At 49.5% G+C, this 282,107-nt stretch overlaps 6 protein-coding genes across 6 annotated transcripts in view; 5 read left to right on the forward strand and 1 right to left on the reverse strand.

The window, feature by feature from the left end:
- Positions 1-6,176: 6,176 nt before the first annotated feature.
- LOC134042007 (serine/threonine-protein kinase pim-1-like) lies at positions 6,177-25,126 on the forward strand (the record flags this gene model as incomplete). The annotated part of the gene is made up of 6 exons (XM_062489080.1): positions 6,177-6,266; positions 23,527-23,622; positions 23,716-23,766; positions 23,995-24,364; positions 24,557-24,733; positions 25,008-25,126. Coding segments are annotated over exons 1-6 (903 nt in total), but the record flags the coding sequence as incomplete, so codon positions are not given.
- Positions 25,127-30,884: 5,758 nt separating this feature from the next.
- Positions 30,885-51,593, forward strand: LOC134042008 (uncharacterized). The gene is made up of 9 exons (XM_062489081.1): positions 30,885-30,986; positions 31,045-31,095; positions 43,907-43,979; positions 45,704-45,842; positions 45,950-46,026; positions 48,481-50,291; positions 50,397-50,515; positions 50,674-50,729; positions 51,346-51,593. The coding sequence occupies exons 1-9, from the start codon at positions 30,885-30,887 to the stop codon at positions 51,591-51,593; spliced, it is 2,676 nt and encodes an 891-aa protein (XP_062345065.1).
- A 338-nt stretch (positions 51,594-51,931) lies between these two features.
- LOC134042009 (serine/threonine-protein kinase pim-1-like) lies at positions 51,932-146,423 on the forward strand. The gene is made up of 7 exons (XM_062489082.1): positions 51,932-52,072; positions 141,349-141,483; positions 141,577-141,627; positions 141,856-142,225; positions 142,414-142,590; positions 142,865-142,947; positions 146,301-146,423. Exons 1-7 carry the CDS (start codon positions 51,932-51,934, stop codon positions 146,421-146,423), a joined length of 1,080 nt encoding a protein of 359 aa, XP_062345066.1.
- A 629-nt stretch (positions 146,424-147,052) lies between these two features.
- On the reverse strand, positions 147,053-150,703 carry LOC134042010 (uncharacterized). The gene is made up of 5 exons (XM_062489083.1): positions 150,700-150,703; positions 148,355-150,165; positions 148,131-148,249; positions 147,917-147,972; positions 147,053-147,300 (listed from the first exon to the last, which is right to left on the reverse strand). Exons 1-5 carry the CDS (start codon positions 150,701-150,703, stop codon positions 147,053-147,055), a joined length of 2,238 nt encoding a protein of 745 aa, XP_062345067.1.
- A 2,143-nt stretch (positions 150,704-152,846) lies between these two features.
- Positions 152,847-244,585, forward strand: LOC134042011 (serine/threonine-protein kinase pim-1-like). Its single transcript, XM_062489085.1, has 7 exons — positions 152,847-152,960; positions 234,156-234,290; positions 234,378-234,428; positions 234,657-235,026; positions 235,217-235,393; positions 235,668-235,786; positions 244,547-244,585. Exons 1-7 carry the CDS (start codon positions 152,847-152,849, stop codon positions 244,583-244,585), a joined length of 1,005 nt encoding a protein of 334 aa, XP_062345069.1.
- A 14,184-nt stretch (positions 244,586-258,769) lies between these two features.
- Positions 258,770-282,107, forward strand: part of LOC134042012 (serine/threonine-protein kinase pim-1-like) — a 117,357-nt gene continuing 94,019 nt past the window's right edge. The window contains exons 1-6 of the mRNA XM_062489086.1: positions 258,770-258,796; positions 267,805-267,900; positions 267,987-268,037; positions 268,266-268,635; positions 268,849-269,025; positions 269,300-269,370. Coding sequence (XP_062345070.1) covers positions 258,770-258,796; positions 267,805-267,900; positions 267,987-268,037; positions 268,266-268,635; positions 268,849-269,025; positions 269,300-269,370 — 792 coding nt within the window. The remainder of the gene's footprint in view (positions 258,797-267,804; positions 267,901-267,986; positions 268,038-268,265; positions 268,636-268,848; positions 269,026-269,299; positions 269,371-282,107) is intronic.

The following is a 282,107-nucleotide window of genomic DNA, read 5'->3' on the forward strand; positions in this document are numbered from 1 at the left end:
CTGAAAGGCTGCTGGGCAACTGTAAGAGGGAAGGGCAGCAGCAGAAGAATTGAGGGGCTTGAGAAAAGCAGGTTTTGACATCCTGCAGAATGGCTTTGTGGGGACTTGGCTGGAGATCAGCACTGGCTGTGAGGTGCCTAAGAGGCAGGGAGAGAACAGTGATCTGAACCTGTTCCCATACCATCCCAAAGGCCAGTAGAGGCAGTGGCACTGCAGAACATGGTGATACCAAACATGTGGATTCCAGCTGGGATCATAGCCACACTTGCAGTGAACTGAGCCCAAGGAGAGAGTTGGCAAGTCTAGGGCATGAGCACGCCCTCGCCACTTGCCTTTTCATTCCCCATGCTAGGCCAAGCTACTCCAGCAGTTTGACTGGTCTTTCCCTGCCAGGTCCCAGTTAAAAGCATGGCTAAATTTCTTCAGCCATCAGTGAGGAAGGGCTGAATGCTTCATCTGAGCACTCTGTACCACTCTTTCCAGGCATCCTTGCTGTATCCCAGAGGTGGGGATATGAAGAAGGGGTCATATGGACTGCCTTTGATCCCCCCTATACCCAAGGCAGTCAGTCCCCGTGTTGGCAGTGCTGCAGGGTCTCTGCTCAGCTCTGTGCAGCTGGATGTCCAAGAGTCCCAGGAGATGAGGTAAGCCAAGGTGTCTGCTGCTCCACTCTGCTGTTCAGCTCCCTCTTGCCATCTTGTGAGGTTCCTTTGCACAGTCAGCTGTCTCCCATGTATTTAGGCAAACCTCTGTGTATTCACCATTTGGCCCATTCGTGATGATCCAGCTCCATGTCAAACCCCACACCATGTGTCCCAAGAGCAGAGGTGGTGGTGGTGGGGAAGAGGAGGCAGGGCTTAAAAGCATCTGAAGATGGGTCCTCTGCTGGGCTTGGTATTGATTCCCTCTGTAATGTTTGTGGTGTCATTTGGGAGCTGTATTGCATGGCTCTGGATCCTGCAGATCTTTGAATACTGTGATCCTTGACTGGCAACTTCAGCACTGGAAAACTTTGTTTGGCCAAATATTGGATGCTGGAGGGGTGTCTCTGTCTTTACGTGCTGCTTCTGTAAATGTCAGGCATAATTTCTCTGTGCCTGGGACGACACTGTGAATTGAGAACCCAGCTATATTTTCTGGGTATAGATGTAAAATCCTATCAATGTTTAATATTTAGGTCTGGGATTAAAACAGAGAGGGCAAGGAGGTACAGAAGAGTTATAGTACTGTACCTGATGGGAAGATATTGGCTTGTATATATGTGAGAAAATGTAGCTGTCAATGTAGCTTATCTGAAGGACAGCAATAATGAAGGAGTCACAAAAATGTCATTCCAACTGGAAAGCTTTGGTAGTGCATTGAAAGTGCAATGTGAATACCCTTGCCTAGCAGTTGAGTTGGAAAAAGGCTTTTCCTTCTTGAGACAGCCATGAGGTGGAATATCCTTCTCAGGATACTGCCGTGTTCGGACCACATGTAGCACGAGACTGGTACCAGTGAAAGCCACAAGCAGGCAATGTCAAGCTTTGTCAGCAGAACCAAAGTAGCTGCCCTCCATGCAGACTCGTGTCTCAGCTTAGCAGCTCCTGCTGCTTGAGGGAGGCTGTAGGAGCCCCTTGGCTCCAAAAGGAAAGTCAGCAGAACTGGGGAGTTATGATGCAAGTTGAGGAATGACTGCTGAGTTTCAGCTGGAGCTTGGCCAGCTCTGCCTGGCTGCAGCAACTGAATGCTTAAGGACAATTAATGAGCTTTGCATCTTGTTGGCTTGATGTGTTGCATTTTCTCCTTCATCAGAGGGACCAAGCAAGGAAGGATTGCTACACCTGTTCCTTCCCTTCTCTTTCTCCCTCCTCATATGTTCTTGTGTTTTCCATTTTCTCCAGGCCACGATCAAGCAGCAGCATCAAAGAGAAGAAGTCTGAACATGCATGTAGGTACAGGGCATGTCTGTCTTAAAATGACTATTGGAATCTAGACTCGGAGGTGACCTTTTGAAAGGTTTATTAAACACCATTCCTTTCAGAATTTCTTTAAATTTGTTTCACTCCTTGATGGGCTCAGTGGACTCTCCTGGAGTGCAGTCACTGGGAGTGTGCTGTAGTGGTGCAGTGAGAATTCCTGCATTGTGAATTCTTGAGTGGGAGGAGCTGCAGTGGGACCTTGGGATCCTGGAAGTGCAGTGCAGGAAACAGAAGCATTCGTCTCCATCCTTCACATGCCTTTTATCTCCATGCAGTGTTTCTCATGTCACAATTTGTAGAAAAAAATTATGCATTTTTCTGGAAATTAGAAATATTCCCACTCATTTCTCTTGCCCAGTAAAGTGAAAAAACCTGTCCTTGGGGCAGATATTCAGCTGAAACCTTTCAGATCCATAGGAGATTGATGGTCATGACCTGATTTTGCTTTGGGGGAAATATGGAAACGTCCTGCTATAGAAATTCCTTTTGAAATTGCAATCATGGTCATGGAAACTTCCAAATGGATGCAGCCTATGCAGGGTCTGAGTTTGTCATCCTATGACAGCACAAGCCCAAAGCCACCTATGGCAAGTTCATCATGACAAATCTCTTCCCTGACTCTCTCTGCCTGTGTCAGTGTTGCAGGCTGAGGCTGGGGGAGGAGATGCCTTCTGCCTTGTCCCCCTGTCCCTGCCTTGCCTGATCCCTGACAAGTAGAATTGTGCCAGACAAAATGCGGTCTCTGGTGCGTCTGTGCCAGCCAATGCCTTTGAGTTGAAAGCCTCCATCAAAGCCTGTTGTTGTTGTTCCTTTGCCATCACTGGGCAGGTAATGATAGGAGAGATGAAATTTGAAGAAAGACTTTTGCTGATACAGAAAAAGGGATCAGATGCCAGGTCCCTTTGCGTAGGGTTAGTTCTGCCAAATCCTGGGTAGTGCCCCTTTGGAATGACTCCTTTGTTGGTGATATGCAGCTGGAATGCTTAATGCAGCTAGGGAGAAGTATTGCTCAGTAAGTAAGGTGACAGTTTTGTTGGATTTACTCTGGACTAGAAACGAGCTATGTCATTAAACCTTACCTGCCTTTCTTTTATAACTCAGTAGAACATTCTACAGGAGAAATCAACCCAGTTTAAAGAATGTTATTCCACTCTTATTGCTTGGCTGCTACATGATTTTACCCCATGTTTAGCCACGTAAAAATGATTAGTTGCCTTATATCTAACAGCTCTGTTGAAGAGTATTTCAGAATGTCCTGCCCTCTGCTATTTCCATTTTGAAAACCTTCAGTTGTCAGTGTCAGCCATGATCAGAAATGTTTTGAGGCAGGTCATGTTTATGTTGGGCTTAGGTATCTGTGCAGGAAAGAAAGCAAGGAATAAACCGATCAAAGAGTGAAGTAGAGCAAAAGAGAAACTTCTGGATGACCACTTTATTCCCTATAACTATGGGCTTGCAGAATACTGGGGACGTGTAATTGGGAAAGCAAAGCCCTTTTTGCATGTAACATGTAGTGATCTTGATTGTGTACCACCACTTCCTTTGTTACAAAGAGGAATTAAAAAGATCCCCAGAATAAAAAACCCAGCCTAGAACTGATTGGGAGTTACAGAAACAATAACCTGAAATCTACTTTTGAAAACAATCGCTTCCTAGATAGTGTCAAATTCTAGAGACTACTGTGAGTTTCCAACTCTTTGGAAGGAAAGGAATCCTGTAGTAGTGTGGAGACAACGAGCAGCACATCAAGTCATAGAACCCATCTCTCCTGGCTTGCCAGATCCACATTGTTCAGAGAAATTCAAGTTAGTTAGACATTAGTTTCATGAAAAATAAAAAAAACAACTAATCATTTCAGTAGCTGAAGTGCTCTTTGAATTCCCCACTCTTTAGATGGGTTGATTGTAAAGGAGTGAGTTCAATTAACTCGCTTCTTCTCTTGTACCTGTCTACAGCTTCTTCTGAGTCTACAACAGAAACGCAGAGAATGAAGGCAAAGAGCTCTTGGTGTGTGATAGGACCTGGGATGCCTCTGTTCCCAAGGAAACTCGCTGACGTGTTTGGCATGCAGACCTATGTGCGGAACCCCGGCGTTGGGAATGGAGGTGTGGGCTCCCGGCCGGCTCAGGGGGCCTTGGCCCAGGAGCCCCGGCAGAGGCAGCTGAGCAGCGCTGTCCCCAGGGTCACTGCCAGGGAGGAGGACAAGGGGACGGACCAGCATGGCTCAGCTTCCCACAGAGGTAAGGTGGGAGCTGGGCCGCTCTCTGGTGGGAGGAAGGGTCTTGTGCCAGCCTGGAGAGCCTGTGCACATTGCCAGGGAGCAGTTGTGCCCTGCAGGTGCCCCCTGCCATGAGCTGTGCTGCTGCCAGTGCCCCGTGGAGCTGTAGGGCTGCTGAGCTGTGGGGCAGGGAGAGGAGCAGGAGGCTGCATGTGTAGCTGAGCCATTGCTGGGAAGCACAGGGCTCTGGGCTCCCTGCTGTCAAAGACTGAAAAAGTGTCTGAATTTTATCAGCTGTGTTGGAGAGTGTTGCAGAATGAGTTACATTGTTCTTACTTGCATTCAGAAAATCAGCGTTCTGTCAGGCTGGCCTGAAAGTGCCAGAGCCCATACAGTTTAGACAGAAAATTCTTTGGGGAAAATGAATAATCTAGTGTCAAGGGCACAATTTTCATTAGGGTACCCCTCCTGTAATCCTAAGTTTTTCTTTATTGTCCACTGAAATATTCCAACAAAGTGAAGAAAAAGTTGATCTGAATGTATACAGGTATTAGAACCCAGGACTACTTTTAGGAACCAGAAAGAAGATGTTTACTAAAATCAGCATAAGGGCAGATAAGAATCTCTGTCAAGAGCAATCTCCATCTCTGCCCTTCTCTATCAAACACAGAGGCTCTCCAGCAACCAGGGGCTGAGGCAGCAGGTTTCAGTCTGCTGGCCCACAGAGTAATGTCATGTCTCCTTCCAGGAGCCCATCCACTGGGAGAGGGTCTAGGCATATGTAGCTTGCTGCTTTCCTGCACCATCTCTGTGCCCTGTTAGAGCTCTGTAATCTGGAACCTGTCTTGCCTGTTGCCAAGCATGACATTTTTGGGCAATTGAAGTGTGCCAGAGATTTACAGGAACCTTTGCTTCCAGTACCAGGCCTCCCACTGAGCCAGCTCAAGGAGATGGATCATCCCAGCAGTCCTGGTCTAACAAGTGACAGAGACCTGAGAGAGGGCTTTGGAAAGGTAAGGGATAAGAACAGGGATGAGCAGACTTCCATTCCAGTGGCTGTTTAGTGCTTGGCCCAAAATGCCTCTGAAAACCATGATCTTCCACTCTTGGGGGTTGGGGATTGTCTTGGGAATATATTTGACGGCTACTGAGCAATTGCTTGGCTACTTCCAGTGGTGCCAAAGTCACTGCATGGAGATGGTGCCAAGGTCATGCCCGAAGCATTCTTTATATGCAAAGGCCATTTTAGAGAAGTTCTGATTGGCAGAGCAAACTGTAAACCAGTGAATGTGGGCAAAGGGCACCCTCAGAAGCAGAGAAGCAAAGATGCTAACGTTGAGTATAAGCAAGGCTTCAAAATAAAACGGGACAGTTTGATGTCTCCTGGTTACCTTTCTGGCTGTATCTCACAGCCCTCTCATTCTCACATTTTCTGCTTCTTAATATCCATGTTCCTCCAAATTGTTTTCACATGACTCCCTCCTCCTTTTGGTCTCCTGGTCTCAGAGACCAAGTCGTTGAGAGTCTTCCAGAGCTGAGTCCTTCAGAAGCCAGGAAGTGACAAACAGCTGCAGTTCCTGGCCATGAGTGTTAAGCATCAGCTAATTACACCTCCTTGCTGCATAATGCACATGGCTTTTATTCTCCTGCCATGGCCTGTAGGAACTGAACTGCCTGCTCATTGCTCATGGGAGCTCTTCCTTTGTCTTGGAGCATTCCTATGACTTTCATGCTTCAAGCAGGGCTTCCTGTCACAGGTTGCAGTTGGAGCAGAGTAAAGCTGTGGAACTAAAGTGTTCCACCTCACTGTGTGTAATTACCAAGGTGAGGATGGGAGACATTCTCCTGAAACTATTGGAATGCATATGGAGCTGGATTAATGTCTGTAGCACTGTGTGGACTCCGCTCCCAGTGAGAGGTTGTGCCTGGTCTGTGTGTGTCTCTGCTTACAGTCTGTGATGTATTTCCATTGCAACTAGATCCGTGCTGCATTGTGCATGTTGGCTGAGAAGAACTTAGAACCAAAGGATGTGGAGCTTTTTGAGAAAGAGATGAAGAAAAGGAGAGCAAAGAAAACATCCTTGCAGGTGCCTCCACAGAGAGTTGAGCCCAAGGATGCAGCTGAAGCAAGTAAGTGGTGCCTACACTGCTGGTCCTTTTTGAGCTCTTACCCTCTGCACAGTGTTGCAATCAGACTGGGGGGCTGTTGCACTTGCATCTGAGTGGAAACCTGCATAGGAATGATTTCCATTTTGCAGAGAAAAACACAGAGGCATTAATTGTCTTGCCCATGGCCTCACTTAGTAACAGAGTATCAGCTTCCCACCTTCACCTCTAAAATCTTTCAGAGTAGAAAATTCAGTCTTGGAAAGTCGCCTGCCCTTCAGACTCTGTTCTGAAGAGCAGCTTCCAGGCAATGTGAATGCAGAAGAATGCTTTTCTACCAAGGTGCAACCTGGAAGAAACCAAATTCAGCACCTTCTGATGAAAAGACCAGAGATCCTTCTCGAGCCACTCCCCTCCAAGGAGCTGGCACTGTAGAGCTGTGCTGAAGCCCTGAGGCAGTGCTTCTGTTGTAGCCCCAGGAGCAAGCAGCATTCCCCAGTGAATCCCGGCTGAGGGGCTCTGGCTGCAGCGCTGTGTGCGCTGCCCCGAGGGCGGCAGCAGGGACCTTCGGGGGCAGCACTCAGCCCCAGGGCACCACCCAAGCTTATCTGCACTTTCTTTTGGGAACTTGCCCAGCCTGCCTCTGAAACAGGAAAACGAAAGCATAGCAACACTGGCTTCTCCTTGTTTCTTAGGGGAAGCATCACTGCAGTTTGATTTTTAAACTGGAAGAAGGTAGATTTAGATTAGATATTAGGTAGAATTTATTTTATAATGAAGGTAATGAAATGCTGCAAGGATTTTTCCAGAGAAGCTGTTGTTGATTTATCTATGAAGGTGTTCAAGGCCAGTTTACATGGGGCTCTGAGGAACCTGATCCAGATGAAGATGTTCCGTTTCCCAGGGGTTGGACTAGATGGTGGTTAAAGGGGCCTTCCCACCAAAATTGTTGTAGGTTTTCCTGGGTGATTGTATGATCCTTGTCCCATACTAGCGTGCCAGTGTTCTACTTGAAGTTCTTTGGGATAACACAGAGATGTTACCCAGCTCCAGCAAATTTTCTGGCCCTTTCCATAGTGACCCTGTCCAGCACCCTCCACTTACAAGCTCCTCTTTGGTCCCTGCAGGCCTCAGCCAAGCAGCTGTCAATGGCACAGCTTCCAGTGTGCAGAGAAAACACCCTGGTAATGCCTTGAAGAAGAAGGTCTTGAGGAAGCAGGACAAGATGCCCTTACTGCCCACTATGCCCATCATCCAAGAGGAAGGCAGTGTCCCATGCAACTCCTCAGGTAAGTCTGCTCTGTGGCAGCTTTTTCCCATATAGTTATTTCCTTGCAAAAGAAGCACAAAGTGTGCCTCCTGCCTCAGCCAGCACAACTGGGCTCTTTGGTCAATAGCCTGTCCGGGAATGAGCACCAAATCCACTTTTGAGTTCCTCCAGCTTGGTTGTCTTGCCGTAGTCGGTTTTTAGAGATGCATTGGAAAGTTGAGCTGAATAAAGTAGAGGTAAAGGCCTAAGCTCGGGCTTTTGTCCATCCTGATAATCCAAACTACAGGGCTGGTGCCAGGAGACAGCTGTAAGTGCAGAGATGAGCTGGGGGCAGTGTGCCAGGGTGTGCTCACTGTGCACCTACGAGTACCACCACCATCAGTTGACCACTCCCCATCGGGGCCCTCTGCCTGTGCTGTTGTCCGGCTCTGCAGCCAGCTTTTCTGCTATCCCAGTAAGGGTTGTCTCTGCATGGCAGTCAGTGCCTTGGTGCAGTCGTGCTGCTGCTCCCTGAAGTGATCAATGGCTCCTGGCTGCCACCATCCCATGGCCTGCAATTCCAAGAGGAAACAAGCAGTGCCTGCTGTGTCACTGCAGCCAAACACAGTGGCTGCTGGTAGGAGGTGACAGTCAGGAGGGGCTGCCTGGTGCTCCAAGGTTGCCTGTGCTATCATCCCAACTAGGGTGAGATAAAAAGAAGGGAGCAAGGAATAATAATTGGAATGCTCTTTTCTACTGATGCTATTTCCACGTTGAGAACTGACCAGAATTGAGCCTGGGTTGTTCCGGCTTGGCTTGGTGCTGTGGCAGGGCAGCTGCAGGAATTTCCTCAGGGAGTTGCAGAGTGCCTCAGTCCTCAGGGCTGGGGGAAATGAGGGCGCTGGGACAAGAGAGGCCCCTGGGGGGTTCCCTCTAGGTGTAGCCATTCCCACTGGTCGTCCCTGTCTGTCAGGGAGTGGGAGCTCTGCGGCCTCAGGAACCTGCCGCTGGCTGTGCTACCTGTGGCACTTGGGAGCTGGCACTGTGTGGGCAATGGTCAGGTTTAGCCTGGAGCTGTGCCCAGCTGGGGGGGGCTGGGAGAAAGCAAGGAGCCCAAGGAGGCAGACAGCAGGGAGGTGTGTGAGGCAGTGCCAGTTTGCAGCACATGGAAGCCTGGCTGGGAGCTGGGGCTGCAGGCCGCTCCATGGCGGGGTGCCTTGCCCGGGGCTGCAGCGCTCAGGGCTGACCCTCTCCTCACAGTGACCTCGCAGACGGCCACTGGTGCCGAGCGCCGACAGGAGCTGCTCCGTGAGCGTGGGCACAAGGACACAGCCTCTGCTGACCCACAGCAGTCCTTGCTCCAGGCACTCTCCTGGCTGGGCAGCGATGACTGGTAAGAAAGGCCCCGGTCACTCTGTCTCCCTCTTAGCGTTAAGGAAGCTTACAAGTGGATCTTGCCAGTGCCTCTGAGCCCCGACAGCCCAGAGGGCAAAGGACTCTGCTGAAACCACTCCAGAGCAGTGAGAGGATCAAGATTTGAGAGCAGCCTTTGCTTGGCCTCGGTCTGCAGCTGTGCTCCAGCTGCTGCCGCTCTGTGCTGCTCCCTCGCTTTGCCTGCTGCTCCATGGAGCTGCAAAGGAAGTCTTGAGGGAAGAGAGGAAGCTGTGGGATGAGATGATTTGCTGGCTGAAGGCAGCAGCAGGATGGCAGCAGTTTAGAGTGTAGAGATTTGGGTGCCTTGGGGCACTGGCCCAGTGGGACTGAGTAAGATTTCTCTCTGCTCCCAGTGCTGACAGCAATGGCAGGTGACAGGGTCTCCCTGTGACCTCCTGCATGTGAGTCCCAGAAGCAGCTCCAGGGAGTCACTCTTTCTGAGAAATGGACTGATTTGTGCTTTCAAATCCCCAGCCTGTCTTTACTCCTGAAGGCTCATGGCAGAAGGGAAGGAGAAAGCAATGAAACCCTCTGGGAATCTTGGATTTTTGAATTCAACTTTTTCCTTTTCACTGCTTCGTATGGGCCGGAGGTGTTTAGCCAATACTCAACATGTGTCCCACAATTAGACACAGAGAGAAGGAGGCCCAGAGGTGATAACCCTATGAATGTTAGGTGATGCTGGTTAAATTTTTGGTGATATTGGTTGTGATGTCGGGGTTAGCATAAACTCACTGTTGGGTGCTTCATTCACACATGGGTACGGACTCCATTCACACTGGGATAAGCATGAAAAATCTGCCACCATGCATCTCTTTGTGCAGTCACATTTGCTTTGCAATTCTCTTCTGCTTTCTCTTCCCCCTTTTTGTTTGGTGCCCTCTGAGGTACAAGAGAGCTTCTGCAGTTGTGGGGGGTCCCGGTGACTCTCAGGGGTGCCCATGGGATCGGTCAGCAGCCCTGTGCTGCAGCCCTGATGCCTCACACACCTTCCTGTAGCTCAGGGCTGCCTAGAGCAAGTGCTGAGAGACAGAGTTGTTTACACCTCTTAAATAACATGTTGCTGTAGTGGGCATTGTTTTTGGTAGGGGATTCTGGGAAAAGGCAGAGTTTCAACTGTTCTTTCCCAGGCATGGAATCTTATGGGACACCCTGCTGCTGCTTTTCTGGGGAATGTGGAGGTGGAGTGGATTGGGTGAGACACAGGCCTAAATTGTAGAGTGGAAACTGAGCTCCAGAGTGCCAGTGCAGAGTCTCACTGCTGATCTGCCTGCTGGCACTGCCAAAGAAGGAACATGCCCCAATAACATCCCAATGGGATTGTGTCTTAGGGACATGCACAGGGAGGTGACAAGGAACAGCAGCATGACCCAGTCTCACAGCTTCTAGGAGACCGTGACATAGGGACTCCATAGGCCAGACATTTCAGAAATGCTACCTTGTAAAATTAGTCAGAAATTAAAACACTGAAACCCCTCTATTTGTCTCTTGGATTTGTGTATGCTTTTGACAGCCACAACATCCTGCAGGAAGGAGCTCCACAATTTCATTAAGTACTCCTTGAAAAGCACCTCCCATTGTTTGACTGAGCTGCCAGCCTGGTAATTTCAGAGGGTGCTGCCTAGTTCTTGGGTGGAGAGAAAAATCCATCTTTTTGGTACTTGCCTTTCAGGGAGATGAAGGAGAAGGGACTGGTCAGCATCAAACTCCTGGCTGGGTCCCATTCAGAAGTCCTGCTTTCAAGGCTTCGTGACATTTGCTTGGCAGTTACCAGTGAGGTGAGAACACTCTTGTGAATTGTGCCCTGTACTTCATACACAGTGTGTAGAGTAGCTATGTGCTTGTTCATCTCCATGTGTGCTCAGAGACTGCCTTCATTTCTCTTTTTAGATCTTGTATTTCTAATGTCTGTCAGGTTTCTATGGGATCTGTGTGTAGATGTAGTTGTATTCACTGGTAAGTCGGGTATCTGACACTCATCTTTGAGTGAGCTGCCATTATCATGAAATGTGCAAATGCAGAAAAAGATACTCTAATTATGTTATTTTCAGAGTCCTAGTCTCTGCCCGAGCTGTCATTCAACACTGCAAATTAGTCTGTAGGCCTGAGCGTGTGTTTTCTGTTTCCTGGCTGAGTGCTTCAACTGCTGGTGTTGCTTTTTTAAACAGGAGCACGTGACTCTTTTATCTTTATGACTGACGCCTTTATGGTTTGAAAGCAGCCCTTACTTTAATTTGGTTCTTTGTGTTTCAAAGAAAAGAGCCTAAAGGGAAAGCAGTTGACATTAAAGAAGGCTTAAGTAGATACTTTATGAAATTTCTTATTTTTAGGCCTGTTACATGCAAGTCTGAGGCCAGATACTGGTGCCAGTGGAAGTGCCTTGCTGTGCATGTGCTCTTCTGCTCTTATTGTGCTTTTATGTTCCTCTGGACACAGTGGGACGTGTTGTCATTTCCTGAGTCGTCTGTCTAAGGCAACTGGTTTTCTTTCCGAGGTCATTCTTATGTTTCCCCTCTGACTTCCCCAGGTGACCAACCTCCGCTCAAAGGTGTCCTACTCGGCCATTGTCACTCTGGGAGAGCTCTTTGTGACCTTGAAGAAGGACATGGACTCTGAGGTGGATGAGGTGGCTCGGGTCCTTCTGCACATGATGTGTAATTCGCCAGAGTTTGTTGAGAAAGCAGCCAGTCACACCCTGGGGATCATGGTGGAGAATGTGACTCCTGCACGAGCAATGACTGCTCTCCTGGACAGTGGAGTCAAGTAGGTTCTTCTTTCAGTGATATTCTTCACCTTCTAGAGTACTTCTAGGTGGGGGAAGGGATGAGAGAAAGAATGGGAATGGTGGGAGGGAAGGGTCCTGTATCCTGCATCTTCTGTCAACTCAGTGACTGGATTCTCCAATCCACCTCATTTCTTTCCTCTTCTCCCCTCTTTCTGCCCTCCCTCAGCCTATGAGTTCTCAGAATCACAGAGCTGTAGAACATGGGAAGTTGGACGAGGCCAGGAGGATGATCAAATCCAGTTCCTGGCCTTGCACAGAGCCCCCCAAGAGTCACACCATGTGCCTGAGATTGTTGTCCAAATGCTGCTTGAACTCTGTCAGGCTTGGTGCTGTTGACCACTGCCCTGGGGAGCCTGTTCCAGTGTCCCAGGCACCCTGTGGGTGAAAAAGCTTTTCCTGATATGCAACCTAAACCTCTTCTGACTCATCTTCCCGCTGCTTCCTGGAGTCCTCCCAGTCTGTCAGAGTTGCCTAGATGTGGTGAATGGTGGGGAAGTGCAAGTGCCTGCAAAGGCTAAGGATAGAGCCTTGTGCTTCTGTGGGAAGAGGGACAATTGCAATTGCAGCTATGAGTGCTCTTTGATATTTCACTGCAGTAAGCACAGAGGCCCTGGGAAAAAACATGCATCCTCATGATGCCCTTAACTGGAGAAATAAGGAGGGTACTTGCTGGGGTATGGAGCACCTAGGGGAGAATGTGCTGGCTGTGACACAGCCTGCACAGCAGGTGCAGCTCCTGCCAAAGGAGTCCTGTATGACTATCCTGGCCATAGAGCTCTACTTTCTAATCAAACTGGTGTTTCATGTTAGCCTTGAGATGATGAATCACTGCACATACACCTTCACAGGCCCACTACTATGGAATAGCTGATGCAAATGCTGCCTTAAGTGTTTGTGCTGAGCCTGATAATTATCAAAAGACACTCTCTAGAACTGGACAATCTGGGTAAATTAATTGCCACACTTTCCCCATCTTTGCAATAGGATAAAACATTCAGATGTACCCCTTGCCAATCCTCACAAAAGAAACAGGCTGCATTGCTGCATATTCTGCAACTTCACGGCCCACAGTGTGTTTTCTCTGCATCTGTATTTTTCCAAAGCTCTGCAGATTTGGGGATAAATGGCTGGAATGAGCCTCAGTCCTGCTGCAGCTCTGTGTGATGGGTGCCCTCTGATAGGTTAGCATGAATGGTCTTTCATTTCTAAAGAATTCATATATAATCTAATTTTTTATCTTTCTCAGTGGAAATTGTGGCAAAGACACTGAGTATCAGGTAGTGCAGGGAGACTGAATTCCTCCGTCTTCCTTGCAGACAGTCCTTGTGTCCAATGCTAATTTGAGTTTCTCTGAGGACAGAAGCTTCTACAGGTGTCTGAAGCTGCAGGGAGAAGCCAGGCCTCCTTCCCGCAGCAGTGGCAGGGAGCACGCTCTGGCCAAGGCCTGTGCTGCTGTTGCTCCTTCTCCCTGTGCCCCAGTGTTTGCTCTCCTCTTGCCAGGAGCCGCCACGCCCAGGTGCGGAAGTGTGCGGCGCAACTGCTGCTGTCCTTGATGGAGAAAATTGGAGTCACGAAGCTCACAGGCACACCCAGGGCTGAGAGGCTGGCGCACGCGGCAGGGACGCTTGCTCAGGACTGCCACAAGGACACAAGGTAACCATCTTCATTTCACCTCCTCACACAGGAAAACTGCCTTGTGTCTGTCTAGAAAGGTAAAACCACAAAAGAGTGGTAACGAAAGGCAATATTAAGTTACCTCACGGTGTGGATAAGGGCCATAGAGGCATGGAATACCCGGAGTTGTAATGGAATCTGACAACAAAACAGATGTGTTTCACTTGTTCCCTGGGATCCTTTGATCCCACAGAAGCACACCCACAGTTTCAGAGTGAAATGATATTTTTCTCTCACTTTGCTGAGTAGGTAATGCCATCTCATGCAAGGATTGCAAAGGATGACATTAAGGTATCAGCCTCTTCTGTTAACAAGTTTCCTTTTTTTTGTTCGATTTCCTTCCTTCCTTCCTTCCTGGAATCCTTCCTTCCTTCCTTCCTTCCTGGAATCCTTCCTTCCTTCCTACCTGGAATCAATCCTTCCTGCCTTCCTGCCTTCCTGCCTTCCTGCGTTCCTGCGTTCCTTCCTTCCTGCCTTCCTTCCTGCCTTCCTTCCTGCCTTCCTTCCTACCTTCCTGCCTGCCTGCCTGCCTGCCTGCCTTCCTTCCTGCCTTCCTTCCTGCCTTCCTTCCTCCCTCCCTCCCTTCCCCCATTCCCCCCTTCCCCCCTTTGCTTCCTCCTTCCCTCCTTCCTTCCTTCCATAGGCATTATGGACAGGAGATGGTGAAGATGTTGATAAATCATCCAAAATGTAAAATGCTTTTGGAGCGATCCATTCCTGCCTGTGACCTGGAAGATATTCTGAGAAGAATAAAGAAGAAAGTAAGTGCTTGGCAGGAGAAATGTCTCCTTTGTGCAAGTATAGCCACAGCTAATAGGACATCAAACATACCTAATCTGTCTTTATCTCATTCCCCTTCTGCTCAATCATTTTGCTCCTGGGAATGAGCTGTTAATCCCCAGCCTGTTCATCTGCAGACCACAAAGGAGCTGATATTCTTAGGGGAAAAGTGGGGCTTTGAATATTTTGACTATTGGTCACAAAGAGGAAAGGGGAAGAGGAGAAAGTGGGTTTACATTTAAGCATAACTCCCCACCCTGCTGTCCCTGCTCTGCTCCCAGTAAAGCAATGAAGTGAGAAAAGTGCTTCTGAGGAGAACAGAGTCTTTGCAAAAGACACTGGAAGCAGTAGTGCCAAGAAAATTTCCAAAACTGCAGCAGATGTCCCAGTCAATCCTAATTGCTACAATTACCGTCTGTCTTTTGGGAATACTGCCCTGCTGTCAAGCCCTGTGGAGCTGGAAGAAGCTTGATGAATCCAGCAGCATCCAGAGGAAAATCATTTGTCTGGGGGGGGACTTTCATTGTTTTTATCTACGTTATAGAAGGGAGCGTGTCCTTTGTGCACAAACAGGGAGAGCGAGTGTTGAACCAAATCACCTTCCAACAAAATTGGCCCACCCCAAAGAGTCCTAATTTTTCTGCTTTTTCCTATAAGATCTCTTCGTGCCTAGCAGTTTCCATTATTGCCATTTATGCACGAGACTCATGAATTGGGGAGTTTAAACTGCTGCTCACTATGGCAGCACCCATAACCTGCCTTGGGCTATTGCAAACAAAGAGTTGGCATCACTGAATCTCTGGTCTGTTTCCTTCTGTAGGTTTGCAAATATTTCCCTAAGCCTTGGTAGCAGTGATCCTGGTTCTAACTTGTGTTTTTAAGCAGACGGTTTCCTATTCTATATTCGAAATGTTGGTGGGGTTTCTCTGTGTCCTTGTAGGGGATGGAAGAGCAGAAGGGTGAACGCCCATGTGTCAAGAGCCCCGTGAAGATGAGGAGCCATGTCTCAAAGAAGCCCCAGGCCACATTTCCTTCTAGTCAACGGTACTGAGCACTTTTGTTAGATGCGACAAAGCACACAACAAGCTTGACATTTCTCTTCCTCAGGAAAATCATTCTGGAGAGATGGCCTGTGCCACTGATTCTTTCCTTTCCTACAAATTTTCTTTGATAACAAATGCCTATATCTGCATTAATAATATTTGTAGATTGTCTCCCGTAATGATTGTCTTGAAGTCCATGCTCTTTTCAGAGCCTCATGATTCTCTAGCTTGAAATCACATCATGAGTAAATCACCTCTGGATGTTTTGTTCACAATTATCTGCAGGTATTATCACCAACAAGCCATCATTTGCTTTTATTTTCCAGGGTGAAGTCGACCTCGGATGGACGCCTCCTACACCATCCAAAAGTCCAGGTCACGTTGCCTCCAGCTGTGGATGAAATGGAGATGCTCCAGAAGCTTTATGATCTCCTGGAAGCCAAGGGGTTTGAGACACGGATGGAAGGAGTGGCACTCCTCCTAGACCTGTGCAAAAACAGCCCCAAGCTCATCACCACGAACATTGTCCAAGTATGTAGGGTATCTTCACTGTTCTTTCCCTTCAGCTCCTCTCCCAAGCCTGTAGCAATGAAGTTAATTCAGTCTGTCTTGGCACTACATCCTGCCTTGTTGGGACAGGCTGGTCCCTCTTACCCAGACAAATTTAATTCAGGTCCAGCATGCAGGACAAATTCTTTCAGTCCAGCTGTATTTGTCTGGCAGGTGCCTATTGATGTTGTTCATCACATGATGACAGAATTTTCCACTGCTCTAACCTTTGCTGTCTCCTACTCCCAGCTGGGTTCAATGAAAGGAATCCAGCCACTGAAAGCATGGCAATTCTTCTCTTGACAAAAAATGGCTTTGGATGGGGAAGAGAAGTATCAGGCTGGGTTGGTATAACCCAAATGTTTCTAAAAGAACACTTTGGTAAACTCCATCCTGTCTTGCACAAACACTGTGTTTGTCCCACAAAGAACTGTGGCTACTCGTTTCCATCCTTGTCTCTATTGCACTTGGTAAAGATGGTGTGTAACCTTCTCGGGTATTGAATGCTCATTTCTACATCCCCTCTCCAAACAAGGACATTTTAATCCAGCTTTCTTGCTGCTTGTTCTCTTCACAGATTTTTGATCATTTTGTCCTGAGAATATCTGACACGCACAAGAGAGTGAAGCAGATGGCGCTGGACGTGCTGGCAGAAATGATAGCCATCCTGGAAGATGCCTTGAACCCCATGATTGTCTGTTTAGTGGAAGGAATACTAAAGAGCCTGAACTCAAAGGATGCCGGGGTTCATGCTGCAGCTGTGAAAGCGCTGGAAAAATCCGTTTCTCATTTTGGTAAGGCTGACATGGACTCTCCTCAACTGTGTCTCTGCCTCTCTGACACAAGAGAACACTGAGTGCCATGAGAGCTCTTGTTGCCCGTGGAACACTCCAGCTGACATCCACCAGAAGCTGTGGGGGTGCAGTCCTTAGGCACCAGTCCCCTAAGAGGCTTGAATGTGCATCAGCATTTCCCACAAGTGCCAGGAGCCCTTGGCTCTGTGCTGCTTGTCTGGAGAGGAGGTCCTGGACTACAGCTTTGCTACAATTCAGAGGCAAAGGGGATTTTGGAGTTTGCTTGGACCCCATTAGATTTCCCAAATGAATAGCTTTGCTGTTGCCATGAAGGGACACTGGCCCATCATGGCTCCTGCAGAGCAGCCCCCTGGAAGGCTCCACATTATAGGCATTAGCTGCCTCTGTTCCACCTTTCCCATTTGTCTTCCTTTTTCAAATGGGACACTTATGATTCACCAAGTGCATTTCCTTAAAACAAACAGATAGAAATCCAGCTGTCAGTGATGTCTTGTTCCACATGTTGTTTTCATGGGGCAGGATGGCTGTGGCAAATACCTACACAGGCAAGGACTGCTCTAAATTCCTTTGTCACAGAGATTTATGTCAGCACTGAAAATGCTGCTCGGGAGAAATATGCCTGACAAATGGAGTGTTGAAGAGGCAGATCTTCAAGGGGAGTTTCCACTTTCTCCACCTCAGCTGCTCTGCGAACTCCTGAACTGCCTGACGCTGTGCCTTTGTGTATCCCAAGTCTGGGCTTCTTCCTGTTTGCTCTGGAGTTCAAAACCTTTTCACTGCTTACGTGTGATTGAACTCTTGAGGTCCTTGATCTGAAATGTTTAACGTAGCTCCCGGTCCAGCAGACAACTTTGCATTGACAAATGTGAACGGAGAGGTTTTCTTTGGGAATTTGAACCCCCCTCAAGTAGGCTGGAAGGAAAGAAGTACATCAGCAGAAAATTACTTGATTTTATAAATTGGGGCTGCCCCTGCCCTTCCCCTCCCCACTCTCCTTTCTCCTAGGACCTCAGAAGAGTGAGCAGAAACGTGTGTTTCTCTTGTAGATAAAGTAGCACTGATGAAAGAGTTCAGCCACCAATGGAGTCAGCTGAGTGGCCAAGCTCTGCTGGATGTGACAGAGCGTATCACAGGTATGGCCTCTGCTAAGCCAAGAGGTCTCCCCAGGGAGCATTTCCAGGGCATTCCTGGCAATAGACAGTAGAGTAGCTGCTCCAAATCAGGAGGTGCTGAGCTTGTCCCTCCTGCCCAATGCCCATGGCAGCTGTGTTTGGCAGGTTTTCCCTGGCTGCTGCAGAGGTGTGCAGTACCTGGCACGGGGGTGGCGCTCGGCCTTGGGGCCGAGCTCTCACTGGGGCATCTCAGAGCCCACCTCCAGGAAAGGGAGGGGTTAAAAATACCCGAGCTGGCTCTTCTCTTGGGAGCTCAGGGTCATCTCTGGTCCTTTAGGGAAAATGTAGCAAGTGCTGTTTCAGGCAATCCGTTTCTTTTGTCCTCACAGAATTCTCATCTTGCTCTTGAAAAGTTTTCAGACTGAACCCTGCAGTGCCTGGGGGTCACAGCTTAGGTCAAAACTCAGCACCCAGATTAGGGGCACGGATTTGGTGCAAGGCAGCCTTTGGGGCCAGAGGGGCAGAAGCAGAGTGCTGAGGCTCCCTGCCTGTGCTGTCAAAGTGGCATTGGACTGAGTATTTCAGGGTGTGCAAACAGTGTCTTCCTGTGTCAGTGCTGTCCAAAATGCTACAAATGCAGCTGATAATTGATTCCTCAGAGGAGCTTGCTATGTCAGCAACAGCCCAGGAATGGAAAAGTGATAATCTCTCTATATAGTGGACAAGATGATTTACAGCCTTGCTTTAACGGGGTCTAAATGCACTGCTAAGTGTGCCAGCATCTTTAAATGCAAGGTTTCATAGATGTTGTGTCTTCTTCAGCAATCTCAAATGCTCAGTGTTCGGTGATTGAGAATGTCAAAAGCCCTTGAAAGGGCATTGGAATAAAGTAGATGTCTAGGAAGAGGGAATTTAGTTTTGGAGATATTTTGATCTCTTCTTGAAATAATGGAAATAAACATAAATTAGGACTCTTTTAGGAAGAGCAGATGTTCTCTCTGAGATTTAGTGGGAACAAACAATGTTTTCTCAAGTTCCATTGTGATCAGTGTCTTGAATTGGATTTTAACTGAAATTAACACCCATTTTGAAATGGATGCCATAACCCTTTTCCTGCTTGGCAGAATTGGTTTTGGGCACTTTCAGGAACTGTTTAAATATTGATGATTGCTGGTGGATTACGAGCATAAAGAAAATGAAGTCTCTTCCACCACAGAATAAGAAGTGGTTACTGCATAACATTTTGCCTGATCAGAAAATATGAATGGTGTCCAGAACATTTCAGGTTTTGATGTCTCAGCCACATCTGCCATGCAAGGAGCCTGTTGGTTGTCAATGCTTTGTCTGTGTTTGACAAAGTTCAGTTCAGAAATTGAGCAGGGAGTAGGCTTCAGAGAGAAAGGGAGAAGACACTCGTGTTGTGGTTAAATTTCATTCATCTGTGTTGCATTTTTCTCTCTACATTCTACTATTGCAGTGCACATTGCAAGAAAAATGCCATTAACATTGGGGGGGGAATGACATTAAAATGTGGAGATGCACAAATGCCACAGCAATGAGGTCTGGGTAATTACATAAGACACCCTGAGGTTTGAAGCAGCTGTTCGGTGGAAGGCACAAAAGCATTGTGCCAAAGACAGCAGCTAGTCACTGATGTTTCTAATCCAGCTGTCAAGCAGCACCCATGTCTGGTGGGCTGGAGTTTGGAAGTGTGGTCTAATAGTGCCCTTTGCTGTGTGCCACTGAGCAAAGGGAAGAGCCAGATTGGATTCTGGCACTTTGACATCAAGGGTCACAAAGATGGAATTGTCCTTTTTCTTAGAAACCTTTCAATTGAATCTCCATGGTGCATTTCCAAATCTTCAGTGTGGGTTTAGACAACTTCCTAATGGAAATGAAAGGGAAGTTGACATTTTAGTCATTCTTGATGTTGAAACAGATTGTGAAATGATTCAGTAAAGGTACAAGTTCTGCCACAGGTGCAAGTATTTGTTTGGAGACAGTACTCCTGAGGTGTTGGTGGTTCTATTTTGGGGAGGATCAGCTGCTTTGGCCATTTCTAGATCGTGGGGCTCTGTGTGCTATTTCACTGCTCTTAGGCAGAGAGGCTTCCAAGAAGCAAATCTCGAGGTGGATCCTTGTTTGCATTAAGGTTGTTGTTTCAGAAGCTTGTGTCTCTGTCCCGGCAGTGCTTGTGGAAGGGGTTTATGCCAGGAGCCCTGAAGTCGTCCAGCGCTACGCCCTGCCCGTGCTCTGGTCCTTCCTGGAGAACAAGGCGCTGCCTGTCCGCAGCGCCAATGTGCGCACGGTGGTCACCAGGCTCGCCTCTGCCCTCTACGAGGTGATGGGCACCAAGCTGAAGAAGCGTGCTGCCAGCCAGCCCCCACATGTCCAGGAAAACCTCTCCAGCATCCTGGGCTGGTGAAGGCTTGATGTTCTCCAGCAAGTTGACCAAGTGCTGAGATGGACACCTGCGGTTCTGACCTTTTAGCTGTGCCAAAATTGACAAAATACTCAGGAAGGGTGTGCATCTGCCCCTGCTCTCTCCACTGCCCTTCCTAGTCATGGCATGCTCAGGGGCCTGAAGACAGTCTGGATTGAGGACAAAGTGAAGGACTAGCATGGCTCAAGCCTCCCACCGAGGTAAGGTGGGAGCTGGGCCGCTCTCTGGTGGGAGGAAGGGTCTTGTGCCAGCCTGGAGAGCCTGTGCACATTGCCAGGGAGCAGTTGTGCCCTGCAGGTGCCCCCTGCCATGAGCTGTGCTGCTGCCAGTGCCCCGTGGAGCTGTAGGGCTGCTGAGCTGTGGGGCAGGGAGAGGAGCAGGAGGCTGCATGTGCAGCTGAGCCATTGCTGGGAAGCACAGGGCTCTGGGCTCCCTGCTGTCCCAGGGCAGCCCAGAGGCCAGGGAGTTCCCCTGGGAGATCTGTGGAAGTGGCTCAGGGTGTGCCCCTGGCCTGCCTCCAGAGGGTGATGGTAGGAGAATGTTTCCCTGTGCAGCTATTTATGAATTTCCAAGAAATGTGTTCTATGAAATATGGAGCTTCAGATGCTTTAGGTTTGCATTGCAGCCTCTGTTACATTTTGTGTCTCCATTTTGCAGACCTGCCTGGCTCCTGTGTTTCCACCAAGTTTTCTCTGGACATTCTTTTGTGCATTTACCCACAAAGTCCTTTCCTGCTGTCCAGAAGAGCTCTTTCCTCCAAGCCCAGGAAGAAGCTGCTGCCTATCCAATGAGCATTTGAAGACAAGGATTTATGCATTAGCCTGTATAGTTCCAGATGTACATATGTTCTGATAGTTATCTGTAGGTTTCAATAAATATATTTTGATTCTATCTTAATAATTTTGTTGTTATATTTTTTATTGTGTATATTTTTGGTGGTATGTTTTGTTTTTTTATATTTTATAGTTTTATATTTTTTCCCACTGACATGCTAAGGGTGGCCAGGTCCTTGAGAGCTTGAGATGGGGAAGGGAGAGCCTCCCTGATTTTGTGAGTTTCTCTGGGAGGGCGGGGCCAGTGTGGGGAAGGAGGCCAAGGCCAAGATTCGAAGCAGGTAAAGGAGCGTGGGGGGGCAGTTACTGGTACTCACCCCTTTTTGGCTCTGGAAGGAGGAAGGCAGCTGGGAAACCTCACCGCGCCATCCCAGTGCCAGGAGCTGCCTCTTCTGGTGTTGGACCTCACACCCCTGCCAGGATGCTGTCCTGCTTCAGTTTGCTATCTCCAAGCATCCTGTTGGAGCACCGGGACCGACACTGCTCCAAGGATTCGTGAGCAGAGTCTCTCCTCCACCCTTCCCATCTGGGACACAGCTGCCATCACCCCCAGCTCTCCTGCAGCTGTGCAGGGATCCACACACCTGCCCTGTCCACTGGGAACCTGCCAGAGCTCACTGCCAATGGCGATGGTAACTGCACCAGGGGGGAAAAGAGCACACAACCAAAGGAACTGTGACTGGGTTCCTGTTAATTTCATAGTTATTGTTGTTTAGATTGGCCTTGTTGTAGATTTAGTAGAGAACTGTTCTTCCTGTCCCCCTATCTTTCCCTGAGAACCTCTTGATTTCAAAATTATACTGACTCAGTGGGAAGGATTTTACTTTCTCCATTTCAAGGGAAGGTCCTGCTTTTTCCCTAGCACACACCTGTCCATTCAAACTAGGATACGGAGCATGAGATGCAGGGCTGATGTGTGAAAGCAGGAGGATCTCCTCCAAAGTAACTTGTTTAATTGTCCATTTTATTACTTCTCTATTTACTCCACACTACTAAGGCAAGGCAAGCTTTGCTTGCAGGCAAAACAGGCATGGGATACACTAGGGTCCCTTGCAGGATCAGCAGGGCTGGCAGTGACAAAGCAGGCAATCTGCTCCATGGTGAGCCACTACACAGCCGCATCCCAATGTGGGTTTAAGTAGCATGGTATTATGGAGAACTCCTTTTCTGCATCAGATACCAAAAGAACGTCCACAGCTTCTGGTGGCAGTCAGCTGGAGCATTCCACAGGCAACACGAGCTCTCAAGGCACTCAGTGTTCTCTAGTGTCAGAGGCAGAGACACAGTTGAGGAGAGTCCATGTCAGGGGTCAGCCTTCCCAAACTGAGCAATGGATGCTTCTGCCACTAACACTGACAGGAAATAAACAAACAAAATTTTTGTGCACACCAGGGCTACGTGTGGATTAAATTATTTCTGTTTCACATCCCGGCCAGAACAACATCGTGGTCAGAATATCATTGTTCCTAGATTCTCTAACACTAAAAATATTGCTGGAGAGTTTTTGTCATTCCCATAGATTTGGTGACATCCAGACACACTTAACAATCCATTTGGGTCCAAGTTCCATATTGCAGACGATGTCTTTGGGCAGCCTGCAAGTGTCTCAGCAGAGAATGAAAAGGGATGACAATACTGACACGATTTCTCTTTGCTACTTGAAATTTAAAAGCTCTGCTCCAGCCCACACTGGCAAAATTGTCAGAAGAGGCAATTCTTCCCCACAAAATGCTTCATCTCACTCAAACAAGAAAGCCACAAGCCAACAGTCTTCTTTACGCCTCCACTGCTTTATTTGGCTATTTCTCTAATAGGAATTAGCTTCATTTATTCTTACTTTGTTTCCTGTGTTCCACGGGGCACGCGGCGGCTCCTCCGTTGGGTTTGCGGAGGCAACGGCAGAACGGCCGCGCGCTCCGGCGGCTCCGCAGCAGCAGCAGCAGCAGCAACAGCAGCAGCAGCAGCAGCGCCTGTCTCGATCGGTTTTCCGCTCGAGTTCCCGCTCGCCCTCCGTGCCCTTCTCCCTCTCAGACTCCCTGTGATCCCGTTCAGTCCCCTCCTTGTTGCGCCTCTCCCAGCCCGGCTCATGCCGCGCCCCGCAAGGCGGCCGTGGGCGAGCCGGCCCCCTGCCCGCCCCTGTCGGGCACGCCGCGGTGCCGCCTCCGCGGGGCTCAGTCCGTACCGCCTGTGGCACCTTTTGAAGAGCCTGTGGACGAGCTCCTCGCTGCGCTGGTGGCGGTGGTGGAGCAGCAGCGTCTCTTGGCTCCGCCTGGCGCGGGCCCTGGCGCTGGCCCGGCCCCGACCGAGGCCCCTCCCGCGGTTCCGCCCACAGCTGGCCCGCAGCCGCCCGGCTCCCGCCCCGCCGCCGGCGCATTCCCCCGAGCGAGCCTCGCCGCCCGGCAGTTCGGCCGCCGGCCCCGAGGCGCCGGAGCCCGGGGCGGCTCGGGAAGCAGCGGCGGCCGGGGCGGGCGGGTGCCCCGGGCAGAATGCCGAGAGCGCGGTGCCGTCCGCACGGGCGGAGAAGCCTCCCCTGGAGCAGCTGTACCGGGAGGGCCCGCTGCTGGGGAGCGGTGGCTTCGGCAGCGTTTACGCCGGGACCCGGCTCGCCGACGGCGTCCCGGTAAGAGACGGGGCCGGCTCGGAGCGGGGAGGGGGGCGGCGAGCGGCGGGCGGCGGGCGGCGAGCTGAGCCCTCCGCTCGCCTTGGCTTGCAGGTGGCCATCAAGCGAGTGTCCCGGGACCGCGTCTTGGAGTGGGCGCGGCTGGTGAGTGAGCGGGGCCAGCGGGAGCAGGCGGCGGGGCGTGGCGGGCGGGGTAAGGCCAGGCCCGGCCGGGTGGGAGCCGGGACGCTGCGATGGGAGCGAGCGTGGAGCGAGCGGCGGCCGCGCAGCGTCCCGGGCCATGGGCAATGGGAGCTGCGGTGGCGCCGGGCAGCGGGTGGCGAAGGCGAGCGCAGCATCGGCGCCGCTGACGGCATGGCGGCTCCCCCGCAGCACGACGGCGCCCTTGTGCCCCTGGAGCTGGTGCTGCTCTGGATGGCGTCGTGGCCCGGCTTCCGCGGCATCGTGCGGCTCCTGGACTGGTTCGAGCTGCCCGACGGCTTCGCGCTGGTCATGGAGCGTCCGGAGCGCTGTCAGGACCTCTGGCACCTGCTGCACGCGGGGGGGTTCCTGCCAGAGCCCGTGGCGCGGGCGCTGTTCCGGCAGGTGCTGGGGGCCGTGCGGCACTGCACCAGCCGCGGCGTCCTGCACCGCGACATCAAGGCCGAGAACGTGCTCGTTGACCTGGCCACCGGCGAGGCGAAGCTCATCGACTTCGGCTGCGGCACGATCCTGCAGGACACGTTCTACACCCAGATGGCCGGTGAGCCCAAAGCCGGGGCCCAGCCGGGCAGTGGAGCTTCTCCCCTGTGCTTCCACCGGTGGAACACACAGGGAGGGAGGGAGGGAGGGGGAATGCTGCTTCAGCCGGCTGCAGCCAAGTTGCATTTTGGCAGGAGCTGGCTGGGAGGGAGCAATCAGCATTGGCCTGATGAGCTGTGCCCGTGTGCCATAGGAACGCGGGAGTACTACCCACCGGAGTGGATCCTCTTTGGCCGCTACCATGGCCAGCCAGCCACCATCTGGTCCCTGGGCATCCTGCTCTATCAGCTGGTGTGCAGGCACCTTCCTTTCAAAAGCAGAGAGGACATCGTCCGGGGACAGCTCTTCTTCCCGCCCCGGGTGTCTCAAGGTGGGGATGGGCCTTCAAGGCACGGGAGCAAGAACGGCTTTGGGAGAGGCCAGGGGGCACATAAGTGTCCTGCTGTTGCAGCTGGGGAGGAGGTTCATCTCCTGGGCTGAGCTGAACGAGGTGGCAGGTGTACCTCTGCTGCTCTCTTCCAGAAGAGAGGATGGATGGGAAGCTGTGCGAACAGCTCTGAGCACTCTTAGTGTGCTGTGGGCACTGTGAAATCTGGGAGAGCATGGACAGGAGCTGACCAGCAGTTTCTGGTTTCTCTCTGCAGAGTGCCAGCACCTGATCAGGTGGTGCTTATCCATGGACCCTGCAGACAGGCCATCCTTGGATGACCTTTTAGAACATTCTTGGGTGCAGAAGCCCCACCTGGCCCAGGAGACAGCAGAGATCCATCCCTCTGCACAGTAGAATCCAGGATGCCCGCAAGCAGCAGCTGCTCGTGTCTTGTGGCTCTCAAAGAATTCCCCAGAGCATTTCCCAGTGGCCCTGGCATGGAGCAGAGAGCACAGCCAAGGAGGTGCTTCCTCAGGTCCCCGGCAATTTGTGGAGGGAGCGGCTCAGGGCTCCCCATCCTATTGGAGAAATTGTGGCACAGTGCAGTGAAGTTGCCACAGAGTGGAAAAGGGGAAACATCCCCCTGCAGCTCAATGGCCTCGTGATGTCCCCGCGAGCCAAGGCACATCTGGCGTGTTCTTCTGGAGATCAGCGCAGAGCTGGAGAACGCCGTCCTCGAGCTGGCCACTGGCAGGGCAAAGCTGATGGGCTTTGGTTGCAGCCCCTTCCTAGAGGACACGCTCTGCACCCCGACGAAATCAAGATGAGTCCCCAGGCGGTGCAGGGGTGGGGGGATGCTCGTGCCTCCAGGCATGGCAGGGCTCGGCCTGGCCACGTGCCGGAGGTTCCCCATGGGGTGGCAGTGGACAATATTAATCTTTCTGCCAACTGCTCAGCTGCTTTTTGGTGGGGCAGGGGATGGATGTTGTGGAAGGGGAGCCGGCTCCTGGCCTCGCTGACAGCTTCTTCCTGCCAGCATGGCACAGGCTGGGGTGGGGGCATCCGGCCTGACAAAAGCATGCATCCATGGGGATAGGGAGCAGCAGAGGGGGACGGGTTCTTTAGCCATGGCCCAGCTGCTCTGCTTTGCAGGCCCTTGAGGAAGGGGTGGGCATACAGGTGGGAAAGGTAGGGTTTTTCCCCACCACTGGAGAGATTTTAGTATCATAAAGAGCGGTCAGACCTTCCCCAGGCCCGTGAAACGGTGACAACCTTTGGTGCTTTTTCTTGTTTCCAGGTCTTGTTTTGAAATGACTTTCATGCAATTGTTCTTTGTTTTTTCCAGAAAGATTGCAGCTTGTGTCCAGACCAGATGGAGAAGCACCGGCACCGTCCGTGGAGTGCATCCCATGCCGGTGCTAGCCGGGGAGGGTCCACGGTGTGGATGTCCCCTGCAAAAGGATAAGGACCTTGTGTGGGATCGGCTCCTCTCCTGGCAGCAGGTCTCCAGAGGTGGGTACCCGGTTCCACAGCTCGGGTGGCAGAAGGGCTTAGGGCAAACGGCAGCAGGCACACGAGAATGTCGCTCTTGCAGCTGCTGAGGAGGTTGTTGTGCCATGCTTGAGCAGAAGAGGTGGAGCGTGTCCTGCCACGCTGCTCTCCTCTAACAAGGAGGGAATGGGCTGGGAGGTTTGGGCTCTGAGCACAGCCAGCAGCCTGGCCTGAGCACAGGCTATGGTGGGACAGGGGGGACAGGAGCCTGCTGCCACTGACCGTGGCTTTCTGGTTTCTGTCCCCAGGCTACCAGCAGCTCATGCCATGGAAACGGCACCGCTCGACCTGCCAGTCTGGGAGGGCTGGACGGCAGCGGGTGTTCATTTGCTGCCCAAAATAAATCATTCTTGTTACTAACATCATCATCATCATCGGAGCATTTCTTTCATCCTTTTTTCAAGCTTTTGGCCTCCCTTCTTCCACCGAAATCTCTTTGCCTCTTTCCTCATCCACTTGGTGGAATTGGTGGGGGGGGTTTAAGTAACACAAAAAGTTCAGCAACAATTCCTGTTGCCAACCGCAGCAGTCTCTTCAAGAACCTGGAGTTGGTAGCCAGGCCCACATTTCACTTGGAAAGGGGAGTGGTTTGCAGGGACAAAGATGTCCCTCTGCTGCAAAAGCAGGGAGGAAATCAGAAGCAGCAAAATGCAATTTCAGCTCTACCCCCGCCCAAAGTTGTCTGCGTCTTTGCCCTCCACTCCAAAATAGGCAGGCAAGGCTGGACTTGAACAAGGTTCAAGTCCTTCATGGTCCCTTGGCATTAAAGGGATCAAGTAAAACTCTCGTATGCAGTAATTGGAGTACAGCTACTGTAGGGATAAAGGAAATGTTGGGAGCTGGGACATCCTTCTTGTCTCCTTTGTCTCCCCAGGTGTTGTAGCCTGGATAGCTGTTAAGATGGTTGCAGGTAAAGGAGCAGCAAGGGCCTTTGTATGGGATCCACGGAGATGTTTATTTCAGCCACTGCGTGGATAGTCCAGGGTCAGAGGCAAAGACAAAGGGGAACGTCGGGGTGAGGGTCCAGGTTGAAGCAGATGGGTGTCCTGGGCAGGGGGAGCATCAGGGAGCACTTACCAGGAGACATGGGGGTGGCACAAAGGTGGGGTTAGGGCATGGGAGCCAACAGGGAAACAGGGTGGGAGTGACCGAAAGCCTGAGAGACAGGGAGAGGGCAGGGGGCTGGCCCAGGGAACAGAACAGGGCTACATTGGCATGACAGAACAGGGCTTGCTATGAGAGAAGCCTCTCGTGTCTCCCTAACTAGGGAATGCCTTTTAGGGTCTCCACAGTGGGGTGTTTTGGGTTCAGTTTGAGTTTGGGTGGAGATACTGCTTTAGTGTAGTGGTTTTGGATTGTTAATTTGAACGTTTTTAGTTGTGAGATAGGATTAGGAGGAAGATAAAACAGGCTTAGCTTTAAATGGTACAAAGACAAACTTTATTACCAGAAACTATAGGGGAAAAAAGAAGAAGAAAAATTAGAATAAAACTTCAGACTACTCTTCTTCTTTCCACACATTTGTTTTTTTACATTGACAGCATACAAAGAACAACTCAGTTAGTTTACCTTTTCTAAAATAGTCATTTACTTGTTTCTTTCAGAGAGGAGATTCTTCAGCCTATAGAGATGTTTTTTAAAAGAAACCGTTTGTAAGTGGTCTTGCTGTTCTAGTGTTTAGCCGTCAGGGAGGATAGAGATCTGGTTATTATGTAATATTTTTTTTCTCAACTAACATTTTAATTCATAACTAATACTGAGGACCATATCAACTTATGAGGCACACTTAAAGGATTATAATAGTTGAAACAAAAGCTTACTCCACTTTTAAAAATAGAGGGTGTTTTTCTTCTTCCCTAGGGAGAAGCAGGGGTTTTTTCACTATTTAAACCTAGGGCACTTACAGCAATTTTAACATTGATTTAATTTAACACCAACGCTTCTTCTTACATCTAGAGTTAGAATCGTTAATCCACCCCATATTTTTTTATGTGTTATAGGGAAACAACGGATGCTTTTCTATAGCATAAAAAAAAGGGAAGAATTTCAGTCTATGTCTTCCTTCCCTCAGCTGAGACTTGACTCTTCTCGTACTTTGAATTTGGTGTTTTTTGTGCTGTTTTTGTACATATTATCATTTTGGTTCTCTGTTTTTTTTTCCACAGGACAGAGAATAAAGTATTTGTAAAGTCATATTTTGGGCAGTGAAAAAGTTAATATTTTGCCGGGGCAGGAGAGGGTTCTGTGATTGTTTTTAGGTGGGGCGGCCGGAGCTCTTTACCATAAGGAGCCTTCTAAGGCCGCGCCGGGGCCGGGCTGGGATTGTAGGGCCCGGCCAGAAAGCGGAGATGAGTTTTTTGGTTGTAAGGTTGTTTTTTGGCGTTTGCTGTATGTAGTGTTAGTGGTGGGCTGGTGGTTTTCCTTTTCCTTTTGCCAGCAGCCGAGGTTGGGGCCCTTGCCAGATCGGGGCCCAGCTGTCTCTCCCCCAGGCCGTGTGGGCGGTGAGGCAGGCCTTTTTTCCACCTTTATCTCTTACTGTTCACTTCCTCTTGCTGGAAACGGGATTGTTGGAACACTTTAGAGGAGACGGCTTATCCATAGTGTTCTGTTTTAAATTGTCTAAAACCGTGTGAGACAGATGGCTTCACATAGGAACATCCCCAGGGCTGCTGAGGGGAAGGCACCACTTTATTTGTTGTGAAGAGAAGTAATCAAAATCCGCAACCAACAAGCTGCAAGGCAGAACGGAGTGGGAATTACAGAAATAAAGGCCTTGAAAAGCAGCTTTGGAAAGCGGCTACTTCCTGGACAGTGCCAAACCCTCTGACCTGGCCTGGCCGGGCCCAGGGCTGGCTGCCCTTGGGAAGGGAAGGGAAGGGAAGGGAAGGGAAGGGAAGGGAAGGGAAGGGAAGGGAAGGGAAGGGAAGGGAAGGGAAGGGAAGGGAAGGGAAGGGAAGGGAAGGGGATGGAGCTGGGGTGGGGGCTCTACGGCCATGGAAACGAGAGAACCACGGGCCAGCGCGTCACAAAGGGGCAGCCCCGCAAGGGGCTGTGAAGGTTGTGGTTGACACGGACACAGTGGCAGGAGACACGTCTGGCTCTGCCTGTCTGTGCCGACTGCTGGCGATTGGAGTCACCCCACCTTGTTCTAGGGCTGGGGACCGAGCTCCTATCGCCGTCTGCTCCGAGACAGTTCCCAAATTCAACCCCAGGTACTTCTGCGAGACAGAAGCACGGGTTCAAAGATGGATTTTACTGGAAAAGGAAAGACCACGGAAGGAAAAGGTGAGGATAGAAAGGAGCTGAAAGGCCCGAGTCAAATGGAGACAAATTCCACCAGATTTCCGGGAAAATTGGTCCATGGTGGTCAGTTCTGGCTCTGTGTCAGAGTTGGTGGCTGTGAGCTACAGGTGATCTTGCAAGGACATCCCTGGCATCATAACATTCTACCTTTAGTTTACTCTGCTTCCTGCTTTTTGACAGTAGCCAAATCACTCATACTGTCAGCCAGGACAGGGACTGTGGCCATGACAAATACAACGTGGTCATGTGATGCAAATTCTGCTTCTTTCTTTGCCATCAACGTTGGGTCTCACTACTGATAAATTTCCTGTTCTTCCTCTGCTTGGTGATTGGGTCCAACACTGAGGATGACAGGATAATATAAAAACCCCAGCAAGGCCTGCCTGCATGCTGAGAGGTCTCTGTAGCTTGCAGAAATAGCATTCGTCGCTGTGAGGGTCTTTCCTGGGTTTTGACAAAGCCAATCTCTAGAAGGGATCCTTATTCCCCTGTTATTATTGGATCCTTGCACCTTTCACTTCAGACTTGCTAACTCAATAGTGTTCGGAGGAATTAAACACAGGCTAGTCTAAGGAAAACTAAAACCAAACAATTGTTTTTAAAAATATCAAATATCCCTTAAGTGCCACACCCATTAGACATGTTGATGCTGGGATAGAGGTGGGCATTGACCAACCTCACTTCTTCCCTTGTGAGAGTGTCTCAGCCTCCCACAGAGGTAAGGTGGGAGCTGGGCCACTCTCTGGTGGGAGGAAGGGTCTTGTGCCAGCCTGGAGAGCCTGTGCACATTGCCAGGGAGCAGTTGTGCCCTGCAGGTGTCCCCTGCCATGAGCTGTGCTGCTGCCAGTGCCCCGTGGAGCTGTGGGGCTGCTGAGCTGTGGGGCAGGGAGAGGAGCAGGAGGCTGCATGTGCAGCTGAGCCATTGCTGGGAAGCACAGGGCTCTGGGCTCCCTGCTGTCCCAGGGCAGCCCAGAGGCCAGGGAGTTCCCCTGGGAGCTCTGTGGAAGTGGCTCAGGGTGTGCCCTTGGCCTGCCTCAAGGGGCTGATGGCAGGAGCAGGTTTCCTTTTGAAGCTATTTTCCAGGAAAGTTTCCAGGAAATGTGTCCCATGAAACATGGAGCTTCAGATGCTTTTGTTTTGCTTTGCAGCCTCTTGTTACATTTTGTGTCTCCACTTTGCAGGCCTGACTGGCTACCCTCTTGCCAAGAGGTTTTCCCTGGCAAATCCTTCTATGCTCCTTCCCTCCAAGCCATTGCCTCCCATCCAGAAGGGCTCTCCTTCAACCAAGTCAAATACGATGTCCAGAGGAGAGCGGGACAATGGGAAAAATGGCACTGGCTACAAGGAGGACAATATTAGAAACAACCGGGACCAGGATTCAGAGGGAAAAGCACATAAGGTAAGGCAACCAAGATAAGTCCTGTGTGGCAGATTTTCAGTTTATGTCCTGTAAGCAGAGATCGGAGACCATTAACTGTGGTGTGAGCCTAAGGAAGAAGGTGAGCAAAGTAGGATCTCAGCTGGACTCTGCACTTCAGGCTGTCTTTGCAATGGGTGTGTAGTGCAGATTTCAAGTCCTCACTGTGTATCTATAGCAGGAGAGGGCTTTGAAAGGTTTCTGGGCTCTGTCATGGTTGCTCCTCTGTCTTGTAGCTGAGAAAACACCAACAAGAAGGCAGCGCTGCTAAAGTTGTCTGCTCCAGCTAAGCAATCCTCCTGCATTCAGTAACCCACGGGTATCTGTGAACCATATCTATGTCTTGGTGGTGGTTTCCATCAGCTCTGTCTGGTGGGGATGGAAAAAGGAGTTTGCTGGAACAGGCAGTCCTGCAAAGTCAGTTCCAGGTTGACGCAGCTTTTTGAGCTGTACAGCCATGGCCTCCTACACAGTTGTCTCTGATGCTATTTCTAGATTTCTTCAGCTTCTGGGCAGCTGTGTGCTGTGGCATGGCTTTGTCCAGAGAGAAGGGATGGGAGGTGGCCATGGGGAGAGCAGCCCCAAGCCCAGGCACACGATTGCCTTTGCAGCAGGGCCAGCACCTGCAGTTGTTCTGGGTTTGCCATGGGGTGCAGGAGGAGGCAAATGAGCAACAGCTCTGGCAAACAGAATGTCCAATCAAAGGCTGATGTACTTGATTCCAGCCTTGCTGAGGAAGGGCCCAGTGTATCCCTGACAGGATGTGGTCCTTTAACTGTAGTTTGAAGAGGACTTGATTTGGGGCTTTAGTTGTGCCAGAAAGGAAGGGACACTTAAAGAATGGTGTGCACCTGCCCCTCCTACCTCCACCCTCCTTCCTGGTCATGGCATGGGGGCCCTGGAGCAACTTGGGCAAGCAGAGACCTTGCAGAGAGCAGCAGGGCAGGGAGCTCTGCTGAACTTCCTAAATGCCAGTGAGCCTGAGATGATGGAGGTGTGGGAGCTGGAGAGCACGGAGCATCACGAGAGCTCAGCAGCTTCTGGGCTGAAAGGCTGCTGGGCAACTGTAAGAGGGAAGGGCAGCAGCAGAAGAAATGAGGGGCTTGAGAAAAGCAGGTTCTGACATCCTGCAGAATGGCTTTGTGGGGACTTGGTTGGTGATCAGCACTGGCTGTGAGGTGCCTAAGAGGCAGGGAGAGAACAGTGATCTGAACCCGTTCCCATACCATCCAAAAGGCCAGTGGAGGCAGTGGCACTGCAGAACATGCTGATGCCAACCATGTGGATTCCAGCTGGGAGTGTAGCTGCAATTGCAGACAAATGAGCAGGAAGAGAGAGGTGGGAAATTTGGGAGATGGTCTCTCCCTCACCAATTCCCTTTCCTATGCCACCCTTCCCCTTCCTAGGACAATCTGCTATATATGATATTGACTTTTCCTGTCAGGGCATGTGTAACTGTCTTGAGTCATGAATGAGGGCAAGGCTGGATGCTATATTTGAGCACTGTGTACCACTCTTTCCAGGCATCCTTGCTGTATCCCAGAGGTGGGGATATGAAGAAGGGGTCATTGGGGCTGCCTTTGGTCCCCCCTATACCCAAGGCAGTCAGTCCCCGTGTTGGCAGTGCTGCAGGGTCTCTGATCAGCTCTGTGCAGCTGGATGTCCAAGAGTCCCAGGAGATGAGGTAAGCCAAGGTGTCTGCTGCTCCACTCTGCTGTTCAGCTCCCTCTTGCCATCTTGTGAGGTTCCTTTGCACAGTCAGCTCTCTCCCATGTACTTAGGGAAACCTCTGTGTATTCACCATTTGGCCCATCTGTGATGATCCAGCTCCATGTCAAACCCCACACCGCATGTCACAAGGGCAGAGGTGGTGGTGGTGGGGAAGAGGAGGCAGGGCTTAAAAGCATCTGAAGATGGGTCCTCTGCTGGGCTTGGTACTGATTCCCTCTGTAATGTTTGTGGTGTCATTTGGGAACTGTATTGCATGGGTCTGTCTCCTGAAGATGATAGAATACTATAATCCGTGACTGCCACCTTCAGCACCCACAAGCATATGCTTGTAGAAATATTGGCTGCTGGAGAGGGGTCTGCGAATTCTAGTATTGCTTTTTTTACTTTTAACACGGGGTGCTGTTGTTCATGTTACAACATTCCTTTGTTGTAAAGAGAAATATAAACAGCACATAAAACCCAATCCAGAACTCAGTGGGAGTTGCAAATAGAAAGGCCATGAAATCTATCTTAGGAAAGCAATTACCTCCTGGGAGTTATTGTCAGATTCTGGACATCTCTGTGGGTTGGCATCTGTTTGGAAGGGAAGGGATCCCAAAGACAATGTCAGGCATAACTTCTATCTTCCTTGGCCTCCACTGTGAACTGAGATTCCAGGGAAGTTTTGGGTTATAGATGTACGATTTAATCAGTGTTTAATATTGAGGCCTGGATTCAAAATCCAAGAGGTCATGGTGCTAGAGAAGAGTTCTAGCACTGTACCTGATGGAAAGATTGGTTTGGAAATGTGTGATAAAATGTAGCTGTCATGCTTATCTGAGTTAGAAAGGAGGATAAATAACAAGAAAGAAGGACTCAGGAGTATCATTCCTATTGAAGAGCTTAGGTAGGGCTTTGAAAGTACAATCTGAATATCCTTGGCTATCAGCTGAGTTGGAAAAGGCCTTTTCCTTCTTGGAAGATCAAGGTGGTGGAATATCCTTCTCAGAACACTCCAGTGCTCTGACCACATGTAGCACGAGACTGGCACCAGCGCAAGGCATGAGCAGGCAAAGCCAAGCTTTGTCAGCAGAAGCAAAGTAGCTGCCCTCCATACAGACTCGTGTCTCAGCTTAGCAACCTTTGCTGCTTCAGAGAGGCTGTAGGAGCCCGCCAAGTTTCAAAAGGAGAGACACCACAATTGGGGAGTTATGATGCAAGTTGGAGAATGACTGCTGTGTTTCAGCTGGAGCTTGGCCAGCTCTGTCTGACTGCAGCAACTGAAAGCTTAAGGACAATTAATCAGCTTTGCATCTTGTTGGCTTGATGTCTCTTGCATTTCCTCCTTCATCAGAGTGAACAAGCTAGGAAAGATTGCCTCCTCTCATGCTACACCTCTTCCCTCCCTTCTCTTTCTCCCTCCTCATATGTGCTTTTGTTCTCCCTTTCTCAAGGCCAAGACCGAGCGGCAGCATCAAAGAGAAGTCTGAACATGCAGGTAGGTACAGGGCATGTCAGTCCTAAAATGACCATTGGCATATTGAATCAGAGGTGACATCTTGAAAACTTGGTTATAAACCATGGTTTTAAGAATTTCTTTAAATTTGTTTCAATTCCTTGATGGCCTCAGTGGACTGTCCCAGAGCCCAGTCACTGGGAGTGCGCTCCGGTGGTACAATGAAAATTCCTGCATTGTGAAGTGTTGAGTGGCAGGAGCTAGAGTGGTACTTTGGGGCACTGGAATTGTAGTGTGGGAAAAGAAAACATTCTTCTCCATCCTGCATTTGCATTTTATCTCCATGCAGTCTTTGTAGTGTTGCAATTAGGAGAGAAAAAGAAGGAAATCCTCATTTAGCAGGAAATGATAAATGTTCCCTTTCCTTCCTCCTGCCCTTCAAGGAGAAAACCTTTCCTTTGGGCAATTTCTCAGCTGGACTCTTTGAGATCTAAGGCAGATTCATGGACACTGCCTGGTTTTGTACAGGGGGAAATCAGGAAACCTCCTATGACAGAAAATCCTGTTGAATTTTGCATTTCAGGAGAAGGAATCTTCCAAATGGATGCAGCCTATGCAGGGTCTGAGTTTGTCATCCTCTGACAGCACAAGCCCAAAGCCACCTATGGCAGGTTCACCATGGCAAATCTCTTGCCCCACTGCCTCTGCCTGTGTCAGTGTTGCAGGCTGAGGCTGGGGGAGGAGATGCCTTCTGCCTTGTCCCCCTGTCCCTGCCTTGCCTGATCCCTGACAAGTAGAATTGTGCCAGACAAAATGCGGTCTCTGGTGCGTCTGTGCCAGCCAATGCCTTTGAGTTGAAAGCCTCCAGCAAAGCCTGTTGTTGTTGTTCCTTTGCCATTTTGGGGCATGTCATGATAGGAGAGATGAGATTTGAAGAAACAGTTGTGCTGATGCAGAAAAAGGGATCAGATGCCCAGGCCCCTTTGCTCTGGGTTAGTTCTGCCAAATCCTGGGCAGAGGCCCTTTGGAATGACTCCTTAATTGGTGATATGCAGCTGGAATGCTTAATGCAGCTAGGGAGAAGTATTGCTCAATAAGTAAGGTGGCATTTTTGCTGGATTTATTCTGGACTAGAAATTAGCTATAGCATTAACCCTTACCGGTTGTAGTTTTGTAATTGTCCTGACATCCTACAAGGGAAATAAAATCTTGGTATGAGGCACTTATTCTTCCCCTACTGCTTGGCTGCTACATGATTTTATCCCCTGTGAAGCCATGTAAAGAAATAGTTCTAAGAGCTGTGTTGGAGAGTATTTGAGAATGACCCGCCATTAGACAAAATCTAATTTGTCAGTATCTGCCGTGATCAGAAATTTTTTGAGACAGGTCATATCTATGTTGGGCTTGGGTGTTTCTGCAGGAAAGAAGGTAGGGAATAAAGTCCTCCAAGAGTGAAGTAGAACAAAAGTGAAACTTCTGGATGATCTCTTTATTCCCTTCAGTGAGGGGCTTGCATATTCCTGAGGACATCTAATTGGGAAAGCAAAGCTTCTTTTGCATCTAACATGTGGTGCCAAAGTTTGTGTACCAGCAATTCCTTTGTTTGAAAGAGAAATAAAGAAAACACAGAAGTGTAAAACCTAAAATAGAATTGAGTGGGAGTTACAGAAACAATGGCCCTGATAACAGGATTGGCAAACAATCACTTCCTAGACAGTGTCAAATTCCAGAGGCCAGTGTGAGTTTCCAACTCTTTGGAAGGAAATGATTCCTGGAGTAGTGGGGAGGCAACAGGCATAGAACCCATCTCTCCTGGCTTGCCAGCTCCACATTGTTCAGAGAAATTCAAATTATGCTAGATTCATGAAAAATAAAGAAACAACAAATGTTTACAGTCAAAAAAATAAAGTTTGAATTCGCTACCCATTAGATGAGTTGATTGTAAAGGAGTGAGTTCAATTAACTCACTTCTTTGCCTGTACTTGATCTACAGATCCTTCTGAGTCTACGACACAAAACCAGAGGATGAAGGGAAAGAGCTCTTGGTGTGTGACAGGAGCTGGGATGCCTCTGCTCCCAAGGAAAAACGATGAATTGCTCAGATTGGAGACCTGCATGCGGAAGCCCAGCGTTGGGAATGGAGGTGTGGGCTCCCGGCCGGCTCAGGGGGCCTTGGCCCAGGAGCCCCGGCAGAGGCAGCTGAGCAGCGCTGTCCCCAGGGTCACTGCCAGGGAGGAGGACAAGGGGAAGGACCAGCATGGCTCAGCCTCCCACAGAGGTAAGGTGGGAGCTGGGCCGCTCTCTGGTGGGAGGAAGGGTCTTGTGCCAGCCTGGAGAGCCTGTGCACATTGCCAGGGAGCAGTTGTGCCCTGCAGGTGCCGCCTGCCATGAGCTGTGCTGCTGCCAGTGCCCCGTGGAGCTGTAGGGCTGCTGAGCTGTGGGGCAGGGAGAGGAGCAGGAGGCTGCATGTGCAGCTGAGCCATTGCTGGGAAGCACAGGGCTCTGGGCTCCCTGCTGTCCCAAAATGTTGATTTAAAAGCATACAGGTTTAGAACCTGGGACTACTTTTAGGAACCAGAAAGAAGATGTTTACTAAAATCAGCATAAGGGCAGATAAGAATCTCTGTCAAGAGCAATCTCCATCTCTGCCCTTCTCTATCAAACACAGAGGCTCTCCAGCAACCAGGGGCTGAGGCAGCAGGTTTCAGTCTGCTGGCCCACAGAGTAATGTCATGTCTCCTTCCAGGAGCCCATCCACTGGGAGAGGGTCTAGGCATATGTAGCTTGCTGCTTTCCTGCACCATCTCTGTGCCCTGTTAGAGCTCTGTAATCTGGAACCTGTCTTGCCTGTTGCCAAGCATGACATTTTTGGGCAATTGAAGTGTGCCAGAGATTTACAGGAACCTTTGCTTCCAGTACCAGGCCTCCCACTGAGCCAGCTCAAGGAGATGGATCATCCCACCAGTCCTGGTCTAACAAGTGACAGAGACCTGAGAGAGGGCTTTGGAAAGGTAAGGGATAAGAACAGGGATGAGCAGACTTCCATTCCAGTGGCTGTTTAGTGCTTGGCCCAAAATGCCTCTGAAAACCATGATCTTCCACTCTTGGGGGTTGGGGATTGTCTTGGGAATATATTTGACGGCTACTGAGCAATTGCTTGGCTACTTCCAGTGGTGCCAAAGTCACTGCATGGAGATGGTGCCAAGGTCATGCCCGAAGCATTCTTTATATGCAAAGGCCATTTTAGAGAAGTTCTGATTGGCAGAGCAAACTGTAAACCAGTGAATGTGGGCAAAGGGCACCCTCAGAAGCAGAGAAGCAAAGATGCTACGGTTGAGTATAAGCAAGGCTTCAAAATAAAAACGGGACAGTTTGATGTCTCCTGGTTACCTTTCTGGCTGTATCTCACAGCCCTCTCATTCTCACATTTTCTGCTTCTTAATATCCATGTTCCTCCAAATTGTTTTCACATGACTCCCTCCTCCTTTTGGTCTCCTGGTCTCAGAGACCAAGTCGTTGAGAGTCTTCCAGAGCTGAGTCCTTCAGAAGCCAGGAAGTGACAAACAGCTGCAGTTCCTGGCCATGAGTGTTAAGCATCAGCTAATTACACCTCCTTGCTGCATATTGCACATGGCTTTTATTCTCCTGCCATGGCCTCTAGGAGCTGAACTGCCTGCTCATTGCTCATGGGAGCTCTTCCTTTGTCTTGGAGCATTCCTATGACTTCCATGTTTCAAGTAGGGTTTCCTGTCACAGTTGGAGCAGAGTAAGGCTGTGGCACTAAAGTGTTCCACCTCACTGTGTATAATTGCCAAGGTGAGGATGGGAGACATTCTCCTGAAACTATTGGAATGGATATGGAGCTGGATTAATGTCTGTGGCACTCTGTGGACTCTATGCTCCCAATGAGATGATGTGCCTGGTTTGTGTGTGTCTCTGCTTACAGTCTGTGATGTATTTCCATTGCAACTAGGTTCGTTCTTCATTGTGCAAGTTGGCTGAAAAGAAGTTAGAGCAGAAGAAAACTGAGATTTTAGAGAATGAGATGAAGAAGAGGAATGAAATTTTATCATCCTTAAAGCTGCCTCCACTGAGAGTTGAGCCCAGGGATGCAGCTGAAGCAAGTAAGTGGTGTCTACACTGCTGGTCCTTTTTGAGCTCTTCCTTACCGTCTGCACAGTGTTGCAATCAGACTGGGGGGCTGTTGCACTTGCATCTGAGTGGAAGCTTGCATAGGAATGATTTCCATTTTGCAGAGAAAAACACAGAGGCATTAATTGTCTTGCCCATGGCCTCACTTAGTAACAGAGTATCAGCTTCCCACCTTCACCTCTAAAATCTTTCAGAGTAGAAAATTCAGTCTTGGAAAGTCGCCTGCCCTTCAGACTCTGTTCTGAAGAGCAGCTTCCAGGCAATGTGAATGCAGAAGAATGCTTTTCCACCAAGGTGCAACCTGGAAGAAACCAAATTCAGCACCTTCTGATGAAAAGACCAGAGATCCTTCTCGAGCCACTCCCCTCCAAGGAGCTGGCACTGTAGAGCTGTGCTGAAGCCCTGAGGCAGTGCTTCTGTTGTAGCCCCAGGAGCAAGCAGCATTCCCCAGTGAATCCCGGCTGAGGGGCTCTGGCTGCAGCGCTGTGTGCGCTGCCCCGAGGGCGGCAGCAGGGACCTTCGGGGGCAGCACTCAGCCCCAGGGCACCACCCAAGCTTATCTGCACTTTCTTTTGGGAACTTGCCCAGCCTGCCTCTGAAACAGGAAAACGAAAGCATAGCAACACTGGCTTCTCCTTGTTTCTTAGGGGAAGCATCACTGCAGTTTGATTTTTAAACTGGAAGAAGGTAGATTTAGATTAGATATTAGGTAGAATTTATTTTATAATGAAGGCAATGAAATGCTGCAAGGGTTTTTCCAGAGAAGCTGTTGTTGATTTATCTATGAAGGTGTTCAAGGCCAGTTTACATGGGGCTCTGAGGAACCTGATCCAGATGAAGATGTTCCATTTCCCAGGGGTTGGACTAGATGGTGGTTAAAGGGGACTTCCCACCAAAATTGTTGTAGGTTTTCCTGGGTGATTGTATGATCCTTGTCCCATACTAGCGTGCCAGTGTTCTACTTGAAGTTCTTTGGGATAACACAGAGATGTTACCCAGCTCCAGCAAATTTTCTGGCCCTTTCCATAGTGACCCTGTCCAGCACCCTCCACTTACAAGCTCCTCTTTGGTCCCTGCAGGCCTCAGCCAAGCAGCTGTCAATGGCACAGCTTCCAGTGTGCAGAGAAAACACCCTGGTAATGCCTTGAAGAAGAAGGTCTTGAGGAAGCAGGACAAGATGCCCTTACTGCCCACTATGCCCATCATCCAAGAGGAAGACAGTGTCCCATGCAACTCCTCAGGTAAGTCTGCTCCATGGCAGCTTTTTCCCATATAGTTATTTCCTTGCAAAAGGAGCCCAAAGTGCCTCCTGCCTCAGCCAGCACAACTGGGCTCTTTGGTCCATAGCCTGTCCTGAGAATGAGCACCAAATCCACATTTGAGTTCCTCCAGCTTGGTTGTCTTGCAGTAGTAGGTTCTTAGAGATGCATTGGAAAGTTGAGCTGAATAAAGTAGAGGTAAAGGCCTAAGCTCGGGCTTTTGTCCATCCTGATAATCCAAACTACAGCGCTGGTGCCAGGAGGCAGCTGTAAGTGCAGAGATGAGTGGGGGCAGTGTGCCAGGGTGTGCTCACTGTGCACCTACGAGTACCACCACCATCAGTTGACCACTACCCATCGGGGCCCTCTGCCTGTGCTGCTGTCTGGGTCTGCAGCCAGCTTTTCTGCTATCCCAGTAAGGGTTGTCTCTGCATGGCAGTCAGTGCCTTGGTGCAGTCGTGCTGCTGCTCCCTGAAGCGATCAATGGCTCCTGGCTGCCACCATCCCATGGCCTGCAATTCCAAGAGGGAACAAGCAGTGCCTGCTGTGTCACTGCAGCCAAACACAGTGGCTGCTGGTAGGAGGTGACAGTCAGGAGGGGCTGCCTGGTGCTCCAAGGTTGCCTGTGCTATCATCCCAACTAGGGTGAGATAAAAAGAAGGGAGCAAGGAATAATAATTGGAATGCTCTTTTCTACTGATGCTACTTCCACGTTGAGAACTGACCAGAATTGAGCCTGGGTTGTTCCGGCTTGGCTTGGTGCTGTGGCAAGGCAGCTGCAGGAGTTTCCTCAGAGAGTTGCAGAGTGCCTCAGTCCTCAGGGCTGGGGGAAATGAGGGCGTGGGACAAGAGAGGCCCCTGGGGGGTTCCCTCTAGGTGTAGCCATTCCCACTGGTCGTCCCTGTCTGGCAGGGAGTGGGAGCTCTGCGGCCTCAGGAACCTGCCACTGGCTGTGCTACCTGTGGCACTTGGGAGCTGGCACTGTGTGGGCAATGGTCAGGTTTAGCCTGGAGCTGTGCCCAGCTGGGGGGGGCTGGGAGAAAGCAAGGAGCCCAAGGAGGCAGACAGCAGGGAGGTGTGTGAGGCAGTGCCAGTTTGCAGCACATGGAAGCCTGGCTGGGAGCTGGGGCTGCAGGCCGCTCCATGGCGGGGTGCCTTGCCCGGGGCTGCAGCGCTCAGGGCTGACCCTCTCCTCACAGTGACCTCGCAGACGGCCACTGGTGCCGAGCGCCGACAGGAGCTGCTCCGTGAGCGTGGGCACAAGGACACAGCCTCTGCTGACCCACAGCAGTCCTTGCTCCAGGCACTCTCCTGGCTGGGCAGCGATGACTGGTAAGAAAGGCCCCGGTCACTCTGTCTCCCTCTTAGCGTTAAGGAAGCTTACAAGTGGATCTTGCCAGTGCCTCTGAGCCCCGACAGCCCAGAGGGCAAAGGACTCTGCTGAAACCACTCCAGAGCAGTGAGAGGATCAAGATTTGAGAGCAGCCTTTGCTTGGCCTCGGTCTGCAGCTGTGCTCCAGCTGCTGCCGCTCTGTGCTGCTCCCTCGCTTTGCCTGCTGCTCCATGGAGCTGCAAAGGAAGTCTTGAGGGAAGAGAGGAAGCTGTGAGATGAGATGATTTGCTGGCTGAAGGCAGCAGCAGGATGGCAGCAGTTTTGAGTGTAGAGATTTGGGTGCCTTGGGGCACTGGCCCAGTGGGACTGAGTAAGATTTCTCTCTGCTCCCAGTGCTGACAGCAATGGCAGGTGACAGGGTCTCCCTGTGACCTCCTGCATGTGAGTCCCAGAAGCAGCTCCAGGGAGTCGCTCTTTCTGAGAAATGGACTGATTTGTGCTTTCAAATCCCCAGCCTGTCTTTACTCCTGAAAGGCTCATGGCAGAAGGGAAGGAGAAAGCAATGAAACCCTCTAGGAATCTTGGACTTTTTGAATTCAACTTTTTTCTTCTCACTGCTTCATATGGGCTGGAGGTGTTTTGCCAATACTCAACATGTGTCCCACAATTAGACACAGAGAGAAGGAGGCCCAGAGGTGATAACCCTACGAATGTTAGGTGATGCTGGTTAAATTTTTGGTGATATTGGTTGTGATGTTGGGGTTAGCATAAACTCACTGTTGGATGCTTCATTCACACAGGGGTACGGACTCCATTCACACTGGGATAAGCATGAAAAATCTGCCACATGCATCTCTTTGTGCAGTCACATTTGCTTTGCAATTCTCTTCTGCTTCCTCTTCCCCCTTTTTGTTTGGTGCCCTCTGAGGTACAAGAGAGCTTCTGCAGGTGTGGGGGGTCCTGGTGACTCTCAGGGGTGCCCATGGGATCGGTCACCAGCCCTGTGCTGCAGCCCTGATGCCTCACACACCTTCCTGTAGCTCAGGGCTGCCTAGAGCAAGTGCTGAGAGACAGAGTTGTTTACACCTCTTAAATAACATGTTGCTGTAGTGGGCATTGTTTTTGGTAGGGGATTCTGGGAAAAGGCAGAGTTTCAACTGTTCTTTCCCAGGCGTGGAATCTTATGGGACATCCTGCTGCTGCTTTTCTGGGGAATGTGGAGGTGGAGTGGAGTGAGTGAGAAACAAGCCTGGATTGTAGCATGGAAACTGAGCTCCAGAGTGCCAGTGCAGACTTTTATTGCTGAACTGCCTGCTGGGGATGAAAAAGAAGGAAAATGCCCCAATAACTGCCCAAGGGGATTGTGTCTTAGGGACAGGTATAGGGAGGTGACAAGAAACAGGAGCATGACCCAGTCTCACAGCTTCTAGGAAACTGTGTCATAGGGACTCCATGGGCCAGACATTTCAGAAATGCTGTCTTGTAAAAGAGCCACAAATGAAGACACTGAAACCCCTCTATTTGTCTCTTGGATTTGTGTATTCTTTTGACAGCCACAGCATCCTGCGGGAAGGAGCTCCACAATTTCATTAAGTACTCCTTGAAAAGCACCTCCCATTGTTTGACTGAGCTGCCAGCCTGGTAATTTCAGAGGGTGCTGCCTAGTTCTTGGGTGGAGAGAAAAATCCATCTTTTTGGTACTTGCCTTTCAGGGAGATGAAGGAGAAGGGACTGGTCAGCATCAAACTCCTGGCTGGGTCCCATTCAGAAGTCCTGCTTTCAAGGCTTCGTGACATTTGCTTGGCAGTTACCAGTGAGGTGAGAACACTCTTGTGAATTGTGCCCTGTACTTCATACACGGTGTGTAGAGTAGCTATGTGCTTGTTCATCTCCATGTGTGCTCAGAGACTGCCTTCATTTCTCTTTTTAGACCTTCTATTTCTAATGTCTGTCAGGTTTCTATGGGATCTGTATGTAGATGTAGTTGTATTCACTGGTAGGTCGGGTATCTGACACTCATCTTTGAGTGAGCTGCCATTATCATGAAATGTGCAAATGCAGAAAAAGATACTCTAATTATGTTATTTTCAGAGTCCTAGTCTCTGCCCGAGCTGTCATTCAACACTGCAAATTAGTCTGTAGGCCTGAGCATGTGTTTTCTGTTTCCTGGCTGAGTGCTTCAACTGCTGGTGTTGCTTTTTTAAACAGGAGCACGTGACTCTTTTATCTTTATGACTGATGCCTTTATGGTTTGAAAGCAGCCCTTACTTTAATTTGGTTCTTTGTGTTTCAAAGAAAAGAGCCTAAAGGGAAAGCAGTTGACATTAAAGAAGGCTTAAGTAGATACTTTATGAAATTTCTTATTTTTAGGCCTGTTACATGTAAGTTTGAGGCCAGATATTGGTGCCAGTGGAAGTGTCATGCTGTGCATGTGCTCTTCTGCTCTTATTGTGCTTTTATGTTCCTCTGGACACAGTGGGACGTGTTGTCATTTCCTGAGTCGTCTGTCTAAGGCAACTGGTTTTCTTTCCAAGGTCATTCTTATGTTTCCCCTTATGACTTCCCCAGGTGACCAACCTCCGCTCAAAGGTGTCCTACTCGGCCATTGTCACTCTGGGAGAGCTCTTTGTGACCTTGAAGAAGGACATGGACTCTGAGGTGGATGAGGTGGCTCGGGTCCTTCTGCACATGGTGTGGAACTCGCCAGAGTTTGTTGAGAAAGCAGCCAGTCACACCCTGGGGATCATGGTGGAGAATGTGACTCCTGCACGAGCAATGACTGCTCTCCTGGACAGTGGAGTCAAGTAGGTTCTTCTTTCAGTGATATTCTTCACCTTCTAGAGTACTTCTAGGTGGGGGAAGGGATGAGAGAAAGAATGGGAATGGTGGGAGGGAAGGGTCCTGTATCCTGCATCTTCTGTCAACTCAATGATTGGATTCTCCAATCCACCTCATTTCTTTCCTCTTGTCCCCTATTTCTGCCCTCCCTCAGCCTATGAGTTCTCAGAAAGAAAGAGCTGTAGAATATGGGAAGTTGGACGAGGCCATGAGGATGATTAAATCCAGTTCCTGGCCTTGCACAGAGCACCCCAAGAGTCACACCATGTGCCTGAGATTGTTGTCCAAATGCTTCTTGAACTCTGTCAGGCTTGGTGCTGTTGACCACTGCCCTGGGGAGCCTGTTCCAGTGTCCCAGGCACCCTGTGGGTGAAAAAGCTTTTTCTGATATGCAACCTAAACCTCTTCTGACTCATCTTCCCTCTGCTTCCTGGAGTCCTCCCAGTCTGTCAGAGTTGCCTAGATGTGGTGAATGGTGGGGAAGTGCAAGTGCCTGCAAAGGCTAAGGATAGAGCCTTGTGCTTCTGTGGGAAGAGGGGCAATTGCAGCTATGAGTGCTCTTTGATATTTCACTGCACTAAGCACAGAGGCCCTGGGAAAAAACATGCATCCTCATGATGCCATTAACTGGAGAAATAAGGAGGGTACTTGCTGGGGTATGGAGCACCTAGGGGAGAATGTGCTGGCTGTGACACAGCCTGCACAGCAGGTGCAGCTCCTGCCAAAAGGAGTCCTGAATGACTGTCCTGGCCATAGAGCTCTACTTTCTAATCAAACTGGTGTTTCATGTTAGCCTTGAGATGATGAATCACTGCACATACACCTTCACAGGCCCACTACTATGGGATAGCTGATGCAAATGCTGCCTTAAGTGTTTGTGCTGAGCCTGATAATTATCAAAAGACACTCTCTAGAACTGGACAATCTGGGTAAATTGATTGCCACACTTTCCCCATCTTTGCAATAGGATAAAACATTCAGATGTACCCCTTGCCCATCCTCACAAAAGAAACAGGCTGCATTGCTGCATATTCTGCAACTTCACGGCCCACAGAGTGTTTTCTCTGCATCTGTATTTTTCCAAAGCTCTGCAGATTTGGGGATAAATGGCTGGAATGAGCCTCAGTCCTGCTGCAACTCTGTGTAATGGGTGCCCTCTGATGGGTCAGCATGAATGGTCTTTCATTTCTAAAGAATTCATATGTAATCTATTTTTTTATCTTTCTCAGTGGAAATTGTGGCAAAGACACTGAGTATCAGGTAGTGCAGGGAGACTGAATTCCTCCGTCTTCCTTGCAGACAGTCCTTGTGTCCAATGCTAATTTGAGTTTCTCTGAGGACAGAAGCTTCTACAGGTGTCTGAAGCTGCAGGGAGAAGCCAGGCCTCCTTCCCGCACCAGTGGCAGGGAGTGTTAGCATATACATATACATTTAATAGTTAGTGGTAGTAATGCTAAGGCTGCAGTTTGTAGCTAGTGCAAGGTAGGCCCTGGGAACTAAGCCAGGGAATGTGCTGAGCTACAGAATAATGAGTTAAGGGCCAGTGGGGCGAAGAAGGACCAACTGGTTATTTATAGGAACAGTAGGGAATTTACTGATGAAGTACAATAAACAGGTGTGGGATTAATCTATAGTTCTAGTTTAGACAAGCATGTAGGATTTATAACCGTTAGAAAGGTATCTTATTGTCTTAACTTAGGCAGGCGTGCAAGAGTTATAACCTTTAGAAATGTTATCTCGAAAATGACTGCTGCCTTTGATGTGAAGTATGTGGACCATAGCATGTAGCCATGGTGAAGCAAGATTTGTAAAAGGGTATAAAACTGTGTAAGATTCACTAAGGGGTTGGGACTTTGACTTTGGACGCTAGTCCTCAGGTCCCCGGGCCCTGAATAAAGCACCGCACAAAACAACTTTGTTGATTTGTGTTTTACTCTTTGGGATCGGGCAGCAGTTTTTGGCGACCGCGGCAGGACTCCGGAGGTGGCTGGGGCGGTTCGCGAGCTGATCCACTCCACGCCGGCACCAGGTGATTCCTGGGGAGTCATCGACCCGCGCCCGACCCCGCGCCTGACGGACAACTGTAACAGGTAAGCCCGAAGGTGCTTTATTATTTGGTTTAGGTGCCTGCCTGATAAGTCGAGGCGGTGATCCTCGCAGGGTTGGGCAGAAGACGTCTCTGGTTGGTAAAGCCTAGGCGCCGACCGTTAGACGCGGCGAAAGCTGCGCAGGATCGGCACTTGCCCCTCGCGGCGTCGAGAAGTGGCAAGTTTGGTTGGTTATTGGTTTATTGGTTAATAATTTGATAATCACTGTCTGTTGGTTTGTTGGTTAAATAATTTGATAATTAGTGTCTGTTGGTTTATTGGTTAGTAATTTGATAATCACTGTCTGTTGGTTTGTTGGTTGATAATTTGATAATCAGTGTCTGTTAGTTTGTTGGTTGATGATTTGATAATCAGTGTCTGTTGGTTTGTTGGTTAATAATTCGATAATCAGTATCCGTTGGTTTATTGGTTAATAATTTGATAATCAATATCTGTTGTAGCCGTGACTGTTGGAAGTGTGTTTGTGAGATAGTATTGTGTGATTGTGTTATTATGATGCCATTTAAAACGTTTAAAGCTTTGGTTCAATCTAATGAAAAGGTTCCGGAAAATACTCCGTTAGGATGTTTGTTGGGGCGTTGGAAAAGAGAAGGGTTCCATCAAGAGTTAAAAAGGGAAAGGATGATTGATTATTGTAATCATTGGTGGCCACAATATGATACTGGAAGTTCGGGGTGGCCCCTTAATGGGTCTATTGACCCTGGTGTGATATCCCCGTTAATGCAGTTTTTACGGGAAAATGAAAAATGGGATGAGATTCCTTATTTGGATTTGTTTTATACCCTAAAAGGCAAACCTGAATGGCAGAAAGAATGTGGTATTATGGTATTACAGGTAGAGGAACAAAATTGTCAAGGTTGTAGGCAAAGGAATAGGTGTAATGGTTGTTTGACAAAGCTGACAAGCCAGGAAGAGGACCTATCTTTGCTTGTAGCTCCTAGTGCCCCTCCTGCAGAATTAGCTTCGGAAGAGGAAGATAGTGATAAAGAAGAAAGAGAAATAATACAAACCCCAGAAATGGGGAAGGGCTCCCAGGAATCGATAATACCTTGTCCTGGGGAGCCATCTCCCGGTCATACCCGTAATATACCGAGAACCCCTATTGCAGAAAGAACTAGACAAGGGAGGAAAAATAGGGAAAAACCCCAACTGATAGCCCCTTTAAGGGAAGCTATGGGACCTCAGGGTGAGAAGGTGTTTATTAAAGTCCCGTTCTCACCTGGGGATCTGATAATTTGGAAACAAGCAGCAGGGTCATACCGGGAGGATCCGGACAAGGTTGCTCGAGTGGTAAAAATGATAATAAAAACACAAAATCCTGATTGGAATGATTTACAGGTGTTACTAGATACCTTGATGGATTCAACTGAGAAAGAGATGGTGTTACGGGCAATGACAGAACGAGCCAGGGAAATGTTGAGGGTACAAATGATGGATGGAACTCTAAATGACTTGGTCCCGAGAGAGGACCCCGGGTGGGATCCTAACACCAGTCGGGGTTGGAAAAGACTTCAAGTTTATCAAGAATTAATAATAGAAGGGATTAGAACGGGGATGCCAAAAACAATGAATTGGTCAAAACTGTATTCCATAAGACAGGATAAAAGTGAGTCCCCGTCAGCATTCCTGGAGCGGCTGAAGGAAACTGCACGCAGATTTACTAATTTAGAGGTTGATGGGGAGGCAGGGAAATTACAGTTGGCTTTGATTTTTATGGGGCAATCTCAGGATGATATTAGGAAAAAGCTGCAAAAGTTAGAAGGGGAGGACACTCGGAACCTAGAGAAAATGCTAGAAGTGGCATGGAAGGTATATAATAATAGAGAAAAAGAGACAGCAAAGAGACATCAGGCAAATATTTTAGCAGTATTGCAACACGCTACGGGAGGAAGCCCAAGAGGACGAGGACGGGGCCGGGGTGGTATGGGTCGAGGAAGGGGCATAATTCAGCAGAATTTGGGAAGGGGAGCAATGGGAGGATTGGGAAATCCCTTCGGGGGGCAAGGAAAATTGGGTCCTAATCAATGCGCCTTCTGCAGACAGTTAGGTCACTGGAAAAATGAATGTCCAGTCAAATGGGGAATGGGTAATGTGGGAAATGTAAATCCTATGGGAAATGCAGGAGCTACCACGGGGCCGGTAGATGTCGCTCAGGCATTTGTGTTAGGCAACTATCAAAATCAGAGCTGACTAGATCAGGATCTGAAGGTAGTATTGGAGGTAGGGGGACAAGAACGAGAATTTAGAGTTGATACGGGAGCAACACATTCGGTTTTGAATACAAAATTAGGGTTATTAAGTGATGCAAAAATTCAAGTAATAGGGGCAACTGGGCAAGTAGAAGAGAGGACATTTTTGCAGCCGTTAGACATAAAATTCGGGGGAAAAGAATTTGATCATCAATTCCTGTATATGCCTAATTGCCCAGAGTCACTGTTTGGAAGGGATCTGTTATCTCTTCTAAATGTGAGAATATTATTTGAAGGAGGACGAGTGAAATTAGAAATTCCTGATAAAGAAATATCTAGACTATTTGTGATTAAGGAGGTAGAGCCCACCCCAATTCCTGAAGAGGTTGAACAGGCAGTGGTACCTTGGGTTTGGGAAACCGGCACTCCAGGTAAGTCTAAGGCAGCTCAACCAGTAGTGGTTGAGCTAAAGGAGGGAGTCCAACCGGTAAGGATTAGACAATATCCGATTAAGTTAGAAGCTAGGAAAGGAGTAGCCCCCATGATTGCTCAATTCTTAATCCAAGGTATTTTGCAAGAATGTGAGTCAGAATTTAATACCCCAATTTTTCCAGTACGAAAACCCAATGGTAAATATAGGTTAGTTCAGGATCTGAGAGCTATAAATAATATAACCAAGGATATCCACCCAGTGGTGGCAAACCCCTATACTTTGTTAACATCTGTGTCTGAAAGATTTCAATGGTTTACAGTAATTGATTTAAAAGATGCTTTCTTCTGCATCCCTCTGGCATTTGAAAGTAGGAAATATTTTGCATTCGAGTGGGAAGACCCTGACTCTGGCCGGAAGAAACAGCTTACTTGGACACGACTTCCGCAAGGATTCAAGAATTCCCCCACAATATTTGGGAACCAGTTAGCCAAGGAATTGGAGGAATGGAAAACAACACAGGTAAAAGAATCTCCCTTTTCTCATGTAATACTTCAATATGTAGATGACATTTTTCTGGCCACAGAAGAAAGGGACATTTGCCTAAATTTAACTATAAGCTTATTGAACATGCTAGGCCAGGCTGGATATCGGGTCTCGAAAGAAAAGGCCCAACTCATCCGGACAAGTGTGTTATATTTGGGCTGTGAAATAACACAGGGAGTAAGGCGATTAGGAGCAAATAGAATTGAAGCCATCTGCACCATACCTATTCCCCGAAATCATCAGGAACTAAGATCCTTTCTAGGAATGGTAGGATGGTGCCGGCTGTGGATACCGAATTTCGGACTCCTGGCCAAACCCTTATATGAGGCACTAAAAGAGACACAGTTACGGTGGGACAAGCCACAGCAGAATGCGTTCCAAGGGCTAAAGCAAGCACTAAAAGAAGCCCCGGCATTGGGACTACCTGATTTAACTAAGGACTTTCAATTATATGTAAATGAGAGACAGAGACTGGCTTTAGGAGTACTCGCACAAAAGTTGGGATCATGGAAGCGTCCGGTCGGCTATTTTTCGAAACAACTAGATGCAGTCAGCTCTGGATGGCCGTCCTGTTTGCGAGCCGTGGCAGCTACTGTACTATTGATTCAGGAATCAAGAAAATTGACTTTGGGTAAGAAAATAGAAGTGTTTGTGCCTCACATGGTGATAACAGTTCTGGAACAAAAAGGGGGGCATTGGCTGTCCTCCAGCAGAATGTTGCAATATCAAGCAATATTAAGGGAACAAGATGATGTTGAGCTAAAAGTAACTAACCATATCAATCCAGCAGAATTTCTCCGCAGTGAGCAGGAAGAAGGCGAATTGACCCACGATTGTGTGGAAGTCATTGAACAAGTCTTCGCTAGCCGCACTGACCTGAAAGACGTGCCATTGGAGTCTCCGGACTGGGAACTGTTTACAGATGGATCCAGTTTCGTCGAGAATGGGACCAGGTATGCGGGTTATGCGGTGGTAACGCTTCTCCAGGTCGTGGAAGCTAAAGCCCTCACCCCGGGAACATCAGCGCAGAAAGCAGAGATTGTGGCTTTGATTCGCGCCTTGGTTTTGAGTCAAGGAAAGAAGGTAAATATATGGACTGACTCTAAATATGCATTTGGAGTTCTGCATGTCCATGGAGCATTATGGAAAGAAAGAGGACTGTTAAGTTCTCAAGGGACATCTATAAAACATCGAAACGAAATCCTATCTCTTTTGGATGCTGTGCATAAACCAGCTGCAGTAGCAGTAATGCATGTGAGAGGACATCAGAAGGAAGAAGGAAAAATTTTCCAAGGAAATAATCTAGCAGATGCTACTGCTCGGAAAGTGGCACGTGAGGTTTGGACACAATTGGCATTGATTCCGACAAAGGTAAGCCCAGTCACTCCTCACCTAGAGCAGAAGCCCGATTACTCCTTAGAAGATGAAAGACTGGCCAGACTTGTGAATGCCCAGAAGAACGCGCTAGGGTGGTATGTGACCGACATAGGGCAAGTATTAGTACCTGTCAAGATCATGAAAATAATTTTAGAAGCAGAACACAACAAATGCCACTGGGGGGCAGAGGTATTGGTTAAATTTTTAAAGAAAGAAATCATTTCTAACCAGATGTTGACTTTAGCTAAACGAGTTAATGCAATGTGCCCAGTCTGTATAAAGAACAATCCTGTAGTGAGGAAGCAGATTCAATTAGGAAAATTACAGGTAGGACCAGAGCCAGGTGATTATTGGCAAGTTGACTTTTCAGAGTTGCCCAGGGCTCAAGGGTACAGATACCTTCTGGTATATGTATGTACTTTTTCGGGATGGCCCGAGGCTTTTCCGTGCAGAACTAACCAGGCTAAGGAGGTGGTCAAAACCTTATTAAGGGAAATTATTCCTAGGTTTGGAGTACCCCTGGGAATTTCATCAGATAGGGGACCACATTTTGTGGCCGGAATAGTACAAAACATAGCACGAGTGCTCGATGTTAAATGGAATTTACATACCCCATGGAGACCTCAATCAAGTGGGCAGGTAGAAAGAATGAATCAGACATTGAAAGGTCAGATTAAGAAAATCTGTCAAGAAGCTAAGATTCAATGGCCGCAAGCATTACCATTGGCTTTGTTAAGAATCAGGATTAAACCCAGGGAAAAGGTAGGAGTAAGTCCATATGAAATACTATATGGCAGACCATATCATGCAACAACATTAAAAGGTGATCCTCACGTGGTTGGGGACCAAATGCTCTTTAACTATGTTCTATCTCTTAACAAGACTCTTACAGCTTTAAGAGGTGCTTTGCAGTGGAATCGCCCTCTGCCGCTGGAAAATCCAGTCCATGACATCCAACCAGGAGACCGGGTGTATGTAAAGAACTGGAGCACGGACCCCTTGAAGGAATCATGGGAGGGTCCACGTCAGGTGATTATGACAACCTTCACGGCGGCAAAAGTCGAGGGCATCAACAACTGGATCCACTACACCCGGATCAAGAAAGTCCCTACTCATTGGGAAGTGCAGCCACTGTCTTCCACCAAGATGGTTATTCGAGCCAAACCCACCGACCCAAGGCCTACATCTTAATCATTGGACTGATCATGTCATGTCAAGTAACTTTAACTCATGAATCTGTTGTGATTACTGTTCTAGAGCCGGTGACTATGGCGGTTGAAGGAATGAATGTAAATCTGACTTGTTCATTCACCGATGACCAGGGAGCTGGATCCGAAGAAGTCAATGTAAGATGGAAAAAGGATATGGATTGGGTAGACACAGGTATTGTCACAACTTGGGATATGAAAACACAAATGGGAAACACTACCCTACAATTGATAAATGTAACTTCGGGATCTGAAGATAAGTATTTATGTGGAGTCTGGATCAGAGATAGTTTCGACTACGGTAACTTGAAATTACGGGTAATGTCATTATTAGGGGATGGTACCAAGAAGGGGGATGTTGAGGTCATTCCAACCTCAACCTATGTAGACATGTGGGACAGTCCTCCTTTGCGAATGAATTGTACTTTCCGATTGAAAAACGAGTGTGAATATGGGATACAAGTTAAGTGGTGGAGGGAAAATTCTCAGGGAATGTGGAATCAAATTAGCGAAGGAGTTAGCTGGTGGTCCGAAGGAACCGTGGGAGGAGGATGGTTAAATATTACTGATCTGAAGATTGGGAAATTCGGAAGTAGATACTTGTGTATAGTCTCATGTGGAGAAATGGGTGACTTTGGAATACGAAACGTCAGGGCTTGGTCGCATTTGAGAGGTGGAATCACTGGCCAACGTGGGGTCTATAGTGGGCGGGGACATGCAATAACTGCAGTTTATCTTAATAGCATCAGAGGAACTCACAGAAGAACTCGAGCCATAGATGTAACATTTCCCCGCAGTCAGGAACAGGAAAATTTGATAGTAGGATTAATTCGGGACTTTGGTAAAGTGCAGAATGTTTCCTCGATTACAGCCTGTTTACCTTTGCCACAGGCAGCCGGGGAGCCGATACCGTGGGGAATCATCCCAGTAAAAACTTTACCCAGGGCATTCGTGGATTTTACTTGGAGTTGTAAATTGATACCAAAGGAGTATGTAGAAAAGAAGGAAGGATGCCAATTAATTAGGAATATGTTGGAAAAAGATTGCCAGCAAATGCCAGGCTACTATGCGTGGGTTAGTAAAATGAACAAATGCATTGTGGAAGGACCAATAAGGGAACCCTGTAATAAGGTTTGGATGCAGGTAAAACGCACAAGAAATGAAGAAGTATGTCAAAACATTACGCAATCACAGTCTTTAGAAGACGATTGGGGAGCAATTTGGGGACCAAGTTTATTAGAGACATATAGTTACCTAGGAACTGTGAATTGGTGCATTGAATGGATAGGAAATAAGAACCAGACTTATACTAGAGTATTAACAACAGAGACAGCTCAGAGGACATCAACTGGGACAACAGAGACATGGAATTGTTCACGAGTTATTACTTGTGATACTCCAGAAGCAGAAATAGGTTTGGTACCAGTAAGAGTGTTACTCAAGTGGGGATGTGAATGTAGAGGGTACAATCATACAATTAGGGGAGAGATGGCCGGTAACAAACAAGTAGATTGCAAAACTACCACTATCAGAAGCCCTGGTAACTTGGTCTGGGTAATGGGACATGGGAAATGGACCACTCATATACCGATCGATGGGATGGTAACTCAAATAACTTTAGGAGTTCCTACCTTATGTCCATTCTGGAAACAATCTAAACTTAATGAACAAGAAATACAGGCCAGGCAAAGGAGAGACATAGGAGATGACATTATTGAAGAAAATGAGTGGCATGAACCGTCAGGGGGAGTAAAATTCGGATGGGCACTAGAATCTTTATTTGCACCTATCTCCACATATCGAAATAGGGAAATGTTGTATAGACTCCTGGGACAGACCGAAAGATTAGCAGCAGCCACCAAGAAGGGATTTAAAGATTTAAATTCACAATTACAGGCAACCACTCGGATGACATTGCAAAACCGGATGGCATTAGATATGCTGTTACTAAGAGAGCATGGAGTTTGTGGATATCTGCATGGGAAGACAGATCATTGCTGTATTCATATCCCAAATGTGACAAAGGAAGTAGAAAAAGATATAGATCAATTGGAGAATATTGAATCTAAAACTAGGGAAATAGCAAAAGATGCGGAATATAACTGGATTGGAGCAATATTCAGCTCTCTAGGGATCCAGGTCTCTGGTTGGATATCCTCAATTGTTCAATATGCAATAATATTGTTGATATTAATTGGAGTTGTGTATGGAGTTTACAGATGTCTTCTAGGAGTAATCACCAGAGAAGGAATTCATACCCGGAGAATAATGAAGGCTATGACCAGGAACGGACAACCGGCTGGGAATACACCGCCTCCTTCGTGCTTAGAGACGGTTACATGAAGAATGGAGGGAAGAAGTTGAGCATCCTTGCAGAAGATTGAAGGATGCTCAAAAGGGGGGAGTTGTTAGCATATACATATACATTTAATAGTTAGTGGTAGTAATGCTAAGGCTGCAGTTTGTAGCTAGTGCAAGGTAGGCCCTGGGAACTAAGCCAGGGAATGTGCTGAGCTACAGAATAATGAGTTAAGGGCCAGTGGGGCGAAGAAGGACCAACTGGTTATTTATAGGAACAGTAGGGAATTTACTGATGAAGTACAATAAACAGGTGTGGGATTAATCTATAGTTCTAGTTTAGACAAGCATGTAGGATTTATAACCGTTAGAAAGGTATCTTATTGTCTTAACTTAGGCAGGCGTGCAAGAGTTATAACCTTTAGAAATGTTATCTCGAAAATGACTGCTGCCTTTGATGTGAAGTATGTGGACCATAGCATGTAGCCATGGTGAAGCAAGATTTGTAAAAGGGTATAAAACTGTGTAAGATTCACTAAGGGGTTGGGACTTTGACTTTGGACGCTAGTCCTCAGGTCCCCGGGCCCTGAATAAAGCACCGCACAAAACAACTTTGTTGATTTGTGTTTTACTCTTTGGGATCGGGCAGCAGGAGCACGCTCTGGCCAAGGCCTGTGCTGCTGTTGCTCCTTCTCCCTGTGCCCCAGTGTTTGCTCTCCTCTTGCCAGGAGCCGCCACGCCCAGGTGCGGAAGTGTGCGGCGCAACTGCTGCTGTCCTTGATGGAGAAAATTGGAGTCACGAAGCTCGCAGGCACACCCAGGGCTGAGAGGCTGGCGCACGCGGCAGGGACGCTTGCTCAGGACTGCCACAAGGACACAAGGTAACCATCTTCATTTCACCTCCTCACACAGGAAAACTGCCTTGTGTCTGTCTAGAAAGGTAAAACCACAAAAGAGTGGTAATGAAAGGAAATATTAAGTTACCTCACGGTGTGGATAAAGGCCATAGAGGCATGGAATACCCGGAGTTGTATGGGGTCCATTGGGGCCATGGAGTCCAGCTGCCAGCCATGTGCAGGACATGCCAAGAGTCACTCCATGTGCCCAAGAGCATTGTCCAAACGCTTCTCGAGCTCTGTCAGCTTTGGTGCTGTGACCACTGCTCTGGATTACCTGGGGAAATGACTGTAGTGGGTAAGCTGAGGTTGTCCAGCAAGAAGGAGCATTGCCAACTTCCTGTGACTTGAAGGATTCTTTCCTGAGATCAAAAGAGCTCAGATTTGGCAGTCAAACAGTTTTGTTTGATCTTAGGTGCACAACACAGAGCCAAAATGTTGCCTCATGTTCATCACTGAAAGATCCAAAGCAGATCTTTCTCGTTAACTTAAAACTTTTCTAGAAGTATTTCAGGGCAAATGTATTCAGTCTGTCGAAACCTCTTCTGCAGCTTTCTAGAATGCTGTTGTCTGTGGCTCAATGACCTCTAAATTTCTTCTTGAGGAAAACTGGTTTCCTAGTGGCAAAATCAACCCAAGCCACCCAAATCCCCTTATTTGATGATTCAATTAATAGCTGCCAAAAATACAGGAGTAACTAGCTGCTGCTCTGCACACATATAGAATAGTCAAGAGGAGGCCTGAGGTGTTTTGTGCTGGATTCTCTGCCAGTTAATGGAAGGCAAATTATTGAGCAATGGCAGCAAGGTACTTCTAATGGGATCTGACAACAAAACAGATGTGTTTCACTTGTTCCCTGGGATCCTTTGATCCCACAGAAGCACACCCACAGTTTCAGAGTGAAATGATATTTTTCTCTCACTTTGCTGAGTAGGTAATGCCATCTCATGCAAGGATTGCAAAGGATGACATTAAGGTATCAGCCTCTTCTGTTAACAGGTTTCCTTTGTTTGTTCGATTTCCTTCCTTCCTTCCTTCCTTCCTGGAATCCTTCCTTCCTGGAATCCTTCCTTCCTTCCTGGAATCCTTCCTGGATTCCTTCCTTCCTTCCTTCCTGGAATCCTTCCATCCTGGAATCCTTCCTCCCTTCCTCCCTTTCTCCCTTCCTCCCTTCCTCCTTCCTTCCTTCCCTCCTTCCTTCCATAGGCATTATGGACAGGAGATGGTGAAGATGTTGATAAATCATCCAAAATGTAAAATGCTTTTGGAGCGATCCATTCCTGCCTGTGACCTGGAAGATATTCTGAGAAGAATTAAGAAGAAAGTAAGTGCTTGGCAGGAGAAATGTCTCCTTTGTGCAAGTATAGCCACAGCTAATAGGACATCAAACATACCTAATCTGTCTTTATCTCATTCCCCTTCTGCTCAATCATTTTGCTCCTGGGAATGAGCTGTTAATCCCCAGCCTGTTCATCTGCAGACCACAAAGGAGCTGATATTCTTAGGGGAAAAGTGGGGCTTTGAATATTTTGACTATTGGTCACAAAGAGGAAAGGGGAAGAGAAGAAAGTGGGTTTACATTTAAGCATAACTCCCCACCCTGCTGTCCCTGCTCTGCTCCCAGTAAAGCAATGAAGTGAGAAAAGTGCTTCTGAGGAGAACAGAGTCTTTGCAAAAGACACTGGAAGCAGTAGTGCCAAGAGAATTTCCAAAACTGCAGCAGATGTCCCAGTCAATCCTAATTGCTACAATTACCGTCTGTCTTTTGGGAATACTGCCCTGCTGTCAAGCCCTGTGGAGCTGGAAGAAGCTTGGTGAATCCAGCAGCATCCAGAGGAAAATCATTTGTCTGGGGGGACTTTCATTGTTTTTATCTACGTTATAGGAGCGTGTCCTTTGTGCACAAACAGGGAGAGCGAGTGTTGAACCAAATCACCTTCCAACAAAATTGGCCCACCCCAAAGAGTCCTAATTTTTCTGCTTTTTCCTATAAGATCTCTTGGTGCCTACCAGTTTCCATTATTGCCATTTATGCTCGAGACTCATGAGTTGGGGAGTTTAAACTGCTGCTCACTATGGCAGCACCCATAACCTGCCTTGGGCTATTGCAAACAAAGAGTTGGCATCACTGAATCTCTGGTCTGTTTCCTTCTGTCGGTTTGCAAATATTTCCCTAAGCCTTGGTAGCAGTGATCCTGGTTCTAACTTGTGTTTTTAAGCAGACAGTTTCCTATTCTATATTCTAAATGTTGGTGGGGTTTCTCTGTGTCCTTGTAGGGGATGGAAGAGCAGAAGGGTGAACGCCCATGTGTCAAGAGCCCTGTGAAGATGAGGAGCCATGTGTCAAAGAAGCCCCAGGCCACATTTCCTTCTAGTCAACGGTACTGAGCACTTTTGTTAGATGTGACAAAGCACTCAACAAGCTTGACATTTCTCTTCCTCAGGAAAATCATTCTGGAGAGATGGCCTGTGCCACTGATTTTTTCCTTAACCTACAAATTTTCTTTGATAAAAATGCCTATATCTGCATTAATAATATTTGTAGATTGTCTCCCGTAATGATTGTCTTGCAGTCCATGCTGTTTTCAGAGCCTCATGATTCTCTAGCTTGAAATCACATCATGAGTAAAGCACCTCTGGATGTTTTGCTCACAATTATCTGCAGGTATTATCACCAACAAGCCATCATTTGCTTTTATTTTCCAGGGTGAAGTCGACCTCGGATGGACGCCTCCTACACCATCCAAAAGTCCAGGTCACGTTGCCTCCAGCTGTGGATGAAATGGAGATGCTCCAGAAGCTTGATGATCTCCTGGAAGCCAAGGGGTTTGAGACACGGATGGAAGGAGTGGCACTCCTCCTAGACCTGTGCAAAAACAGCCCCAAGCTCATCACCACAAACATTGTCCAAGTATGTAGGGTATCTTCACTGTTCCTTCCCTTCAGCTCCTCTCCCAAGCCTGTAGCAATGAAGTTAATTCAGTCTGTCTTGGCACTACATCCTGCCTTGTTGGGACAGGCTGGTCCCTCTTACCCAGACAAATTTAATTCAGGTCCAGCATGCAGGACAAGTTCTTTCAGTCCAGCTGTATTTGTCTGGCAGGTGCCTATTGATGCTGTTCATCACATGATGACAGAATTTTCCACTGCCCTAACCTTTGCTGTCTCCTACTCCCAGCTGGGTTCAATGAAAGGAATCCAGCCACTGAAAGCATGGCAATTCTTGTCTTGATGAAAAATGGCTTTGGATGGGGAAGAGAAGTATCAGGCTGGGTTGGTATAACCCAAATGTTTTTACAGAGATACTTCTCCAAACTCCATCCTGTCTTGCACAAACACAACTGTGGCTACTCGTTTCCATCCTTGTCTCTATTGCACTTGGTAAAGATGGTGTGTAACCTTCTCGGGTATTGAATGCTCATTTCTACATCCCCTCTCCAAACAAGGACATTTTAATCCAGCTTTCCTGCTGCTTGTTCTCTTCACAGATTTTTGATCATTTTGTCCTGAGAATATCTGACACGCACAAGAGAGTGAAGCAGATGGCGCTGGACGTGCTGGCAGAAATGATAGCCATCCTGGAAGATGCCTTGAACCCCGTGATTGTCCGTTTAGTGGAAGGAATACTAAAGAGCCTGAACTCAAAGGATACCGGGGTTCATGCTGCAGCTGTGAAAGCGCTGGAAAAATCCGTTTCTCATTTTGGTAAGGCTGACATGGACTCTCCTCAACTGTGTCTCTGCCTCTCTGACACAAGAGAACACTGAGTGCCATGAGAGCTCTTGTTGCCCGTGGAACACTCCAGCTGACATCCACCAGAAGCTGTGGGGGTGCAGTCCTTAGGCACCAGTCCCCTAAGAGGCTTGATTGTGCATCAGCATTTCCCACAAGTGCCAGGAGCCCTTGGCTCTGTGCTGCTTGTCTGGAGAGGAGGTCCTGGACTACAGCTTTGCTACAATTCAGAGGCAAAGGGGATTTTGGAGATTGCTTGGACCCCATTAGATTTCCCAAATGAACAGCTTTGCTGTTGCCATGAAGGGACACTGGCCCATCATGGCTCCTGCAGAGCAGCCCCCTGGAAAGCTCCACATTATAGGCATTAGCTGCCTCTGTTCCACCTTTCCCATTTGTCTTCTTTTTTCAAATGGGACACTTATGATTCACCAAGTGCATTTCCTTAAAACAAGCAGATAGAAATCCAGCTGTCAGTGATGTCTTGTTCCACATGTTGTTTTCATGGAGCAGGATGGCTGTGGCAATTACCTACACAGGCAAGGACTGCTCTAAATTCCTTTGTCACAGAGATTTATGTCAGCTCTGAAAATGCTGCTCGGGAGAAATATGCCTGACAAATGGAGTGTTGAAGAGGCAGATCTTCAAGGGGAGTTTCCACTTTCTCCACCTCAGCTGCTCTGTGAACTCCTGAACTGCCTGACTCTGTGCCTTTGTGTATCCCAAGTCTGGGCTTCTTCCTGTTTGCTCTGGAGTTCAAAACCTTTTCACTGCTTACGTGTGATTGAACTCTTGAGGTCCTTGATCTGAAATGTTTAACACAGCTCCCGGTCTAGCAGACAACTTTGCATTGACAAATGTGAACGGAGAGGTTTTCTTTGGGAATTTAACCCCCCCCTCAAGTAGGCTGGAAGGAAAGAAGTACATCAGCAGAAAATTACTTGATTTTATAAATTGGGGCTGCCCCTGCCCTTCCCCTCCCCACTCTCCTTTCTCCTAGGACCTCAGAAGAGTGAGCAGAAACGTGTGTTTCTCTTGTAGATAAAGTAGCACTGATGAAAGAGTTCAGCCACCAATGGAGTCAGCTGAGTGGCCAAGCTCTGCTGGATGTGACAGAGCGTATCACAGGTATGGCCTCTGCTAAGCCAAGAGGTCTCCCCAGGGAGCATTTCCAGGGCATTCCTGGCAATAGACAGTAGAGTAGCTGCTCCAAATCAGGAGGTGCTGAGCTTGTCCCTCCTGCCCAATGCCCATGGCAGCTGTGTTTGGCAGGTTTTCCCTGGCTGCTGCAGAGGTGTGCAGTACCTGGCACGGGGGTGGCGCTCGGCCTTGGGGCCGAGCTCTCACTGGGGCATCTCAGAGCCCACCTCCAGGAAAGGGAGGGGTTAAAAATACCCGAGCTGGCTCTTCTCTTGGGAGCTCAGGGTCATCTCTGGTCCTTTAGGGAAAATGTAGCAAGTGCTGTTTCAGGCAATCCGTTTCTTTTGTCCTCACAGAATTCTCATTTTGCTCTTGAAAAGTTTTGAGACTGAACCCTGCAGTGCCTGGGGGTCACAGCTTAGGTCAAAACTCAGCACCCAGATTAGGGGCACGGATTTGGTGCAAGGCAGCCTTTGGGGCCAGAGGGGCAGAAGCAGAGTGCTGAGGCTCCCTGCCTGTGCTGTCAAAGTGGCATTGGACTGAGCATTTCAGGGTGTGCAAACAGTGTCTTCCTGTGTCAGTGCTGTCCAAAATGCTACAAATGCAGCTGATAATTGATTCCTCAGAGGAGCTTGCTATGTCAGCAACAGCCCAGGAATGGAAAAGTGATAATCTCTCTATATAGTGGACAAGATGATTTACAGCCTTGCTTTAACGGGGTCTAAATGCACTGCTAAGTGTGCCAGCATCTTTAAATGCAAGGTTTCATAGATGTTGTGCCTTCTTCAGCAATCTCAAATGCTCAGTGTTCGGTGATTGAGAATGTCAAAAGCGCTTGAAAGGGCATTGGAATAAAGTAGATGTCTAGGAAGAGGGAATTTAGTTTTGGAGATATTTTGATCTCTTCTTCAAATAAAGGAAATATACATAAATTAGGACTCTTTTAGGAAGAGCAGATGTTCTCTCTGAGATTTAGTGGGAACAAACAATGTTTTCTCAAGTTCCATTGTGACAAATGTCTTGAATTGGATTTTAACTGAACTTAACACCCATTTTGAAATGGATGCCATAACCCTTTTCCTGCTTGGCAGAATTGGTTTTGGGCACTTTCAGGAACTGTTTAAATATTGATGATTGCTGGTGGATTACGAGCATAAAGAAAATGAAGTCTCTTCCACCACAGAATAAGAAGTGGTTACTGCATAACATTTTGCCTGATCAGAAAATATGAATGGTGTCCAGAGCATTTCAGGTTTTGATGTCTCAGCCACATCTGCCATGCAAGGAGCCTGTTGGTTGTCAATGTTTTGTCTGTGTTTGACAAAGTTCAGTCCAGAAATTGAGCAGGGAGAAGGCTTCAGAGAGAAAGGGAGAAGACACTCGTGTTGTGGTTAAATTTCATTCATCTGTGTTGCATTTTTCTCTCTACATTCTACTATTGCAGTGCACATTGCAAGAAAAATGCCATTAACATTGGGAGGGGGAATGACATTAAAATGTGCAGATGCACAAATGCCACAGCAATGAGGTCTGGGTAATTACCTAAGACACCCTGAGGTTTGAAGCAGCTGTTTGTTGGAAGGCACAAAAGCATTGTGCCAAAGACAGCAGCTAGTCACTGATGTTTCTAATCCAGCTGTCAAGCAGCACCCATGTCTGGTGGGCTGGAGTTTGGAAGTCTGGTCTAATAGTGCCCTTTGCTGTGTGCCACTGAGCAAAGGGAAGAGCCAGATTGGATTCTGGCACTTTGACATCAAGGGTCACAAAGATGGAATTGTCCTTTTTCTTAGAAACCTTTCAATTGAATCTCCATGGTGCATTTCCAAATCTTCAGTGTGGGTTTAGACAACTTCCTAATGGAAATGAAAGGGAAGTTGACATTTTAGTCATTCTTGATGTTGAAACAGGTTGTGAAATGATCCAGTAAAGGTACAAGTTCTGCCACAGGTGCAAGTATTTGTTTGGAGACAGTACTCCTGAGGTGTTGGTGGTTCTGTTTTGGGGAGGATCAGCTGCTTTGGCCATTTCTGGATCGTTGGGCTCTGTGTGCTATTTCGCTGCTCTTAGGCAGAGAGGCTTCCAAGAAGCAAATCTCGAGGTGGATCCTTGTTTGCATTAAGGTTGTTGTTTCAGAAGCTTGTGTCTCTGTCCCGGCAGTGCTTGTGGAAGGGGTTTATGCCAGGAGCCCTGAAGTGGTCCAGCGCTACGCCCTGCCCGTGCTCTGGTCCTTCCTGGAGAACAAGGCGCTGCCTGTCCGCAGCGCCAATGTGCGCACGGTGGTCACCAGGCTCGCCTCTGCCCTCTACGAGGTGATGGGCACCAAGCTGAAGAAGCGTGCTGCCAGCCAGCCCCCACATGTCCAGGAAAACCTCTCCAGCATCCTGGGCTGGTGAAGGCTTGATGTTCTCCAGCAAGTTGACCAAGTGCTGAGATGGACACCTGCGGTTCTGACCTTTTAGCTGTGCCAGAAATGACAAAATACTCAGGAAGGGTGTGCATCTGCCCCTGCTCTCTCCACTGCCCTTCCTAGTCATGGCATGCTCAGGGGCCTGAAGACAGTCTGGATTGAGGACAAAGTGAAGGACTAGCATGGCTCAGCCTCCCACAGAGGTAAGGTGGGAGCTGGGCCGCTCTCTGGCGGGAGGAAGGGTCTTGTGCCAGCCTGGAGAGCCTGTGCACATTGCCAGGGAGCAGTTGTGCCCTGCAGGTGCCCCCTGCCATGAGCTGTGCTGCTGCCAGTGCCCCGTGGAGCTGTAGGGCTGCTGAGCTGTGGGGCAGGGAGAGGAGCAGGAGGCTGCATGTGCAGCTGAGCCATTGCTGGGAAGCACAGGGCTCTGGGCTCCCTGCTGTCCCAGGGCAGCCCAGAGGCCAGGGAGTTCCCCTGGGAGCTCTGTGGAAGTGGCTCAGGGTGTGCCCCTGGCCTGCCTCCAGAGGGTGATGGTAGGAGAATGTTTCCCTGTGCAGCTATTTATGAATTTCCAAGAAATGTGTTCTATGAAATATGGAGCTTCAGATGCTTTAGGTTTGCATTGCAGCCTCTGTTACATTTTGTGTCTCCATTTTGCAGACCTGCCTGGCTCCTGTGTTTCCACCAAGTTTTCTCTGGACATTCTTTTGTGCATTTACCCACAAAGTCCTTTCCTGCTGTCCAGAAGAGCTCTTTCCTCCAAGCCCAGGAAGAAGCTGCTGCCTATCCAAAGAGCGTTTGAAGACAAGGATTTATGCATTAGCCTGTATAGTTCCAGATGTACATATGTTCTGATAGTTATCTGTAGGTTTCAATAAATATATTTTGATTGTATCTTAATAATTTTGTTGTTATATTTTTTATTGTGTTTATTTTTGGTGGTATGTTTTGTTTTTTTATATTTTATAGTTTTATATTTTTTCCCATTGACATGCTAAGGGTGGCCAGGTCCTTGAGAGCTTGAGATGGGGAAGGGAGAGCCTCCCTGATTTTGTGAGTTTCTCTGGGAGGGTGGGGCCAGTGTGGGGAAGGGGGCCAAGGCCACGAGATTCGAAGCAGGTAAAGGAGGGTGGGGGGGCAGTTACTGGTACTCACCCCTTTTTGGCTCTGGAAGGAGGAAGGCAGCTGGGAAACCTCACCGCGCCATCCCAGTGCCAGGAGCTGCCTCTTCTGGTGTTGGACCTCACACCCCTGCCAGAGTGCTGTCCTGCTTCAGTTTGCTATCTCCAAGCATCCTGTTGGAGCACCGGGACCGACACTGCTCCAAGGATTCGTGAGCAGAGTCTCTCCTCCACCCTTCCCATCTGAGACACAGCTGCCATCACCCCCAGCTCTCCTGCAGCTGTGCAGGGATCCACACACCTGCCCTGTCCACTGGGAACCTGCCAGAGCTCACTGCCAATGGCGATGGTAACTGCACCAGGGGGGAAAAGAGCACACAACCAAAGGAACTGTGACTGGGTTCCTGTTAATTTCATAGTTATTGTTGTTTAGATTGGCCTTGTTGTAGATTTAGTAGAGAACTGTTCTTCCTGTCCCCCTATCTTTCCCTGAGAACCTCTTGATTTCAAAATTATACTGACTCAGTGGGAAGGATTTTACTTTCTCCATTTCAAGGGAAGGTCCTGCTTTTTCCCTAGCACACACCTGTCCATTCAAACTAGGATACGGAGCATGAGGTGCAGGGCTGATGTGTGAAAGCATGAGGATCTCCTCCAAAGTAACTTGTTTAATTGTCCATTTTATTACTTCTCTATTTACTCCACACTACTAAGGCAAGGCAAGCTTTGCTTGCAGGCAAAACAGGCATGGGATACACTAGGGTCCCTTGCAGCATCAGCAGGGCTGGCAGTGACAAAGCAGGCAATCTGCTCCATGGTGAGCCACTACACAGCCGCATCCCAATGTGGGTTTAAGTAGCATGGTATTATGGAGAACTCCTTTTCTGCATCAGATACCAAAAGAACGTCCACAGCTTCTGGTGGCAGTCAGCTGGAGCATTCCACAGGCAACACGAGCTCTCAAGGCACTCAGTGTTCTCTAGTGTCAGAGGCAGAGACACACTTGAGGAGAGTCCATGTCAGGGGTCAGCCTTCCCAAACTGAGCAATGGATGCTTCTGCCACTAACACTGACAGGAAATAAAAAAACAAAATTTCTGTGCACACCAGGGCTACGTATGGATTAAATTATTTCTGTTTCACATCCCGGCCAGAACAACATCGTGGTCAGAATATCATTGTTCCTAGATTCTCTAACACTAAAAATATTGCTGGAGAGTTTTTGTCATTCCCATAGATTTGGTGACATCCAGACACACTTAACAATCCATTTGGGTCCAAGTTCCATATTGCAGACGATGTCTTTGGGCAGCCTGCAAGTGTCTCAGCAGAGAATGAAAAGGGATGACAATACTGACACGATTTCTCTTTGCTACTTGAAATTTAAAAGCTCCGCTCCAGCCCACACTGGCAAAATTGTCAGAAGAGGCAATTCTTCCCAACAAAATGCTTCATCTCACTCAAACAAGAAAGCCACAAGCCAACAGTCTTCTTTACGCCTCCACTGCTTTATTTGGCTATTTCTCTAATAGGAATTAGCTTCATTTATTCTTACTTGGTTTCCTGTGTTCCACGGGGCGCGTGGCGGCTCCTCCGTTGGGTTCGCGGAGGCAACGGCAGAACGGCCGCGCGCTCCGGCGGCTCCGCAGCAGCAGCAGCAGCAGCGCCTGTCTCGATCGGTTTTCCGCTCGAGTTCCCGCTCGCCCTCCGTGCCCTTCTCCCTCTCAGACTCCCTGTGATCCCGTTCAGTCCCGTCCTTGTTGCGCCTCTCCCAGCCCGGCTCATGCCGCGCCCCGCAAGGCGGCCGTGGGCGAGCCGGCCCCCTGCCCGCCCCTGTCGGGCACGCCGCGGTGCCGCCTCCGCGGGGCTCAGTCCGTACCGCCTGTGGCACCTTTTGAAGAGCCTGTGGACGAGCTCCTCGCTGCGCTGGTGGCGGTGGTGGAGCAGCAGCGTCTCTTGGCTCCGCCTGGCGCGGGCCCTGGCGCTGGCCTGGCCCCGACCGAGGCCCCTCCCGCGGTTCCGCCCACAGCTGGCCCGCAGCCGCCCGGCTCCCGCCCCGCCGCCGGCGCATTCCCCCGAGCGAGCCTCGCCGCCCGGCAGTTCGGCCGCCGGCCCCGAGGCGCCGGAGCCCGGGGCGGCTCGGGAAGCAGCGGCGGCCGGGGCGGGCGGGTGCCCCGGGCAGAATGACGAGAGCGCGGTGCCGTCCGCACGGGCGGAGAAGCCTCCCCTGGAGCAGCTGTACCGGGAGGGCCCGCTGCTGGGGAGCGGCGGCTTCGGCAGCGTTTACGCCGGGACCCGGCTCGCCGACGGCGTCCCGGTAAGAGACGGGGCCGGCTCGGAGCGGGGAGGGGGGCGGCGAGCGGCGGGCGGCGAGCTGAGCCCTCCGCTCGCCTTGGCTTGCAGGTGGCCATCAAGCGAGTGTCCCGGGACCGCGTCTTGGAGTGGGCGCGGCTGGTGAGTGAGCGGGGCCAGCGGGAGCAGGCGGCGGGGCGTGGCGGGCGGGGTAAGGCCAGGCCCGGCCGGGTGGGAGCCGGGACGCTGCGATGGGAGCGAGCGTGGAGCGAGCGGGGGCCGCGCAGCGTCCCGGGCCATGGGCAATGGGAGCTGCGGTGGCGCCGGGCAGGGGGTGGCGAAGGCGAGCGCAGCATCGGCGCCGCTGACGGCATGGCGGCTCCCCCGCAGCACGACGGCGCCCTTGTGCCCCTGGAGCTGGTGCTGCTCTGGATGGCGTCGTGGCCCGGCTTCCGCGGCATCGTGCGGCTCCTGGACTGGTTCGAGCTGCCCGACGGCTTCGCGCTGGTCATGGAGCGTCCGGAGCGCTGTCAGGACCTCTGGCACCTGCTGCACGCGGGGGGGTTCCTGCCAGAGCCCGTGGCGCGGGCGCTGTTCCGGCAGGTGCTGGGGGCCGTGCGGCACTGCACCAGCCGCGGCGTCCTGCACCGCGACATCAAGGCCGAGAACGTGCTCGTTGACCTGGCCACCGGCGAGGCGAAGCTCATCGACTTCGGCTGCGGCACCATCCTGCAGGACACGTTCTACACCCAGATGGCCGGTGAGCCCAAAGCCGGGGCCCAGCCGGGCAGTGGAGCTTCTCCCCTGTGCTTCCACAGGTGGAACACACAGGGAGGGAGGGAGGGAGGGGGAATGCTGCTTCAGCCGGCTGCAGCCAAGTTTCATTTTGGCAGGAGCTGGGGCTGGCTTTTGAGGAGCTGGCTGGGAGGGAGGGAGCAATCAGCATTGGCCTGATGAGCTGTGCCCGTGTGCCATAGGAACGCGGGAGTACTACCCACCGGAGTGGATCCTCTTTGGCCGCTACCATGGCCAGCCAGCCACCATCTGGTCCCTGGGCATCCTGCTCTATCTGCTGGTGTGCAGGCACCTTCCTTTCAAAAGCAGCGAGGACATCGTCCGGGGACAGCTCTTCTTCCCGCCCCGGGTGTCTCAAGGTGGGGATGGGCCTTCAAGGCACGGGAGCAAGAACGGCTTTGGGAGAGGGCAGGTGGCACATAAGTGTCCTGCTGTTGCAGCTGGGGAGGAGGTTCATCTCCTGGGCTGAGCTGGACGAGGCGGCACGTGTGCTTCTGCTGCTCTCTTCCAGAAGAGAGGATGGATGGGAAGCTGTGCGAACAGCTCTGAGCACTCTTAGTGTGCTGTGGGCACTGTGAAATCTGGGAGAGCATGGACAGGAGCTGACCAGCAGTTTCTGGTTTCTCTCTGCAGAGTGCCAGCACCTGATCAGGTGGTGCTTATCCATGGACCCTGCAGACAGGCCATCCTTGGATGACCTTTTAGAACATTCTTGGGTGCAGAAGCCCCACCTGGCCCAGGAGACAGCAGAGATCCATCCCTCTGCACAGTAGGATCCAGGATGCCCGCAAGCAGCAGCTGCTCGTGTCTTGTGGCTCTCAAAGAATTCCCCAGAGCATTTCCCAGTGGCCCTGGCATGGAGCAGAGAGCACAGCCAAGGAGGTGCTTCCTCAGGTCCCCAGCGATTTGTGGAGGGAGCGGCTCAGGGCTCCCCATCCTATTGGAGAAATTGTGGCACAGTGCAGTGAAGTTGCCACAGAGTGGAAAAGGGGAAACATCCCCCTGCAGCTCAATGGCCTCGTGATGTCCCCGCGAGCCAAGGCACATCTGGCGTGTTCTTCTGGAGATCAGCGCAGAGCTGGAGAACGCCGTTCTTGAGCTGGCCACTGGCAGGGCAAAGCTGATGGGCTTTGGTTGCAGCCCCTTCCTAGAGGACACGCTCTGCACCCCGACGAAATCAAGATGAGTCCCCAGGCGGTGCAGGGGTGGGGGGATGCTCGTGCCTCCAGGCATTGCAGGGCTCGGCCTGGCCACGTGCCGGAGGTTCCCCATGGGGTGGCAGTGGACAATATTAATCTTTCTGCCAACTGCTCAGCTGCTTTTTGGTGGGGCAGGGGATGGATGTTGTGGAAGGGGAGCCGGCTCCTGGCCTCGCTGACAGCTTCTTCCTGCCAGCATGGCACAGGCTGGGGTGGGGGCATCCGGCCTGACAAAAGCATGCATCCATGGGGATAGGGAGCAGCAGAGGGGGACGGGTTCTTTAGCCATGGCCCAGCTGCTCTGCTTTGCAGGCCCTTGAGGAAGGGGTGGGCATACAGGTGGGAAAGGTAGGGTTTTTCCCCACCACTGGAGAGATTTTAGTATCATAAAGAGCGGTCAGACCTTCCCCAGGCCCGTGAAACGGTGACAACCTTTGGTGCTTTTTCTTGTTTCCAGGTCTTGTTTTGAAATGACTTTCATGCAATTGTTCTTGTGTTTTTTCCAGAAAGATTGCAGCTTGTGTCCAGACCAGATGGAGAAGCACCGGCACCGTCCGTGGAGTGCATCCCGTGCCGGTGCTACCCGGGGAGGGTCCACGGTGTGGATGTCCCCTGCAAAAGGATGAGGACCTTGTGTGGGATCGGCTCCTCTCCTGGCAGCAGGTCTCCAGAGGTGGGTACCCGGTTCCACAGCTCGGGTGGCAGAAGGGCTTAGGGCAAATGGCAGCAGGCACACGAGAATGTCGCTCTTGCAGCTGCTGAGGAGGTTGTTGTGCCATGCTTGAGTAGAAGAGGTGGAGCGTGTCCTGCCACGCTGCTCTCCTCTAACAAGGAGGGAATGGGCTGGGAGGTTTGGGCTCTGAGCACAGCCAGCAGCCTGGCCTGAGCATAGGCCATGGTGGGACAGGGGGGACAGGAGCCTGCTGCCACTGACCGTGGCTTTCTGGTTTCTGTCCCCAGGCTACCAGCAGCTCATGCCATGGAAACGGCACCGCTCGACCTGCCAGTCTGGGAGGGCTGGACGGCAGCAGGTGTTCATTTGCTGTGAAAAGTAAATCTTTTTCTTGTTATTAACATCATCATCATCATTGGAGCATTTCTTTCATCCTTTTTTCAAGTTTTTGGCCTCCCTTCTTCCACCGGAATCTCTTTGCCTCTTTCCTCATCCACTTGGTGGAATTGGTGGGGGGGTTTAAGTAACACAAAAAGTTCAGCAACAATTCCTGTTGCCAACCGCAGCAGTCTCTTCAAGAACCTGGAGCTGGTAGCCAGGCCCACATTTCACTTGGAAAGGGGAGTGGTTTGCAGGGACAAAGATGTCCCTCTGCTGCAAAAGCAGGGAGGAAATCAGAAGCAGCAAAATGCAATTTCAGCTCTACCCCCGCCCAAAGTTGTCTGCATCTTTGCCCTCCACTCCAAAATAGGCAGGCAAGGCTGGACTTGAACAAGGTTCAAGTCCTTCATGGTCCCTTGGCATTAAAGGGATCAAGTAAAACTCTCGTATGCAGTAATTGGAGTACAGCTACTGTAGGGATAAAGGAAATGTTGGGAGCTGGGACATCCTTCTTGTCTCCTTTGTCTCCCCAGGTGTTGTAGCCTGGATAGCTGTTAAGATGGTTGCAGGTAAAGAAGCAGCAAGGGCCTTTGTATGGGATCCACGGAGATGTTTATTTCAGCCACTGCGTGGATAGTCCAGGGTCAGAGGCAAAGACAAAGGGGAACGTCGGGGTGAGGGTCCAGGTTGAAGCAGATGGGTGTCCTGGGCAGGGGGAGCATCAGGGAGCACTTACCAGGAGACATGGGGGTGGCACAAAGGTGGGGTTAGGGCATGGGAGCCAACAGGGAAACAGGGTGGGAGTGACCGAAAAACTGAGAGACAGGGAGAGGGCAGGGGGCTGGCCCAGGGAACAGAACAGGGCTACATTGGCATGACAGAACAGGGCTTGCTATGAGAGAAGCCTCTCGTGTCTTCCTAACTAGGGAATGCCTTTTAGGGTCTCCACAGTGGGGTGTTTTGGGTTCAGTTTGAGTTTGGGTGGAGACACTGCTTTAGTGTAGTGGTTTTGGATTGTTAATTTGAACGTTTTTAGTTGTGAGATAGGATTAGGAGGAAGATAAAACAGGCTTAGCTTTAAATGGTACAAAGACAAACTTTATTACCAGAAACTATAGGGGAAAAAAGAAGAAGAAATATTAGAATAAAACTTCAGACTACTCTTCTTCTTTCCACACATTTGTTTTTTTACATTGACAACATACAAAGAACAACTCAGTTCGTTTACCATTTCTCAAATAGTCATTTACTTGTTTCTTTCAGAGAGGAGATTCTTCAGCCTATAGAGATTTTTTTCATAAGAAACCATTTTTAGGTGGTCTTGCTGTTCTAGTGTTTAGCCGTCAGGGAGGATAGAGATGTGGTTATTATGTAATATTTTTTTTCTCAACTAACATTTTAATTCATAACTAATACTGAGGACCATATCAACTTATGAGGCACACTTAAAGGATTATAATAGTTGAAACAAAAGCTTACTCCACTTTTAAAAATAGAGGGTGTTTTTCTTCTTCTTCCCTAGGGAGAAGCAGGGGTTTTTTCACTATTTAAACCTAGGGCACTTACAGCAATTTTAACATTGGTTTATTTTAACACCAACGCTTCTTCTTACATCTAGAGTTAGAATCTTTAATCCACCCCATATTTTTTTATGTGTTATAGGGAAACAACGGATGCTTTTCTATAGCATAAAAAAAAGGGAAGAATTTCAGTCTATGTCTTCCTTCCCTCAGCTGAGACTTGACTCTTCTCATACTTTGATTTTGGTGTTTTTTGTGCTGTTTTTGTACATATTATCATTTTGGTTCTCTGTTTTTTTTTTCCACAGGACAGAGAATAAAGTATTTGTAAAGTCATATTTTGGGCAGTGAAAAAGTTAATATTTTGCCGGGGCAGGAGAGGGTTCTGTGATTGTTTTTAGGTGGGGCGGCCGGAGCTCTTTACCATAAGGAGCCTTCTAAGGCCGCGCCGGGGCCGGGCTGGGATTGTAGGGCCCGGCCAGAAAGCGGAGATGAGTTTTTTGGTTGTAAGGTTGTTTTTTGGCGTTTGCTGTACGTAATGTTAGTGGTGGGCTGGTGGTTTTCCTTTTCCTTTGCCCAGCAGCCGAGGTTGGGGCCCTTGCCAGATCGGGGCCCAGCTGTCTCTCCCCCAGGCCGTGTGGGCGGTGAGGCAGGCCTTTTTTCCACCTTTATCTCTTACTGTTCACTTCCTCTTGCTGGAAACGGGATTGTTGGAACACTTCAGAGGAGACGGCTTATCCATAGTGTTCTGTTTTAAATTGTCTAAAACCGTGTGAGACAGATGGCTTCACATAGGAACATCCCCAGGGCTGCTGAGGGGAAGGCACCACTTTATTTGTTGTGAAGAGAAGTAATCAAAATCCGCAACCAACAAGCTGCAAGGCAGAACGGAGTGGGAATTACAGAAATAAAGGCCTTGAAAAGCAGCTTAGGAAAGCGGCTACTTCCTAGACAGTGCCAAACCCTCCGACCTGGCCTGGCCGGGCCCAGGGCTGGCTGCCCTTGGGAAGGGAAGGGAAAGGGATGGAGCTGGGGTGGGGGCTGTGTGGCCATGGAAACGAGCGAACCACGGGCCAGCGCGTCACAAAGGGGCAGCCCCGCAAGGGGCTGTGAAGGTTGTGGTTGACACGGACACAGTGGCAGGAGACACGTCTGGCTCTGCCTGTCTGTGCCGACTGCTGGCGATTGGAGTCACCCCACCTTGTTCTAGGGCTGGGGACCGAGCTCCTATCGCCGTCTGCTCCGAGACAGTTCCCAAATTCAACCCCAGGTACTTCTGCGAGACAGAAGCACGGGTTCAAAGATGGATTTTACTGGAAAAGGAAAGACCACGGAAGGAAAAGGTGAGGATAGAAAGGAGCTGAAAGGCCCGAGTCAAATGGAGACAAATTCCACCAGATTTCAGGGAAAATTGGTCCATGGTGGTCAGTTCTGGCTCTGTGTCAGAGTTGGTGGCTGTGAGCTACAGGTGATCTTGCAAGGACAGCCCTGGCATCATAACATTCTACCTTTAGTTTACTCTGCTTCCTGCTTTTTGACAGTAGCCAAATCACTCATACTGTCAGCCAGGACAGGGACTGTGGCCATGACAAATACAACGTGGTCATGTGATGCAAATTCTGCTTCTTTCTTTGCCATCAACGTTGGGTCTCACTACTGATAAATTTCCTGTTCTTCCTCTGCTTGGTGATTGGGTCCAACACTGAGGATGACAGGATAATATAAAAACCCCAGCAAGGCCTGCCTGCATGCTGAGAGGTCTCTGTAGCTTGCAGAAATAGCATTCGTCGCTGTGTGGGTCTTTCCTGGGTTTTGACAAAGCCAATCTCTAGAAGGGATCCTTATTCCCCTGTTATTATTGGATCCTTGCACCTTTCACTTCAGACTTGCTAACTCAATAGTGTTTGGAGGAATTAAACACAGGCTAGTCTAAGGAAAACTAAAACCAAACAATTGTTTTTAAAAATATCAAATATCCCTTAAGTGCCACACCCGTTAGACATGTTGATGCTGGGATAGAGGTGGGCATTGACCAACGTCACTTCTTCCCTTGTGAGAGTGTCTCAGCCTCCCACAGAGGTAAGGTGGGAGCTGGGCCACTCTCTGGTGGGAGGAAGGGTCTTGTGCCAGCCTGGAGAGCCTGTGCACATTGCCAGGGAGCAGTTGTGCCCTGCAGGTGCCCCCTGCCATGAGCTGTGCTGCTGCCAGTGCCCCGTGGAGCTGTAGGGCTGCTGAGCTGTGGGGCAGGGAGAGGAGCAGGAGGCTGCATGTGCAGCTGAGCCATTGCTGGGAAGCTCAGGGCTCTGGGCTCCCTGCTGTCCCAGGGCAGCCCAGAGGCCAGGGAGTTCCCCTGGGAGCTCTGTGGAAGTGGCTCAGGGTGTGCCCCTGGCCTGCCTCAAGGGGCTGATGGCAGGAGCAGGTTTCCTTTTGAAGCTATTTTCCAGGAAAGTTTCCAGGAAATGTGTCCCATGAAACATGGAGCTTCAGATGCTTTTGTTTTGCTTTGCAGCCTCTTGTTACATTTTGTGTCTCCACTTTGCAGGCTTGACTGGCTACCCTCTTGCCAAGAGGTTTTCCCTGGCAAATCCTTCTATGCTCCTTCCCTCCAAGCCATTGCCTCCCATCCAGAAGGGCTCTCCTTCAACCAAGTCAAATATGATGTCCAGAGGAGAGCGGGACAATGGGAAAAATGGCACTGGCTACAAGGAGGACAATATTAGAAACGACCGGGACCAGGATTCAGAGGGAAAAGCACATAAGGTAAGGCAAGCAAGATAAGTCCTGTGTGGCAGATTTTCAGTTTATGTCCTGTAAGCAGAGATCGGAGACCATTAACTGTGGTGTGAGCTTAAGGAAGAAGGTGAGCAAAGTAGGATCTCAGCTGGACTCTGCACTTCAGGCTGTCTTTGCAATGGGTGTGTAGTGCAGATTTCAAGTCCTCACTGTGTATCTATAGCAGGAGAGGGCTTTGAAAGGTTTCTGGGCTCTGTCATGGTTGCTCCTCTGTCTTGTAGCTGAGAAAACACCAACAAGAAGGCAGCGCTGCTAAAGTTGTCTGCTCCAGCTAAGCAATCCTCCTGCATTCAGTAACCCACGGGTATCTGTGAACCATATCTATGTCTTGGTGGTGGTTTCCATCAGCTCTGTCTGGTGGGGATGGAAAAAGGAGTTTGCTGGAACAGGCAGTCCTGCAAAGTCAGTTCCAGGTTGACACAGCGTTTGAGCTGTACAGCCATGGCCTCCTACACAGTTGTCTCTGATGCTATTTCTAGATTTCTTCAGCTTCTGGGCAGCTGTGTGCTGTGGCATGGCTTTGTCCAGAGAGAAGGGATGGGAGGTGGCCATGGGGAGAGCAGCCCCAAGCCCAGGCACACGATTGCCTTTGCAGCAGGGCCAGCACCTGCAGTTGTTCTGGGTTTGCCATGGGGTGCAGGAGGAGGCAAATGAGCAACAGGTCTGGCAAACAGAATGTTCAATCAAAGGCTGATGTACTTGATTCCAGCCTTGCTGAGGAAGGGCCCAGTGTATCCCTGACAGGATGTGGTCCTTTAACTGTAGTTTGAAGAGGACTTGATTTGGGGCTTTAGTTGTGCCAGAAAGGAAGGGACACTTAAAGAATGGTGTGCACCTGCCCCTCCTACCTCCACCCTCCTTCCTGGTCATGGCATGGGGGCCCTGGAGCAACTTGGGCAAGCAGAGACCTTGCAGAGAGCAGCAGGGCAGGGAGCTCTGCTGAACTTCCTAAATGCCAGTGAGCCTGAGATGATGGAGGTGTGGGAGCTGGAGAGCACGGAGCATCGCGAGAGCTCAGCAGCTTCTGGGCTGAAAGGCTGCTGGGCAACTGTAAGAGGGAAGGGCAGCAGCAGAAGAAATGAGGGGTTTGAGAAAAGCAGGTTCTGACATCCTGCAGAATGGCTTTGTGGGGATTTGGTTGGTGATCAGCACTGGCTGTGAGGTGCCTAAGAGACAGGGAGAGAACAGTGATCTGAACCCGTTCCCATACCATCCAAAAGGCCAGTGGAGGCAGTGGCACTGCAGAACATGCTGATGCCAACCATGTGGATTCCTGCTGGGAGTGTAGCTGCAATTGCAGACAAATGAGCAGGAAGAGAGAGGTGGCAAATTTGGGAGATGGTCTCTCCCTCACCAATTCCCTTTCCTATGCCACCCTTCCCCTTCCTAGGACAATCTGCTATATATGATATTGACTTTTCCTGTCAGGGCATGTGTAACTGTCTTGAGTCATGAATGAGGGCAAGGCTGGATGTTATATTTGAGCACTGTGTACCACTCTTTCCAGGCATCCTTGCTGTATCCCAGAGGTGGGGATATGAAGAAGGGGTCATTGGGACTGCCTTTGATCCCCCCTATACCCAAGGCAGTCAGTCCCAGTGTTGGCAGTGCTGCAGGGTCTCTGCGCAGCTCTCTGCAGCTGGATGTCCAAGAGTCCCAGGAGATGAGGTAAGCCAAGGTGTCTGCTGCTCCACTCTGCTGTTCAGCTCCCTCTTGCCATCTTGTGAGGTTCCTTTGCACAGTCAGCTCTCTCCCATGTACTTAGGGAAACCTCTGTGTATTCACCATTTGGCCCATCCGTGATTATCCAGCTCCATGTCAAACCCCACACCTCATGTCACAAGGGCAGAGAGGTGGTGGTGGTGGGGAAGAGGAGGCAGGGCTTAAAAGCATCTGAAGATGGGTCCTCTGCTGGGCTTGGTACTGATTCCCTCTGTAATGTTTGTGGTGTCATTTGGGAACTGTATTGCATGGGTCTGTCTCCTGAAGATGATAGAATACTGTGATCCTTGAGTCTCAAGTTCAGCACGCAAAAATTACGTTTTGCCAAATATTAGCTGCTGGAGAGGCGTCTGGACAGTCAGGTGCTGCCTCTGTAAACATGCTGTGGAACTTGTCTGTTTCTTGGCCTCCGGTCTGAAATGAGCTCCCAGAGAAGTTTGGGTTATAGATGTGTAAGCCAATCAATGTTTAATGCTTAGATCTTGCCTTAAAATCAAAGAGGGAAAGGTTCTAAAGAAGTTTTATAGGATGGTACCTGATGGAAAGATATTGGCTTGGATATGTTTGAGGAAATGTAGCTGTCAAGCTTATCCGAGTGATTACAATAATGAATGATTCACAGAAATATCATTCCTATTGAAAAGCTTAGGTAGGGCTTTGAAAGTGCAATCTGAATATCCTTGGCTATCAGCTGAGTTGGAAAAGGCCTTTTCCTTCTTGGAAGATCAAGGAGGTGGAATATCCTTCTCAGAACACTCCAGTGCTCTGACCACATGTAGCACGAGACTGGCACCAGCGCAAGGCATGAGCAGGCAAAGCCAAGCTTTGTCAGCAGAACCAAAGTAGCTGCCCTCCATACAGACTCGTGTCTCAGCTTAGCAACCTTTGCTGCTTCAGAGAGGCTGTAGGAGCCCCCCAAGTTTCAAAAGGAGAGACACCACAATTGGGGAGTTATGATGCAAGTTGGAGAATGACTGCTGTGTTTCAGCTGGAGCTTGGCCAGCTCTGTCTGACTGCAGCAACTGAAAGCTTAAGGACAATTAATCAGCTTTGCATCTTGTTGGCTTGATGTCTCTTGCATTTCCTCCTTCATCAGAGTGAACAAGCTAGGAAAGATTGCCTCCTCTCATGCTACACCTCTTCCCTCCCTTCTCTTTCTCCCTCCTCATATGTGCTTTTGTTCTCCCTTTCTCAAGGCCAAGACCGAGCGGCAGCATCAAAGAGAAGTCTGAACATGCAGGTAGGTACAGGGCATGTCGGTCCTAAAATGACCATTGGCATATTGAATCAGAGGTGACATCTTGAAAACTTGGTTATGAACCATGGTTTTAAGAATTTCTTTAAATTTGTTTCAATTCCTTGATGGCCTCAGTGGACTGTCCCAGAGCCCAGTCACTGGGATTATGCTCCGGGGATGCTCTGAAAACTCCTCTAATGTGAAGTCTTAGGTGGCATAAGCTGGAGTGGTATCTTGAGGCCCTGGAAATGCATTGCAGGAAACAAAACATTCCTCTCCATTCTTTGCCTGCCTTTTATCTCCCTGAAGCCTTTCTAGTGTTGCAATTAGAACCAAAAAAAGAAAGCATTTAGCAGGAAATGAGAAATATTCCCACTCCTTCCTCCTGCCCTTGAAGGAGAAGACTTTAACTTGGGGTATATTCTGAGCTGAACCCTTTGAGATTGGAAGGAAAGTCATGGAAATTGCCTGGTTTTTCACTGGGAGAAATAGGGAACCCTCCTGTGAGAGAAAGTCCTTTTGAATTTTCCAGTTTTGGAGAAGGACAATTCCAAATGGATGCAGCATATGCAGGGTCTGAGTTTGTCATCCTCTGACAGCACAAGCCCAAAGCCACCTATGGCAGGTTCACCATGGCAAATCTCTTGCCCCACTGCCTCTGCCTGTGTCAGTGTTGCAGGCTGAGGCTGGGGGAGGAGATGCCTTCTGCCTTGTCCCCCTGTCCCTGCCTTGCCTGATCCCTGACAAGTAGAATTGTGCCAGACAAACTGCGGTCTCTGGTGCATCTGTGCCAGCCAATGCCTTTGAGTTGAAAGCCTCCATCAAAGCCTGTTGTTGTTCCTTTGCCATTTTGGGGCATGTCATGATAGGAGAGTTGAGATTTGAAGAAATAGTTGTGCTGATGCAGAAAAAGGGATCAGATGCCCAGGCCCCTTTGCTCTGGGTTAGTTCTGCCAAATCCTGGGCAGAGGCCCTTTGGAATGACTCCTTAATTGGTGATATGCAGTTGGAATGCTTAATGCAGCTAGGGAGAAGTATTGCTCAATAAGTAAGGAGACATTTTTGCTGGATTAGTTCTGGACTGGAAATGAGCTGTATCATTACTCCTTATCTGGTGTGCTTTTACAAATGACCTGTTCCATCTACAGGCATAAAGAAATACAGATTTATGCAAGGTCTTCTTTTGATGATCTGCCCTATGGCATTTCCACCAAGAGAATTTGGAATTGTTTTTAACTGCAATGATCAGAAATGTTTGGATGTAGGTCTTATGTTGGGTTTTGGGTTCTCTGCAGGAAAGAATGCAGGGAAAAAACCCATGAAGCAAAACCCATGAAGCAATAAAGCTTCGCAAAAACAGAATGTTTGCAAGCCAGTGTGTCCCCTACAGATATGGGCTCCTTGAATACTGGGGACAAGCAATGGGGAGGGCAAAGCATCTTTTACCTCTAATGTGGGTTGCCATCATTCATGAGCCTGCCCTTCCTTTGTTGCAAAAGGAAATAAAAGCAACCAACAAATGCCAACCCAGAACTGAGTGGGTGTTACAGAAACAAGTGCCATGAAATCTAGCGTTGGAAAGGAATGATTTCCTAGGTGTAATTGTCAAATTCTGGAGACCACTGTGGGTTGCCAGCTGTTTGGAAGGAAAGAGATCCCTAAGTAGTGGGGTGGCAATGAGAAACACATAAGCAATGCAGTAGAAGCTCTCTTTCCTGGCTTGCCAGCACCATACTGTTCAGAGTAATTAAAGTGATACTAATTTCCTGGAAAATAAAAGCAAAGCAATTTTCTGAATAACTAAAAAGACCCCTTGGTTGCCTCATCCATTAGATGTATTGGTTCTACAGGTGGGAGTTCACCTAACTCACTTGTTCCCTTGTGAGCATGGCTCAGCCTCCCACCGAGGTAAGGTGGGAGCTGGGCCGCTCTCTGGTGGGAGGAAGGGTCTTGTGCCAGCCTGGAGAGCCTGTGCACATTGCCAGGGAGCAGTTGTGCCCTGCAGGTGCCCCCTGCCATGAGCTGTGCTGCTGCCAGTGCCCCGTGGAGCTGTAGGGCTGCTGAGCTGTGGGGCAGGGAGAGGAGCAGGAGGCTGCATGTGCAGCTGAGCCATTGCTGGGAAGCACAGGGCTCCCTGCTGTCCCAGAGCAGCCCAGAGGCCATGGAGTTCCCCTGGTTACTCTGCGAAGTGGCTCAGGGTGTGCCCCTGGCCTGCCTCACGTGGCTGCTGTTACGTGCATGTTTCCCTGTGCAGATGTTTAGAAGTTTTGAGGAAATGTGTTCCATGGTATATGGAGCTTTAGATGCTTTAGCTTTGCATCTCAGCCTCTGTTCTATTTTATGTCTCCACATTGCAGGCCTGACTAGGTTCATGTTTTCCAAGTTGTTCCGGCCATCTCCCTCCATGCTCCTTCCCTCTAAACCGTTGCCTCCCATCCAGAAGAGCTCTCCTTCTTCTAAACCAATTAAAATCTGCAGTGTGGAGCAGGAGGGTGGGAAAAATGGCAGCAGCACCAGTGACAGTAAGAACAAGCAGGAGCTGGATTCAGAGGGAAAAATGCATAAGGTAAGAAGACCAAGATAAGTCCATGTGATAGATTTTCAGATTATGTGCTGCAGGCAGAGTTTTGAGACTTTTTCCTATGGTGTGAGGCAAGGGAAACCCCTGAGTAAAGGAAGGTCTCAGCTGGACTCTGCACTTCAGGCTGTCATTGCAATGGGTGGGTAGTGCAGATTTCAAGTCCTCACTGTGTATCTATAGCAGGAGAGGGCTTTGAATGGTTTCTGGGTTCTGTCATGGTTGCTCCTCTGTCTTGTAGCTGAGAAAACACCAACAAGAAGGCAGCGCTGCTAAAGTTGTCTGCTCCAGCTAAGCAATCCTCCTGCATTCAGTAACCCACGGGTATCTGTGAACCATGTCTATGTCTTGGTGGTAGTTTCCATCAGCTCTGTCTGGTGGGGATGGAAAAAGGAGTTTGCTGGAACAGGCAGTCCTGCAAAGTCAGTTCCAGGTTGATGCAGCATTTGAGTTGTACAGCCATGGCCTCCTACACAGTTGTCTCTGATGCTATTTCTAGATTTCTTCAGCTTCTGGGCAGCTGTGTGCTGTGGCATGGCTTTGTCCAGAGGGAAGGGATGGGAGGTGGTCATGGGGAGAGCAGCCCCAAGCCCAGGCACACGATTGCCTTTGCAGCAGGGCCAGCACCTGCAGTTGTTCTGGGTTTGCCATGGGGTGCAGGAGGAGGCAAATGAGCAACAGGTCTGGCAAACAGAATGTTCAATCAAAGGCTGATGTACTTGATTCCAGCCTTGCTGAGGAAGGGCCCAGTGTATCCCTGACAGGATGTGGTCCTTTAACTGTAGTTTGAAGAGGACTTGATTTGGGGCTTTAGTTGTGCCAGAAAGGAAGGGACACTTAAAGAATGGTGTGCACCTGCCCCTCCTACCTCCACCCTCCTTCCTGGTCATGGCATGGGGGCCCTGGAGCAACTTGGGCAAGCAGAGACCTTCCAGAGAGCAGCAGGGCAGGGAGCTCTGCTGAACTTCCTAAATGCCAGTGAGCCTGAGATGATGGAGGTGTGGGAGCTGGAGAGCACGGAGCATCGCGAGAGCTCAGCAGCTTCTGGGCTGAAAGGCTGCTGGGCAACTGTAAGAGGGAAGGGCAGCAGCAGAAGAATTGAGGGGTTTGAGAAAAGCAGGTTCTGACATCCTGCAGAATGGCTTTGTGGGGACTTGGTTGGTGATCAGCACTGGCTGTGAGGTGCCTAAGAGACAGGGAGAGAACAGTGCTCTAAACCCGTTCCCATACCATCCAAAAGGCCAGTGGAGGCAGTGGCACTGCAGAACATGCTGATGCCAACCATGTGGATTCCTGCTGGGATGGTCTCTCCCTCACCAATTCCCTTTCCTATGCCACCCTTCCCCTTCCTAGGACAATCTGCTATATATGATATTGACTTTTCCTGTCAGGGCATGTGTAACTGTCTTGAGTCATGAATGAGGGCAAGGCTGGATGCTATATTTGAGCACTGTGTACCACTCTTTCCAGGCATCCTTGCTGTATCCCAGAGGTGGGGATATGAAGAAGGGGTCATTGGGGCTGCCTTTGATCCCCCCTATACCCAAGGCAGTCAGTCCCCGTGTTGGCAGTGCTGCAGGGTCTCTGCTCAGCTCTGTGCAGCTGGATGTCCAAGAGTCCCAGGAGATGAGGTAAGCCAAGGTGTCTGCTGCTCCACTCTGCTGTTCAGCTCCCTCTTGCCATCTTGTGAGGTTCCTTTGCACAGTCAGCTCTCTCCCATGTACTTAGGGAAACCTCTGTGTATTCACCATGTGGCCCATCCGTGATGATCCAGCTCCATGTCAAACCCCACACCGCATGTCACAAGGGCAGAGGTGGTGGTGGTGGGGAAGAGGAGGCAGGGCTTAAAAGCATCTGAAGATGGGTCCTCTGCTGGGCTTGGTATTGATTCCCTCTGTAATGTTTGTGGTGTCATTTGGGAACTGTATTGCATGGGTCTGTCTCCTGAAGATGATAGAATACTATAATCCGTGACTGCCACCTTCAGCACCCACAAGCATATGCTTGTAGAAATATTGGCTGCTTGAGAGGGGTCTGCGAATTCTAGTATTGCTTTTTTTACTTTTAACACGGGGTGCTGTTGTTCATGTTACAACATTCCTTTGTTGTAAAGAGAAATATAAACAGCACATAAAACCCAATCCAGAACTCAGTGGGAGTTGCAAATAGAAAGGCCATGAAATCTAGCTTAGGAAAGCAATTACCTCCTGGGAGTTATTGTCAGATTCTGGACATCTCTGTGGGTTGGCATCTGTTTGGAAGGGAAGGGATCCCAAAGACAATGTCAGGCATAACTTCTATCTTCCTTGGCCTCCACTGTGAACTGAGATTCCAGGGAAGTTTTGGGTTATAGATGTACGATTTAATCAGTGTTTAATATAGAGGCCTGGATTTAAAATCCAAGAGGTCATGGTGCTAGAGAAGAGTTCTAGCACTGTACCTGATGGAAAGATTGGTTTGGAAATGTGTGATAAAATGTAGCTGTCATGCTTATCTGAGTTAGAAAGAAGGATAAATAAGAAGAAAGAAGGACTCAGGAGTATCATTCCTATTGAAGAGCTTAGGTAGGGCTTTGAAAGTGCAATCTGAATATCCTTGGCTATCAGCTGAGTTGGAAAAGGCCTTTTCCTTCTTGGAAGATCAAGGTGGTGGAATATCCTTCTCAGAACACTCCAGTGCTCTGACCACATGTAGCACGAGACTGGCACCAGCGCAAGGCATGAGCAGGCAAAGCCAAGCTTTGTCAGCAGAACCAAAGTAGCTGCCCTCCATACAGACTCGTGTCTCAGCTTAGCAACCTTTGCTGCTTCAGAGAGGCTGTAGGAGCCCGCCAAGTTTCAAAAGGAGAGACACCACAATTGGGGAGTTATGATGCAAGTTGGAGAATGACTGCTGTGTTTCAGCTGGAGCTTGGCCAGCTCTGTCTGACTGCAGCAACTGAAAGCTTAAGGACAATTAATCAGCTTTGCATCTTGTTGGCTTGATGTCTCTTGCATTTCCTCCTTCATCAGAGTGAACAAGCTAGGAAAGATTGCCTCCTCTCATGCTACACCTCTTCCCTCCCTTCTCTTTCTCCCTCCTCATATGTGCTTTTGTTCTCCCTTTCTCAAGGCCAAGACCGAGCGGCAGCATCAAAGAGAAGTCTGAACATGCAGGTAGGTACAGGGCATGTCGGTCCTAAAATGACCATTGGCATATTGAATCAGAGGTGACATCTTGAAAACTTGGTTATGAACCATGGTTTTAAGAATTTCTTTAAATTTGTTTCAATTCCTTGATGGCCTCAGTGGACTGTCCCAGAGCCCAGTTACTGGGAGTGCGCTCCGGTGGTACAATGAAAATTCCTGCATTGTGAAGTGTTGAGTGGCAGGAGCTAGAGTGGTACTTTGGGGCACTGGAATTGTAGTGTGGGAAAAGAAAACATTCTTCTCCATCCTGCATTTGCATTTTATCTCCCTGCAGCTTTTGTAGTGTTTCAATTAGGAGAGAAAAAGAAGGAAATCCTCATTTAGCAGGAAATGAGAAATGTTCCCTTTCCTTCCTCCTGCCCTTCAAGGAGAAAACCTTTCCTTTGGGCAATTTCTCAGCTGGACTCTTTGAGATCTAAGGCAGATTCATGGACACCGCCTGGTTTTGCACAGGGGGAAATCAGGAAACCTCCTATGACAGAAAATCCTGTTGAATTTTGCATTTCAGGAGAAGGAATCTTCCAAATGGATGCAGCCTATGCAGGGTCTGAGTTTGTCATCCTCTGACAGCACAAGCCCAAAGCCACCTATGGCAGGTTCACCATGGCAAATCTCTTGCCCCACTGCCTCTGCCTGTGTCAGTGTTGCAGGCTGAGGCTGGGGGAGGAGATGCCTTCTGCCTTGTCCCCCTGTCCCTGCCTTGCCTGATCCCTGACAAGTAGAATTGTGCCAGACAAACTGCGGTCTCTGGTGCGTCTGTGCCAGCCAATGCCTTTGAGTTGAAAGCCTCCAGCAAAGCCTGTTGTTGTTGTTCCTTTGCCATTTTGGGGCATGTCATGATAGGAGAGATGAGATTTGAAGAAACAGTTGTGCTGATGCAGAAAAAGGGATCAGATGCCCAGGCCCCTTTGCTCAGGATTAGTTCTGCCAAATCCTGGGCAGAGGCCCTTTGGAATGACTCCTTAATTGGTGATATGCAGCTGGAATGCTTAATGCAGCTAGGGAGAAGTATTGCTCAATAAGTAAGGTGGCATTTTTGCTGGATTTATTCTGGACTAGAAATTAGCTATAGCATTAACCCTTACCGGTTGTAGTTTTGTAATTGTCCTGACATCCTACAAGGGAAATAAAATCTTGGTATGAGGCACTTATTCTTCCCCTACTGCTTGGCTGCTACATGATTTTATCCCCTGTGAAGCCATGTAAAGAAATAGTTCTAAGAGCTGTGTTGGAGAGTATTTGAGAATGACCCGCCATTAGACAAAATCTAATTTGTCAGTATCTGCCGTGATCAGAAATGTTTTGAGACAGGTCATATCTATGTTGGGCTTGGGTGTTTCTGCAGGAAAGGAGGTAGGGAATAAAGTCCTCCAAGAGTGAAGTAGAACAAAAGTGAAACTTCTGGATGATCTCTTTATTCCCTTCAGTGAGGGGCTTGCATATTCCTGAGGACATCTAATTGGGAAAGCAAAGCTTCTTTTGCATCTAACATGTGGTGCCAAAGTTTGTGTACCAGCAATTCCTTTGTTTGAAAGAGAAATAAAGAAAACACAGAAGTGTAAAACCTAAAATAGAATTGAGTGGGAGTTACAGAAACAATGGCCCTGATAACAGGATTGGCAAACAATCACTTCCTAGACAGTGTCAAATTCCAGAGACCAGTGTGAGTTTCCAACTCTTTGGAAGGAAATGATTCCTGGAGTAGTGGGGAGGCAACAGGCATAGAACCCATCTCTCCTGGCTTGCCAGCTCCACATTGTTCAGAGAAATTCAAATTATGCTAGATTCATGAAAAATAAAGAAACAACAAATGTTTGCAGTCAAAAAAATAAAGTTTGAATTCGCTACCCATTAGATGAGTTGATTGTAAAGGAGTGAGTTCAATTAACTCACTTCTTTTCCTGTACTTGATCTACAGATCCTTCTGAGTCTACGACACAAAACCAGAGGATGAAGGGAAAGAGCTCTTGGTGTGTGACAGGAGCTGGGATGCCTCTGCTCCCAAGGAAAAACGATGAATTGCTCAGATTGGAGACCTGCATGTGGAAGCCCAGCGTTGGGAATGGAGGTGTGGGCTCCCGGCCGGCTCAGGGGGCCTTGGCCCAGGAGCCCCAGCAGAGGCAGCTGAGCAGCGCTGTCCCCAGGGTCACTGCCAGGGAGGAGGACAAGGGGAAGGACCAGCATGGCTCAGCCTCCCACAGAGGTAAGGTGGGAGCTGGGCCGCTCTCTGGTGGGAGGAAGGGTCTTGTGCCAGCCTGGAGAGCCTGTGCACATTGGCAGGGAGCAGTTGTGCCCTGCAGGTGCCCCCTGCCATGAGCTGTGCTGCTGCCAGTGCCCCGTGGAGCTGTGGGGCTGCTGAGCTGTGGGGCAGGGAGAGGAGCAGGACGCTGCATGTGCAGCTGAGCCATTGCTGGGAAGCACAGGGCTCTGGGCTCCCTGCTGTCCCAAAATGTTGATCTAAAAGCATACAGGTTTAGAACCTGGGACTACTTTTAGGAACCAGAAAGAAGATGTTTACTAAAATCAGCATAAGGGCAGATGAGATTGCTCTTGACAGAGATTCTTCATCTCTGCCCTTCTCTATCAAACACAGAGGCTCTCCAGCAACCAGGGGCTGAGGCAGCAGGTTTCAGTCTGCTGGCCCACAGAATAATGTCATGTCTCCTTCCAGGAGCCCATCCACTGGGAGAGGGTCTAGGCATATGTACCTTGCTGCTCTCATGCACCATCTCTGTGCCCTGTTAGAGCTCTGTAATCTGGAACCTGTCTTGCCTGTTGCCAAGCATGACATTTTTGGGCAATTGAAGTGTGCCAGAGATTTACAGGAACCTTTGCTTCCAGTACCAGGCCTCCCACTGAGCCAGCTCAAGGAGATGGATCATCCCAGCAGTCCTGGTCTAACAAGTGACAGAGACCTGAGAGAGGGCTTTGGAAAGGTAAGGGATAAGAACAGGGATGAGCAGACTTCCATTCCAGTGGCTGTTTAGTGCTTGGCCCAAAATGCCTCTGAAAACCATAATCCTCCACTCTTGGGGGTTGGGGATTGTCTTGGGAATATATTTGACGGCTACTGAGCAATTGCTTGGCTACTTCCAGTGGTGCCAAAGTCACTGCCTGGAGATGGTGCCAAGGTCATGCCCGAAGCATTCTTTATATGCAAAGGCCATTTTAGAGAAGTTCTGATTGGCAGAGCAAACTGTAAACCAGTGAATGTGGGCAAAGGGCACCCTCAGAAGCAGAGAAGCAAAGATGCTACGGTTGAGTATAAGCAAGGCTGCAAAATAAAAACGGGACAGTTTGATGTCTCCTGGTTACCTTTCTGGCTGTATCTCACAGCCCTCTCATTCTCACATTTTCTGCTCCTTAATATCCATGTTCCTCCAAATTGTTTTCACATGACTCCCTCCTCCTTTTGGTCTCCTGGTCTCAGAGACCAAGTCGTTGAGAGTCCTTCAGAGCTGAGTCCTTCAGAAGCCAGGAAGTGACAAACAGCTGCACTTCCTGGCCATGAGTGTTAAGCATCAGCCAATTACCCCTCCTTGCTGCATATTGCACATGGCTTTTATTCTCCTGCCATGGCCTCTAGGAGCTGAACTGCCTGCTCATTGCTCATGGGAGCTCTTCCTTTGTCTTGGAGCATTCCTATGACTTCCATGTTTCAAGTAGGGTTTCCTGTCACAGTTGGAGCAGAGTAAGGCTGTGGCACTAAAGTGTTCCACCTCACTGTGTATAATTGCCAAGGTGAGGATGGGAGACATTCTCCTGAAACTATTGGAATGCATATGGAGCTGGATTAATGTCTGTGGCACTCTGTGGACTCTATGCTCCCAATGAGATGATGTGCCTGGTTTGTGTGTCTCTGCTTACAGTCTGTGATGTATTTCCATTGCAACTAGGTTCGTTCTTCATTGTGCAAGTTGGCTGAAAAGAAGTTAGAGCAGAAGAAAACTGAGATTTTTGAGAATGAGATGAAGAAGAGGAATGAAATTTTATCATCCTTAAAGCTGCCTCCACTGAGAGTTGAGCCCAGGGATGCAGCTGAAGCAAGTAAGTGGTGTCTACACTGCTGGTCCTTTTTGAGCTCTTCCTTACCCTCTGCACAGTGTTGCAATCAGACTGGGGGGCTGTTGCACTTGCATCTGAGTGGAAGCTTGCATAGGAATGATTTCCATTTTGCAGAGAAAAACACAGAGGCATTAATTGTCTTGCCCATGGCCTCACTTAGTAACAGAGTATCAGCTTCCCACCTTCACCTCTAAAATCTTTCAGAGTAGAAAATTCAGTCTTGGAAAGTCGCCTGCCCTTCAGACTCTGTTCTGAAGAGCAGCTTCCAGGCAATGTGAATGCAGAAGAATGCTTTTCCACCAAGGTGCAACCTGGAAGAAACCAAATTCAGCACCTTCTGATGAAAAGACCAGAGATCCTTCTCGAGCCACTCCCCTCCAAGGAGCTGGCACTGTAGAGCTGTGCTGAAGCCCTGAGGCAGTGCTTCTGTTGTAGCCCCAGGAGCAAGCAGCATTCCCCAGTGAATCCCGGCTGAGGGGCTCTGGCTGCAGCGCTGTGTGCGCTGCCCCGAGGGCGGCAGCAGGGACCTTCGGGGGCAGCACTCAGCCCCAGGGCACCACCCAAGCTTATCTGCACTTTCTTTTGGGAACTTGCCCAGCCTGCCTCTGAAACAGGAAAACGAAAGCATAGCAACACTGGCTTCTCCTTGTTTCTTAGGGGAAGCATCACTGCAGTTTGATTTTTAAACTGGAAGAAGGTAGATTTAGATTAGATATTAGGTAGAATTTATTTTATAATGAAGGCAATGAAATGCTGCAAGGGTTTTTCCAGAGAAGCTGTTGTTGATTTATCTATGAAGGTGTTCAAGGCCAGTTTACATGGGGCTCTGAGGAACCTGATCCAGATGAAGATGTTCCGTTTCCCAGGGGTTGGACTAGATGGTGGTTAAAGGGGCCTTCCCACCAAAATTGTTGTAGGTTTTCCTGGGTGATTGTATGATCCTTGTCCCATACTAGCGTGCCAGTGTTCTACTTGAAGTTCTTTGGGATAACACAGAGATGTTACCCAGCTCCAGCAAATTTTCTGGCCCTTTCCATAGTGACCCTGTCCAGCACCCTCCACTTACAAGCTCCTCTTTGGTCCCTGCAGGCCTCAGCCAAGCAGCTGTCAATGGCACAGCTTCCAGTGTGCAGAGAAAACACCCTGGTAATGCCTTGAAGAAGAAGGTCTTGAGGAAGCAGGACAAGATGCCCTTACTGCCCACTATGCCCATCATCCAAGAGGAAGGCAGTGTCCCATGCAACTCCTCAGGTAAGTCTGCTCTGTGGCAGCTTTTTCCCATATAGTTATTTCCTTGCAAAAGGAGCACAAAGTGCCTCCTGCCTCAGCCAGCACAACTGGGCTCTTTGGTCAATAGCCTGTCCGGGAATGAGCACCAAATCCACTTTTGAGTTCCTCCAGCTTGGTTGTCTTGCCGTAGTCGGTTCTTAGAGATGCATTGGAAAGTTGAGCTGAATAAAGTAGAGGTAAAGGCCTAAGCTCGGGCTTTTGTCCATCCTGATAATCCGAACTACAGCGCTGGTGCCAGGAGACAGCTGTAAGTGCAGAGAGGAGCTGGGGGCACTGTGCCAGGGTGTGCTCACTGTGCACCTACGAGTACCACCACCATCAGTTGACCACTCCCCATCGGGGCCCTCTGCCTGTGCTGTTGTCCGGCTCTGCAGCCAGCTTTTCTGCTATCCCAGTAAGGGTTGTCTCTGCATGGCAGTCAGTGCCTTGGTGCAGTCGTGCTGCTGCTCCCTGAAGCGATCAATGGCTCCTGGCTGCCACCATCCCATGGCCTGCAATTCCAAGAGGAAACAAGCAGTGCCTCCTGTGTCACTGCAGCCAAACACAGTGGCTGCTGGTAGGAGGTGACAGTCAGGAGGGGCTGCCTGGTGCTCCAAGGTTGCCTGTGCTATCATCCCAACTAGGGTGAGATAAAAAGAAGGGAGCAAGGAATAATAATTGGAATGCTCTTTTCAAGTGATGCTACTTCCACGTTGAGAACTGACCAGAATTGAGCCTGGGTTGTTCCGGCTTGGCTTGGTGCTGTGGCAGGGCAGCTGCAGGAGTTTCCTCAGGGAGTTGCAGAGTGCCTCAGTCCTCAGGGCTGGGGGAAATGAGGGCGCTGGGACAAGAGAGGCCCCTGGGGGGTTCCCTCTAGGTGTAGCCATTCCCACTGGTCGTCCCTGTCTGGCAGGGAGTGGCAGCTCTGCGGCCTCAGGAACCTGCCGCTGGCTGTGCTACCTGTGGCACTTGGGAGCTGGCACTGTGTGGGCAATGGTCAGGTTTAGCCTGGAGCTGTGCCCAGCTGGGGGGGCTGGGAGAAAGCAAGGAGCCCAAGGAGGCAGACAGCAGGGAGGTGTGTGAGGCAGTGCCAGTTTGCAGCACATGGAAGCCTGGCTGGGAGCTGGGGCTGCAGGCCGCTCCATGGCGGGGTGCCTTGCCCGGGGCTGCAGCGCTCAGGGCTGACCCTCTCCTCACAGTGACCTCGCAGACGGCCACTGGTGCCGAGCGCCGACAGGAGCTGCTCCGTGAGCGTGGGCACAAGGACACAGCCTCTGCTGACCCACAGCAGTCCTTGCTCCAGGCACTCTCCTGGCTGGGCAGCGATGACTGGTAAGAAAGGCCCCGGTCACTCTGTCTCCCTCTTAGCGTTAAGGAAGCTTACAAGTGGATCTTGCCAGTGCCTCTGAGCCCCGACAGCCCAGAGGGCAAAGGACTCTGCTGAAACCACTCCAGAGCAGTGAGAGGATCAAGATTTGAGAGCAGCCTTTGCTTGGCCTCGGTCTGCAGCTGTGCTCCAGCTGCTGCCGCTCTGTGCTGCTCCCTCGCTTTGCCTGCTGCTCCATGGAGCTGCAAAGGAAGTCTTGAGGGAAGAGAGGAAGCTGTGGGATGAGATGATTTGCTGGCTGAAGGCAGCAGCAGGATGGCAGCAGTTTTGAGTGTAGAGATTTGGGTGCCTTGGGGCACTGGCCCAGTGGGACTGAGTAAGATTTCTCTCTGCTCCCAGTGCTGACAGCAATGGCAGGTGACGGGGTCTCCCTGTGACCTCCTGCATGTGAGTCCCAGAAGCAGCTCCAGGGAGTCACTCTTTCTGAGAAATGGACTGATTTGTGCTTTCAAATCCCCAGCCTGTCTTTACTCCTGAAAGGCTCATGGCAGAAGGGAAGGAGAAAGCAATGAAACCCTCTAGGAATCTTGGACTTTTTGAATTCAACTTTTTTCTTCTCACTGCTTCATATGGGCTGGAGGTGTTTTGCCAATACTCAACATGTGTCCCACAATTAGACACAGAGAGAAGGAGGCCCAGAGGTGATAACCCTACGAATGTTAGGTGATGCTGGTTAAGTTTTTGGTGATATTGGTTGTGATATCGGGGTTAGCATAAACTCACTGTTGGATGCTTCATTCACACAGGGGTACGGACTCCATTCACAATGGGATAAGCATGAAAAATCTGCCACATGCATCTCTTTGTGCAGTCACATTTGCTTTGCAATTCTCTTCTGCTTCCTCTTCCCCCTTTTTGTTTGGTGCCCTTTGAGGTACAAGAGAGCTTCTGCAGGTGTGGGGGGTCCCGGTGACTCTCAGGGGTGCCCGTGGGATCGGTCACCAGCCCTGTGCTGCAGCCCTGATGCCTCACACACCTTTCTGTAGCTCAGGGCTGCCTAGAGCAAGTGCTGAGAGACAGAGTTGTTTACACCTTTTAAATAACATGTTGCTGTAGTGGGCATTGTTTTTGGTAGGGGATTCTGGGAAAAGGCAGAGTTTCAACTGTTCTTTCCCAGGCGTGGAATCTTATGGGACACCCTGCTGCTCCTTTTCTGGGCAATGTGGAGGTGGAGTGGAGTGAGTGAGAAACAAGCCTGGATTGTAGCATGGAAACTGAGCTCCAGAGTGCCAGTGCAGACTTTTATTGCTGAACTGCCTGCTGGGGATGAAAAAGAAGGAAAATGCCCCAATAACTGCCCAAGGGGATTGTGTCTTAGGGACAGGTATAGGGAGGTGACAAGAAACAGGAGCATGACCCAGTCTCACAGCTTCTAGGAAACTGTGTCATAGGGACTCCATGGGCCAGACATTTCAGAAAGGCTGTCTTGTAAAAGAGCCACAAATGAAGACACTGAAACCCCTCTATTTGTCTCTTGGATTTGTGTATGCTTTTGACAGCAACAACATCCTGCGGGAAGGAGCTCCACAATTTCATTAAGTACTCCTTGAAAAGCACCTCCCATTGTTTGACTGAGCTGCCAGCCTGGTAATTTCAGAGGGTGCTGCCTAGTTCTTGGGTGGAGAGAAAAATCCATCTTTTTGGTACTTGCCTTTCAGGGAGATGAAGGAGAAGGGACTGGTCAGCATCAAACTCCTGGCTGGGTCCCATTCAGAAGTCCTGCTTTCAAGGCTTCGTGACATTTGCTTGGCAGTTACCAGTGAGGTGAGAACACTCTTGTGAATTGTGCCCTGTACTTCATACACGGTGTGTAGAGTAGCTATGTGCTTGTTCATCTCCATGTGTGCTCAGAGACTGCCTTCATTTCTCTTTTTAGATCTTGTATTTCTAATGTCTGTCAGCTTTCTATGGGATCTGTGTGTAGATGTAGTTGTATTCACTGGTAGGTCGGGTATCTGACACTCATCTTTGAGTGAGCTGCCATTATCATGAAATGTGCAAATGCAGAAAAAGATACTCTAATTATGTTATTTTCAGAGTCCTAGTCTCTGCCCGAGCTGTCATTCAACACTGCAAATTAGTCTGTAGGCCTGAGCGTGTGTTTTCTGTTTCCTGGCTGAGTGCTTCAGCTGCTGGTGTTGCTTTTTTAAACAGGAGCACGTGACTCTTTTATCTTTATGACTGACGCCTTTATGGTTTGAAAGCAGCCCTTACTTTAATTTGGTTCTTTGTGTTTCAAAGAAAAGAGCCTAAAGGGAAAGCAGTTGACATTAAAGAAGGCTTAAGTAGATACTTTATGAAATTTCTTATTTTTAGGCCTGTTACATGCAAGTCTGAGGCCAGATATTGGTGCCAGTGGAAGTGTCATGCTGTGCATGTGCTCTTCTGCTCTTATTGTGCTTTTATGTTCCTCTGGACACAGTGGGATGTGTTGTCATTTCCTGAGTCGTCTGTCTAAGGCAACTGGTTTTCTTTCCAAGGTCATTCTTATGTTTCCCCTCATGACTTCCCCAGGTGACCAACCTCCGCTCAAAGGTGTCCTACTCGGCCATTGTCACTCTGGGAGAGCTCTTTGTGACCTTGAAGAAGGACATGGACTCTGAGGTGGATGAGGTGGCTCGGGTCCTTCTGCACATGATGTGTAATTCGCCAGAGTTTGTTGAGAAAGCAGCCAGTCACACCCTGGGGATCATGGTGGAGAATGTAACTCCTGCACGAGCAATGACTGCTCTCCTGGACAGTGGAGTCAAGTAGGTTTCTTGTTTCAGTGATATTCTTCACCTTCTAGAGTACTTCTAGGTGGGGGAAGGGATGAGAGAAAGAATGGGAATGGTGGGAGGGAAGGGTCCTGTATCCTGCATCTTCTGTCAACTCAGTGACTGGATTCTCCAATCCACCTCATTTCTTTCCTCTTCTCCCTTATTTCTGCCCTCCCTCAGCCTATGAGTTCTCAGAATCACAGAACTGTAGAACATGGGAAGTTGGACGAGGCCATGAGGATGATTAAATCCAGTTCCTGGCCTTGCACAGAGCACCCCAAGAGTCACACCATGTGCCTGAGATTGTTGTCCAAATGCTTCTTGAACTCTGTCAGGCTTGGTGCTGTTGACCACTGCCCTGGGGAGCCTGTTCCAGTGTCCCAGGCACCCTGTGGGTGAAAAAGCTTTTCCTGATATGCAACCTAAACCTCTTCTGACTCATCTTCCCGCTGCTTCCTGGAGTCCTCCCAGTCTGTCAGAGTTGCCTAGATGTGGTGAATGGTGGGGAAGTGCAAGTGCCTGCAAAGGCTAAGGATAGAGCCTTGTGCTTCTGTGGGAAGAGGGACAATTGCAGTTTTCATCTGTGAGAGCTCTATGATATTTCACTGCACTAAGCACAGAGACCCTGTGAGAAACCATGGATCCTCATGATGCCATTCACTGGGAAAATAAGGAGGGTACTTGCTGGGGTATGGAGCACCTAGGGGAGAATGTGCTGGCTGTGACACAGCCTGCACAGCAGGTGCAGCTCCTGCCAAAGGAGTCCTGTATGACTATCCTGGCCATAGAGCTCTACTTTCTAATCAAACTGGTGTTTCATGTTAGCCTTGAGATGATGAATCACTGCACATACACCTTCACAGGCCCACTACTATGGAATAGCTGATGCAAATGCTGCCTTAAGTGTTTGTGCTGAGCCTGATAATTATCAAAAGACACTCTCTAGAACTGGACAATCTGGGTAAATTGATTGCCACACTTTCCCCATCTTTGCAATAGGATAAAACATTCAGATGTACCCCTTGCCAATCCTCACAAAAGAAACAGGCTGCATTGCTGCATATTCTGCAACTTCACGGCCCACAGTGTGTTTTCTCTGCATCTGTATTTTTCCAAAGCTCTGCAGATTTGGGGATAAATGGCTGGAATGAGCCTCAGTCCTGCTGCAGCTCTGTGTAATGGGTGCCCTCTGATAGGTTAGCATGAATGGTCTTTCATTTCTAAAGAATTCATATGTAATCTAATTTTTTATCTTTCTCAGTGGAAATTGTGGCAAAGACACTGAGTATCAGGTAGTGCAGGGAGACTGAATTCCTCCGTCTTCCTTGCAGACAGTCCTTGTGTCCAATGCTAATTTGAGTTTCTCTGAGGACAGAAGCTTCTACAGGTGTCTGAAGCTGCAGGGAGAAGCCAGGCCTCCTTCCCGCAGCAGTGGCAGGGAGCACGCTCTGGCCAAGGCCTGTGCTGCTGTTGCTCCTTCTCCCTGTGCCCCAGTGTTTGCTCTCCTCTTGCCAGGAGCCGCCACGCCCAGGTGCGGAAGTGTGCGGCGCAACTGCTGCTGTCCTTGATGGAGAAAATTGGAGTCACGAAGCTCGCAGGCACACCCAGGGCTGAGAGGCTGGCGTACGCGGCAGGGACGCTTGCTCAGGACTGCCACAAGGACACAAGGTAACCATCTTCATTTCACCTCCTCACACAGGAAAACTGCCTTGTGTCTGTCTAGAAAGGTAAAACCACAAAAGAGTGGTAACGAAAGGAAATATTAAGTTACCTCACGGTGTGGATAAGGGCCATAGAGGCATGGAATACCCGGAGTTGTATGGGATCCATTGGGGCCATGGAGTCCAGCTGCCAGCCATGTGCAGGACATGCCAAGAGTCACTCCATGTGCCCAAGAGCATTGTCCAAACACTTCTCGAGCTCTGTCAGCCTTGGTGCTGTGACCACTGCTCTGGATTACCTGGGGAAATGACTGTAGTGGGTAAGCTGAGGTTGTCCAGCAAGAAGGAGCATTGCCAACTTCCTGTGACTTGAAGGATTCTTTCCTGAGATCAAAAGAGCTCAGATTTGGCAGTCAAACAGTTTTGTTTGATCTTAGGTGCACAACACAGAGCCAAAATGTTGCCTCATGTTCATCACTGAAAGACCCAAAGCAGATCTTTCTTGTTAACTTAAAACTTTTCTAGAAGTATTTCAGGGCTAATGTATTCAGTCTGTCTAAACCTCTTCTGCAGCTCTCTAGAATGTTGTTGTCTGTGGCTCAATGACCTCTAAATTTCTTCTGGAGGAAAACTGGTTTCCTAGTGGCAAAATCAACCCAAGCCACCCAAATCCCCTTACTTTGATGATTCAATTAATAGCTGCCAAAAATACAGGAGCAACTAGCTGCTGCTCTGCACACATATAGAATAGTCAATAGGAGGCCTGAGGTGTTTTGTGCTGGATTCTCTGCCAGTTAATGGAAGGCAAATTATTGAGCAATGGCAGCAAGGTACTTCTAATGGGATCTGACAACAAAACAGATGTGTTTCACTTGTTCCCTGGGATCCTTTGATCCCACAGAAGCACACCCACAGTTTCAGAGTGAAATGATATTTTTCTCTCACTTTGCTGAGTAGGTAATGCCATCTCATGCAAGGATTGCAAAGGATGACATTAAGGTATCAGCCTCTTCTGTTAACAGGTTTCCTTTGTTTGTTCGATTTCCTTCCTTCCTTCCTTCCTTCCTGGAATCCTTCCTTCCTGGAATCCTTCCTTCCTTCCTGGAATCCTTCCTTCCTTCCTGGAATCCTTCCTTCCTGGAATCCTTCCTCCCTTCCTCCCTTCCTCCCTTCCTCCCTTCCTCCTTCCTTCCTTCCCTCCTTCCTTCCTTCCATAGGAATTATGGACAGGAGATGGTGAAGATGTTGATAAATCATCCAAAATGTAAAATGCTTTTGGAGCGATCCGTTCCTGCCTGTGACCTGGAAGATATTCTGAGAAGAATAAAGAAGAAAGTAAGTGCTTGGCAGGAGAAATGTCTCCTTTGTGCAAGTATAGCCACAGCTAATAGGACATCAAACATACCTAATCTGTCTTTATCTCATTCCCCTTCTGCTCAATCATTTTGCTCCTGGGAATGAGCTGTTAATCCCCAGCCTGTTCATCTGCAGACCACAAAGGAACTGATATTCTTAGGGGAAAAGTGGGGCTTTGAATATTTTGACTATTGGTCACAAAGAGGAAAGGGGAAGAGGAGAAAGTGGGTTTACATTTAAGCATAACTCCCCACCCTGCTGTCCCTGCTCTGCTCCCAGTAAAGCAATGAAGTGAGAAAAGTGCTTCTGAGGAGAACAGAGTCTTTGCAAAAGACACTGGAAGCAGTAGTGCCAAGAGAATTTCCAAAACTGCAGCAGATGTCCCAGTCAATCCTAATTGCTACAATTACCGTCTGTCTTTTGGGAATACTGCCCTGCTGTCAAGCCCTGTGGAGCTGGAAGAAGCTTGGTGAATCCAGCAGCATCCAGAGGAAAATCATTTGTCTTGGGGGGACTTTCATTGTTTTTATCTACGTTATAGAAGGGAGCGTGTCCTTTGTGCACAAACAGGGAGAGCGAGTGTTGAACCAAATCACCTTCCAACAAAATTGGCCCACCCCAAAGAGTCCTAATTTTTCTGCTTTTTCCTATAAGAACTCTTGGTGCCTACCAGTTTCCATTATTCCCATTTATGCTCGAGACTCATGAACTGGGGAGTTTAAACTGCTGCTCACTATGGCAGCACCCATAACCTGCCTTGGGCTATTGCAAACAAAGAGTTGGCATCACTGAATCTCTGGTCTGTTTCCTTCTGTAGGTTTGGAAATATTTCCCTAAGACTTGGTAGCAGTGATCCTGGTTCTAACTTGTGTTTTTAAGCAGACAGTTTCCTATTCTATATTCTAAATGTTGGTGGGGTTTCTCTGTGTCCTTGTAGGGGATGGAAGAGCAGAAGGGTGAACGCCCATGTGTCAAGAGCCCCGTGAAGATGAGGAGCCATGTCTCAAAGAAGCCCCAGGCCACATTTCCTTCTAGTCAACGGTACTGAGCACTTTTGTTAGATGTGACAAAGCACACAACAAGCTTGATATTTCTCTTCCTCAGGAAGATCATTCTGGAGAGATGGCCTGTGCCACTGATTTTTTCCTTAACCTACAAATTTTCTTTGATAAAAATGCCTATATCTGCATTAATAATATTTGTGGATTGTCTCCCGTAATGATTGTATTGAAGTCCATGCTGTTTTCAGAGCCTCATGATTCTCTAGCTTGAAATCACATCATGAGTAAAGCACCTCTGGATGTTTTGCTCACAATTATCTGCAGGTATTATCACCAACAAGCCATCATTTGCTTTTATTTTCCAGGGTGAAGTCGACCTCGGATGGACGCCTCCTACACCATCCAAAAGTCCAGGTCACGTTGCCTCCAGCTGTGGATGAAATGGAGATGCTCCAGAAGCTTGATGATCTCCTGGAAGCCAAGGGGTTTGAGACACGGATGGAAGGAGTGGCACTCCTCCTAGACCTGTGCAAAAACAGCCCCAAGCTCATCACCACAAACATTGTCCAAGTATGTAGGGTATCTTCACTGTTCCTTCCCTTCAGCTCCTCTCCCAAGCCTGTAGCAATGAAGTTAATTCAGTCTGTCTTGGCACTACATCCTGCCTTGTTGGGACAGGCTGGTCCCTCTTACCCAGACAAATTTAATTCAGGTCCAGCATGCAGGACAAGTTCTTTCAGTCCAGCTGTATTTGTCTGGCAGGTGCCTATTGATGTTGTTCATCACATGATGACAGAATTTTCCACTGCCCTAACCTTTGCTGTCTCCTACTCCCAGCTGGGTTCAATGAAAGGAATCCAGCCACTGAAAGCATGGCAATTCTTCTCTTGATGAAAAATGGGTTTGGATGTGGAAGAGAAGTATCAGGCTGGGTTGGTATAACCCAAATGTTTTTACAGAGATACTTCTCCAAACTCCATCCTGTCTTGCACAAACACAACTGTGGCTACTCGTTTCCATTCTTGTCTCTATTGCACTTGGTAAAGATGGTGTGTAACCTTCTCGGGTATTGAATGCTCATTTCTACATCCCCTCTCCAAACAAGGACATTTTAATCCACCTTTCCTGCTGCTTGTTCTCTTCACAGATTTTTGATCATTTTGTCCTGAGAATATCTGACACGCACAAGAGAGTGAAGCAGATGGCGCTGGACGTGCTGGCAGAAATGATAGCCATCCTGGAAGATGCCTTGAACCCCGTGATTGTCCGTTTAGTGGAAGGAATACTAAAGAGCCTGAACTCAAAGGATACCGGGGTTCATGCTGCAGCTGTGAAAGCGCTGGAAAAATCCGTTTCTCATTTTGGTAAGGCTGACATGGACTCTCCTCAACTGTGTCTCTGCCTCTCTGACACAAGAGAACACTGAGTGCCATGAGAGCTCTTGTTGCCCGTGGAACACTGCAGCTGACATCCACCAGAAGCTGTGGGGGTGCAGTCCTTAGGCACCAGTCCCCCAAGAGGCTTGAATGTGCATCAGCATTTCCCACAAGTGCCAGGAGCCCTTGGCTCTGTGCTGCTTGTCTGGAGAGGAGGTCCTGGACTACAGCTTTGCTACAATTCAGAGGCAAAGGGGATTTTGGAGATTGCTTGGACCCCATTAGATTTCCCAAATGAACAGCTTTGCTGTTGCCATGAAGGGACACTGGCCCATCATGGCTCCTGCAGAGCAGCCCCCTGGAAGGCTCCACATTATAGGCATTAGCTGCCTCTGTTCCACCTTTCCCATTTGTCTTCTTTTTTCAAATGGGACGCTTATGATTCACCAAGTGCATTTCCTTAAAACAAGCAGATAGAAATCCAGCTGTCAGTGATGTCTTGTTCCACATGTTGTTTTCATGGGGCAGGATGGCTGTGGCAATTACCTACACAGGCAAGGACTGCTCTAAATTCCTTTGTCACAGAGATTTATGTCAGCACTGAAAATGCTGCTCGGGAGAAATATGCCTGACAAATGGAGTGTTGAAGAGGCAGATCTTCAAGGGGGAGTTTCCACTTTCTCCACCTCAGCTGCTCTGTGAACTCCTGAACTGCCTGACTCTGTGCCTTTGTGTATCCCAAGTCTGGGCTTCTTCCTGTTTGCTCTGGAGTTCAAAACCTTTTCACTGCTTACGTGTGATTGAACTCTTGAGGTCCTTGATCTGAAATGTTTAACGTAGCTCCAGGTCCAGCAGACAACTTTCCATTGACAAATGTGAACGGAGAGGTTTTCTTTGGGAATTTAACCCCCCCCTCAAGTAGGCTGGAGGGAAAGAAGTACATCAGCAGAAAATTACTTGATTTTATAAATTGGGGCTGCCCCTGCCCTTCCCCTCCCCACTCTCCTTTCTCCTAGGACCTCAGAAGAGTGAGCAGAAACGTGTGTTTCTCTTGTAGATAAAGTAGCACTGATGAAAGAGTTCAGCCACCAATGGAGTCAGCTGAGTGGCCAAGCTCTGCTGGATGTGACAGAGCGTATCACAGGTATGGCCTCTGCTGAGCCAAGAGGTCTCCCCAGGGAGCATTTCCAGGGCATTCCTGGCAATAGACAGTAGAGTAGCTGCTCCAAATCAGGAGGTGCTGAGCTTGTCCCTCCTGCCCAATGCCCATGGCAGCTGTGTTTGGCAGGTTTTCCCTGGCTGCTGCAGAGGTGTGCAGTACCTGGCACGGGGGTGGCGCTCGGCCTTGGGGCCGAGCTCTCACTGGGGCATCTCAGAGCCCACCTCCAGGAAAGGGAGGGGTTAAAAATACCCGAGCTGGCTCTTCTCTTGGGAGCTCAGGGTCATCTCTGGTCCTTCAGGGAAAATGTAGCAAGTGCTGTTTCAGGCAATCCGTTTGTTTTGTCCTCACAGAATTCTCATTTTGCTCTTGAAAAGTTTTGAGACTGAACCCTGCAGTGCCTGGGGGTCACAGCTTAGGTCAAAACTCAGCACCCAGATTAGGGGCACGGATTTGGTGCAAGGCAGCCTTTGGGGCCAGAGGGGCAGAAGCAGAGTGCTGAGGCTCCCTGCCTGTGCTGTCAAAGTGGCATTGGACTGAGCATTTCAGGGTGTGCAAACAGTGTCTTCCTGTGTCAGTGCTGTCCAAAATGCTACAAATGCAGCTGATAATTGATTCCTCAGAGGAGCTTGCTATGTCAGCAACAGCCCAGGAATGGAAAAGTGATAATCTCTATATATAGTGGACAAGATGATTTACAGCCTTGCTTTAACGGGGTCTAAATGCACTGCTAAGTGTGCCAGCATCTTTAAATGCAAGGTTTCATAGATGTTGTGTCTTCTTCAGCAATCTCAAATGCTCAGTGTTCGGTGATTGAGAATGTCAAAAGCCCTTGAAAGGGCATTGGGATAAAGTAGATGTCTAGGAAGAGGGAATTTAGTTTTGGAGATATTTTGATCTCTTCTTGAAATAATGGAAATAAACATAAATTAGGACTCTTTTAGGAAGAGCAGATGTTCTCTCTGAGATTTAGTGGGAACAAACAATGTTTTCTCAAGTTCCATTGTGACAAATGTCTTGAATTGGATTTTAACTGAAATTAACACCCATTTTGAAATGGATGCCATAACCCTTTTCCTGCTTGGCAGAATTGGTTTTGGGCACTTTCAGGAACTGTTTAAATATTGATGATTGCTGGTGGATTACGAGCATAGAGAAAATGAAGTCTCTTCCACCACAGAATACGAAGTGGTTACTGCATAACATTTTGCCTGATCAGAAAATATGAATGGTGTCCAGAGCATTTCAGGTTTTGATGTCTCAGCCACATCTGCCATGCAAGGAGCCTGTTGGTTGTCAATTTTTTGTCTGTGTTTGACAAAGTTCAGTTCAGAAATTGAGCAGGGAGTAGGCTTCAGAGAGAAAGGGAGAAGACACTCGTGTTGTGGTTAAATTTCATTCATCTGTGTTGCATTTTTCTCTCTACATTCTACTATTGCAGTGCACATTGCAAGAAAAATGCCATTAACATTGGGAGGGGGAATGACATTAAAATGTGCAGATGCACAAATGCCACAGCAATGAGGTCTGGGTAATTACCTAAGACACCCTGAGGTTTGAAGCAGCTGTTTGTTGGAAGGCACAAAAGCATTGTGCCAAAGACAGCAGCTAGTCACTGATGTTTCTAAATCCAGCTGTCAAGCAGCACCCATGTCTGGTGGGCTGGAGTTTGGAAGTGTGGTCTAATAGTGCCCTTTGCTGTGTGCCACTGAACAAAGGGAAGAGCCAGATTGGATTCTGGCACTTTGACATCAAGGGTCACAAAGATGGAATTGTCCTTTTTCTTAGAAACCTTTCAATTGAATCTCCATGGTGCATTTCCAAATCTTCAGTGTGGGTTTAGACAACTTCCTAATGGAAATGAAAGGGAAGTTGACATTTTAGTCATTCTTGATGTTGAAACAGGTTGTGAAATGATCCAGTAAAGGTACAAGTTCTGCCACAGGTGCAAGTATTTGTTTGGAGACAGTACTCCTGAAGTGTTGGTGGTTCTATTTTGGGGAGGATCAGCTGCTTTGGCCATTTCTGGATTGTTGGGCTCTGTGTGCTATTTCGCTGCTCTTAGGCAGAGAGGCTTCCAAGAAGCAAATCTCGAGGTGGATCCTTGTTTGCATTAAGGTTGTTGTTTCAGAAGCTTGTGTCTCTGTCCCGGCAGTGCTTGTGGAAGGGGTTTATGCCAGGAGCCCTGAAGTGGTCCAGCGCTACGCCCTGCCCGTGCTCTGGTCCTTCCTGGAGAACAAGGCGCTGCCTGTCCGCAGCGCCAATGTGCGCACGGTGGTCACCAGGCTCGCCTCTGCCCTCTACGAGGTGATGGGCACCAAGCTGAAGAAGCGTGCTGCCAGCCAGCCCCCACATGTCCAGGAAAACCTCTCCAACATCCTGGGCTGGTGAAGGCTTGATGTTCTCCAGCAAGTTGACCAAGTGCTGAGATGGACACCTGCGGTTCTGACCTTTTAGCTGGGCCAGAAATGACAAAATACTCAGGAAGGGTGTGCATCTGCCCCTGCTCTCTCCACTGCCCTTCCTAGTCATGGCATGCTCAGGGGCCTGAAGACACTCTGGATTGAGGACAAAGTGAAGGACTAGCATGGCTCAGCCTCCCACAGAGGTAAGGTGGGAGCTGGGCCGCTCTCTGGTGGGAGGAAGGGTCTTGTGCCAGCCTGGAGAGCCTGTGCACATTGCCAGGGAGCAGTTGTGCCCTGCAGGTGCCCCCTGCCATGAGCTGTGCTGCTGCCAGTGCCCCGTGGAGCTGTAGGGCTGCTGAGCTGTGGGGCAGGGAGAGGAGCAGGAGGCTGCATGTGCAGCTGAGCCATTGCTGGGAAGCACAGGGCTCTGGGCTCCCTGCTGTCCCAGGGCAGCCCAGAGGCCAGGGAGTTCCCCTGGGAGCTCTGTGGAAGTGGCTCAGGGTGTGCCCCTGGCCTGCCTCCAGAGGGTGATGGTAGGAGAATGTTTCCCTGTGCAGCTATTTATGAATTTCCAAGAAATGTGTTCTATGAAATATGGAGCTTCAGATGCTTTAGGTTTGCATTGCAGCCTCTGTTACATTTTGTGTCTCCATTTTGCAGACCTGCCTGGCTCCTGTGTTTCCACCAAGTTTTCTCTGGACATTCATTTGTGCATTTACCCACAAAGTCCTTTCCTGCTGTCCAGAAGAGCTCTTTCCTCCAAGCCCAGGAAGAAGCTGCTGCCTATCCAAAGAGCGTTTGAAGACAAGGATTTATGCATTAGCCTGTATAGTTCCAGATGTACATATGTTCTGATAGTTATCTGTAGGTTTCAATAAATATATTTTGATTGTATCTTAATAATTTTGTTGTTATATTTTTTATTGTGTATATTTTTGGTGGTATGTTTTGTTTTTTTATATTTTATAGTTTTATATTTTTTCCCATTGACATGCTAAGGATGGCCAGGTCCTTGAGACCTTGAGATGGGGAAGGGAGAGCCTCCCTGATTTTGTGAGTTTCTCTGGGAGGGTGGGGCCAGTGTGGGGAAGGAGGCCAAGGCCATGAGATTCGAAGCAGGTAAAGGAGGGTGGGGGGGCAGTTACTGGTACTCACCCCTTTTTGGCTCTGGAAGGAGGAAGGCAGCTGGGAAACCTCACCGCGCCATCCCAGTGCCAGGAGCTGCCTCTTCTGGTGTTGGACCTCACACCCCTGCCAGGATGCTGTCCTGCTTCAGTTTGCTATCTCCAAGCATCCTGTTGGAGCACCGGGACCGACACTGCTCCAAGGACTCGTGAGCAGAGTCTCTCCTCCACCCTTCCCATCTGAGACACAGCTGCCATCACCCCCAGCTCTCCTGCAGCTGTGCAGGGATCCACACACCTGCCCTGTCCACTGGGAACCTGCCAGAGCTCACTGCCAATGGCGATGGTAACTGCACCAGGGGGGAAAAGAGCACACAACCAAAGGAACTGTGACTGGGTTCCTGTTAATTTCATAGTTATTGTTGTTTAGATTGGCCTTGTTGTATATTTAGTAGAGAACTGTTCTTCCTGTCCCCCTATCTTTCCCTGAGAACCTCTTGATTTCAAAATTATACTGACTCAGTGGGAAGGATTTTACTTTCTCCATTTCAAGGGAAGGTCCTGCTTTTTCCCTAGCACACACCTGTCCATTCAAACTAGGATACGGAGCATGAGGTGCAGGGCTGATGTGTGAAAGCTTGAGGATCTCCTCCAAAGTAACTTGTTTAATTGTCCATTTTATTACTTCTCTATTTACTCCACACTACTAAGGCAAGGCAAGCTTTGCTTGCAGGCAAAACAGGCATGGGATACACTAGGGTCCCTTGCAGGATCAGCAGGGCTGGCAGTGACAAAGCAGGCAATCTGCTCCATGGTGAGCCACTACACAGCCACATCCTAATGTGGGTTTAAGTAGCATGGTATTATGGAGAACTCCTTTTCTGCATCAGATACCAAAAGAACGTCCACAGCTTCTGGTGGCAGTCAGCTGGAGCATTCCACAGGCAACACGAGCTCTCAAGGCACTCAGTGTTCTCTAGTGTCAGAGGCAGAGACACACTTGAGGAGAGTCCATGTCAGGGGTCAGCCTTCCCAAACTGAGCAATGGATGCTTCTGCCACTAACACTGACAGGAAATAAACAAACAAAATTTCTGTGCACACCAGGGCTACGTGTGGATTAAATTATTTCTGTTTCACATCCCGGCCAGAACAACATCGTGGTCAGAATATCATTGTTCCTAGATTCTCTAACACTAAAAATATTGCTGGAGAGTTTTTGTCATTCCCATAGATTTGGTGACATCCAGACACACTTAACAATCCATTTGGGTCCAAGTTCCATATTGCAGACGATGTCTTTGGGCAGCCTGCAAGTGTCTCAGCAGAGAATGAAAAGGGATGACAATACTGACACGATTTCTCTTTGCTACTTGAAATTTAAAAGCTCCGCTCCAGCCCACACTGGCAAAATTGTCAGAAGAGGCAATTCTTCCCCACAAAATGCTTCATCTCACTCAAACAAGAAAGCCACAAGCCAACAGTCTTCTTTACTCCTCCACTGCTTTATTTGGCTATTTCTCTAATAGGAATTAGCTTCATTTATTCTTACTTTGTTTCCTGTGTTCCACGGGGCGCGCGGCGGCTCCTCCGTTGGGTTCGCGGAGGCAACGGCAGAACGGCCGCGCGCTCCGGCGGCTCCGCAGCAGCAGCAGCAGCAGCGCCTCTCTCGATCGGTTTTCCGCTCGAGTTCCCGCTCGCCCTCCGTGCCCTTCTCCCTCTCAGACTCCCTGTGATCCCGTTCGGTCCCGTCCTTGTTGCGCCTCTCCCAGCCCGGCTCATGCCGCGCCCCGCAAGGCGGCCGTGGGCGAGCCGGCCCCCTGCCCGCCCCTGTCGGGCACGCCGCGGTGCCGCCTCCGCGGGGCTCAGTCCGTACCGCCTGTGGCACCTTTTGAAGAGCCTGTGGACGAGCTCCTCGCTGCACTGGTGGCGGTGGTGGAGCAGCAGCGTCTCTTGGCCCCGCCTGGCGCGGGCCCTGGCGCTGGCCCGGCCCCGACCGAGGCCCCTCCCGCGGTTCCGCCCACAGCTGGCCCGCAGCCGCCCGGCTCCCGCCCCGCCGCCGGCGCATTCCCCCGAGCGAGCCTCGCCGCCCGGCAGTTCGGCCGCCGGCCCCGAGGCGCCGGAGCCCGGGGCGGCTCGGGAAGCAGCGGCGGCCGGGGCGGGCGGGTGCCCCGGGCAGAATGACGAGAGCGCGGTGCCGTCCGCACGGGCGGAGAAGCCTCCCCTGGAGCAGCTGTACCGGGAGGGCCCGCTGCTGGGGAGCGGCGGCTTCGGCAGCGTTTACGCCGGGACCCGGCTCGCCGACGGCGTTCCGGTAAGAGACGGGGCCGGCTCGGAGCGGGGAGGTGGGGCGGCGAGCGGCGGGCGGCGAGCTGAGCCCTCCGCTCGCCTTGGCTTGCAGGTGGCCATCAAGCGAGTGTCCCGGGACCGCGTCTTGGAGTGGGCGCGGCTGGTGAGTGAGCGGGGCCAGCGGGAGCAGGCGGCGGGGCGTGGCGGGCGGGGTAAGGCCAGGCCCGGCCGGGTGGGAGCCGGGACGCTGCGATGGGAGCGAGCGTGGAGCGAGCGGGGGCCGCGCAGCGTCCCGGGCCATGGGCAATGGGAGCTGCGGTGGCGCCGGGCAGGGGGTGGCGAAGGCGAGCGCAGCATCGGCGCCGCTGACGGCATGGCGGCTCCCCCGCAGCACGACGGCGCCCTTGTGCCCCTGGAGCTGGTGGTGCTCTGGATGGCGTCGTGGCCCGGCTTCCACGGCATCGTGCGGCTCCTGGACTGGTTCGAGCTGCCCGACGGCTTCGCGCTGGTCATGGAGCGTCCGGAGCGCTGTCAGGACCTCTGGCACCTGCTGCACGCGGGGGGGTTCCTGCCAGAGCCCGTGGCGCGGGCGCTGTTCCGGCAGGTGCTGGGGGCCGTGCGGCACTGCACCAGCCGCGGCGTCCTGCACCGCGACATCAAGGCCGAGAACGTGCTCGTTGACCTGGCCACCGGCGAGGCGAAGCTCATCGACTTCGGCTGCGGCACCATCCTGCAGGACACGTTCTACATCCAGATGGCCGGTGAGCCCAAAGCCGGGGCCCAGCCGGGCAGTGGAGCTTCTCCCCTTTGCTTCCACAGGTGGAACACACAGGGAGGGAGGGAGGGTGAATGCTGCTTCAGCCGGCTGCAGCCAAGTTGCATTTTGGCAGGAGCTGGGGCTGGCTTTTGAGGAGCTGGCTGGGAGGGAGGGAGCAATCAGCATTGGCCTGATGAGCTGTGCCCGTGTGCCATAGGAACGCGGGAGTACTACCCACCGGAGTGGATCCTCTTTGGCCGCTACCATGGCCAGCCAGCCACCATCTGGTCCCTGGGCATCCTGCTCTATCAGCTGGTGTGCAGGCACCTTCCTTTCAAAAGCAGAGAGGACATCGTCCGGGGACAGCTCTTCTTCCCGCCCCGGGTGTCTCAAGGTGGGGATGGGCCTTCAAGGCACGGGAGCAAGAACGGCTTTGGGAGAGGGCAGGTGACACATAAGTGTCCTGCTGTTGCAGCTGGGGAGGAGGTTCATCTCCTGGGCTGAGCTGGAGGAGGCGGCACGTGTGCCTCTGCTGCTCTCTTCCAGAAGAGAGGATGGATGGGAAGCTGTGCGAACAGCTCTGAGCACTCTTAGTGTGCTGTGGGCACTGTGAAATCTGGGAGAGCATGGACAGGAGCTGACCAGCAGTTTCTGGTTTCTCTCTGCAGAGTGCCAGCACCTGATCAGGTGGTGCTTATCCATGGACCCTGCAGACAGGCCATCCTTGGATGACCTTTTAGAACATTCTTGGGTGCAGAAGCCCCACCTGGCCCAGGAGACAGCAGAGATCCATCCCTCTGCACAGTAGAATCTAGGATGCCCACAAGCAGCAGCTGCTCGTGTCTTGTGGCTCTCAAAGAATTCCCCAGAGCATTTCCCAGTGGCCCTGGCATGGAGCAGAGAGCACAGCCAAGGAGGTGCTTCCTCAGGTCCCCGGCGATTTGTGGAGGGAGCGGCTCAGGGCTCCCCATCCTATTGGAGAAATTGTGGCACAGTGCAGTGAAGTTGCCACAGAGTGGAAAAGGGGAAACATCCCCCTGCAGCTCAATGGCCTCGTGATGTCCCCGCGAGCCAAGGCACATCTGGCGTGTTCTTCTGGAGATCAGCGCAGAGCTGGAGAACGCCGTTCTCGAGCTGGCCACTGGCAGGGCAAAGCTGATGGGCTTTGGTTGCAGCCCCTTCCTAGAGGACACGCTCTGCACCCTGACGAAATCAAGATGAGTCCCCAGGCGGTGCAGGGGTGGGGGGATGCTCGTGCCTCCAGGCATTGCAGGGCTCGGCCTGGCCACGTGCCGGAGGTTCCCCGTGGGGTGGCAGTGGACAATATTAATCTTTCTGCCAACTGCTCAGCTGCTTTTTGGTGGGGCAGGGGATGGATGTTGTGGAAGGGGAGCCGGCTCCTGGCCTCGCTGACAGCTTCTTCCTGCCAGCATGGCACAGGCTGGGGTGGGGGCATCCGGCCTGACAAAAGCATGCATCCATGGGGATAGGGAGCAGCAGAGGGGGACGGGTTCTTTAGCCATGGCCCAGCTGCTCTGCTTTGCAGGTCCTTGAGGAAGGGGTGGGCATACAGGTGGGAAAGGTAGGGTTTTTCCCCACCACTGGAGAGATTTTAGTATCATAAAGAGCGGTCAGACCTTCCCCAGGCCCGTGAAACGGTGACAACCTTTGGTGCTTTTTCTTGTTTCCAGGTATTGTTTTGAAATGACTTTCATGCAATTGTTCTTGTGTTTTTTCCAGAAAGATTGCAGCTTGTGTCCAGACCAGATGGAGAAGCACCGGCACCGTCCGTGGAGTGCATCCCGTGCCGGTGCTACCCGGGGAGGGTCCACGGTGTGGATGTCCCCTGCAAAAGGATGAGGACCTTGTGTGGGATCGGCTCCTCTCCTGGCAGCAGGTCTCCAGAGGTGGGTACCCGGTTCCACAGCTCGGGTGGCAGAAGGGCTTAGGGCAAATGGCAGCAGGCACACGAGAATGTCGCTCTTGCAGCTGCTGAGGAGGTTGTTGTGCCATGCTTGAGCAGAAGAGGTGGAGCGTGTCCTGCCACGCTGCTCTCCTCTAACAAGGAGGGAATGGGCTGGGAGGTTTGGGCTCTGAGCACAGCCAGCAGCCTGGCCTGAGCATAGGCCATGGTGGGACAGGGGGGACAGGAGCCTGCTGCCACTGACCGTGGCTTTCTGGTTTCTGTCCCCAGGCTACCAGCAGCTCATGCCATGGAAACGGCACCGCTCGACCTGCCAGTCTGGGAGGGCTGGACGGCAGCAGGTGTTCATTTGCTGTGAAAAGTAAATCTTTTTCTTGTTATTAACATCATCATCATCATTGGAGCATTTCTTTCATCCTTTTTTCAAGCTTTTGGCCTCCCTTCTTCCACCGAAATCTCTTTGCCTCTTTCCTCATCCACTTGGTGGAATTGGTGGGGGGGTTTAAGTAACACAAAAAGTTCAGCAACAATTCCTGTTGCCAACCGCAGCAGTCTCTTCAAGAACCTGGAGCTGGTAGCCAGGCCCACATTTCACTTGGAAAGGGGAGTGGTTTGCAGGGACAAAGATGTCCCTCTGCTGCAAAAGCAGGGAGGAAATCAGAAGCAGCAAAATGCAATTTCAGCTCTACCCCCGCCCAAAGTTGTCTGCATCTTTGCCCTCCACTCCAAAATAGGCAGGCAAGGCTGGACTTGAACAAGGTTCAAGTCCTTCATGGTCCCTTGGCATTAAAGGGATCAAGTAAAACTCTCGTATGCAGTAATTGGAGTACAGCTACTGTAGGGATAAAGGAAATGTTGGGAGCTGGGACATCCTTCTTGTCTCCTTTGTCTCCCCAGGTGTTGTAGCCTGGATAGCTGTTAAGATGGTTGCAGGTAAAGGAGCAGCAAGGGCCTTTGTATGGGATTCACGGAGATGTTTATTTCAGCCACTGCGTGGATAGTCCAGGGTCAGAGGCAAAGACAAAGGGGAACGTCGGGGTGAGGGTCCAGGTTGAAGCAGATGGGTGTCCTGGGCAGGGGGAGCATCAGGGAGCACTTACCAGGGGACATGGGGGTGGCACAAAGGTGGGGTTAGGGCATGGGAGCCAACAGGGAAACAGGGTGGGAGTGACCGAAAGCCTGAGAGACAGGGAGAGGGCAGGGGGCTGGCCCAGGGAACAGAACAGGGCTACATTGGCATGACAGAACAGGGCTTGCTATGAGAGAAGCCTCTCGTGTCTCCCTAACTAGGGAATGCCTTTTAGGGTCTCCACAGTGGGGTGTTTTGGGTTCAGTTTGAGTTTGGGTGGAGACACTGCTTTAGTGTAGTGGTTTTGGATTGTTAATTTGAACGTTTTTAGTTGTGAGATAGGATTAGGAGGAAGATAAAACAGGCTTAGCTTTAAATGGTACAAAGACAAACTTTATTACCAGAAACTATAGGGGAAAAAAGAAGAAGAAATATTAGAATAAAACTTCAGACTACTCTTCTTCTTTCCACACATTTGTTTTTTTACATTGACAACATACAAAGAACAACTCAGTTCGTTTACCATTTCTCAAATAGTCATTTACTTGTTTCTTTCAGAGAGGAGATTTTTCAGCCTATAGAGATTTTTTCATAAGAAACCATTTTTAGGTGGTCTTGCTGTTCTAGTGTTTAGCCGTCAGGGAGGATAGAGATCTGGTTATTATGTAATATTTTTTTTCTCAACTAACATTTTAATTCATAACTAATACTGAGGACCATATCAACTTATGAGGCACACTTAAAGGATTATAATAGTTGAAACAAAAGCTTACTCCACTTTTAAAAATAGAGGGTGTTTTTCTTCTTCCCTAGGGAGAAGCAGGGGTTTTTTCACTATTTAAACCTAGGGCACTTACAGCAATTTTAACATTGGTTTATTTTAACACCAACGCTTCTTCTTACATCTAGAGTTAGAATCTTTAATCCACCCCATAATTTTTTATGTGTTATAGGGAAACAACGGATGCTTTTCTATAGCATAAAAAAAGGGAAGAATTTCAGTCTATGTCTTCCTTCCCTCAGCTGAGACTTGACTCTTCTCATACTTTGAATTTGGTGTTTTTTGTGCTGTTTTTGTACATATTATCATTTTGGTTCTCTGTTTTTTTTTTCCACAGGACAGAGAATAAAATATTTGTAAAGTCATATTTTGGGCAGTGAAAAAGTTAATATTTTGCCAGGGCAGGAGAGGGTTCTGTGATTGTTTTTAGGTGGGGCGGCCGGAGCTCTTTACCATAAGGAGCCTTCTAAGGCCGCGCCGGGGCCGGGCTGGGATTGTAGGGCCCGGCCAGAAAGCGGAGATGAGTTTTTTGGTTGTAAGGTTGTTTTTTGGCGTTTGCTGTACGTAATGTTAGTGGTGGGCTGGTGGTTTTCCTTTTCCTTTTGCCAGCAGCCGAGGTTGGGGCCCTTGCCAGATCGGGGCCCAGCTGTCTCTCCCCCAGGCCGTGTGGGTGGTGAGGCAGGCCTTTTTTCCACCTTTATCTCTTACTGTTCACTTCCTCTTGCTGGAAACGGGATTGTTGGAACACTTTAGAGGAGACGGCTTATCCATAGTGTTCTGTTTTAAATTGTCTAAAACCGTGTGAGACAGATGGCTTCACATAGGAACATCCCCAGGGCTGCTGAGGGGAAGGCACCACTTTATTTGTTGTGAAGAGAAGTAATCAAAATCCGCAACCAACAAGCTGCAAGGCAGAACGGAGTGGGAATTACAGAAATAAAGGCCTTGAAAAGCAGCTTAGGAAAGCGGCTACTTCCTAGACAGTGCCAAACCCTCCGACCTGGCCTGACCGGGCCCAGGGCTGGCTGCCCTTGGGAAGGGAAGGGAAAGGGATGGAGCTGGGGTGGGGGCTCTGTGGCCATGGAAACGAGAGAACCACGGGCCAGCGCGTCACAAAGGGGCAGCCCCGCAAGGGGCTGTGAAGGTTGTGGTTGACACGGACACAGTGGCAGGAGACACGTCTGGCTCTGCCTGTCTGTGCCGACTGCTGGCGATTGGAGTCACCCCACCTTGTTCTAGGGCTGGGGACCGAGCTCCTATCGCCGTCTGCTCCGAGACAGTTCCCAAATTCAACCCCAGGTACTTCTGCGAGACAGAAGCACGGGTTCAAAGATGGATTTTACTGCAAAAAGAAAGACCACGGAAGGAAAAGGTGAGGATAGAAAGGAGCTGAAAGGCCCGAGTCAAATGGAGACAAATTCCACCAGATTTCCGGGAAAATTGGTCCATGGTGGTCAGTTCTGGCTCTGTGTCAGAGTTGGTGGCTGTGAGCTACAGGTGATCTTGCAAGGACAGCCCTGGCATCACAACATTCTACCTTTAGTTTACTCTGCTTCCTGCTTTTTGACAGTAGCCAAATCACTCATACTGTCAGCCAGGACAGGGACTGTGGCCATGACAAATACAACGTGGTCATGTGATGCAAATTCTGCTTCTTTCTTTGCCATCAACGTTGGGTCTCACTACTGATAAATTTCCTGTTCTTCCTCTGCTTGGTGATTGGGTCCAACACTGAGGATGACAGGATAATATAAAAACCCCAGCAAGGCCTGCCTGCATGCTGAGAGGTCTCTGTAGCTTGCAGAAATAGCATTCGTCGCTGTGTGGGTCTTTCCTGGGTTTTGACAAAGCCAATCTCTAGAAGGGATCCTTATTCCCCTGTTATTATTGGATCCTTGCACCTTTCACTTCAGACTTGCTAACTCAATAGTGTTTGGAGGAATTAAACACAGGCTAGTCTAAGGAAAACTAAAACCAAACAATTGTTTTTAAAAATATCAAATATCCCTTAAGTGCCACACCCATTAGATATGTTGATGCTGGGATAGAGGTGGGCATTGACCAACGTCACTTCTTCCCTTGTGAGAGTGTCTCAGCCTCCCACAGAGGTAAGGTGGGAGCTGGGCCACTCTCTGGTGGGAGGAAGGGTCTTGTGCCAGCCTGGAGAGCCTGTGCACATTGCCAGGGAGCAGTTGTGCCCTGCAGGTGCCCCCTGCCATGAGCTGTGCTGCTGCCAGTGCCCCGTGGAGCTGTAGGGCTGCTGAGCTGTGGGGCAGGGAGAGGAGCAGGAGGCTGCATGTGCAGCTGAGCCATTGCTGGGAAGCTCAGGGCTCTGGGCTCCCTGCTGTCCCAGAGCAGCCCAGAGGCCAGGGAGTTCCCCTGGGAGATCTGTGGAAGTGGCTCAGGGTGTGATCCTGTGGCCTGCCTCAGGTGGCGGCTGTCAGGTGCATGTTTCCCTGTGCAGCAAGTTTCCAGGAAATTTTCCAGGAAATGTGTCCCATGAAACATGGAGCTTCAGATGCTTTTGTTTTGCTTTGCAGCCTCTTGTTACATTTTGTGTCTCCACTTTGCAGGCCTGACTGGCTACCCTCTTGCCAAGAGGTTTTCCCTGGCAAATCCTTCTATGCTCCTTCCCTCCAAGCCATTGCCTCCCATCCAGAAGGGCTCTCCTTCAACCAAGTCAAATATGATGTCCAGAGGAGAGCGGGACAATGGGAAAAATGGCACTGGCTACAAGGATGACAATATTAGAAACAACCGGGACCAGGATTCAGAGGGAAAAGCACATAAGGTAAGGCAACCAAGATAAGTCCTGTGTGGCAGATTTTCAGTTTATGTCCTGTAAGCAGAGATCGGAGACCATTAACTGTGGTGTGAGCCTAAGGAAGAAGGTGAGCAAAGTAGGATCTCAGCTGGACTCTGCACTTCAGGCTGTCTTTGCAATGGGTGTGTAGTGCAGATTTCAAGTCCTCACTGTGTATCTATAGCAGGAGAGGGCTTTGAAAGGTTTCTGGGCTCTGTCATGGTTGCTCCTCTGTCTTGTAGCTGAGAAAACACCAACAAGAAGGCAGCGCTGCTAAAGTTGTCTGCTCCAGCTAAGCAATCCTCCTGCATTCAGTAACCCACGGGTATCTGTGAACCATGTCTATGTCTTGGTGGTGGTTTCCATCAGCTCTGTCTGGTGGGCATGGAAAAAGGAGTTTGCTGGAACAGGCAGTCCTGCAAAGTCAGTTCCAGGTTGACACAGCGTTTGAGTTGTACAGCCATGGCCTCCTACACAGTTGTCTCTGATGCTATTTCTAGATTTCTTCAGCTTCTGGGCAGCTGTGTGCTCTGGCATGGCTTTGTCCAGAGAGAAGGGATGGGAGGTGGCCATGGGGAGAGCAGCCCCAAGCCCAGGCACACGATTGCCTTTGCAGCAGGGCCAGCACCTGCAGTTGTTCTGGGTTTGCCATGGGGTGCAGGAGGAGGCAAATGAGCAACAGCTCTGGCAAACAGAATGTCCAATCAAAGGCTGATGTACTTGATTCCAGCCTTGCTGAGGAAGGGCCCAGTGTATCCCTGACAGGATGTGGTCCTTTAACTGTAGTTTGAAGAGGACTTGATTTGGGGCTTTAGTTGTGCCAGAAATGAAGGGACACTTAAAGAATGGTGTGCACCTGCCCCTCCTACCTCCACCCTCCTTCCTGGTCATGGCATGGGGGCCCTGGAGCAACTTGGGCAAGCAGAGACCTTGCAGAGAGCAGCAGGGCAGGGAGCTCTGCTGAACTTCCTAAATGCCAGTGAGCCTGAGATGATGGAGGTGTGGGAGCTGGAGAGCACGGAGCATCGTGAGAGCTCAGCAGCTTCTGGGCTGAAAGGCTGCTGGGCAACTGTAAGAGGGAAGGGCAGCAGCAGAAGAATTGAGGGGCTTGAGAAAAGCAGGTTCTGACATCCTGCAGAATGGCTTTGTGGGGACTTGGTTGGTGATCAGCACTGGCTGTGAGGTGCCTAAGGGACAGGGAGAGAACAGTGATTTGAACCCGTTCCCATACCATCCAAAAGGCCAGTGGAGGCAGTGGCACTGCAGAACATGCTGATGCCAACCATGTGGATTCCAGCTGGGAGTGTAGCTGCAATTGCAGAAAAATGAGCAGGAAGAGAGAGGTGGCAAATTTGGGAGATGGTCTCTCCCTCACCAATTCCTTTTCCTATGCCGCTCTTCCCCTTCCTAGGACAATCTGCTATATATGATATTGACTTTTCCTGTCAGGGCATGTGTAACTGTCTTGAGTCATGAATGAGGGCAAGGCTGGATGCTATATTTGAGCACTGTGTACCACTCTTTCCAGGCATCCTTGCTGTATCCCAGAGGTGGTGATATGAAGAAGGGGTCATTGGGGCTGCCTTTGGTCCCCCCTATACCCAAGGCAGTCAGTCCCCGTGTTGGCAGTGCTGCAGGGTCTCTGCGCAGCTCTGTGCAGCTGGATGTCCAAGGGTCCCAGGAGATGAGGTAAGCCAAGGTGTCTGCTGCTCCACTCTGCTGTTCAGCTCCCTCTTGCCATCTTGTGAGGTTCCTTTGCACAGTCAGCTCTCTCCCATGTACTTAGGGAAACCTCTGTGTATTCACCATTTGGCCCATCCGTGATTATCCAGCTCCATGTCAAACCCCACACCTCATGTCACAAGGGCAGAGGTGGTGGTGGTGGGGAAGAGGAGGCAGGGCTTAAAAGCATCTGAAGATGGGTCCTCTGCTGGGCTTGGTACTGATTCCCTCTGTAATGTTTGTGGTGTCATTTGGGAACTGTATTGCATGGGTCTGTCTCCTGAAGATGATAGAATACTGTGATCCTTGAGTCTCAAGTTCAGCACGCAAAAATTGCGTTTTGCCAAATATTAGCTGCTGGAGAGGCGTCTGGACAGTCAGGTGCTGCCTCTGTAAACATGCTGTGGAACTTGTCTGTTTCTTGGCCTCCGGTCTGAAATGAGCTCCCAGAGAAGTTTGGGTTATAGATGTGTAAGCCAATCAATGTTTAATGCTTAGATCTTGCCTTAAAATCAAAGAGGGAAAGGTTCTAAAGAAGTTTTATAGGATGGTACCTGATGGAAAGATATTGGCTTGGATATGTTTGAGGAAATGTAGCTGTCAAGCTTATCCGAGTGATTACAATAATGAATGAGTCACAGAAATATCATTCCTATTGAAAAGCTTAGGTAGGGCTTTAAAAGTGCAATCTGAATATCCTTGGCTATCAGCTGAGTTGGAAAAGGCCTTTTCCTTCTTGGAAGATCAAGGAGGTGGAATATCCTTCTCAGAACACTCCAGTGCTCTGACCACACGTAGCACGAGACTGGCACCAGCGCAAGGCATGAGCAGGCAAAGCCAAGCTTTGTCAGCAGAAGCAAAGTAGCTGCCCTCCATACAGACTCGTGTCTCAGCTTAGCAACCTTTGCTGCTTCAGAGAGGCTGTAGGAGCCCCCCAGGTTTCAAAAGGAGAGACACCACAATTGGGGAGTTATGATGCAAGTTGGAGAATGACTGCTGTGTTTCAGCTGGAGCTTGGCCAGCTCTGTCTGACTGCAGCAACTGAAAGCTTAAGGACAATTAATCAGCTTTGCATCTTGTTGGCTTGATGTCTCTTGCATTTCCTCCTTCATCAGAGTGAACAAGCTAGGAAAGATTGCCTCCTCTCATGCTACACCTCTTCCCTCCCTTCTCTTTCTCCCTCCTCATATGTGCTTTTGTTCTCCCTTTCTCAAGGCCAAGACCGAGCGGCAGCATCAAAGAGAAGTCTGAACATGCAGGTAGGTACAGGGCATGTCGGTCCTAAAATGACCATTGGCATATTGAATCAGAGGTGACATCTTGAAAACTTGGTTATGAACCATGGTTTTAAGAATTTCTTTAAATTTGTTTCAATTCCTTGATGGCCTCAGTGGACTGTCCCAGAGCCCAGTCACTGGGATTGTGCTCCGGGGATGCTCTGAAAACTCCTCTAATGTGAAGTCTTAGGTGGCATAAGCTGGAGTGGTATCTTCAGGCCCTGGAAATGCATTGCAGGAAACAAAACATTCCTCTCCATTCTTTGCCTGCCTTTTATCTCCCTGAAGCCTTTCTAGTGTTGCAATTAGAACCAAAAAAAGAAAGCATTTAGCAGGAAATGAGAAATATTCCCACTCCTTCCTCCTGCCCTTGAAGGAGAAGACTTTAACTTGGGGTATATTCTGAGCTGAACCCTTTGAGATCGGAAGGAAAGTCATGGAAATTGCCTGGTTTTTCACTGGGAGAAATAGGGAACCCTCCTGTGAGAGAAAGTCCTTTTGAATTTTCCAGTTTTGGAGAAGGACAATTCCAAATGGATGCAGCATATGCAGGGTCTGAGTTTGTCATCCTCTGACAGCACAAGCCCAAAGCCACCTATGGCAGGTTCACCATGGCAAATCTCTTGCCCCACTGCCTCTGCCTATGTCAGTGTTGCAGGCTGAGGCTGGGGGAGGAGATGCCTTCTGCCTTGTCCCCCTGTCCCTGCCTTGCCTGATCCCTGACAAGTAGAATTGTGCCAGACAAACTGCGGTCTCTGGTGCGTCTGTGCCAGCCAATGCCTTTGAGTTGAAAGCCTCCAGCAAAGCCTGTTGTTGTTCCTTTGCCATTTTGGAGCATGTCATGATAGGAGAGATGAGATTTGAAGAAATAGTTGTGCTGATGCAGAAAAAGGGATCAGATGCCCAGGCCCCTTTGCTCTGGGTTAGTTCTGCCAAATCCTGGGCAGAGGCCCTTTGGAATGACTCCTTAATTGGTGATATGCAGTTGGAATGCTTAATGCAGCTAGGGAGAAGTATTGCTCAATAAGTAAGGTGACATTTTTGCTGGATTAGTTCTGGACTGGAAATGAGCTGTATCATTACTCCTTATCTGGTGTGCTTTTACAAATGACCTGTTCCATCTACAGGCATAAAGAAATACAGATTTATGCAAGGTCTTCTTTTGATGATCTGCCCTATGGCATTTCCACCAAGCGAATTTGGAATTGTTTTTAACTGCAATGATCAGAAATGTTTGGATGTAGGTCTTATGTTGGGTTTTGGGTTCTCTGCAGGAAAGAAAGCAGGGAAAAAACCCATGAAGCAAAACCCATGAAGCAATAAAGCTTCGCAAAAACAGAATGTTTGCAAGCCAGTGTGTCCCCTACAGATATGGGCTCCTTGAATACTGGGGACAAGCAATGGGGAGGGCAAAGCATCTTTTACCTCTAATGTGGGTTGCCATCATTCATGAGCCTGCCCTTCCTTTGTTGCAAAAGGAAATAAAGGCAACCAACAAATGCCAACCCAGAACTGAGTGGGTGTTACAGAAACAAGTGCCATGAAATCTAGCGTTGGAAAGGAATGATTTCCTAGGTGTAATTGTCAAATTCTGGAGACCACTGTGGGTTGCCAGCTGTTTGGAAGGAAAGAGATCCCTAAGTAGTGGGGTGGCAATGAGAAACACATAAGCAATGCAGTAGAAGCTCTCTTTCCTGGCTTGCCAGCACCATACTGTTCAGAGTAATTAAAGTGATACTAATTTCCTGAAAAATAAAAGCAAAGCAACTTTCTGAATAACTAAAAAGACCCCTTGGTTGCCTCATCCATTAGATGTATTGGTTCTACAGGTGGGAGTTCACCTAACTCACTTGTTCCCTTGTGAGCATGGCTCAGCCTCCCACAGAGGTAAGGTGGGAGCTGGGCCGCTCTCTGGTGGGAGGAAGGGTCTTGTGCCAGCCTGGAGAGCCTGTGCACATTGGCAGGGAGCAGTTGTGCCCTGCAGGTGCCCCCTGCCATGAGCTGTGCTGCTGCCAGTGCCCCGTGGAGCTGTAGGGCTGCTGAGCTGTGGGGCAGGGAGAGGAGCAGGAGGCTGCATGTGCAGCTGAGCCATTGCTGGGAAGCACAGGGCTCCCTGCTGTCCCAGAGCAGCCCAGAGGCCATGGAGTTCCCCTGGTTACTCTGCGAAGTGGCTCAGGGTGTGCCCCTGGCCTGCCTCACGTGGCTGCTGTTACGTGCATGTTTCCCTGTGCAGATGTTTAGAAGTTTTGAGGAAATGTGTTCCATGGTATATGGAGCTTTAGATGCTTTAGCTTTGCATCTCAGCCTCTGTTCTATTTTATGTCTCCACATTGCAGGCCTGACTAGGTTCATGTTTTCCAAGTTGTTCCGGCCATCTCCCTCCATGCTCCTTCCCTCTAAACCGTTGCCTCCCATCCAGAAGAGCTCTCCTTCTTCTAAACCAATTAAAATCTGCAGTGTGGAGCAGGAGGGTGGGAAAAATGGCAGCAGCACCAGTGACAGTAAGAACAAGCAGGAGCTGGATTCAGAGGGAAAAATGCATAAGGTAAGAAGACCAAGATAAGTCCATGTGATAGATTTTCAGATTATGTGCTGCAGGCAGAGTTTTGAGACTTTTTCCTATGGTGTGAGGCAAGGGAAACCCCTGAATAAAGGAAGGTCTCAGCTGGACTCTGCACTTCAGGCTGTCTTTGCAATGGGTGTGTAGTGCAGATTTCAAGTCCTCACTGTGTATCTATAGCAGGAGAGGGCTTTGAATGGTTTCTGGGTTCTGTCATGGTTGCTCCTCTGTCTTGTAGCTGAGGAAACACCAACAAGAAGGCAGCGCTGCTAAAGTTGTCTGTTCCAGCTAAGCAATCCTCCTGCATTCAGTAACCCACGGGTATCTGTGAACCATGTCTATGTCTTGGTGGTAGTTTCCATCAGCTCTGTCTGGTGGGGATGGAAAAAGGAGTTTGCTGGAACAGGCAGTCCTGCAAAGTCAGTTCCAGGTTGACACAGCGTTTGAGTTGTACAGCCATGGCCTCCTACACAGTTGTCTCTGATGCTATTTCTAGATTTCTTCAGCTTCTGGGCAGCTGTGTGCTCTGGCATGGCTTTGTCCAGAAGGAAGGGATGGGAGGTGGCCATGGGGAGAGAAGCCCCAAGCCCAGGCAAACGATTGTCTTTGCAGCAGGGCCAGCACCTGCAGTTGTTCTGGGTTTGCCATGGGGTGCAGGAGGAGGCAAATGAGCAACAGCTCTGGCAAACAGAATGTCCAATCAAAGGCTGATGTACTTGATTCCAGCCTTGCTGAGGAAGGGCCCAGTGTATCCCTGACAGGATGTGGTCCTTTAACTGTAGTTTGAAGAGGACTTGATTTGGGGCTTTAGTTGTGCCAGAAAGGAAGGGACACTTAAAGAATGGTGTGCACCTGCCCCTCCTACCTCCACCCTCCTTCCTGGTCATGGCATGGGGGCCCTGGAGCAACTTGGGCAAGCAGAGACCTTGCAGAGAGCAGCAGGGCAGGGAGCTCTGCTGAACTTCCTAAATGCCAGTGAGCCTGAGATGATGGAGGTGTGGGAGCTGGAGAGCACGGAGCATCGCGAGAGCTCAGCAGCTTCTGGGCTGAAAGGCTGCTGGGCAACTGTAAGAGGGAAGGGCAGCAGCAGAAGAAATGAGGGGTTTGAGAAAAGCAGGTTCTGACATCCTGCAGAATGGCTTTGTGGAGACTTGGCTGGAGATCAGCACTGGCTGTGAGGTGCCTAAGGGGCAGGGAGAGAACAGTGGTCTAAACCCATTCCCATACCATCCAAAAGGCCAGTGGAGGCAGTGGCACTGCAGAACATGCTGATGCCAACCATGTGGATTCCTGCTGGGATGGTCTCTCCCTCACCAATTCCCTTTCCTATGCCACCCTTCCCCTTCCTAGGACAATCTGCTATATATGATATTGACTTTTCCTGTCAGGGCATGTGTAACTGTCTTGAGTCATGAATGAGGGCAAGGCTGGATGCTATATTTGAGCACTGTGTACCACTCTTTCCAGGCATCCTTGCTGTATCCCAGAGGTGGGGATATGAAGAAGGGGTCATTGGGGCTGCCTTTGGTCCCCCCTATACCCAAGGCAGTCAGTCCCAGTCTTGGCAGTGCTGCAGGGTCTCTGCTCAGCTCTGTGCAGCTGGATGTCCAAGAGTCCCAGGAGATGAGGTAAGCCAAGGTGTCTGCTGCTCCCCTCTGCAATTCAGCTCCCTCTTGCCATCTTGTGAGGTTCCTTTGCACAGTCAGCTCTCTCCCATGTACTTAGGGAAACCTCTGTGTATTCACCATGTGGCCCATCTGTGATGATCCAGCTCCATGTCAAACCCCACACTGCATGTCACAAGGGCAGAGGTGGTGGTGGTGGGGAAGAGGAGGCAGGGCTTAAAAGCATCTGAAGATGGGTCCTCTGCTGGGCTTGGTATTGATTCCCTCTGTAATGTTTGTGGTGTCATTTGGGAACTGTATTGCATGGGTCTGTCTCCTGAAGATGATAGAATACTATAATCCGTGACTGCCACCTTCAGCACCCACAAGCATATGCTTGTAGAAATATTGGCTGCTGGAGAGGGGTCTGCGAATTCTAGTATTGCTTTTTTTACTTTTAACACGGGGTGCTGTTGTTCATGTTGCAACATTCCTTTGTTGTAAAGAGAAATATAAACAGCACATAAAACCCAATCCAGAACTCAGTGGGAGTTGCAAATAGAAAGGCCATGAAATCTAGCTTAGGAAAGCAATTACCTCCTGGGAGTTATTGTCAGATTCTGGACATCTCTGTGGGTTGGCATCTGTTTGGAAGGGAAGGGATCCCAAAGACAATGTCAGGCATAACTTCTATCTTCCTTGGCCTCCACTGTGAACTGAGATTCCAGGGAAGTTTTGGGTTATAGATGTACGATTTAATCAGTGTTTAATATAGAGGCCTGGATTTAAAATCCAAGAGGTCATGGTGCTAGAGAAGAGTTCTAGCACTGTACCTGATGGAAAGATTGGTTTGGAAATGTGTGATAAAATGTAGCTGTCATGCTTATCTGAGTTAGAAAGAAGGATAAATAAGAAGAAAGAAGGACTCAGGAGTATCATTCCTATTGAAGAGCTTAGGTAGGGCTTTAAAAGTGCAATCTGAATATCCTTGGCTATCAGCTGAGTTGGATAAAGTAGTTTTCTTATTCAAAAAGCAAGGAGGTGGAATATCCTTCTCAGAACACTCCAGTGCTCTGACCACATGTAGCACGAGACTGGCACCAGCGCAAGGCATGAGCAGGCAAAGCCAAGCTTTGTCAGCAGAAGCAAAGTAGCTGCCCTCCATACAGACTCGTGTCTCAGCTTAGCAACCTTTGCTGCTTCAGAGAGGCTGTAGGAGCCCCCCAGGTTTCAAAAGGAGAGACACCACAATTGGGGAGTTATGATGCAAGTTGGAGAATGACTGCTGTGTTTCAGCTGGAGCTTGGCCAGCTCTGTCTGACTGCAGCAACTGAAAGCTTAAGGACAATTAATCAGCTTTGCATCTTGTTGGCTTGATGTCTCTTGCATTTCCTCCTTCATCAGAGTGAACAAGCTAGGAAAGATTGCCTCCTCTCATGCTACACCTCTTCCCTCCCTTCTCTTTCTCCCTCCTCATATGTGCTTTTGTTCTCCCTTTCTCAAGGCCAAGACCGAGCGGCAGCATCAAAGAGAAGTCTGAACATGCAGGTAGGTACAGGGCATGTCGGTACTAAAATGACCATTGGCATATTGAATCAGAGGTGACATCTTGAAAACTTGGTTATGAACCATGGTTTTAAGAATTTCTTTAAATTTGTTTCAATTCCTTGATGGCCTCAGTGGACTGTCCCAGAGCCCAGTCACTGGGAGTGCGCTCCGGTGGTACAATGAAAATTCCTGCATTGTGAAGTGTTGAGTGGCAGGAGCTAGAGTGGTACTTTGGGGCACTGGAATTGTAGTGTGGGAAAAGAAAACATTCTTCTCCATCCTGCATTTGCATTTTATCTCCATGCAGTCTTTGTAGTGTTGCAATTAGGAGAGAAAAAGAAGGAAATCCTCATTTAGCAGGAAATGAGAAATATTCCCTTTCCTTCCTCCTGCCCTTCAAGGAGAAAACCTTTCCTTTGGGCAATTTCTGAGCTGGACTCTTTGAGATCTAAGGCAGATTCATAGACACCGCCTGGTTTTGCACAGAGGGAAATCAGGAAACCTCCTATGACAGAAAATCCTGTTGAATTTTGCATTTCAGGAGAAGGACAATTCCAAATGGATGCAGCATATGCAGGGTCTGAGTTTGTCATCCTCTGACAGCACAAGCCCAAAGCCACCTATGGCAGGTTCACCATGGCAAATCTCTTGCCCCACTGCCTCTGCCTGTGTCAGTGTTGCAGGCTGAGGCTGGGGGAGGAGATGCCTTCTGCCTTGTCCCCCTGTCCCTGCCTTGCCTGATCCCTGACAAGTAGAATTGTGCCAGACAAACTGCGGTCTCTGGTGCGACTGTGCCAGCCAATGCCTTTGAGTTGAAAGCCTCCAGCAAAGTTTGTTGTTATTCTTTTGCCATTTTGGGGCTTGTCATGATAGGAGAGTTGAGATATGAAGAAATAGTTGTGCTGATGCAGAAAAAGGGATCAGATGCCCAGGCCCCTTTGCTCAGGATTAGTTCTGCCAAATCCTGGGCAGAGGCCCTTTGGAATGACTCCTTAATTGGTGATATGCAGCTGGAATGCTTAATGCAGCTAGGGAGAAGTATTGCTCAATAAGTAAGGTGGCATTTTTGCTGGATTTATTCTGGACTAGAAATTAGCTATAGCATTAACCCTTACCGGTTGTAGTTTTGTAATTGTCCTGACATCCTACAAGGGAAATAAAATCTTGGTATGAGGCACTTATTCTTCCCCTACTGCTTGGCTGCTACATGATTTTATCCCCTGTGAAGCCATGTAAAGAAATAGTTCTAAGAGCTGTGTTGGAGAGTATTTGAGAATGACCCGCCATTAGACAAAATCTAATTTGTCAGTATCGGCCGTGATCAGAAATGTTTTGAGACAGGTCATATCTATGTTGGGCTTGGGTGTTTCTGCAGGAAAGAAGGTAGGGAATAAAGTCCTCCAAGAGTGAAGTAGAACAAAAGTGAAACTTCTGGATGATCTCTTTATTCCCTTCAGTGAGGGGCTTGCATATTCCTGAGGACATCTAACTGGGAAAGCAAAGCTTCTTTTGCATCTAACATGTGGTGCCAAAGTTTGTGTACCAGCAATTCCTTTGTTTGAAAGAGAAATAAAGAAAACACAGAAGTGTAAAACCTAAAATAGAATTGAGTGGGAGTTACAGAAACAATGGCCCTGATTACAGGATTGGAAAACAATCACTTCCTAGACAGTGTCAAATTCCAGAGACCAGTGGGAGTTTCCAACTCTTTGGAAGGAAATGATTCCTGGAGTAGTGGGGAGGCAACAGGCATAGAACCCATCTCTCCTGGCTTGCCAGCTCCACATTGTTCAGAGAAATTCAAATTATGCTAGATTCATGAAAAATAAAGAAACAACAAATGTTTGCAGTCAAAAAAATAAAGTTTGAATTCGCTACCCATTAGATGAGTTGATTGTAAAGGAGTGAGTTCAATTAACTCACTTCTTTTCCTGTACTTGATCTACAGATCCTTCTGAGTCTACGACACAAAACCAGAGGATGAAGGGAAAGAGCTCTTGGTGTGTGACAGGAGCTGGGATGCCTCTGCTCCCAAGGAAAAACGATGAATTGCTCAGATTGGAGACCTGCATGCGGAAGCCCAGCGTTGGGAATGGAGGTGTGGGCTCCCGGCCGGCTCAGGGGGCCTTGGCCCAGGAGCCCCGGCAGAGGCAGCTGAGCAGCGCTGTCCCCAGGGTCACTGCCAGGGAGGAGGACAAGGGGAAGGACCAGCATGGCTCAGCCTCCCACAGAGGTAAGGTGGGAGCTGGGCCGCTCTCTGGTGGGAGGAAGGGTCTTGTGCCAGCCTGGAGAGCCTGTGCACATTGCCAGGGAGCAGTTGTGCCCTGCAGGTGCCCCCTGCCATGAGCTGTGCTGCTGCCAGTGCCCCGTGGAGCTGTAGGGCTGCTGAGCTGTGGGGCAGGGAGAGGAGCAGGAGGCTGCATGTGTAGCTGAGCCATTGCTGGGAAGCACAGGGCTCTGGGCTCCCTGCTGTCCCAAAATGTTGATCTAAAAGCATACAGGTTTAGAACCTGGGACTACTTTTAGGAACCAGAAAGAAGATGTTTACTAAAATCAGCATAAGGGCAGATAAGAATCTCTGTCAAGAGCAATCTCCATCTCTGCCCTTCTCTATCAAACACAGAGGCTCTCCAGCATCCAGGGGCTGAGGCAGCAGGTTTCAGTCTGCTGGCCCACAGAGTAATGTCATGTCTCCTTCCAGGAGCCCATCCACTGGGAGAGGGTCTAGGCATATGTAGCTTGCTGCTCTCATGCACCATCTCTGTGCCCTGTTAGAGCTCTGTAATCTGGAACCTGTCTTGCCTGTTGCCAAGCATGACATTTTTGGGCAATTGAAGTGTGCCAGAGATTTACAGGAACCTTTGCTTCCAGTACCAGGCCTCCCACTGAGCCAGCTCAAGGAGATGGATCATCCCAGCAGTCCTGGTCTAACAAGTGACAGAGACCTGAGAGAGGGCTTTGGAAAGGTAAGGGATAAGAACAGGGATGAGCAGACTTCCATTCCAGTGGCTGTTTAGTGCTTGGCCCAAAATGCCTCTGAAAACCATGATCCTCCACTCTTGGGGGTTGGGGATTGTCTTGGGAATATATTTGACGGCTACTGAGCAATTGCTTGGCTGTTTCCAGAGGTGCCAAAGTCAGTGCATGGAGATGGTGCCAAGGTCATGCCCGAAGCATTCTTTATATGCAAAGGCCATTTTAGAGAAGTTCTGATTGGCAGAGCAAACTGTAAACCAGTGAATGTGGGCAAAGGGCACCCTCAGAAGCAGAGAAGCAAAGATGCTAACGTTGAGTATAAGCAAGGCTTCAAAATAAAAACGGGACAGATTGATGTCTCCTGGTTACCTTTCTGGCTGTATCTCACAGCCCTCTCATTCTCACATTTTCTGCTCCTTAATATCCATGTTCCTCCAAATTGTTTTCACATGACTCCCTCCTCCTTTTGGTCTCCTGGTCTCAGAGACCAAGTCGTTGAGAGTCCTTCAGAGCTGAGTCCTTCAGAAGCCAGGAAGTGACAAACAGCTACACTTCCTGGCCATAAGTGTTAAGCATCAGCCAATTACCCCTCCTTGCTGCATAATGCACATGGCTTTTATTCTCCTGCCCTGGCCTGTAGGAGCTGAACTGCCTGCTCATTGCTCATGGGAGCTCTTCCTTTGTCTTGGAGCATTCCTATGACTTCCATGTTTCAAGTAGGGTTTCCTGTCACAGTTGGAGCAGAGTAAGGCTGTGGCACTAAAGTGTTCCACCTGACGGTGTATAATTGCCAAGGTGAGGATGGGAGACATTCTCCTGAAACTATTGGAATGCATATGGAGCTGGATTAATGTCTGTGGCACTCTGTGGACTCTATGCTCCCGATGAGATGATGTGCCTGGTTTGTGTGTCTCTGCTTACAGTCTGTGATGTATTTCCATTGCAACTAGGTTCGTTCTTCATTGTGCAAGTTGGCTGAAAAGAAGTTAGAGCAGAAGAAAACTGAGATTTTTGAGAATGAGATGAAGAAGAGGAATGAAATTTTATCATCCTTAAAGCTGCCTCCACTGAGAGTTGAGCCCAGGGATGCAGCTGAAGCAAGTAAGTGGTGTCTACACTGCTGGTCCTTTTTGAGCTCTTCCTTACCCTCTGCACAGTGTTGCAATCAGACTGGGGGGCTGTTGCACTTGCATCTGAGTGGAAGCTTGCATAGGAATGATTTCCATTTTGCAGAGAAAAACACAGAGGCATTAATTGTCTTGCCCATGGCCTCACTTAGTAACAGAGTATCAGCTTCCCACCTTCACCTCTAAAATCTTTCAGAGTAGAAAATTCAGTCTTGGAAAGTCGCCTGGGGCTTCAGACTCTGTCCTGGAGAGCAGCTTCCAGGCAATGTGAATGCAGAAGAATGCTTTTCCACCAAGGTGCAACATGGAAGAAACCAAATTCAGCTCCTACTGATGAAAAGACCAGAGATCCTTCTCGAGCCACTCCCCTCCACGGAGCTGGCACTGTAGAGCTGTGCTGAAGCCCTGAGGCAGTGCTTCTGTTGTAGCCCCAGGAGCAAGCAGCATTCCCCAGTGAATCCCGGCTGAGGGGCTCTGGCTGCAGCGCTGTGTGCGCTGCCCCGAGGGCGGCAGCAGGGACCTTCGGGGGCAGCACTCAGCCCCAGGGCACCACCCAAGCTTATCTGCACTTTCTTTTGGGAACTTGCCCAGCCTGCCTCTGAAACAGGAAAACGAAAGCATAGCAACACTGGCTTCTCCTTGTTTCTTAGGGGAAGCATCACTGCAGTTTGATTTTTAAACTGGAAGAAGGTAGATTTAGATTAGATATTAGGTAGAATTTATTTTATAATGAAGGCAATGAAATGCTGCAAGGGTTTTTCCAGAGAAGCTGTTGTTGATTTATCTATGAAGGTGTTCAAGGCCAGTTTACATGGGGCTCTGAGGAACCTGATCCAGATGAAGATGTTCCATTTCCCAGGGTTTGGACTAGATGGTGGTTAAAGGGGCCTTCCCACCAAAATTGTTGTAGGTTTTCCTGGGTGATTGTATGATCCTTGTCCCATACTAGCGTGCCAGTGTTCTACTTGAAGTTCTTTGGGATAACACAGAGATGTTACCCAGCTCCAGCAAATTTTCTGGCCCTTTCCATAGTGACCCTGTCCAGCACCCTCCACTTACAAGCTCCTCTTTGGTCCCTACAGGCCTCAGCCAAGCAGCTGTCAATGGCACAGCTTCCAGTGTGCAGAGAAAACACCCTGGTAATGCCTTGAAGAAGAAGGTCTTGAGGAAGCAGGACAAGATGCCCTTACTGCCCACTATGCCCATCATCCAAGAGGAAGGCAGTGTCCCATGCAACTCCTCAGGTAAGTCTGCTCTGTGGCAGCTTTTTCCCATATAGTTATTTCCTTGCAAAAGGAGCACAAAGTGCCTCCTGCCTCAGCCAGCACAACTGGGCTCTTTGGTCAATAGCCAGTCCGGGAATGAGCACCAAATCCACTTTTGAGTTCCTACAGCTTGGTTGTCTTGCCGTAGTCGGTTTTTAGAGATGCATTGGAAAGTTGAGCTGAATAAAGTAGAGGTAAAGGCCTAAGCTCGGGCTTTTGTCCATCCTGATAATCCGAACTACAGCGCTGGTGCCAGGAGACAGCTGTAAGTGCAGAGAGGAGCTGGGGGCAGTGTGCCAGGGTGTGCTCACTGTGCACCTACGAGTACCACCACCATCAGTTGACCACTCCCCATCGGGGCCCTCTGCCTGTGCTGTTGTCCGGCTCTGCAGCCAGCTTTTCTGCTATCCCAGTAAGGGTTGTCTCTGCATGGCAGTCAGTGCCTTGGTACAGTCGTGCTGCTGCTCCCTGAAGCGATCAATGGCTCCTGGCTGCCACCATCCCATGGCCTGCAATTCCAAGAGGAAACAAGCAGTGCCTCCTGTGTCACTGCAGCCAAACACAGTGGCTGCTGGTAGGAGGTGACAGTCAGGAGGGGCTGCCTGGTGCTCCAAGGTTGCTTGTGCTATCATCCCAGCTAGAGTGACATAAGAAGAAAGGAGCAAGGAATAATAATTGGAATGCTCTTTTCTACTGATGCTATTTCCACGTTGAGAACTGACCAGAATTGAGCCTGGGTTGTTCCGGCTTGGCTTGGTGCTGTGGCAGGGCAGCTGCAGGAGTTTCCTCAGAGAGTTGCAGAGTGCCTCAGTCCTCAGGGCTGGGGGAAATGAGGGCGCTGGGACAAGAGAGGCCCCTGGGGGGTTCCCTCTAGGTGTAGCCATTCCCACTGGTCGTCCCTGTCTGGCAGGGAGTGGGAGCTCTGCGGCCTCAGGAACCTGCCGCTGGCTGTGCTACCTGTGGCACTTGGGAGCTGGCACTGTGTGGGCAATGGTCAGGTTTAGCCTGGAGCTGTGCCCAGCTGGGGGGGCTGGGAGAAAGCAAGGAGCCCAAGGAGGCAGACAGCAGGGAGGTGTGTGAGGCAGTGCCAGTTTGCAGCACATGGAAGCCTGGCTGGGAGCTGGGGCTGCAGGCCGCTCCATGGCGGGGTGCCTTGCCCGGGGCTGCAGCGCTCAGGGCTGACCCTCTCCTCACAGTGACCTCGCAGACGGCCACTGGTGCCGAGCGCCGACAGGAGCTGCTCCGTGAGCGTGGGCACAAGGACACAGCCTCTGCTGACCCACAGCAGTCCTTGCTCCAGGCACTCTCCTGGCTGGGCAGCGATGACTGGTAAGAAAGGCCCCGGTCACTCTGTCTCCCTCTTAGCGTTAAGGAAGCTTACAAGTGGATCTTGCCAGTGCCTCTGAGCCCCGACAGCCCAGAGGGCAAAGGACTCTGCTGAAACCACTCCAGAGCAGTGAGAGGATCAAGATTTGAGAGCAGCCTTTGCTTGGCCTCGGTCTGCAGCTGTGCTCCAGCTGCTGCCGCTCTGTGCTGCTCCCTCGCTTTGCCTGCTGCTCCATGGAGCTGCAAAGGAAGTCTTGAGGGAAGAGAGGAAGCTGTGGGATGAGATGATTTGCTGGCTGAAGGCAGCAGCAGGATGGCAGCAGTTTTGAGTGTAGAGATTTGGGTGCCTTGGGGCACTGGCCCAGTGGGACTGAGTAAGATTTCTCTCTGCTCCCAGTGCTGACAGCAATGGCAGGTGACAGGGTCTCCCTGTGACCTCCTGCATGTGAGTCCCAGAAGCAGCTCCAGGGAGTCACTCTTTCTGAGAAATGGACTGATTTGTGCTTTCAAATCCCCAGCCTGTCTTTACTCCTGAAAGGCTCATGGCAGAAGGGAAGGAGAAAGCAATGAAACCCTCTAGGAATCTTGGACTTTTTGAATTCAACTTTTTTCTTCTCACTGCATCATATGGGCTGGAGGTGTTTTGCCAATACTCAACATGTGTCCCACAATTAGACAGAGAGAGAAGGAGGCCCAGAGGTGATAACCCTACGAATGTTAGGTGATGCTGGTTAAGTTTTTGGTGATATTGGTTGTGGTATCGGGGTTAGCATAAACTCACTGTTGGATGCTTCATTCACACAGGGGTACGGACTCCATTCACACTGGGATAAGCATGAAAAATCTGCCACCATGCATCTCTTTGTGCAGTCACATTTGCTTTGCAATTCTCTTCTGCTTTCTCTTCCCCCTTTTTGTTTGGTGCCCTCTGAGGTACAAGAGAGCTTCTGCAGGTGTGGGGGGTCCCGGTGACTCTCAGGGGTGCCCATGGGATCGGTCAGCAGCCCTGTGCTGCAGCCCTGATGCCTCACACACCTTCCTGTAGCTCAGGGCTGCCTAGAGCAAGTGCCTAGAGACAGAGTTGTTTACACCTTTTAAATAACATGTTGCTGTAGTGGGCATTGTTTTTGGTAGGGGATTCTGGGAAAAGGCAGAGTTTCAACTGTTCTTTCCCAGGCGTGGAATCTTATGGGAAACCCTGCTGCTCCTTTTCTGGGCAATGTGGAGGTGGAGTGGAGTGAGTGAGAAACAAGCCTGGATTGTAGCATGGAAACTGAGCTCCAGAGTGCCAGTGCAGACTTTTATTGCTGAACTGCCTGCTGGGGATGAAAAAGAAGGAAAATGCCCCAATAACTGCCCAAGGGGATTGTGTCTTAGGGACAGGTATAGGGAGGTGACAAGAAACAGGAGCATGACCCAGTCTCACAGCTTCTAGGAAACTGTGTCATAGGGACTCCATGGGCCAGACATTTCAGAAAGGCTGTCTTGTAAAAGAGCCACAAATGAAGACACTGAAACCCCTCTATTTGTCTCTTGGATTTGTGTATGCTTTTGACAGCAACAACATCCTGCGGGAAGGAGCTCCACAATTTCATTAAGTACTCCTTGAAAAGCACCTCCCATTGTTTGACTGAGCTGCCAGCCTGGTAATTTCAGAGGGTGCTGCCTAGTTCTTGGGTGGAGAGAAAAATCCATCTTTTTGGTACTTGCCTTTCAGGGAGATGAAGGAGAAGGGACTGGTCAGCATCAAACTCCTGGCTGGGTCCCATTCAGAAGTCCTGCTTTCAAGGCTTCGTGACATTTGCTTGGCAGTTACCAGTGAGGTGAGAACACTCTTGTGAATTGTGCCCTGTACTTCATACACGGTGTGTAGAGTAGCTATGTGCTTGTTCATCTCCAAGTGTGCTCAGAGACTGCCTTCATTTCTCTTTTTAGATCTTGTATTTCTAATGTCTGTCAGGTTTCTATGGGATCTGTATGTAGATGTAGTTGTATTCACTGGTAGGTCGGGTATCTGACACTCATCTTTGAGTGAGCTGCCATTATCATGAAATGTGCAAATGCAGAAAAAGATACTCTAATTATGTTATTTTCAGAGTCCTAGTCTCTGCCCGAGCTGTCATTCAACACTGCAAATTAGTCTGTAGGCCTGAGCGTGTGTTTTCTGTTTCCTGGCTGAGTGCTTCAGCTGCTGGTGTTGCTTTTTTAAACAGGAGCACGTGACTCTTTTATCTTTATGACTGACGCCTTTATGGTTTGAAAGCAGCCCTTACTTTAATTTGGTTCTTTGTATTTCAAAGAAAAGAGCCTAAAGGGAAAGCAGTTGACATTAAAGAAGGCTTAAGTAGATACTTTATGAAATTTCTTATTTTTAGGCCTGTTACATGCAAGTCTGAGGCCAGATATTGGTGCCAGTGGAAGTGTCATGCTGTGCATGTGCTCTTCTGCTCTTATTGTGCTTTTATGTTCCTCTGGACACAGTGGGACGTGTTGTCATTTCCTGAGTCGTCTGTCTAAGGCAACTGGTTTTCTTTCCGAGGTCATTCTTATGTTTCCCCTCATGACTTCCCCAGGTGACCAACCTCCGCTCAAAGGTGTCCTACTCTGCCATTGTCACTCTGGGAGAGCTCTTTGTGACCTTGAAGAAGGACATGGACTCTGAGGTGGATGAGGTGGCTCGGGTCCTTCTGCACATGATGTGTAATTCACCAGAGTTTGTTGAGAAAGCAGCCAGTCACACCCTGGGGATCATGGTGGAGAATGTGACTCCTGCACGAGCAATGACTTCTCTCCTGGACAGTGGAGTCAAGTAGGTTCTTCTTTCAGTGATATTCTTCACCTTCTAGAGTACTTCTAGGTGGGGGAAGGGATGAGAGAAAGAATGGGAATGGTGGGAGGGAAGGGTCCTGTATCCTGCATCTTCTGTCAACTCAGTGACTGGATTCTCCAATCCACCTCATTTCTTTCCTCTTGTCCCCTCTTTCTGCCCTCCCTCAGCCTATGAGTTCTCAGAATGAAAGAGCTGTAGAATATGGGAAGTTGGACGAGGCCATGAGGATGATTAAATCCAGTTCCTGGCCTTGCACAGAGCACCCCAAGAGTCACACCATGTGCCTGAGATTGTTGTCCAAATGCTTCTTGAACTCTGTCAGGCTTGGTGCTGTTGACCACTGCCCTGGGGAGCCTGTTCCAGTGTCCCAGGCACCCTGTGGGTGAAAAAGCTTTTCCTGATATGCAACCTAAACCTCTTCTGACTCATCTTCCCGCTGCTTCCTGGAGTCCTCCCAGTCTGTCAGAGTTGCCTAGATGTGGTGAATGGTGGGGAAGTGCAAGTGCCTGCAAAGGCTAAGGATAGAGCCTTGTGCTTCTGTGGGAAGAGGGACAATTGCAATTGCAGCTATGAGTGCTCTTTGATATTTCACTGCACTAAGCACAGAGGCCCTGGGAAAAAACATGCATCCTCATGATGCCATTAACTGGAGAAATAAGAAGGGTACTTGCTGGGGTATGGAGCACCTAGGGGAGAATGTGCTGGCTGTGACACAGCCTGCACAGCAGGTGCAGCTCCTGCCAAAGGAGTCCTGTATGACTATCCTGGCCATAGAGCTCTACTTTCTAATCAAACTGGTGTTTCATGTTAGCCTTGAGATGATGAATCACTGCACATACACCTTCACAGGCCCACTACTATGGGATAGCTGATGCAAATGCTGCCTTAAGTGTTTGTGCTGAGCCTGATAATTATCAAAAGACACTCTCTAGAACTGGACAATCTGGGTAAATTGATTGCCACACTTTCCCCATCTTTGCAATAGGATAAAACATTCAGATGTACCCCTTGCCAATCCTCACAAAAGAAACAGGCTGCATTGCTGCATATTCTGCAACTTCACGGCCCACAGTGTGTTTTCTCTGCATCTGTATTTTTCCAAAGCTCTGCAGATTTGGGGATAAATGGCTGGAATGAGCCTCAGTCCTGCTGCAGCTCTGTGTGATGGGTGCCCTCTGATAGGTTAGCATGAATGGTCTTTCATTTCTAAAGAATTCATATATAATCTAATTTTTTATCTTTCTCAGTGGAAATTGTGGCAAAGACACTGAGTATCAGGTCGTGCAGGGAGACTGAATTCCTCCGTCTTCCTTGCAGACAGTCCTTGTGTCCAATGCTAATTTGAGTTTCTCTGAGGACAGAAGCTTCTACAGGTGTCTGAAGCTGCAGGGAGAAGCCAGGCCTCCTTCCCGCAGCAATGGCAGGGAGCACGCTCTGGCCAAGGCCTGTGCTGCTGTTGCTCCTTCTCCCTGTGCCCCAGTGTTTGCTCTCCTCTTGCCAGGAGCCGCCACGCCCAGGTGCGGAAGTGTGCGGCGCAACTGCTGCTGTCCTTGATGGAGAAAATTGGAGTCACGAAGCTCGCAGGCACACCCAGGGCTGAGAGGCTGGCGCACGCGGCAGGGACGCTTGCTCAGGACTGCCACAAGGACACAAGGTAACCATCTTCATTTCACCTCCTCACACAGGAAAACTGTCTTGTGTCTGTCTAGAAAGGTAAAACCACAAAAGAGTGGTAACGAAAGGAAATATTAAGTTACCTCACGGTGTGGATAAGGGCCATAGAGGCATGGAATACCCGGAGTTGTATGGGATCCATTGGGGCCATGGAGTCCAGCTGCCAGCCATGTGCAGGACATGCCAAGAGTCACTCCATGTGCCCAAGAGCATTGTCCAAACGTTTCTCGAGCTCTGTCAGCCTTGGTGCTGTGACCACTGCTCTGGATTACCTGGGGAAATGACTGTAGTGGGTAAGCTGAGGTTGTCCAGCAAGAAGGAGCATTGCCAACTTCCTGTGACTTGAAGGATTCTTTCCTGAGATCAAAAGAGCTCAGATTTGGCAGTCAAACAGTTTTGTTTGATCTTAGGTGCACAACACAGAGCCAAAATGTTGCCTCATGTTCATCACTGAAAGACCCAAAGCAGATCTTTCTTGTTAACTTAAAACTTTTCTAGAAGTATTTCAGGGCTAATGTATTCAGTCTGTCTAAACCTCTTCTGCAGCTTTCTAGAATGCTGTTGTCTGTGCTCAATGACCTCTAAATTTCTTCTGGGGGAAAACTGGCTTCCTAGTGGCAAAATCAACCCAAGCCACCCAAATCCCCTTACTTTGATGATTCAATTAATAGCTGCCAAAAATACAGGAGCAACTAGCTGCTGCTCTGCATACATATAGAATAGTCAATAGGAGGCCTGAGGTGTTTTGTGCTGGATTCTCTGCCAGTTAATGGAAGGCAAATTATTGAGCAATGGCAGCAAGGTACTTCTAATGGGATCTGACAACAAAACAGATGTGTTTCACTTGTTCCCTGGGATCCTTTGATCCCACAGAAGCACACCCACAGTTTCAGAGTGAAATGATATTTTTCTCTCACTTTGCTGAGTAGGTAATGCCATCTCATGCAAGGATTGCAAAGGATGACATTAAGGTATCAGCCTCTTCTGTTAACAGGTTTCCTTTGTTTGTTCGATTTCCTTCCTTCCTTCCTTCCTTCCTGGAATCCTTCCTTCCTTCCTTCCTGGAATCCTTCCTTCCTTCCTTCCTGGAATCAATCCTTCCTTCCTTCCTGCCTTCCTTCCTGCCTTCCTGCCTGCCTGCCTGCCTGCCTGCCTGCCTTCCTTCCTGCCTTCCTTCCTCCCTCCCTCCCTTACTCCCCTCCCCCCTTCCCCCCTTCCCCCCTTTGCTTCCTCCTTCCCTCCTTCCTTCCTTCCATAGGCATTATGGACAGGAGATGGTGAAGATGTTGATAAATCATCCAAAATGTAAAATGCTTTTGGAGCGATCCGTTCCTGCCTGTGACCTGGAAGATATTCTGAGAAGAATTAAGAAGAAAGTAAGTGCTTGGCAGGAGAAATGTCTCCTTTGTGCAAGTATAGCCACAGCTAATAGGACATCAAACATACCTAATCTGTCTTTATCTCATTCCCCTTCTGCTCAATCATTTTGCTCCTGGGAATGAGCTGTTAATCCCCAGCCTGTTCATCTGCAGACCACAAAGGAGCTGATATTCTTAGGGGAAAAGTGGGGCTTTGAATATTTTGACTATTGGTCACAAAGAGGAAAGGGGAAGAGAAGAAAGTGGGTTTACATTTAAGCATAACTCCCCACCCTGCTGTCCCTGCTCTGCTCCCAGTAAAGCAATGAAGTGAGAAAAGTGCTTCTGAGGAGAACAGAGTCTTTGCAAAAGACACTGGAAGCAGTAGTGCCAAGAGAATTTCCAAAACTGCAGCAGATGTCCCAGTCAATCCTAATTGCTACAATTACCGTCTGTCTTTTGGGAATAATGCCCTGCTGTCAAGCCCTGTGGAGCTGGAAGAAGCTTGGTGAATCCAGCAGCATCCAGAGGAAAATCATTTGTCTGGGGGGGGACTTTCATTGTTTTTATCTACGTTATAGAAGGGAGCGTGTCCTTTGTGCACAAACAGGGAGAGCGAGTGTTGAACCAAATCACCTTCCAACAAAATTGGCCCACCCCAAAGAGTCCTAATTTTTCTGCTTTTTCCTATAAGATCTCTTGGTGCCTAGCAGTTTCCATTATTCCCATTTATGCTCGATACTCATGAATTGGGGAGTTTAAACTGCTGCTCACTATGGCAGCACCCATAACCTGCCTTGGGCTATTGCAAACAAAGAGTTGGCATCACTGAATCTCTGGTCTGTTTCCTTCTGTAGGTTTGCAAATATTTCCCTAAGCCTTGGTAGCAGTGATCCTGGTTCTAACTTGTGTTTTTAAGCAGACGGTTTCCTATTCTATATTCGAAATGTTGGTGGGGTTTCTCTGTGTCCTTGTAGGGGATGGAAGAGCAGAAGGGTGAACGCCCATCTGTCAAGAGCCCTGTGAAGATGAGGTGCCATGTCTCAAAGAAGCCCCAGGCCACATTTCCTTCTAGTCAACGGTACTGAGCACTTTTGTTAGATGTGACAAAGCACACAACAAGCTTGACATTTCTCTTCCTCAAGAAAATCTTTCTGGAGAGATGGCCTGTGCCACTGATTCTTTCCTTACCCTACAAATTTTATTTGATAAAAATGCCTATATCTGCATTAATAATATTTGTAGATTGTCTCCCGTAATGATTGTCTTGAAGTCCATGCTGTTTTCAGAGCCTCATGATTCTCTAGCTTGAAATCACATCATGAGTAAAGCACCTCTGGATGTTTTGCTCACGATTATCTGCAGGTATTATCACCAACAAGCCATCATTTGCTTTTATTTTCCAGGGTGAAGTCGACCTCGGATGGACGCCTCCTACACCATCCAAAAGTCCAGGTCACGTTGCCTCCAGCTGTGGATGAAATGGAGATGCTCCAGAAGCTTTATGATCTCCTGGAAGCCAAGGGGTTTGAGACACGGATGGAAGGAGTGGCACTCCTCCTAGACCTGTGCAAAAACAGCCCCAAGCTCATCACCACAAACATTGTCCAAGTATGTAGGGTATCTTCACTGTTCCTTCCCTTCAGCTCCTCTCCCAAGCCTGTAGCAATGAAGTTAATTCAGTCTGTCTTGGCACTACATCCTGCCTTGTTGGGACAGGCTGGTCCCTCTTACCCAGACAAATTTAATTCAGGTCCAGCATGCAGGACAAGTTCTTTCAGTCCAGCTGTATTTGTCTGGCAGGTGCCTATTGATGTTGTTCATCACATGATGACAGAATTTTCCACTGCTCTAACCTTTGCTGTCTCCTACTCCCAGCTGGGTTCAATGAAAGGAATCCAGCCACTGAAAGCATGGCAATTCTTCTCTTGATGAAAAATGGCTTTGAATGGGGAAGAGAAGTATCAGGCTGGGTTGGTATAACCCAAATGTTTTTACAGACATACTTCTCCAAACTCCATCCTGTCTTGCACAAACACAACTGTGGCTACTCGTTTCCATTCTTGTCTCTATTGCACTTGGTAAAGATGGTGTGTAACCTTCTCGGGTATTGAATGCTCATTTCTACATCCCCTCTCCAAACAAGGACATTTTAATCCACCTTTCCTGCTGCTTGTTCTCTTCACAGATTTTTGATCATTTTGTCCTGAGAATATCTGACACGCACAAGAGAGTGAAGCAGATGGCGCTGGACGTGCTGGCAGAAATGATAGCCATCCTGGAAGATGCCTTGAACCCCGTGATTGTCCGTTTAGTGGAAGGAATACTAAAGAGCCTGAACTCAAAGGATACCGGGGTTCATGCTGCAGCTGTGAAAGCGCTGGAAAAATCCGTTTCTCATTTTGGTAAGGCTGACATGGACTCTCCTCAACTGTGTCTCTGCCTCTCTGACACAAGAGAACACTGAGTGCCATGAGAGCTCTTGTTGCCCGTGGAACACTCCAGCTGACATCCACCAGAAGCTGTGGGGGTGCAGTCCTTAGGCACCAGTCCCCCAAGAGGCTTGAATGTGCATCAGCATTTCCCACAAGTGCCAGGAGCCCTTGGCTCTGTGCTGCTTGTCTGGAGAGGAGGTCCTGGACTACAGCTTTGCTACAATTCAGAGGCAAAGGGGATTTTGGAGATTGCTTGGACCCCATTAGAGTTCCCAAATGAATAGCTTTGCTGTTGCCATGAAGGGACACTGGCCCATCATGGCTCCTGCAGAGCAGCCCCCTGGAAGGCTCCACATTATAGGCAGTAGCTGCCTCTGTTCCACCTTTCCCATTTGTCTTCCTTTTTCAAATGGGACACTTATGATTCACCAAGTGCATTTCCTTAAAACAAGCAGATAGAAATCCAGCTGTCAGTGATGTCTTGTTCCACATGTTGTTTTCATGGGGCAGGATGGCTGTGGCAAATACCTACACAGGCAAGGACTGCTCTAAATTCCTTTGTCACAGAGATTTATGTCAGCACTGAAAATGCTGGTCGGGAGAAATATGCCTGACAAATGGAGTGTTGAAGAGGCAGATCTTCAAGGGGAGTTTCCACTTTCTCCACCTCAGCTGCTCTGCGAACTCCTGAACTGCCTGACTCTGTGCCTTTGTGTATCCCAAGTCTGGGCTTCTTCCTGTTTGCTCTGGAGTTCAAAACCTTTTCACTGCTTACGTGTGATTGAACTCTTGAGGTCCTTGATCTGAAATGTTTAACGTAGCTCCAGGTCCAGCAGACAACTTTGCATTGACAAATGTGAACGGAGAGGTTTTCTTTGGGAATTTAACCCCCCCTCAAGTAGGCTGGAAGGAAAGAAGTACATCAGCAGAAAATTACTTGATTTTATAAATTGGGGCTGCCCCTGCCCTTCCCCTCCCCACTCTCCTTTCTCCTAGGACCTCAGAAGAGTGAGCAGAAACGTGTGTTTCTCTTGTAGATAAAGTAGCACTGATGAAAGAGTTCAGCCACCAATGGAGTCAGCTGAGTGGCCAAGCTCTGCTGGATGTGACAGAGCGTATCACAGGTATGGCCTCTGCTAAGCCAAGAGGTCTCCCCAGGGAGCATTTCCAGGGCATTCCTGGCAATAGACAGTAGAGTAGCTGCTCCAAATCAGGAGGTGCTGAGCTTGTCCCTCCTGCCCAATGCCCATGGCAGCTGTGTTTGGCAGGTTTTCCCTGGCTGCTGCAGAGGTGTGCAGTACCTGGCACGGGGGTGGCGCTCGGCCTTGGGGCCGAGCTCTCACTGGGGCATCTCAGAGCCCACCTCCAGGAAAGGGAGGGGTTAAAAATACCCGAGCTGGCTCTTCTCTTGGGAGCTCAGGGTCATCTCTGGTCCTTTAGGGAAAATGTAGCAAGTGCTGTTTCAGGCAATCCGTTTGTTTTGTCCTCACAGAATTCTCATCTTGCTCTTGAAAAGTTTTGAGACTGAACCCTGCAGTGCCTGGGGGTCACAGCTTAGGTCAAAACTCAGCACCCAGATTAGGGGCACGGATTTGGTGCAAGGCAGCCTTTGGGGCCAGAGGGGCAGAAGCAGAGTGCTGAGGCTCCCTGCCTGTGCTGTCAAAGTGACATTGGACTGAGCATTTCAGGGTGTGCAAACAGTGTCTTCCTGTGTCAGTGCTGTCCAAAATGCTACAAATGCAGCTGATAATTGATTCCTCAGAGGAGCTTGCTATGTCAGCAACAGCCCAGGATTGGAAAAGTGATAATCTCTCTATATAGTGGACAAGATGATTTACAGCCTTGCTTTAACGGGGTCTAAATGCACTGCTAAGTGTGCCAGCATCTTTAAATGCAAGGTTTCATAGATGTTGTGTCTTCTTCAGCAATCTCAAATGCTCAGTGTTCGGTGATTGAGAATGTCAAAAGCCCTTGAAAGGGCATTGGGATAAAGTAGATGTCTAGGAAGAGGGAATTTAGTTTTGGAGATATTTTGATCTCTTCTTCAAATAAAGGAAATAAACATAAATTAGGACTCTTTTAGGAAGAGCAGATGTTCTCTCTGAGATTTAGTGGGAACAAACAATGTTTTCTCAAGTTCCATTGTGACCAATGTCTTGAATTGGATTTTAACTGAAATTAACACCCATTTTGAAATGGATGCCATAACCCTTTTCCTGCTTGACAGAATTGGTTTTGGGCACTTTCAGGAAGTGTTTAAATGTTGATGATTGCTGGTGGATTACGAGCATAGAGAAAATGAAGTCTCTTCCACCACAGAATAAGAAGTGGTTACTGCATAACATTTTGCCTGATCAGAAAATATGAATGGTGTCCAGAGCATTTCAGGTTTTGATGTCTCAGCCACATCTGCCATGCAAGGAGCCTGTTGGTTGTCAATTTTTTGCCTGTGTTTGACAAAGTTCAGTTCAGAAATTGAGCAGGGAGTAGGCTTCAGAGAGAAAGGGAGAAGACACTCGTGTTGTGGTTAAATTTCATTCATCTGTGTTGCATTTTTCTCTCTACATTCTACTATTGCAGTGCACATTGCAAGAAAAATGCCATTAACATTGAGAGGGGGAATGACATTAAAATGTGGAGATGCACAAATGCCACAGCAATGAGGTCTGGGTAATTACCTAAGACACCCTGAGGTTTGAAGCAGCTGTTTGTTGGAAGGCACAAAAGCATTGTGCCAAAGACAGCAGCTAGTCACTGATGTTTCTAATCCAGCTGTCAAGCAGCACCCATGTCTGGTGGGCTGGAGTTTGGAAGTGTGGTCTAATAGTGCCCTTTGCTGTGTGCCACTGAGCAAAGGGAAGAGCCAGATTGGATTCTGGCACTTTGACATCAAGGGTCACAAAGATGGAATTGTCCTTTTTCTTAGAAACCTTTCAATTGAATCTCCATGGTGCATTTCCAAATCTTCAGTGTGGGTTTAGACAACTTCCTAATGGAAATGAAAGGGAAGTTGACATTTTAGTCATTCTTGATGTTGAAACAGGTTGTGAAATGATCCAGTAAAGGTACAAGTTCTGCCACAGGTGCAAGTATTTGTTTGGAGACAGTACTCCTGAGGTGTTGGTGGTTCTGTTTTGGGGAGGATCAGCTGCTTTGGCCATTTCTGGATCGTTGGGCTCTGTGTGCTATTTCACTGCTCTTAGCCAGAGAGGCTTCCAAGAAGCAAATCTCGAGGTGGATCCTTGTTTGCATTAAGGTTGTTGTTTCAGAAGTTTGTGTCTCTGTCCCGGCAGTGCTTGTGGAAGGGGTTTATGCCAGGAGCCCTGAAGTGGTCCAGCGCTACGCCCTGCCCGTGCTCTGGTCCTTCCTGGAGAACAAGGCGCTGCCTGTCCGCAGCGCCAATGTGCGCACGGTGGTCACCAGGCTCGCCTCTGCCCTCTACGAGGTGATGGGCACCAAGCTGAAGAAGCGTGCTGCCAGCCAGCCCCCACATGTCCAGGAAAACCTCGCCAGCATCATGGGCTGGTGAAGGCTTGATGTTCTCCAGCAAGTTGACCAAGTGCTGAGATGGACACCTGCGGTTCTGACCTTTTAGCTGGGCCAGAAATGACAAAATACTCAGGAAGGGTGTGCATCTGCCCCTGCTCTCTCCACTGCCCTTCCTAGTCATGGCATGCTCAGGGGCCTGAAGACACTCTGGATTGAGGACAAAGTGAAGGACTAGCATGGCTCAGCCTCCCACAGAGGTAAGGTGGGAGCTGGGCCGCTCTCTGGCGGGAGGAAGGGTCTTGTGCCAGCCTGGAGAGCCTGTGTACATTGGCAGGGAGCAGTTGTGCCCTGCAGGTGCCCCCTGCCATGAGCTGTGCTGCTGCCAGTGCCCCGTGGAGCTGTAGGGCTGCTGAGCTGTGGGGCAGGGAGAGGAGCAGGAGGCTGCATGTGCAGCTGAGCCATTGCTGGGAAGCACAGGGCTCTGGGCTCCCTGCTGTCGAGGGCAGCCTAGAGGCCAGGGAGTTCCCCTGGGAGCTCTGTGGAAGTGGCTCAGGGTGTGCCCCTGGCCTGCCTCCAGAGGGTGATGGTAGGTGAATGTTTCCCTGTGCAGCTATTTATGAATTTCCAAGAAATGTGTTCTATGAAATATGGAGCTTCAGATGCTTTAGGTTTGCATTGCAGCCTCTGTTACATTTTGTGTCTCCATTTTGCAGACCTGCCTGGCTCCTGTGTTTCCACCAAGTTTTCTCTGGACATTCATTTGTGCATTTACCCACAAAGTCCTTTCCTGCTGTCCAGAAGAGCTCTTTCCTCCAAGCCCAGGAAGAAGCTGCTGCCTATCCAAAGAGCGTTTGAAGACAAGGATTTATGCATTAGCCTGTATAGTTCCAGATGTACATATGTTCTGATAGTTATCTGTAGGTTTCAATAAATATATTTTGATTGTATCTTAATAATTTTGTTGTTATATTTTTTATTGTGTATATTTTTGGTGGTATGTTTTGTTTTTTTATATTTTATAGTTTTATATTTTTTCCCATTGACATGCTAAGGATGGCCAGGTCCTTGAGACCTTGAGATGGGGAAGGGAGAGCCTCCCTTTTTTTTGGGTGTTTCTCTGGGAGGGCGGGGCCAGTGTGGGGAAGGAGGCCAAGGCCACGAGATTCGAAGCAGGTAAAGGAGCGTGGGGGGGCAGTTACTGGTACTCAGCCCTTTTTGGCTCTGGAAGGAGGAAGGCAGCTGGAAAACCTCACCGCGCCATCCCAGTGCCAGGAGCTGCCTCTTCTGGTGTTGGACCTCACACCCCTGCCAGGATGCTGTCCTGCTTCAGTTTGCTATCTCCAAGCATCCTGTTGGAGCACCGGGACCGACACTGCTCCAAGGATTCGTGAGCAGAGTCTCTCCTCCACCCTTCCCATCTGGGACACAGCTGCCATCACCCCCAGCTCTCCTGCAGCTGTGCAGGGATCCACACACCTGCCCTGTCCACTGGGAACCTGCCAGAGCTCACTGCCAATGGCGATGGTAACTGCACCAGGGGGGAAAAGAGCACACAACCAAAGGAACTGTGACTGGGTTCCTGTTAATTTCATAGTTATTGTTGTTTAGATTGGCCTTGTTGTATATTTAGTAGAGAACTGTTCTTCCTGTCCCCCTATCTTTCCCTGAGAACCTCTTGATTTCAAAATTATACTGACTCAGTGGGAAGGATTTTACTTTCTCCATTTCAAGGGAAGGTCCTGCTTTTTCCCTAGCACACACCTGTCCATTCAAACTAGGATACGGAGCATGAGGTGCAGGGCTGATGTGTGAAAGCAGGAGGATCTCCTCCAAAGTAACTTGTTTAATTGTCCATTTTATTACTTCTCTATTTACTCCACACTACTAAGGCAAGGCAAGCTTTGCTTGCAGGCAAAACAGGCATGGGATACACTAGGGTCCCTTGCAGGATCAGCAGGGCTGGCAGTGACAAAGCAGGCAATCTGCTTCATGGTGAGCCACTACACAGCCGCATCCCAATGTGGGTTTAAGTAGCATGGTATTATGGAGAACTCCTTTTCTGCATCAGATACCAAAAGAACGTCCACAGCTTCTGGTGGCAGTCAGCTGGAGCATTCCACAGGCAACACGAGCTCTCAAGGCACTCAGTGTTCTCTAGTGTCAGAGGCAGAGACACAGTTGAGGAGAGTCCATGTCAGGGGTCAGCCTTCCCAAACTGAGCAATGGATGCTTCTGCCACTAACACTGACAGGAAATAAACAAACAAAATTTCTGTGCACACCAGGGCTACGTGTGGATTAAATTATTTCTGTTTCACATCCCGGCCAGAACAACATCGTGGTCAGAATATCATTGTTCCTAGATTCTCTAACACTAAAAATATTGCTGGAGAGTTTTTGTCATTCCCATAGATTTGGTGACATCCAGACACACTTAACAATCCATTTGGGTCCAAGTTCCATATTGCAGACGATGTCTTTGGGCAGCCTGCAAGTGTCTCAGCAGAGAATGAAAAGGGATGACAATACTGACACGATTTCTCTTTGCTACTTGAAATTTAAAAGCTCCGCTCCAGCCCACACTGGCAAAATTGTCAGAAGAGGCAATTCTTCCCCACAAAATGCTTCATCTCACTCAAACAAGAAAGCCACAAGCCAACAGTCTTCTTTACGCCTCCACTGCTTTATTTGGCTATTTCTCTAATAGGAATTAGCTTCATTTATTCTTACTTTGTTTCCTGTGTTCCACGGGGCGCGCGGCGGCTCCTCCGTTGGGTTCGCGGAGGCAACGGCAGAACGGCCGCGCGCTCCGGCGGCTCCGCAGCAGCAGCAGCAGCAGCAGCAGCAGCAGCAGCAGCAGCAGCGCCTCTCTCGATCGGTTTTTCGATCGGTTTTCCGCTCGAGTTCCCGCTCGCCCTCCGTGCCCTTCTCCCTCTCAGACTCCCTGTGATCCCGTTCGGTCCCGTCCTTGTTGCGCCTCTCCCAGCCCGGCTCATGCCGTGCCCCGCAAGGCGGCCGTGGGCGAGCCGGCCCCCTGCCCGCCCCTGTCGGGCACGCCGCGGTGCCGCCTCCGCGGGGCTCAGTCCGTACCGCCTGTGGCACCTTTTGAAGAGCCTGTGGACGAGCTCCTCGCTGCACTGGTGGCGGTGGTGGAGCAGCACCGTCTCTTGGCTCCGCCTGGCGCGGGCCCTGGCGCTGGCCCGGCCCCGACCGAGGCCCCTCCCGCGGTTCCGCCCACAGCTGGCCCGCAGCCGCCCGGCTCCCGCCCCGCCGCCGGCGCATTCCCCCGAGCGAGCCTCGCCGCCCGGCAGTTCGGCCGCCGGCCCCGAGGCGCCGGAGCCCGGGGCGGCTCGGGAAGCAGCGGCGGCCGGGGCGGGCGGGTGCCCCGGGCAGAATGACGAGAGCGCGGTGCCGTCCGCACGGGCGGAGAAGCCTCCCCTGGAGCAGCTGTACCGGGAGGGCCCGCTGCTGGGGAGCGGCGGCTTCGGCAGCGTTTACGCCGGGACCCGGCTCGCCGACGGCGTCCCGGTAAGAGACGGGGCCGGCTCGGAGCGGGGAGGGGGGCGGCGACCGGCGAGCGGCGGGCGGCGAGCTGAGCCCTCCGCTCGCCTTGGCTTGCAGGTGGCCATCAAGCGAGTGTCCCGGGACCGCGTCTTGGAGTGGGCGCGGCTGGTGAGTGAGCGGGGCCAGCGGGAGCAGGCGGCGGGGCGTGGCGGGCGGGGTAAGGCCAGGCCCGGCCGGGTGGGAGCCGGGACGCTGCGATGGGAGCGAGCGTGGAGCGAGCGGGGGCCGCGCAGCGTCCCGGGCCATGGGCAATGGGAGCTGCGGTGGCGCCGGGCAGGGGGTGGCGAAGGCGAGCGCAGCATCGGCGCCGCTGACGGCATGGCGGCTCCCCCGCAGCACGACGGCGCCCTTGTGCCCCTGGAGCTGGTGCTGCTCTGGATGGCGTCGTGGCCCGGCTTCCGCGGCATCGTGCGGCTCCTGGACTGGTTCGAGCTGCCCGACGGCTTCGCGCTGGTCATGGAGCGTCCGGAGCGCTGTCAGGACCTCTGGCACCTGCTGCACGCGGGGGGGTTCCTGCCAGAGCCCGTGGCGCGGGCGCTGTTCCGGCAGGTGCTGGGGGCCGTGCGGCACTGCACCAGCCGCGGCGTCCTGCACCGCGACATCAAGGCCGAGAACGTGCTCGTTGACCTGGCCACCGGCGAGGCGAAGCTCATCGACTTCGGCTGCGGCACCATCCTGCAGGACACGTTCTACACCCAGATGGCCGGTGAGCCCAAAGCCGGGGCCCAGCCGGGCAGTGGAGCTTCTCCCCTGTGCTTCCCCAGGTGGAACACACAGGGAGGGAGGGAGGGGGAATGCTGCTTCAGCCGGCTGCAGCCAAGTTGCATTTTGGCAGGAGGTGGCTGGGAGGGAGCAATCAGCATTGGCCTGATGAGCTGTGCCCGTGTGCCATAGGAACGCGGGAGTACTACCCACCGGAGTGGATCCTCTTTGGCCGCTACCATGGCCAGCCAGCCACCATCTGGTCCCTGGGCATCCTGCTCTATCAGCTGGTGTGCAGGCACCTTCCTTTCAAAAGCAGAGAGGACATCGTCCGGGGACAGCTCTTCTTCCCGCCCTGGGTGTCTCAAGGTGGGGATGGGCCTTCAAGGCACGGGAGCAAGAACGGCTTTGGGAGAGGGCAGGTGGCACATAAGTGTCCTGCTGTTGCAGCTGGGGAGGAGGTTCATCTCCTGGGCTGAGCTGGACGAGGTGGCAAGTGTACCTCTGCTGCTCTCTTCCAGAAGAGAGGATGGATGGGAAGCTGTGCGAACAGCTCTGAGCACTCTTAGTGTGCTGTGGGCACTGTGAAATCTGGGAGAGCATGGACAGGAGCTGACCAGCAGTTTCTGGTTTCTCTCTGCAGAGTGCCAGCACCTGATCAGGTGGTGCTTATCCATGGACCCTGCAGACAGGCCATCCTTGGATGACCTTTTAGAACATTCTTGGGTGCAGAAGCCCCACCTGGCCCAGGAGACAGCAGAGATCCATCCCTCTGCACAGTAGAATCCAGGATGCCCGCAAGCAGCAGCTGCTCGTGTCTCGTGGCTCTCAAAGAATTCCCCAGAGCATTTCCCAGTGGCCCTGGCATGGAGCAGAGAGCACAGCCAAGGAGGTGCTTCCTCAGGTCCCCGGCGATTTGTGGAGGGAGCGGCTCAGGGCTCCCCATCCTATTGGAGAAATTGTGGCACAGTGCAGTGAAGTTGCCACAGAGTGGAAAAGGGGAAACATCCCCCTGCAGCTCAATGGCCTCGTGATGTCCCCGCGAGCCAAGGCACATCTGGCGTGTTCTTCTGGAGATCAGCGCAGAGCTGGAGAACGCCGTCCTCGAGCTGGCCACTGGCAGGGCAAAGCTGATGGGCTTTGGTTGCAGCCCCTTCCTAGAGGACACGCTCTGCACCCTGACGAAATCAAGATGAGTCCCCAGGCGGTGCAGGGGTGGGGGGATGCTCGTGCCTCCAGGCATGGCAGGGCTCAGCCTGGCCACGTGCCGGTGGTTCCCCGTGGGGTGGCAGTGGACAATATTAATCTTTCTGCCAACTGCTCAGCTGCTTTTTGGTGGGGCAGGGGATGGATGTTGTGGAAGGGGAGCTGGCTCCTGGCCTCACTGACAGCTTCTTCCTGCCAGCATGGCACAGGCTGGGGTGGGGGCATCCGGCCTGACATAAGCGTCCATCCGTGTGGATGGGGAGCAGCAGAGGGGGACGGGTTCTTTAGCCATGGCCCAGCTGCTCTGCTTTGCAGGCCCTTGAGGAAGGGGTGGGCATACAGGTGGGAAAGGTAGGGTTTTTCCCCACCACTGGAGAGATTTTAGTATCATAAAGAGCGGTCAGACCTTCCCCAGTCCTGTGAAACGGTGACAACCTTTGGTGCTTTTTCTTGTTTCCAGGTATTGTTTTGAAATGACTTTCATGCAATTGTTCTTTGTTTTTTCCAGAAAGATTGCAGCTTGTGTCCAGACCAGATGGAGAAGCACCGGTACCGTCCCTGGAGTGCATCCCATGCAGGTGCTACCCGGGGAGGGTCCACGGTGTGGATGTCCCCTGCAAAAGGATGAGGACCTTGTGTGGGATCGGCTCCTCTCCTGGTGCTGCCCGATCCCAAAGAGTAAAACACAAATCAACAAAGTTGTTTTGTGCGGTGCTTTATTCAGGGCCCGGGGACCTGAGGACTAGCGTCCAAAGTCAAAGTCCCAACCCCTTAGTGAATCTTACACAGTTTTATACCCTTTTACAAATCTTGCTTCACCATGGCTACATGCTATGGTCCACGTACTTCACATCAAAGGCAGCAGTCATTTTCGAGATAACATTTCTAAAGGTTATAACTCTTGCACGCCTGCCTAAGTTAAGACAATAAGATACCTTTCTAACGGTTATAAATCCTACATGCTTGTCTAAACTAGAACTATAGATTAATCCCACACCTGTTTATTGTACTTCATCAGTAAATTCCCTACTGTTCCTATAAATAACCAGTTGGTCCTTCTTCGCCCCACTGGCCCTTAACTCATTATTCTGTAGCTCAGCACATTCCCTGGCTTAGTTCCCAGGGCCTACCTTGCACTAGCTACAAACTGCAGCCTTAGCATTACTACCACTAACTATTAAAAGTATATGTATATGCTAACAACTCCCCCCTTTTGAGCATCCTTCAATCTTCTGCAAGGATGCTCAACTTCTTCCCTCCATTCTTCATGTAACCGTCTCTAAGCACGAAGGAGGCGGTGTGTTCCCAGCCGGTTGTCTGTTCCTGGTCATAGCCTTCATTATTCTCCGGGTATGAATTCCTTCTCTGGTGATTACTCCTAGAAGACATCTGTAAACTCCATACACAACTCCAATTAATATCAACAATATTATTGCATATTGAACAATTGAGGATATCCAACCAGAGACCTGGATCCCTAGAGAGCTGAATATTGCTCCAATCCAGTTATATTCCGCATCTTTTGCTATTTCCCTAGTTTTAGATTCAATATTCTCCAATTGATCTATATCTTTTTCTACTTCCTTTGTCACATTTGGGATATGAATACAGCAATGATCTGTCTTCCCATGCAGATATCCACAAACTCCATGCTCTCTTAGTAACAGCATATCTAATGCCATCCGGTTTTGCAATGTCATCCGAGTGGTTGCCTGTAATTGTGAATTTAAATCTTTAAATCCCTTCTTGGTGGCTGCTGCTAATCTTTCGGTCTGTCCCAGGAGTCTATACAACATTTCCCTATTTCGATATGTGGAGATAGGTGCAAATAAAGATTCTAGTGCCCATCCGAATTTTACTCCCCCTGACGGTTCATGCCACTCATTTTCTTCAATAATGTCATCTCCTATGTCTCTCCTTTGCCTGGCCTGTATTTCTTGTTCATTAAGTTTAGATTGTTTCCAGAATGGACATAAGGTAGGAACTCCTAAAGTTATTTGAGTTACCATCCCATCGATCGGTATATGAGTGGTCCATTTCCCATGTCCCATTACCCAGACCAAGTTACCAGGGCTTCTGATAGTGGTAGTTTTGCAATCTACTTGTTTGTTACCGGCCATCTCTCCCCTAATTGTATGATTGTACCCTCTACATTCACATCCCCACTTGAGTAACACTCTTACTGGTACCAAACCTATTTCTGCTTCTGGAGTATCACAAGTAATAACTCGTGAACAATTCCATGTCTCTGTTGTCCCAGTTGATGTCCTCTGAGCTGTCTCTGTTGTTAATACTCTAGTATAGGTCTGGTTCTTATTTCCTGTCCATTCAATGCACCAATTCACAGTTCCTAGGTAACTATATGTCTCTAATAAACTTGGTCCCCAAATTGCTCCCCAATCGTCTTCTAAAGACTGTGATTGCGTAATGTTTTGACATACTTCTTCATTTCTTGTGCGTTTTACCTGCATCCAAACCTTATTACAGGGTTCCCTTATTGGTCCTTCCACAATGCATTTGTTCATTTTACTAACCCACGCATAGTAGCCTGGCATTTGCTGGCAATCTTTTTCCAACATATTCCTAATTAATTGGCATCCTTCCTTCTTTTCTACATACTCCTTTGGTATCAATTTACAACTCCAAGTAAAATCCACGAATGCCCTGGGTAAAGTTTTTACTGGGATGATTCCCCACGGTATCGGCTCCCCGGCTGCCTGTGGCAAAGGTAAACAGGCTGTAATCGAGGAAACATTCTGCACTTTACCAAAGTCCCGAATTAATCCTACTATCAAATTTTCCTGTTCCTGACTGCGGGGAAATGTTACATCTATGGCTCGAGTTCTTCTGTGAGTTCCTCTGATGCTATTAAGATAAACTGCAGTTATTGCATGTCCCCGCCCACTATAGACCCCACGTTGGCCAGTGACTCCACCTCTCAAATGCGACCAAGCCCTGACGTTTCGTATTCCAAAGTCACCCATTTCTCCACATGAGACTATACACAAGTATCTACTTCCGAATTTCCCAATCTTCAGATCAGTAATATTTAACCATCCTCCTCCCACGGTTCCTTCGGACCACCAGCTAACTCCTTCGCTGATTTGATTCCACATTCCCTGAGAATTTTCCCTCCACCACTTAACTTGTATCCCATATTCACACTCGTTTTTCAATCGGAAAGTACAATTCATTCGCAAAGGAGGACTGTCCCACATGTCTACATAGGTTGAGGTTGGAATGACCTCAACATCCCCCTTCTTGGTACCATCCCCTAATAATGACATTACCCGTAATTTCAAGTTACCGTAGTCGAAACTATCTCTGATCCAGACTCCACATAAATACTTGTCTTCAGATCCCGAAGTTACATTTATCAATTGTAGGGTAGTGTTTCCCATTTGTGTTTTCATATCCCAAGTTGTGACAATACCTGTGTCTACCCAATCCATATCCTTTTTCCATCTTACATTGACTTCTTCGGATCCAGCTCCCTGGTCATTGGTGAATGAACAAGTCAGATTTACATTCATTCCTTCAACCGCCATAGTCACCGGCTCTAGAACAGTAATCACAACAGATTCATGAGTTAAAGTTACTTGACATGACATGATCAGTCCAATGATTAAGATGTAGGCCTTGGGTCGGTGGGTTTGGCTCGAATAACCATCTTGGTGGAAGACAGTGGCTGCACTTCCCAATGAGTAGGGACTTTCTTGATCCGGGTGTAGTGGATCCAGTTGTTGATGCCCTCGACTTTTGCCGCCGTGAAGGTTGTCATAATCACCTGACGTGGACCCTCCCATGATTCCTTCAAGGGGTCCGTGCTCCAGTTCTTTACATACACCCGGTCTCCTGGTTGGATGTCATGGACTGGATTTTCCAGCGGCAGAGGGCGGTTCCACTGCAAAGCACCTCTCAAAGCTGTAAGAGTCTTGTTAAGAGATAGAACATAGTTAAAGAGCATTTGGTCCCCAACCACGTGAGGATCACCTTTTAATGTTGTTGCATGATATGGTCTGCCATATAGTATTTCATATGGACTTACTCCTACCTTTTCCCTGGGTTTAATCCTGATTCTTAACAAAGCCAATGGTAATGCTTGCGGCCATTGAATCTTAGCTTCTTGACAGATTTTCTTGATCTGACCTTTCAATGTCTGATTCATTCTTTCTACCTGCCCACTTGATTGAGGTCTCCATGGGGTATGTAAATTCCATTTAACATCGAGCACTCGTGCTATGTTTTGTACTATTCCGGCCACAAAATGTGGTCCCCTATCTGATGAAATTCCCAGGGGTACTCCAAACCTAGGAATAATTTCCCTTAATAAGGTTTTGACCACCTCCTTAGCCTGGTTAGTTCTGCACGGAAAAGCCTCGGGCCATCCCGAAAAAGTACATACATATACCAGAAGGTATCTGTACCCTTGAGCCCTGGGCAACTCTGAAAAGTCAACTTGCCAATAATCACCTGGCTCTGGTCCTACCTGTAATTTTCCTAATTGAATCTGCTTCCTCACTACAGGATTGTTCTTTATACAGACTGGGCACATTGCATTAACTCGTTTAGCTAAAGTCAACATCTGGTTAGAAATGATTTCTTTCTTTAAAAATTTAACCAATACCTCTGCCCCCCAGTGGCATTTGTTGTGTTCTGCTTCTAAAATTATTTTCATGATCTTGACAGGTACTAATACTTGCCCTATGTCGGTCACATACCACCCTAGCGCGTTCTTCTGGGCATTCACAAGTCTGGCCAGTCTTTCATCTTCTAAGGAGTAATCGGGCTTCTGCTCTAGGTGAGGAGTGACTGGGCTTACCTTTGTCGGAATCAATGCCAATTGTGTCCAAACCTCGCGTGCCACTTTCCGAGCAGTAGCATCTGCTAGATTATTTCCTTGGAAAATTTTTCCTTCTTCCTTCTGATGTCCTCTCACATGCATTACTGCTACTGCAGCTGGTTTATGCACAGCATCCAAAAGAGATAGGATTTCGTTTCGATGTTTTATAGATGTCCCTTGAGAACTTAACAGTCCTCTTTCTTTCCATAATGCTCCATGGACATGCAGAACTCCAAATGCATATTTAGAGTCAGTCCATATATTTACCTTCTTTCCTTGACTCAAAACCAAGGCGCGAATCAAAGCCACAATCTCTGCTTTCTGCGCTGATGTTCCCGGGGTGAGGGCTTTAGCTTCCACGACCTGGAGAAGCGTTACCACCGCATAACCCGCATACCTGGTCCCATTCTCGACGAAACTGGATCCATCTGTAAACAGTTCCCAGTCCGGAGACTCCAATGGCACGTCTTTCAGGTCAGTGCGGCTAGCGAAGACTTGTTCAATGACTTCCACACAATCGTGGGTCAATTCGCCTTCTTCCTGCTCACTGCGGAGAAATTCTGCTGGATTGATATGGTTAGTTACTTTTAGCTCTACATCATCTTGTTCCCTTAATATTGCTTGATATTGCAACATTCTGCTGGAGGACAGCCAATGCCCCCCTTTTTGTTCCAGAACTGTTATCACCATGTGAGGCACAAACACTTCTATTTTCTTACCCAAAGTCAATTTTCTTGATTCCTGAATCAATAGTACAGTAGCTGCCACGGCTCGCAAACAGGACGGCCATCCAGAGCTGACTGCATCTAGTTGTTTCGAAAAATAGCCGACCGGACGCTTCCATGATCCCAACTTTTGTGTGAGTACTCCTAAAGCCAGTCTCTGTCTCTCATTTACATATAATTGAAAGTCCTTAGTTAAATCAGGTAGTCCCAATGCCGGGGCTTCTTTTAGTGCTTGCTTTAGCCCTTGGAACGCATTCTGCTGTGGCTTGTCCCACCGTAACTGTGTCTCTTTTAGTGCCTCATATAAGGGTTTGGCCAGGAGTCCGAAATTCGGTATCCACAGCCGGCACCATCCTACCATTCCTAGAAAGGATCTTAGTTCCTGATGATTTCGGGGAATAGGTATGGTGCAGATGGCTTCAATTCTATTTGCTCCTAATCGCCTTACTCCTTGTGTTATTTCACAGCCCAAATATAACACACTTGTCCGGATGAGTTGGGCCTTTTCTTTCGAGACCCGATATCCAGCCTGGCCTAGCATGTTCAATAAGCTTATAGTTAAATTTAGGCAAATATCCCTTTCTTCTGTGGCCAGAAAAATGTCATCTACATATTGAAGTATTACATGAGAAAAGGGAGATTCTTTTACCTGTGTTGTTTTCCATTCCTCCAATTCCTTGGCTAACTGGTTCCCAAATATTGTGGGGGAATTCTTGAATCCTTGCGGAAGTCGTGTCCAAGTAAGCTGTTTCTTCCGGCCAGAGTCAGGGTCTTCCCACTCGAATGCAAAATATTTCCTACTTTCAAATGCCAGAGGGATGCAGAAGAAAGCATCTTTTAAATCAATTACTGTAAACCATTGAAATCTTTCAGACACAGATGTTAACAAAGTATAGGGGTTTGCCACCACTGGGTGGATATCCTTGGTTATATTATTTATAGCTCTCAGATCCTGAACTAACCTATATTTACCATTGGGTTTTCGTACTGGAAAAATTGGGGTATTAAATTCTGACTCACATTCTTGCAAAATACCTTGGATTAAGAATTGAGCAATCATGGGGGCTACTCCTTTCCTAGCTTCTAACTTAATCGGATATTGTCTAATCCTTACCGGTTGGACTCCCTCCTTTAGCTCAACCACTACTGGTTGAGCTGCCTTAGACTTACCTGGAGTGCCGGTTTCCCAAACCCAAGGTACCACTGCCTGTTCAACCTCTTCAGGAATTGGGGTGGGCTCTACCTCCTTAATCACAAATAGTCTAGATATTTCTTTATCAGGAATTTCTAATTTCACTCGTCCTCCTTCAAATAATATTCTCACATTTAGAAGAGATAACAGATCCCTTCCAAACAGTGACTCTGGGCAATTAGGCATATACAGGAATTGATGATCAAATTCTTTTCCCCCGAATTTTATGTCTAACGGCTGCAAAAATGTCCTCTCTTCTACTTGCCCAGTTGCCCCTATTACTTGAATTTTTGCATCACTTAATAACCCTAATTTTGTATTCAAAACCGAATGTGTTGCTCCCGTATCAACTCTAAATTCTCGTTCTTGTCCCCCTACCTCCAATACTACCTTCAGATCCTGATCTAGTCAGCTCTGATTTTGATAGTTGCCTAACACAAATGCCTAAGCGACATCTACCGGCCCCGTGGTAGCTCCTGCATTTCCCATAGGATTTACATTTCCCACATTACCCATTCCCCATTTGACTGGACATTCATTTTTCCAGTGACCTAACTGTCTGCAGAAGGCGCATTGATTAGGACCCAATTTTCCTTGCCCCCCGAAGGGATTTCCCAATCCTCCCATTGCTCCCCTTCCCAAATTCTGCTGAATTATGCCCCTTCCTCGACCCATACCACCCCGGCCCCGTCCTCGTCCTCTTGGGCTTCCTCCCGTAGCGTGTTGCAATACTGCTAAAATATTTGCCTGATGTCTCTTTGCTGTCTCTTTTTCTCTATTATTATATACCTTCCATGCCACTTCTAACATTTTCTCTAGGTTCCGAGTGTCCTCCCCTTCTAACTTTTGCAGCTTTTTCCTAATATCATCCTGAGATTGCCCCATAAAAATCAAAGCCAACTGTAATTTCCCTGCCTCCCCGTCAACCTCTAAATTAGTAAATCTGCGTGCAGTTTCCTTCAGCCGCTCCAGGAATGCTGACGGGGACTCACTTTTATCCTGTCTTATGGAATACAGTTTTGACCAATTCATTGTTTTTGGCATCCCCGTTCTAATCCCTTCTATTATTAATTCTTGATAAACTTGAAGTCTTTTCCAACCCCGACTGGTGTTAGGATCCCACCCGGGGTCCTCTCTCGGGACCAAGTCATTTAGAGTTCCATCCATCATTTGTACCCTCAACATTTCCCTGGCTCGTTCTGTCATTGCCCGTAACACCATCTCTTTCTCAGTTGAATCCATCAAGGTATCTAGTAACACCTGTAAATCATTCCAATCAGGATTTTGTGTTTTTATTATCATTTTTACCACTCGAGCAACCTTGTCCGGATCCTCCCGGTATGACCCTGCTGCTTGTTTCCAAATTATCAGATCCCCAGGTGAGAACGGGACTTTAATAAACACCTTCTCACCCTGAGGTCCCATAGCTTCCCTTAAAGGGGCTATCAGTTGGGGTTTTTCCCTATTTTTCCTCCCTTGTCTAGTTCTTTCTGCAATAGGGGTTCTCGGTATATTACGGGTATGACCGGGAGATGGCTCCCCAGGACAAGGTATTATCGATTCCTGGGAGCCCTTCCCCATTTCTGGGGTTTGTATTATTTCTCTTTCTTCTTTATCACTATCTTCCTCTTCCGAAGCTAATTCTGCAGGAGGGGCACTAGGAGCTACAAGCAAAGATAGGTCCTCTTCCTGGCTTGTCAGCTTTGTCAAACAACCATTACACCTATTCCTTTGCCTACAACCTTGACAATTTTGTTCCTCTACCTGTAATACCATAATACCACATTCTTTCTGCCATTCAGGTTTGCCTTTTAGGGTATAAAACAAATCCAAATAAGGAATCTCATCCCATTTTTCATTTTCCCGTAAAAACTGCATTAACGGGGATATCACACCAGGGTCAATAGACCCATTAAGGGGCCACCCCGAACTTCCAGTATCATATTGTGGCCACCAATGATTACAATAATCAATCATCCTTTCCCTTTTTAACTCTTGATGGAACCCTTCTCTTTTCCAACGCCCCAACAAACATCCTAACGGAGTATTTTCCGGAACCTTTTCATTAGATTGAACCAAAGCTTTAAACGTTTTAAATGGCATCATAATAACACAATCACACAATACTATCTCACAAACACACTTCCAACAGTCACGGCTACAACAGATATTGATTTATCAAATTATTAACCAATAAACCAACGGATACTGATTATCGAATTATTAACCAACAAACCAACAGACACTGATTATCAAATCATCAACCAACAAACTAACAGACACTGATTATCAAATTATCAACCAACAAACCAACAGACAGTGATTATCAAATTACTAACCAATAAACCAACAGACACTAATTATCAAATTATTTAACCAACAAACCAACAGACAGTGATTATCAAATTATTAACCAATAAACCAATAACCAACCAAACTTGCCACTTCTCGACGCCGCGAGGGGCAAGTGCCGATCCTGCGCAGCTTTCGCCGCGTCTAACGGTCGGCGCCTAGGCTTTACCAACCAGAGACGTCTTCTGCCCAACCCTGCGAGGATCGCCGCCTCGACTTATCAGGCAGGCACCTAAACCAAATAATAAAGCACCTTCGGGCTTACCTGTTACAGTTGTCCGTCAGGCGCGGGGTCGGGCGCGGGTCGATGACTCCCCAGGAATCACCTGGTGCCGGCGTGGAGTGGATCAGCTCGCGAACCGCCCCAGCCACCTCCGGAGTCCTGCCGCGGTCGCCAAAAACTGCTGCCCGATCCCAAAGAGTAAAACACAAATCAACAAAGTTGTTTTGTGCGGTGCTTTATTCAGGGCCCGGGGACCTGAGGACTAGCGTCCAAAGTCAAAGTCCCAACCCCTTAGTGAATCTTACACAGTTTTATACCCTTTTACAAATCTTGCTTCACCATGGCTACATGCTATGGTCCACGTACTTCACATCAAAGGCAGCAGTCATTTTCGAGATAACATTTCTAAAGGTTATAACTCTTGCACGCCTGCCTAAGTTAAGACAATAAGATACCTTTCTAACGGTTATAAATCCTACATGCTTGTCTAAACTAGAACTATAGATTAATCCCACACCTGTTTATTGTACTTCATCAGTAAATTCCCTACTGTTCCTATAAATAACCAGTTGGTCCTTCTTCGCCCCACTGGCCCTTAACTCATTATTCTGTAGCTCAGCACATTCCCTGGCTTAGTTCCCAGGGCCTACCTTGCACTAGCTACAAACTGCAGCCTTAGCATTACTACCACTAACTATTAAAAGTATATGTATATGCTAACACTGGCAGCAGGTCTCCAGAGGTGGGTACCCGGTTCCACAGCTCGGGTGGCAGAAGGGCTTAGGGCAAATGGCAGCAGGCACACGAGAATGTCGCTCTTGCAGCTGCTGAGGAGGTTGTTGTGCCATGCTTGAGCAGAAGAGGTGGAGCGTGTCCTGCCACGCTGCTCTCCTCTAACAAGGAGGGAATGGGCTGGGAGGTTTGGGCTCTGAGCACAGCCAGCAGCCTGGCCTGAGTATAGGCTATGGTGGGACAGGGGGGACAGGAGCCTGCTGCCACTGACCGTGGCTTTCTGGTTTCTGTCCCCAGGCTACCAGCAGCTCATGCCATGGAAACGGCACCGCTCGACCTGCCAGTCTGGGAGGGCTGGACGGCAGCGGGTGTTCATTTGCTGCCAAAAATAAATCATTCATGTTACTAACATCATCATCATCATCGGAGCATTTCTTTCATCCTTTTTTCAAGCTTTTGGCCTCCCTTCTTCCACCGAAATCTCTTTGCCTCTTTCCTCATCCACTTGGTGGAATTGGTGGGGGGGGTTTAAGTAACACAAAAAGTTCAGCAACAATTCCTGTTGCCAACCGCAGCAGTCTCTTCAAGAACCTGGAGTTGGTAGCCAGGCCCACATTTCACTTGGAAAGGGGAGTGGTTTGCAGGGACAAAGATGTCCCTCTGCTGCAAAAGCAGGGAGGAAATCAGAAGCAGCAAAATGCAATTTCAGCTCTACCCCCGCCCAAAGTTGTCTGCATCTTTGCCCTCCACTCCAAAATAGGCAGGCAAGGCTGGACTTGAACAAGGTTCAAGTCCTTCATGGTCCCTTGGCATTAAAGGGATCAAGTAAAACTCTCGTATGCAGTAATTGGAGTACAGCTACTGTAGGGATAAAGGAAATGTTGGGAGCTGGGACATCCTTCTTGTCTCCTTTGTCTCCCCAGGTGTTGTAGCCTGGATAGCTGTTAAGATGGTTGCAGGTAAAGGAGCAGCAAGGGCCTTTGTATGGGATCCACGGAGATGTTTATTTCAGCCACTGCGTGGATAGTCCAGGGTCAGAGGCAAAGACAAAGGGGAACGTCGGGGTGAGGGTCCAGGTTGAAGCAGATGGGTGTCCTGGGCAGGGGGAGCATCAGGGAGCACTTACCAGGGGACATGGGGGTGGCACAAAGGTGGGGTTAGGGCATGGGAGCCAACAGGGAAACAGGGTGGGAGTGACCGAAAAACTGAGAGACAGGGAGAGGGCAGGGGGCTGGCCCAGGGAACAGAACAGGGCTACATTGGCATGACAGAACAGGGCTTGCTATGAGAGAAGCCTCTCGTGTCTTCCTAACTAGGGAATGCCTTTTAGGGTCTCCACAGTGGGGTGTTTTGGGTTCAGTTTGAGTTTGGGTGGAGATACTGCTTTAGTGTAGTGGTTTTGGATTGTTAATTTGAATGTTTTTAGTTGTGAGATAGGATTAGGAGGAAGATAAAACAGGCTTAGCTTTAAATAATACAAAGACAAACTTTATTACCAGAAACTATAGGGGAAAAAAGAAGAAGAAAAATTAGAATAAAACTTCAGACTACTCTTCTTCTTTCCACACATTTGTTTTTTTTGCATTGACAGCATACAAAGAACAACTCAGTTAGTTTACCATTTCTAAAATAGTCATTTACTTGTTTCTTTCAGAGAGGAGATTCTTCAGCCTATAGAGATTTTTTCATAAGAAACCATTTGTAAGTGGTCTTGCTGTTCTAGTGTTTAGCCGTCAGGGAGGATAGAGATCTGGTTATTATGTAATATTTTTTTTCTCAACTAACATTTTAATTCATAACTAATACTGAGGACCATATCAACTTATGAGGCACACTTAAAGGATTATAATAGTTGAAACAAAAGCTTACTCCACTTTTAAAAATAGAGGGTGTTTTTCTTCTTCTTCCCTAGGGAGAAGCAGGGGTTTTTTCACTATTTAAACCTAGGGCACTTACAGCAATTTTAACATTGGTTTATTTTAACACCAACGCTTCTTCTTACATCTAGAGTTAGAATCTTTAATCCACCCCATATTTTTTATGTGTTATAGGGAAACAACGGATGCTTTTCTATAGCATAAAAAAAAGGGAAGAATTTCAGTCTATGTCTTCCTTCCCTCAGCTGAGACTTGACTCTTCTCATACTTTGATTTTGGTGTTTTTTGTGCTGTTTTTGTACATATTATCATTTTGGTTCTCTGTTTTTTTTTCCACAGGACAGAGAATAAAGTATTTGTAAAGTCATATTTTGGGCAGTGAAAAAGTTAATATTTTGCCGGGGCAGGAGAGGGTTCTGTGATTGTTTTTAGGTGGGGCGGCCGGAGCTCTTTACCATAAGGAGCCTTCTAAGGCCGCGCCGGGGCCGGGCTGGGATTGTAGGGCCCGGCCAGAAAGCGGAGATGAGTTTTTTGGTTGTAAGGTTGTTTTTTGGCGTTTGCTGTATGTAGTGTTAGTGGTGGGCTGGTGGTTTTCCTTTTCCTTTTGCCAGCAGCCGAGGTTGGGGCCCTTGCCAGATCGGGGCCCAGCTGTCTCTCCCCCAGGCCGTGTGGGCGGTGAGGCAGGCCTTTTTTCCACCTTTATCTCTTACTGTTCACTTCCTCTTGCTGGAAACGGGATTGTTGGAACACTTCAGAGGAGACGGCTTATCCATAGTGTTCTGTTTTAAATTGTCTAAAACCGTGTGAGACAGATGGCTTCACATAGGAACATCCCCAGGGCTGCTGAGGGGAAGGCACCACTTTATTTGTTGTGAAGAGAAGTAATCAAAATCCGCAACCAACAAGCTGCAAGGCAGAACGGAGTGGGAATTACAGAAATAAAGGCCTTGAAAAGCAGCTTAGGAAAGCGGCTACTTCCTAGACAGTGCCAAACCCTCTGACCTGGCCTGGCCGGGCCCAGGGCTGGCTGCCCTTGGGAAGGGAAGGGAAAGGGATGGAGCTGGGGTGGGGGCTCTGTGGCCATGGAAACGAGAGAACCACGGGCCAGCGCGTCACAAAGGGGCAGCCCCGCAAGGGGCTGTGAAGGTTGTGGTTGACACGGACACAGTGGCAGGAGACACGTCTGGCTCTGCCTGTCTGTGCCGACTGCTGGCGATTGGAGTCACCCCACCTTGTTCTAGGGCTGGGGACCGGGCTCCTATCGCCGTCTGCTCCGAGACAGTTCCCAAATTCAACCCCAGGTACTTCTGCGAGACAGAAGCACGGGTTCAAAGATGGATTTTACTGGAAAAGGAAAGACCACGGAAGGAAAAGGTGAGGATAGAAAGGAGCTGAAAGGCCCGAGTCAAATGGAGACAAATTCCACCAGATTTCCGGGAAAATTGGTCCATGGTGGTCAGTTCTGGCTCTGTGTCAGAGTTGGTGGCTGTGAGCTACAGGTGATCTTGCCAGGACAGCCCTGGCATCACAACATTTTCTCATTAGCTTACTCATTATGTTTTGTCATTAGCGTCCTCTTCTTTTCACAGTAGCCAAATCACTCAAACTTTCAGTCAGGACAGGGACTGTGGCCACAGCTGACCACAAACTGGACACGGTCATGAGACGCAAGTTCTGTTCCTTTGTTTGCCACCAATGTCAGGTCTCACAACAGATAAATTTCCTGTTCTTCCTCTGCTTGCTAATTGGGTCTAACACTGAGAATGATATTAAGGTGCTATGAAAACGCCAGCAAGTCCTGCCTGCTTGCTGAGAGCTCTTTGTAGTTTGCAGAAACAGCAGTCACAGCTGTGTGGGTCTTTATTGGGTGTTCACAGAAGCCACACTAGAGAAGGAGTTTTTTTCCCCTCTTCCCATTGGAGCCATCCAACTTTCTGTTCAGCCATGGTAACTCAATAGTGTTCAGAGGAATAGTTCACAGGCTAGGTCCTTGAGAAATGAAACCTAAGAAATTTTCTCCAAAGTTCAAGAATCCTGCAAATGCCCCACCCATTAGACGTGTTTATGATAAAGATGGGACTTCACCTAAATGAGTTCATCCCTTGTGAGGCTGGCTCAGCCTCCCACAGAGGTAAGGTGGGAGCTGGGCCGCTCTCTGGTGGGAGGAAGGGTCTTGTGCCAGCCTGGAGAGCCTGTGCACATTGCCAGGGAGCAGTTGTGCCCTGCAGGTGCCCCCTGCCATGAGCTGTGCTGCTGCCAGTGCCCCGTGGAGCTGTAGGGCTGCTGAGCTGTGGGGCAGGGAGAGGAGCAGGAGGCTGCATGTGCAGCTGAGCCATTGCTGGGAAGCACAGGGCTCTGGGCTCCCTGCTGTCCCAGAGCAGCCTAGAGGCCAGGAAGTTCCCCTGGGAGCTCTGTGGAAGTGGCTCAGGGTGTGATCCTGTGGCCTGCCTCAGGTGGCTGCTGTCAGGTGCATGTTTCCCTGTGCAGCTAGTTTCCAGGAAAGTTTCCAGGAAATGTCTTCTATGAAATATGGAGCTTCAGATGCTTTAGGTTTGCATTGCAGCCTCTGTTACAGTTTTATATCTCTACTTTCCAGGCCTGACTGGCTACCCTCTTGCCAAGAAGTTTTCCCTGGCAAATCCTTCTATGCTCCTTCCCTCCAAGCCATTGCCTCCCATCCAGAAGGACTCTCCTTCCACCAAGCCAAGCACGGTGTCCAGAGGAGAGCACGGGACTGGGAAAAACGGCACCGGCTGCGAGGATAAAATTAGAAATAACAGGGAGCTGAGTTCAGAAGGAAAAGAACAGATGGTAAGGAGACCGAGCTAAGTCCTGTGTGATAGATTTTCACTTTCTGCACTGTAAGCAGAGCTCAGAGAGCTTTTCCTGTGGTGTGAGCACATGGAACCAGCTGGGCCAAGGAAGAGCTCAGCTGGACACTGCACTTCTGGGAAGTGTCTGAGAACACGCTGCCTTTGCAATGGGTGTGTAGTGCAAACTTCACATCCTCAGCATGCATCAATGGCAGGAGAAGTCTTTGAATGGTTTCTGGGCTCTGTCATAATTCCTTGTCTGACTTATGACTGAGAAAAGCCCAAGAATCAGGCCAAGCTGCTTATGCTGTCCAATCTGGCCAAGCAAGCATGTTAGATTTTATAACCTACATGTATTTTTGAACCATGGCTGTGTCAGGGATATGTATTCCATCAGCTGTGTCTGCTTGCTAAGGAAAAAAGTAGTTTGCTGGAACAGGCAGTGCTACAAAGTCAGTTCCAGGTGGTCTCAGCTTTTGAGTTGTACAGCCATGGCCTTCTACACAGTTGTCTCTGATGCTATTTCTAGATTTCGTCAGCTTCTGGGCAGCTGTGTGCTCTGGCATGGCTTTGTCCAGAGGGAAGGGATGGGAGGTGGCCATGGGGAGAGCAGCTCAAAGCCCAGGCACACAATTTCCTTTGCAGCAGGGCCAGCACCTGCAGTTGTTTTGGGTTTACCATGGGGTGCAGGAGGAGGCAAATGAGCAACAGCATTGGCAAACAGAATGTCCAATCAAAGGCTGATGTACTTGATTCCAGCCTTGCTGAGGAAGGGCCCAATGTATTCCTGACAGGATCTAATCCTTCCACTGCAGTTCAAACAGGTCCTGATTTGGCCCTTTAGTTGTGCCAGAAATGATGGGATACTGAGGAAGGGCGTTCATCTGTCTCCACTGCCTCCACCTCCCTTCCTGGCCATGGCATGGGGGCCCTGGAGAAATTTGGGCAGGCAGAGACCTTCCAGAGAGCAGCAGGGCAGGGAGCTCTGCTGAACTTCCTAAATGCCAGTGAGCCTGAGATGATGGAGGTGTGGGAGCTGGAGAGCACGGAGCATCGCGAGAGCTCAGCAGCTTCTGGGCTGAAAGGCTGCTGGGCAACTGTAAGAGGGAAGGGCAGCAGCAGAAGAATTGAGGGGCTTGAGAAAAGCAGGTTCTGACATCCTGCAGAATGGCTTTGTGGGGACTTGGCTGGAGATCAGCACTGGCTGTGAGGTGCCTAAGAGGCAGGGAGAGAACAGTGATCTGAACCTGTTCCCATACCATCCAAAAGGCCAGTGGAGGCCGTGGCACCGCAGAACAACTTGATACCAAACATGTGGATTCCAGCTGGGATCATAGCCACACTTGCAGTGAACTGAGCCCAAGGAGAGAGTTGGCAAGTCTAGGGCATGAGCACGCCCTCACCACTTGCCTTTTCATTCCCCATGCTAGGCCAAGCTACTCCAGCAGTTTGACTGGTCTTTCCCTGCCAGGTCCCAGTTTAAAGCATGGCTAAATGTCTTCAGCCATCAGTGAGGAAGGGCTGAATGCTTCATCTGAGCACTCTGTACCACTCTTTCCAGGCATCCTTGCTGTATCCCAGAGGTGGGGATATGAAGAAGGGGTCATTGGGACTGCCTTTGATCCCCCCTATACCCAAGGCAGTCAGTCCCCGTGTTGGCAGTGCTGCAGGGTCTCTGCGCAGCTCTGTGCAGCTGGATGTCCAAGAGTCCCAGGAGATGAGGTAAGCCAAGGTGTCTGCTGCTCCACTCTGCTGTTCAGCTCCCTCTTGCCATCTTGTGAGGTTCCTTTGCACAGTCAGCTCTCTCCCATGTATTTAGGCAAACCTCTGTGTATTCACCATTTGGCCCATCCGTGATGATCCAGCTCCATGTCAAACCCCACACCATGTGTCCCAAGAGCAGAGGTGGTGGTGGTGGGGAAGAGGAGGCAGGGCTTAAAAGCATCTGAAGATGGGTCCTCTGCTGGGCTTGGTATTGATTCCCTCTGTAATGTTTGTGGTGTCATTTGGGAGCTGTATTGCACAGCTCTGGATCCTGCAGATCTTTGAATACTGTGATCCTTGACTGGCAACTTCAGCCCTGGAAAACTCTGTTTGGCCAAATATTGGATGCTGGAGGGGTGTCTCTGTCTTTACGTGCTGCTTCTGTAAATGTCAGGCATAATTTCTCTGTGCCTGGGACGGCGCTGTGAAATGAGAACCCAGCTATATTTTCCGGGTATAGATGTAAAATCCTATCAATGTTTAATATTTAGGTCTGGGATTAAAACAGAGAGGGCAAGGAGGTAGAGAAGAGCTATAGTACTGTACCTGATGGGAAGATATTGGCTTGAATATATATGAGAAAATGTAGCTGTCAATGTAGCTTATCTGAAGGACAGCAATAATGAAGGAGTCACAAAAATGTCATTCCAACTGGAAAGCTTTGGTAGTGCATTGAAAGTGCAATGTGAATACCCTTGCCTAGCAGTTGAGTTGGTAAAAGGCTTTTCCTTCTTGAGACAGCCATGAGGTGGAATATCCTTCTCAGGATACTGCCGTGTTCGGACCACATGTAGCACGAGACTGGTACCAGTGAAAGCCACAAGCAGGCAAAGTCAAGCTTTGTCAGCAGAACCAAAGTAGCTGCCCTCCATGCAGACTCGTGTCTCAGCTTAGCAGCTCCTGCTGCTTGAGGGAGGCTGTAGGAGCCCCTTGGCTCCAAAAGGAAAGTCAGCAGAATTGGGGAGTTATGGTGCAAGTTGAGGAATGACTGCTGAGTTTCAGCTGGAGCTTGGCCAGCTCTGCCTGGCTGCAGCAACTGAATGCTTAAGGACAATTAATGAGCTTTGCATCTTGTTGGCTTGATGTGTTGCATTTTCTTCTTCATCAGAGGCACCAAGCAAGGAAGGATTGCTACACCTGTTCCTTCCCTTCTCTTTCTCCCTCCTCATATGTTCTTGTGTTTTCCATTTTCTCAAGGCCACGATCAAGCAGCAGCATCAGAGTGAAGAAGTCTGAACATGCAGGTAGGTACAGGGCATGTCTGTCTTAAAATTACTACTAGAACCTTGAATTAGAGGTGATATTTTGAAAGCTTTGTTAAAAATCATTCTTTTAAAAATTTCTTTAAACTGATTTGAATTATTTGATGGGCTCAGTGGACTATCCCAGAGCCCAGTCACTGGGAGTGTGCTGCAGTGGTGTAGTGAAAATTCCTGTATTGTGAATCTTGAGTGGCAAGAGCTGGATTGGGACCTTGGGGCCCTGGAAGTGCAGTGCAGGAAAAGTCCATCCTTCACATGCCTTTTATCTCCATGCAGTCTTTCTCATGTCAGAATTAGCAGAGAAGAAGAAGGCATTTATCAGGAAATTAGAAATCCTCTCAATCCATCCTCCTGCCCTTGAAGGAGATAACATTTCCTTGAGGCAGATTCTGAACTGAAACCTTTGACATCTGAAAGAGAGTCATGGACTATCAAAGCCATTGCCTGGTTTTGCTCTGGGAGAAAGAGGGGAAACCTTCTGTGAGAGAAAGTCCTTTTGAATTTTCCAGTTATGGAGATGGAAACTTCCAAAGGGATGCAGCCTATGCAGGGTCTGAGTTTGTCGTCCTATGACAGCACAAGCCCAGAGCCACCTGTGGAATGTTCACAATGACAAATCTCTTGCCCCACTGCCTCTGCCTGTGTCAGTGTTGCAGGCTGAGGCTGGGGGAGGAGATGCCTTCTGCCTTGTCCCTCTGTCCCTGCCTTGCCTGATCCCTGACAAGTAGAATTGTGCCAGACAAACTGCGGTCTCTGGTGCATCTGTGCCAGCCAATGCCTTTGAGTTGAAAGCCTCCATCAATGCCTGTTGTTGTTGTTCCTTTGCCATTTTGGAGCATGTCACGATAGGAGAGATGAAATTTGAAGACATAATTAGCTGATGAAGAAAGCAGATGAGATTTCCAGGTCCCTTTGCTCTGGGTTATTTCTGAGAAATCCTGGGTTTTGTCCCTTTGGAATGACTCCTTAATTGGTGATATGCAGCTGGAATGCTTAATGCAGCTAGGGAGAAGTATTGCTCAGTAAGTAAGGTGATGTTTTTGCTGGATTCATTTTGGACTAGAAATGTGCAATTTCATGAAATATTACCTGTTGTGCTTTCATAAATTGACCTGTACATTCTCTATGGATAAATAAAAGATTCGTTTAAGGATGTTCTTCTTTTTATGATCTGCCGTCTTCCATTTCCATCAAGGAAAGTTTGAATTGCTTTTAACTGCCATGATGAGAAATGTCTTGATGCAGGTCTTGTTTATACTGGATTTGGGTGTGTCTGCAGGAAAGAAAGCAGGGAATAAAACCCACGGGACAAGTATTTGAGCAGAAGTGGAACGTTTGAAAGCTAATTTGTTCCCTAAAGATTTGGGCTCCTTGAATACTGAGGATATGTAATGGGGAGCGCAAAGCTTCCTTTACTTGTAACATGGGGTGCCATTGTTCTTGTACCATCACTTCCTTTGTTGTAAAGCAAAATAAAAGCAACCAAGAAAACCCAACCCAGAACCGAGTGGGACTTAGAGAAACAAAGGCCCTGAAAACTAGCATCTGAAAACAACTACTTCCTAGGTGTAATTGTCAAATACTTGTGATCACTGTGGTTTGCCAACTGTTTGGAAGGAAAGGGATCCCAAAGTACTTGATGGGCAATGAGTAATACATAAGGAAAGGAGTAGAAGCTCTCTCTCCTGGCTTGCCAGCTCCATACCGTTCAGAGGAATTACAGTGATGGTAGTTTCATGGAAAAAACATCAACAACAACAAAAAACCACAAAGTGATTTTCTGATTAATTCAAAACTCCCGTGTATTCCTCATCAATTAGATGATTGTTTGTAAAGGTGGGAGTTCACCTAACTCACTTTTTCCCTCGTGAGCCTGGCTCAGCCTCCCGCAGAGGTAAGGTGGGAGCTGGGCCACTCTCTGGTGGGAGGAAGGGTCTTGTGCCAGCCTGGAGAGCCTGTGCACATTGCCAGGGAGCAGTTGTGCCCTGCAGGTGCCCCCTGCCATGAGCTGTGCTGCTGCCAGTGCCCCGTGGAGCTGTGGGGCTGCTGAGCTGTGGGGCAGGGAGAGGAGCAGGAGGCTGCATGTGCAGCTGAGCCATTGCTGGGAAGCACAGGGCTCTGGGCTCCCTGCTGTCCCAGGGCAGCCCAGCGGCCAGGGAGTTCCCCTGGGAGATCTGTGGAAGTGGCTCAGGGTATCCTGTGGCCTGCCTCAGGTGGCTGCTGTCAGGTGCATGTTTCCCTGTGCAGCAAGTTTCCAGGAAAGTTTCCAGGAAATGTGTCCCATGAAACATGGAGCTTCTGATGTTTTAGGTTTACATTGCAGCCTCTGTTACATTTTGTTTTCCCACTTTGCAGGCCTGAGTGGTGACTTTATTGCCGAGAATCTTTCTGGGTCACCTCCCTCTATGCTCCTTCCCTCCAAGCCGTTGCCTCCCATCCGGAAGGGCTCTCCTTCCTGCAAGCCAATCATAATGTGCAGTGGAGAGGAAGAGAAAGGGAAAGATGGCACTGGCTACAAAGATATCAGTAGAAACAGTGCGGAGCTGAGTTCAGAGGGAAAAGGGAGTGAGGTAAGGATACCAAGCTAAGTCCTGTGTGATAGATTTTCAGTTTCTGCACTGTAGTGATTCCTAGAGAGGCTGATCTGGAAGAGAGACCACGCATAGTTAAAGGAATACAGTAGGTGATAATTAAGAGGCCTTAAAAGGATACACCTTGGGCAGTACAAGAGCCTGGCCCGGGCTACACCCAGGAGGGATCCAAGATGGATCCCGCTCATGAGTTTTTACACTTTTATAACCTTTGGTCAACTTATATAGTAGGGGTTAATTGTCCAGTTACAGCTTCAGGTCACCAAGTCCCATCCTTCTGGTCCACTCCCGGTGCTTTCCCATTGTTTATGATTTTTGGGTAATGGTTGTCCTTGATTCTTAAGCTGGAAAAAGATTGCTGTGTCTAACTGCCCTGAGAAGAGAACCTACCAACACTTAATACGAAGTTCAGAGTCCCACACCAAGTCAGCACAGAATCTGAGGAAAGTGAAAGCTAAAACTTAAAGCATCAACAGGAGGGAGTCTAAGAGCTTTTCCTGTGGGCTAAGCCCATGGAGGCAGCTCAGCCAAGGAAGAGCTCAGCTGGACACTGCACTTCAGGCTGTCTTTGCAATGAGTGTGTAGTGCAGACTTCACAATCCTCAGCATGTACCAATAGCAGGAGAGGTCTTTGAATGGTTTCTGGGTTCTGTCATGGCTTTTCCTCTGTCATATGGCTGAGAAAACACCAAAAGCAAGTCAGGGCAGCAAAAGTTGCCCAAAAGGGAAACCATCCTTCTGCATTTAGTAACGTAAGGGTAACTTTGAACCATGTCTAAGCCTTGGTGTTTTTATTCTGTCAACTCTGGCTGGCTGGGAAGGAAGAAGTTGTTTGCTAGAACAGGCGGTGCTACAAAGTCAGTTCCAGGTGGTCTCAGCTTTTGAGTTGTACAGCCATGGCCTTCTACACAGTTGTCTCTGATGCTATTTCTAGATTTCGTCAGCTTCTGGGCAGCTGTGTGCTCTGGCATGGCTTTGTCCAGAGAGAAGGGATGGGAGGTGGCCATGGGGAGAGCAGCTCAAAGCCCAGGCACACGATTGCCTTTGCAGCAGGGCCAGCACCTGCAGTTGTTTTGGGTTTGCCATGGGGTGCAGGAGGAGGCAAATGAGCAACAGCATTGGCAAACAGAATGTCCAATCAAAGGCTGATGTACTTGATTCCAGCCTTGCTGAGGAAGGGCCCAATGTATTCCTGACAGGATCTAATCCTTCCACTGCAGTTCAAACAGGTCCTGATTTGGCCCTTTAGTTGTGCCAGAAATGATGGGATACTGAGGAAGGGCGTTCATCTGTCTCCACTGCCTCCACCTCCCTTCCTGGCCATGGCATGGGGGCCCTGGAGAAATTTGGGCAGGCAGAGACCTTCCAGAGAGCAGCAGGGCAGGGAGCTCTGCTGAACTTCCTAAATGCCAGTGAGCCTGAGATGATGGAGGTGTGGGAGCTGGAGAGCACGGAGCATCGCGAGAGCTCAGCAGCTTCTGGGCTGAAAGGCTGCTGGGCAACTGTAAGAGGGAAGGGCAGCAGCAGAAGAATTGAGGGGCTTGAGAAAAGCAGGTTCTGACATCCTGCAGAATGGCTTTGTGGGGACTTGGCTGGAGATCAGCACTGGCTGTGAGGTGCCTAAGAGGCAGGGAGAGAACAGTGATCTGAACCTGTTCCCATACCATCCCAAAGGCCAGTAGAGGCCGTGGCACTGCAGAACATGGTGATACCAAACATGTGGATTCCAGCTGGGATCATAGCCACACTTGCAGTGAACTGAGCCCAAGGAGAGAGTTGGCAAGTCTAGGGCATGAGCACGCCCTCGCCACTTGCCTTTTCATTCCCCATGCTAGGCCAAGCTACTCCAGCAGTTTGACTGGTCTTTCCCTGCCAGGTCCCAGTTAAAAGCATGGCTAAATTTCTTCAGCCATCAGTGAGGAAGGGCTGAATGCTTCATCTGAGCACTCTGTACCACTCTTTCCAGGCATCCTTGCTGTATCCCAGAGGTGGGGATATGAAGAAGGGGTCATTGGGACTGCCTTTGATCCCCCCTATACCCAAGGCAGTCAGTCCCAGTGTTGGCAGTGCTGCAGGGTCTCTGCTCAGCTCTGTGCAGCTGGATGTCCAAGAGTCCCAGGAGATGAGGTAAGCCAAGGTGTCTGCTGCTCCACTCTGCTGTTCAGCTCCCTCTTGCCATCTTGTGAGGTTCCTTTGCACAGTCAGCTCTCTCCCATGTATTTAGGCAAACCTCTGTGTATTCACCATTTGGCCCATTCGTGATGATCCAGCTCCATGTCAAACCCCACACCATGTGTCCCAAGAGCAGAGGTGGTGGTGGTGGGGAAGAGGAGGCAGGGCTTAAAAGCATCTGAAGATGGGTCCTCTGCTGGGCTTGGTATTGATTCCCTCTGTAATGTTTGTGGTGTCATTTGGGAGCTGTATTGCACAGCTCTGGATCCTGCAGATCTTTGAATACTGTGATCCTTGACTGGCAACTTCAGCACCGGAAAACTCTGTTTGGCCAAATATTGGATGCTGGAGGGGTGTCTCTGTCTTTATGTGCTGCTTCTGTAAATGTCAGGCATAATTTCTCTGTGCCTGGGACGACACTGTGAATTGAGAACCCAGCTATATTTTCTGGGTATAGATGTAAAATCCTATCAATGTTTAATATTTAGGTCTGGGATTAAAACAGAGAGGGCAAGGAGGTAGAGAAGAGCTATAGTACTGTACCTGATGGGAAGATATTGGCTTGTATATATGTGAGAAAATGTAGCTGTCAATGTAGCTTATCTGAAGGACAGCAATAATGAAGGAGTCACAAAAATGTCATTCCAACTGGAAAGCTTTGGTAGTGCATTGAAAGTGCAATGTGAATACCCTTGCCTAGCAGTTGAGTTGGAAAAAGGCTTTTCCTTCTTGAGACAGCCATGAGGTGGAATATCCTTCTCAGGATACTGCCGTGTTCGGACCACATGTAGCACGAGACTGGTACCAGTGAAAGCCACAAGCAGGCAAAGTCAAGCTTTGTCAGCAGAACCAAAGTAGCTGCCCTCCATGCAGACTCGTGTCTCAGCTTAGCAGCTCCTGCTGCTTGAGGGAGGCTGTAGGAGCCCCTTGGCTCCAAAAGGAAAGTCAGCAGAACTGGGGAGTTATGATGCAAGTTGAGGAATTACTGCTGAGTTTCAGCTGGAGCTTGGCCAGCTCTGCCTGGCTGCAGCAACTGAATGCTTAAGGACAATTAATGAGTTTTGCATCTTGTTGGCTTGATGTGTTGCATTTTCTCCTTCATCAGAGGGACCAAGCAAGGAAGGATTGCTACACCTGTTCCTTCCCTTCTCTTTCTCCCTCCTCATATGTTCTTGTGTTTTCCATTTTCTCCAGGCCACGATCAAGCAGCAGCATCAAAGAGAAGAAGTCTGAACATGCATGTAGGTACAGGGCATGTCTGTCTTAAAATGACTATTGGAATCTAGACTCGGAGGTGACCTTTTGAAAGGTTTATTAAACACCATTCCTTTCAGAATTTCTTTAAATTTGTTTCACTCCTTGATGGGCTCAGTGGACTCTCCTGGAGTGCAGTCACTGGGAGTGTGCTGTAGTGGTGCAGTGAGAATTCCTGCATTGTGAATTCTTGAGTGGGAGGAGCTGCAGTGGGACCTTGGGATCCTGGAAGTGCAGTGCAGGAAACAGAAGCATTCGTCTCCATCCTTCACATGCCTTTTATCTCCATGCAGTGTTTCTCATGTCACAATTTGTAGAAAAAAATTATGCATTTTTCTGGAAATTAGAAATATTCCCACTCATTTCTCTTGCCCAGTAAAGTGAAAAAACCTGTCCTTGGGGCAGATATTCAGCTGAAACCTTTCAGATCCATAGGAGATTGATGGTCATGACCTGATTTTGCTTTGGGGGAAATATGGAAACGTCCTGCTATAGAAATTCCTTTTGAAATTGCAATCATGGTCATGGAAACTTCCAAATGGATGCAGCCTATGCAGGGTCTGAGTTTGTCATCCTATGACAGCACAAGCCCAAAGCCACCTATGGCAAGTTCATCATGACAAATCTCTTCCCTGACTCTCTCTGCCTGTGTCAGTGTTGCAGGCTGAGGCTGGGGGAGGAGATGCCTTCTGCCTTGTCCCCCTGTCCCTGCCTTGCCTGATCCCTGACAAGTAGAATTGTGCCAGACAAAATGCGGTCTCTGGTGCGTCTGTGCCAGCCAATGCCTTTGAGTTGAAAGCCTCCATCAAAGCCTGTTGTTGTTGTTCCTTTGCCATCACTGGGCAGGTAATGATAGGAGAGATGAAATTTGAAGAAAGACTTTTGCTGATACAGAAAAAGGGATCAGATGCCAGGTCCCTTTGCGTAGGGTTAGTTCTGCCAAATCCTGGGTAGTACCCCTTTGGAATGACTCCTTTGTTGGTGATATGCAGCTGGAATGCTTAATGCAGCTAGGGAGAAGTATTGCTCAGTAAGTAAGGTGACAGTTTTGTTGGATTTACTCTGGACTAGAAACGAGCTATGTCATTAAACCTTACCTGCCTTTCTTTTATAACTCAGTAGAACATTCTACAGGAGAAATCAACCCAGTTTAAAGAATGTTATTCCACTCTTATTGCTTGGCTGCTACATGATTTTACCCCATGTTTAGCCACGTAAAAATGATTAGTTGCCTTATATCTAACAGCTCTGTTGAAGAGTATTTCAGAATGTCCTGCCCTCTGCTATTTCCATTTTGAAAACCTTCAGTTGTCAGTGTCAGCCATGATCAGAAATGTTTTGAGGCAGGTCATGTTTATGTTGGGCTTAGGTATCTGTGCAGGAAAGAAAGCAAGGAATAAACCGATCAAAGAGTGAAGTAGAGCAAAAGAGAAACTTCTGGATGACCACTTTATTCCCTATAACTATGGGCTTGCAGAATACTGGGGACGTGTAATTGGGAAAGCAAAGCCCTTTTTGCATGTAACATGTAGTGATCTTGATTGTGTACCACCACTTCCTTTGTTACAAAGAGGAATTAAAAAGATCCCCAGAATAAAAAACCCAGCCTAGAACTGATTGGGAGTTACAGAAACAATAACCTGAAATCTACTTTTGAAAACAATCGCTTCCTAGATAGTGTCAAATTCTAGAGACTACTGTGAGTTTCCAACTCTTTGGAAGGAAAGGAATCCTGTAGTAGTGTGGAGACAACGAGCAGCACATCAAGTCATAGAACCCATCTCTCCTGGCTTGCCAGATCCACATTGTTCAGAGAAATTCAAGTTAGTTAGACATTAGTTTCATGAAAAATAAAAAAAACAACTAATCATTTCAGTAGCTGAAGTGCTCTTTGAATTCCCCACTCTTTAGATGGGTTGATTGTAAAGGAGTGAGTTCAATTAACTCGCTTCTTCTCTTGTACCTGTCTACAGCTTCTTCTGAGTCTACAACAGAAACGCAGAGAATGAAGGCAAAGAGCTCTTGGTGTGTGATAGGACCTGGGATGCCTCTGTTCCCAAGGAAACTCGCTGACGTGTTTGGCATGCAGACCTATGTGCGGAACCCCGGCGTTGGGAATGGAGGTGTGGGCTCCCGGCCGGCTCAGGGGGCCTTGGCCCAGGAGCCCCGGCAGAGGCAGCTGAGCAGCGCTGTCCCCAGGGTCACTGCCAGGGAGGAGGACAAGGGGACGGACCAGCATGGTTCAGCTTCCCACAGAGGTAAGGTGGGAGCTGGGCCGCTCTCTGGTGGGAGGAAGGGTCTTGTGCCAGCCTGGAGAGCCTGTGCACATTGCCAGGGAGCAGTTGTGCCCTGCAGGTGCCCCCTGCCATGAGCTGTGCTGCTGCCAGTGCCCCGTGGAGCTGTAGGGCTGCTGAGCTGTGGGGCAGGGAGAGGAGCAGGAGGCTGCATGTGTAGCTGAGCCATTGCTGGGAAGCACAGGGCTCTGGGCTCCCTGCTGTCAAAGACTGAAAAAGTGTCTGAATTTTATCAGCTGTGTTGGAGAGTGTTGCAGAATGAGTTACATTGTTCTTACTTGCATTCAGAAAAATCAGCGTTCTGTCAGGCTGGCCTGAAAGTGCCAGAGCCCATACAGTTTAGACAGAAAATTCTTTGGGGAAAATGAATAATCTAGTGTCAAGGGCACAATTTTCATTAGGGTACCCCTCCTGTAATCCTAAGTTTTTCTTTATTGTCCACTGAAATATTCCAACAAAGTGAAGAAAAAGTTGATCTGAATGTATACAGGTATTAGAACCCAGGACTACTTTTAGGAACCAGAAAGAAGATGTTTACTAAAATCAGCATAAGGGCAGATAAGAATCTCTGTCAAGAGCAATCTCCATCTCTGCCCTTCTCTATCAAACACAGAGGCTCTCCAGCATCCAGGGGCTGAGGCAGCAGGTTTCAGTCTGCTGGCCCACAGAGTAATGTCATGTCTCCTTCCAGGAGCCCATCCACTGGGAGAGGGTCTAGGCATATGTAGCTTGCTGCTCTCATGCACCATCTCTGTGCCCTGTTAGAGCTCTGTAATCTGGAACCTGTCTTGCCTGTTGCCAAGCATGACATTTTTGGGCAATTGAAGTGTGCCAGAGATTTACAGGAACCTTTGCTTCCAGTACCAGGCCTCCCACTGAGCCAGCTCAAGGAGATGGATCATCCCAGCAGTCCTGGTCTAACAAGTGACAGAGACCTGAGAGAGGGCTTTGGAAAGGTAAGGGATAAGAACAGGGATGAGCAGACTTCCATTCCAGTGGCTGTTTAGTGCTTGGCCCAAAATGCCTCTGAAAACCATGATCCTCCACTCTTGGGGGTTGGGGATTGTCTTGGGAATATATTTGACGGCTACTGAGCAATTGCTTGGCTGTTTCCAGAGGTGCCAAAGTCAGTGCTTTGGGGATGGTGCCAAGGACATGCCTGAGGCATTCTTTATGTGCAAAGAGCACTTTAGAGAAGTTCTGATTGGCAGAGCAAACTGCAAACCAGTGAATGTGGGCAAAGGGCACCCTCAGAAGCAGAGAAGCAAAGATGCTAACGTTGAGTATAAGCAAGGCTGCAAAATAAAACGGGACAGTTTGATGTCTCCTGGTTACCTTTCTGGCTGTATCTCACAGCCCTCTCATTCTCACATTTTCTGCTCCTTAATATCCATGTTCCTCCAAATTGTTTTCACATGACTCCCTCCTCCTTTTGGTCTCCCGGTCTCAGAGACCAAGTCGTTGAGAGTCTTCCAGAGCTGAGTCCTTCAGAAGCCAGGAAGTGACAAACAGCTGCACTTCCTGGCCATGAGTGTTAAGCATCAGCTAATTACCCGTCCTTGCTGCATATTGCACATGGCTTTTATTCTCCTGCCCTGGCCTGTAGGAACTGAACTGCATGCTCATTGCTCATGTGAGCTCTTCCTTTGTCTTGGAGCATTCCTATGACTTTCATGCTTCAAGCAGGGCTTCCTGTCACAGGTTGCAGTTGGAGCAGAGTAAGGCTGTGGCACTAAAGTGTTCCACCTCACTGTGTGTAATTACCAAGGTGAGGATGGGAGACATTCTCCTGAAACTATTGGAATGGATATGGAGCTGGATTAATGTCTGTAGCACTGTGTGGACTCCGCTCCCAGTGAGAGGTTGTGCCTGGTCTGTGTGTGTCTCTGCTTACAGTCTGTGATGTATTTCCATTGCAACCAGATCCGTGCTGCATTGTGCATGTTGGCTGAGAAGAACTTAGAACCAAAGGATGTGGAGCTTTTTGAGAATGAGATGAAGAAGAGGAATGAAATTTTATCATCCTTAAAGCTGCCTCCACTGAGAGTTGAGCCCAGGGATGCAGCTGAAGCAAGTAAGTGGTGTCTACACTGCTGGTCCTTTTTGAGCTCTTCCTTACCCTCTGCACAGTGTTGCAATCAGACTGGGGGGCTGTTGCACTTGCATCTGAGTGGAAACCTGCATAGGAATGATTTCCATTTTGCAGAGAAAAACACAGAGGCATTAATTGTCTTGCCCATGGCCTCACTTAGTAACAGAGTATCAGCTTCCCACCTTCACCTCTAAAATCTTTCAGAGTAGAAAATTCAGTCTTGGAAAGTCGCCTGCCCTTCAGACTCTGTTCTGAAGAGCAGCTTCCAGGCAATGTGAATGCAGAAGAATGCTTTTCCACCAAGGTGCAACCTGGAAGAAACCAAATTCAGCACCTTCTGATGAAAAGACCAGAGATCCTTCTCGAGCCACTCCCCTCCAAGGAGCTGGCACTGTAGAGCTGTGCTGAAGCCCTGAGGCAGTGCTTCTGTTGTAGCCCCAGGAGCAAGCAGCATTCCCCAGTGAATCCCGGCTGAGGGGCTCTGGCTGCAGCGCTGTGTGCGCTGCCCCGAGGGCGGCAGCAGGGACCTTCGGGGGCAGCACTCAGCCCCAGGGCACCACCCAAGCTTATCTGCACTTTCTTTTGGGAACTTGCCCAGCCTGCCTCTGAAACAGGAAAACGAAAGCATAGCAACACTGGCTTCTCCTTGTTTCTTAGGGGAAGCATCACTGCAGTTTGATTTTTAAACTGGAAGAAGGTAGATTTAGATTAGATATTAGGTAGAATTTATTTTATAATGAAGGTAATGAAATGCTGCAAGGGTTTTTCCAGAGAAGCTGTTGTTGATTTATCTATGAAGGTGTTCAAGGCCAGTTTACATGGGGCTCTGAGGAACCTGATCCAGATGAAGATGTTCCGTTTCCCAGGGGTTGGACTAGATGGTGGTTAAAGGGGCCTTCCCACCAAAATTGTTGTAGGTTTTCCTGGGTGATTGTATGATCCTTGTCCCATACTAGCGTGCCAGTGTTCTACTTGAAGTTCTTTGGGATAACACAGAGATGTTACCCAGCTCCAGCAAATTTTCTGGCCCTTTCCATAGTGACCCTGTCCAGCACCCTCCACTTACAAGCTCCTCTTTGGTCCCTGCAGGCCTCAGCCAAGCAGCTGTCAATGGCACAGCTTCCAGTGTGCAGAGAAAACACCCTGGTAATGCCTTGAAGAAGAAGGTCTTGAGGAAGCAGGACAAGATGCCCTTACTGCCCACTATGCCCATCATCCAAGAGGAAGGCAGTGTCCCATGCAACTCCTCAGGTAAGTCTGCTCTGTGGCAGCTTTTTCCCATATAGTTATTTCCTTGCAAAAGAAGCACAAAGTGTGCCTCCTGCCTCAGCCAGCACAACTGGGCTCTTTGGTCAATAGCCTGTCCGGGAATGAGCACCAAATCCACTTTTGAGTTCCTCCAGCTTGGTTGTCTTGCCGTAGTCGGTTTTTAGAGATGCATTGGAAAGTTGAGCTGAATAAAGTAGAGGTAAAGGCCTAAGCTCGGGCTTTTGTCCATCCTGATAATCCAAACTACAGCGCTGGTGCCAGGAGACAGCTGTAAGTGCAGAGATGAGCTGGGGGCAGTGTGCCAGGGTGTGCTCACTGTGCACCTACGAGTACCACCACCATCAGTTGACCACTCCCCATCGGGGCCCTCTGCCTGTGCTGTTGTCCGGCTCTGCAGCCAGCTTTTCTGCTATCCCAGTAAGGGTTGTCTCTGCATGGCAGTCAGTGCCTTGGTGCAGTCGTGCTGCTGCTCCCTGAAGCGATCAATGGCTCCTGGCTGCCACCATCCCATGGCCTGCAATTCCAAGAGGAAACAAGCAGTGCCTCCTGTGTCACTGCAGCCAAACACAGTGGCTGCTGGTAGGAGGTGACAGTCAGGAGGGGCTGCCTGGTGCTCCAAGGTTGCCTGTGCTATCATCCAAACTAGGGTGAGATAAAAAGAAGGGAGCAAGGAATAATAATTGGAATGCTCTTTTCTACTGATGCTATTTCCACGTTGAGAACTGACCAGAATTGAGCCTGGGTTGTTCCGGCTTGGCTTGGTGCTGTGGCAGGGCAGCTGCAGGAATTTCCTCAGGGAGTTGCAGAGTGCCTCAGTCCTCAGGGCTGGGGGAAATGAGGGCGCTGGGACAAGAGAGGCCCCTGGGGGGTTCCCTCTAGGTGTAGCCATTCCCACTGGTCGTCCCTGTCTGGCAGGGAGTGGCAGCTCTGCGGCCTCAGGAACCTGCCGCTGGCTGTGCTACCTGTGGCACTTGGGAGCTGGCACTGTGTGGGCAATGGTCAGGTTTAGCCTGGAGCTGTGCCCAGCTGGGGGGGCTGGGAGAAAGCAAGGAGCCCAAGGAGGCAGACAGCAGGGAGGTGTGTGAGGCAGTGCCAGTTTGCAGCACATGGAAGCCTGGCTGGGAGCTGGGGCTGCAGGCCGCTCCATGGCGGGGTGCCTTGCCCGGGGCTGCAGCGCTCAGGGCTGACCCTCTCCTCACAGTGACCTCGCAGACGGCCACTGGTGCCGAGCGTCGACAGGAGCTGCTCCGTGAGCGTGGGCACAAGGACACAGCCTCTGCTGACCCACAGCAGTCCTTGCTCCAGGCACTCTCCTGGCTGGGCAGCGATGACTGGTAAGAAAGGCCCCGGTCACTCTGTCTCCCTCTTAGCGTTAAGGAAGCTTACAAGTGGATCTTGCCAGTGCCTCTGAGCCCCGACAGCCCAGAGGGCAAAGGACTCTGCTGAAACCACTCCAGAGCACTGAGAGGATCAAGATTTGAGAGCAGCCTTTGCTTGGCCTCGGTCTGCAGCTGTGCTCCAGCTGCTGCCGCTCTGTGCTGCTCCCTCGCTTTGCCTGCTGCTCCATGGAGCTGCAAAGGAAGTCTTGAGGGAAGAGAGGAAGCTGTGGGATGAGATGATTTGCTGGCTGAAGGCAGCAGCAGGATGGCAGCAGTTTTGAGTGTAGAGATTTGGGTGCCTTGGGGCACTGGCCCAGTGGGACTGAGTAAGATTTCTCTCTGCTCCCAGTGCTGACAGCAATGGCAGGTGACAGGGTCTCCCTGTGACCTCCTGCATGTGAGTCCCAGAAGCAGCTCCAGGGAGTCACTCTTTCTGAGAAATGGAATGATTTGTGCTTTCAAATCCCCAGCCTGTCTTTACTCCTGAAGGCTCATGGCAGAAGGGAAGGAGAAAGCAATGAAACCCTCTGGGAATCTTGGATTTTTGAATTCAACTTTTTCCTTTTCACTGCTTCGTATGGGCCGGAGGTGTTTAGCCAATACTCAACATGTGTCCCACAATTAGACACAGAGAGAAGGAGGCCCAGAGGTGATAACCCTATGAATGTTAGGTGATGCTGGTTAAATTTTTGGTGATATTGGTTGTGATGTCGGGGTTAGCATAAACTCACTGTTGGATGCTTCATTCACACATGGGTACGGACTCCATTCACACTGGGATAAGCATGAAAAATCTGCCACCATGCATCTCTTTGTGCAGTCACATTTGCTTTGCAATTCTCTTCTGCTTTCTCTTCCCCCTTTTTGTTTGGTGCCCTCTGAGGTACAAGAGAGCTTCTGCAGGTGTGGGGGGTCCCGGTGACTCTCAGGGGTGCCCATGGGATCGGTCAGCAGCCCTGTGCTGCAGCCCTGATGCCTCACACACCTTTCTGTAGCTCAGGGCTGCCTAGAGCAAGTGCTGAGAGACAGAGTTGTTTACACCTCTTAAATAACATGTTGCTGTAGTGGGCATTGTTTTTGGTAGGGGATTCTGGGAAAAGGCAGAGTTTCAACTGTTCTTTCCCAGGCATGGAATCTTATGGGACACCCTGCTGCTCCTTTTCTGGGGAATGTGGAGGTGGAGTGGAGTGAGTGAGAAACAAGCCTGGATTGTAGCATGGAAACTGAGCTCCAGAGTGCCAGTGCAGAGTCTCACTGCTGATCTGCCTGCTGGCACTGCCAAAGAAGGAACATGCCCCAATAACATCCCAATGGGATTGTGTCTTAGGGACATGCACAGGGAGGTGACAAGGAACAGCAGCATGACCCAGTCTCACAGCTTCTAGGAGACCGTGACATAGGGACTCCATAGGCCAGACATTTCAGAAATGCTATCTTGTAAAATTAGTCAGAAATTAAAACACTGAAACCCCTCTATTTGTCTCTTGGATTTGTGTATGCTTTTGACAGCCACAACATCCTGCAGGAAGGAGCTCCACAATTTCATTAAGTACTCCTTGAAAAGCACCTCCCATTGTTTGACTGAGCTGCCAGCCTGGTAATTTCAGAGGGTGCTGCCTAGTTCTTGGGTGGAGAGAAAAATCCATCTTTTTGGTACTTGCCTTTCAGGGAGATGAAGGAGAAGGGACTGGTCAGCATCAAACTCCTGGCTGGGTCCCATTCAGAAGTCCTGCTTTCAAGGCTTCGTGACATTTGCTTGGCAGTTACCAGTGAGGTGAGAACACTCTTGTGAATTGTGCCCTGTACTTCATACACAGTGTGTAGAGTAGCTATGTGCTTGTTCATCTCCATGTGTGCTCAGAGACTGCCTTCATTTCTCTTTTTAGATCTTGTATTTCTAATGTCTGTCAGGTTTCTATGGGATCTGTGTGTAGATGTAGTTGTATTCACTGGTAGGTCGGGTATCTGACACTCATCTTTGAGTGAGCTGCCATTATCATGAAATGTGCAAATGCAGAAAAAGATACTCTAATTATGTTATTTTCAGAGTCCTAGTCTCTGCCCGAGCTGTCATTCAACACTGCAAATTAGTCTGTAGACCTGAGCGTGTGTTTTCTGTTTCCTGGCTGAGTGCTTCAACTGCTGGTGTTGCTTTTTTAAACAGGAGCACGTGACTCTTTTATCTTTATGACTGACGCCTTTATGGTTTGAAAGCAGCCCTTACTTTAATTTGGTTCTTTGTGTTTCAAAGAAAAGAGCCTAAAGGGAAAGCAGTTGACATTAAAGAAGGCTTAAGTAGATACTTTATGAAATTTCTTATTTTTAGGCCTGTTACATGCAAGTCTGAGGCCAGATATTGGTGCCAGTGGAAGTGTCATGCTGTGCATGTGCTCTTCTGCTCTTATTGTGCTTTTATGTTCCTCTGGACACAGTGGGACGTGTTGTCATTTCCTGAGTCGTCTGTCTAAGGCAACTGGTTTTCTTTCCGAGGTCATTCTTATGTTTCCCCTCTGACTTCCCCAGGTGACCAACCTCCGCTCAAAGGTGTCCTACTCGGCCATTGTCACTCTGGGAGAGCTCTTTGTGACCTTGAAGAAGGACATGGACTCTGAGGTGGATGAGGTGGCTCGGGTCCTTCTGCACATGATGTGTAATTCGCCAGAGTTTGTTGAGAAAGCAGCCAGTCACACCCTGGGGATCATGGTGGAGAATGTGACTCCTGCACGAGCAATGACTTCTCTCCTGGACAGTGGAGTCAAGTAGGTTCTTCTTTCAGTGATATTCTTCACCTTCTAGAGTACTTCTAGGTGGGGGAAGGGATGAGAGAAAGAATGGGAATGGTGGGAGGGAAGGGTCCTGTATCCTGCATCTTCTGTCAACTCAGTGACTGGATTCTCCAATCCACCTCATTTCTTTCCTCTTCTCCCCTCTTTCTGCCCTCCCTCAGCCTATGAGTTCTCAGAATCACAGAACTGTAGAACATGGGAAGTTGGACGAGGCCAGGAGGATGATCAAATCCAGTTCCTGGCCTTGCACAGAGCCCCCCAAGAGTCACACCATGTGCCTGAGATTGTTGTCCAAATGCTGCTTGAACTCTGTCAGGCTTGGTGCTGTTGACCACTGCCCTGGGGAGCCTGTTCCAGTGTCCCAGGCACCCTGTGGGTGAAAAAGCTTTTCCTGATATGCAACCTAAACCTCTTCTGACTCATCTTCCCGCTGCTTCCTGGAGTCCTCCCAGTCTGTCAGAGTTGCCTAGATGTGGTGAATGGTGGGGAAGTGCAAGTGCCTGCAAAGGCTAAGGATAGAGCCTTGTGCTTCTGTGGGAAGAGGGACAATTGCAGTTTTCATCTGTGAGAGCTCTATGATATTTCACTGCACTAAGCACAGAGACCCTGTGAGAAACCATGGATCCTCATGATGCCATTCACTGGGAAAATAAGGAGGGTACTTGCTGGGGTATGGAGCACCTAGGGGAGAATGTGCTGGCTGTGACACAGCCTGCACAGCAGGTGCAGCTCCTGCCAAAGGAGTCCTGTATGACTATCCTGTCCATAGAGCTCTACTTTCTAATCAAACTGGTGTTTCATGTTAGCCTTGAGATGATGAATCACTGCACATACACCTTCACAGGCCCACTACTATGGAATAGCTGATGCAAATGCTGCCTTAAGTGTTTGTGCTGAGCCTGATAATTATCAAAAGACACTCTCTAGAACTGGACAATCTGGGTAAATTGATTGCCACACTTTCCCCATCTTTGCAATAGGATAAAACATTCAGATGTACCCCTTGCCAATCCTCACAAAAGAAACAGGCTGCATTGCTGCATATTCTGCAACTTCACGGCCCACAGTGTGTTTTCTCTGCATCTGTATTTTTCCAAAGCTCTGCAGATTTGGGGATAAATGGCTGGAATGAGCCTCAGTCCTGCTGCAGCTCTGTGTGATGGGTGCCCTCTGATAGGTTAGCATGAATGGTCTTTCATTTCTAAAGAATTCATATATAATCTAATTTTTTATCTTTCTCAGTGGAAATTGTGGCAAAGACACTGAGTATCAGGTAGTGCAGGGAGACTGAATTCCTCCGTCTTCCTTGCAGACAGTCCTTGTGTCCAATGCTAATTTGAGTTTCTCTGAGGACAGAAGCTTCTACAGGTGTCTGAAGCTGCAGGGAGAAGCCAGGCCTCCTTCCCGCAGCAGTGGCAGGGAGCACGCTCTGGCCAAGGCCTGTGCTGCTGTTGCTCCTTCTCCCTGTGCCCCAGTGTTTGCTCTCCTCTTGCCAGGAGCCGCCACGCCCAGGTGCGGAAGTGTGCGGCGCAACTGCTGCTGTCCTTGATGGAGAAAATTGGAGTCACGAAGCTCGCAGGCACACCCAGGGCTGAGAGGCTGGCGCACGCGGCAGGGACGCTTGCTCAGGACTGCCACAAGGACACAAGGTAACCATCTTCATTTCACCTCCTCACGCAGGAAAACTGCCTTGTGTCTGTCTAGAAAGGTAAAACCACAAAAGAGTGGTAATGAAAGGAAATATTAAGTTACATCACGGTGTGGATAAGGGCCATAGAGGCATGGAATACCCGGAGTTGTATGGGATCCATTGGGGCCATGGAGTCCAGCTGCCAGCCATGTGCAGGACATGCCAAGAGTCACTCCATGTGCCCAAGGGCATCATCCAAACGCTTCTTGAGCTCTGTCAGCCTTGGTGCTGTGACCACTGCTCTGGATTACCTGGGGAAATGACTGTAGTGGGTAAGCTGAGGTTGTCCAGCAAGAAAGAGCATTGCCAACTTCCTGTGACTTGAAGGATTCTTTCCTGAGATCAAAAGAGCTCAGATTTGGCAGTCAAATAGTTTTGTTTGGTCTGAAGTGCACAACACAAATCCAAAGTGTTCATCACCAAAGGATCCCAAACATCTCTTTCTTATGAATTTAAGGCTTTCCTGGAAATATGCCAGGGCACTTTAGCTAATGTATTCTGTCTATATTGTTTAGAATGTATTCTGTAGTCTGTCTAAATCTCTTCTGCAGATTTCTAGAATGCTGTTGTCTGTGACTCAATGACCTCCAAATTTCTTCTTGAAGAAAACTGTGGTTTCCTAGTGGCAAAATCCACCCAAAACACCAAACTCCCCTTACTCAAATTCACATCTGTAGACGCCTCGAATACAAGCACAACTCGTTGCCCCTGTGCATACATATCCTATAGAATCTCACATAGAAAGCATGAGGTGTTTTTCCCTGTTTTCCCTACCAGCTAAAGAAAGGCAAATTATTGTATTGTATTGCACTGCCATTGCAAATGTCAGAAAGTACTGCTAATGGCTCCGACAACAAAGCAGATGTCTTTTGCTTGTTCCCTTGGATCCTTTGATCCCACAGAATCACACCCCGAGTTTCAGAGTGAAATGGTATTTTTCTGTAGCCCCACATTCTCCTCTTGCCTCTTGTGTTCAGCTGACAGAACTGTGCAGTGACAAGTAGGGGTAAATCTCTCTCTTTGATGAGTAGGTAATGCCTTCTCATGCAAGGATTGCAGCTGATGTGTTTAAGGTTAATGTATCAGCCTTTTCTTTTAATAGTCTTGCTTTGTTTGTTCACCTTTCTGTCTTTTCTCTCCTTCCTTCCTTCCTGCCTGCCTGCCTCCCTTTCTTCCCGTCTTCCCTCAATCCTTCCATAGGCATTATGGACAGGAGATGGTGAAGATATTGCTGGATGACCAAAAATGTAAAATGCTTTTGGAGCGATCCGTTCCTGCCTGTGACCTGGAAGATATTCTGAGAAGAATTAAGAAGAAAGTAAGTGCTTGGCAGGAGAAATGTCTCCTTTGTGCAAGTATAGCCACAGCTAATAGGACATCAAACATACCTAATCTGTTTTTATCTCATTCCCCTTCTGCTCAATCATTTTGCTCCTGGGAATGAGCTGTTAATCCCCAGCCTGTTCATCTGCAGACCACAAAGGAGCTGATATTCTTAGGGGAAAAGTGGGGCTTTGAATATTTTGACTATTGGTCACAAAGAGGAAAGGGGAAGAGGAGAAAGTGGGTTTACATTTAAGCATAACTCCCCACCCTGCTGTCCCTGCTCTGCTCCCAGTAAAGCAATGAAGTGAGAAAAGTGCTTCTGAGGAGAACAGTCTTTGCAAAAGACACTGGAAGCAGTAGTGCCAAGAGAATTTCCAAAACTGCAGCAGATGTCCAAGTCAATCCTAATTGCTACAATTACCGTCTGTCTTTTGGGAATACTGCCCTGCTGTCAAGCCCTGTGGAGCTGGAAGAAGCTTGGTGAATCCAGCAGCATCCAGAGGAAAATCATTTGTCTTGGGGGGACTTTCATTGTTTTTATCTACATTATAGAAGGGAGCGTGTCCTTTGTGCACAAACAGGGAGAGCGAGTGTTGAACCAAATCACCTTCCAACAAAATTGGCCCACCCCAAAGAGTCCTAATTTTTCTGCTTTTTCCTATAAGAACTCTTGGTGCCTACCAGTTTCCATTATTCCCATTTATGCTCGAGACTCATGAATTGGGGAGTTTAAACTGCTGCTCACTATGGCAGCACCCATAACCTGCCTTGGGCTATTGCAAACAAAGAGTTGGCATCACTGAATCTCTGGTCTGTTTCCTTCTGTAGGTTTGGAAATATTTCCCTAAGCCTTGGTAGCAGTGATCCTGGTTCTAACTTGTGTTTTTAAGCAGACAGTTTCCTATTCTATATTCGAAATGTTGGTGGGGTTTCTCTGTGTCCTTGTAGGGGATGGAAGAGCAGAAGGGTGAACGCCCATGTGTCAAGAGCCCTGTGAAGATGAGGAGCCATGTCTCAAAGAAGCCCCAGCCCACATTGCCTTCTAGTCAACGGTACTGAGCACTTTTGTTAGATGTGACAAAGCACACAACAAGTTTGACATTTCTCTTCTTCAGGAAAATCTTTCTGGCAGAGATGGCCTGTGCCAGAGATTGTTTCCTTTCCCTACAAATGCTCTTTAATAAAAATGTCTACTTCTGTGTTACACTGAACAAACATCTCTGCAGGGGTTTCCACAGAAATGAGGCAACAGAAAGACACTTATTGGTTGCAGCACAGACAAGTCAGGGCAGTGGCAAGGGCTGTGTTGTGGAGGATTGGAGAGGGCCATGTCTCTGCTGCCCGACTTGGGACAAGTAAATTCAACCAGGGCTTTTTACATCTGAGTGGAGTCTTTTTCAGATGGGTGTTTTGAGGAGAAATCCCAGTCTAGCGGCAAGATGCCATTCCCCAAACAAGCAGTTCCCAATCAAGTGGATTGGCTTGGCTGAGTCATGGTTTTCTTACCCTCACACAGAACCAAGTTTGAGTAGTAAGTAGCAAGGCAACTCCTGAGCAACTTTGGTCAAAAGGTGTCTCAATAGGGACTTTTTGTCTTGATATTCTTGTCCTTCATATAGTTTGCTGGATGGACAGCATGTTTGGTTGATTTCCTCCTGTGCTGCAATCTGCACTTAAGACAGGGATTTGGTCCTTGCTGTGTCTTCATGCCAGTGGCAGAGCTACTTGTACCTGTTCTCTGATAACAGAACAGATTTATTTAGCTCTGTGATGCTCAGCAGTGGCAGGAAAGTGACCACATGCCTCAGTAGCATAGCTAGGATCTTCCCATGCTCATGGGAGAGACAAGTTGATCCAAGAGAATTGTTCCCAGTGGGTTTGTTAAGTTATAGATCTAGACTCTAGGAACGCAAACTTAATGTGAGCATAGTGCTGGGATGTCTGGCATCTGTTTTTATCTCTGTTACTGATTTTCTGGATCCTTCAGATATGCCCCTGGTCATCTGCTCAGATGCATCTGAGCTCCTCTTTCAGACTGTCATGCCTGGTGTAGAGACATTTCTGCAGAGTGATGAGTTTCCTTCTTACAAGACACACACCTCCCATATGAGCAGGCATTTAAACATGGAATTAGTGTCTCTCGTTCTCCACAGAGCAATGCAACCTGTGTGCCTGGGAAGCCACCTGAAGATAGATCAGATGCATCTCATACTTGGTTTTCCTGAGTGAGAACTGGCGAAAATGTTACTTTGCAGATTTTCTCCCATAATGATTGTCATGAAGTCCATGCTCTTTTCAGAGCCTCATGATTCTCTAGCTTGAAATCACGAGTAAATCACCTCTGGATGTTTTGCTCACAATTATCTGCAGGTATTATCACCAACAAGCCATCATTTGCTTTTATTTTCCAGGGTGAAGTCGACCTCGGATGGACGCCTCCTACACCATCCAAAAGTCCAGGTCACGTTGCCTCCAGCTGTGGATGAAATGGAGATGCTCCAGAAGCTTGATGATCTCCTGGAAGCCAAGGGGTTTGAGACACGGATGGAAGGAGTGGCACTCCTCCTAGACCTGTGCAAAAACAGCCCCAAGCTCATCACCACGAACATTGTCCAAGTATGTAGGGTATCTTCACTGTTCCTTCCCTTCAGCTCCTCTCCCAAGCCTGTAGCAGTACACTTAATTCACTGTATCTTGGCACTACATCCTGCCCGTTTGGGATAGGATGGCCCCTCTTACTCAGACAAATTTAACTCAGGTCCAGCATGCAGGACAAGTTCTTTCAGTCCAGCTGTATTTGTCTGGCAGGTGCCTATTGATGCTGTTCATCACATGATGACAGAATTTTCCACTGCTCTAACCTTTGCTGTCTCCTACTCCCAGCTGGGTTCAATGAAAGGAATCCAGCCACTGAAAGCATGGCAATTCTTCTCTTGATGAAAAATGGGTTTGGATGGGGAAGAGAAGTATCAGGCTGGGTTGGTATAACCCAAATGTTTTTACAGAGATACTTCTCCAAACTCCATCCTGTCTTGCACAAACACAACTGTGGCTACTCGTTTCCATCCTTGTCTCTATTGCACTTGGTAAAGATGGTGTGTACCTCTCTTGGGCACTAAATGATCATTGCTACATCCCCTCTTCAAACAAGGACATTTTAATCCAGCTTTCTTGCTGCTTGTTCTCTTCACAGATTTTTGATCATTTTGTCCTGAGAATATCTGACACGCACAAGAGAGTGAAGCAGATGGTGCTGGACGTGCTGGCAGAAATGATAGCCATCCTGGAAGATGCCTTGAACCCCGTGATTGTCCGTTTAGTGGAAGGAATACTAAAGAGCCTGAACTCAAAGGATACCGGGGTTCATGCTGCAGCTGTGAAAGCGCTGGAAAAATCCGTTTCTCATTTTGGTAAGGCTGACATGGACTCTCCTCAACTGTGTCTCTGCCTCTCTGACACAAGAGAACACTGAGTGCCATGAGAGCTCTTGTTGCCCGTGGAACACTCCAGCTGACATCCACCAGAAGCTGTGGGGGTGCAGTCCTTAGGCACCAGTCCCCTAAGAGGCTTGAATGTGCATCAGCATTTCCCACAAGTGCCAGGAGCCCTTGGCTCTGTGCTGCTTGTCTGGAGAGGAGGTCCTGGACTACAGCTTTGCTACAATTCAGAGGCAAAGGGGATTTTGGAGTTTGCTTGGACCCCATTAGAGTTCCCAAATGAATAGCTTTGCTGTTGCCATGAAGGGACACTGGCCCATCATGGCTCCTGCAGAGCAGCCCCCTGGAAGGCTCCACATTATAGGCAGTAGCTGCCTCTGTTCCACCTTTCCCATTTGTCTTCTTTTTTCAAATGGGACACTTATGATTCACCAAGTGCATTTCCTTAAAACAAGCAGATAGAAATCCAGCTGTCAGTGATGTCTTGTTCCACATGTTGTTTTCATGGGGCAGGATGGCTGTGGCAAATACCTACACAGGCAAGGACTGCTCTAAATTCCTTTGTCACAGAGATTTATGTCAGCTCTGAAAATGCTGCTCAGGAGAAATATGCCTGACAAATGGAGTGTTGAAGAGGCAGATCTTCAGGGGGAGTTTCCACTTTTCTCCACCTCAGCTGCTCTGCGAACTCCTGAACTGCCTGACTCTGTGCCTTTGTGTATCCCAAGTCTGGACTTCTTCCTGTTTGCTCTGGAGTTCAAAACCTTTTCACTGCTTACATGTGATTGAACTCTTGAGGTCCTTGATCTGAAAGTTTAACATAGCTCCAGGTCCAGCAGACAACTTTCCATTGACAAATGTGAACGGAGAGGTTTTCTTTGGGAATTTGAACCCCCCTCAAATAGGCTGGAAGGAAAGAAGTACATCAGCAGAAAATTACTTGATTTTATAAATTGGGGCTGCCCCTGCCCTTCCCCTCCCCACTCTCCTTTCTCCTAGGACCTCAGAAGAGTGAGCAGAAACGTGTGTTTCTCTTGTAGATAAAGTAGCACTGATGAAAGAGTTCAGCCACCAATGGAGTCAGCTGAGTGGCCAAGCTCTGCTGGATGTGACAGAGCGTATCACAGGTATGGCCTCTGCTAAGCCAAGAGGTCTCCCCAGGGAGCATTTCCTGGGCATTCCTGGCAATAGACAGTAGAGTAGCTGCTCCAAATCGGGAGGTGCTGAGCTTGTCCCTCCTGCCCAATGCCCATGGCAGCTGTGTTTGGCAGGTTTTCCCTGGCTGCTGCAGAGGTGTGCAGTACCTGGCACGGGGGTGGCGCTCGGCCTTGGGGCCGAGCTCTCACTGGGGCATCTCAGAGCCCACCTCCAGGAAAGGGAGGGGTTAAAAATACCCGAGCTGGCTCTTCTCTTGGGAGCTCAGGCTCATCTCTGGTCCTTTAGGGAAAATGTAGCAAGTGCTGTTTCAGGCAATCCGTTTCTTTTGTCCTCACAGAATTCTCATCTTGCTCTTGAAAAGTTTTGAGACTGAACCCTGCAGTGCCTGGGGGTCACAACTTAGGTCAAAACTCAGCACCCAGATTAGGGGCACGGATTTGGTGCAAGGCAGCCTTTGGGGCCAGAGGGGCAGAAGCAGAGTGCTGAGGCTCCCTGCCTGTGCTGTCAAAGTGACATTGGACTGAGCATTTCAGGGTGTGCAAACAGTGTCTTCCTGTGTCAGTGCTGTCCAAAATGCTACAAATGCAGCTGATAATTGATTCCTCAGAGGAGCTTGCTATGTCAGCAACAGCCCAGGAATGGAAAAGTGATAATCTCTCTATATAGTGGACAAGATGATTTACAGCCTTGCTTTAACTGGGTCTAAATGCACTGCTAAGTGTGCCAGCATCTTTAAATGCAATGTTTCATAGATGTTGTGTCTTCTTCAGCAATCTCAAATGCTCAGTGTTCGGTGATTGAGAATGTCAAAAGCCCTTGAAAGGGCATTGGGATAAAGTAGATGTCTAGGAAGAGGGAATTTAGTTTTGGAGATATTTTGATCTCTTCTTCAAATAAAGGAAATAAACATAAATTAGGACTCTTTTAGGAAGAGCAGATGTTCTCTCTGAGATTTAGTGGGAACAAACAATGTTTTCTCAAGTTCCATTGTGACCAATGTCTTGAATTGGATTTTAACTGAAATTAACACCCATTTTGAAATGGATGCCATAACCCTTTTCCTGCTTGGCAGAATTGATTTTGGGCACTTTCAGGAAGTGTTTAAATGTTGATGATTGCTGGTGGATTACGAGCATAGAGAAAATGAAGTCTCTTCCACCACAGTATAAGAAGGGGTTACTGCATAACATTTTGCCTGATCAGAAAATATGAATGGTGTCCAGAGCATTTCAGGTTTTGATGTCTCAGCCACATCTGCCATGCAAGGAGCCTGTTGGTTGTCAATTTTTTGTCTGTGTTTGACAAAGTTCAGTTCAGAAATTGAGCAGGGAGTAGGCTTCAGAGAGAAAGGGAGAAGACACTCGTGTTGTGGTTAAATTTCATTCATCTGTGTTGCATTTTTCTCTCTACATTCTACTATTGCAGTGCACATTGCAAGAAAAATGCCATTAACATTGGGAGGGGGAATGACATTAAAATGTGGAGATGCACAAATGCCACAGCAATGAGGTCTGGGTAATTACCTAAGACACCCTGAGGTTTGAAGCAGCTGTTTGTTGGAAGGCACAAAAGCATTGTGCCAAAGACAGCAGCTAGTCACTGATGTTTCTAATCCAGCTGTCAAGCAGCACCCATGTCTGGTGGGCTGGAGTTTGGAAGTGTGGTCTAATAGTGCCCTTTGCTGTGTGCCACTGAGCAAAGGGAAGAGCCAGATTGGATTCTGGCACTTTGACATCAAGGGTCACAAAGATGGAATTGTCCTTTTTCTTAGAAACCTTTCAATTGAATCTCCATGGTGCATTTCCAAATCTTCAGTGTGGGTTTAGACAACTTCCTAATGGAAATGAAAGGGAAGTTGACATTTTAGTCATTCTTGATGTTGAAACAGGTTGTGAAATGATCCAGTAAAGGTACAAGTTCTGCCACAGGTGCAAGTATTTGTTTGGAGACAGTACTCCTGAGGTGTTGGTGGTTCTATTTTGGGGAGGATCAGCTGCTTTGGCCATTTCTGGATTGTTGGGCTCTGTGTGCTATTTCGCTGCTCTTAGGCAGAGAGGCTTCCAAGAAGCAAATCTCGAGGTGGATCCTTGTTTGCATTAAGGTTGTTGTTTCAGAAGCTTGTGTCTCTGTCCCGGCAGTGCTTGTGGAAGGGGTTTATGCCAGGAGCCCTGAAGTGGCCCAGCGCTACGCCCTGCCCGTGCTCTGGTCCTTCCTGGAGAACAAGGCGCTGCCTGTCCGCAGCGCCAATGTGCGCACGGTGGTCACCAGGCTCGCCTCTGCCCTCTACGAGGTGATGGGCACCAAGCTGAAGAAGCGTGCTGCCAGCCAGTCCCCACATGTCCAGGAAAACCTCTCCAACATCCTGGGCTGGTGAAGGCTTGATGTTCTCCAGCAAGTTGACCAAGTGCTGAGATGGACACCTGCGCTTCTGACCTTTTAGCTGGGCCAAAATTGACAAAATACTCAGGAAGGGTGTGCATCTGCCCCTGCTCTCTCCACTGCCCTTCCTAGTCATGGCATGCTCAGGGGCCTGAAGACACTCTGGATTGAGGACAAAGTGAAGGACTAGCATGGCTCAAGCCTCCCACAGAGGTAAGGTGGGAGCTGGGCCGCTCTCTGGTGGGAGGAAGGGTCTTGTGCCAGCCTGGAGAGCCTGTGCACATTGCCAGGGAGCAGTTGTGCCCTGCAGGTGCCCCCTGCCATGAGCTGTGCTGCTGCCAGTGCCCCGTGGAGCTGTAGGGCTGCTGAGCTGTGGGGCAGGGAGAGGAGCAGGAGGCTGCATGTGCAGCTGAGCCATTGCTGGGAAGCACAGGGCTCTGGGCTCCCTGCTGTCCCAGGGCAGCCCAGAGGCCAGGGAGTTCCCCTGGGAGCTCTGTGGAAGTGGCTCAGGGTGTGCCCCTGGCCTGCCTCCAGAGGGTGATGGTAGGAGAATGTTTCCCTGTGCAGCTGTTTATGAATTTCCAAGAAATGTGTTCTATGAAATATGGAGCTTCAGATGCTTTAGGTTTGCATTGCAGCCTCTGTTACATTTTGTGTCTCCATTTTGCAGACCTGCCTGGCTCCTGTGTTTCCACCAAGTTTTCTCTGGACATTCATTTGTGCATTTACCCACAAAGTCCTTTCCTGCTGTCCAGAAGAGCTCTTTCCTCCAAGCCCAGGAAGAAGCTGCTGCCTATCCAAAGAGCGTTTGAAGACAAGGATTTATGCATTAGCCTGTATAGTTCCAGATGTACATATGTTCTGATAGTTATCTGTAGGTTTCAATAAATATATTTTGATTGTATCTTAATAATTTTGTTGTTATATTTTTTTTGTGTATATTTTTGGTGGTATGTTTTGTTTTTTTATATTTTATAGTTTTATATTTTTTCCCATTGACATGCTAAGGATGGCCAGGTCTTTGAGACCTTGAGATGGGGAAGGGAGAGCCTCCCTTTTTTTTGGGTGTTTCTCTGGGAGGGTGGGGCCGGTGGGGGGAAGGAGGCCAAGGCCACGAGATTCGAAGCAGGTAAAGGAGCGTGGGGGGGCAGTTACTGGTACTCACCCCTTTTTGGCTCTGGAAGGAGGAAGGCAGCTGGAAAACCTCACCGCGCCATCCCAGTGCCAGGAGCTGCCTCTTCTGGTGTTGGACCTCACACCCCTGCCAGGATGCTGTCCTGCTTCAGTTTGCTATCTCCAAGCATCCTGTTGGAGCACCGGGACCGACACTGCTCCAAGGATTCGTGAGCAGAGTCTCTCCTCCACCCTTCCCATCTGAGACACAGCTGCCATCACCCCCAGCTCTCCTGCAGCTGTGCAGGGATCCACACACCTGCCCTGTCCACTGGGAACCTGCCAGAGCTCACTGCCAATGGCGATGGTAACTGCACCAGGGGGGAAAAGAGCACACAACCAAAGGAACTGTGACTGGGTTCCTGTTAATTTCATAGTTATTGTTGTTTAGATTGGCCTTGTTGTATATTTAGTAGAGAACTGTTCTTCCTGTCCCCCTATCTTTCCCTGAGAACCTCTTGATTTCAAAATTATACTGACTCAGTGGGAAGGATTTTACTTTCTCCATTTCAAGGGAAGGTCCTGCTTTTTCCCTAGCACACACCTGTCCATTCAAACTAGGATACGGAGCATGAGATGCAGGGCTGATGTGTGAAAGCAGGAGGATCTCCTCCAAAGTAACTTGTTTAATTGTCCATTTTATTACTTCTCTATTTACTCCACACTACTAAGGCAAGGCAAGCTTTGCTTGCAGGCAAAACAGGCATGGGATACACTAGGGTCCCTTGCAGGATCAGCAGGGCTGGCAGTGACAAAGCAGGCAATCTGCTCCATGGTGAGCCACTACACAGCCGCATCCCAATGTGGGTTTAAGTAGCATGGTATTATGGAGAACTCCTTTTCTGCATCAGATACCAAAAGAACGTCCACAGCTTCTGGTGGCTGTCAGCTGGAGCATTCCACAGGCAACACGAGCTCTCAAGGCACTCAGTGTTCTCTAGTGTCAGAGGCAGAGACACACTTGAGGAGAGTCCATGTCAGGGGTCAGCCTTCCCAAACTGAGCAATGGATGCTTCTGCCACTAACACTGACAGGAAATAAACAAACAAAATTTCTGTGCACACCAGGGCTACGTGTGGATTAAATTATTTCTGTTTCACATCCCGGCCAGAACAACATCGTGGTCAGAATATCATTGTTCCTAGATTCTCTAACACTAAAAATATTGCTGGAGAGTTTTTGTCATTCCCATAGATTTGGTGACATCCAGACACACTTAACAATCCATTTGGGTCCAAGTTCCATATTGCAGACGATGTCTTTGGGCAGCCTGCAAGTGTCTCAGCAGAGAATGAAAAGGGATGACAATACTGACACGATTTCTCTTTGCTACTTGAAATTTAAAAGCTCCGCTCCAGCCCACACTGGCAAAATTGTCAGAAGAGGCAATTCTTCCCCACAAAATGCTTCATCTCACTCAAACAAGAAAGCCACAAGCCAACAGTCTTCTTTACGCCTCCACTGCTTTATTTGGCTATTTCTCTAATAGGAATTAGCTTCATTTATTCTTACTTTGCTTCCTGTGTTCCACGGGGCGCGCGGCGGCTCCTCCGTTGGGTTCGCGGAGGCAACGGCAGAACGGCCGCGCGCTCCGGCGGCTCCGCAGCAGCAGCAGCAGCAGCAGCAGCAGCAGCAGCAGCAGCAGCAGCAGCAGCAGCAGCGCCTCTCTCGATCGGTTTTTCGATCGGTTTTCCGCTCGAGTTCCCGCTCGCCCTCCGTGCCCTTCTCCCTCTCAGACTCCCTGTGATCCCGTTCGGTCCCGTCCTTGTTGCGCCTCTCCCAGCCCGGCTCATGCCGTGCCCCGCAAGGCGGCCGTGGGCGAGCCGGCCCCCTGCCCGCCCCTGTCGGGCACGCCGCGGTGCCGCCTCCGCGGGGCTCAGTCCCTACCGCCTGTGGCACCTTTTGAAGAGCCTGTGGACGAGCTCCTCGCTGCACTGGTGGCGGTGGTGGAGCAGCACCGTCTCTTGGCTCCGCCTGGCGCGGGGCCTGGCGCTGGCCCGGCCCCGACCGAGGCCCCTCCCGCGGTTCCGCCCACAGCTGGCCCGCAGCCGCCCGGCTCCCGCCCCGCCGCCGGCGCATTCCCCCGAGCGAGCCTCGCCGCCCGGCAGTTCGGCCGCCGGCCCCGAGGCGCCGGAGCCCGGGGCGGCTCGGGAAGCAGCGGCGGCCGGGGCGGGCGGGTGCCCCGGGCAGAATGACGAGAGCGCGGTGCCGTCCGCACGGGCGGAGAAGCCTCCCCTGGAGCAGCTGTACCGGGAGGGCCCGCTGCTGGGGAGCGGCGGCTTCGGCAGCGTTTACGCCGGGACCCGGCTCGCCGACGGCGTCCCGGTAAGAGACGGGGCCGGCTCGGAGCGGGGAGGGGGGCGGCGACCGGCGGGCGGCGAGCTGAGCCCTCCGCTCGCCTTGGCTTGCAGGTGGCCATCAAGCGAGTGTCCCGGGACCGCGTCTTGGAGTGGGCGCGGCTGGTGAGTGAGCGGGGCCAGCGGGAGCAGGCGGCGGGGCGTGGCGGGCGGGGTAAGGCCAGGCCCGGCCGGGTGGGAGCCGGGACGCTGCGATGGGAGCGAGCGTGGAGCGAGCGGGGGCCGCGCAGCGTCCCGGGCCATGGGCAATGGGAGCTGCGGTGGCGCCGGGCAGGGGGTGGCGAAGGCGAGCGCAGCATCGGCGCCGCTGACGGCATGGCGGCTCCCCCGCAGCACGACGGCGCCCTTGTGCCCCTGGAGCTGGTGCTGCTCTGGATGGCGTCGTGGCCCGGCTTCCGCGGCATCGTGCGGCTCCTGGACTGGTTCGAGCTGCCCGACGGCTTCGCGCTGGTCATGGAGCGTCCGGAGCGCTGTCAGGACCTCTGGCACCTGCTGCACGCGGGGGGGTTCCTGCCAGAGCCCGTGGCGCGGGCGCTGTTCCGGCAGGTGCTGGGGGCCGTGCGGCACTGCACCAGCCGCGGCGTCCTGCACCGCGACATCAAGGCCGAGAACGTGCTCGTTGACCTGGCCACCGGCGAGGCGAAGCTCATCGACTTCGGCTGCGGCACCATCCTGCAGGACACGTTCTACACCCAGATGGCCGGTGAGCCCAAAGCCGGGGCCCAGCCGGGCAGTGGAGCTTCTCCCCTGTGCTTCCACGGGTGAAACACACAGGGAGAGAGGGAGGGGGAATGCTGCTTCAGCCGGCTGCAGCCAAGTTGCATTTTGGCAGGAGCTGGGGCTGGCTTTTGAGGAGCTGGCTGGGAGGGAGGGAGCAATCAGCATTGGCCTGATGAGCTGTGCCCGTGTGCCATAGGAACGCGGGAGTACTACCCACCGGAGTGGATCCTCTTTGGCCGCTACCATGGCCAGCCAGCCACCATCTGGTCCCTGGGCATCCTGCTCTATCTGCTGGTGTGCAGGCACCTTCCTTTCAAAAGCAGAGAGGACATCGTCCAGGGACAGCTCTTCTTCCCGCCCCGGGTGTCTCAAGGTGGGGATGGGCCTTCAAGGCACGGGAGCAAGAACGGCTTTGGGAGAGGGCAGGTGGCACATAAGTGTCGTGCTGTTGCAGCTGGGGAGGAGGTTCATCTCCTGGGCTGAGTTGGAGGAGGCAGCACGTGTACCTCTGCTGCTCTCTTCCAGAAGAGAGGATGGATGGGAAGCTGTGCGAACAGCTCTGAGCACTCTTAGTGTGCTGTGGGCACTGTGAAATCTGGGAGAGCATGGACAGGAGCTGACCAGCAGTTTCTGGTTTCTCTCTGCAGAGTGCCAGCACCTGATCAGGTGGTGCTTATCCATGGACCCTGCAGACAGGCCATCCTTGGATGACCTTTTAGAACATTCTTGGGTGCAGAAGCCCCACCTGGCCCAGGAGACAGCAGAGATCCATCCCTCTGCACAGTAGAATCCAGGATGCCCGCAAGCAGCAGCTGCTCGTGTCTTGTGGCTCTCAAAGAATTCCCCAGAGCATTTCCCAGTGGCCCTGGCATGGAGCAGAGAGCACAGCCAAGGAGGTGCTTCCTCAGGTCCCCGGCGATTTGTGGAGGGAGCGGCTCAGGGCTCCCCATCCTATTGGAGAAATTGTGGCACAGTGCAGTGAAGTTGCCACAGAGTGGAAAAGGGGAAACATCCCCCTGCAGCTCAATGGCCTCGTGATGTCCCCACGAGCCAAGGCACATATGGTGTGTTCTTCTGGAGATCAGCGCAGAGCTGGAGAACGCCGTTCTCGAGCTGGCCACTGGCAGGGCAAAGCTGATGGGCTTTGGTTGCAGCCCCTTCCTAGAGGACACGCTCTGCACCCCGACGAAATCAAGATGAGTCCCCAGGCGGTGCAGGGGTGGGGGGATGCTCGTGCCTCCAGGCATGGCAGGGCTCAGCCTGGCCACATGCTGGAGGTTCCCCATGGGGTGGCAGTGGACAATATTAATCTTTCTGCCAACTGCTCAGCTGCTTTTTGGTGGGGCAGGGGATGGATGTTGTGGAAGGGGAGCCGGCTCCTGGCCTCGCTGACAGCTTCTTCCTGCCAGCATGGCACAGGCTGGGGTGGGGGCATCCGGCCTGACAAAAGCATGCATCCATGTGGATAGGGAGCAGCAGAGGGGGACGGGTTCTTTAGCCATGGCCCAGCTGCTCTGCTTTGCAGGCCCTTGAGGAAGGGGTGGGCATACAGGTGGGAAAGGTAGGGTTTTTCCCCACCACTGGAGAGATTTTAGTATCATAAAGAGCGGTCAGACCTTCCCCAGGCCCGTGAAACGGTGACAACCTTTGGTGCTTTTTCTTGTTTCCAGGTCTTGTTTTGAAATGACTTTCATGCAATTGTTCTTTGTTTTTTCCAGAAAGATTGCCACTTGTGTCCAGACCAGATGGAGAAGCACCGGCACCGTCCGTGGAGTGCATCCCGTGCCGGTGCTAGCCGGGGAGGGTCCACAGTGTGGATGTCCCCTGCAAAAGGATGAGGACCTTGTGTGGGATCGGCTCCTCTCCTGGCAGCAGGTCTCCAGAGGTGGGTACCCGGTTCCACAGCTCGGGTGGCAGAAGGGCTTAGGGCAAACGGCAGCAGGCACACGAGAATGTCGCTCTTGCAGCTGCTGAGGAGGTTGTTGTGCCATGCTTGAGCAGAAGAGGTGGAGCGTGTCCTGCCACGCTGCTCTCCTCTAACAAGGAGGGAATGGGCTGGGAGGTTTGGGCTCTGAGCACAGCCAGCAGCCTGGCCTGAGTATAGGCTATGGTGGGACAGGGGGGACAGGAGCCTGCTGCCACTGACCGTGGCTTTCTGGTTTCTGTCCCCAGGCTACCAGCAGCTCATGCCATGGAAACGGCACCGCTCGACCTGCCAGTCTGGGAGGGCTGGACGGCAGCGGGTGTTCATTTGCTGCCAAAAATAAATCATTCTTGTTACTAACATCATCATCATCATCGGAGCATTTCTTTCATCCTTTTTTCAAGCTTTTGGCACCCTTCTTCCACCGAAATCTCTTTGCCTCTTTCCTCATCCACTTGGTGGAATTGGTGGGGGGGTTTAAGTAACACAAAAAGTTCAGCAACAATTCCTGTTGCCAACCGCAGCAGTCTCTTCAAGAACCTGGAGCTGGTAGCCAGGCCCACATTTCACTTGGAAAGGGGAGTGGTTTGCAGGGACAAAGATGTCCCTCTGCTGCAAAAGCAGGGAGGAAATCAGAAGCAGCAAAATGCAATTTCAGCTCTACCCCCGCCCAAAGTTGTCTGCGTCTTTGCCCTCCACTCCAAAATAGGCAGGCAAGGCTGGACTTGAACAAGGTTCAAGTCCTTCATGGTCCCTTGGCATTAAAGGGATCAAGTAAAACTCTCGTATGCAGTAATTGGAGTACAGCTACTGTAGGGATAAAGGAAATGTTGGGAGCTGGGACATCCTTCTTGTCTCCTTTGTCTCCCCAGGTGTTGTAGCCTGGATAGCTGTTAAGATGGTTGCAGGTAAAGGAGCAGCAAGGGCCTTTGTATGGGATCCACGGAGATGTTTATTTCAGCCACTGCGTGGATAGTCCAGGGTCAGAGGCAAAGACAAAGGGGAACGTCGGGGTGAGGGTCCAGGTTGAAGCAGATGGGTGTCCTGGGCAGGGGGAGCATCAGGGAGCACTTACCAGGGGACATGGGGGTGGCACAAAGGTGGGGTTAGGGCATGGGAGCCAACAGGGAAACAGGGTGGGAGTGACCAAAAGCCTGAGAGACAGGGAGAGGGCAGGGGGCTGGCCCAGGGAACAGAACAGGGCTACATTGGCATAACAGAACAGGGCTTGCTATGAGAGAAGCCTCTCGTGTCTTCCTAACTAGGGAATGCCTTCTAGGGTCTCCACAGTGGGGTGTTTTGGGTTCAGTTTGAGTTTGGGTGGAGATACTGCTTTAGTGTAGTGGTTTTGGATTGTTAATTTGAACGTTTTTAGTTGTGAGATAGGATTAGGAGGAAGATAAAACAGGCTTAGCATTAAATGGTACAAAGACAAACTTTATTACCAGAAACTATAGGGGAAAAAAGAAGAAGAAAAATTAGAATAAAACTTCAGACTACTCTTCTTCTTTCCACACATTTGTTTTTTTACATTGACAGCATACAAAGAACAACTCAGTTAGTTTACCTTTTCTAAAATAGTCATTTACTTGTTTCTTTCAGAGAGGAGATTCTTCAGCCTATAGAGATTTTTTCATAAGAAACCATTTGTAAGTGGTCTTGCTGTTCTAGTGTTTAGCCGTCAGGGAGGATAGAGATCTGGTTATTATGTAATATTTTTTTTCTCAACTAACATTTTAATTCATAACTAATACTGAGGACCATATCAACTTATGAGGCACACTTAAAGGATTATAATAGTTGAAACAAAAGCTTACTCCACTTTTAAAAATAGAGGGTGTTTTTCTTCTTCTTCCCTAGGGAGAAGCAGGGGTTTTTTCACTATTTAAACCTAGGGCACTTACAGCAATTTTAACATTGATTTAATTTAACACCAACGCTTCTTCTTACATCTAGAGTTAGAATCTTTAATCCACCCCATATTTTTTTATGTGTTATAGGGAAACAACGGATGCTTTTCTATAGCATAAAAAAAGGGAAGAATTTCAGTCTATGTCTTCCTTCCCTCAGCTGAGACTTGACTCTTCTCATACTTTGAATTTGGTGTTTTTTGTGCTGTTTTTGTACATATTATCATTTCGGTTCTCTTTTTTTTTTTCCACAGGACAGAGAATAAAGTATTTGTAAAGTCATATTTTGGGCAGTGAAAAAGTTAATATTTTGCCAGGGCAGGAGAGGGTTCTGTGATTGTTTTTAGGTGGGGCGGCCGGAGCTCTTTACCATAAGGAGCCTTCTAAGGCCGCACTGGGGCCGGGCTGGGATTGTAGGGCCCGGCCAGAAAGCGGAGATGAGTTTTTTGGTTGTAAGGTTGTTTTTTGGCGTTTGCTGTACGTAATGTTAGTGGTGGGCTGGTGGTTTTCCTTTTCCTTTGCCCAGCAGCCGAGGTTGGGGCCCTTGCCAGATCGGGGCCCAGCTGTCTCTCCCCCAGGCCGTGTGGGCGGTGAGGCAGGCCTTTTTTCCACCTTTATCTCTTACTGTTCACTTCCTCTTGCTGGAAACGGGATTGTTGGAACACTTCAGAGGAGACGGCTTATCCATAGTGTTCTGTTTTAAATTGTCTAAAACCGTGTGAGACAGATGGCTTCACATAGGAACATCCCCAGGGCTGCTGAGGGGAAGGCACCACTTTATTTGTTGTGAAGAGAAGTAATCAAAATCCGCAACCAACAAGCTGCAAGGCAGAACGGAGTGGGAATTACAGAAATAAAGGCCTTGAAAAGCAGCTTAGGAAAGCGGCTACTTCCTAGACAGTGCCAAACCCTCTGACCTGGCCTGGCCGGGCCCAGGGCTGGCTGCCCTTGGGAAGGGAAGGGAAAGGGATGGAGCTGGGGTGGGGGCTCTGTGGCCATGGAAACGAGAGAACCACGGGCCAGCGCGTCACAAAGGGGCAGCCCCGCAAGGGGCTGTGAAGGTTGTGGTTGACACGGACACAGTGGCAGGAGACACGTCTGGCTCTGCCTGTCTGTGCCGACTGCTGGCGATTGGAGTCACCCCACCTTGTTCTAGGGCTGGGGACCGAGCTCCTATCGCCGTCTGCTCCGAGACAGTTCCCAAATTCAACCCCAGGTACTTCTGCAAGACAGAAGCACGGGTTCAAAGATGGATTTTACTGCAAAAGGAAAGACCACGGAAGGAAAAGGTGAGGATAGAAAGGAGCTGAAAGGCCCGAGTCAAATGGAGACAAATTCCACCAGATTTCCGGGAAAATTGGTCCATGGTGGTCAGTTCTGGCTCTGTGTCAGAGCTGGTGGCTGTGAGCTACAGGTGATCTTGCAAGGACAGCCCTGGCATCACAACATTCTACCTTTAGTTTACTCTGCTTCCTGCTTTTTGACAGTAGCCAAATCACTCATACTGTCAGCCAGGACAGGGACTGTGGCCATGACAATTACAACGTGGTCATGTGATGCAAATTCTGCTTCTTTCTTTGCCATCAATGTTGGGTCTCACTACTGATAAATTTCCTGTTCTTCCTCTGCTTGGTGATTGGGTGGGTCCAACGCTGAGCATGACAGGATAATATAAAAACCCCAGCAAGGCCTGCCTGCATGCTGAGAGGTCTCTGTAGCTTGCAGAAATAGCATTCGTCGCTGTGAGGGTCTTTCCTGGGTTTTGACAAAGCCAATCTCTAGAAGGGATCCTTATTCCCCTGTTATTATTGGATCCTTGCACCTTTCACTTCAGACTTGCTAACTCAATAGAGTTTGGAGGAAATAAACACAGGCCAGTCTAAGGAAAACTAAAACCAAACAATTGTTTTTAAAAATATCAAATATCCCTTAAGTGCCACACCCATTAGACATGTTGATTCTGGGATAGAGGTGGGCATTGACCAACCTCACTTCTTCCCTTGTGAGCCTGGCTCAGCCTCCCACCGAGGTAAGGTGGGAGCTGGGCCACTCTCTGGTGGGAGGAAGGGTCTTGTGCCAGCCTGGAGAGCCTGTGCACATTGCCAGGGAGCAGTTGTGCCCTGCAGGTGCCCCCTGCCATGAGCTGTGCTGCTGCCAGTGCCCCGTGGAGCTGTAGGGCTGCTGAGCTGTGGGGCAGGGAGAGGAGCAGGAGGCTGCATGTGCAGCTGAGCCATTGCTGGGAAGCACAGGGCTCTGGGCTCCCTGCTGTCCCAGGGCAGCCCAGAGGCCAGGGAGTTCCCCTGGGAGCTCTGTGGAAGTGGCTCAGGGTGTGCCCCTGGCCTGCCTCAAGGGGCTGATGGCAGGAGCAGGTTTCCTTTTCAAGCTATTTTCCAGGAAAGTTTCCAGGAAATGTGTTCCATGAAACATGGAGCTTCAGATGCTTTTGTTTTGCTTTGCAGCCTCTTGTTACATTTTGTGTCTCCACTTTGCAGGCCTGACTGGCTACCCTCTTGCCAAGAGGTTTTCCCTGGCAAATCCTTCTATGCTCCTTCCCTCCAAGCCATTGCCTCCCATCCAGAAGGGCTCTCCTTCAACCAAGTCAAATATGATGTCCAGAGGAGAGCGGGACAATGGGAAAAATGGCACTGGCTACAAGGAGGACAATATTAGAAACAACCGGGACCAGGATTCAGAGGGAAAAGCACATAAGGTAAGGCAACCAAGATAAGTCCTGTGTGGCAGATTTTCAGTTTATGTCCTGTAAGCAGAGATCGGAGACCATTAACTGTGGTGTGAGCCTAAGGAAGAAGGTGAGCAAAGTAGGATCTCAGCTGGACTCTGCACTTCAGGCTGTCTTTGCAATGGGTGTGTAGTGCAGATTTCAAGTCCTCACTGTGTATCTATAGCAGGAGAGGGCTTTGAAAGGTTTCTGGGCTCTGTCATGGTTGCTCCTCTGTCTTGTAGCTGAGAAAACACCAACAAGAAGGCAGCGCTGCTAAAGTTGTCTGCTCCAGCTAAGCAATCCTCCTGCATTCAGTAACCCACGGGTATCTGTGAACCATATCTATGTCTTGGTGGTGGTTTCCATCAGCTCTGTCTGGTGGAGATGGAAAAAGGAGTTTGCTGGAACAGGCAGTCCTGCAAAGTCAGTTCCAGGTTGACGCAGCTTTTTGAGCTGTGCAGCCATGGCCTTCTACACAGTTGTCTCTGATGCTATTTCTAGATTTCTTCAGCTTCTGGGCAGCTGTGTGCTGTGGCATGGCTTTGTCCAGAGAGAAGGGATGGGAGGTGGCCATGGGGAGAGCAGCCCCAAGCCCAGGCACACGATTGCCTTTGCAGCAGGGCCAGCACCTGCAGTTGTTCTGGGTTTGCCATGGGGTGCAGGAGGAGGCAAATGAGCAACAGCTTTGGCAAACAGAATGTCCAATCAAAGGCTGATGTACTTGATTCCAGCCTTGCTGAGGAAGGGCCCAGTGTATCCCTGACAGGATGTGGTCCTTTAACTGTAGTTTGAAGAGGACTTGATTTGGGGCTTTAGTTGTGCCAGAAAGGAAGGGACACTTAAAGAATGGTGTGCACCTGCCCCTCCTACCTCCACCCTCCTTCCTGGTCATGGCATGGGGGCCCTGGAGCAACTTGGGCAAGCAGAGACCTTGCAGAGAGCAGCAGGGCAGGGAGCTCTGCTGAACTTCCTAAATGCCAGTGAGCCTGAGATGATGGAGGTGTGGGAGCTGGAGAGCACGGAGCATCGCGAGAGCTCAGCAGCTTCTGGGCTGAAAGGCTGCTGGGCAACTGTAAGAGGGAAGGGCAGCAGCAGAAGAATTGAGGGGCTTGAGAAAAGCAGGTTCTGACATCCTGCAGAATGGCTTTGTGGAGACTTGGTTGGTGATCAGCACTGGCTGTGAGGTGCCTAAGAGACAGGGAGAGAACAGTGGTCTAAACCCATTCCCATACCATCCAAAAGGCCAGTGGAGGCAGTGGCACTGCAGAACATGCTGATGCCAACCATGTGGATTCCTGCTGGGAGTGTAGCTGCAATTGCAGACAAATGAGCAGGAAGAGAGAGGTGGCAAATTTGGGAGATGGTCTCTCCCTCACCAATTCCCTTTCCTATGCCGCCCTTCCCCTTCCTAGGACAATCTGCTATATATGATATTGACTTTTCCTGTCAGGGCATGTGCAACTGTCTTGAGTCATGAATGAGGGCAAGGCTGGATGCTACATTTGAGCACTGTGTACCACTCTTTCCAGGCATCCTTGCTGTATCCCAGAGGTGGGGATATGAAGAAGGGGTCATTGGGACTGCCTTTGATCCCCCCTATACCCAAGGCAGTCAGTCCCCGTGTTGGCAGTGCTGCAGGGTCTCTGCGCAGCTCTGTGCAGCTGGATGTCCAAGAGTCCCAGGACATGAGGTAAGCCAAGGTGTCTGCTGCTCCCCTCTGCAATTCAGCTCCCTTTTGCTATCTTGTGAGGTTCCTTTGCACAGTCAGCTGTCTCCCATGTATTTAGGCAAACCTCTGTGTATTCACCATTTGGCCCATCTGTGATGATCCAGCTCCATGTCAAACCCCACACCTCATGTCACAAGGGCAGAGAGGTGGTGGTGGTGGGGAAGAGGAGGCAGGGCTTAAAAGCATCTGAAGATGGGTCCTCTGCTGGGCTTGGTACTGATTCCCTCTGTAATGTTTGTGGTGTCATTTGGGAACTGTATTGCATGGGTCTGTCTCCTGAAGATGATAGAATACTGTGATCCTTGAGTCTCAAGTTCAGCACGCAAAAATTACGTTTTGCCAAATATTAGCTGCTGGAGAGGCGTCTGGACAGTCAGGTGCTGCCTCTGTAAACATGCTGTGGAACTTGTCTGTTTCTTGGCCTCCGGTCTGAAATGAGCTCCCAGAGAAGTTTGGTTTATAGATGTGTAAGCCAATCAATGTTTAATGCTTAGATCTTGCCTTAAAATCAAAGAGGGAAAGGTTCTAAAGAAGTTTTATAGGATGGTACCTGATGGAAAGATATTGGCTTGGATATGTTTGAGGAAATGTAGCTGTCAAGCTTATCCGAGTGATTACAATAATGAATGAGTCACAGAAATATCATTCCTATTGAAAAGCTTAGGTAGGGCTTTAAAAGTGCAATCTGAATATCCTTGGCTATCAGCTGAGTTGGAAAAGGCCTTTTCCTTCTTGGAAGATCAAGGAGGTGGAATATCCTTCTCAGAACACTCCAGTGCTCTGACCACATGTAGCACGAGACTGGCACCAGCGCAAGGCATGAGCAGGCAAAGCCAAGCTTTGTCAGCAGAAGCAAAGTAGCTGCCCTCCATACAGACTCGTGTCTCAGCTTAGCAACCTTTGCTGCTTCAGAGAGGCTGTAGGAGCCCCCCAGGTTTCAAAAGGAGAGACACCACAATTGGGGAGTTATGATGCAAGTTGGAGAATGACTGCTGTGTTTCAGCTGGAGCTTGGCCAGCTCTGTCTGACTGCAGCAACTGAAAGCTTAAGGACAATTAATCAGCTTTGCATCTTGTTGGCTTGATGTCTCTTGCATTTCCTCCTTCATCAGAGTGAACAAGCTAGGAAAGATTGCCTCCTCTCATGCTACACCTCTTCCCTCCCTTCTCATTCTCCCTCCTCATATGTGCTTTTGTTCTCCCTTTCTCAAGGCCAAGACCGAGCGGCAGCATCAAAGAGAAGTCTGAACATGCAGGTAGGTACAGGGCATGTCGGTCCTAAAATGACCATTGGCATATTGAATCAGAGGTGACATCTTGAAAACTTGGTTATGAACCATGGTTTTAAGAATTTCTTTAAATTTGTTTCAATTCCTTGATGGCCTCAGTGGACTGTCCCAGAGCCCAGTCACTGGGATTATGCTCCGGGGATGCTCTGAAAACTCCTCTAATGTGAAGTCTTAGGTGGCATAAGCTGGAGTGGTATCTTGAGGCCCTGGAAATGCATTGCAGGAAACAAAACATTCCTCTCCATTCTTTGCCTGCCTTTTATCTCCCTGAAGCCTTTCTAGTGTTGCAATTAGAACCAAAAAAAGAAAGCATTTAGCAGGAAATGAGAAATATTCCCACTCCTTCCTCCTGCCCTTGAAGGAGAAGACTTTAACTTGGGGTATATTCTGAGCTGAACCCTTTGAGATCGGAAGGAAAGTCATGGAAATTGCCTGGTTTTTCACTGGGAGAAATAGGGAAACCTCCTGTGAGGGAAAGTCCTTTTGAATTTTCCAGTTTTGGAGAAGGACAATTCCAAATGGATGCAGCATATGCAGGGTCTGAGTTTGTCATCCTCTGACAGCACAGGCCCAAAGCCACCTATGGCAGGTTCACCATGGCAAATCTCTTGCCCCACTGCCTCTGCCTGTGTCAGTGTTGCAGGCTGAGGCTGGGGGAGGAGATGCCTTCTGCCTTGTCCCCCTGTCCCTGCCTTGCCTGATCCCTGACAAGTAGAATTGTGCCAGACAAACTGCGGTCTCTGGTGCGTCTGTGCCAGCCAATGCCTTTGAGTTGAAAGCCTCCAGCAAAGCCTGTTGTTGTTCCTTTGCCATTTTGGAGCATGTCATGATAGGAGAGATGAGATTTGAAGAAATAGTTGTGCTGATGCAGAAAAAGGGATCAGATGCCCAGGCCCCTTTGCTCTGGGTTAGTTCTGCCAAATCCTGGGCAGAGGCCCTTTGGAATGACTCCTTAATTGGTGATATGCAGTTGGAATGCTTAATGCAGCTAGGGAGAAGTATTGCTCAATAAGTAAGGAGACATTTTTGCTGGATTAGTTCTGGACTGGAAATGAGCTGTATCATTACTCCTTATCTGGTGTGCTTTTACAAATGACCTGTTCCATCTACAGGCATAAAGAAATACAGATTTATGCAAGGTCTTCTTTTGATGATCTGCCCTATGGCATTTCCACCAAGCGAATTTGGAATTGTTTTTAACTGCAATGATCGGAAATGTTTGGATGTAGGTCTTATGTTGGGTTTTGGGTTCTCTGCAGGAAAGAAAGCAGGGAAAAAACCCATGAAGCAAAACCCATGAAGCAATAAAGCTTCGCAAAAACAGAATGTTTGCAAGCCAGTGTGTCCCCTACAGATATGGGCTCCTTGAATACTGGGGACAAGCAATGGGGAGGGCAAAGCATCTTTTACCTCTAATGTGCGTTGCCATCATTCATGAGCCTGCCCTTCCTTTGTTGCAAAAGGAAATAAAGGCAACCAACAAATGCCAACCCAGAACTGAGTGGGTGTTACAGAAACAAGTGCCATGAAATCTAGCGTTGGAAAGGAATGATTTCCTAGGTGTAATTGTCAAATTCTGGAGACCACTGTGGGTTGCCAGCTGTTTGGAAGGAAAGAGATCCCTAAGTAGTGGGGTGGCAATGAGAAACACATAAGCAATGCAGTAGAAGCTCTCTTTCCTGGCTTGCTAGCACCATACTGTTCAGAGTAATTAAAGTGATACTAATTTCCTGAAAAATAAAAGCAAAGCAATTTTCTGAATAACTAAAAAGACCCCTTGGTTGCCTCATCCATTAGATGTATTGGTTCTACAGGTGGGAGTTCACCTAACTCACTTGTTCCCTTGTGAGCATGGCTCAGCCTCCCACCGAGGTAAGGTGGGAGCTGGGCCGCTCTCTGGTGGGAGGAAGGGTCTTGTGCCAGCCTGGAGAGCCTGTGCACATTGGCAGGGAGCAGTTGTGCCCTGCAGGTGCCCCCTGCCATGAGCTGTGCTGCTGCCAGTGCCCCGTGGAGCTGTAGGGCTGCTGAGCTGTGGGGCAGGGAGAGGAGCAGGAGGCTGCATGTGCAGCTGAGCCATTGCTGGGAAGCACAGGGCTCCCTGCTGTCCCAGAGCAGCCCAGAAGCCATGGAGTTCCCCTGGTTACTCTGCGAAGTGGCTCAGGGTGTGCCCCTGGCCTGCCTCACGTGGCTGCTGTTACGTGCATGTTTCCCTGTGCAGCTGTTTAGAAGTTTTGAGGAAATGTGTTCCATGGTATATGGAGCTTTAGATGCTTTAGCTTTGCATCTCAGCCTCTGTTCTATTTTATGTCTCCACATTGCAGGCCTGACTAGGTTCATGTTTTCCAAGTTGTTCCGGCCATCTCCCTCCATGCTCCCTCCCTCTAAACTGTTGCCTCCCATCCAGAAGAGCTCTCCTTCTTCTAAACCAATTAAAATCTGCAGTGTGGAGCAGGAGGGTGGGAAAAATGGCAGCAGCACCAGTGACAGTAAGAACAAGCAGGAGCTGGATTCAGAGGGAAAAATGCATAAGGTAAGAAGACCAAGATAAGTCCATGTGATAGATTTTCAGATTATGTGCTGCAGGCAGAGTTTTGAGACTTTTTCCTATGGTGTGAGGCAAGGGAAACCCCTGAGTAAAGGAAGGTCTCAGCTGGACTCTGCACTTCAGGCTGTCTTTGCAAATGGGTGTGTAGTGCAGATTTCAAGTCCTCACTGTGTATCTATAGCAGGAGAGTGCTTTGAATGATTTCTGGGTTCTGTCATGGTTGCTCCTTTGTCTTGTAGCTGAGAAAACACCAACAAGAAGGCAGCGCTGCTAAAGTTGTCTGCTCCAGCTAAGCAATCCTCCTGCATTCAGTAACCCACGGGTATCTGTGAACCATGTCTATGTCTTGGTGGTGGTTTCCATCAGCTCTGTCTGGTGGGGATGGAAAAAGGAGTTTGCTGGAACAGGCAGTCCTGCAAAGTCAGTTCCAGGTTGTCACAGCGTTTGAGTTGTACAGCCATGGCCTCCTACACAGTTGTCTCTGATGCTATTTCTAGATTTCTTCAGCTTCTGGGCAGCTGTGTGCTCTGGCATGGCTTTGTCCAGAGGGAAGGGATGGGAGGTGGCCATGGGGAGAGCAGCCCCAAGCCCAGGCACACGATTGCCTTTGCAGCAGGGCCAGCACCTGCAGTTGTTCTGGGTTTGCCATGGGGTGCAGGAGGAGGCAAATGAGCAACAGCTCTGGCAAACAGAATGTCCAATCAAAGGCTGATGTACTTGATTCCAGCCTTGCTGAGGAAGGGCCCAGTGTATCCCTGACAGGATGTGGTCCTTTAACTATAGTTTGAAGAGGACTTGATTTGGGGCTTTAGTTGTGCCAGAAAGGAAGGGACACTTAAAGAATGGTGTGCACCTGCCCCTCCTACCTCCACCCTCCTTCCTGGTCATGGCATGGGGGCCCTGGAGCAACTTGGGCAAGCAGAGACCTTGCAGAGAGCAGCAGGGCAGGGAGCTCTGCTGAACTTCCTAAATGCCAGTGAGCCTGAGATGATGGAGGTGTGGGAGCTGGAGAGCACGGAGCATTGCGAGAGCTCAGCAGCTTCTGGGCTGAAAGGCTGCTGGGCAACTGTAAGAGGGAAGGGCAGCAGCAGAAGAATTGAGGGGCTTGAGAAAAGCAGGTTCTGACATCCTGCAGAATGGCTTTGTGGAGACTTGGTTGGAGATCAGCACTGGCTGTGAGGTGCCTAAGAGACAGGGAGAGAACAGTGATCTGAACCCATTCCCATACCATCCAAAAGGCCAGTGGAGGCAGTGGCACTGCAGAACATGCTGATGCCAACCATGTGGATTCCTGCTGGGATGGTCTCTCCCTCACCAATTCCCTTTCCTATGCCACCCTTCCCCTTCCTAGGACAATCTGCTATATATGATATTGACTTTTCCTGTCAGGGCATGTGTAACTGTCTTGAGTCATGAATGAGGGCAAGGCTGGATGCTATATTTGAGCACTGTGTACCACTCTTTCCAGGCATCCTTGCTGTATCCCAGAGGTGGGGATATGAAGAAGGGGTCATTGGGGCTGCCTTTGATCCCCCCTATACCCAAGGCAGTCAGTCCCCGTGTTGGCAGTGCTGCAGGGTCTCTGCTCAGCTCTGTGCAGCTGGATGTCCAAGAGTCCCAGGAGATGAGGTAAGCCAAGGTGTCTGCTGCTCCCCTCTGCAATTCAGCTCCCTTTTGCTATCTTGTGAGGTTCCTTTGCACAGTCAGCTGTCTCCCATGTATTTAGGCAAACCTCTGTGTATTCACCATTTGGCCCATCTGTGATGATCCAGCTCCATGTCAAACCCCACACCTCATGTCACAAGGGCAGAGAGGTGGTGGTGGTGGGGAAGAGGAGGCAGGGCTTAAAAGCATCTGAAGATGGGTCCTCTGCTGGGCTTGGTATTGATTCCCTCTGTAATGTTTGTGGTGTCATTTGGGAACTGTATTGCATGGGTCTGTCTCCTGAAGATGATAGAATACTATAATCCGTGACTGCCACCTTCAGCACCCACAAGCATATGCTTGTAGAAATATTGGCTGCTGGAGAGGGGTCTGCGAATTCTAGTATTGCTTTTTTTACTTTTAACACGGGGTGCTGTTGTTCATGTTGCAACATTCCTTTGTTGTAAAGAGAAATATAAACAGCACATAAAACCCAATCCAGAACTCAGTGGGAGTTGCAAATAGAAAGGCCATGAAATCTAGCTTAGGAAAGCAATTACCTCCTGGGAGTTATTGTCAGATTCTGGACATCTCTGTGGGTTGGCATCTGTTTGGAAGGGAAGGGATCCCAAAGACAATGTCAGGCATAACTTCTATCTTCCTTGGCCTCCACTGTGAACTGAGATTCCAGGGAAGTTTTGGGTTATAGATGTACGATTTAATCAGTGTTTAATATTGAGGCCTGGATTCAAAATCCAAGAGGTCATGGTGCTAGAGAAGAGTTCTAGCACTGTACCTGATGGAAAGATTGGTTTGGAAATGTGTGATAAAATGTAGCTGTCATGCTTATCTGAGTTAGAAAGAAGGATAAATAAGAAGAAAGAAGGACTCAGGAGTATCATTCCTATTGAAGAGCTTAGGTAGGGCTTTGAAAGTGCAATCTGAATATCCTTGGCTATCAGCTGAGTTGGATAAAGTAGTTTTCTTATTCAAAAAGCAAGGAGGTGGAATATCCTTCTCAGAACACTCCAGTGCTCTGACCACATGTAGCACGAGACTGGCACCAGCGCAAGGCATGAGCAGGCAAAGCCAAGCTTTGTCAGCAGAAGCAAAGTAGCTGCCCTCCATACAGACTCGTGTCTCAGCTTAGCAACCTTTGCTGCTTCAGAGAGGCTGTAGGAGCCCCCCAGGTTTCAAAAGGAGAGACACCACAATTGGGGAGTTATGATGCAAGTTGGAGAATGACTGCTGTGTTTCAGCTGGAGCTTGGCCAGCTCTGTCTGACTGCAGCAACTGAAAGCTTAAGGACAATTAATCAGCTTTGCATCTTGTTGGCTTGATGTCTCTTGCATTTCCTCCTTCATCAGAGTGAACAAGCTAGGAAAGATTGCCTCCTCTCATGCTACACCTCTTCCCTCCCTTCTCTTTCTCCCTCCTCATATGTGCTTTTGTTCTCCCTTTCTCAAGGCCAAGACCGAGCGGCAGCATCAAAGAGAAGTCTGAACATGCAGGTAGGTACAGGGCATGTCGGTCCTAAAATGACCATTGGCATATTGAATCAGAGGTGACATCTTGAAAACTTGGTTATGAACCATGGTTTTAAGAATTTCTTTAAATTTGTTTCAATTCCTTGATGGCCTCAGTGGACTGTCCCAGAGCCCAGTCACTGGGATTATGCTCCGGGGATGCTCTGAAAACTCCTCTAATGTGAAGTCTTAGGTGGCATAAGCTGGAGTGGTATCTTCAGGCCCTGGAAATGCATTGCAGGAAACAAAACATTCCTCTCCATTCTTTGCCTGCCTTTTATCTCCCTGAAGCCTTTCTAGTGTTGCAATTAGAACCAAAAAAAGAAAGCATTTAGCAGGAAATGAGAAATATTCCCACTCCTTCCTCCTGCCCTTGAAGGAGAAGACTTTAACTTGGGGTATATTCTGAGCTGAACCCTTTGAGATCGGAAGGAAAGTCATGGAAATTGCCTGGTTTTTCACTGGGAGAAATAGGGAACCCTCCTGTGAGAGAAAGTCCTTTTGAATTTTCCAGTTTTGGAGAAGGACAATTCCAAATGGATGCAGCATATGCAGGGTCTGAGTTTGTCATCCTCTGACAGCACAAGCCCAAAGCCACCTATGGCAGGTTCACCATGGCAAATCTCTTGCCCCACTGCCTCTGCCTATGTCAGTGTTGCAAGATGAGGCTGGGGGAGGAGATGCCTTCTGCCTTGTCCCCCTGTCCCTGCCTTGCCTGATCCCTGACAAGTAGAATTGTGCCAGACAAACTGCGGTCTCTGGTGCGTCTGTGCCAGCCAATGCCTTTGAGTTGAAAGCCTCCAGCAAAGCCTGTTGTTGTTCCTTTGCCATTTTGGAGCATGTCATGATAGGAGAGATGAGATTTGAAGAAATAGTTGTGCTGATGCAGAAAAAGGGATCAGATGCCCAGGCCCCTTTGCTCTGGGTTAGTTCTGCCAAATCCTGGGCAGAGGCCCTTTGGAATGACTCCTTAATTGGTGATATGCAGTTGGAATGCTTAATGCAGCTAGGGAGAAGTATTGCTCAATAAGTAAGGTGACATTTTTGCTGGATTAGTTCTGGACTGGAAATGAGCTGTATCATTACTCCTTATCTGGTGTGCTTTTACAAATGACCTGTTCCATCTACAGGCATAAAGAAATACAGATTTATGCAAGGTCTTCTTTTGATGATCTGCCCTATGGCATTTCCACCAAGAGAATTTGGAATTGTTTTTAACTGCAATGATCAGAAATGTTTGGATGTAGGTCTTATGTTGGGTTTTGGGTTCTCTGCAGGAAAGAAAGCAGGGAAAAAACCCATGAAGCAAAACCCATGAAGCAATAAAGCTTCGCAAAAACAGAATGTTTGCAAGCCAGTGTGTCCCCTACAGATATGGGCTCCTTGAATACTGGGGACAAGCAATGGGGAGGGCAAAGCATCTTTTACCTCTAATGTGGGTTGCCATCATTCATGAGCCTGCCCTTCCTTTGTTGCAAAAGGAAATAAAAGCAACCAACAAATGCCAACCCAGAACTGAGTGGGTGTTACAGAAACAAGTGCCATGAAATCTAGCGTTGGAAAGGAATGATTTCCTAGGTGTAATTGTCAAATTCTGGAGACCACTGTGGGTTGCCAGCTGTTTGGAAGGAAAGAGATCCCTAAGTAGTGGGGTGGCAATGAGAAACACATAAGCAATGCAGTAGAAGCTCTCTTTCCTGGCTTGCCAGCACCATACTGTTCAGAGTAATTAAAGTGATACTAATTTCCTGAAAAATAAAAGCAAAGCAACTTTCTGAATAACTAAAAAGACCCCTTGGTTGCCTCATCCATTAGATGTATTGGTTCTACAGGTGGGAGTTCACCTAACTCACTTGTTCCCTTGTGAGCATGGCTCAGCCTCCCACAGAGGTAAGGTGGGAGCTGGGCCGCTCTCTGGTGGGAGGAAGGGTCTTGTGCCAGCCTGGAGAGCCTGTGCACATTGGCAGGGAGCAGTTGTGCCCTGCAGGTGCCCCCTGCCATGAGCTGTGCTGCTGCCAGTGCCCCGTGGAGCTGTAGGGCTGCTGAGCTGTGGGGCAGGGAGAGGAGCAGGAGGCTGCATGTGCAGCTGAGCCATTGCTGGGAAGCACAGGGCTCCCTGCTGTCCCAGAGCAGCCCAGAGGCCATGGAGTTCCCCTGGTTACTCTGCGAAGTGGCTCAGGGTGTGCCCCTGGCCTGCCTCACGTGGCTGCTGTTACGTGCATGTTTCCCTGTGCAGATGTTTAGAAGTTTTGAGGAAATGTGTTCCATGGTATATGGAGCTTTAGATGCTTTAGCTTTGCATCTCAGCCTCTGTTCTATTTTATGTCTCCACATTACAGGCCTGACTAGGTTCATGTTTTCCAAGTTGTTCCGGCCATCTCCCTCCATGCTCCTTCCCTCTAAACCGTTGCCTCCCATCCAGAAGAGCTCTCCTTCTTCTAAACCAATTAAAATCTGCAGTGTGGAGCAGGAGGGTGGGAAAAATGGCAGCAGCACCAGTGACAGTAAGAACAAGCAGGAGCTGGATTCAGAGGGAAAAATGCATAAGGTAAGAAGACCAAGATAAGTCCATGTGATAGATTTTCAGATTATGTGCTGCAGGCAGAGTTTTGAGACTTTTTCCTATGGTGTGAGGCAAGGGAAACCCCTGAGTAAAGGAAGGTCTCAGCTGGACTCTGCACTTCAGGCTGTCTTTGCAATGGGTGTGTAGTGCAGATTTCAAGTCCTCACTGTGTATCTATAGCAGGAGAGGGCTTTGAATGGTTTCTGGGTTCTGTCATGGTTGCTCCTCTGTCTTGTAGCTGAGGAAACACCAACAAGAAGGCAGCGCTGCTAAAGTTGTCTGTTCCAGCTAAGCAATCCTCCTGCATTCAGTAACCCACGGGTATCTGTGAACCATGTCTATGTCTTGGTGGTGGTTTCCATCAGCTCTGTCTGGTGGGCATGGAAAAAGGAGTTTGCTGGAACAGGCAGTCCTGCAAAGTCAGTTCCAGGTTGATGCAGCATTTGAGTTGTACAGCCATGGCCTCCTACACAGTTGTCTCTGATGCTATTTCTAGATTTCTTCAGCTTCTGGGCAGCTGTGTGCTCTGGCATGGCTTTGTCCAGAAGGAAGGGATGGGAGGTGGCCATGGGGAGAGAAGCCCCAAGCCCAGGCAAACGATTGTCTTTGCAGCAGGGCCAGCACCTGCAGTTGTTCTGGGTTTGCCATGGGGTGCAGGAGGAGGCAAATGAGCAACAGGTCTGGCAAACAGAATGTCCAATCAAAGGCTGATGTACTTGATTCCAGCCTTGCTGAGGAAGGGCCCAGTGTATCCCTGACAGGATGTGGTCCTTTAACTGTAGTTTGAAGAGGACTTGATTTGGGGCTTTAGTTGTGCCAGAAAGGAAGGGACACTTAAAGAATGGTGTGCACCTGCCCCTCCTACCTCCACCCTCCTTCCTGGTCATGGCATGGGGGCCCTGGAGCAACTTGGGCAAGCAGAGACCTTGCAGAGAGCAGCAGGGCAGGGAGCTCTGCTGAACTTCCTAAATGCCAGTGAGCCTGAGATGATGGAGGTGTGGGAGCTGGAGAGCACGGAGCATCGCGAGAGCTCAGCAGCTTCTGGGCTGAAAGGCTGCTGGGCAACTGTAAGAGGGAAGGGCAGCAGCAGAAGAAATGAGGGGTTTGAGAAAAGCAGGTTCTGACATCCTGCAGAATGGCTTTGTGGGGACTTGGCTGGAGATCAGCACTGGCTGTGAGGTGCCTAAGGGGCAGGGAGAGAACAGTGGTCTAAACCCATTCCCATACCATCCAAAATGCCAGTGGAGGCAGTGGCACTGCAGAACATGCTGATGCCAACCATGTGGATTCCTGCTGGGATGGTCTCTCCCTCACCAATTCCCTTTCCTATGCCACCCTTCCCCTTCCTAGGACAATCTGCTATATATGATATTGACTTTTCCTGTCAGGGCATGTGTAACTGTCTTGAGTCATGAATGAGGGCAAGGCTGGATGCTATATTTGAGCACTGTGTACCACTCTTTCCAGGCATCCTTGCTGTATCCCAGAGGTGGGGATATGAAGAAGGGGTCATTGGGACTGCCTTTGGTCCCCCCTATACCCAAGGCAGTCAGTCCCCGTGTTGGCAGTGCTGCAGGGTCTCTGCTCAGCTCTGTGCAGCTGGATGTCCAAGAGTCCCAGGAGATGAGGTAAGCCAAGGTGTCTGCTGCTCCCCTCTGCAATTCAGCTCCCTCTTGCCATCTTGTGAGGTTCCTTTGCACAGTCAGCTCTCTCCCATGTACTTAGGGAAACCTCTGTGTATTCACCATGTGGCCCATCTGTGATGATCCAGCTCCATGTCAAACCCCACACTGCATGTCACAAGGGCAGAGGTGGTGGTGGTGGGGAAGAGGAGGCAGGGCTTAAAAGCATCTGAAGATGGGTCCTCTGCTGGGCTTGGTATTGATTCCCTCTGTAATGTTTGTGGTGTCATTTGGGAACTGTATTGCATGGGTCTGTCTCCTGAAGATGATAGAATACTATAATCCGTGACTGCCACCTTCAGCACCCACAAGCATATGCTTGTAGAAATATTGGCTGCTGGAGAGGGGTCTGCGAATTCTAGTATTGCTTTTTTTACTTTTAACACGGGGTGCTGTTGTTCATGTTGCAACATTCCTTTGTTGTAAAGAGAAATATAAACAGCACATAAAACCCAATCCAGAACTCAGTGGGAGTTGCAAATAGAAAGGCCATGAAATCTAGCTTAGGAAAGCAATTACCTCCTGGGAGTTATTGTCAGATTCTGGACATCTCTGTGGGTTGGCATCTGTTTGGAAGGGAAGGGATCCCAAAGACAATGTCAGGCATAACTTCTATCTTCCTTGGCCTCCACTGTGAACTGAGATTCCAGGGAAGTTTTGGGTTATAGATGTACGATTTAATCAGTGTTTAATATAGAGGCCTGGATTTAAAATCCAAGAGGTCATGGTGCTAGAGAAGAGTTCTAGCACTGTACCTGATGGAAAGATTGGTTTGGAAATGTGTGATAAAATGTAGCTGTCATGCTTATCTGAGTTAGAAAGAAGGATAAATAAGAAGAAAGAAGGACTCAGGAGTATCATTCCTATTGAAGAGCTTAGGTAGGGCTTTGAAAGTGCAATCTGAATATCCTTGGCTATCAGCTGAGTTGGATAAAGTAGTTTTCTTATTCAAAAAGCAAGGAGGTGGAATATCCTTCTCAGAACACTCCAGTGCTCTGACCACATGTAGCACGAGACTGGCACCAGCGCAAGGCATGAGCAGGCAAAGCCAAGCTTTGTCAGCAGAAGCAAAGTAGCTGCCCTCCATACAGACTCGTGTCTCAGCTTAGCAACCTTTGCTGCTTCAGAGAGGCTGTAGGAGCCCCCCAGGTTTCAAAAGGAGAGACACCACAATTGGGGAGTTATGATGCAAGTTGGAGAATGACTGCTGTGTTTCAGCTGGAGCTTGGCCAGCTCTGTCTGACTGCAGCAACTGAAAGCTTAAGGACAATTAATCAGCTTTGCATCTTGTTGGCTTGATGTCTCTTGCATTTCCTCCTTCATCAGAGTGAACAAGCTAGGAAAGATTGCCTCCTCTCATGCTACACCTCTTCCCTCCCTTCTCTTTCTCCCTCCTCATATGTGCTTTTGTTCTCCCTTTCTCAAGGCCAAGACCGAGCGGCAGCATCAAAGAGAAGTCTGAACATGCAGGTAGGTACAGGGCATGTCGGTCCTAAAATGACCATTGGCATATTGAATCAGAGGTGACATCTTGAAAACTTGGTTATGAACCATGGTTTTAAGAATTTCTTTAAATTTGTTTCAATTCCTTGATGGCCTCAGTGGACTGTCCCAGAGCCCAGTTACTGGGAGTGCGCTCCGGTGGTACAATGAAAATTCCTGCATTGTGAAGTGTTGAGTGGCAGGAGCTAGAGTGGTACTTTGGGGCACTGGAATTGTAGTGTGGGAAAAGAAAACATTCTTCTCCATCCTGCATTTGCATTTTATCTCCATGCAGTCTTTGTAGTGTTGCAATTAGGAGAGAAAAAGAAGGAAATCCTCATTTAGCAGGAAATGAGAAATATTCCCTTTCCTTCCTCCTGCCCTTCAAGGAGAAAACCTTTCCTTTGGGCAATTTCTGAGCTGGACTCTTTGAGATCTAAGGCAGATTCATAGACACCGCCTGGTTTTGCACAGAGGGAAATCAGGAAACCTCCTATGACAGAAAATCCTGTTGAATTTTGCATTTCAGGAGAAGGACAATTCCAAATGGATGCAGCATATGCAGGGTCTGAGTTTGTCATCCTCTGACAGCACAAGCCCAAAGCCACCTATGGCAGGTTCACCATGGCAAATCTCTTGCCCCACTGCCTCTGCCTGTGTCAGTGTTGCAGGCTGAGGCTGGGGGAGGAGATGCCTTCTGCCTTGTCCCCCTGTCCCTGCCTTGCCTGATCCCTGACAAGTAGAATTGTGCCAGACAAACTGCGGTCTCTGGTGCGACTGTGCCAGCCAATGCCTTTGAGTTGAAAGCCTCCAGCAAAGTTTGTTGGTATTCTTTTGCCATTTTGGGGCTTGTCATGATAGGAGAGTTGAGATATGAAGAAATAGTTGTGCTGATACAGAAAAAGGGATCAGATGCCCAGGCCCCTTTGCTCAGGATTAGTTCTGCCAAATCCTGGGCAGAGGCCCTTTGGAATGACTCCTTAATTGGTGATATGCAGCTGGAATGCTTAATGCAGCTAGGGAGAAGTATTGCTCAATAAGTAAGGTGGCATTTTTGCTGGATTTATTCTGGACTAGAAATTAGCTATAGCATTAACCCTTACCGGTTGTAGTTTTGTAATTGTCCTGACATCCTACAAGGGAAATAAAATCTTGGTATGAGGCACTTATTCTTCCCCTACTGCTTGGCTGCTACATGATTTTATCCCCTGTGAAGCCATGTAAAGAAATAGTTCTAAGAGCTGTGTTGGAGAGTATTTGAGAATGACCCGCCATTAGACAAAATCTAATTTGTCAGTATCGGCCGTGATCAGAAATGTTTTGAGACAGGTCATATCTATGTTGGGCTTGGGTGTTTCTGCAGGAAAGAAGGTAGGGAATAAAGTCCTCCAAGAGTGAAGTAGAACAAAAGTGAAACTTCTGGATGATCTCTTTATTCCCTTCAGTGAGGGGCTTGCATATTCCTGAGGACATCTAACTGGGAAAGCAAAGCTTCTTTTGCATCTAACATGTGGTGCCAAAGTTTGTGTACCAGCAATTCCTTTGTTTGAAAGAGAAATAAAGAAAACACAGAAGTGTAAAACCTAAAATAGAATTGAGTGGGAGTTACAGAAACAATGGCCCTGATAACAGGATTGGCAAACAATCACTTCCTAGACAGTGTCAAATTCCAGAGACCAGTGTGAGTTTCCAACTCTTTGGAAGGAAATGATTCCTGGAGTAGTGGGGAGGCAACAGGCATAGAACCCATCTCTCCTGGCTTGCCAGCTCCACATTGTTCAGAGAAATTCAAATTATGCTAGATTCATGAAAAATAAAGAAACAACAAATGTTTGCAGTCAAAAAAATAAAGTTTGAATTCGCTACCCATTAGATGAGTTGATTGTAAAGGAGTGAGTTCAATTAACTCACTTCTTTTCCTGTACTTGATCTACAGATCCTTCTGAGTCTACGACACAAAACCAGAGGATGAAGGGAAAGAGCTCTTGGTGTGTGACAGGAGCTGGGATGCCTCTGCTCCCAAGGAAAAACGATGAATTGCTCAGATTGGAGACCTGCATGCGGAAGCCCAGCGTTGGGAATGGAGGTGTGGGCTCCCGGCCGGCTCAGGGGGCCTTGGCCCAGGAGCCCCGGCAGAGGCAGCTGAGCAGCGCTGTCCCCAGGGTCACTGCCAGGGAGGAGGACAAGGGGAAGGACCAGCATGGCTCAGCCTCCCACAGAGGTAAGGTGGGAGCTGGGCCGCTCTCTGGTGGGAGGAAGGGTCTTGTGCCAGCCTGGAGAGCCTGTGCACATTGCCAGGGAGCAGTTGTGCCCTGCAGGTGCCCCCTGCCATGAGCTGTGCTGCTGCCAGTGCCCCGTGGAGCTGTAGGGCTGCTGAGCTGTGGGGCAGGGAGAGGAGCAGGAGGCTGCATGTGCAGCTGAGCCATTGCTGGGAAGCTCAGGGCTCTGGGCTCCCTGCTGTCCCAAAATGTTGATCTAAAAGCATACAGGTTTAGAACCTGGGACTACTTTTAGGAACCAGAAAGAAGATGTTTACTAAAATCAGCATAAGGGCAGATAAGAATCTCTGTCAAGAGCAATCTCCATCTCTGCCCTTCTCTATCAAACACAGAGGCTCTCCAGCATCCAGGGGCTGAGGCAGCAGGTTTCAGTCTGCTGGCCCACAGAGTAATGTCATGTCTCCTTCCAGGAGCCCATCCACTGGGAGAGGGTCTAGGCATATGTAGCTTGCTGCTCTCATGCACCATCTCTGTGCCCTGTTAGAGCTCTGTAATCTGGAACCTGTCTTGCCTGTTGCCAAGCATGACATTTTTGGGCAATTGAAGTGTGCCAGAGATTTACAGGAACCTTTGCTTCCAGTACCAGGCCTCCCACTGAGCCAGCTCAAGGAGATGGATCATCCCAGCAGTCCTGGTCTAACAAGTGACAGAGACCTGAGAGAGGGCTTTGGAAAGGTAAGGGATAAGAACAGGGATGAGCAGACTTCCATTCCAGTGGCTGTTTAGTGCTTGGCCCAAAATGCCTCTGAAAACCATGATCCTCCACTCTTGGGGGTTGGGGATTGTCTTGGGAATATATTTGACGGCTACTGAGCAATTGCTTGGCTGTTTCCAGAGGTGCCAAAGTCAGTGCATGGAGATGGTGCCAAGGTCATGCCCGAAGCATTCTTTATATGCAAAGGCCATTTTAGAGAAGTTCTGATTGGCAGAGCAAACTGTAAACCAGTGAATGTGGGCAAAGGGCACCCTCAGAAGCAGAGAAGCAAAGATGCTAACGTTGAGTATAAGCAAGGCTTCAAAATAAAAACGGGACAGATTGATGTCTCCTGGTTACCTTTCTGGCTGTATCTCACAGCCCTCTCATTCTCACATTTTCTGCTCCTTAATATCCATGTTCCTCCAAATTGTTTTCACATGACTCCCTCCTCCTTTTGGTCTCCTGGTCTCAGAGACCAAGTCGTTGAGAGTCCTTCAGAGCTGAGTCCTTCAGAAGCCAGGAAGTGACAAACAGCTACACTTCCTGGCCATAAGTGTTAAGCATCAGCCAATTACCCCTCCTTGCTGCATAATGCACATGGCTTTTATTCTCCTGCCCTGGCCTGTAGGAGCTGAACTGCCTGCTCATTGCTCATGGGAGCTCTTCCTTTGTCTTGGAGCATTCCTATGACTTCCATGTTTCAAGTAGGGTTTCCTGTCACAGTTGGAGCAGAGTAAGGCTGTGGCACTAAAGTGTTCCACCTCACTGTGTATAATTGCCAAGGTGAGGATGGGAGACATTCTCCTGAAACTATTGGAATGCATATGGAGCTGGATTAATGTCTGTGGCACTCTGTGGACTCTATGCTCCCGATGAGATGATGTGCCTGGTTTGTGTGTCTCTGCTTACAGTCTGTGATGTATTTCCATTGCAACTAGGTTCGTTCTTCATTGTGCAAGTTGGCTGAAAAGAAGTTAGAGCAGAAGAAAACTGAGATTTTTGAGAATGAGATGAAGAAGAGGAATGAAATTTTATCATCCTTAAAGCTGCCTCCACTGAGAGTTGAGCCCAGGGATGCAGCTGAAGCAAGTAAGTGGTGTCTACACTGCTGGTCCTTTTTGAGCTCTTCCTTACCCTCTGCACAGTGTTGCAATCAGACTGGGGGGCTGTTGCACTTGCATCTGAGTGGAAGCTTGCATAGGAATGATTTCCATTTTGCAGAGAAAAACACAGAGGCATTAATTGTCTTGCCCATGGCCTCACTTAGTAACAGAGTATCAGCTTCCCACCTTCACCTCTAAAATCTTTCAGAGTAGAAAATTCAGTCTTGGAAAGTCGCCTGGGGCTTCAGACTCTGTCCTGGAGAGCAGCTTCCAGGCAATGTGAATGCAGAAGAATGCTTTTCCACCAAGGTGCAACATGGAAGAAACCAAATTCAGCTCCTACTGATGAAAAGACCAGAGATCCTTCTCGAGCCACTCCCCTCCACGGAGCTGGCACTGTAGAGCTGTGCTGAAGCCCTGAGGCAGTGCTTCTGTTGTAGCCCCAGGAGCAAGCAGCATTCCCCAGTGAATCCCGGCTGAGGGGCTCTGGCTGCAGCGCTGTGTGCGCTGCCCCGAGGGCGGCAGCAGGGACCTTCGGGGGCAGCACTCAGCCCCAGGGCACCACCCAAGCTTATCTGCACTTTCTTTTGGGAACTTGCCCAGCCTGCCTCTGAAACAGGAAAATGAAAGCATAGCAACACTGGCTTCTCCTTGTTTCTTAGGGGAAGCATCACTGCAGTTTGATTTTTAAACTGGAAGAAGGTAGATTTAGATTAGATATTAGGTAGAATTTATTTTATAATGAAGGCAATGAAATGCTGCAAGGGTTTTTCCAGAGAAGCTGTTGTTGATTTATCTATGAAGGTGTTCAAGGCCAGTTTACATGGGGCTCTGAGGAACCTGATCCAGATGAAGATGTTCCATTTCCCAGGGTTTGGACTAGATGGTGGTTAAAGGGGCCTTCCCACCAAAATTGTTGTAGGTTTTCCTGGGTGATTGTATGATCCTTGTCCCATACTAGCGTGCCAGTGTTCTACTTGAAGTTCTTTGGGATAACACAGAGATGTTACCCAGCTCCAGCAAATTTTCTGGCCCTTTCCATAGTGACCCTGTCCAGCACCCTCCACTTACAAGCTCCTCTTTGGTCCCTACAGGCCTCAGCCAAGCAGCTGTCAATGGCACAGCTTCCAGTGTGCAGAGAAAACACCCTGGTAATGCCTTGAAGAAGAAGGTCTTGAGGAAGCAGGACAAGATGCCCTTACTGCCCACTATGCCCATCATCCAAGAGGAAGGCAGTGTCCCATGCAACTCCTCAGGTAAGTCTGCTCTGTGGCAGCTTTTTCCCATATAGTTATTTCCTTGCAAAAGGAGCACAAAGTGCCTCCTGCCTCAGCCAGCACAACTGGGCTCTTTGGTCAATAGCCAGTCCGGGAATGAGCACCAAATCCACTTTTGAGTTCCTACAGCTTGGTTGTCTTGCCGTAGTCGGTTTTTAGAGATGCATTGGAAAGTTGAGCTGAATAAAGTAGAGGTAAAGGCCTAAGCTCGGGCTTTTGTCCATCCTGATAATCCGAACTACAGCGCTGGTGCCAGGAGACAGCTGTAAGTGCAGAGAGGAGCTGGGGGCAGTGTGCCAGGGTGTGCTCACTGTGCACCTACGAGTACCACCACCATCAGTTGACCACTCCCCATCGGGGCCCTCTGCCTGTGCTGTTGTCCGGCTCTGCAGCCAGCTTTTCTGCTATCCCAGTAAGGGTTGTCTCTGCATGGCAGTCAGTGCCTTGGTACAGTCGTGCTGCTGCTCCCTGAAGCGATCAATGGCTCCTGGCTGCCACCATCCCATGGCCTGCAATTCCAAGAGGAAACAAGCAGTGCCTCCTGTGTCACTGCAGCCAAACACAGTGGCTGCTGGTAGGAGGTGACAGTCAGGAGGGGCTGCCTGGTGCTCCAAGGTTGCCTGTGCTATCATCCCAGCTAGAGTGACATAAGAAGAAAGGAGCAAGGAATAATAATTGGAATGCTCTTTTCTACTGATGCTATTTCCACGTTGAGAACTGACCAGAATTGAGCCTGGGTTGTTCCGGCTTGGCTTGGTGCTGTGGCAGGGCAGCTGCAGGAGTTTCCTCAGAGAGTTGCAGAGTGCCTCAGTCCTCAGGGCTGGGGGAAATGAGGGCGCTGGGACAAGAGAGGCCCCTGGGGGGTTCCCTCTAGGTGTAGCCATTCCCACTGGTCGTCCCTGTCTGGCAGGGAGTGGGAGCTCTGCGGCCTCAGGAACCTGCCGCTGGCTGTGCTACCTGTGGCACTTGGGAGCTGGCACTGTGTGGGCAATGGTCAGGTTTAGCCTGGAGCTGTGCCCAGCTGGGGGGGCTGGGAGAAAGCAAGGAGCCCAAGGAGGCAGACAGCAGGGAGGTGTGTGAGGCAGTGCCAGTTTGCAGCACATGGAAGCCTGGCTGGGAGCTGGGGCTGCAGGCCGCTCCATGGCGGGGTGCCTTGCCCGGGGCTGCAGCGCTCAGGGCTGACCCTCTCCTCACAGTGACCTCGCAGACGGCCACTGGTGCCGAGCGCCGACAGGAGCTGCTCCGTGAGCGTGGGCACAAGGACACAGCCTCTGCTGACCCACAGCAGTCCTTGCTCCAGGCACTCTCCTGGCTGGGCAGCGATGACTGGTAAGAAAGGCCCCGGTCACTCTGTCTCCCTCTTAGCGTTAAGGAAGCTTACAAGTGGATCTTGCCAGTGCCTCTGAGCCCCAACAGCCCAGAGGGCAAAGGACTCTGCTGAAACCACTCCAGAGCAGTGAGAGGATCAAGATTTGAGAGCAGCCTTTGCTTGGCCTCGGTCTGCAGCTGTGCTCCAGCTGCTGCCGCTCTGTGCTGCTCCCTCGCTTTGCCTGCTGCTCCATGGAGCTGCAAAGGAAGTCTTGAGGGAAGAGAGGAAGCTGTGGGATGAGATGATTTGCTGGCTGAAGGCAGCAGCAGGATGGCAGCAGTTTTGAGTGTAGAGATTTGGGTGCCTTGGGGCACTGGCCCAGTGGGACTGAGTAAGATTTCTCTCTGCTCCCAGTGCTGACAGCAATGGCAGGTGACAGGGTCTCCCTGTGACCTCCTGCATGTGAGTCCCAGAAGCAGCTCCAGGGAGTCACTCTTTCTGAGAAATGGACTGATTTGTGCTTTCAAATCCCCAGCCTGTCTTTACTCCTGAAAGGCTCATGGCAGAAGGGAAGGAGAAAGCAATGAAACCCTCTAGGAATCTTGGACTTTTTGAATTCAACTTTTTTCTTCTCACTGCATCATATGGGCTGGAGGTGTTTTGCCAATACTCAACATGTGTCCCACAATTAGACAGAGAGAGAAGGAGGCCCAGAGGTGATAACCCTACGAATGTTAGGTGATGCTGGTTAAGTTTTTGGTGATATTGGTTGTGGTATCGGGGTTAGCATAAACTCACTGTTGGATGCTTCATTCACACAGGGGTACGGACTCCATTCACACTGGGATAAGCATGAAAAATCTGCCACCATGCATCTCTTTGTGCAGTCACATTTGCTTTGCAATTCTCTTCTGCTTTCTCTTCCCCCTTTTTGTTTGGTGCCCTCTGAGGTACAAGAGAGCTTCTGCAGGTGTGGGGGGTCCCGGTGACTCTCAGGGGTGCCCGTGGGATCGGTCACCAGCCCTGTGCTGCAGCCCTGATGCCTCACACACCTTCCTGTAGCTCAGGGCTGCCTAGAGCAAGTGCCTAGAGACAGAGTTGTTTACACCTTTTAAATAACATGTTGCTGTAGTGGGCATTGTTTTTGGTAGGGGATTCTGGGAAAAGGCAGAGTTTCAACTGTTCTTTCCCAGGCGTGGAATCTTATGGGAAACCCTGCTGCTCCTTTTCTGGGCAATGTGGAGGTGGAGTGGAGTGAGTGAGAAACAAGCCTGGATTGTAGCATGGAAACTGAGCTCCAGAGTGCCAGTGCAGACTTTTATTGCTGAAATGCCTGCTGGGGATGAAAAAGAAGGAAAATGCCCCAATAACTGCCCAAGGGGATTGTGTCTTAGGGACAGGTATAGGGAGGTGACAAGAAACAGGAGCATGACCCAGTCTCACAGCTTCTAGGAAACTGTGTCATAGGGACTCCATGGGCCAGACATTTCAGAAAGGCTGTCTTGTAAAAGAGCCACAAATGAAGACACTGAAACCCCTCTATTTGTCTCTTGGATTTGTGTATGCTTTTGACAGCAACAACATCCTGCGGGAAGGAGCTCCACAATTTCATTAAGTACTCCTTGAAAAGCACCTCCCATTGTTTGACTGAGCTGCCAGCCTGGTAATTTCAGAGGGTGCTGCCTAGTTCTTGGGTGGAGAGAAAAATCCATCTTTTTGGTACTTGCCTTTCAGGAAGATGAAGGAGAAGGGACTGGTCAGCATCAAACTCCTGGCTGGGTCCCATTCAGAAGTCCTGCTTTCAAGGCTTCGTGACATTTGCTTGGCAGTTACCAGTGAGGTGAGAACACTCTTGTGAATTGTGCCCTGTACTTCATACACGGTGTGTAGAGTAGCTATGTGCTTGTTCATCTCCAAGTGTGCTCAGAGACTGCCTTCATTTCTCTTTTTAGATCTTGTATTTCTAATGTCTGTCAGGTTTCTATGGGATCTGTATGTAGATGTAGTTGTATTCACTGGTAGGTCGGGTATCTGACACTCATCTTTGAGTGAGCTGCCATTATCATGAAATGTGCAAATGCAGAAAAAGATACTCTAATTATGTTATTTTCAGAGTCCTAGTCTCTGCCCGAGCTGTCATTCAACACTGCAAATTAGTCTGTAGGCCTGAGCGTGTGTTTTCTGTTTCCTGGCTGAGTGCTTCAGCTGCTGGTGTTGCTTTTTTAAACAGGAGCACGTGACTCTTTTATCTTTATGACTGACGCCTTTATGGTTTGAAAGCAGCCCTTACTTTAATTTGGTTCTTTGTATTTCAAAGAAAAGAGCCTAAAGGGAAAGCAGTTGACATTAAAGAAGGCTTAAGTAGATACTTTATGAAATTTCTTATTTTTAGGCCTGTTACATGCAAGTCTGAGGCCAGATATTGGTGCCAGTGGAAGTGTCATGCTGTGCATGTGCTCTTCTGCTCTTATTGTGCTTTTATGTTCCTCTGGACACAGTGGGACGTGTTGTCATTTCCTGAGTCGTCTGTCTAAGGCAACTGGTTTTCTTTCCGAGGTCATTCTTATGTTTCCCCTCATGACTTCCCCAGGTGACCAACCTCCGCTCAAAGGTGTCCTACTCTGCCATTGTCACTCTGGGAGAGCTCTTTGTGACCTTGAAGAAGGACATGGACTCTGAGGTGGATGAGGTGGCTCGGGTCCTTCTGCACATGATGTGTAATTCACCAGAGTTTGTTGAGAAAGCAGCCAGTCACACCCTGGGGATCATGGTGGAGAATGTGACTCCTGCACGAGCAATGACTTCTCTCCTGGACAGTGGAGTCAAGTAGGTTCTTCTTTCAGTGATATTCTTCACCTTCTAGAGTACTTCTAGGTGGGGGAAGGGATGAGAGAAAGAATGGGAATGGTGGGAGGGAAGGGTCCTGTATCCTGCATCTTCTGTCAACTCAGTGACTGGATTCTCCAATCCACCTCATTTCTTTCCTCTTCTCCCCTCTTTCTGCCCTCCCTCAGCCTATGAGTTCTCAGAATGAAAGAGCTGTAGAATATGGGAAGTTGGACGAGGCCATGAGGATGATTAAATCCAGTTCCTGGCCTTGCACAGAGCACCCCAAGAGTCACACCATGTGCCTGAGATTGTTGTCCAAATGCTGCTTGAACTCTGTCAGGCTTGGTGCTGTTGACCACTGCCCTGGGGAGCCTGTTCCAGTGTCCCAGGCACCCTGTGGGTGAAAAAGCTTTTCCTGATATGCAACCTAAACCTCTTCTGACTCATCTTCCCGCTGCTTCCTGGAGTCCTCCCAGTCTGTCAGAGTTGCCTAGATGTGGTGAATGGTGGGGAAGTGCAAGTGCCTGCAAAGGCTAAGGATAGAGCCTTGTGCTTCTGTGGGAAGAGGGACAATTGCAATTGCAGCTATGAGTGCTCTTTGATATTTCACTGCACTAAGCACAGAGGCCCTGGGAAAAAACATGCATCCTCATGATGCCATTAACTGGAGAAATAAGGAGGGTACTTGCTGGGGTATGGAGCACCTAGGGGAGAATGTGCTGGCTGTGACACAGCCTGCACAGCAGGTGCAGCTCCTGCCAAAGGAGTCCTGTATGACTATCCTGGCCATAGAGCTCTACTTTCTAATCAAACTGGTGTTTCATGTTAGCCTTGAGATGATGAATCACTGCACATACACCTTCACAGGCCCACTACTATGGGATAGCTGATGCAAATGCTGCCTTAAGTGTTTGTGCTGAGCCTGATAATTATCAAAAGACACTCTCTAGAACTGGACAATCTGGGTAAATTGATTGCCACACTTTCCCCATCTTTGCAATAGGATAAAACATTCAGATGTACCCCTTGCCAATCCTCACAAAAGAAACAGGCTGCATTGCTGCATATTCTGCAACTTCACGGCCCACAGTGTGTTTTCTCTGCATCTGTATTTTTCCAAAGCTCTGCAGATTTGGGGATAAATGGCTGGAATGAGCCTCAGTCCTGCTGCAGCTCTGTGTAATGGGTGCCCTCTGATAGGTTAGCATGAATGGTCTTTCATTTCTAAAGAATTCATATGTAATCTATTTTTTTATCTTTCTCAGTGGAAATTGTGGCAAAGACACTGAGTATCAGGTCGTGCAGGGAGACTGAATTCCTCCGTCTTCCTTGCAGACAGTCCTTGTGTCCAATGCTAATTTGAGTTTCTCTGAGGACAGAAGCTTCTACAGGTGTCTGAAGCTGCAGGGAGAAGCCAGGCCTCCTTCCCGCAGCAATGGCAGGGAGCACGCTCTGGCCAAGGCCTGTGCTGCTGTTGCTCCTTCTCCCTGTGCCCCAGTGTTTGCTCTCCTCTTGCCAGGAGCCGCCACGCCCAGGTGCAGAAGTGTGCGGCGCAACTGCTGCTGTCCTTGATGGAGAAAATTGGAGTCACGAAGCTCGCAGGCACACCCAGGGCTGAGAGGCTGGCGCACGCGGCAGGGACGCTTGCTCAGGACTGCCACAAGGACACAAGGTAACCATCTTCATTTCACCTCCTCACACAGGAAAACTGTCTTGTGTCTGTCTAGAAAGGTAAAACCACAAAAGAGTGGTAACGAAAGGAAATATTAAGTTACCTCACGGTGTGGATAAGGGCCATAGAGGCATGGAATACCCGGAGTTGTATGGGATCCATTGGGGCCATGGAGTCCAGCTGCCAGCCATGTGCAGGACATGCCAAGAGTCACTCCATGTGCCCAAGAGCATGGTCCAAACACTTCTCGAGCTCTGTCAGCCTTGGTGCTGTGACCACTGCTCTGGATTACCTGGGGAAATGACTGTAGTGGGTAAGCTGAGGTTGTCCAGCAAGAAGGAGCATTGCCAACTTCCTGTGACTTGAAGGATTCTTTCCTGAGATCAAAAGAGCTCAGATTTGGCAGTCAAACAGTTTTGTTTGATCTTAGGTGCACAACACAGAGCCAAAATGTTGCCTCATGTTCATCACTGAAAGACCCAAAGCAGATCTTTCTTGTTAACTTAAAACTTTTCTAGAAGTATTTCAGGGCTAATGTATTCAGTCTGTCTAAACCTCTTCTGCAGCTTTCTAGAATGCTGTTGTCTGTGCTCAATGACCTCTAAATTTCTTCTGGGGGAAAACTGGCTTCCTAGTGGCAAAATCAACCCAAGCCACCCAAATCCCCTTACTTTGATGATTCAATTAATAGCTGCCAAAAATACAGGAGCAACTAGCTGCTGCTCTGCATACATATAGAATAGTCAATAGGAGGCCTGAGGTGTTTTGTGTTGGATTCTCTGCCAGTTAATGGAAGGCAAATTATTGAGCAATGGCAGCAAGGTACTTCTAATGGGATCTGACAACAAAACAGATGTGTTTCACTTGTTCCCTGGGATCCTTTGATCCCACAGAAGCACACCCACAGTTTCAGAGTGAAATGATATTTTTCTCTCACTTTGCTGAGTAGGTAATGCCATCTCATGCAAGGATTGCAAAGGATGACATTAAGGTATCAGCCTCTTCTGTTAACAGGTTTCCTTTGTTTGTTCGATTTCCTTCCTTCCTTCCTTCCTTCCTGGAATCCTTCCTTCCTTCCTTCCTGGAATCCTTCCTTCCTTCCTTCCTGGAATCAATCCTTCCTTCCTTCCTGCCTTCCTTCCTGCCTTCCTGCCTGCCTGCCTGCCTGCCTGCCTTCCTTCCTGCCTTCCTTCCTGCCTTCCTGCCTTCCTTCCTGCCTTCCTTCCTCCCTCCCTCCCTTACTCCCCTCCCCCCTTCCCCCCTTCCCCCCTTTGCTTCCTCCTTCCCTCCTTCCTTCCTTCCATAGGCATTATGGACAGGAGATGGTGAAGATGTTGATAAATCATCCAAAATGTAAAATGCTTTTGGAGCGATCCATTCCTGCCTGTGACCTGGAAGATATTCTGAGAAGAATAAAGAAGAAAGTAAGTGCTTGGCAGGAGAAATGTCTCCTTTGTGCAAGTATAGCCACAGCTAATAGGACATCAAACATACCTAATCTGTCTTTATCTCATTCCCCTTCTGCTCAATCATTTTGCTCCTGGGAATGAGCTGTTAATCCCCAGCCTGTTCATCTGCAGACCACAAAGGAGCTGATATTCTTAGGGGAAAAGTGGGGCTTTGAATATTTTGACTATTGGTCACAAAGAGGAAAGGGGAAGAGAAGAAAGTGGGTTTACATTTAAGCATAACTCCCCACCCTGCTGTCCCTGCTCTGCTCCCAGTAAAGCAATGAAGTGAGAAAAGTGCTTCTGAGGAGAACAGAGTCTTTGCAAAAGACACTGGAAGCAGTAGTGCCAAGAGAATTTCCAAAACTGCAGCAGATGTCCCAGTCAATCCTAATTGCTACAATTACCGTCTGTCTTTTGGGAATACTGCCCTGCTGTCAAGCCCTGTGGAGCTGGAAGAAGCTTGGTGAATCCAGCAGCATCCAGAGGAAAATCATTTGTCTGGGGGGGGACTTTCATTGTTTTTATCTACGTTATAGAAGGGAGCGTGTCCTTTGTGCACAAACAGGGAGAGCGAGTGTTGAACCAAATCACCTTCCAACAAAATTGGCCCACCCCAAAGAGTCCTAATTTTTCTGCTTTTTCCTATAAGATCTCTTGGTGCCTAGCAGTTTCCATTATTCCCATTTATGCTCGATACTCATGAATTGGGGAGTTTAAACTGCTGCTCACTATGGCAGCACCCATAACCTGCCTTGGGCTATTGCAAACAAAGAGTTGGCATCACTGAATCTCTGGTCTGTTTCCTTCTGTAGGTTTGGAAATATTTCCCTAAGCCTTGGTAGCAGTGATCCTGGTTCTAACTTGTGTTTTTAAGCAGACGGTTTCCTATTCTATATTCGAAATGTTGGTGGGGTTTCTCTGTGTCCTTGTAGGGGATGGAAGAGCAGAAGGGTGAACGCCCATCTGTCAAGAGCCCTGTGAAGATGAGGAGCCATGTCTCAAAGAAGCCCCAGGCCACATTTCCTTCTAGTCAACGGTACTGAGCACTTTTGTTAGATGTGACAAAGCACACAACAAGCTTGACATTTCTCTTCCTCAAGAAAATCTTTCTGGAGAGATGGCCTGTGCCACTGATTCTTTCCTTACCCTACAAATTTTATTTGATAAAAATGCCTATATCTGCATTAATAATATTTGTAGATTGTCTCCCGTAATGATTGTCTTGAAGTCCATGCTGTTTTCAGAGCCTCATGATTCTCTAGCTTGAAATCACATCATGAGTAAATCACCTCTGGATGTTTTGCTCACGATTATCTGCAGGTATTATCACCAACAAGCCATCATTTGCTTTTATTTTCCAGGGTGAAGTCGACCTCGGATGGACGCCTCCTACACCATCCAAAAGTCCAGGTCACGTTGCCTCCAGCTGTGGATGAAATGGAGATGCTCCAGAAGCTTGATGATCTCCTGGAAGCCAAGGGGTTTGAGACACGGATGGAAGGAGTGGCACTCCTCCTAGACCTGTGCAAAAACAGCCCCAAGCTCATCACCACAAACATTGTCCAAGTATGTAGGGTATCTTCACTGTTCCTTCCCTTCAGCTCCTCTCCCAAGCCTGTAGCAATGAAGTTAATTCAGTCTGTCTTGGCACTACATCCTGCCTTGTTGGGACAGGCTGGTCCCTCTTACCCAGACAAATTTAATTCAGGTCCAGCATGCAGGACAAGTTCTTTCAGTCCAGCTGTATTTGTCTGGCAGGTGCCTATTGATGTTGTTCATCACATGATGACAGAATTTTCCACTGCTCTAACCTTTGCTGTCTCCTACTCCCAGCTGGGTTCAATGAAAGGAATCCAGCCACTGAAAGCATGGCAATTCTTCTCTTGATGAAAAATGGCTTTGAATGGGGAAGAGAAGTATCAGGCTGGGTTGGTATAACCCAAATGTTTTTACAGACATACTTCTCCAAACTCCATCCTGTCTTGCACAAACACAACTGTGGCTACTCGTTTCCATCCTTGTCTCTATTGCACTTGGTAAAGATGGTGTGTACCTCTCTTGGGCACTAAATGATCATTGCTACATCCCCTCTTCAAACAAGGACATTTTAATCCAGCTTTCTTGCTGCTTGTTCTCTTCACAGATTTTTGATCATTTTGTCCTGAGAATATCTGACACGCACAAGAGAGTGAAGCAGATGGCGCTGGACGTGCTGGCAGAAATGATAGCCATCCTGGAAGATGCCTTGAACCCCGTGATTGTCCGTTTAGTGGAAGGAATACTAAAGAGCCTGAACTCAAAGGATACCGGGGTTCATGCTGCAGCTGTGAAAGCGCTGGAAAAATCCGTTTCTCATTTTGGTAAGGCTGACATGGACTCTCCTCAACTGTGTCTCTGCCTCTCTGACACAAGAGAACACTGAGTGCCATGAGAGCTCTTGTTGCCCGTGGAACACTGCAGCTGACATCCACCAGAAGCTGTGGGGGTGCAGTCCTTAGGCACCAGTCCCCCAAGAGGCTTGAATGTGCATCAGCATTTCCCACAAGTGCCAGGAGCCCTTGGCTCTGTGCTACTTGTCTGGAGAGGAGGTCCTGGACTACAGCTTTGCTACAATTCAGAGGCAAAGGGGATTTTGGAGATTGCTTGGACCCCATTAGAGTTCCCAAATGAATAGCTTTGCTGTTGCCATGAAGGGACACTGGCCCATCATGGCTCCTGCAGAGCAGCCCCCTGGAAGGCTCCACATTATAGGCAGTAGCTGCCTCTGTTCCACCTTTCCCATTTGTCTTCCTTTTTCAAATGGGACACTTATGATTCACCAAGTGCATTTCCTTAAAACAAGCAGATAGAAATCCAGCTGTCAGTGATGTCTTGTTCCACATGTTGTTTTCATGGGGCAGGATGGCTGTGGCAAATACCTACACAGGCAAGGACTGCTCTAAATTCCTTTGTCACAGAGATTTATGTCAGCACTGAAAATGCTGGTCGGGAGAAATATGCCTGACAAATGGAGTGTTGAAGAGGCAGATCTTCAAGGGGAGTTTCCACTTTCTCCACCTCAGCTGCTCTGCGAACTCCTGAACTGCCTGACTCTGTGCCTTTGTGTATCCCAAGTCTGGGCTTCTTCCTGTTTGCTCTGGAGTTCAAAACCTTTTCACTGCTTACGTGTGATTGAACTCTTGAGGTCCTTGATCTGAAATGTTTAACGTAGCTCCAGGTCCAGCAGACAACTTTGCATTGACAAATGTGAACGGAGAGGTTTTCTTTGGGAATTTAACCCCCCCTCAAGTAGGCTGGAAGGAAAGAAGTACATTAGCAGAAAATTACTTGATTTTATAAATTGGGGCTGCCCCTGCCCTTCCCCTCCCCACTCTCCTTTCTCCTAGGACCTCAGAAGAGTGAGCAGAAACGTGTGTTTCTCTTGTAGATAAAGTAGCACTGATGAAAGAGTTCAGCCACCAATGGAGTCAGCTGAGTGGCCAAGCTCTGCTGGATGTGACAGAGCGTATCACAGGTATGGCCTCTGCTAAGCCAAGAGGTCTCCCCAGGGAGCATTTCCAGGGCATTCCTGGCAATAGACAGTAGAGTAGCTGCTCCAAATCAGGAGGTGCTGAGCTTGTCCCTCCTGCCCAATGCCCATGGCAGCTGTGTTTGGCAGGTTTTCCCTGGCTGCTGCAGAGGTGTGCAGTACCTGGCACGGGGGTGGCGCTCGGCCTTGGGGCCGAGCTCTCACTGGGGCATCTCAGAGCCCACCTCCAGGAAAGGGAGGGGTTAAAAATACCCGAGCTGGCTCTTCTCTTGGGAGCTCAGGCTCATCTCTGGTCCTTTAGGGAAAATGTAGCAAGTGCTGTTTCAGGCAATCCGTTTGTTTTGTCCTCACAGAATTCTCATCTTGCTCTTGAAAAGTTTTGAGACTGAACCCTGCAGTGCCTGGGGGTCACAGCTTAGGTCAAAACTCAGCACCCAGATTGGGGGCACGGATTTGGTGCAAGGCAGCCTTTGGGGCCAGAGGGGCAGAAGCAGAGTGCTGAGGCTCCCTGCCTGTGCTGTCAAAGTGACATTGGACTGAGCATTTCAGGGTGTGCAAACAGTGTCTTCCTGTGTCAGTGCTGTCCAAAATGCTACAAATGCAGCTGATAATTGATTCCTCAGAGGAGCTTGCTATGTCAGCAACAGCCCAGGATTGGAAAAGTGATAATCTCTCTATATAGTGGACAAGATGATTTACAGCCTTGCTTTAACGGGGTCTAAATGCACTGCTAAGTGTGCCAGCATCTTTAAATGCAAGGTTTCATAGATGTTGTGTCTTCTTCAGCAATCTCAAATGCTCAGTGTTCGGTGATTGAGAATGTCAAAAGCCCTTGAAAGGGCATTGGGATAAAGTAGATGTCTAGGAAGAGGGAATTTAGTTTTGGAGATATTTTGATCTCTTCTTCAAATAAAGGAAATAAACATAAATTAGGACTCTTTTAGGAAGAGCAGATGTTCTCTCTGAGATTTAGTGGGAACAAACAATGTTTTCTCAAGTTCCATTGTGACCAATGTCTTGAATTGGATTTTAACTGAAATTAACACCCATTTTGAAATGGATGCCATAACCCTTTTCCTGCTTGACAGAATTGGTTTTGGGCACTTTCAGGAAGTGTTTAAATGTTGATGATTGCTGGTGGATTACGAGCATAGAGAAAATGAAGTCTCTTCCACCACAGAATAAGAAGTGGTTACTGCATAACATTTTGCCTGATCAGAAAATATGAATGGTGTCCAGAGCATTTCAGGTTTTGATGTCTCAGCCACATCTGCCATGCAAGGAGCCTGTTGGTTGTCAATTTTTTGCCTGTGTTTGACAAAGTTCAGTTCAGAAATTGAGCAGGGAGTAGGCTTCAGAGAGAAAGGGAGAAGACACTCGTGTTGTGGTTAAATTTCATTCATCTGTGTTGCATTTTTCTCTCTACATTCTACTATTGCAGTGCACATTGCAAGAAAAATGCCATTAACATTGAGAGGGGGAATGACATTAAAATGTGGAGATGCACAAATGCCACAGCAATGAGGTCTGGGTAATTACCTAAGACACCCTGAGGTTTGAAGCAGCTGTTTGTTGGAAGGCACAAAAGCATTGTGCCAAAGACAGCAGCTAGTCACTGATGTTTCTAATCCAGCTGTCAAGCAGCACCCATGTCTGGTGGGCTGGAGTTTGGAAGTGTGGTCTAATAGTGCCCTTTGCTGTGTGCCACTGAGCAAAGGGAAGAGCCAGATTGGATTCTGGCACTTTGACATCAAGGGTCACAAAGATGGAATTGTCCTTTTTCTTAGAAACCTTTCAATTGAATCTCCATGGTGCATTTCCAAATCTTCAGTGTGGGTTTAGACAACTTCCTAATGGAAATGAAAGGGAAGTTGACATTTTAGTCATTCTTGATGTTGAAACAGGTTGTGAAATGATCCAGTAAAGGTACAAGTTCTGCCACAGGTGCAAGTATTTGTTTGGAGACAGTACTCCTGAGGTGTTGGTGGTTCTGTTTTGGGGAGGATCAGCTGCTTTGGCCATTTCTGGATCGTTGGGCTCTGTGTGCTATTTCACTGCTCTTAGCCAGAGAGGCTTCCAAGAAGCAAATCTCGAGGTGGATCCTTGTTTGCATTAAGGTTGTTGTTTCAGAAGTTTGTGTCTCTGTCCCGGCAGTGCTTGTGGAAGGGGTTTATGCCAGGAGCCCTGAAGTGGTCCAGCGCTACGCCCTGCCCGTGCTCTGGTCCTTCCTGGAGAACAAGGCGCTGCCTGTCCGCAGCGCCAATGTGCGCACGGTGGTCACCAGGCTCGCCTCTGCCCTCTACGAGGTGATGGGCACCAAGCTGAAGAAGCGTGCTGCCAGCCAGCCCCCACATGTCCAGGAAAACCTCTCCAGCATCCTGGGCTGGTGAAGGCTTGATGTTCTCCAGCAAGTTGACCAAGTGCTGAGATGGACACCTGCGGTTCTGACCTTTTAGCTGTGCCAGAAATGACAAAATACTCAGGAAGGGTGTGCATCTGCCCCTGCTCTCTCCACTGCCCTTCCTAGTCATGGCATGCTCAGGGGCCTGAAGACACTCTGGATTGAGGACAAAGTGAAGGACTAGCATGGCTCAGCCTCCCACAGAGGTAAGGTGGGAGCTGGGCCGCTCTCTGGTGGGAGGAAGGGTCTTGTGCCAGCCTGGAGAGCCTGTGTACATTGGCAGGGAGCAGTTGTGCCCTGCAGGTGCCCCCTGCCATGAGCTGTGCTGCTGCCAGTGCCCCGTGGAGCTGTAGGGCTGCTGAGCTGTGGGGCAGGGAGAGGAGCAGGAGGCTGCATGTGCAGCTGAGCCATTGCTGGGAAGCACAGGGCTCTGGGCTCCCTGCTGTCCCAGGGCAGCCCAGAGGCCAGGGAGTTCCCCTGGGAGCTCTGTGGAAGTGGCTCAGGGTGTGCCCCTGGCCTGCCTCCAGAGGGTGATGGTAGGAGAATGTTTCCCTGTGCAGCTGTTTATGAATTTCCAAGAAATGTGTTCTATGAAATATGGAGCTTCAGATGCTTTAGGTTTGCATTGCAGCCTCTGTTACATTTTGTGTCTCCATTTTGCAGACCTGCCTGGCTCCTGTGTTTCCACCAAGTTTTCTCTGGACATTCATTTGTGCATTTACCCACAAAGTCCTTTCCTGCTGTCCAGAAGAGCTCTTTCCTCCAAGCCCAGGAAGAAGCTGCTGCCTATCCAAAGAGCGTTTGAAGACAAGGATTTATGCATTAGCCTGTATAGTTCCAGATGTACATATGTTCTGATAGTTATCTGTAGGTTTCAATAAATATATTTTGATTGTATCTTAATAATTTTGTTGTTATATTTTTTATTGTGTATATTTTTGGTGGTATGTTTTGTTTTTTTATATTTTATAGTTTTATATTTTTTCCCATTGACATGCTAAGGATGGCCAGGTCCTTGAGACCTTGAGATGGGGAAGGGAGAGCCTCCCTTTTTTTTGGGTGTTTCTCTGGGAGGGCGGGGCCAGTGTGGGGAAGGAGGCCAAGGCCACGAGATTCGAAGCAGGTAAAGCAGCGTGGGGGGGCAGTTACTGGTACTCACCCCTTTTTGGCTCTGGAAGGAGGAAGGCAGCTGGAAAACCTCACCGCGCCATCCCAGTGCCAGGAGCTGCCTCTTCTGGTGTTGGACCTCACACCCCTGCCAGGATGCTGTCCTGCTTCAGTTTGCTATCTCCAAGCATCCTGTTGGAGCACCGGGACCGACACTGCTCCAAGGATTCGTGAGCAGAGTCTCTCCTCCACCCTTCCCATCTGGGACACAGCTGCCATCACCCCCAGCTCTCCTGCAGCTGTGCAGGGATCCACACACCTGCCCTGTCCACTGGGAACCTGCCAGAGCTCACTGCCAATGGCGATGGTAACTGCACCAGGGGGGAAAAGAGCACACAACCAAAGGAACTGTGACTGGGTTCCTGTTAATTTCATAGTTATTGTTGTTTAGATTGGCCTTGTTGTATATTTAGTAGAGAACTGTTCTTCCTGTCCCCCTATCTTTCCCTGAGAACCTCTTGATTTCAAAATTATACTGACTCAGTGGGAAGGATTTTACTTTCTCCATTTCAAGGGAAGGTCCTGCTTTTTCCCTAGCACACACCTGTCCATTCAAACTAGGATACGGAGCATGAGGTGCAGGGCTGATGTGTGAAAGCAGGAGGATCTCCTCCAAAGTAACTTGTTTAATTGTCCATTTTATTACTTCTCTATTTACTCCACACTACTAAGGCAAGGCAAGCTTTGCTTGCAGGCAAAACAGGCATGGGATACACTAGGGTCCCTTGCAGGATCAGCAGGGCTGGCAGTGACAAAGCAGGCAATCTGCTTCATGGTGAGCCACTACACAGCCGCATCCCAATGTGGGTTTAAGTAGCATGGTATTATGGAGAACTCCTTTTCTGCATCAGATACCAAAAGAACGTCCACAGCTTCTGGTGGCAGTCAGCTGGAGCATTCCACAGGCAACACGAGCTCTCAAGGCACTCAGTGTTCTCTAGTGTCAGAGGCAGAGACACACTTGAGGAGAGTCCATGTCAGGGGTCAGCCTTCCCAAACTGAGCAATGGATGCTTCTGCCACTAACACTGACAGGAAATAAACAAACAAAATTTCTGTGCACACCAGGGCTACGTGTGGATTAAATTATTTCTGTTTCACATCCCGGCCAGAACAACATCGTGGTCAGAATATCATTGTTCCTAGATTCTCTAACACTAAAAATATTGCTGGAGAGTTTTTGTCATTCCCATAGATTTGGTGACATCCAGACACACTTAACAATCCATTTGGGTCCAAGTTCCATATTGCAGACGATGTCTTTGGGCAGCCTGCAAGTGTCTCAGCAGAGAATGAAAAGGGATGACAATACTGACACGATTTCTCTTTGCTACTTGAAATTTAAAAGCTCCGCTCCAGCCCACACTGGCAAAATTGTCAGAAGAGGCAATTCTTCCCCACAAAATGCTTCATCTCACTCAAACAAGAAAGCCACAAGCCAACAGTCTTCTTTACGCCTCCACTGCTTTATTTGGCTATTTCTCTAATAGGAATTAGCTTCATTTATTCTTACTTTGTTTCCTGTGTTCCACGGGGCGCGCGGCGGCTCCTCCGTTGGGTTCGCGGAGGCAACGGCAGAACGGCCGCGCGCTCCGGCGGCTCCGCAGCAGCAGCAGCAGCAGCGCCTGTCTCGATCGGTTTTCCGCTCGAGTTCCCGCTCGCCCTCCGTGCCCTTCTCCCTCTCAGACTCCCTGTGATCCCGTTCAGTCCCGTCCTTGTTGCGCCTCTCCCAGCCCGGCTCATGCCGCGCCCCGCAAGGCGGCCGTGGGCGAGCCGGCCCCCTGCCCGCCCCTGTCGGGCACGCCGCGGTGCCGCCTCCGCGGGGCTCAGTCCGTACCGCCTGTGGCACCTTTTCAAGAGCCTGTGGACGAGCTCCTCGCTGCGCTGGTGGCGGTGGTGGAGCAGCAGCGTCTCTTGGCTCCGCCTGGCGCGGGCCCTGGCGCTGGCCCGGCCCCGACCGAGGCCCCTCCCGCGGTTCCGCCCACAGCTGGCCCGCAGCCGCCCGGCTCCCGCCCCGCCGCCGGCGCATTCCCCCGAGCGAGCCTCGCCGCCCGGCAGTTCGGCCGCCGGCCCCGAGGCGCCGGAGCCCGGGGCGGCTCGGGAAGCAGTGGCGGCCGGGGCGGGCGGGTCCCGCGGGCAGAATGCCGAGAGCGCGGTGCCGTCCGCACGGGCGGAGAAGCCTCCCCTGGAGCAGCTGTACCGGGAGGGCCCGCTGCTGGGGAGCGGCGGCTTCGGCAGCGTTTACGCCGGGACCCGGCTCGCCGACGGCGTCCCGGTAAGAGACGGGGCCGGCTCGGAGCGGGGAGGTGGGGCGGCGAGCGGCGGGCGGCGAGCTGAGCCCTCCGCTCGCCTTGGCTTGCAGGTGGCCATCAAGCGAGTGTCCCGGGACCGCGTCTTGGAGTGGGCGCGGCTGGTGAGTGAGCGGGGCCAGCGGGAGCAGGCGGCGGGGCGTGGCGGACGGGGTAAGGCCAGGCCCGGCCGGGTGGGAGCCGGGACGCTGCGATGGGAGCGAGCGTGGAGCGAGCGGGGGCCGCGCAGCGTCCCGGGCCATGGGCAATGGGAGCTGCGGTGGCGCCGGGCAGGGGGTGGCGAAGGCGAGCGCAGCATCGGCGCCGCTGACGGCATGGCGGCTCCCCCGCAGCACGACGGCGCCCTTGTGCCCCTGGAGCTGGTGCTGCTCTGGATGGCGTCGTGGCCCGGCTTCCGCGGCATCGTGCGGCTCCTGGACTGGTTCGAGCTGCCCGACGGCTTCGCGCTGGTCATGGAGCGTCCGGAGCGCTGTCAGGACCTCTGGCACCTGCTGCACGCGGGGGGGTTCCTGCCAGAGCCCGTGGCGCGGGCGCTGTTCCGGCAGGTGCTGGGGGCCGTGCGGCACTGCACCAGCCGCGGCGTCCTGCACCGCGACATCAAGGCCGAGAACGTGCTCGTTGACCTGGCCACCGGCGAGGCGAAGCTCATCGACTTTGGCTGCGGCACGATCCTGCAGGACACGTTCTACACCCAGATGGCCGGTGAGCCCAAAGCCGGGGCCCAGCCGGGCAGTGGAGCTTCTCCCCTGTGCTTCCCCTGGTGGAACACACAGGGAGGGAGGGAGGGGGAATGCTGCTTCAGCCGGCTGCAGCCAAGTTGCATTTTGGCAGGAGCTGGGGCTGGGAGGGAGCAATCAACATTGGCCTGATGAGCTGTGCCCGTGTGCCATAGGAACGCGGGAGTACTACCCACCGGAGTGGATCCTCTTTGGCCGCTACCATGGCCAGCCAGCCACCATCTGGTCCCTGGGCATCCTGCTCTATCAGCTGGTGTGCAGGCACCTTCCTTTCAAAAGCAGAGAGGACATCGTCCGGGGACAGCTCTTCTTCCCGCCCCGGGTGTCTCAAGGTGGGGATGGGCCTTCAAGGCACGGGAGCAAGAACGGCTTTGGGAGAGGGCAGGTGGCACATAAGTGTCCTGCTGTTGCAGCTGGGGAGGAGGTTCATCTCCTGGGCTGAGCTGGACGAGGTGGCAGGTGTACCTCTGCTGCTCTCTTCCAGAAGAGAGGATGGATGGGAAGCTGTGCGAACAGCTCTGAGCACTCTTAGTGTGCTGTGGGCACTGTGAAATCTGGGAGAGCATGGACAGGAGCTGACCAGCAGTTTCTGGTTTCTCTCTGCAGAGTGCCAGCACCTGATCAGGTGGTGCTTATCCATGGACCCTGCAGACAGGCCATCCTTGGATGACCTTTTAGAACATTCTTGGGTGCAGAAGCCCCACCTGGCCCAGGAGACAGCAGAGATCCATCCCTCTGCACAGTAGAATCCAGGATGCCCGCAAGCAGCAGCTGCTCGTGTCTCGTGGCTCTCAAAGAATTGCCCAGAGCATTTCCCAGTGGCCCTGGCATGGAGCAGAGAGCACAGCCAAGGAGGTGCTTCCTCAGGTCCCCGGCGATTTGTGGAGGGAGCGGCTCAGGGCTCCCCATCCTATTGGAGAAATTGTGGCACAGTGCAGTGAAGTTGCCACAGAGTGGAAAAGGGGAAACATCCCCCTGCAGCTCAATGGCCTCGTGATGTCCCCGCGAGCCAAGGCACATCTGGCGTGTTCTTCTGGAGATCAGCGCAGAGCTGGAGAACGCCGTCCTCGAGCTGGCCACTGGCAGGGCAAAGCTGATGGGCTTTGGTTGCAGCCCCTTCCTAGAGGACACGCTCTGCACCCCGACGAAATCAAGATGAGTCCCCAGGCGGTGCAGGGGTGGGGGGATGCTCGTGCCTCCAGGCATGGCAGGGCTCAGCCTGGCCACGTGCCGGTGGTTCCCCTTGGGGTGGCAGTGGACAATATTAATCTTTCTGCCAACTGCTCAGCTGCTTTTTGGTGGGGCAGGGGATGGATGTTGTGGAAGGGGAGCCGGCTCCTGGCCTCGCTGACAGCTTCTTCCTGCCAGCATGGCACAGGCTGGGGTGGGGGCATCCGGCCTGACAAAAGCATGCATCCATGTGGATAGGGAGCAGCAGAGGGGGACGGGTTCTTTAGCCATGGCCCAGCTGCTCTGCTTTGCAGGCCCTTGAGGAAGGGGTGGGCATACAGGTGGGAAAGGTAGGGTTTTTCCCCACCACTGGAGAGATTTTAGTATCATAAAGAGCGGTCAGACCTTCCCCAGTCCTGTGAAACGGTGACAACCTTTGGTGCTTTTTCTTGTTTCCAGGTATTGTTTTGAAATGACTTTCATGCAATTGTTCTTTGTTTTTTCCAGAAAGATTGCAGCTTGTGTCCAGACCAGATGGAGAAGCACCGGTACCGTCCCTGGAGTGCATCCCATGCAGGTGCTACCCGGGGAGGGTCCACGGTGTGGATGTCCCCTGCAAAAGGATGAGGACCTTGTGTGGGATCGGCTCCTCTCCTGGCAGCAGGTCTCCAGAGGTGGGTACCCGGTTCCACAGCTCGGGTGGCAGAAGGGCTTAGGGCAAATGGCAGCAGGCACACGAGAATGTCGCTCTTGCAGCTGCTGAGGAGGTTGTTGTGCCATGCTTGAGCAGAAGAGGTGGAGCGTGTCCTGCCACGCTGCTCTCCTCTAACAAGGAGGGAATGGGCTGGGAGGTTTGGGCTCTGAGCACAGCCAGCAGCCTGGCCTGAGTATAGGCTATGGTGGGACAGGGGGGACAGGAGCCTGCTGCCACTGACCGTGGCTTTCTGGTTTCTGTCCCCAGGCTACCAGCAGCTCATGCCATGGAAACGGCACCGCTCGACCTGCCAGTCTGGGAGGGCTGGACGGCAGCGGGTGTTCATTTGCTGCCAAAAATAAATCATTCATGTTACTAACATCATCATCATCATCGGAGCATTTCTTTCATCCTTTTTTCAAGCTTTTGGCCTCCCTTCTTCCACCGAAATCTCTTTGCCTCTTTCCTCATCCACTTGGTGGAATTGGTGGGGGGGGTTTAAGTAACACAAAAAGTTCAGCAACAATTCCTGTTGCCAACCGCAGCAGTCTCTTCAAGAACCTGGAGTTGGTAGCCAGGCCCACATTTCACTTGGAAAGGGGAGTGGTTTGCAGGGACAAAGATGTCCCTCTGCTGCAAAAGCAGGGAGGAAATCAGAAGCAGCAAAATGCAATTTCAGCTCTACCCCCGCCCAAAGTTGTCTGCATCTTTGCCCTCCACTCCAAAATAGGCAGGCAAGGCTGGACTTGAACAAGGTTCAAGTCCTTCATGGTCCCTTGGCATTAAAGGGATCAAGTAAAACTCTCGTATGCAGTAATTGGAGTACAGCTACTGTAGGGATAAAGGAAATGTTGGGAGCTGGGACATCCTTCTTGTCTCCTTTGTCTCCCCAGGTGTTGTAGCCTGGATAGCTGTTAAGATGGTTGCAGGTAAAGGAGCAGCAAGGGCCTTTGTATGGGATCCACGGAGATGTTTATTTCAGCCACTGCGTGGATAGTCCAGGGTCAGAGGCAAAGACAAAGGGGAACGTCGGGGTGAGGGTCCAGGTTGAAGCAGATGGGTGTCCTGGGCAGGGGGAGCATCAGGGAGCACTTACCAGGGGACATGGGGGTGGCACAAAGGTGGGGTTAGGGCATGGGAGCCAACAGGGAAACAGGGTGGGAGTGACCGAAAGCCTGAGAGACAGGGAGAGGGCAGGGGGCTGGCCCAGGGAACAGAACAGGGCTACATTGGCATGACAGAACAGGGCTTGCTATGAGAGAAGCCTCTCGTGTCTTCCTAACTAGGGAATGCCTTTTAGGGTCTCCACAGTGGGGTGTTTTGGGTTCAGTTTGAGTTTGGGTGGAGATACTGCTTTAGTGTAGTGGTTTTGGATTGTTAATTTGAATGTTTTTAGTTGTGAGATAGGATTAGGAGGAAGATAAAACAGGCTTAGCTTTAAATAATACAAAGACAAACTTTATTACCAGAAACTATAGGGGAAAAAAGAAGAAGAAAAATTAGAATAAAACTTCAGACTACTCTTCTTCTTTCCACACATTTGTTTTTTTTGCATTGACAGCATACAAAGAACAACTCAGTTAGTTTACCATTTCTAAAATAGTCATTTACTTGTTTCTTTCAGAGAGGAGATTCTTCAGCCTATAGAGATTTTTCATAAGAAACCATTTGTAAGTGGTCTTGCTGTTCTAGTGTTTAGCCGTCAGGGAGGATAGAGATCTGGTTATTATGTAATATTTTTTTTCTCAACTAACATTTTAATTCATAACTAATACTGAGGACCATATCAACTTATGAGGCACACTTAAAGGATTATAATAGTTGAAACAAAAGCTTACTCCACTTTTAAAAATAGAGGGTGTTTTTCTTCTTCTTCCCTAGGGAGAAGCAGGGGTTTTTTCACTATTTAAACCTAGGGCACTTACAGCAATTTTAACATTGGTTTATTTTAACACCAACGCTTCTTCTTACATCTAGAGTTAGAATCTTTAATCCACCCCATATTTTTTATGTGTTATAGGGAAACAACGGATTCTTTTCTATAGCATAAAAAAAAGGGAAGAATTTCAGTCTATGTCTTCCTTCCCTCAGCTGAGACTTGACTCTTCTCATACTTTGATTTTGGTGTTTTTTGTGCTGTTTTTGTACATATTATCATTTTGGTTCTCTGTTTTTTTTTCCACAGGACAGAGAATAAAGTATTTGTAAAGTCATATTTTGGGCAGTGAAAAAGTTAATATTTTGCCGGGGCAGGAGAGGGTTCTGTGATTGTTTTTAGGTGGGGCGGCCGGAGCTCTTTACCATAAGGAGCCTTCTAAGGCTGCGCCGGGGCCGGGCTGGGATTGTAGGGCCCGGCCAGAAAGCGGAGATGAGTTTTTTGGTTGTAAGGTTGTTTTTTGGCGTTTGCTGTACGTAATGTTAGTGGTGGGCTGGTGGTTTTCCTTTTCCTTTGCCCAGCAGCCGAGGTTGGGGCCCTTGCCAGATCGGGGCCCAGCTGTCTCTCCCCCAGGCCGTGTGGGCGGTGAGGCAGGCCTTTTTTCCACCTTTATCTCTTACTGTTCACTTCCTCTTGCTGGAAACGGGATTGTTGGAACACTTCAGAGGAGACGGCTTATCCATAGTGTTCTGTTTTAAATTGTCTAAAACCGTGTGAGACAGATGGCTTCACATAGGAACATCCCCAGGGCTGCTGAGGGGAAGGCACCACTTTATTTGTTGTGAAGAGAAGTAATCAAAATCCGCAACCAACAAGCTGCAAGGCAGAACGGAGTGGGAATTACAGAAATAAAGGCCTTGAAAAGCAGCTTAGGAAAGCGGCTACTTCCTAGACAGTGCCAAACCCTCCGACCTGGCCTGGCCGGGCCCAGGGCTGGCTGCCCTTGGGAAGGGAAGGGAAAGGGATGGAGCTGGGGTGGGGGCTCTGTGGCCATGGAAACGAGAGAACCACGGGCCAGCGCGTCACAAAGGGGCAGCCCTGCAAGGGGCTGTGAAGGTTGTGGTTGACACGGACACAGTGGCAGGAGACACGTCTGGCTCTGCCTGTCTGTGCCGACTGCTGGCGATTGGAGTCACCCCACCTTGTTCTAGGGCTGGGGACCGGGCTCCTATCGCCGTCTGCTCCGAGACAGTTCCCAAATTCAACCCCAGGTACTTCTGCGAGACAGAAGCACGGGTTCAAAGATGGATTTTACTGGAAAAGGAAAGACCACGGAAGGAAAAGGTGAGGATAGAAAGGAGCTGAAAGGCCCGAGTCAAATGGAGACAAATTCCACCAGATTTCCGGGAAAATTGGTCCATGGTGGTCAGTTCTGGCTCTGTGTCAGAGTTGGTGGCTGTGAGCTACAGGTGATCTTGCCAGGACAGCCCTGGCATCACAACATTTTCTCATTAGCTTACTCATTATGTTTTGTCATTAGCGTCCTCTTCTTTTCACAGTAGCCAAATCACTCAAACTTTCAGTCAGGACAGGGACTGTGGCCACAGCTGACCACAAACTGGACACGGTCATGAGACGCAAGTTCTGTTCCTTTGTTTGCCACCAATGTCAGGTCTCACAACAGATAAATTTCCTGTTCTTCCTCTGCTTGCTAATTGGGTCTAACACTGAGAATGATATTAAGGTGCTATGAAAACGCCAGCAAGTCCTGCCTGCTTGCTGAGAGCTCTTTGTAGTTTGCAGAAACAGCAGTCACAGCTGTGTGGGTCTTTATTGGGTGTTCACAGAAGCCACACTAGAGAAGGAGTTTTTTTCCCCCTCTTCCCATTGGAGCCATCCAACTTTCTGTTCAGCCATGGTAACTCAATAGTGTTGAGAGGAATAGTTCACAGGCTAGGTCCTTGAGAAATGAAACCTAAGAAATTTTCTCCAAAGTTCAAGAATCCTGCAAATGCCCCACCCATTAGACGTGTTTATGATAAAGATGGGACTTCACCTAAATGAGTTCATCCCTTGTGAGGCTGGCTCAGCCTCCCACAGAGGTAAGGTGGGAGCTGGGCCGCTCTCTGGTGGGAGGAAGGGTCTTGTGCCAGCCTGGAGAGCCTGTGCACATTGCCAGGGAGCAGTTGTGCCCTGCAGGTGCCCCCTGCCATGAGCTGTGCTGCTGCCAGTGCCCCGTGGAGCTGTAGGGCTGCTGAGCTGTGGGGCAGGGAGAGGAGCAGGAGGCTGCATGTGCAGCTGAGCCATTGCTGGGAAGCACAGGGCTCTGGGCTCCCTGCTGTCCCAGAGCAGCCTAGAGGCCAGGAAGTTCCCCTGGGAGCTCTGTGGAAGTGGCTCAGGGTGTGATCCTGTGGCCTGCCTCAGGTGGCTGCTGTCAGGTGCATGTTTCCCTGTGCAGCTAGTTTCCAGGAAAGTTTCCAGGAAATGTCTTCTATGAAATATGGAGCTTCAGATGCTTTAGGTTTGCATTGCAGCCTCTGTTACAGTTTTATATCTCTACTTTCCAGGCCTGACTGGCTACCCTCTTGCCAAGAAGTTTTCCCTGGCAAATCCTTCTATGCTCCTTCCCTCCAAGCCATTGCCTCCCATCCAGAAGGACTCTCCTTCCACCAAGCCAAGCACGGTGTCCAGAGGAGAGCACGGGACTGGGAAAAACGGCACCGGCTGCGAGGATAAAATTAGAAATAACAGGGAGCTGAGTTCAGAAGGAAAAGAACAGATGGTAAGGAGACCGAGCTAAGTCCTGTGTGATAGATTTTCACTTTCTGCACTGTAAGCAGAGCTCAGAGAGCTTTTCCTGTGGTGTGAGCACATGGAACCAGCTGGGCCAAGGAAGAGCTCAGCTGGACACTGCACTTCTGGGAAGTGTCTGAGAACACGCTGCCTTTGCAATGGGTGTGTAGTGCAAACTTCACATCCTCAGCATGCATCAATGGCAGGAGAAGTCTTTGAATGGTTTCTGGGCTCTGTCATAATTCCTTGTCTGACTTATGACTGAGAAAAGCCCAAGAATCAGGCCAAGCTGCTTATGCTGTCCAATCTGGCCAAGCAAGCATGTTAGATTTTATAACCTACATGTATTTTTGAACCATGGCTGTGTCAGGGATATGTATTCCATCAGCTGTGTCTGCTTGCTAAGGAAAAAAGGAGTTTGCTGGAACAGGCAGTGCTACAAAGTCAGTTCCAGGTGGTCTCAGCTTTTGAGTTGTACAGCCATGGCCTTGTACACAGTTGTCTCTGATGCTATTTCTAGATTTCGTCAGCTTCTGGGCAGCTGTGTGCTCTGGCATGGCTTTGTCCAGAGGGAAGGGATGGGAGGTGGCCATGGGGAGAGCAGCTCAAAGCCCAGGCACACAATTTCCTTTGCAGCAGGGCCAGCACCTGCAGTTGTTTTGGGTTTACCATGGGGTGCAGGAGGAGGCAAATGAGCAACAGCATTGGCAAACAGAATGTCCAATCAAAGGCTGATGTACTTGATTCCAGCCTTGCTGAGGAAGGGCCCAATGTATTCCTGACAGGATCTAATCCTTCCACTGCAGTTCAAACAGGTCCTGATTTGGCCCTTTAGTTGTGCCAGAAATGATGGGATACTGAGGAAGGGCGTTCATCTGTCTCCACTGCCTCCACCTCCCTTCCTGGCCATGGCATGGGGGCCCTGGAGAAATTTGGGCAGGCAGAGACCTTCCAGAGAGCAGCAGGGCAGGGAGCTCTGCTGAACTTCCTAAATGCCAGTGAGCCTGAGATGATGGAGGTGTGGGAGCTGGAGAGCACGGAGCATCGCGAGAGCTCAGCAGCTTCTGGGCTGAAAGGCTGCTGGGCAACTGTAAGAGGGAAGGGCAGCAGCAGAAGAATTGAGGGGCTTGAGAAAAGCAGGTTCTGACATCCTGCAGAATGGCTTTGTGGGGACTTGGCTGGAGATCAGCACTGGCTGTGAGGTGCCTAAGAGGCAGGGAGAGAACAGTGATCTGAACCTGTTCCCATACCATCCAAAAGGCCAGTGGAGGCCGTGGCACCGCAGAACAACTTGATACCAAACATGTGGATTCCAGCTGGGATCATAGCCACACTTGCAGTGAACTGAGCCCAAGGAGAGAGTTGGCAAGTCTAGGGCATGAGCACGCCCTCACCACTTGCCTTTTCATTCCCCATGCTAGGCCAAGCTACTCCAGCAGTTTGACTGGTCTTTCCCTGCCAGGTCCCAGTTTAAAGCATGGCTAAATGTCTTCAGCCATCAGTGAGGAAGGGCTGAATGCTTCATCTGAGCACTTTGTACCACTCTTTCCAGGCATCCTTGCTGTATCCCAGAGGTGGGGATATGAAGAAGGGGTCATTGGGACTGCCTTTGGTCCCCCCTATACCCAAGGCAGTCAGTCCCCGTGTTGGCAGTGCTGCAGGGTCTCTGCGCAGCTCTGTGCAGCTGGATGTCCAAGAGTCCCAGGAGATGAGGTAAGCCAAGGTGTCTGCTGCTCCACTCTGCTGTTCAGCTCCCTCTTGCCATCTTGTGAGGTTCCTTTGCACAGTCAGCTCTCTCCCATGTATTTAGGCAAACCTCTGTGTATTCACCATTTGGCCCATCCGTGATGATCCAGCTCCATGTCAAACCCCACACCATGTGTCCCAAGAGCAGAGGTGGTGGTGGTGGGGAAGAGGAGGCAGGGCTTAAAAGCATCTGAAGATGGGTCCTCTGCTGGGCTTGGTATTGATTCCCTCTGTAATGTTTGTGGTGTCATTTGGGAGCTGTATTGCACAGCTCTGGATCCTGCAGATCTTTGAATACTGTGATCCTTGACTGGCAACTTCAGCCCTGGAAAACTCTGTTTGGCCAAATATTGGATGCTGGAGGGGTGTCTCTGTCTTTACGTGCTGCTTCTGTAAATGTCAGGCATAATTTCTCTGTGCCTGGGACGGCGCTGTGAAATGAGAACCCAGCTATATTTTCCGGGTATAGATGTAAAATCCTATCAATGTTTAATATTTAGGTCTGGGATTAAAACAGAGAGGGCAAGGAGGTAGAGAAGAGCTATAGTACTGTACCTGATGGGAAGATATTGGCTTGAATATATATGAGAAAATGTAGCTGTCAATGTAGCTTATCTGAAGGACAGCAATAATGAAGGAGTCACAAAAATGTCATTCCAACTGGAAAGCTTTGGTAGTGCATTGAAAGTGCAATGTGAATACCCTTGCCTAGCAGTTGAGTTGGTAAAAGGCTTTTCCTTCTTGAGACAGCCATGAGGTGGAATATCCTTCTCAGGATACTGCCGTGTTCGGACCACATGTAGCACGAGACTGGTACCAGTGAAAGCCACAAGCAGGCAAAGTCAAGCTTTGTCAGCAGAACCAAAGTAGCTGCCCTCCATGCAGACTCGTGTCTCAGCTTAGCAGCTCCTGCTGCTTGAGGGAGGCTGTAGGAGCCCCTTGGCTCCAAAAGGAAAGTCAGCAGAATTGGGGAGTTATGGTGCAAGTTGAGGAATGACTGCTGAGTTTCAGCTGGAGCTTGGCCAGCTCTGCCTGGCTGCAGCAACTGAATGCTTAAGGACAATTAATGAGCTTTGCATCTTGTTGGCTTGATGTGTTGCATTTTCTTCTTCATCAGAGGCACCAAGCAAGGAAGGATTGCTACACCTGTTCCTTCCCTTCTCTTTCTCCCTCCTCATATGTTCTTGTGTTTTCCATTTTCTCCAGGCCACGATCAAGCAGCAGCGTCAGAGTGAAGAAGTCTGAACATGCAGGTAGGTACAGGGCATGTCTGTCTTAAAATGACTATTGGAATCTAGACTCGGAGGTGACCTTTTGAAAGGTTTATTAAACACCATTCCTTTCAGAATTTCTTTAAATTTGTTTCACTCCTTGATGGGCTCAGTGGACTCTCCTGGAGTGCAGTCACTGGGAGTGTGCTGTAGTGGTGCAGTGAGAATTCCTGCATTGTGAATTCTTGAGTGGGAGGAGCTGCAGTGGGACCTTGGGATCCTGGAAGTGCAGTGCAGGAAACAGAAGCATTCGTCTCCATCCTTCACATGCCTTTTATCTCCATGCAGTGTTTCTCATGTCACAATTTGTAGAAAAAAATTATGCATTTTTCTGGAAATTAGAAATATTCCCACTCATTTCTCTTGCCCAGTAAAGTGAAAAAACCTGTCCTTGGGGCAGATATTCAGCTGAAACCTTTCAGATCCATAGGAGATTGATGGTCATGACCTGATTTTGCTTTGGGGGAAATATGGAAACGTCCTGCTATAGAAATTCCTTTTGAAATTGCAATCATGGTCATGGAAACTTCCAAATGGATGCAGCCTATGCAGGGTCTGAGTTTGTCATCCTATGACAGCACAAGCCCAAAGCCACCTATGGCAAGTTCATCATGACAAATCTCTTCCCTGACTCTCTCTGCCTGTGTCAGTGTTGCAGGCTGAGGCTGGGGGAGGAGATGCCTTCTGCCTTGTCCCCCTGTCCCTGCCTTGCCTGATCCCTGACAAGTAGAATTGTGCCAGACAAAATGCGGTCTCTGGTGCGTCTGTGCCAGCCAATGCCTTTGAGTTGAAAGCCTCCATCAAAGCCTGTTGTTGTTGTTCCTTTGCCATCACTGGGCACGTCACGATAGGAGAGATGAAATTTGAAGAAAGACTTTTGCTGATACAGAAAAAGGGATCAGATGCCAGGTCCCTTTGCGTAGGGTTAGTTCTGCCAAATCCTGGGTAGTGCCCCTTTGGAATGACTCCTTTGTTGGTGATATGCAGCTGGAATGCTTAATGCAGCTAGGGAGAAGTATTGCTCAGTAAGTAAGGTGACACTTTTGTTGGATTTACTCTGGAGTAGAAACGAGCTATGTCATTAAACCTTACCTGCCTTTCTTTTATAACTCAGTAGAACATTCTACAGGAGAAATCAACCCAGTTTAAAGAATGTTATTCCACTCTTATTGCTTGGCTGCTACATGATTTTACCCCATGTTTAGCCACGTAAAAATGATTAGTTGCCTTATATCTAACAGCTCTGTTGAAGAGTATTTCAGAATGTCCTGCCCTCTGCTATTTCCATTTTGAAAACCTTCAGTTGTCAGTGTCAGCCATGATCAGAAATGTTTTGAGGCAGGTCATGTTTATGTTGGGCTTAGGTATCTGTGCAGGAAAGAAAGCAAGGAATAAACCGATCAAAGAGTGAAGTAGAGCAAAAGAGAAACTTCTGGATGACCACTTTATTCCCTATAACTATGGGCTTGCAGAATACTGGGGACGTGTAATTGGGAAAGCAAAGCCCTTTTTGCATGTAACATGTAGTGATCTTGATTGTGTACCACCACTTCCTTTGTTACAAAGAGGAATTAAAAAGATCCCCAGAATAAAAAACCCAGCCTAGAACTGATTGGGAGTTACAGAAACAATAACCTGAAATCTACTTTTGAAAACAATCGCTTCCTAGATAGTGTCAAATTCTAGAGACTACTGTGAGTTTCCAACTCTTTGGAAGGAAAGGAATCCTGTAGTAGTGTGGAGACAACGAGCAGCACATCAAGTCATAGAACCCATCTCTCCTGGCTTGCCAGATCCACATTGTTCAGAGAAATTCAAGTTAGTTAGACATTAGTTTCATGAAAAATAAAAAAAACAACTAATCATTTCAGTAGCTGAAGTGCTCTTTGAATTCCCCACTCTTTAGATGGGTTGATTGTAAAGGAGTGAGTTCAATTAACTCGCTTCTTCTCTTGTACCTGTCTACAGCTTCTTCTGAGTCTACAACAGAAACGCAGAGAATGAAGGCAAAGAGCTCTTGGTGTGTGATAGGACCTGGGATGCCTCTGTTCCCAAGGAAACTCGCTGACGTGTTTGGCATGCAGACCTATGTGCGGAACCCCGGCGTTGGGAATGGAGGTGTGGGCTCCCGGCCGGCTCAGGGGGCCTTGGCCCAGGAGCCCCGGCAGAGGCAGCTGAGCAGCGCTGTCCCCAGGGTCACTGCCAGGGAGGAGGACAAGGGGACGGACCAGCATGGCTCAGCTTCCCACAGAGGTAAGGTGGGAGCTGGGCCGCTCTCTGGTGGGAGGAAGGGTCTTGTGCCAGCCTGGAGAGCCTGTGCACATTGCCAGGGAGCAGTTGTGCCCTGCAGGTGCCCCCTGCCATGAGCTGTGCTGCTGCCAGTGCCCCGTGGAGCTGTAGGGCTGCTGAGCTGTGGGGCAGGGAGAGGAGCAGGAGGCTGCATGTGTAGCTGAGCCATTGCTGGGAAGCACAGGGCTCTGGGCTCCCTGCTGTCAAAGACTGAAAAAGTGTCTGAATTTTATCAGCTGTGTTGGAGAGTGTTGCAGAATGAGTTACATTGTTCTTACTTGCATTCAGAAAATCAGCGTTCTGTCAGGCTGGCCTGAAAGTGCCAGAGCCCATACAGTTTAGACAGAAAATTCTTTGGGGAAAATGAATAATCTAGTGTCAAGGGCACAATTTTCATTAGGGTACCCCTCCTGTAATCCTAAGTTTTTCTTTATTGTCCACTGAAATATTCCAACAAAGTGAAGAAAAAGTTGATCTGAATGTATACAGGTATTAGAACCCAGGACTACTTTTAGGAACCAGAAAGAAGATGTTTACTAAAATCAGCATAAGGGCAGATAAGAATCTCTGTCAAGAGCAATCTCCATCTCTGCCCTTCTCTATCAAACACAGAGGCTCTCCAGCATCCAGGGGCTGAGGCAGCAGGTTTCAGTCTGCTGGCCCACAGAGTAATGTCATGTCTCCTTCCAGGAGCCCATCCACTGGGAGAGGGTCTAGGCATATGTAGCTTGCTGCTCTCATGCACCATCTCTGTGCCCTGTTAGAGCTCTGTAATCTGGAACCTGTCTTGCCTGTTGCCAAGCATGACATTTTTGGGCAATTGAAGTGTGCCAGAGATTTACAGGAACCTTTGCTTCCAGTACCAGGCCTCCCACTGAGCCAGCTCAAGGAGATGGATCATCCCAGCAGTCCTGGTCTAACAAGTGACAGAGACCTGAGAGAGGGCTTTGGAAAGGTAAGGGATAAGAACAGGGATGAGCAGACTTCCATTCCAGTGGCTGTTTAGTGCTTGGCCCAAAATGCCTCTGAAAACCATGATCCTCCACTCTTGGGGGTTGGGGATTGTCTTGGGAATATATTTGACGGCTACTGAGCAATTGCTTGGCTGTTTCCAGAGGTGCCAAAGTCAGTGCTTTGGGGATGGTGCCAAGGACATGCCTGAGGCATTCTTTATGTGCAAAGAGCACTTTAGAGAAGTTCTGATTGGCAGAGCAAACTGCAAACCAGTGAATGTGGGCAAAGGGCACCCTCAGAAGCAGAGAAGCAAAGATGCTAACGTTGAGTATAAGCAAGGCTGCAAAATAAAACGGGACAGTTTGATGTCTCCTGGTTACCTTTCTGGCTGTATCTCACAGCCCTCTCATTCTCACATTTTCTGCTCCTTAATATCCATGTTCCTCCAAATTGTTTTCACATGACTCCCTCCTCCTTTTGGTCTCCCGGTCTCAGAGACCAAGTCGTTGAGAGTCTTCCAGAGCTGAGTCCTTCAGAAGCCAGGAAGTGACAAACAGCTGCACTTCCTGGCCATGAGTGTTAAGCATCAGCTAATTACCCGTCCTTGCTGCATATTGCACATGGCTTTTATTCTCCTGCCATGGCCTGTAGGAACTGAACTGCCTGCTCATTGCTCATGGGAGCTCTTCCTTTGTCTTGGAGCATTCCTATGACTTTCATGCTTCAAGCAGGGCTTCCTGTCACAGGTTGCAGTTGGAGCAGAGTAAAGCTGTGGAACTAAAGTGTTCCACCTCACTGTGTGTAATTACCAAGGTGAGGATGGGAGACATTCTCCTGAAACTATTGGAATGGATATGGAGCTGGATTAATGTCTGTAGCACTGTGTGGACTCCGCTCCCAGTGAGAGGTTGTGCCTGGTCTGTGTGTGTCTCTGCTTACAGTCTGTGATGTATTTCCATTGCAACCAGATCCGTGCTGCATTGTGCATGTTGGCTGAGAAGAACTTAGAACCAAAGGATGTGGAGCTTTTTGAGAATGAGATGAAGAAGAGGAATGAAATTTTATCATCCTTAAAGCTGCCTCCACTGAGAGTTGAGCCCAGGGATGCAGCTGAAGCAAGTAAGTGGTGTCTACACTGCTGGTCCTTTTTGAGCTCTTCCTTACCCTCTGCACAGTGTTGCAATCAGACTGGGGGGCTGTTGCACTTGCATCTGAGTGGAAACCTGCATAGGAATGATTTCCATTTTGCAGAGAAAAACACAGAGGCATTAATTGTCTTGCCCATGGCCTCACTTAGTAACAGAGTATCAGCTTCCCACCTTCACCTCTAAAATCTTTCAGAGTAGAAAATTCAGTCTTGGAAAGTCGCCTGCCCTTCAGACTCTGTTCTGAAGAGCAGCTTCCAGGCAATGTGAATGCAGAAGAATGCTTTTCCACCAAGGTGCAACCTGGAAGAAACCAAATTCAGCACCTTCTGATGAAAAGACCAGAGATCCTTCTCGAGCCACTCCCCTCCAAGGAGCTGGCACTGTAGAGCTGTGCTGAAGCCCTGAGGCAGTGCTTCTGTTGTAGCCCCAGGAGCAAGCAGCATTCCCCAGTGAATCCTGGCTGAGGGGCTCTGGCTGCAGCGCTGTGTGCGCTGCCCCGAGGGCGGCAGCAGGGACCTTCGGGGGCAGCACTCAGCCCCAGGGCACCACCCAAGCTTATCTGCACTTTCTTTTGGGAACTTGCCCAGCCTGCCTCTGAAACAGGAAAACGAAAGCATAGCAACACTGGCTTCTCCTTGTTTCTTAGGGGAAGCATCACTGCAGTTTGATTTTTAAACTGGAAGAAGGTAGATTTAGATTAGATATTAGGTAGAATTTATTTTATAATGAAGGCAATGAAATGCTGCAAGGGTTTTTCCAGAGAAGCTGTTGTTGATTTATCTATGAAGGTGTTCAAGGCCAGTTTACATGGGGCTCTGAGGAACCTGATCCAGATGAAGATGTTCCGTTTCCCAGGGGTTGGACTAGATGGTGGTTAAAGGGGCCTTCCCACCAAAATTGTTGTAGGTTTTCCTGGGTGATTGTATGATCCTTGTCCCATACTAGCGTGCCAGTGTTCTACTTGAAGTTCTTTGGGATAACACAGAGATGTTACCCAGCTCCAGCAAATTTTCTGGCCCTTTCCATAGTGACCCTGTCCAGCACCCTCCACTTACAAGCTCCTCTTTGGTCCCTGCAGGCCTCAGCCAAGCAGCTGTCAATGGCACAGCTTCCAGTGTGCAGAGAAAACACCCTGGTAATGCCTTGAAGAAGAAGGTCTTGAGGAAGCAGGACAAGATGCCCTTACTGCCCACTATGCCCATCATCCAAGAGGAAGGCAGTGTCCCATGCAACTCCTCAGGTAAGTCTGCTCTGTGGCAGCTTTTTCCCATATAGTTATTTCCTTGCAAAAGAAGCACAAAGTGTGCCTCCTGCCTCAGCCAGCACAACTGGGCTCTTTGGTCAATAGCCTGTCCGGGAATGAGCACCAAATCCACTTTTGAGTTCCTCCAGCTTGGTTGTCTTGCCGTAGTCGGTTTTTAGAGATGCATTGGAAAGTTGAGCTGAATAAAGTAGAGGTAAAGGCCTAAGCTCGGGCTTTTGTCCATCCTGATAATCCAAACTACAGCGCTGGTGCCAGGAGACAGCTGTAAGTGCAGAGATGAGCTGGGGGCAGTGTGCCAGGGTGTGCTCACTGTGCACCTACGAGTACCACCACCATCAGTTGACCACTCCCCATCGGGGCCCTCTGCCTGTGCTGTTGTCCGGCTCTGCAGCCAGCTTTTCTGCTATCCCAGTAAGGGTTGTCTCTGCATGGCAGTCAGTGCCTTGGTGCAGTCGTGCTGCTGCTCCCTGAAGCGATCAATGGCTCCTGGCTGCCACCATCCCATGGCCTGCAATTCCAAGAGGAAACAAGCAGTGCCTCCTGTGTCACTGCAGCCAAACACAGTGGCTGCTGGTAGGAGGTGACAGTCAGGAGGGGCTGCCTGGTGCTCCAAGGTTGCCTGTGCTATCATCCAAACTAGGGTGAGATAAAAAGAAGGGAGCAAGGAATAATAATTGGAATGCTCTTTTCTACTGATGCTATTTCCACGTTGAGAACTGACCAGAATTGAGCCTGGGTTGTTCCGGCTTGGCTTGGTGCTGTGGCAGGGCAGCTGCAGGAATTTCCTCAGGGAGTTGCAGAGTGCCTCAGTCCTCAGGGCTGGGGGAAATGAGGGCGCTGGGACAAGAGAGGCCCCTGGGGGGTTCCCTCTAGGTGTAGCCATTCCCACTGGTCGTCCGTGTCTGGCAGGGAGTGGGAGCTCTGCGGCCTCAGGAACCTGCCGCTGGCTGTGCTACCTGTGGCACTTGGAAGCTGGCACTGTGTGGGCAATGGTCAGGTTTAGCCTGGAGCTGTGCCCAGCTGGGGGGGCTGGGAGAAAGCAAGGAGCCCAAGGAGGCAGACAGCAGGGAGGTGTGTGAGGCAGTGCCAGTTTGCAGCACATGGAAGCCTGGCTGGGAGCTGGGGCTGCAGGCCGCTCCATGGCGGGGTGCCTTGCCCGGGGCTGCAGCGCTCAGGGCTGACCCTCTCCTCACAGTGACCTCGCAGACGGCCACTGGTGCCGAGCGCCGACAGGAGCTGCTCCGTGAGCGTGGGCACAAGGACACAGCCTCTGCTGACCCACAGCAGTCCTTGCTCCAGGCACTCTCCTGGCTGGGCAGCGATGACTGGTAAGAAAGGCCCCGGTCACTCTGTCTCCCTCTTAGCGTTAAGGAAGCTTACAAGTGGATCTTGCCAGTGCCTCTGAGCCCCAACAGCCCAGAGGGCAAAGGACTCTGCTGAAACCACTCCAGAGCAGTGAGAGGATCAAGATTTGAGAGCAGCCTTTGCTTGGCCTCGGTCTGCAGCTGTGCTCCAGCTGCTGCCGCTCTGTGCTGCTCCCTCGCTTTGCCTGCTGCTCCATGGAGCTGCAAAGGAAGTCTTGAGGGAAGAGAGGAAGCTGTGGGATGAGATGATTTGCTGGCTGAAGGCAGCAGCAGGATGGCAGCAGTTTTGAGTGTAGAGATTTGGGTGCCTTGGGGCACTGGCCCAGTGGGACTGAGTAAGATTTCTCTCTGCTCCCAGTGCTGACAGCAATGGCAGGTGACAGGGTCTCCCTGTGACCTCCTGCATGTGAGTCCCAGAAGCAGCTCCAGGGAGTCACTCTTTCTGAGAAATGGAATGATTTGTGCTTTCAAATCCCCAGCCTGTCTTTACTCCTGAAGGCTCATGGCAGAAGGGAAGGAGAAAGCAATGAAACCCTCTGGGAATCTTGGATTTTTGAATTCAAATTTTTCCTTTTCACTGCTTCGTATGGGCCGGAGGTGTTTAGCCAATACTCAACATGTGTCCCACAATTAGACACAGAGAGAAGGAGGCCCAGAGGTGATAACCCTATGAATGTTAGGTGATGCTGGTTAAATTTTTGGTGATATTGGTTGTGATGTCGGGGTTAGCATAAACTCACTGTTGGATGCTTCATTCACACATGGGTACGGACTCCATTCACACTGGGATAAGCATGAAAAATCTGCCACCATGCATCTCTTTGTGCAGTCACATTTGCTTTGCAATTCTCTTCTGCTTTCTCTTCCCCCTTTTTGTTTGGTGCCCTCTGAGGTACAAGAGAGCTTCTGCAGGTGTGGGGGGTCCCGGTGACTCTCAGGGGTGCCCATGGGATCGGTCAGCAGCCCTGTGCTGCAGCCCTGATGCCTCACACACCTTTCTGTAGCTCAGGGCTGCCTAGAGCAAGTGCTGAGAGACAGAGTTGTTTACACCTCTTAAATAACATGTTGCTGTAGTGGGCATTGTTTTTGGTAGGGGATTCTGGGAAAAGGCAGAGTTTCAACTGTTCTTTCCCAGGCATGGAATCTTATGGGACACCCTGCTGCTCCTTTTCTGGGGAATGTGGAGGTGGAGTGGAGTGAGTGAGAAACAAGCCTGGATTGTAGCATGGAAACTGAGCTCCAGAGTGCCAGTGCAGAGTCTCACTGCTGATCTGCCTGCTGGCACTGCCAAAGAAGGAACATGCCCCAATAACATCCCAATGGGATTGTGTCTTAGGGACATGCACAGGGAGGTGACAAGGAACAGCAGCATGACCCAGTCTCACAGCTTCTAGGAGACCGTGACATAGGGACTCCATAGGCCAGACATTTCAGAAATGCTATCTTGTAAAATTAGTCAGAAATTAAAACACTGAAACCCCTCTATTTGTCTCTTGGATTTGTGTATGCTTTTGACAGCCACAACATCCTGCAGGAAGGAGCTCCACAATTTCATTAAGTACTCCTTGAAAAGCACCTCCCATTGTTTGACTGAGCTGCCAGCCTGGTAATTTCAGAGGGTGCTGCCTAGTTCTTGGGTGGAGAGAAAAATCCATCTTTTTGGTACTTGCCTTTCAGGGAGATGAAGGAGAAGGGACTGGTCAGCATCAAACTCCTGGCTGGGTCCCATTCAGAAGTCCTGCTTTCAAGGCTTCGTGACATTTGCTTGGCAGTTACCAGTGAGGTGAGAACACTCTTGTGAATTGTGCCCTGTACTTCATACACAGTGTGTAGAGTAGCTATGTGCTTGTTCATCTCCATGTGTGCTCAGAGACTGCCTTCATTTCTCTTTTTAGATCTTGTATTTCTAATGTCTGTCAGGTTTCTATGGGATCTGTGTGTAGATGTAGTTGTATTCACTGGTAGGTCGGGTATCTGACACTCATCTTTGAGTGAGCTGCCATTATCATGAAATGTGCAAATGCAGAAAAAGATACTCTAATTATGTTATTTTCAGAGTCCTAGTCTCTGCCCGAGCTGTCATTCAACACTGCAAATTAGTCTGTAGACCTGAGCGTGTGTTTTCTGTTTCCTGGCTGAGTGCTTCAACTGCTGGTGTTGCTTTTTTAAACAGGAGCACGTGACTCTTTTATCTTTATGACTGACGCCTTTATGGTTTGAAAGCAGCCCTTACTTTAATTTGGTTCTTTGTGTTTCAAAGAAAAGAGCCTAAAGGGAAAGCAGTTGACATTAAAGAAGGCTTAAGTAGATACTTTATGAAATTTCTTATTTTTAGGCCTGTTACATGCAAGTCTGAGGCCAGATATTGGTGCCAGTGGAAGTGCCTTGCTGTGCATGTGCTCTTCTGCTCTTATTGTGCTTTTATGTTCCTCTGGACACAGTGGGACGTGTTGTCATTTCCTGAGTCGTCTGTCTAAGGCAACTGGTTTTCTTTCCGAGGTCATTCTTATGTTTCCCCTCTGACTTCCCCAGGTGACCAACCTCCGCTCAAAGGTGTCCTACTCGGCCATTGTCACTCTGGGAGAGCTCTTTGTGACCTTGAAGAAGGACATGGACTCTGAGGTGGATGAGGTGGCTCGGGTCCTTCTGCACATGATGTGTAATTCGCCAGAGTTTGTTGAGAAAGCAGCCAGTCACACCCTGGGGATCATGGTGGAGAATGTGACTCCTGCACGAGCAATGACTTCTCTCCTGGACAGTGGAGTCAAGTAGGTTCTTCTTTCAGTGATATTCTTCACCTTCTAGAGTACTTCTAGGTGGGGGAAGGGATGAGAGAAAGAATGGGAATGGTGGGAGGGAAGGGTCCTGTATCCTGCATCTTCTGTCAACTCAGTGACTGGATTCTCCAATCCACCTCATTTCTTTCCTCTTCTCCCCTCTTTCTGCCCTCCCTCAGCCTATGAGTTCTCAGAATCACAGAACTGTAGAACATGGGAAGTTGGACGAGGCCAGGAGGATGATCAAATCCAGTTCCTGGCCTTGCACAGAGCCCCCCAAGAGTCACACCATGTGCCTGAGATTGTTGTCCAAATGCTGCTTGAACTCTGTCAGGCTTGGTGCTGTTGACCACTGCCCTGGGGAGCCTGTTCCAGTGTCCCAGGCACCCTGTGGGTGAAAAAGCTTTTCCTGATATGCAACCTAAACCTCTTCTGACTCATCTTCCCGCTGCTTCCTGGAGTCCTCCCAGTCTGTCAGAGTTGCCTAGATGTGGTGAATGGTGGGGAAGTGCAAGTGCCTGCAAAGGCTAAGGATAGAGCCTTGTGCTTCTGTGGGAAGAGGGACAATTGCAGTTTTCATCTGTGAGAGCTCTATGATATTTCACTGCACTAAGCACAGAGACCCTGTGAGAAACCATGGATCCTCATGATGCCATTCACTGGGAAAATAAGGAGGGTACTTGCTGGGGTATGGAGCACCTAGGGGAGAATGTGCTGGCTGTGACACAGCCTGCACAGCAGGTGCAGCTCCTGCCAAAGGAGTCCTGTATGACTATCCTGGCCATAGAGCTCTACTTTCTAATCAAACTGGTGTTTCATGTTAGCCTTGAGATGATGAATCACTGCACATACACCTTCACAGGCCCACTACTATGGAATAGCTGATGCAAATGCTGCCTTAAGTGTTTGTGCTGAGCCTGATAATTATCAAAAGACACTCTCTAGAACTGGACAATCTGGGTAAATTGATTGCCACACTTTCCCCATCTTTGCAATAGGATAAAACATTCAGATGTACCCCTTGCCAATCCTCACAAAAGAAACAGGCTGCATTGCTGCATATTCTGCAACTTCACGGCCCACAGTGTGTTTTCTCTGCATCTGTATTTTTCCAAAGCTCTGCAGATTTGGGGATAAATGGCTGGAATGAGCCTCAGTCCTGCTGCAGCTCTGTGTGATGGGTGCCCTCTGATAGGTTAGCATGAATGGTCTTTCATTTCTAAAGAATTCATATATAATCTAATTTTTTATCTTTCTCAGTGGAAATTGTGGCAAAGACACTGAGTATCAGGTAGTGCAGGGAGACTGAATTCCTCCGTCTTCCTTGCAGACAGTCCTTGTGTCCAATGCTAATTTGAGTTTCTCTGAGGACAGAAGCTTCTACAGGTGTCTGAAGCTGCAGGGAGAAGCCAGGCCTCCTTCCCGCAGCAGTGGCAGGGAGCACGCTCTGGCCAAGGCCTGTGCTGCTGTTGCTCCTTCTCCCTGTGCCCCAGTGTTTGCTCTCCTCTTGCCAGGAGCCGCCACGCCCAGGTGCGGAAGTGTGCGGCGCAACTGCTGCTGTCCTTGATGGAGAAAATTGGAGTCACGAAGCTCGCAGGCACACCCAGGGCTGAGAGGCTGGCGCACGCGGCAGGGACGCTTGCTCAGGACTGCCACAAGGACACAAGGTAACCATCTTCATTTCACCTCCTCACGCAGGAAAACTGCCTTGTGTCTGTCTAGAAAGGTAAAACCACAAAAGAGTGGTAATGAAAGGAAATATTAAGTTACATCACGGTGTGGATAAGGGCCATAGAGGCATGGAATACCCGGAGTTGTATGGGATCCATTGGGGCCATGGAGTCCAGCTGCCAGCCATGTGCAGGACATGCCAAGAGTCACTCCATGTGCCCAAGGGCATCATCCAAACGCTTCTTGAGCTCTGTCAGCCTTGGTGCTGTGACCACTGCTCTGGATTACCTGGGGAAATGACTGTAGTGGGTAAGCTGAGGTTGTCCAGCAAGAAAGAGCATTGCCAACTTCCTGTGACTTGAAGGATTCTTTCCTGAGATCAAAAGAGCTCAGATTTGGCAGTCAAATAGTTTTGTTTGGTCTGAAGTGCACAACACAAATCCAAAGTGTTCATCACCAAAGGATCCCAAACATCTCTTTCTTATGAATTTAAGGCTTTCCTGGAAATATGCCAGGGCACTTTAGCTAATGTATTCTGTCTATATTGTTTAGAATGTATTCTGTAGTCTGTCTAAATCTCTTCTGCAGATTTCTAGAATGCTGTTGTCTGTGACTCAATGACCTCCAAATTTCTTCTTGAAGAAAACTGTGGTTTCCTAGTGGCAAAATCCACCCAAAACACCAAACTCCCCTTACTCAAATTCACATCTGTAGACGCCTCGAATACAAGCACAACTCGTTGCCCCTGTGCATACATATCCTATAGAATCTCACATAGAAAGCATGAGGTGTTTTTCCCTGTTTTCCCTACCAGCTAAAGAAAGGCAAATTATTGTATTGTATTGCACTGCCATTGCAAATGTCAGAAAGTACTGCTAATGGCTCCGACAACAAAGCAGATGTCTTTTGCTTGTTCCCTTGGATCCTTTGATCCCACAGAATCACACCCCGAGTTTCAGAGTGAAATGGTATTTTTCTGTAGCCCCACATTCTCCTCTTGCCTCTTGTGTTCAGCTGACAGAACTGTGCAGTGACAAGTAGGGGTAAATCTCTCTCTTTGATGAGTAGGTAATGCCTTCTCATGCAAGGATTGCAGCTGATGTGTTTAAGGTTAATGTATCAGCCTTTTCTTTTAATAGTCTTGCTTTGTTTGTTCACCTTTCTGTCTTTTCTCTCCTTCCTTCCTTCCTGCCTGCCTGCCTCCCTTTCTTCCCGTCTTCCCTCAATCCTTCCATAGGCATTATGGACAGGAGATGGTGAAGATATTGCTGGATGACCAAAAATGTAAAATGCTTTTGGAGCGATCCGTTCCTGCCTGTGACCTGGAAGATATTCTGAGAAGAATTAAGAAGAAAGTAAGTGCTTGGCAGGAGAAATGTCTCCTTTGTGCAAGTATAGCCACAGCTAATAGGACATCAAACATACCTAATCTGTTTTTATCTCATTCCCCTTCTGCTCAATCATTTTGCTCCTGGGAATGAGCTGTTAATCCCCAGCCTGTTCATCTGCAGACCACAAAGGAGCTGATATTCTTAGGGGAAAAGTGGGGCTTTGAATATTTTGACTATTGGTCACAAAGAGGAAAGGGGAAGAGGAGAAAGTGGGTTTACATTTAAGCATAACTCCCCACCCTGCTGTCCCTGCTCTGCTCCCAGTAAAGCAATGAAGTGAGAAAAGTGCTTCTGAGGAGAACAGTCTTTGCAAAAGACACTGGAAGCAGTAGTGCCAAGAGAATTTCCAAAACTGCAGCAGATGTCCAAGTCAATCCTAATTGCTACAATTACCGTCTGTCTTTTGGGAATACTGCCCTGCTGTCAAGCCCTGTGGAGCTGGAAGAAGCTTGGTGAATCCAGCAGCATCCAGAGGAAAATCATTTGTCTTGGGGGGACTTTCATTGTTTTTATCTACATTATAGAAGGGAGCGTGTCCTTTGTGCACAAACAGGGAGAGCGAGTGTTGAACCAAATCACCTTCCAACAAAATTGGCCCACCCCAAAGAGTCCTAATTTTTCTGCTTTTTCCTATAAGAACTCTTGGTGCCTACCAGTTTCCATTATTCCCATTTATGCTCGAGACTCATGAATTGGGGAGTTTAAACTGCTGCTCACTATGGCAGCACCCATAACCTGCCTTGGGCTATTGCAAACAAAGAGTTGGCATCACTGAATCTCTGGTCTGTTTCCTTCTGTAGGTTTGGAAATATTTCCCTAAGCCTTGGTAGCAGTGATCCTGGTTCTAACTTGTGTTTTTAAGCAGACAGTTTCCTATTCTATATTCGAAATGTTGGTGGGGTTTCTCTGTGTCCTTGTAGGGGATGGAAGAGCAGAAGGGTGAACGCCCATGTGTCAAGAGCCCTGTGAAGATGAGGAGCCATGTCTCAAAGAAGCCCCAGCCCACATTGCCTTCTAGTCAACGGTACTGAGCACTTTTGTTAGATGTGACAAAGCACACAACAAGTTTGACATTTCTCTTCTTCAGGAAAATCTTTCTGGCAGAGATGGCCTGTGCCAGAGATTGTTTCCTTTCCCTACAAATGCTCTTTAATAAAAATGTCTACTTCTGTGTTACACTGAACAAACATCTCTGCAGGGGTTTCCACAGAAATGAGGCAACAGAAAGACACTTATTGGTTGCAGCACAGACAAGTCAGGGCAGTGGCAAGGGCTGTGTTGTGGAGGATTGGAGAGGGCCATGTCTCTGCTGCCCGACTTGGGACAAGTAAATTCAACCAGGGCTTTTTACATCTGAGTGGAGTCTTTTTCAGATGGGTGTTTTGAGGAGAAATCCCAGTCTAGCGGCAAGATGCCATTCCCCAAACAAGCAGTTCCCAATCAAGTGGATTGGCTTGGCTGAGTCATGGTTTTCTTACCCTCACACAGAACCAAGTTTGAGCAGTAAGTAGCAAGGCAACTCCTGAGCAACTTTGGTCAAAAGGTGTCTCAATAGGGACTTTTTGTCTTGATATTCTTGTCCTTCATATAGTTTGCTGGATGGACAGCATGTTTGGTTGATTTCCTCCTGTGCTGCAATCTGCACTTAAGACAGGGATTTGGTCCTTGCTGTGTCTTCATGCCAGTGGCAGAGCTACTTGTACCTGTTCTCTGATAACAGAACAGATTTATTTAGCTCTGTGATGCTCAGCAGTGGCAGGAAAGTGACCACATGCCTCAGTAGCATAGCTAGGATCTTCCCATGCTCATGGGAGAGACAAGTTGATCCAAGAGAATTGTTCCCAGTGGGTTTGTTAAGTTATAGATCTAGACTCTAGGAACGCAAACTTAATGTGAGCATAGTGCTGGGATGTCTGGCATCTGTTTTTATCTCTGTTACTGATTTTCTGGATCCTTCAGATATGCCCCTGGTCATCTGCTCAGATGCATCTGAGCTCCTCTTTCAGACTGTCATGCCTGGTGTAGAGACATTTCTGCAGAGTGATGAGTTTCCTTCTTACAAGACACACACCTCCCATATGAGCAGGCATTTAAACATGGAATTAGTGTCTCTCGTTCTCCACAGAGCAATGCAACCTGTGTGCCTGGGAAGCCACCTGAAGATAGATCAGATGCATCTCATACTTGGTTTTCCTGAGTGAGAACTGGCGAAAATGTTACTTTGCAGATTTTCTCCCATAATGATTGTCATGAAGTCCATGCTCTTTTCAGAGCCTCATGATTCTCTAGCTTGAAATCACGAGTAAATCACCTCTGGATGTTTTGCTCACAATTATCTGCAGGTATTATCACCAACAAGCCATCATTTGCTTTTATTTTCCAGGGTGAAGTCGACCTCGGATGGACGCCTCCTACACCATCCAAAAGTCCAGGTCACGTTGCCTCCAGCTGTGGATGAAATGGAGATGCTCCAGAAGCTTGATGATCTCCTGGAAGCCAAGGGGTTTGAGACACGGATGGAAGGAGTGGCACTCCTCCTAGACCTGTGCAAAAACAGCCCCAAGCTCATCACCACGAACATTGTCCAAGTATGTAGGGTATCTTCACTGTTCCTTCCCTTCAGCTCCTCTCCCAAGCCTGTAGCAGTACACTTAATTCACTGTATCTTGGCACTACATCCTGCCCGTTTGGGATAGGATGGCCCCTCTTACTCAGACAAATTTAACTCAGGTCCAGCATGCAGGACAAGTTCTTTCAGTCCAGCTGTATTTGTCTGGCAGGTGCCTATTGATGCTGTTCATCACATGATGACAGAATTTTCCACTGCTCTAACCTTTGCTGTCTCCTACTCCCAGCTGGGTTCAATGAAAGGAATCCAGCCACTGAAAGCATGGCAATTCTTCTCTTGATGAAAAATGGGTTTGGATGGGGAAGAGAAGTATCAGGCTGGGTTGGTATAACCCAAATGTTTTTACAGAGATACTTCTCCAAACTCCATCCTGTCTTGCACAAACACAACTGTGGCTACTCGTTTCCATCCTTGTCTCTATTGCACTTGGTAAAGATGGTGTGTACCTCTCTTGGGCACTAAATGATCATTGCTACATCCCCTCTTCAAACAAGGACATTTTAATCCAGCTTTCTTGCTGCTTGTTCTCTTCACAGATTTTTGATCATTTTGTCCTGAGAATATCTGACACGCACAAGAGAGTGAAGCAGATGGCGCTGGACGTGCTGGCAGAAATGATAGCCATCCTGGAAGATGCCTTGAACCCCGTGATTGTCCGTTTAGTGGAAGGAATACTAAAGAGCCTGAACTCAAAGGATACCGGGGTTCATGCTGCAGCTGTGAAAGCGCTGGAAAAATCCGTTTCTCATTTTGGTAAGGCTGACATGGACTCTCCTCAACTGTGTCTCTGCCTCTCTGACACAAGAGAACACTGAGTGCCATGAGAGCTCTTGTTGCCCGTGGAACACTCCAGCTGACATCCACCAGAAGCTGTGGGGGTGCAGTCCTTAGGCACCAGTCCCCTAAGAGGCTTGAATGTGCATCAGCATTTCCCACAAGTGCCAGGAGCCCTTGGCTCTGTGCTGCTTGTCTGGAGAGGAGGTCCTGGACTACAGCTTTGCTACAATTCAGAGGCAAAGGGGATTTTGGAGTTTGCTTGGACCCCATTAGAGTTCCCAAATGAATAGCTTTGCTGTTGCCATGAAGGGACACTGGCCCATCATGGCTCCTGCAGAGCAGCCCCCTGGAAGGCTCCACATTATAGGCAGTAGCTGCCTCTGTTCCACCTTTCCCATTTGTCTTCTTTTTTCAAATGGGACACTTATGATTCACCAAGTGCATTTCCTTAAAACAAGCAGATAGAAATCCAGCTGTCAGTGATGTCTTGTTCCACATGTTGTTTTCATGGGGCAGGATGGCTGTGGCAAATACCTACACAGGCAAGGACTGCTCTAAATTCCTTTGTCACAGAGATTTATGTCAGCTCTGAAAATGCTGCTCAGGAGAAATATGCCTGACAAATGGAGTGTTGAAGAGGCAGATCTTCAGGGGGAGTTTCCACTTTTCTCCACCTCAGCTGCTCTGCGAACTCCTGAACTGCCTGACTCTGTGCCTTTGTGTATCCCAAGTCTGGACTTCTTCCTGTTTGCTCTGGAGTTCAAAACCTTTTCACTGCTTACATGTGATTGAACTCTTGAGGTCCTTGATCTGAAATGTTTAACGTAGCTCCAGGTCCAGCAGACAACTTTGCATTGACAAATGTGAACGGAGAGGTTTTCTTTGGGAATTTGAACCCCCCTCAAGTAGGCTGGAAGGAAAGATATACATCAGCAGAAAATTACTTGATTTTATAAATTGGGGCTGCCCCTGCCCTTCCCCTCCCCACTCTCCTTTCTCCTAGGACCTCAGAAGAGTGAGCAGAAACGTGTGTTTCTCTTGTAGATAAAGTAGCACTGATGAAAGAGTTCAGCCACCAATGGAGTCAGCTGAGTGGCCAAGCTCTGCTGGATGTGACAGAGCGTATCACAGGTATGGCCTCTGCTAAGCCAAGAGGTCTCCCCAGGGAGCATTTCCAGGGCATTCCTGGCAATAGACAGTAGAGTAGCTGCTCCAAATCGGGAGGTGCTGAGCTTGTCCCTCCTGCCCAATGCCCATGGCAGCTGTGTTTGGCAGGTTTTCCCTGGCTGCTGCAGAGGTGTGCAGTACCTGGCACGGGGGTGGCGCTCGGCCTTGGGGCCGAGCTCTCACTGGGGCATCTCAGAGCCCACCTCCAGGAAAGGGAGGGGTTAAAAATACCCGACCTGGCTCTTCTCTTGGGAGCTCAGGGTCATCTCTGGTCCTTCAGGGAAAATGTAGCAAGTGCTGTTTCAGGCAATCCATTTGTTTTGTCCTCACAGAATTCTCATCTTGCTCTTGAAAAGTTTTGAGACTGAACCCTGCAGTGCCTGGGGGTCACAGCTTAGGTCAAAACTCAGCACCCAGATTAGGGGCACGGATTTGGTGCAAGGCAGCCTTTGGGGCCAGAGGGGCAGAAGCAGAGTGCTGAGGCTCCCTGCCTGTGCTGTCAAAGTGGCATTGGACTGAGCATTTCAGGGTGTGCAAACAGTGTCTTCCTGTGTCAGTGCTGTCCAAAATGCTACAAATGCAGCTGATAATTGATTCCTCAGAGGAGCTTGCTATGTCAGCAACAGCCCAGGAATGGAAAAGTGATAATCTCTCTATATAGTGGACAAGATGATTTACAGCCTTGCTTTAACGGGGTCTAAATGCACTGCTAAGTGTGCCAGCATCTTTAAATGCAAGGTTTCATAGATGTTGTGCCTTCTTCAGCAATCTCAAATGCTCAGTGTTCGGTGATTGAGAATGTCAAAAGCGCTTGAAAGGGCATTGGAATAAAGTAGATGTCTAGGAAGAGGGAATTTAGTTTTGGAGATATTTTGATCTCTTCTTCAAATAAAGGAAATATACATAAATTAGGACTCTTTTAGGAAGAGCAGATGTTCTCTCTGAGATTTAGTGGGAACAAACAATGTTTTCTCAAGTTCCATTGTGACAAATGTCTTGAATTGGATTTTAACTGAAATTAACACCCATTTTGAAATGGATGCCATAACCCTTTTCCTGCTTGGCAGAATTGGTTTTGGGCACTTTCAGGAACTGTTTAAATATTGATGATTGCTGGTGGATTACGAGCATAAAGAAAATGAAGTCTCTTCCACCACAGAATAAGAAGTGGTTACTGCATAACATTTTGCCTGATCAGAAAATATGAATGGTGTCCAGAGCATTTCAGGTTTTGATGTCTCAGCCACATCTGCCATGCAAGGAGCCTGTTGGTTGTCAATGTTTTGTCTGTGTTTGACAAAGTTCAGTTCAGAAATTGAGCAGGGAGAAGGCTTCAGAGAGAAAGGGAGAAGACACTCGTGTTGTGGTTAAATTTCATTCATCTGTGTTGCATTTTTCTCTCTACATTCTACTATTGCAGTGCACATTGCAAGAAAAATGCCATTAACATTGGGAGGGGGAATGACATTAAAATGTGCAGATGCACAAATGCCACAGCAATGAGGTCTGGGTAATTACCTAAGACACCCTGAGGTTTGAAGCAGCTGTTTGGTGGAAGGCACAAAAGCATTGTGCCAAAGACAGCAGCTAGTCACTGATGTTTCTAATCCAGCTGTCAAGCAGCACCCATGTCTGGTGGGCTGGAGTTTGGAAGTGTGGTCTAATAGTGCCCTTTGCTGTGTGCCACTGAGCAAAGGGAAGAGCCAGATTGGATTCTGGCACTTTGACATCAAGGGTCACAAAGATGGAATTGTCCTTTTTCTTAGAAACCTTTCAATTGAATCTCCATGGTGCATTTCCAAATCTTCAGTGTGGGTTTAGACAACTTCCTAATGGAAATGAAAGGGAAGTTGACATTTTAGTCATTCTTGATGTTGAAACAGGTTGTGAAATGATCCAGTAAAGGTACAAGTTCTGCCACAGGTGCAAGTATTTGTTTGGAGACAGTACTCCTGAGGTGTTGGTGGTTCTATTTTGGGGAGGATCAGCTGCTTTGGCCATTTCTGGATTGTTGGGCTCTGTGTGCTATTTCGCTGCTCTTAGGCAGAGAGGCTTCCAAGAAGCAAATCTCGAGGTGGATCCTTGTTTGCATTAAGGTTGTTGTTTCAGAAGCTTGTGTCTCTGTCCCGGCAGTGCTTGTGGAAGGGGTTTATGCCAGGAGCCCTGAAGTGGCCCAGCGCTACGCCCTGCCCGTGCTCTGGTCCTTCCTGGAGAACAAGGCGCTGCCTGTCCGCAGCGCCAATGTGCGCACGGTGGTCACCAGGCTCGCCTCTGCCCTCTACGAGGTGATGGGCACCAAGCTGAAGAAGCGTGCTGCCAGCCAGTCCCCACATGTCCAGGAAAACCTCTCCAACATCCTGGGCTGGTGAAGGCTTGATGTTCTCCAGCAAGTTGACCAAGTGCTGAGATGGACACCTGCGCTTCTGACCTTTTAGCTGGGCCAAAATTGACAAAATACTCAGGAAGGGTGTGCATCTGCCCCTGCTCTCTCCACTGCCCTTCCTAGTCATGGCATGCTCAGGGGCCTGAAGACACTCTGGATTGAGGACAAAGTGAAGGACTAGCATGGCTCAAGCCTCCCACCGAGGTAAGGTGGGAGCTGGGCCGCTCTCTGGTGGGAGGAAGGGTCTTGTGCCAGCCTGGAGAGCCTGTGCACATTGCCAGGGAGCAGTTGTGCCCTGCAGGTGCCCCCTGCCATGAGCTGTGCTGCTGCCAGTGCCCCGTGGAGCTGTAGGGCTGCTGAGCTGTGGGGCAGGGAGAGGAGCAGGAGGCTGCATGTGCAGCTGAGCCATTGCTGGGAAGCACAGGGCTCTGGGCTCCCTGCTGTCCCAGGGCAGCCCAGAGGCCAGGGAGTTCCCCTGGGAGCTCTGTGGAAGTGGCTCAGGGTGTGCCCCTGGCCTGCCTCCAGAGGGTGATGGTAGGAGAATGTTTCCCTGTGCAGCTATTTATGAATTTCCAAGAAATGTGTTCTATGAAATATGGAGCTTCAGATGCTTTAGGTTTGCATTGCAGCCTCTGTTACATTTTGTGTCTCCATTTTGCAGACCTGCCTGGCTCCTGTGTTTCCACCAAGTTTTCTCTGGACATTCTTTTGTGCATTTACCCACAAAGTCCTTTCCTGCTGTCCAGAAGAGCTCTTTCCTCCAAGCCCAGGAAGAAGCTGCTGCCTATCCAAAGAGCGTTTGAAGACAAGGATTTATGCATTAGCCTGTATAGTTCCAGATGTACATATGTTCTGATAGTTATCTGTAGGTTTCAATAAATATATTTTGATTGTATCTTAATAATTTTGTTGTTATATTTTTTATTGTGTATATTTTTGGTGGTATGTTTTGTTTTTTTATATTTTATAGTTTTATATTTTTTCCCATTGACATGCTAAGGATGGCCAGGTCTTTGAGACCTTGAGATGGGGAAGGGAGAGCCTCCCTTTTTTTTCGGTGTTTTTCTGGGAGGGTGGGGCCGGTGGGGGGAAGGAGGCCAAGGCCACAAGATTCGAAGCAGGTAAAGGAGCGTGGGGGGGCAGTTACTGGTACTCACCCCTTTTTGGCTCTGGAAGGAGGAAGGCAGCTGGAAAACCTCACCGCGCCATCCCAGTGCCAGGAGCTGCCTCTTCTGGTGTTGGACCTCACACCCCTGCCAGGATGCTGTCCTGCTTCAGTTTGCTATCTCCAAGCATCCTGTTGGAGCACCGGGACCGACACTGCTCCAAGGATTCGTGAGCAGAGTCTCTCCTCCACCCTTCCCATCTGAGACACAGCTGCCATCACCCCCAGCTCTCCTGCAGCTGTGCAGGGATCCACACACCTGCCCTGTCCACTGGGAACCTGCCAGAGCTCACTGCCAATGGCGATGGTAACTGCACCAGGGGGGAAAAGAGCACACAACCAAAGGAACTGTGACTGGGTTCCTGTTAATTTCATAGTTATTGTTGTTTAGATTGGCCTTGTTGTATATTTAGTAGAGAACTGTTCTTCCTGTCCCCCTATCTTTCCCTGAGAACCTCTTGATTTCAAAATTATACTGACTCAGTGGGAAGGATTTTACTTTCTCCATTTCAAGGGAAGGTCCTGCTTTTTCCCTAGCACACACCTGTCCATTCAAACTAGGATACGGAGCATGAGGTGCAGGGCTGATGTGTGAAAGCATGAGGATCTCCTCCAAAGTAACTTGTTTAATTGTCCATTTTATTACTTCTCTATTTACTCCACACTACTAAGGCAAGCCAAGCTTTGCTTGCAGGCAAAACAGGCATGGGATACACTAGGGTCCCTTGCAGGATCAGCAGGGCTGGCAGTGACAAAGCAGGCAATCTGCTCCATGGTGAGCCACTACACAGCCGCATCCCAATGTGGGTTTAAGTAGCATGGTATTATGGAGAACTCCTTTTCTGCATCAGATACCAAAAGAACTTCCACAGCTTCTGGTGGCAGTCAGCTGGAGCATTCCACAGGCAACACGAGCTCTCAAGGCACTCAGTGTTCTCTAGTGTCAGAGGCAGAGACACACTTGAGGAGAGTCCATGTCAGGGGTCAGCCTTCCCAAACTGAGCAATGGATGCTTCTGCCACTAACACTGACAGGAAATAAACAAACAAAATTTCTGTGCACACCAGGGCTACGTGTGGATTAAATTATTTCTCTTTCACATCCCGGCCAGAACAACATCGTGGTCAGAATATCATTGTTCCTAGATTCTCTAACACTAAAAATATTGCTGGAGAGTTTTTGTCATTCCCATAGATTTGGTGACATCCAGACACACTTAACAATCCATTTGGGTCCAAGTTCCATATTGCAGACGATGTCTTTGGGCAGCCTGCAAGTGTCTCAGCACAGAATGAAAAGGGATGACAATACTGACACGATTTCTCTTTGCTACTTGAAATTTAAAAGCTCCGCTCCAGCCCACACTGGCAAAATTGTCAGAAGAGGCAATTCTTCCCCACAAAATGCTTCATCTCACTCAAACAAGAAAGCCACAAGCCAACAGTCTTCTTTACGCCTCCACTGCTTTATTTGGCTATTTCTCTAATAGGAATTAGCTTCATTTATTCTTACTTTGTTTCCTGTGTTCCACGGGGCGCGCGGCGGCTCCTCCGTTGGGTTCGCGGAGGCAACGGCAGAACGGCCGCGCGCTCCGGCGGCTCCGCAGCAGCAGCAGCAGCAGCAGCAGCAGCAGCAGCAGCAGCAGCAGCAGCAGCAGCGCCTGTCTCGATCGGTTTTCCGCTCGAGTTCCCGCTCGCCCTCCGTGCCCTTCTCCCTCTCAGACTCCCTGTGATCCCGTTCAGTCCCCTCCTTGTTGCGCCTCTCCCAGCCCGGCTCATGCCGCGCCCCGCAAGGCGGCCGTGGGCGAGCCGGCCCCCTGCCCACCCCTGTCGGGCACGCCGCGGTGCCGCCTCCGCGGGGCTCAGTCCGTACCGCCTGTGGCACCTTTTCAAGAGCCTGTGGACGAGCTCCTCGCTGCGCTGGTGGCGGTGGTGGAGCAGCAGCGTCTCTTGGCTCCGCCTGGCGCGGGCCCTGGCGCTGGCCCGGCCCCGACCGAGGCCCCTCCCGCGGTTCCGCCCACAGCTGGCCCGCAGCCGCCCGGCTCCCGCCCCGCCGCCGGCGCATTCCCCCGAGCGAGCCTCGCCGCCCGGCAGTTCGGCCGCCGGCCCCGAGGCGCCGGAGCCCGGGGCGGCTCGGGAAGCAGCGGCGGCCGGGGCGGGCGGGTGCCCCGGGCAGAATGCCGAGAGCGCGGTGCCGTCCGCACGGGCGGAGAAGCCTCCCCTGGAGCAGCTGTACCGGGAGGGCCCGCTGCTGGGGAGCGGCGGCTTCGGCAGCGTTTACGCCGGGACCCGGCTCGCCGACGGCGTCCCGGTAAGAGACGGGGCCGGCTCGGAGCGGGGAGGGGGGCGGCGAGCGGCGGGCGGCGAGCTGAGCCCTCCGCTCGCCTTGGCTTGCAGGTGGCCATCAAGCGAGTGTCCCGGGACCGCGTCTTGGAGTGGGCGCGGCTGGTGAGTGAGCGGGGCCAGCGGGAGCAGGCGGCGGGGCGTGGCGGGCGGGGTAAGGCCAGGCCCGGCCGGGTGGGAGCCGGGACGCTGCGATGGGAGCGAGCGTGGAGCGAGCGGGGGCCGCGCAGCGTCCCGGGCCATGGGCAATGGGAGCTGCGGTGGCGCCGGGCAGGGGGTGGCGAAGGCGAGCGCAGCATCGGCGCCGCTGACGGCATGGCGGCTCCCCCGCAGCACGACGGCGCCCTTGTGCCCCTGGAGCTGGTGCTGCTCTGGATGGCGTCGTGGCCCGGCTTCCGCGGCATCGTGCGGCTCCTGGACTGGTTCGAGCTGCCCGACGGCTTCGCGCTGGTCATGGAGCGTCCGGAGCGCTGTCAGGACCTCTGGCACCTGCTGCACGCGGGGGGGTTCCTGCCAGAGCCCGTGGCGCGGGCGCTGTTCCGGCAGGTGCTGGGGGCCGTGCGGCACTGCACCAGCCGCGGCGTCCTGCACCGCGACATCAAGGCCGAGAACGTGCTCGTTGACCTGGCCACCGGCGAGGCGAAGCTCATCGACTTCGGCTGCGGCACCATCCTGCAGGACACGTTCTACACCCAGATGGCCGGTGAGCCCAAAGCCGGGGCCCAGCCGGGCAGTGGAGCTTCTCCCCTGTGCTTCCACGGGTGAAACACACAGGGAGAGAGGGAGGGGGAATGCTGCTTCAGCCGGCTGCAGCCAAGTTGCATTTTGGCAGGAGCTGGGGCTGGCTTTTGAGGAGCTGGCTGGGAGGGAGGGAGCAATCAGCATTGGCCTGATGAGCTGTGCCCGTGTGCCATAGGAACGCGGGAGTACTACCCACCGGAGTGGATCCTCTTTGGCCGCTACCATGGCCAGCCAGCCACCATCTGGTCCCTGGGCATCCTGCTCTATCAGCTGGTGTGCAGGCACCTTCCTTTCAAAAGCAGAGAGGACATCGTCCAGGGACAGCTCTTCTTCCCGCCCCGGGTGTCTCAAGGTGGGGATGGGCCTTCAAGGCACGGGAGCAAGAACGGCTTTGGGAGAGGGCAGGTGGCACATAAGTGTCGTGCTGTTGCAGCTGGGGAGGAGGTTCATCTCCTGGGCTGAGTTGGAGGAGGCAGCACGTGTACCTCTGCTGCTCTCTTCCAGAAGAGAGGATGGATGGGAAGCTGTGCGAACAGCTCTGAGCACTCTTAGTGTGCTGTGGGCACTGTGAAATCTGGGAGAGCATGGACAGGAGCTGACCAGCAGTTTCTGGTTTCTCTCTGCAGAGTGCCAGCACCTGATCAGGTGGTGCTTATCCATGGACCCTGCAGACAGGCCATCCTTGGATGACCTTTTAGAACATTCTTGGGTGCAGAAGCCCCACCTGGCCCAGGAGACAGCAGAGATCCATCCCTCTGCACAGTAGAATCCAGGATGCCCGCAAGCAGCAGCTGCTCGTGTCTTGTGGCTCTCAAAGAATTCCCCAGAGCATTTCCCAGTGGCCCTGGCATGGAGCAGAGAGCACAGCCAAGGAGGTGCTTCCTCAGGTCCCCGGCGATTTGTGGAGGGAGCGGCTCAGGGCTCCCCATCCTATTGGAGAAATTGTGGCACAGTGCAGTGAAGTTGCCACAGAGTGGAAAAGGGGAAACATCCCCCTGCAGCTCAATGGCCTCGTGATGTCCCCACGAGCCAAGGCACATATGGTGTGTTCTTCTGGAGATCAGCGCAGAGCTGGAGAACGCCGTTCTCGAGCTGGCCACTGGCAGGGCAAAGCTGATGGGCTTTGGTTGCAGCCCCTTCCTAGAGGACACGCTCTGCACCCCGACGAAATCAAGATGAGTCCCCAGGCGGTGCAGGGGTGGGGGGATGCTCGTGCCTCCAGGCATGGCAGGGCTCAGCCTGGCCACATGCTGGAGGTTCCCCATGGGGTGGCAGTGGACAATATTAATCTTTCTGCCAACTGCTCAGCTGCTTTTTGGTGGGGCAGGGGATGGATGTTGTGGAAGGGGAGCCGGCTCCTGGCCTCGCTGACAGCTTCTTCCTGCCAGCATGGCACAGGCTGGGGTGGGGGCATCCGGCCTGACAAAAGCATGCATCCATGTGGATAGGGAGCAGCAGAGGGGGACGGGTTCTTTAGCCATGGCCCAGCTGCTCTGCTTTGCAGGCCCTTGAGGAAGGGGTGGGCATACAGGTGGGAAAGGTAGGGTTTTTCCCCACCACTGGAGAGATTTTAGTATCATAAAGAGCGGTCAGACCTTCCCCAGGCCCGTGAAACGGTGACAACCTTTGGTGCTTTTTCTTGTTTCCAGGTCTTGTTTTGAAATGACTTTCATGCAATTGTTCTTTGTTTTTTCCAGAAAGATTGCCACTTGTGTCCAGACCAGATGGAGAAGCACCGGCACCGTCCGTGGAGTGCATCCCGTGCCGGTGCTAGCCGGGGAGGGTCCACAGTGTGGATGTCCCCTGCAAAAGGATGAGGACCTTGTGTGGGATCGGCTCCTCTCCTGGCAGCAGGTCTCCAGAGGTGGGTACCCGGTTCCACAGCTCGGGTGGCAGAAGGGCTTAGGGCAAACGGCAGCAGGCACACGAGAATGTCGCTCTTGCAGCTGCTGAGGAGGTTGTTGTGCCATGCTTGAGCAGAAGAGGTTGAGCGTGTCCTGCCACGCTGCTCTCCTCTAACAAGGAGGGAATGGGCTGGGAGGTTTGGGCTCTGAGCACAGCCAGCAGCCTGGCCTGAGCACAGGCCGTGGTGGGACAGGGGGGAAAGGAGCCTGCTGCCACTGACCGTGGCTTTCTGGTTTCTGTCCCCAGGCTACCAGCAGCTCATGCCATGGAAACGGCACCGCTCGACCTGCCAGTCTGGGAGGGCTGGACGGCAGCGGGTGTTCATTTGCTGCCAAAAATAAATCATTCATGTTACTAACATCATCATCATCATCGGAGCATTTCTTTCATCCTTTTTTCAAGCTTTTGGCCTCCCTTCTTCCACCGAAATCTCTTTGCCTCTTTCCTCATCCACTTGGTGGAATTGGTGGGGGGGGTTTAAGTAACACAAAAAGTTCAGCAACAATTCCTGTTGCCAACCGCAGCAGTCTCTTCAAGAACCTGGAGTTGGTAGCCAGGCCCACATTTCACTTGGAAAGGGGAGTGGTTTGCAGGGACAAAGATGTCCCTCTGCTGCAAAAGCAGGGAGGAAATCAGAAGCAGCAAAATGCAATTTCAGCTCTACCCCCGCCCAAAGTTGTCTGCGTCTTTGCCCTCCACTCCAAAATAGGCAGGCAAGGCTGGACTTGAACAAGGTTCAAGTCCTTCATGGTCCCTTGGCATTAAAGGGATCAAGTAAAACTCTCGTATGCAGTAATTGGAGTACAGCTACTGTAGGGATAAAGGAAATGTTGGGAGCTGGGACATCCTTCTTGTCTCCTTTGTCTCCGCAGGTGTTGTAGCCTGGATAGCTGTTAAGATGGTTGCAGGTAAAGGAGCAGCAAGGGCCTTTGTATGGGATCCACGGAGATGTTTATTTCAGCCACTGCGTGGATAGTCCAGGGTCAGAGGCAAAGACAAAGGGGAACGTCGGGGTGAGGGTCCAGGTTGAAGCAGATGGGTGTCCTGGGCAGGGGGAGCATCAGGGAGCACTTACCAGGGGACATGGGGGTGGCACAAAGGTGGGGTTAGGGCATGGGAGCCAACAGGGAAACAGGGTGGGAGTGACCAAAAGCCTGAGAGACAGGGAGAGGGCAGGGGGCTGGCCCAGGGAACAGAACAGGGCTACATTGGCATGACAGAACAGGGCTTGCTATGAGAGAAGCCTCTCGTGTCTCCCTAACTAGGGAATGCCTTTTAGGGTCTCCACAGTGGGGTGTTTTGGGTTCAGTTTGAGTTTGGGTGGAGATACTGCTTTAGTGTAGTGGTTTTGGATTGTTAATTTGAACGTTTTTAGTTGTGAGATAGGATTAGGAGGAAGATAAAACAGGCTTAGCTTTAAATGGTACAAAGACAAACTTTATTACCAGAAACTATAGGGGAAAAAAGAAGAAGAAAAATTAGAATAAAACTTCAGACTACTCTTCTTCTTTCCACACATTTGTTTTTTTTGCATTGACAGCATACAAAGAACAACTCAGTTAGTTTACCATTTCTAAAATAGTCATTTACTTGTTTCTTTCAGAGAGGAGATTCTTCAGCCTATAGAGATTTTTCATAAGAAACCATTTTTAGGTGGTCTTGCTGTTCTAGTGTTTAGCCGTCAGGGAGGATAGAGATCTGGTTATTATGTAATATTTTTTTTCTCAACTAACATTTTAATTCATAACTAATACTGAGGACCATATCAACTTATGAGGCACACTTAAAGGATTATAATAGTTGAAACAAAAGCTTACTCCACTTTTAAAAATAGAGGGTGTTTTTCTTCTTCTTCCCTAGGGAGAAGCAGGGGTTTTTTCACTATTTAAACCTAGGGCACTTACAGCAATTTTAACATTGGTTTATTTTAACACCAACGCTTCTTCTTACATCTAGAGTTAGAATCTTTAATCCACCCCATATTTTTTTATGTGTTATAGGGAAACAAGGGTTGCTTTTCTGTAGCATAAAAAAAAGGGAAGAATTTCAGTCTATGTCTTCCTTCCCTCAGCTGAGACTTGACTCTTCTCATACTTTGATTTTGGTGTTTTTTGTGCTGTTTTTGTACATATTATCATTTTGGTTCTCTGTTTTTTTTTCCACAGGACAGAGAATAAAGTATTTGTAAAGTCATATTTTGGGCAGTGAAAAAGTTAATATTTTGCCGGGGCAGGAGAGGGTTCTGTGATTGTTTTTAGGTGGGGCGGCCGGAGCTCTTTACCATAAGGAGCCTTCTAAGGCCGCGCCGGGGCCGGGCTGGGATTGTAGGGCCCGGCCAGAAAGCGGAGATGAGTTTTTTGGTTGTAAGGTTGTTTTTTGGCGTTTGCTGTACGTAATGTTAGTGGTGGGCTGGTGGTTTTCCTTTTCCTTTTGCCAGCAGCCGAGGTTGGGGCCCTTGCCAGATCGGGGCCCAGCTGTCTCTCCCCCAGGCCGTGTGGGCGGTGAGGCAGGCCTTTTTTCCACCTTTATCTCTTACTGTTCACTTCCTCTTGCTGGAAACGGGATTGTTGGAACACTTTAGAGGAGACGGCTTATCCATAGTGTTCTGTTTTAAATTGTCTAAAACCGTGTGAGACAGATGGCTTCACATAGGAACATCCCCAGGGCTGCTGAGGGGAAGGCACCACTTTATTTGTTGTGAAGAGAAGTAATCAAAATCCGCAACCAACAAGCTGCAAGGCAGAACGGAGTGGGAATTACAGAAATAAAGGCCTTGAAAAGCAGCTTAGGAAAGCGGCTACTTCCTAGACAGTGCCAAACCCTCCGACCTGGCCTGGCCGGGCCCAGGGCTGGCTGCCCTTGGGAAGGGAAGGGAAGGGGATGGAGCTGGGGTGGGGGCTCTGTGGCCATGGAAACGAGAGAACCACGGGCCAGCGCGTCACAAAGGGGCAGCCCCGCAAGGGGCTGTGAAGGTTGTGGTTGACACGGACACAGTGGCAGGAGACACGTCTGGCTCTGCCTGTCTGTGCCGACTGCTGGCGATTGGAGTCACCCCACCTTGTTCTAGGGCTGGGGACCGAGCTCCTATCGCCGTCTGCTCCGAGACAGTTCCCAAATTCAACCCCAGGTACTTCTGCGAGACAGAAGCACGGGTTCAAAGATGGATTTTACTGGAAAAGGAAAGACCACGGAAGGAAAAGGTGAGGATAGAAAGGAGCTGAAAGGCCCGAGTCAAATGGAGACAAATTCCACCAGATTTCAGGGAAAATTGGTCCATGGTGGTCAGTTCTGGCTCTGTGTCAGAGTTGGTGGCTGTGAGCTACAGGTGATCTTGCCAGGACAGCCCTGGCATCACAACATTTTCTCATTAGCTTACTCATTATGTTTTGTCATTAGCGTCCTCTTCTTTTCACAGTAGCCAAATCACTCAAACTTTCAGTCAGGACAGGGACTGTGGCCACAGCTGACCACAAACTGGACACGGTCATGAGACGCAAGTTCTGTTCCTTTGTTTGCCACCAATGTCAGGTCTCACAACAGATAAATTTCCTGTTCTTCCTCTGCTTGCTAATTGGGTGTAACACTGAGAATGATATTAAGGTGCTATGAAAACGCCAGCAAGTCCTGCCTGCTTGCTGAGAGCTCTTTGTAGTTTGCAGAAACAGCAGTCACAGCTGTGTGGGTCTTTATTGGGTGTTCACAGAAGCCACACTAGAGAAGGAGTTTTTTTCCCCTCTTCCCATTGGAGCCATCCAACTTTCTGTTCAGCCATGGTAACTCAATAGTGTTCAGAGGAATAGTTCACAGGCTAGGTCCTTGAGAAATGAAACCTAAGAAATTTTCTCCAAAGTTCAAGAATCCTGCAAATGCCCCACCCATTAGACATGTTTATGATAAAGATGGGACTTCACCTAAATGAGTTCATCCCTTGTGAGGCTGGCTCAGCCTCCCATAGAGGTAAGGTGGGAGCTGGGCCGCTCTCTGGTGGGAGGAAGGGTCTTGTGCCAGCCTGGAGAGCCTGTGCACATTGCCAGGGAGCAGTTGTGCCCTGCAGGTGCCCCCTGCCATGAGCTGTGCTGCTGCCAGTGCCCCGTGGAGCTGTAGGGCTGCTGAGCTGTGGGGCAGGGAGAGGAGCAGGAGGCTGCATGTGCAGCTGAGCCATTGCTGGGAAGCACAGGGCTCTGGGCTCCCTGCTGTCCCAGAGCAGCCCAGAGGCCAGGGAGTTCCCCTGGGAGCTCTGTGGAAGTGGCTCAGGGTGTGATCCTGTGGCCTGCCTCAGGTGGCTGCTGTCAGGTGCATGTTTCCCTGTGCAGCTAGTTTCCAGGAAAGTTTCCAGGAAATGTCTTCTATGAAATATGGAGCTTCAGATGCTTTAGGTTTGCATTGCAGCCTCTGTTACAGTTTTATATCTCTACTTTCCAGGCCTGACTGGCTACCCTCTTGCCAAGAAGTTTTCCCTGGCAAATCCTTCTATGCTCCTTCCCTCCAAGCCATTGCCTCCCATCCAGAAGGACTCTCCTTCCACCAAGCCAAGCACAGTGTCCAGAGGAGAGCACGAGACTGGGAAAAACGGCACCGGCTGCGAGGATAAAATTAGAAATAACAGGGAGCTGAGTTCAGAAGGAAAAGAACAGATGGTAAGGAGACCGAGCTAAGTCCTGTGTGATAGATTTTCACTTTCTGCACTGTAAGCAGAGCTCAGAGAGCTTTTCCTGTGGTGTGAGCACATGGAACCAGCTGGGCCAAGGAAGAGCTCAGCTGGACACTGCACTTCTGGGAAGTGTCTGAGAACACGCTGCCTTTGCAATGGGTGTGTAGTGCAAACTTCACATCCTCAGCATGCATCAATGGCAGGAGAAGTCTTTGAATGGTTTCTGGGCTCTGTCATAATTCCTTGTCTGACTTATGACTGAGAAAAGCCCAAGAATCAGGCCAAGCTGCTTATGCTGTCCAATCTGGCCAAGCAAGCATGTTAGATTTTATAACCTACATGTATTTTTGAACCATGGCTGTGTCAGGGATATGTATTCCATCAGCTGTGTCTGCTTGCTAAGGAAAAAAGGAGTTTGCTGGAACAGGCAGTGCTACAAAGTCAGTTCCAGGTGGTCTCAGCTTTTGAGTTGTACAGCCATGGCCTTGTACACAGTTGTCTCTGATGCTATTTCTAGATTTCGTCAGCTTCTGGGCAGCTGTGTGCTCTGGCATGGCTTTGTCCAGAGGGAAGGGATGGGAGGTGGCCATGGGGAGAGCAGCTCAAAGCCCAGGCACACAATTTCCTTTGCAGCAGGGCCAGCACCTGCAGTTGTTTTGGGTTTACCATGGGGTGCAGGAGGAGGCAAATGAGCAACAGCTCTGGCAAACAGAATGTCCAATCAAAGGCTGATGTACTTGATTCCAGCCTTGCTGAGGAAGGGCCCAATGTATTCCTGACAGGATCTAATCCTTCCACTGCAGTGCAAACAGGTCCTGATTTGGCCCTTTAGTTGTGCCAGAAATGATGGGATACTGAGGAAGGGCGTTCATCTGTCTCCAATGCCTCCACCTCCCTTCCTGGCCATGGCATGGGGGCCCTGGAGAAATTTGGGCAGGCAGAGACCTTCCAGAGAGCAGCAGGGCAGGGAGCTCTGCTGAACTTCCTAAATGCCAGTGAGCCTGAGATGATGGAGGTGTGGGAGCTGGAGAGCACGGAGCATCGCGAGAGCTCAGCAGCTTCTGGGCTGAAAGGCTGCTGGGCAACTGTAAGAGGGAAGGGCAGCAGCAGAAGAATTGAGGGGCTTGAGAAAAGCAGGTTTTGACATCCTGCAGAATGGCTTTGTGGGGACTTGGCTGGAGATCAGCACTGGCTGTGAGGTGCCTAAGAGGCAGGGAGAGAACAGTGATCTGAACCTGTTCCCATACCATCCAAAAGGCCAGTGGAGGCCGTGGCACCGCAGAAAATCTTGATACCAAACATGTGGATTCCAGCTGGGATCATAGCCACACTTGCAGTGAACTGAGCCCAAGGAGAGAGTTGGCAAGTCTAGGGCATGAGCACGCCCTCACCACTTGCCTTTTCATTCCCCATGCTAGGCCAAGCTACTCCAGCAGTTTGACTGGTCTTTTCCTGCCAGGTCCCAGTCAAAAGCATGGCTAAATGTCTTCAGCCATCAGTGAGGAAGGGCTGAATGCTTCATCTGAGCACTCTGTACCACTCTTTCCAGGCATCCTTGCTGTATCCCAGAGGTGGGGATATGAAGAAGGGGTCATTGGGACTGCCTTTGATCCCCCCTATACCCAAGGCAGTCAGTCCCGGTGTTGGCAGTGCTGCAGGGTCTCTGCACAGCTCTGTGCAGCTGGATGTCCAAGAGTCCCAGGAGATGAGGTAAGCCAAGGTGTCTGCTGCTCCACTCTGCTGTTCAGCTCCCTCTTGCCATCTTGTGAGGTTCCTTTGCACAGTCAGCTGTCTCCCATGTATTTAGGCAAACCTCTGTGTATTCACCATTTGGCCCATCTGTGATGATCCAGCTCCATGTCAAACCCCACACCATGTGTCCCAAGAGCAGAGGTGGTGGTGGTGGGGAAGAGGAGGCAGGGCTTAAAAGCACCTGAAGATGGGTCCTCTGCTGGGCTTGGTATTGATTCCCTCTGTAATGTTTGTGGTGTCATTTGGGAGCTGTATTGCATGGCTCTGGATCCTGCAGATCTTTGAATACTGTGATCCTTGACTGGCAACTTCAGCACCGGAAAACTCTGTTTGGCCAAATATTGGATGCTGGAGGGGTGTCTCCGTCTTTACGTGCTGCTTCTGTAAATGTCAGGCATAATTTCTCTGTGCCTGGGACGGCGCTGTGAAATGAGAACCCAGCTATATTTTCCGGGTATAGATGTAAAATCCTATCAATGTTTAATATTTAGGTCTGGGATTAAAACAGAGAGGGCAAGGAGGTAGAGAAGAGCTATAGTACTGTACCTGATGGGAAGATATTGGCTTGAATATATATGAGAAAATGTAGCTGTCAATGTAGCTTATCTGAAGGACAGCAATAATGAAGGAGTCACAAAAATGTCATTCCAACTGGAAAGCTTTGGTAGTGCATTGAAAGTGCAATGTGAATACCCTTGCCTAGCAGTTGAGTTGGAAAAAGGCTTTTCCTTCTTGAGACAGCCATGAGGTGGAATATCCTTCTCAGGATACTGCCGTGTTCGGACCACATGTAGCACGAGACTGGTACCAGTGAGAGCCACAAGCAGGCAAAGTCAAGCTTTGTCAGCAGAACCAAAGTAGCTGCCCTCCATGCAGACTCGTGTCTCAGCTTGGCAGCTCCTGCTGCTTGAGGGAGGCTGTAGGAGCCCCTTGGCTCCAAAAGGAAAGTCAGCAGAATTGGGGAGTTATGGTGCAAGTTGAGGAATGACTGCTGAGTTTCAGCTGGAGCTTGGCCAGCTCTGCCTGGCTGCAGCAACTGAATGCTTAAGGACAATTAATGAGCTTTGCATCTTGTTGGCTTGATGTGTTGCATTTTCTCCTTCATCAGAGGGACCAAGCAAGGAAGGATTGCTACACCTGTTCCTTCCCTTCTCTTTCTCCCTCCTCATATGTTCTTGTGTTTTCCATTTTCTCAAGGCCACGATCAAGCAGCAGCATCAGAGTGAAGAAGTCTGAACATGCAGGTAGGTACAGGGCATGTCTGTCTTAAAATTACTACTAGAACCTTGAATTAGAGGTGATATTTTGAAAGCTTTGTTAAAAATCATTCTTTTAAAAATTTCTTTAAACTCATTTGAATTCCTTGATGGGCTCAGTGGACTATCCCAGAGCCCAGTCACTGGGAGTGTGCTGCAGTGGTGTAGTGAAAATTCCTGCATTGTGAATCTTGAGTGGCAAGAGCTGGATTGGGACCTTGGGGCCCTGGAAGTGCAGTGCAGGAAAAGGAAACATTCCTGTCCATCCAGCACACGCCTTTTATCTCCATGCAGTCTTTCTCATGTCAGAATTAGCAGAGAAGAAGAAGGCATTTATCAGGAAATTAGAAATCCTCTCAATCCATCCTCCTGCCCTTGAAGGAGATAACATTTCCTTGAGGCAGATTCTGAACTGAAACCTTTGACACCTGAAAGAGAGTCATGGACTATCAAAGCCATTGCCTGGTTTTGCTCTGGGAGAAAGAGGGGAAACCTTCTGTGAGAGAAAGTCCTTTTGAATTTTCCAGTTATGGAGATGGAAACTTCCAAAGGGATGCAGCCTATGCAGGGTCTGAGTCTGTCATCCTCTGACAGCACAAGCCCAGAGCCACCTGTGGAATGTTCACCATGACAAATCTCTTGCCCCACTGCCTCTGCCTGTGTCAGTGTTGCAGGCTGAGGCTGGGGGAGGAGATGCCTTCTGCCTTGTCCCTCTGTCCCTGCCTTGCCTGATCCCTGACAAGTAGAATTGTGCCAGACAAACTGCGGTCTCTGGTGCGTCTGTGCCAGCCAATGCCTTTGAGTTGAAAGCCTCCATCAAAGCCTGTTGTTGTTGTTCCTTTGCCATTTTGGGGCACGTCACGATAGGAGAGATGAAATTTGAAGACATAATTAGCTGATGAAGAAAGCAGATGAGATTTCCAGGTCCCTTTGCTCTGGGTTATTTCTGAGAAATCCTGGGTTTTGTCCCTTTGGAATGACTCCTTAATTGGTGATATGCAGCTGGAATGCTTAATGCAGCTAGGGAGAAGTATTGCTCAGTAAGTAAGGTGATGTTTTTGCTGGATTCATTTTGGACTAGAAATGTGCAATTTCGTTAAATATTACCTGTTGTGCTTTCATAAATTGACCTGTACATTCTCTATGGATAAATAAAAGATTGATTTAAGGATGTTCTTCTTTTTATGATCTGCCGTCTTCCATTTCCATTAAGGAAAGTTTGAATTGCTTTTAACTGCCATGATGAGAAATGTTTTGATGCAGGTCTTGTTTATACTGGATTTTGGTGTGTCTGCAGGAAAGAAAGCAGGGAATAAACCCACGGGACAAGTATTTGAGCAGAAGTGGAACGTTTGAAAGCTAATTTGTTCCCTAAAGATTTGGGCTCCTTGAATACTGAGGATATGTAATGGGGAGCGCAAAGCTTCCTTTACTTGTAACATGGGGTGCCATTGTTCTTGTACCCTCACTTCCTTTGTTGTAAAGCGAAATAAAAGCAACCAAGAAAACCCAACCCAGAACCGAGTGGGACTTAGAGAAACAAAGGCCCTGAAAACTAGCATCTGAAAACAACTACTTCCTAGGTGTAATTGTCAAATACTTGTGATCACTGTGGTTTGCCAACTGTTTGGAAGGAAAGGGATCCCAAAGTACTTGATGGGCAATGAGTAATACATAAGGAAAGGAGTGGAAGCTCTCTCTCCTGGCTTGCCAGCTCCATACCATTCAGAGGAATTACAGTGATGCTAGTTTCATGGAAAAAACATCAACAACAACAAAAAACCACAAAGTGATTTTCTGATTAATTCAAAACTCCCTTGTATTCCTCATCAATTAGATGATTGTTTGTAAAGGTGGGAGTTCACCTAACTCACTTTTTCCCTCGTGAGCCTGGCTCAGCCTCCCACAGAGGTAAGGTGGGAGCTGGGCCACTCTCTGGTGGGAGGAAGGGTCTTGTGCCAGCCTGGAGAGCCTGTGCACATTGCCAGGGAGCAGTTGTGCCCTGCAGGTGCCCCCTGCCATGAGCTGTGCTGCTGCCAGTGCCCCGTGGAGCTGTAGGGCTGCTGAGCTGTGGGGTAGGGAGAGGAGCAGGAGGCTGCATGTGCAGCTGAGCCATTGCTGGGAAGCACAGGGCTCTGGGCTCCCTGCTGTCCCAGGGCAGCCCAGAGGCCAGGGAGTTCCCCTGGGAGCTTTGTGGAAGTGGCTCAGGGTGTGATCCTGTGGCCTGCCTCAGGTGGCTGCTGTCAGGTGCATGTTTCCCTGTGCAGCAAGTTTCCAGGAAAGTTTCCAGGAAATGTGTCCCATGAAACATGGAGCTTCTGATGTTTTAGGTTTACATTGCAGCCTCTGTTACATTTTGTTTTCCCACTTTGCAGGCCTGAGTGGTGACTTTATTGCCGAGAATCTTTCTGGGTCACCTCCCTCTATGCTCCTTCCCTCCAAGCCGTTGCCTCCCATCCGGAAGGGCTCTCCTTCCTGCAAGCCAATCATAATGTGCAATGGAGAGGAAGAGAAAGGGAAAGATGGCACTGGCTACAAAGATATCAGTAGAAACAGCCCGGAGCTGAGTTCAGAGGGAAAAGGGAGTGAGGTAAGGATACCAAGCTAAGTCCTGTGTGATAGATTTTCAGTTTCTGCACTGTAGTGATTCCTAGAGAGGCTGATCTGGAAGAGAGACCACGCATAGTTAAAGGAATACAGTAGGTGATAATTAAGAGGCCTTAAAAGGATACACCTTGGGCAGTACAAGAGCCTGGCCCGGGCTACACCCAGGAGGGATCCAAGATGGATCCCGCTCATGAGTTTTTACACTTTTATAACCTTTGGTCAACTTATATAGTAGGGGTTAATTGTCCAGTTACAGCTTCAGGTCACCAAGTCCCATCCTTCTGGTCCACTCCCGGCGCTTTCCCATTGTTTATGATTTTTGGGTAATGGTTGTCCTTGATTCTTAAGCTGGAAAAAGATTGCTGTGTCTAACTGCCCTGAGAAGAGAACCTACCAACACTTAATACAAAGTTCAGAGTCCCACACCAAGTCAGCACAGAATCTGAGGAAAGTGAAAGCTAAAACTTAAAGCATCAACAGGAGGGAGTCTGAGAGCTTTTCCTGTGGGCTAAGCCCATGGAGGCAGCTCAGCCAAGGAAGAGCTCAGCTGGACACTGCACTTCAGGCTGTCTTTGCAATGAGTGTGTAGTGCAGACTTCACAATCCTCAGCATGTACCAATAGCAGGAGAGGTCTTTGAATGGTTTCTGGGTTCTGTCATGGCTTTTCCTCTGTCATATGGCTGAGAAAACACCAAAAGCAAGTCAGGGCAGCAAAAGTTGCCCAACAGGGAAACCATCCTTCTGCATTTAGTAACGTAAGGGTAACTTTGAACCATGTCTAAGCCTTGGTGTTTTTTTTCTGTCAACTCTGTCTGGCTGGGAAGGAAGAAGTTGTTTACTGGAACAGGCAGTGCTACAGAGTCAGTTCCAGGTGGTCTCAGCTTTTGAGTTGTACAGCCATGGCCTTCTACGCAGTTGTCTCTGATGCTATTTCTAGATTTCGTCAGCTTCTGGGCAGCTGTGTGCTCTGGCCTGGCTTTGTCCAGAGAGAAGGGATGGGAGGTGGCCATGAGGAGAGCAGCCCCAAGCCCAGGCACACGATTGCCTTTGCAGCAGGGCCAGCACCTGCAGTTGTTTTGGGTTTGCCATGGGGTGCAGGAGGAGGCAAATGAGCAACAGCATTGGCAAACAGAATGTCCAATCAAAGGCTGATGTACTTGATTCCAGCCTTGCTGAGGAAGGGCCCAATGTATTCCTGACAGGATCTAATCCTTCCACTGCAGTTCAAACAGGTCCTGATTTGGCCCTTTAGTTGTGCCAGA

This window comes from Cinclus cinclus, chromosome 3 (assembly GCF_963662255.1).
Source record: "Cinclus cinclus chromosome 3, bCinCin1.1, whole genome shotgun sequence".
NCBI classification, from domain to species: domain Eukaryota; kingdom Metazoa; phylum Chordata; class Aves; order Passeriformes; family Cinclidae; genus Cinclus; species Cinclus cinclus.

Bases quoted from the DNA above. Each gene is read 5' to 3' on its own strand.
- LOC134042011 (XM_062489085.1), top strand. From the start codon at position 152,847: ATGACTCCCCAGGAATCACCTGGTGCCGGCGTGGAGTGGATCAGCTCG. The intron at 234,429-234,656 runs GTGAGTGAGCGG...GCTCCCCCGCAG, and splicing joins TCTTGGAGTGGGCGCGGCTG to CACGACGGCGCCCTTGTGCC. The intron at 235,787-244,546 runs ATCCATCCCTCT...CATTTTCTCCAG, and splicing joins TGGCCCAGGAGACAGCAGAG to GCCACGATCAAGCAGCAGCG.
- LOC134042008 (XM_062489081.1), top strand. From the start codon at position 30,885: ATGTCCAGAGGAGAGCGGGACAATGGGAAAAATGGCACTGGCTACAAG. The intron at 43,980-45,703 runs GTTCCTGGCCTT...GGGATCGGGCAG, and splicing joins CATGAGGATGATTAAATCCA to CAGTTTTTGGCGACCGCGGC. The intron at 50,292-50,396 runs CAGAAGGAAGAA...ATTCCGACAAAG, and splicing joins TAATGCATGTGAGAGGACAT to GTAAGCCCAGTCACTCCTCA.
- LOC134042010 (XM_062489083.1), bottom strand. The intron at 148,250-148,354 runs CAGAAGGAAGAA...ATTCCGACAAAG, and splicing joins TAATGCATGTGAGAGGACAT to GTAAGCCCAGTCACTCCTCA. The intron at 147,973-148,130 runs GCAAGTATTAGT...CAATGTGCCCAG, and splicing joins TGGTATGTGACCGACATAGG to TCTGTATAAAGAACAATCCT.
- LOC134042009 (XM_062489082.1), top strand. From the start codon at position 51,932: ATGTCATTATTAGGGGATGGTACCAAGAAGGGGGATGTTGAGGTCATT. The intron at 52,073-141,348 runs GTTAAGTGGTGG...TGCCCCGGGCAG, and splicing joins AGTGTGAATATGGGATACAA to AATGACGAGAGCGCGGTGCC. The intron at 142,591-142,864 runs GTGGGGATGGGC...TTCTCTCTGCAG, and splicing joins CCCGCCCTGGGTGTCTCAAG to AGTGCCAGCACCTGATCAGG.